The sequence below is a fragment of the Pyrgilauda ruficollis genome, unplaced genomic scaffold (genome assembly GCF_017590135.1).
Source record: "Pyrgilauda ruficollis isolate IOZ18807 unplaced genomic scaffold, ASM1759013v1 scaffold36, whole genome shotgun sequence".
NCBI lineage: Eukaryota > Metazoa > Chordata > Aves > Passeriformes > Passeridae > Pyrgilauda > Pyrgilauda ruficollis.
In genome coordinates, this window is record NW_024525045.1 from 744,855 (window position 1) to 1,033,212 (window position 288,358).

Sequence of the window (288,358 nt, forward strand, 5' to 3'; positions counted from 1 at the left end):
GCCCCCTGCGCGGCCCCCTGCGCGGCCCCTGCGCGGGCGGCCGCCGGGGGGCGCTGCAGGCGCCGTGTTCGCCTTCATGGCGTCCTTGGGCGCGGGGCCGGGCAGCCGCGGCCTCCCGAGCGGGGATCACTCGCCCGGGGCCTCCTGGAACGCCGTGGGCTGTTTGCGCACGGGCTCGGGTTATCTGCGGATAAACACGGCTTGCTGCTCATCCCGAGTGGGCTCCGAGCTCCCTGCGTGCTGCCTCTCCACCACCCGCATCCCAGCCAGCGGAAAGGTTTCTGTTTGAGCAGGGACTGGCTGTGCAGAGAGATTTTGCAGCAGGCAGTTGTCAATTTTTGAATAAAAGTTGTAGGGCTGGATGGTACTAAAAATAAAATGCTCTTGTCCTCTGAGAAGATACAGCCTTTGAATACTAAGTAAATATTTAAATGACAATGTGAAATAGTAATGCAGGGTACCTGTACCAGTCCTTCATGTAATGAAACAATTAATCTTTCAGAAGTCATCACACAAAATAGTGTTTTCAACTTTCTCTTTTGCCCACATGAAAAGAACATTCACAATCTGAGTGTTCCTTCTTTATTCTCTTTTTCCTTGGCCTTCTGGAACAGATGAACTTTATTACAAATATTTCTGGAGTTTTTGTAAATGTGTATACTTCTCTTCAACTGTTTTATTGTTTGTGGATGTCCATGACATGAAGCATTACATAAATAAGTTTAACATTAGCTGTGCATTTTGACATATGATGGAACACTGTGACCTAAATAACCATGTTATAAGCACTTATATTCAAGATACAATGTCAAACTGAAACTGTTCAAGACGGTGAAATGCCTTATGTCTTTGTCATAGCTCTAGTTATTAGTGCTTTTATTTGAGAATGAAGCAGTTAGTTGCTGAAAATACTGAACTTATGTTTGGAAAAGCAAACCCAAAGATCAAAAACCTTCCAATATTGCAGATCATTCAGTTTATCATTTGTTGATGCCTAAGTTGATAATAATACTCAATGTCCTGTTCCATGATCAGTGAAGTTGTAAAAATACACGAACACTACCATCTTTTCTTATATTACTTAGGTTTCTTTTGTTTTTCACAGCCTTTTAACTTATCAGTATGAATTGCTGTTTAACTGCAAAGAGATTTTATTTGGCTTTCACAGTCTTCTTGTTTTTTACAAATAAGAAGTTTTCAAGTTGACTTCAGTTCTGCAATAGTGGAGCATCCCTTTAGTTTTGTCTAGAAGGCACTATTATTTTTCTAAGCACTAGTGTCTAGTTTAGCACTAGACTACAGGAAAGACAAGAAAGGGTCCTTTGAGATTTAGTTTAACTGGTAAAATGGAGAAATTATGTAAAAATAACAAATATTTAAACTTGGGAAATTGTGTGCAAATGATTTAAAATTACTTGGTTTCGTCATGCTGCCTGTTCATACTGCCTCACAAAGGGTCTGGCCCTGTGAGCTTCTGCACATTTATCAAATTCAAATTGTTAGATTTACTTATTCAAGTCTTCTTTTATTCTTCACCTCTTTGTAACCATGGTTGCACCTGTAAGTGAAAATGAAAACTTTACCCAGGGACAGACTGTAAGTCAGACTGTGCTTTCCTGGGATTTGTTGCTTTTGTTGTTGGAAGTGAGCAGTAACTTGGGAGTTGTATGGCTGGTGGGTGGGGAGGGCTAAAGTCTGGAAAAGGGAGTTTGAAATATCTTCTTTTAAAAATACAGATAAGAGACTAGGAAGACTAAAGTGAATCTCTTAGAATAGGTTTCCTAAAACTTTTCTCTGTTTTTCCTGTGAACAGGTGATCTCTGTTCTGATAAATGGTGCTATAAAATGTCCAGAAAAATCCTTGTTTGTCCTGTGTATTGTTGCAGATACTTTGTTCTTATTTTTGCTTTACTTTGCTAGGCCTGAGAGTTGAAGCAAGGATGTTGTGGCCCTGAAAAATTATTTCACTGTGGTGAATTAATTTCTGAGTTTCATCTCGTGAAAACTAGCACTGGTTTATTAAAGTAAATGGATTTTTCAGTAGTTTACACCACTGACCATGGAGTTTGGTGACGTGTCAAAACTTATTGAGGGCATACTTTAGCCTGAAAATATCCTGTTAACTATGTTGCATCAGAAAAGAAATATTTTAAATTAATTTTGACACACCTGTATTATGCAACAGTATCCTCTGGGGCAGTGTCTCTGTCAGAAGTATGTGTTAAACGTTTAGCACTTGGTTGCTTTGTACTTAAAATCAAGGTTATAAATTGTAAAGCAGTCCATAAATCTCCTTAAAAATGAGGTGAATTATTTGGCCACTACCTAATGGAGTGCTGGAAGGTGTGCAGCTGAGACTGTCTGCCAGTTCAGAGCTGCTTTGCCTCACCTTTTTCTTTCGTTTGATGAGTCCCTTGCTTGGCTGGCTCTTGTAAATTAGGGTCTCCTTGGAGCCTGGATTTGGGCTTGGGATTGCATTCTCTTACTTGTAAGCCGTGTAATGACCTGCTCCTAGCCACTGGAGCAGGGTTGGCCTTAACTCTTTACCTGCTTTTCTACTTGTTATGCCAGCATTGCTGTGTGCCTCAGCTTGTCAGGAGCCACTTCAGGGAACTACAGAAAATTTATTACTGCTGGAAGAGGGGGGAAAACATTCTGCTGGATAAGCTTGCTGAGCTTGCTCATGGTCTGAAGTCAGCTGTGTGCTCCCAGCAAGGGCCAGGGAGATGAAGTTGTACAGCTCAACCATGAGCAAGTGAATGGGTTCTGCTTCTTCAGAGCCTGGCTGCCCTTGGAGAGAGCTGGGCTGCGCTGTGCAATCGTGTCTGTGGAGCCCTGGGGAGGGGAGCTCGCACAGGGCTTCGGAGCAGCAGCACAATTACCTTGGAACAGCTGACTGAGTTCTTGTTCAGGGGCTGGCAGCTCCTGGGAGAGGAAGGGAAGGGGCAGTGGTGAGTGGTGGCTCTTTGACCAGCCAGCTCACTTGAATGGGCTGCCTCAGACAGGAGGCACTCTCTTCAGCGGGGGTGCTCTGCGGTAAAGCAGTAGAAACACTTCCCTGGAGAATTAGTTGTTACAAGATACAGTAGTTTGCTTTACTTAAAGCACTTCACTCAAAAGTAGTTTCTGTGAAGGGCTATGGTACCTTTCAGAATAGGTTGTAGTGTGGATATTGTGTTTTCATGCACTTCACAGGATCAACAACGTTGCAAAAGACTTTTGAGATCCCCAAGTCCAACCTATGACTTACCACCACCTTGTCAACCACACCACAGCACTGTGTTTTCTTAAATAACTTCATGTCTTCAAATAGTAATGTTAATCTCAAATACTACACCAAAATCTAAGTAGCAGTTCACTTTCAAATTTCAAGGCTCTGTTACTGCCTTTTAGGGGAGAATTCTTTACCACAACATTTTTTAATTTTTAATCAAAATAATGAAATAGCGTTCTATTAAAACTTCATATGCATATTATATTATAAGCACTGATACACTCTATAATGTAAACATACATCTATTGGTGAAATCTAGAGCCTCTTTGCATTCAGTCATGTTCAAGTATTTGTTTCTAATAAATATGTCTGGTTTCAGGAAAAAAAGTAAGATAATTCTGTGCTTTCTCTAAAGATATTAACTGTCCTGTAAAGGAAATGAGATTTGATTAACCTGTGACTGTTTGACTTAGGAGTGTGTTCAGGGTTTTTGTGTGAATGTTGTTGTGTGTGCCCTGGCCCCTGCAGTAAAACTGGAATGATCCACATCTAGTTTGTACAGGATCTTTTCTGAGATGATCTGGAAACTAAATCCACGTTCAAATAGTTTTCCTGTATTTCATAAATAAATCAAAGCTCAAGGTCTGCTAGGGATATTTTGGATCACAAGTACAGCCTTCATCAGTGGAGCAGACTGCTTTAAGCTCACTGAAAGTCCTACGTTCTCTGATGCTGCAGGACATTTTCTCTGCTTCTTGGAGCTCTAATGTTTATTTTCTCTAATTGCCAACGTGTTCTAATTTATACTCTGGTAACGTACCCTTGTATTTTTGGCCAACACTTTGTTTAAATTATAATTCTTCCCTGTTTCCAGTGTTTAATATGGCTGCTCTAGAGAGCTAATGTCAACTCCTTTCAGGGTTTTATTTTGATAAGTGAAAAACAAGTCAATCTCAGAAAAAAGATGAATGGCAGCAGTCTGAGGCTGAGCAATCCAGCATCTCACTGCTGCAGGGAAAGGAAAGAAAATGAACTTTTATCTTCCAGTAGTAGTGAGCTATTAAGTTGATTATCTCACGAATCCTCTCTGGTAAAAATTTGAAAAATTAAGGCTTTTTGAGTAACCATTGCAATTTTTCTTAACTGTCAGACTTCACTCTCTCCCCTTTGGTACATCCAGCTGAGGAGAAGGTCTGAAAGTTTTTAGAGTTGGCTTCTTGTGGTAACAGAAGTCGTAATGGTCTTGCTGTCTTCTTAGGAGTTAATTCTTGTGCTAGAAGAACTGGGTCTTGTGCTTCTCTGCTAATTGATATTTTTAGAGAAAATACACTTGAGTTGCTTCTACTTTACAGTTGGGTTAAGAATATGTTAAGCCTTACAGGAGCTGATAACTGATAGATCATTTCAAGCAGTTTCTTTGTAGTTTATCCTGTATATCTTAACTTTGTCATGTTGTAGGTGTTTTTGATGAAGGGAATGGATCTTTGTGGTAACCGGAAATAGAAATTGCATGTAACTCTTGAGAGGGTTAGAAGTTAGGCACTGTTTGTCAGATACTGCCTTGGTGTAGTGTTCCTGTTCTTACAGACAAATGGGTTACTTGCAGTTCTCTACTGGGTTATGATATACAAAAGAATTATCAGGAAAATGTCTGTTTTTGACTTAAGCTGTAGTATGTAGATCTTGGAATTTTGTTTAAAAGAACCCCTAAGGAAATAACTTCTATTGTAAATATGGTTCAGTAACAGGAATAACTTTTCCCAAGGCTGAAATGAGTATGTCTTTAGAAGGTTTTTCTGCACCTTTAATAATATTACATGCTTTCCCTATAAACTATTAATAACTATTTATGTACTTGGGAGTATAGTAGTAGTGAGTGAAAGTGAATGTACTTAGAAAGTGTTGGGATGTTTCTTATAGACCCAGTAAACCCTGCTGGGGTTTAGGTAGCTTTGTAGTAATTCCAGGTGGGACTAAAAGGGCTGGAACATTTTTGGATAGGACCAATCTTTAAAATAAAAATGTTAATTAAAATTTTTTTAATAGATTTTATTGCCTTGAAGTTAGCAAGGTCAGAAAAATAACTATTTCTGTCTGACTTAGGTTTTCTGGATAGTCTTTTCTCATTTCTGTGGTGGCCTGATCTTTTCCTGTATATTTTTTTCAGAAATACCGCTATCAGGATGAAGATACGCCCCCACAGGAGCACAGTTCTCCACACATCGCCAGTGAGGTGACAGGTCCAGAGCTGGTTCACGTATCAGAGAAGAATCTGTCACAGATTGAGAATGTCCATGGATTTGTTTCCCATTCTCATATTTCACCAGTTAAGGTAGGCATTTTTAAATAGTGAACTGTTTTGGTATGCGCCTCAGGAATTTAATTTTGTAGGACAAAAAAAATGCATGCAAAACACCTCTTTCTGTTCTTTATGGAACTGCTCAATTGTGAAATTTACTTAGTATACGTTAAAGCATTGCCTTAGTTCCACACATTCTAACTAGAAATATATGGTAGTAAAATGCCCAGAAAACAACTATATGTAACTTAAGATTTTGGATGTAGTTTTGAGGGGCCCTGAAGTTTGGGCTGTCAGTTTCATTATGGATTTTCAGTCAAAAATTGACCTGTAAAGTCAATTCCGATTTTGTTTCTGGTAAATATTTTAATTGAGGATCTATGTGCAATATGTAATGAGCCAAGTGCCATATATGTCTCTGGAGTTTTTCAGCATGCAGCACCATTATTTGCAAGATTGCTTCAGTAACTTGAAGACACATGTAAAGATTTAGACAACAAACTGAGTGTGAGGTTTGGGAGGAGGTAATAGCAGGCAGTTGTATTTACTGTGTTAGTAATAGACGTAGCTCAATCATGTTCTGAATAGCACAGGGTTTTTGTGTGTCAGACTAAATGCTGTTTTCAATAACATCTCTGAGTCTTTATGGCTGGCTTTGAGGGAAAAGTGGATAAATTATTTGATACTGGGGAATGTTTGGGCTTTAGTGTGATGAGATGGGCTTACATTGTGGTAGGCTTGCAGCTTGGTGCTTTTAGCATGAATTGTTTGTGTGCAGTAGTGTCCTTTGTAGCTGCAAAGAACAAATGCTGTTACACAGAGGGCAGCCCTGGGGAGAAGGACTTGGGGGTGCTGCTGGATGAGAGGCTGGACATGACCCAACAATGTGCACTCGTAGCCTGGAAAACCAAACATGTTTTGGGCTGCATCCAAAGCAGAGTGGGCAGAAGGGGAGGGAGGGAAGGGATTCTGCCCCTCTGCACTGCTCTGCTGTGCAGTGCTGCATCCAGCTCTGGGGTCCCTAACAAAAGAAGGATGTGGACCTGTTGGAGCAGTCCCAGAGGAGGGCACAAAGATGATCAGAATGCTGGAGCACCTATCCTGTGAAGACAGGCTGAGAGAGCTGCTCATCCTGGAGAACAGAAGGCTCCATGGAGACCTTAGAGCTCCTTCGAGTACATAAAGCAGCTGCAAGAAAGCTGGAGAGGGAATTTTTGCAAGGTCATATAGTGACAAGGACAAGATGGGGAATGGCTTTAAAGTGAAAGAGAGTAGATTTAGATTAGATATTATAAGAAATTCTTTCCTGTGAGTGATGAGGCCCTGGCGCAGGCTGCCCAGAGAAGGGGTGGCTGCCCCATCCCTGGAAGTGTTCAAGGCCAGGTTGGATGGGGCTTTGAGCATCCTGGACTAGTGCAGGGTCTTGAAGCCTCTGGCAGGGAGTTTGATCTAGATGATCTTTAAGGCCCCTTCCAACCCAAACCATTCTATGATATTTTAAGAAAAAAAAAATGTTTTGAATGTAGTTATATTTCCTTTTTTTTCAATTATGAAGAAAATTTTTGTTTAATGTATCACCTCTTTATCATTGACTTGTAAGGATTCTGTAGAAGAACCAACTGTAGTGTGTGAGTGCATTTAGTAACTGTTTTCCGGCTTTTCTAAAAGTTCTAAAATGTATATGATGGTATTGAACCAGTGATTTTTACTTATATTTCCATAATAAACTCTCAGTATTTTTCCACAGTCTTTGGCTAGGCAAGCTGAATTCTTTAAGCCCTAATGAATAACCTTTCAGAAGTGGGCTATATTGCTCTCTGAAGAGCCTTCTGAGAATACTCATGTGACAAAGCTTTCATTTTTGGGAATGGCTAGGACTTCAGATTTTTCTTGCTTATGGAGTTAGACACACAGGAACACACTTTCACATGTCTAATTCCCTGAATTTATTTGTGTTCAGAAAGTAATGAAACACCTTTTATGTGCAACCATTAGAAATAAATAAAAGTCCTCTTTCTCTGGGGACTTAAGGTCAACTCTATATTCACAAGCTTTTCCTAATTCCTGGGGCAGTTAATCTAGCCTTGTAGAAAGCATAAGGGGATCAAAAAGGCAAAGAGGGGAGCTCTAAAACTGTCTGTAAGAAAGAAAACTATTTTTGAAATAGAATTAAGCAGAATTAAGAATTAAGTATAGTTGCAAAATATGGTGAGGCCTTTTCAAAATACTCTGTGTCTTAGGCTTCTGAGGAGTGCTATTGTATGTCTCACATTGGTAAATGCTGGGAAATTATCACTCAGTAGGGAAGAATGTTCATAAGGGAAGTACTTCCACTCAATTAGTATTACCATTTTTAGCATATATCTGATTATTTTCAGGTAACTCCTCTGTTAATTTCAAAGCAATGTATGGTAAATTGAAATTGTTCAAAGCTTTGTTCATCTGAAAACTGGGGCAGGTGTTCCAGGCTTTGGTTGTTTTACCAGCATTTTGTGTAATTTTGAATTCTGATGCTAATTTACTGCTGGCTTGCTTCTCTCCTGAAGAAAAAACCCAAGGTTGCTGTTATATTATTAGCATAGCTGGTCTGCTCTGCTTTTGGTCTGATGATCTGCCAGGTGTTCATAGTTTTAGCACAGCTCGTGCTGAAGATCAATTTAGCAACAACAGCTCTGATTTAAGAGTGCTTTGTGTGATTTGTTTGGTAGGTTGGCTTGGTGCACTGTGCAAGGACCAGGTCTTGGCTGATATACAAGAGCTCCATCAGCTTTCTTCAATAGTTCATTGCTTAAGGAAACTAAATGTAATACGGAAAGTTGTGTTTATGACATTAATAAAAAAATAAGAGGAGTTTGGTTTTTGTTTTAAATATAAATGTTAAATGCACTTAAAATTTTACATACAGAGTATTTTGAAGTCATCAGTGGTTTTATATGTTGTTTTTTAAGCAATGCTGCAGAGGCCAGTAGAATTGGATTTTGAGGAATACCTTCTGTTGTAGCAAGCTCTCTGCAGTAAAAGAACAGAAGAAGAACTGAATTTTGTTCTTGAGAGAAGCTTTCAAATACTCTAGGACTTCAACAAACTTATAAAAGCTGTTTTAACAGGTGGATGCTATTTCAAAAAGTAGTTTTCAGTGACCAAAGATACAAATGTGTATCCTAAATTTTTAGATGATGAGTATGTGCTTGCTATTTATCAAATATTAAGTACTGTAGTAAATGAAGGCGGTTTATCTTCTTGACAGGGGAACGGGCTACCTCAGATTCAGATTAGGTTAAAATATTGCATGGTTGCAATAAGCATAAAATAAGAGAGACTAGCTGTACTGATTTAAAGTTTAAGTGAGGCTTACAGGTTTTGTCTTGTTAGAGTGGAGCTTTGTCAGTTTAAGAATAAATGTTTACTTCCTGTGTGTCAAGTAACAAAGAAGTGAACTTGGCCCAGGAGCTTGTATGCCTCTAGTCCTGTGTGAAATGGAACGTGAATGCTGTAAAAAAGCTTTTTGAAAAGTACTTAATGGTAGAGAATCATGGAGAAATAACGAAAACAGTCAAACTTAAAATCCTTCACAAATATTTCGTCTCAACGTTTTTGAAGAATATGTTCAGGTAGGTAGGCAGCTCGTACCAGGATTTCCTCAGTTTGGGGTTTCCAAATTCCGCTGGGAAGGCGCGGTTGCCGTGGGAGGTCCCGGGCTCTGGAATGCGGCGCTCTGCAGAGCGGCCGCGAGATGGCGCTGCTGGCCCGGGCTGTGCTCGCTGGAGCCCCGCGCGCGGCGGGACCCGAGAGCTCCGCCCGTCCGCGGCGCGCTGCGGGAAAAACGCGCTGTTGTTAAACCGCTCCCGTCAGGGGACAGCTGTCACACGCGTGTATGTATGGTACCAAGCGAGCTTGTAAACCTGGAGTGGAAGCTGAAGTTTTCTATCAAGGAAAAAGGCTTTGAATTACAGGTTATTACAAGGCTACAAAATAGTGGGTCACGGTACAATTAAGACAAAAAAAAAAAAAAAAAAAAATCAGTAATCTTTATTTAGAACAACCTGGGCATGACAGAATATTTATCTCATATATATGATGTAGCATAGCAATTCAGTATTTAAGTGTAGAACCAGATTGGGGCTTCCATATATTTCTGTAATATGTTTGTGTATTGTGTGTTGGTGTTTGGGGCTACTGTTTCACTGTTAATGCAGAAGCTCTAAAGAAAACATGTAATAATTTGTAAGCTACAAAATATATCTTGTACTGGAAAAATATACCATAACTAGCATAATAAATCTTGATCTTGCTCTGAAATAAGTTCTTAATATTACAATATTCAGTGCATTTCCATTATATCCATAATTTCTATTTGCAATTTGCACAAGTTCTTAACAACTTTTCAAAGTAGTTGATAAGTTTATAAATGATATCATCATGTGGCTGCATGTGGTTACAGGAACCTAGAGTTGCTGGTTGAGAAAAGTTTCTGCTGTTCTTGTTCCTTTAGTAAAATCTTTTTCAATGATCTATCTCTGGAGATTTTCACCATAGCACCAATCTTCCAAGGGTATGAGGAAAATGCCTGCACCTGGTTTGTTCCTTTCATGTGTCACAGATAGGGACATCTGAACAGAAATGTTTTGGTTGGAACATTGTACTGGATTTAGTCTAGTAAGGGGCCTAAAATTGCTTATTCATACTATAAGTGAAAATTTTAATTACTGACTGAATCATACATCTGTAAGGAGCTTAAGACATTCTACTCGTTCAATATTTGGTATCTCTAGAACAGCCTTGTGCAATCATCAGTGGAGTAGCAGAACACTCCAGGAATTGTGAGAAGTAGGTTTGGGTTAGTCGGGGAACTCTTGAACTTGTAGTTCCATAATCAGGGACTCTTGTCTGTATTTCATGCAGCACAGTTGGCCACTTTCCTGTCCTCACAGTTCCTAGGAATGGTCATCCCTGTGCAGGGGGTGCTGGGGACAGGCAGTGCAGGGATCAGCCTTCCCATTGCTGGCTGCCTGTTCCTGCACAGACCTGTCCTTCTGGCTGGGGCTGTTGTATTCTGCTACAGCACCTGTGCTTCAGGTGATGCAGTAAAATCCCCACTTCCCTTTACCAAAGGGAACATGTGTATTAATGTTGTTTATCCATTTAAAGCACTTGGAGAACTCTTGTGGTTACATAAACTTATGTCAGTGAATAAAACTATGACTTCATAATATTATGACATTAAATGCAAATGAGTTACTGTTTTCCCATCTCTGAACAATAAAATGCTTCAAACTGAGGTGGAATACTGTTCCCCATCGAATAAAAGATTGAAGTTTTACCCCCACATTCTAACGAAATGAATCTTTTTGTCCAGGTGAAGCACCCAGGGAATACCCTTGAAGCAGTAACTGTGCCCAGTGCCAGTGCCCCTGTGTTTTTTCTCTGCTTACCCCTTGCAGTGTCAGATCTGGGAGAAAATATTCAGGCTCAGTTTGCATTAGAGTGCAAGTAGTCTTTTATTTGAATAAAAGCATTAAGACCGAGTTTACCTTCTTTGGCTCCAGTGTACCTCTTTTGGAGCTTATGATGGTGTGTTGAGCAGGGAAGGATGACTCTAAACTTGCACTGCTGAGAGAGGCAGTAGGTTAGTTGGGCATTCTATTTGACCTAGTGCTGAGTGCCTGAAGGGTGAGAAGTGTGTCCTTCAGCCTTTCCTCTCCGCTTGCTTAGAATCAGCAGCTTGTGGTTTTGTGGCCCCTACCCTGAGCTTTGTGAAGTGAACACACAGTTTCAAAAAAAAGTCTAATAGTGTGTCAGCGGTACCCAAACCTTTGCAGAGGCAGGCTTTGTAATCCTAGCACAGCAGTTCTGCTGACTACGTGCACTGTCTGTGAAATAATATCTTGTGCCACTTGGTGTATGCCTGCTTTTTTTCACATGTTTAGTCATCTTTGGAAAAGTATTCCAGGACCTAATGGTATTTAAGCTTAATGGTTTTAAATTAACCCTGATTTGAAACTGCTTGTCTATTAGTGCTGCAGTGCTGCATGCTAGCCCACTTCTCCAGACTGTGGTATCACAGGAATGAGAAATGGCAAGGTGGTACTTGTTCTTAAAATAACTTCCAGGAGGGAGAGGAGAAATTGGAACTCGCTCTCATTTCTGTACTGGCAAAACACAGTGAAACTGTTCAGAAGAGCAGAATCAATGAGCATGTGGAGAGATGAGAAAGCAATGAATGCATTGCAAAGAGAATTTCTGCTGCACAAATCCCTTAAAGCATGTGCTTAGAGATCATCTTGTTGATGTAGGTTTCCAGGTTTCCTTGGATGCACACAGTGGATGCACTCAAAAAAGATTTTGGAGAAACTTAAGCTGTCATGAAATAAGAAAAAAAAATATTTTGGGATTTGGTTGTTAAAAATACCAAAGCACACAAACATTCTCCACCAAAACCAAACCAACAGCAGAATGGAAATAAAGGGTAAATAAGAAGATTGGTAATCATGGATGGAGGTTACCAGAAGGATCTCAGAAGAACCTGTATTCTCATTGCGTCATCTAAGAGGAATAAGAGCTCAAGGTTATAACAGATTAATGGAATAATCATCTCAGTGCTCAATTTACAGTCAAAAAGGCAAATGGAATACAAGGAATAATCAGCGAAGCAAATGGGAATAAAACTGCATTATCTTATCACTCCAGAAATCTCCACCATTCATTATCTTGATTAAGAAGGCAAATTTAGATACTCAAAGAGGAACAACAAGAATGGTCAGAGATAGAGGGCAGCTCCTGTGGAATGAAGAATGACCTAGTTTGACCCCTCCATTTGGTAAAGAGTTGACTCAGGAGATACCAATGAAACTACAGCCAGTAACGTCAAGTCTCTAAAATGATGAAAATGACTAAGGAATGGTTATTTCAGAAATTAAAATTTATATTCAGAACTATAGATGAGCAGGTGATAGTTGTTTTGTAGTGTATAAACACAGTGATCTACAGTCAGCCTCTGACTTGGAAATAATCTTTCAACTGCTGGTAGTCTTTTGGTTTCTAGCTGTACCAACCAAGGTATTACAGCATACGTTGCTTGTTTCTTCAACTGCAGACAAGCTCCTTTATTGAACTCCTTCCCATTAAGCTGTATGGAAATGGCTGTTGTATAAATGTGCATATTTGCACCTCCTTCCTTCAATGCTAACAATTTCCTTTCCACATGAACTCAAATCTTGTGCTGATAATATTAATTCTTTTTATATCCTGGTGTGTCTTCTCTCCAGTCCCTTCTGTTTTCTCAAAGTCTTTTAGAGCATGTGGAGCTGCTGTTAAAACAGCCTTCTCTGTTAATTGGGAGAGTTTTTCTGCTCTCAGGAAGGCTAATGGTCTTTATGATTTGAACTGTGTGGTTTCGGGGTTAGCCGACAGGCAAAGTAATTTTACCTTCCTCTTTGCCTTGGTAGATTTTCTTGTCCTGCTCCAGTCTGAGCAGGCAGGGGAGGTTAACCTGAAGGTGAAGATACTGTTTCCATTTAGAAATCAAACATCAGTTACCATGTAATTTGCAAGTTGGGTTATGGTTGTGAAAAGGTTGCAATCTGTTACTTTTTTCTAAATTGACAATTTGGTAAAGCTTTGCCATCTTCAGCAGAAAGTCCGCGCTTCTGGTGTTAGGAGCATACATAGAATACTGGGAACCATAAAGAAAAACTTGAAGATACTCTCAGGCATACTTATTTTTAGACTAGTATCGTACTTCGGTGGTCACACTTGAGAGGAGCTGTTACACAGTCTTTAATTAAAATGCATTGCCCAAGTTCTTGATAGGTTACTGATTTTAAGCTCCTGTAATTGAAGATTGTGGAAATACATGCAAAGGTTTCAGTTTGTGTTTTATAGTAAGAAGTAGTTGACCAAATCTGCCCAGTTCTCCATAAGGATCTGCTCAATAAATTCTTGTCAACAGAGACAAGAAAGAAAAACTGTAACAGATGGACTGTGGATTAATCCAAACATTAGAACAGCCTACGATACAGTAATCAACAGCAAGTCGTCCTAGAAAGGGGTTGCACTGTTTTCACCCGAGATTTTCCCTGAGCTCTTGGTGCAGTTGGGTTCATTTTGATGACTGAAGCAAACCTAAGGAGACTTGCATTAAACACAAGATGTTTTTGTCAGTCTGGCGTGCCAAAAAGATGGGCAGGAGGTTCATGAGCAGGGTGCAGAAGACCAGGCAGTTTAATCTGCCCAGATTGGTAGGTTGTCTGAGGTGTATTGTGAGTAATAAGGTAATGATCTTTTATATTAAATATTTATACTAAAATAGCTCATTATAGAATAATTGTGCTGGGATGTTTACTTATAAGTTGGTTTCAGCAGTAAGATATGTACTTTTTATTGATGATGTAAATGCCATTTGGTCAAAAACTATCCTTCGGTCCTTTCTGAACTAAAAGTTAAGATACATTTTATAGCATCTCTTAGCAGAAAGGGTTAACTACTTTTTTTTTTCTCCACAGTATTTGTGTCCTGAACTCCTGGGTTTTGGTTTAGACTCTACTGCATATACTTGTTTATGAGACTTAGACTTAGGCCAGTAAAAGTTTGTTACATCTAGAATTCTGAAAAGTGTAAGAAAGAAACATGAGTTTGTATCTGAATTTTCAGTATTGTTTTTGTTCCCATGCCTGAAGAGTTTAAGTTGCATAGTCTTATGTTTGAATATCCAACTTCTGAATATTTCTTTGGCCTCTGTTTTTGGTCAAAACCTAGCTGATATTGAAAATAAAATAAGTCCCTGCCATTGTTTTAGGTGATTCTTGGATTTTCTCTGTTAAGACAATCAGGTTTTTTTACCTTTAGGGTCTGTGCTTATTTTAGCCAATACTCTATTAGACCAAATGGTGGTAAAACTAATATAAGACACTTCAAATGCTTCAGGGGGACTGTTGGTTTTTGTTTAGAAAGGATAATTGATATATAACTGCTGTTTCTGTTCACAAACAATTTTTGCTGCTGTGCCTTTTTAATTTTAGGTATGCATTCTGCTTGTACAGTTATGCCCAGGAAACCTTTATCTGAGAGATTAAAATACAGTATGTCATGTTTTGACTTGTCTCAGAAAGCTGATAATACCAGTTGCTTGGATATAAAGTCAGAGGAATTCTAGTCTAAGTATTTGATGTTAATTTTTACATTTAGTAACCACTGTGATTACTATATCTTGCTAATTGGCCACAGAATAAATAATGTTACTCTGCAGCCTCTACAAATGCAGATGAATCTTGCAGTAAATTTCTTAACCTGTAGAGATGTGTACTGATGTGGAAATCTTTAATTATATGCTGTTTTGTTTTGGGGCAGGAATATTTTCAAATCTGCAAATTCTCAATTATTGCCTAACAGTAAATAGTGTTTTTTGTTTTGTTTTAGTGTGTGGTGGGTTTTGTTTGCTTTGTTTTTAATTTTAGTCCCATCAGTTTAATATCCAGAATATTGAAAAGGGGTGATGGAAGCTCTTTTGGAAGTCCTTTTAGGAAGTCCTTTAGGATGGAAGTCCTTTTAGGACTTCCTGCAGTTTCCTGATGAGCCTCTCTATTCTGCCTTTTGAGGCAATCATTCACAGATGCAGTTCCAGTGTTGATGATTTTCCTTTCTCTGGATATTGCCTTTTCTTTGCAAATAGAGTCATTCACAGATGCAGTTCCAGCTGTGACATCCGTGTTGATGATTTTCCTTTCTCTGGATATTGCCTTTTCTTTGCAAATAGAACTTTTTCCAGTTTCTACTTGTAGGTGTTTGACCCTCTGTTGAAATGCTCTTTGACTGAAACGAGCCATTGTTTTTACAACCTCCCACTGTTTTTTCTACTCTACAAGTGTCCATTCTTCTAATCTGGACTCCTTTGTGCTATCCTGGTTTTGTGCCATCTGTAGAGCTATGCTTTGCCTTTATCTTCAGGTTACTTTGTAGCACACGAAAATCAGGGTTTTTCTCATCACCACAGTACCAGCTCCTTCTACAAATAGCTGCAACTGTATCTGCTTAGGCGTCAGCAGATCTTGCTCGATATCGTTGCATCCATATGGAGTGTAGGTGACACAGATTGCTGCCTTGCATCACCAGCGGGATTGCATAACCTCCTCCTTAAGTACTTTTCTGGATTTCTCTCCCAATTGAAATTAAATCATCGTTGCTTCACTTTCAGGAAGCTTTTTCTCCATGTGATGCTTTCCTGAAGTGCTGATTTCTAAAATCACTGTGTAATTGATGCCATATTGGATTGTTGGCTGTGTGGGAATCAGCCTTGAAGGAAACTGCCTTAAAACACAGCAGACCTCTCTTATCTTCAGACAGATTGATATAGCAGTAAAAAAAATAGCTGCTTGGTACATTTCTTGTCCACATATTGTGATGCTTTCTTCCAGAATTTTGCACAATATTCTTCTGTGTGGCTTCGTTTGGAGCCTATGGGGACAAACAGAGAGAAAAATGAATTCTTGAAGAAGTTCTTTTGAAAGTTAAACAAATTCTTGTTCTCTAGGGTATCTATTAATGGTATAGCAGTGTTGACATTCAAGGCCATATATAGAAAAAGATTGAAAATATTTTCACCTTGACTCTTTATAAAAAGACTTGGTACTCAAAGCATATAATTTTTACCTTGTTCCGAATACCTTCAGTCATAGCCAGGGATTAATCAATTTTTCTGGTAATAAATTCATAGCATTTTTCAGGCTAGGTATGTTTTTTGTGTCTGGAAAAAGGTAGGGCTCAGAAAGTGCTGCAGTCTTCCTGTGAAAAAATTGCCATTGTGAGAAGCTTGTACATTTGAAAAAGTCCTATTTACTGTGTCTCAGGCATTTCTCAACCTCCATTATCTATCTTATGCTCATAGCTTTAAGGACACTGCACAAGTCAGATCCAGTTTCATATGACTTACAGTGATGAGCCATTCTATTTTATAAATATTAATAAAGTCTGTCTGAAAGGTGTGCTCAGAATATTGGCATGTGGTGTGTTATTGAGCTGTACTGGTGACTAGAACTAAATGGTGCATTGATCTCGCTACGACACATTTCAATTAATGTCCTTCTTATTTTGCTTGTAATAGAAGTCAGCAGGAAAAAACCTGTTACTCAGAATAGGATAGCTGTCAGTAAGAATTTGTTAAACAGCAGATTATGTTGCACCCCAAGAAGTATGTGAGGGAATTTGGTAACTCCAGTAAAATGCACATCACAGAGCAGTGGAGTTTTAGAATTATGTGGCTGTAAGTTGTGGCTGTGTTGTAAGGAATTTTTCTGCCTTTGTCATATGAAGAATTTTTTTTTTTTTTAATGTTTTCCCTGGTGCTATGAACATGATTGTAGAAATATACCACAAATTGTTTTGATATTCCAGAGATGAGCTGCTACTGAAAGCTTGGCATTTAACTGATTTCCAGAATAATCCCTCTGATGTGAGCTGGAGGATTTTCTTTAAAACAGTTGGTTATAAAAATTTGAATGGTGAGTTCTGTAAGGTAACTTGAGTTCCATATAATCTTTCAGCTCACTAATCTGAATTCTTTTTTGCTATGAAGAGAGCAGAGAAAACCTCTAACAGTAATACTTGTTATGTGCATGGAAGATCAAAATAATCTTACTGAAAAGTCCTTAGTGAATAATAAGAATTTTTTGGTTTTGAATTATTCTTGTGCTTTTGAGAAGTAATGTTGAGTCAGAAAGATATATATGTATAAAATATATATGTATTTATTATTTTCATAATATGTCACAGAAATTTGGTCATAGATGTTATGAATTACACATTATTCACAGAATAAGAACAACAGAATGTGGACTCATAGTGTTTAATCTTAGTCTCTGATTACCCCGAAACCACAGTAGAACAACTTCACTAGGAATCTTCTGATACACAACACAAAATGATTGTTTTGTGGAACTGTAATCCACTCCCTCTACAGTTGTTCTATGCACAAAAGAACAGGGAAAAACAAGAAGAAATTGGCAAATAGTTGTTTCTTAAATATTTGTTTTGAATGTGGTTTTAAAGTAATTTTGCTCTGTGGAATGTTTTCATAAAGACAGAATCAGTAAAAAGTGCAGCTCTGCTCTATATTCCCCCGTTTTGTTTGCTTCAGGTTCATAATTTATGCAGGCAAGGAAGTGAAAAGATGCTATTGGATATTTCTACAGGCAGTGATTGAAACTTGGTTATTTTTGATCTGTGCTTTCTCCACCCAGTAGCTGTTATCATCCACCACCATCCTCATAGCTGTGAATTTGTAACGTTGTACTGTACCTGCTACCCAGTTTCCCTTAAATATCTGTTAGCAGCTAGGAAGAGAAAGCAAGGCTTTCATCCTGTGCATTCCGAAAAGGAAAAATAAGGAAAACCTTTGCTTGCTGCTTTTTTTTTTTTTTTAATTTAAATTCCTCAAGATTATACTCATTGTTGTCATCACAGGTAGAGAGGGAATGTAAGAGGTAGAAAGCCGTGGAAGAAAAATAGCATCAGCTAGCAAGAATTTTGTTTTCCTGGTTTGTAAACGATGCTGCTGTAATTCTATCTGCATTTTTTTTTCCTGCTCATTCACCACTCAGCAGCTGGTAGGGAATTAAGACTGCCTGGCAACCACCTGCAGAGCTGCAGAGATGAATTACATTTTCGGAAATAACACACTCCTCTATTCTCGCGCCAGTCGAGGCAACGCTGGCTCCAGCCACAGCTCGGTAGGCCCCAAGCAGAAGCAGTGGGCAAAGAAAGGCTCAACAGATGAGTTACGGGCTGAGCCTTCCCGGTGGCAGCAGCTGGTGGCATTTTTCACTCGGAGACATGGCTTCATTGACTGCATTTCTGTTGCTGCCAGCTCCACCCAGGTAATATGCCACATGTTAAAGTGATTGTGTCTGCATGTTTGCTGGTTACTTGCTAGTCAGAAAGAGCAGTTATTTATATATGCATGATTTCGTGTAATCTCTTATTTATGGATGGCGTTTTCTGTCTGCTTTCATTTTCATATCTTAAAGAGCTCTGTATAATTTCTTGCATTAAAGCATGAAAATGGAAACACACTAAATGAGGTCTGATTTTTATTAATTTTGCAAGTGATGAGCCTCCAGCAATTTTAAATATGAGATATCCTAATGAAACAGTGAAATATTGAAAATGTAGTTTGCATTCTGCTGCCTAGCACTGGAGGGCAATAACGTAGTTAAGAAATATCAATTCCATAGCTTTAGTAAGATGTCAAATCAAATGGACTGCGTATTTAATAGTTAAGGAATTTTATCTAAAGAATTAAATAATTGAAAACCTTAACTCTAGGTGACATAACAAATTCAATACTGTAACAGCTTTCTAGGTTTTTTGGCTGCTAATAGTACACAGATGAAGGAATGTCTCCCTTACATACAGGGTGTACATTCAATAGTGCAGTCTGTAAGAAAAACATGACATTTTTCAACTTCTCTGTCCATCTGCTCTATGTGATGTTTGTGTTAATCATCATTTAAAGTCACGTAAAAGCAAGCAAGCTAAATTTTAATTGTGTAGCTTTTAAATGACTTCTTAAGATTGGCACTGAGAGAAGTTTAAACTTATTGGCATTAGAAAATTAGTATCTCTTGGGAAAATATGACTAAGACCTATGGAACAATGCTGACATGTCAGAATTATTTAAACATGGGAGATTAGGTTTGTTTTGCTACTGTCAAGTGAAATTCATCATTAGTCAAGATGTCTTGAATGATTTAACCTGAAATACTACAAAAACTTAGTAGGAAAAATTTGTTACCCTCAGACACTGTAATTTTATTAGGACACTTTCTATGTTAGTAGTTCAGAGATGGTAAACTGGCACTTCCTCTGAATTCTGCTTAATATTACCTGTTTTTTTGCTTATGAATTTGGAGTAAACAATGAATAGGAGAGCTTAGAGGGGAATTTTGACTTTCTTGTTGCATCTTGTACATGATGCAGACGTTGGATCCTGTAGTTTCTCTAATGGGTCATTATACAACTCCAAGTGATGCATTAGGTAGACATAATAGCTTTTAAATACTGGGGTTTTTTTAAAGTAAAAATATATAGTATTAACCTTTTCAATAAAAATTATAGTTGCTTTCAGTTGTTTAAAGCTTGAAGAAGTAATATTGGAATGTGTGAAGCTCGCAATTGGACTGACTAGTCAGGCCTAGAAATCTGCTCATAAATAAAATATGGAATGCCCTCTGCTTTGAGTGAAGGTTGGACCAGGTAAAGTTCCTGAGATCCCTTCAATCCAAAGCCATAATTCTGTGAATATCGCAATGTTTGTTCTATTTTTCTGCTATGGAGAATATTGCTTACCTCTGGGAAAGCCTGCCAGATTTTTTCATAGCTCTGACAGTTCTTCATTAAAAATAACTGCTTATACATGTTAATGGCCAGAAGGAGGGAAGAAAACATAAAATATTTTGAAGTGGTTGTTAAGAAAACCTTAATGAGCATATTCAGAATTCATGCACCAAAACCATAAGAGCTTGTTGAAGCCACTTCCTCTAAAAGGATGCTGTACTGTGCTCACACCTTATCCACCCATTGCAGCTGTTCTAGCCTCGGGAGACAAAAAGGCATTTGGAGTTGTTCACTGTGGTGCAATTTTGTTTTTCAGTTCTCTTTAGTTTGTGTTCTGTGTTGTAGCATTCTGAACATTTTTGTTACTTTTTATTTGTTTGTTTGAGATCCATCCCCGTCATTTGAATGTAATCACATTTGCAGAGTCCAAATAAGTAATTAGACGTGAAGTACTTCTCTAACCTGACTTGTAGAAATTCTGTGTGTGATCGTGGGCTTTATCAAGTCTTATTGTTGCGACATCATGATTTGTAACAGATAAAAAATCACTTGGTGGTTTTTAAAGTTGCTGTCTCCTGCTTCCCCTGTGAATCTGCTACAAAGCCCCCAGTTTTAGCTGTCCCTTCATTTCCTTGACTTTCTTGGATGGCATAAATTGGTCATACTAGCTTAATTCCCTCCATCTGCAGTAGAAGAGAAATGACTCCTGGAGGTGGGACATGCCTGTCCTTCTCTGGGACCTGCTTGGGTCACCCTCGCCCCTGCAAGGTGGTAAGAGGACTTTGGATTTTGAGGTAGGGTATTTTTTGAGTAGGGTCTTGTATCCTAAAGAAGCAAGGCTGAAGTTGATGATGGATATGGCAGCACTGCTTTTTGCTGTAGTTATCCCTTGGTTTATGCCCAAATGAATGCACACATGCCCAAATGATTGGTGCCCAGCTAACCACACCAGACTTCTTTATGAGTCCTGGAAGCAGATTTAACGTGTTCAGGATTTCAAGGCCTTTATTGTTTCTTCCTTCTCATTCTCTGTGATGTTGTGTTAATCACTCAAATAGAAGAATTAAGGAATTTGATCAGGAGCTGATATATCAATTTTTTTCAGGAAGTTTTAAAATGTCTTTAATAAAAGCCAAATCTGTGGTATAAAATGGCAGGTAACAGTAAAACCAAGCATACAACAAATTTATACTGTCACAAGGGTGAATAACTGTGCCACGAGCTTAGTAAATATACCATTATGCAAGTGACAAATACTGGTAATTTGAAGTGCTAACAAGAGATATACGCAGTGCATCAAGGATGATACCTGCATCAAGATGACTGCTTTTTCTCTGAACTCTTTCCAGAGCTCTGAGAAGCCCCTGTTCTTGCCAGTCAATCCAGCTATCATGTCTCAGAAAGCATTTTAACTGTTGGTATTTGGCCCGTGATGTGCTACAAATGCAGAAACTGACACATGTCATTAAATTGGTTCTAACAGCAATCACTGAGGCTTTTCTTAGCATGTAACTGAGCATACCCTTGCAGCATGTGATACTGAGAAATTGTTTAGCTCCTTGAATATCCTGTGCTCATTTTTACTTCTATTTCTAGGACATCTTTTTAGGAAAGATGAAAAGGATCAGGACAGAAAAATCATCCTAAATCCACTTAGCCATTTCAAAAACTTAATTTTAAATTTCAGAGCTTATCAACTGCTTTTGTGAGTTGTTTGAGCCCAGTCATTTCTCGACTTAGTGTATCTTCCTTTTAAGATCTTGATAAAAGTTTTACTGTGTCATTAGTCCTAGACTGTTGCTCTCAGAGTCATTGGAGTATTATGGACATAGTTCTAGGATGTACAAAATGCTATGTCCAATCACATGATGTAGAGGTGTTATAAGGCAGTTAAGAAGAGGATTTAAAAAAAAGTCAGGTCTCTACCCTAATCCCTCTTTTACTGTACTTCATGAAAAACTGATTTCTTACTGCAATATTTATTATCCTTCCTGTATTTTGATATATATTGAAGTATTTATATATTGTTGTTGCTAATATTGTGATGAATGCAGGAGAAAGCAGCTTTAAACAGTACACGCTTTGGATGATTTCTCTGTAACAATGCACCTTCTGAAGCTGAAGCATGAGTTTTATTGTACTGTTTCCTTCCTATTCTTGATTTTAAGCTGTTAAAGTCACACAATTGTAAAAACATGAGTTTATTTTGCAAATTAGTTCTGCCACTGGTTGCATTTTCTGTAAGATGGCATTGTAGCAGTGATAAAAGTGGTGTGAATTTACTCTGCAAGAGGAATGCATTAATATGTGTTCCAATCAATAGGCCAAAAAGCAGGAAGTTCTTGGTAGTTTAACCAAAGCATCAAAGGAGTTTCTCTGGAACCTTTGGTTCATTTTGTAAACATTTTCTGTGTACAGTAGAGACAAAAACTTCTCAAGACTGTGAAGTGTGATTGACATTTTAGAGATAGGCAATTTTAAAATCATAATAATGTCAATGAATTTTAGGAATATCTGGCATGAGCCATGTAAAGCCACGTAGACTTTGTCAGCATCCTGCTGGTTCCCTGCTGTGGGCAGTGGTCCCCCTCTGCTGGGGCCAGGCCAGTGCAGGGATGGGGCTGTGCTGCTTCCCTCCAAGCCCTGCGTGTGACTGCAGTGCTGGCATGTGCAGGTTGTTACCTCAGCTAATCACCTGCAGCACGGCAGTGCTGATAAGAACTGAGGGAGTGGTGATAAGAACTGAGCCGTGCTCCAGCTACCTGCAGGCACTGCTTCCTGCCAGAGGGGTTTGCGTTCCACCTTCTCTTTCCTGGTCTCACAGCTAGCTCCCTCTCACTCAGAGTTGGTAACATAATTTCTTCATATTTCTGTTGCATTGTATCTCAAGAAAATTACTTTTTCCATAATGAGTCAGAAATCTGGTAAACAAAACAAGAGGCACAGAATTTTTTGCTTTTGGAGTTCAGCTGCTGCTACTACTGAGGCTTTCTGCCTGCACTGTGCTCAAGAGTCTGAATCTTCAGGCAAGGCAGACACTGGATCCCCTCTTAATCCATTGTCTTCAGCTAATAACTCACGTGGACTAACAAGGTCTTGCTGTATGAAACCCAGTGCATGGAAGCCTGTGAAAAAGGTAGGACTCTTTAGGGCTTTATATAACTTTCCTAATTTATTTTATATTGTGATAGTTGCCCTCACAGTTGAGGCTTGTATTGACTGACAAAGTGTTTTGAAAGTCAAATACAGGCCAGTCTGTCTTTCACCAGCTGTCAGCTTACTGAACAGCTCTAGCATGGCTCCTGTAGTATAGCATTTCTGTTTTGCTGCCAAAGCCTCTGTACATGTTTCAGCTAATACAATTATTAACTAAATTACTGTCTGACAGAACCACTGAATCTAAAGTGAAAATCGTCTTCTTCCTGTTCTTCTATTTTGGTCCACAACATCAAGAGCACTTTCAATTATGATTAAGATGGGCAGGATATTTCCTTTACTTTGAAGACTATAGCTCAACAGAAGCTTCTTAGATGTTTTAGAAAACATGACCTTGTCTCTTAGAATGATCTCTGTATCCATGTTTGGGGGCTGACATGGTATCCTGTTGTGCAATTTAAGACTTCTAGTTTAGACCCAGCTCAGAGTCCCGGTAAACGCTGTGTCCACAGCATTCCTGAGATTTATAGTAATAAAGGAGAGAAATTGTTTTGTTAAACAAGAAAAATTGAAATCTGTATGTGCACACCAACTATGCAGTATATTTTGAGAAGGATTTGTTTCTTTTTCGTAAAACCTCTGCTGGGACCACTTCTTTTATCTGTTTACCAAATCAAAAAAGGAATTTAAATTTCTCCTGATGAATAAGAATTACTTAAAATTTTTTTCAATGAAGCATTTAGGCTCTTGAACTCCCTTATTTTTTTTCCTTTTTTTTCTTTTTTAACATGGGCATGATAGCCTGAGTGAAGAATGTGTCCATCACTCTTCTCCCTGGGAGAGAATTCAAACTAATTTCAACATGCTGCTGATTATTAAACTTCAAGCATAATCCTACTGTGAAGCATTTCCAGTACAGTTCAATTTTGAATTACTTTGACAATTCCACAAAGGATGACAATGCAAGGAAAACATCAACCTCCTTATGTGCAATTGAAATGAAGTGCCTCTTTTTTGTTTATTGGTATAACCACATAATTCACTTTTTGCTTATCATGTAACGGCTCTGTAGCAGAGGGCTCCTGGTGGATGCATTCCTCCCATGAGGAAGAATGCTTCCTTTAAAGCTGTTTCTTAAATGTCTTTCCACATTTAATTCAAGTGAAGATTGCATAGTTCCATAGATGATTTCAAGAACGCTCTACAGGTTTCTCCAGTTGGAATTCAGGAGAAATCCTTCTGATCAGTTGGCACTGTTCCTCCATTTTATTCCTTACAGAATGGATAGGAGCACTCCTATTTCACAGCAAAGGCTGATAACCTTTTGCTGTCTGTCATGGAAGCTCAGAAAATGTTATACAGAGGCCAAATTTAGTACTGAGTCTTGACAACTTGTTAATACCACACGACCTAGAGAGTCGTCCCTGAATCCTTTTGAGGATCTGCTTTTTCTGGTCATTCCCAAAATAGCATTAGCAACAGTCAATTCTATACAAGTCAAAATTAATTACATCAATATTCTCCCTAAAAATAGTTTGTCATAAAAAAAGAGAAAAAATATTGCCTAATCTTTGATATACTCAGCTGCAATATCTTTTAAACTATACCTTTGTTTACTTGGGATCATCCACTGACCTCTTAAGCAATCACCTCTTGCTACTAGTTGAGTTCCAGGACCTGCTAGGATTCCAAGACAAACCAGTAGTGCTTCCTGACTCTCCTGAGCCCCAGAAATTTTCTTGTACCTCATTAAGGTTTGCCAACATTACCTGCTGGAAACTGCTGCTACAGTAGGTGCTCAAGTTGTTGAAGTTCTAATCCCCACTTGACCAGCCTGGCCATCTGACCACGTGATGGTTCATTCCCTAAGAAACTGTTCAAGATGCCCAAACTGGTGCAGTTCTGACACTTGTCTTTTGAAAGACCTGAGGCCCCCTTCCATGTACTAGGTTTTTGTGGCTGCACACACAAGATTCAGTATCAGAAGAGCAGACTTGGAAAGACTGAAAGAATCCCCTGAAAGTAGGATTCCCTTCTGTCTATCATGTATAATTTAAAAAAAAAAAACAAAACCTTTGCCACCAACCAAAGCACTTCTGGACTTGTTTTTCAGTTTGGAATTCCTCAGGGTGTCTCTGTGCCATTTATTGCTGTTCCATGTGACTTGTTGTCAGTATTGAATTTCATCTCTTTGACTATAACCCACTTGTCTAATACATCAGCCTTGCTCTACAGCTTGTTTCTGTTGTGCATTTGCTGCCCTTCTCTTTTTGTTGGTGTTTCTGCACATTAGGATGTAGTTGAGCTGACGTGTTCTCCAGACAACAGACATTTATGACTCATTTTGTCTCTTGTAAGCTGATCTTGGCATTTATGAATTTTCAGTCTATTGCTCTATTACAGTATTTGCTTTGTATATTCTTGTCCCTTGCAACAGTCTTTCTGGAAATATGTTTAAGCAATGATTTCCTTAAAATCAGATCACCTTATGCATACTTTTCATAGGGGAAAAAAAGAAAAAGTCAGGACAAAATAGTTTAAGGTATACCAGAACATTGGTAAAATAGAATTGCCTATTAATTTTTTTTTTCCGTGTCCTTGTAATCAGCTTAAGTTTTGGGTTGTTTTGTAAGTTGCCAACATTTTTTAAGCTGTATGGAAGTTAGTATTATTGTTGTTATTGGAGACTACTATCTATGCAGCCCTGTCAGTCTTCTGAATAGGAGTTCAGACATTTTATGGGATGCAGGTATAATACAGGAGTTTTTATTGATGATGGAATCTTCACTTTCTTCCCACTGCTTTGTGTGGTACTTCCTGGAACCTGCTGTACCGTGGGAATCTTTTGGATGAGTCTGCTGGCTTCTGGTCTTTTATTCTCTTTATCAGTGCTGCCTCACAGTGTGTGTATTTGCTTATTTAAAACTGTTTCTCTAAGACTGATGCCTGCAGAAGTCAGTTGAGGAGCCTGTGCTCTGTTGCTCCCAGGTAGTAATGTTTGCCTTTCATAACAAAGTAGGGAGGGGAGTAAAGATTGCTTGTGCTGCTGGGGTACAGTTCTACTTCAAAGCTAATTTATTTTACTAAGTAAATAGTACTTATTTTTCTTAGGTAACTAACTGTATCTGAATACCCAGTGTGATGTAGCAGGTGAGAAGGGAGTCAGCTTTCCCATTGGAGAGAGAAGGAGCTCTGGATTCTTTCTGTAGGGTATAGGGTAATCAGTCTGAAATCATGATAAGTGATTGGAGTGTTCAGAAAAGTGTTCTATAACTGTAGATGATATTCACAAGCACCTGCTTTATAATGAAAACTCAAGAACCTCTGCTTAGTTCATCTGAAGGAAAGTCAGAAGATTATATGGTCACAGACTATAAATATGTAGGGATTGATTTCAGAAACTAGAAAGCTTGTTTATTTAGTAGAAAAAGGCGTCTGTTTTCCAAGTCAGATAGAAAACTTAATTTTGAAGATTGGTACTAATATAATAAGCATTTTGGAAGATTAGTGGGACATGTTGTAGTTGCCAAATCAGGGTAATAAATTAGTATTTCCTATGTAAAAAGTATAATGACATATAAAGATTCTACTTGAGAATGTCAAAATACATCATAATCTCTGATCCATCATCTAATATAATGACTTTAAACTGCTCTTTGAAAGCTGAAAACTCCTGGAAAGCAATTTATAGATTTTTGAAAATCGCTCTTTTTATTGCACTTCTTTGCTGCTGCTTTTAATTTCCCTTTTAACGCTGTAATTTAAAAAGAAGAATGCAGGGAATATTCTGTGTACAGAAAAGCTTTTTAGACTTTGAGCACATTAAACCTCGATACAGAGCAGCACTTGTAGTTAGATGCTAAATCAAGTGCTATGCAAAGTGACCGTGAAATACTGCTGATGAAGGTGGTGATAGTACAGACTAAAACCATATTCCCAGATAGGTGTGGAATGCCAAAGTAGATGCCTATCTCCAAGCAGAAAACTAGCTAGGGCGGCCCCAGCTTTCAGCTCAGAGTATTTCCTATTACTCATTTTACTGTATGAAAAAATAATAAGATTCAGGTGCCAGTAAAACTTAGATTAATGTGGTAAGAAGCACACATGATCAATAGGAGATGACATTTATTCAGGATTTCTTATAAAACTTGCATTTAATATGACTGAGTTGTCTGTTATGTTCTGTGTGACCCTTTTGTTTAAAATGTCTCAGTTACTGGAACAAAAATTTTGAAGAGGCACATATGATTCTCTTTTAAAAAGGAGCAAAGCTGTACTTTCTTAGACTGCACCTAAGCAGTCTGATTTCCTTATTGTATGAACTTTGGGAAATTCTCTATTATTACAAAATAATTGACAGGTAGAGGGATAAACAGGTATTCTTAAGACAAGTCAGTTTCTTTCTATAATGGGAAAAGAAGGACTTGCAGATCATCCAGACATCTTTGAAAACAGACCATGTAGATCAAAATCTACATGGGAACATGTCGTTGTCAGAATGTTTTTATAATTACAGAAGTCTTGGAAAACTATGGTTCTTGCCTAAAAATCTGTTAAAATTAATGGTGCCATGAGATAAAAGGGATGTGATAGGCTACAAATGAAGTATTTCAATTCCAGAAAGAGACTTTGGAATTATCACTGATGATTGTATGAAAATGTCACCTTAGTACCATGCAGTAATGAAAAAGGTAAATGAAATGTTGGGTATTATCAAAGAGGCAGGAGCAAATAACATAAAAAATTATCTGAGTGTATTTATTGTGTATAATTCTAATTTTGGGGGGCTTCTGTTTTCCTTGTCTTAGAAAGGATATAGCATAAGTAAAAAGGAAAAGAGTAACAAAGCATCAAGAGGAACAATCTAATTATCTATAAGGGTAGATAACTTAAAAATAAACCAGAAAAAAAAAAGCCTGAGGGAAAATATGATCAAAATAGAAAATGAAAATGAAGTTAAGAGGGTTCTCAAGTACAAATTCTGCAATAGATACCTAATTTTAAGTCTGTCCAGTAAAAATTTCCTCTAAAGTTGTGAAAGGCACTGACACAACTGAGACTGTGGGTAAAATGCTCTTTTTGAAGGCTCAAAAAGAAAATTACTTAAAAGCAGAGTTAAATGGATTTGCAAAGAGCAGGTGGCATGAAGCTGTTACAGAGAGTGGCTCAGGAAGCCCTTGACTGTCAGGTTCTGAGACGGTTTTCTGGGAAAATTGCTGGGCATATGTCTAATTCGTACTTGCCCATCTGTCAGTTTTTACTGCTGGTAAGACTCTTGACCAGTTGGGCCTTTGCTCTCATCCAGTATAGCAACTTTTATCAGAATAATTTATCTCTCTCTGTAGTGCACTGTGCTATTTGATGCTATTGAATAAATTACACTAGGAAAAAGAACAATGAGAATAAATGTCTAGAGGATGTTTGGAAGCCTGGCAAGAGTGCATGTAAAATGCAGGGAATAGAATCTCAGTTTCTGGTCTTTAAGTGTCACTCAGCAATCATGACCACCTGAGCTAGAAATCTCCAGGTCTCGTAAGGAAATGCAATCTGATAGATTCATCCCCTGAGTGATGCATCAGTCATGAAATGATCAGAGTGGCAGGAATTAGTCTTGAAATATATGTGGAAAGGACTAATGGTTAAATTAATAGTCTCAGAGAATGTGATTAATGATACAAGTAACAGGTGAATTCCCAGCTGCTGCCCTAAGGCATTTCTGGATTAGAAATATTCTTGGGGTTTTTTTGCTATACAGTTTTTTCCCTATGTACAGTACATACAATGCTGCCCATCTTGGAACCACAGATGGTTCATCTTGTGTTCTGGTGCAGCTGGGAAATGGCAGGAGTGCTGGCAGGTTGGGTTTTGTCTGGTGTTAATTTTTGTACCATACATTACTGCTGTCACTTAAATTCAAGTAATGAAGGACTTGAAAAACTTAATTGACAATTGACAATTTGGCTTTGAGCCTCAGAAACCAGCACAAAAAGATACATTTTGTCTTCTGGTTCTTGAAATTCAAAGCAAGTAAGTAGTTATATATTTATAGCAGGACCACTTGATTTGTTTTTGCCTATCTGTTAGTTAACTTTCTTCTTTCATAGTTTTCAGTGTTATTTTTTCTCTTGTTTCAGCCTATTTCTTCACCTGTTCATTTTTACCTTTGTGGCAGTGTTCAATTTTCATCATTTTTTGTCCTTTAACTTCAGCAATCATAATCAGATGAAGTAGAATGTACTGTAAAATACAATTTCCTAGTTGCTTTTTTGCTCGCTGGAAAGGAAAAACCACAGAAGAAAACTACTGGAATGTCTGTTAAGTTGGTGCCCTGATTCCAGCAGCAGCCGGAGCAGAGGGCTGGGGAAGAGGATAAACCCAGGCCAAAGAGCTGTGATATTTCCTCTGAAGGCTTTCAGAGATTTCTGCCTATTCCAGTACAGGGATTCCAGAGCTGGAGGTGACTTGTGTGTTTAATAATGCTGAACCCATGAGTTTTCATGAACTTGGACTGCATTCTTTTAGTGGCAAGGATTCAACAGTCAAAGAGCAGCTTCTACTTGTTTGTAGCCTAATGAAGGGGAGGAGAGTTGGGGTTATGGGAGCTGTTCTTCTGCATTTTGTTCAAAGTTTTTTTAAATGCAAAACAGTGTTGGAAAGAGAATTCAGTGTATTTTTTAAGGAAATAGCCTTCCCTTGGATTGAGGAGTGAAATTTATCTTTTCTGTTCTGTTGTTGCCTCTGTTTTATTTTAGTTCCTTACTCCATAGGGGCAGACAGGGACTAGGCCAGGTTAGAGAATCTTGGCAAGGAGCAGCTTGGACGGTGGCCTGAGAGTGGAAATTTTGGAGCATCACTTATCAAAGTCAGCCTGAACCTCAGAACTCCACTCATGGCCTCACCGATGTTGTAACAGTGTGGCTAAAGGTTGGTCTCTTCTTGTTCTGAGGCTACAGGAAAGTAAGTGCTTCTTCACTAATTGTGGTGGGGAGGTAAATACATGCAGGCCATAACCTCACTTCTTTTTTTCCTTTAAACTGTTGAAAGATTTAATTGATGTCTCTTAGCCTCTCAGTGTTTAAGGACTTCAAACATTAGTAGAAATGTGTTGTGTAGTGTTGTTGGTGTTAGAGATTATAAAACAGGAAACTGCACAATTTTCTTGCAGTAGCTGGGACTCCTGGTGGTTTGATTAATCCTGTTTTGCTTTTTCTGAATCATAAATTCAGAAGTCATACCTCTTGTTTTAGTCCTTCCTACAGACTTTTTTTTGTAATGAATTTGAAATTTCAACCATAGAATACGTTATACTTTGGATGACATTCACGTGCAAAGTTTTCATATGTTATGAATAATGGTTCATGAAGATTTACTCAATTAAAAAACAGTCTAATTAATTTTTTTAACTTTTGGAGAAGAGTAGTGAGATAGTTTGACAAGTAATTGACAGGTTTCTAGTATTGAGTGAGATCACTTTTCAGTATCAGAGCTAGATAGGTATAGGACTTCTTTGATATTTAACTAGAAATAACAGAACGGGCATTCTGTCTGTTTACTTATTTCCTGAATAATTGAAAAATTATTGCAAATTATGTGTTCTGAGAAACATGTAAACACTACCCAGTCGTTAACATTGTATTTTGATTTAATAACGTTCCTAGGAGTGAACAGTTCATCACATCTCAGTTTCCTAGCGCAGCATACCCTTTCTACTGTGAATATCAAAAACTAAAATATTGACACCTGAGAGCTGCTATTATTTTTCTATTATAAAGTCTTAGAATATGTTTTTTCTTTGTCTTGGCTCTTTCTGATGCTAAAACCCTGCTTGGGCTTCTTTATGGATGCATTAGCATTATAATGAAAGCTATTATTCTTAAGGCTGATGTTATTTAAAAGGAGCTTTCTCGGCCTTGCTTTAAGTTGCAAATTAAATGCATTAAATTCATTCTCAATAGCACTTATGAATTTAATGAGGAGCCTTGCAATTCTGCTTTGAGCTGAGTGTTGATTTGCTTGGTGAATACAGATGACTGACCTGCTGCAAAGGGTTCAGTATTGGACTTTTGCTTAGTATTTGAAAAATAAAAGTCACAAGTTAGTTTTATTAAAAGTAATATTGACTTTGTTTACATTTTTTATGTTATGAATCTGGAATATGACTGAGATTAAACTCAGTCCCTAAGAGATGTGACAGGACAAAATAATTTGAGCAAAGTCTTTCTGCATGCCTCACATAAAAAGGCAAGGCTTCCATAGTCCAGTTTTTGATCTCAGCAGAGAGAGAACAGGTTGGTTGCTGAAACTTTAGTTCTGTTGCAACTATTGTGTGTATTTGCATGAGATTCTTAGCACCTGAAAATTGTGCTCATTGAGCAACCGTAAAATACTGTGTGGTAGCGTTGGTGATAGTTTTGTAGGTCCAGGTTGCCAGTTTCTGCCCTATGGTTGTTCATTTGTCTCATACACAAAACTCTAGTTCTGCTACAGTCTGCCTCAGCAAGTAAGAATCTGTCAGTGCTGCTTTACTTTGGCTTGGGTAACTGTGCTGCACATTGCTCCTAGGCTGTTTTTGTAGATAAAGATTGCAGTGAAGAATTGAAAGAGTAAATACACACTGTGTTTGTCTTCAAATCAGTTCAGGTCATGCTCGCCATCTGTGATTTTACTGATATTCTGCTGTCTTTGTTTTCCCCCTTCAAAGCTATTTATTTATATTTTTAGTTCAGAGTTTTTAAGTTCATTTGAGTTCATTGTAAAATGCTGTGGGGTTTGAGGAGGAAACTAGGTTAGAGAATCAATTTGTTGACTGAGTTAAAAAAAAACCCAACACCACAAAATGAAGCAACCAGATAACCCCTACAGTTTTGAATATCTAACATGCTAATGGTGTGTCTTTAAAATAGTCTTCTCACAGAGTTAAGATTTTCAAGAGCCGTGGCTCACTCTGAAAAAGGTGAGAGCCAAGGTAATGTCACAGGCATTCAGACTAGTGCTTTTAATCCACGAGGTCTGGGTGGATATGTCTTTTCCTTTTGGGGATCCAAAAACCTTTCATATCTTCATTACAGTACTTACTTGAACTAATGTTACAGCTCCAAGGTGAACTTGCCTGTCCTCAAAAATCTCATTGTTAAACCATTGAGTACTAACTTACCCCTCCTTCTGTAGGCAGACCCTGACAGGCTTCAGACTCAGCTTCTTTGTTGCTGTGCTTTCTGTCCAAACTCTCTTGGGAGAGACATGGGTATCATCCAGGTGGAGGTCTAGGGGTTTTATTCCTTCATCCTTGGGACACCATGGTAATCAGTCATTGCTCTGTCATGGCAAGGTACAGCAAGAAAGGGGCAGGAGTCAGTAACACAAATCAGAAACCCAAAGTTCTCTTTGCATCAGTGCAGAATGTTAGGAAGGCTTAAACTTAACCACCCATGGGTTGGTGCCATCCTGATTAAGCTTATAATTTCCCTGGTCAGGTAATAGTGAATTGCTCTTCTGTTAATGGTATTGTCTTGTTTGGCAGTTCTCCTTCCCATTCTGTGTGTTCAGCATGTTTTGCTCTCTAGACTGGCTTATCAACAATGACAGGACTCCTGCCTGGCCTGAGTTAGGGCTTGTGTCTGTGCAGTTACCAAAATTCAGATGCATTCGTCAATACTTGACTTGCAACATGATTGCTTATGTTCAGATAGTTCTACATGGTTTTAGTTCTTATGAAGCTTGGTAGTTTTGATTTGATTGCTTTGGAACTCCAGAGTTTAGGCTGTAGGAAAGTACTTGTGTTATGTTTCATTTTCAAATGCTCTTGAAGTTATATTTTGTTTAAAGTAGTGCAGAAATACACTCAGGAAAAATAAGCATGTCTTTAAATTTATAGCTTAACAGCACAAGTCACTGACATCGTGGCACTGAGGACCTGCCAAGGCCACAGGCTGGCACTGACTTAGGGAGCAATAGGACAGAGGTGATGCATGAGTTTAGTGCTGGCTGTGTGTACAGTCAGATCCTCCGGGCAGCACACTTGGGTAGCATGGATTTGGAATGTGGATGAGTGGCAGTTGTGCTTTGTTCTTGTCACTGTCAGACTCCATGAAACAGTCTATAAATCCCTGAAGGTATTTTGAGATGAGTATTGACTTCTGTGATTTTGAGGAAGATGGATGCAAAGTTCTGAAAATAGCACACTTCACTAGTGACATGTCCTGTGGCATTCGAGGATGTAGTTCAGAAAAAAGATACAAAACTGCACTGCCAGACCTTAACCTATATATCTCTAGAAAGAATCTATGCCTTTTAAAGTCAGCTTTGTCAGTGTGTATTGGGTCAAAATTGTTTCTTACCGCTTTTAAATTTTTGTGCACTTTGGAAGATATTTTATTTCCTACTTTCAAGAAGAGATGATGAATATGGACTTGTTTTCATCAGTCAAATCACATTAACAGAAGTTACTGATTTTGTACTATCTGCTTGAAGGCAGAGGGAAGGGTGAAGTACAAAATTATTTTTGGAGTATTCTTCTGGCTATTAGAATTGCTTTTTGAAGTCATGAAAGTTGGTGATCAAAGCTTTAAAAAAGACCTTTGCAGAAGACATTGCTGGTGAAATATTAGGACTATTTTCCCTTTCTATGAGTATTGTTGTTACTCAGCTGTTGAGTGGGTGGTAGAGAATGTGGAAAGAAAATGATTCTTGAAGAAAAACTACTTCTAGAAGGTTGCTGGTACGTTAACAGATTGCTGCAAAGTGTGCACTGTATATTTGATGCAGTAATTTAAAGAATAAAATATTGATGATTCAGCTTTGTGTTAGCAACAAATTGTTCAGAGTTGGTATTTAATATGAAAGCACAACCTGATCCTGAACCCCCTCTGATTATGAAAAATCACTTAGCACTTGATATTAAAGTAGAGCAGCTCATGCTAGTAATTAAAGCAGTCTGTGGAGAACACTTGCTTTCTGCAGTCAAAAGATGATCTGCCAAACCTGTGCAGCTTCAGTTACACAACTGCATTTTCTGCCTTTGGGTTATGCATGTGTCCCACTGCTTTGTAATGATGTCTAAGTTTTAGCTTTCATATTTTTCAGATTTTGTACTGCCTTAGTATATAACTCTGAACTTCATATAAAGTGTTAGCAAGTTCTCTTCAGGGTTTAGTCAGACAAAACAATCCTTTTCCATCCAGCCTGAGAACCAAGGACACCATTGCAACTTCAGGCCCAAAAAGTGTAAACAGGGAGATGAGAGCAAACTGGGAGGATGGGCTTCAGGATGCACAACCTGAAGCTGTAACTGGACAATTAACCCCACTATGGAAATGGACCAAAACTTACAAAAGTGTGAAAACTTGTGGCCCTCGTCCATCTTGGGTGTAGCCTCAGCCAGGCTCTTGTACTTCCCAAGGTGTATCCTTAGAAGGCCTTTTAATAAATACCTGCTTTCTTCTTCTAACACTGTCTAGCCTCTGTCCCCGGTAACCTCTCAAGGCATCCGCAGGAGTTTTTTTATTCTACCAGTGTGACTCCAAGGCAGAATCTGCCTTACCTTCCAAGAGGATATAATTCAGATTGAGAGATCCCCATCTCTCTCAAATATCTGATTGATCTCTTTTAATAACATTCTTCTTGTCTTCTCTTCCTTTTCTTGTGTTTTTTTCATTATGTTTTCGTTTTGTTTTGTATAGAACATGGTTGTTCTATATAAGCATTACTATGCTTTTATTATGCTGTAGTCACTTTCTATACTGGCATACCACTGAAATTTCAGTGCAGCCTGAGCTTTTTCACTGAAGGGTCTCAAGGCACACTATGCAGCATGGATTAGGTATTTTGCCTGTACCCCTTGTTCCTTGACTGTGTTTTGGTGCTTGGACTGTTGTTTTTGGAACTACAATTGCCTTCAAGTTTTTGTTTTCTTTTCATTGTTGATACCTTATTGATATCACCTCAGGAATGAAAGGCATGATGACTGCAAGGAAAAAAAATCATGCCCTTAGCAGTTTTCTGCTGCATAATGTTCCTTCTTTTGCCTCTGAAATCAAAAGGTCTGAAAGCACACTACAGATATGTGAATTCCTTTGCATTGTCTTCCCCTTTTCTGCTTGGAGAAGAATATAGGAAACCAGACAGCTGAGTTTCCAAGAATGTGGTATTCAGCATCTCTTCCCCTTGCCCTTAATTTTCTTACTTAAGACTCTTAAAAGCTAATTTATTTTTGTTTTAGTCAACACACTACTTGGTCTGTGTATTTTCAGCAAAGTTGATGTCTCCAGGAATAAAATGTTCCTTTTGAATCTGGAACATCATGTATTTTGTGATTTATTATGTATGCAAGACAAAAGCCTTATACCTCAAGCTCCTCTTCTGCTTCTTTTCTACATTTTAATGTAATAGACATTTATATTGTCTAATAGTAATTAGACAATGTCATGCTGGGTGCTGATATGGAAGTAAGATGGGTGGTATAAATGCATTCTGCTAAACCTCATGCAGTCTTGAATGTCTCTGGAAAAGAAACGTTGTGGTCTAAAAAAGCTGCCATTTAGCAGGCTGTTGCCAAAGAGGATACTGATACAGGGCCTTCAGCTCCACCCCAGTAATCCCTGCAGGCTGAAGAGTGTGCCTCAGATCTGCTCAGTATTAATGCATCTGTGGATATTTCTCAAAGGACAACAAGTTATGATGTGCTGGTTTTGAGCTATTTACCTTGCACGTTCACAACATGCTTATCTTTGCCCTTCAATATCAAAACCCATGGCTCCTGGGCTCTCTGGAACAGAACAGCCTGGGTGCACATGCCCACATGTGTTAGGGGAATCCAGTCCTCCAGCTCCTGAATGCTTCACAGGCCAAATACATCCCTGCTGTGTGCCTGCACAAGTCTGAGAATGTTGGTATGGCCAACACATTTCTGGTTTCGTGTCACTGGCCAGAAACATTTCTGTCTCTGCGTTATGGATATTGCATTAATGAAACGTTTGGCAGCTCTTGATTACATCCCTTCTGGAGAGAAGATGAGACATGGCAGCTCTTGGTGATTAGAGGAGCATCTGTCAGTACCTATTTATCTCTTAATATTCATGCTATAAATAACTGGAAATGTTTGTACTTAGGTCTGTATGTCTGTTCCTTTATTCTGCATGTAAAAATTCTGCTGACTCATAATTTAAATATTCACATTTGCTGCAGGAAGGTATAATGTGAGATGGAGAATAACCATGTTTTAATGCTGTGAATTGATGAAACCTCTCCATGTTGACTAAATACAGTACCGCTGACCTAATCAAGTTGTTTCCTATGAGCTGGTGTCCTTCATTCTCATGATACCCAGCACCAGAAATCCAGATCCACAGCATATTCCTGGAACAGACCCACTGGGCAAGAGGCAGGTGGTGCATGCTGTGCAGAGGCTGGATGTGTGTACCTGCTGAGAAGACTCTGTGGCCACTGATTTGAGCCCACTTCTTTCCTCTGTAAGGCTGGGAATATGAGTGTATTTAGCTGTCAGTTTTCATATAGATGCTGGGAAATGACCTTTGATCCTTCTCTTTTTATAGAATTTAAAATAGGCTGCTAAAGTTAAATATTCAACAATGTGATAAAATCAAGCTGTTTGCTCCTTTTGTACTTTTTGGGGGGAATGGGGAAAGGATTCATTTTGGAGCTTTTTTTGTTTTGAATATTGGAATAAAATTGTAATATAGAGATCATGCATCCTTAGCATTAAAAATTGAATGAATAATAAAAAACTCATTTAAGTATTCATTTAAATGTTCATTTAAATATCTTAAATTAAAAAATGCACACAGTGTGTGCCTGAAAGTTGTGGTTTCGTGGTGCTGCTGCATTTCAAGGAAATACAACTCTTAAAATTATTAACACAAAGTAATTCTTGTTATTATTATGGTATTAAAGATTTTTATTTTCCTTGACATTTTAATGTTGAAATCTTGTGCAATGTATCTGCCCATTCACAATTCATATACTGTCTGTCACAAACTGCTTGTAAATTCATTAATTTTCTGCCCCAAGAAGCATTCAGAACAGCAGAAGGATTAAAAAATTTCTGGATGTAAGCCTTGGAGAAGTTTTGAGGTGATAAAATGGAGAAAAATTAAGGGATTGTAGGAGGTTTTGGGAGAAATAACCTTTGGAGCTTCTTTATAATGGTCAGATGACTTTTGCCCTCTATTCAATAATTTGTGCATTGCATTGATTATTTGTGCCCAGCAAATTGACTGTTGTGTGTTGGTTCAATGGTGCTCTTTAAATAGAGTGAGAGAGCACACAACATGCAGACCTAGCTAATGCAGAGCATGTAGGGTTTCTTCCTACGACCATAATCTGGGAAACATATTTTTAACTTGCTCAGGAAGAAATATTTTCATTTATTTTCCCTCCACAGTTTGGCTGGGTGTTTGGTGGGTTGTTTTTTTTCCCATTTGGGGTGGTTTTTTTGGTTTTTTTTTTCAAAAAGGACTCTTAGTGTTGCGACTTTGATGAGTACTCATGGTGGTGAGACGGGAACGCTCAAGCGCTCTGATGTGCTGAGGAGCCCGAGAATGGAAACACACGAAGCTGCTCAGCTGCTGCGGCACCCGCAGCGCGCTCCGGCCGCTCGGGCGCCTTTCAGCTCCTGCACGCTGCCAGCGGCTGCCAAACACAGAGGGAAATTTGTAAACCTACGGGACAGTGTAAAAAAGAGCCCTACAAAAAGCACAGCAAAAGTAAAAGCTGCTAGTGGTTGGGTGTCTGATGGCTCGTGCTCGAATTGCTCTTTAGGGAAGGTAGGTGTTGCACTGCGTGTTCGGAGATGTGCGTTTTTCTGCAAACTGTAGGAAGTACGTTGCTTTTTTTTCCTTTCTGTAGTTTTATCCCAGCTGTTTCTATTGACTTTCTTACTCAATCTTCTTTTGTATTTTATTGCTAGAAATCAAAGTAGCAATTATTGAAATCAGATTGGCAAAGGAATACTTGCTCTCATGTTTTCCAATGAAGGTTGCTGCACTTTATACAATATGGGGGTTTACAGGAATTTCTTGAAAGTGGGGAAAGTTTAGTTTGCTTGATTTTTGCTCTCCAAAGTGTATCTGTTTGTCGTTTACTAAGAACAGAATTTGCTGAATTTTACAGAATTTTCTGGCTTAAGGATGTGTGTGGTGCTCTGATTTACCTACATATTAGTTGGTATTTCCTCACTGAAGGATTTAGAGTGTATAGGTTAAACACAAAAAGCCACTTACTTTGGAACAAGGCAGACTTAAAGGGGTGTCTCATATTTTGCATGGGTAGGGCCAAATGGGTGGCTGAGCTGTTTACTTTGATCTGTCATCTAAAGCCTGTGTTGTTCTTTCAGGAGCCACAGGTTTATTGCACTGAGCATTTCATTTTTGCATCCTCTGCAATTAATATTTTTCCAGACCAGTTTAGATTCTCCCCTACCTTTCTCTTTTTAAGCACTTGAAATATTGTGTTTTAGTCTGTAGATGTAAGAATGCTTTAATGACATTCGGATTAACTCTCAAGGTACCAAACATATTTTGTTCTTGCATCTTTCGGTAATTGCAATGTTTTTCACCAGCTTTCATTTTGGGAGGATTGACTTTGAGCTGAAAAAACCCTGTAGAAATACCATGTGTACATTTAATATGTGTTGCTGTTCTTGGACTCTTAATTCAAACAGCATTATTTGCTATTACTCCTTAACTTGGTGGCTGCTGTTGATGTATGCTGCTTTGTGTTTTAAGATATCTCAAACTTTTAAAATGTTTAATACTCTTATGTTCTGGGGGGTTTGTTCACTTTTGGATTTAGTATTTTCTTTTGTCATTATGCTTCATTATTTTTAAAGATCACAAGAATATCTTGGAACATCTAAATTGCAAGAGCTTTGATCTGCTGTTCAGTTGATGATAGTTGCCAGCAGTTTGTGTTGCTGACAGCTTGTTGACAACCAGTATGTGAACATTTCAAAGATATTTGAGTCAATGTTTTGCTCAAAACGCTGTTTGGAATCTTATTCCCCTGCAGCTTAAGTGTCAGTAAGTTCCCTGGTTATTATTTTAATGAAGATTCCTAAGACCAAACTTGTCCTAGTCTATAGATGTTTGGTAAACTTGTGTGAAGATCTGTAAGAGATAAATTGAAGCTGTTGTAGCACCTTCCACCCATGGCTAAAAGGTTTTCTTTGATTTTTGCTAAGTTTAGAAACCATAAAGTACTTCTGATTTTTCCTCTTTATCAAAGAGGAATATTAGCTTTGTTGAGTGCTATTAACTTCAGCCCATTTCCCTGCTTTTGCACTCTGTTTTATATTGGTGAAGGGGTTCTGTTGTGAAACCAGTCCACAAAAGGCCTGAATCTGTTCATGGACCTGAGCAGGTTTTCTGTTGGACCCCAAGGTCCCAGTGCTGCAGGGGCAGTGCCTTGGTGTACGAGATAACCCCCCTGGGCATGTCCAGCTGCTTTGGGTTCCTCACCATCAGTGCAGTGCTGGGAGTGTGCTGCCATGAGCAGTGTGGCTCCAAGGGACTGTCTGCACTGTAGTTAGGCTCCAAAGCCATGTGCTAGTTCATAGCTGTTTATGATGTTACATTTGAGTCTTGTTTGTTTGAAACTGTTTTTCTAGTTTTCCTTATTTTTGACGTTGTGTTGGTGATTTTTAGCCCACAGAAGCTGTTCCTTCCTCTTCTCCCATTGTCCCTGTGATCCCTGTCCCACCAGTCCCTGCTGAGACCATCCCATCCACCATACCACAGGTTTTTATTCTGTTTTGTTTTGTTTTATTAAACTTCTTTAACTTTTATTTCTTTAATTTGTTTTGTTGCTTTGTTGAAATACACCTTTTGCTACTCTGTACTCAGTTTTGAGGTGAGCTGTTAATTAACTAGAATTTCACCCTAACTTTTGTTCATTTTATGACAGCTTTTAGTACACTAAAATATTTATATTTTCATGTAGAAGTGACTAGTAAGTTGTGAAAAAACTAGAGAAAAAATAACGTAAAGAATGGAAAGAACCACTAGGATATTTTGTGTTCACCTAACTTTAGAGCCATTTCACCCCTACTAAAGTGTTATTGCTTGATTTATTTATAAAGAAAATGTTTTCTCATCTCCTATAAATATTTCATACATGTCTTTCTTTGGTTGCAGTTGCATAGTGTTTCTCATGTTCTCCACCCATTTATTGGTATTACTGTTTTGGGAGACATTTAGAATATAAGAGAGATCTTTTTACCTCTCCATTCCTAACATATTTGACTCATAAAATGCTTCCCTTCTGAGCCTTCATCCTTTAGGTCCCATAATATCCACACACCCCCCAAAACAAAAACCAAACCCTATCAAGAGGAGTGAAGGCAGTAACATGATTTAATGTTAGTATTTCCCATGTAATTTGGAATATGTGACCACAGCATGGCAAGCAATGGAACAGTCCAGGATAGCCTGCAGTTACATTTTTGCAAATAGATTGTCATTCTGCTCTTAGTTTTTGTAACTTTACTGTAACTTTCAGTGCAGAAATCTGAAATTATGAGTGCACACCTTCTGAAAAGATGGGTCAATTTTTTGAATCATTTAGTGACAGATATTTATTAACTTTAAAAGGAAGTTAAGCTATCCAGAATATTACTTGAACATTTTTGTAGTATGGACATCAGTATTTTTTTTCTTAATTTTTACTTTCAGGCTGCTTGACTAAACTTGCTACAGGTGGTAATCTTTGTGTTTGCTGAATTTTTATTTTTTGCATAATTCATAATTAGCAAAGCTTTTTGCAGTTGCCTGTTCTATACTGCAGCTTCCAGTAGATGTATGTTTATTTGACTCTCTCACCTGCACTTCTTCCACCAGAAATGTAATTAGTTTTAGAAATACTCCCTTCTAGTAGAGGGATTTAGCCCACATCAAGATTTGAAGTGGACAGGCCAGTGCAACCATGTCCAGATAGTACCTTTGGAAAACCTGGCACAGCTTTTTTCATTCATCATTGAAAAAGATGATAAATTGCTGCTGCTTGATGGAGAATTTGGATAAATATGGGAGTGTTAGGAGCAATCATTCGACTTACAGAAGGGGTTTTACATTGGTTGGCTGATTTGTATCTTAAACATACTGTTCACCAAAGCTCACCTACTAACAGCAATTTTGCTTTAAGTTGTCTTTTTTTTGAACATGAAAATAAGAACACTTGTCTGCCTCAAAAATAAAAATCATGGGGAACCAGCTCTCGCTGGCACTGTGTATGTTGAATATAATTGGATGTTACAGAATCCTAATAGTAAATAAAAATACATACCAAAATGGAGTGAAAAGAACATGACTGAGCAATTAAACCTTGTTTTCTTCTGAGCGAAACCATAAAAACATATGGTTTAACTGTATTTATTGTAACCTTAACAATGAATTATTGTGATGAATAATAGGTTGGGGTTTTTAGTACAGGATCTTGATTTTAATTTACTCTTGCTTTAATAGAACATGCACTCATAAGCAGAAAAGGAAATTTAACTTAGTGGCACAAAATGGTTGTGAAGGATAGTGTTGTTGTGACAGAGATTTTTATTGTGACATTAATAACTAGTGCTTAATGTCTTTACTGCATGAAATGTGCCAATGCTTCTATTGGGAGAATTGCTGGGTGAGAAAGGCTTTTGATTGCATATTGACAGCCATATGTGTCATCCTTTTTGTTTCCTCTTACTTTTAATTGTCTGCTCTGTTAACTTGTGTAGGTCCCACCTGATTTTAGTTCTTATTAAATCACACAGGCTTAATTTCTGACACTTGATAGCAGATTGATGGCTCCTGTCTAATGATGGGATATTATTCATCTCAGCCTTTTGAAAGGCACTTCTGAGTCATCACTTCCTAGATTTGGGAGCTTTTAAAAATCATAAATCCTTCAGAAGTATGTTGCTGTCATTGTAATGAAACAAAAATGCAGAATATTAATAGGTTAATGCAATTGTCATGTTTTTGCAGGTCTTAACTTTATCTTTGCTTGAGTTTAATACTGCCTTCTTTTGCAGCCTATTAAACTATCCCTAAATTTATTTCCACACACACACACATACTTAGGAGATTAAAAAAAAGAATGTCTTAATTTTAAAGATAATGTATTTTCATACATATTAAAAACCCGCTCAGATTCATTAAAGCAATAAGGAGATTAACTTTGTTTAGTGCCACTGAACTTAATAGTTAGCAGTATTTGGAGTCTGGAATATATCTGGACACTGTTTTTTTGTTTGGCTTATGTTCCTAGAGCAGGCGAGATGCTGCCTATTTTAAAGGCAGATCAACTGATGGATAAATGGGAAGTCTGTTTATTTGGAAACATTTCAGAGAAATGCCATCAGTTCCTATGGATTTTCTTTTAGTTGAAACCAAATTTTTCACAGAAAAAATCTCAGTGGTATGAGACTAAAAGTGTAAACTTACTCTGCTGGTTCCTGGCTTGTAAAAATGCTAATATTATTTCAGCTTTCTGTGGCAATAATCTCTGACTGCTTGTGCTTGTTAATCCTTAACAATTTTCTGATGAAAGCCCATGCTGCTGTGGGGTAAATGAATGCCTGCTGTGGGTTTGCTTTTGCGAGTCAGTTTTGTAGATCCTTTCTTGCTTAAGTTGCATTTCTGCAGGTTTCCATTTTGCAGTTTTTGAAGGGGGTGGTTCACTGTTCCTGATGAGAAGAAAGCAAAATTGAATTTACTGAAAATTGGTTTTGAGATACTGAGTGGTAAAACAACCTCTGCATATCATACCACAAGTACTGGGGCAGCTGGCATCATGTCAAATGGTAGCATGACTCAGGTTTTCTTTTGAAAAACAAGGTAATAAATGCCAGAACTTAGATATTAAATATGATCTCAGACTTCCCTAACGGTGTGGTTTTATGTCAGAGAAGCAATATGTCCAGGATAGTAACAAGTGTTTTAGAAAGTCAGTTTTGAGATTCTCAAGGTCAGGCTACCTTTTAACAGAACTTTGAGAAAGCCAGCAAGTTAAATGCTGTAAAATTATCATCAATAGTGCATTTTCTCATGCTGTGTAATTATTTTTTGTTTTGTTTCATTGTTAAAGGCAAATCCCCCTCCAGTGCTGGTGAATACAGATTCTTTGGAGACTTCAACATATGTAAGTCCACACTTAATTTCAATCATAACGTTAAATCATGTTTTATGAATATAGCTGGGTACACCTGTTGTTGCTGTTTGAGAAGACCTGTTTTATCTCTCTGATGGTGCTTGATTTTGTCAACTCTCATGATGGTTATTTAAGCTCCTTAAATAGCTGTTTGATGAAAAAAAAATGGTGCAGATTGCAGGTGGGAATTTTTCTGGGTACCAGTGTATGACAGTGCATAACACAATTGAGCTTCCAGAGGTTCAGTGCTCAGAGAACAATCTGCTTCTTCAACTGTGCAGGCAGATACTTTAATATTTAATGTGCCATTTCTGTTGCACGTCTCATAAAAACATTTCTTCATGCAGTGGCTATACTTAAGGTTTTCGTTCTATAAATGTTCATAAAAATGGGTTGGTTCTGTTTGAAACATTAAGGTAATAAGTGTAGTTATGCAGAGGCTGAGCTGTTAATTTGTCAGGCATAATTACAACATTTACATATAAAGTCTTTCATCTAGGGAAAGGCCCTGGAAATAAAGCTTAGCTTAGTAGGTGTGAGATCCCTTTAAAACTTGGAAAAGATAGACTAGGTCAGTGACTTTTATCATGTGATATATTCTTGCTCCTGTCTCTGCTAATGTTTGGTTTGTTAGATGAATAAATTGAAAGGTAGTTTTTTCAAAAAAAGAGAGTATAGAACTAATCTCAAGGAGAAGATAAAATGATGGAGCTTTTTGTTTGCTCCTGTTTATCTAGATGATATTTTAAATGGATTAAAGACCTTTGTACATAGAAATAAGAGACTGCTTAAATATATTAGAATCGGCTTTGTTTTGTGTAATGGCAATGAATAAGGAAATGATTAATCATCCTTGTTTTTAATAAAAAAGAAAAGAAAAGAGCACTGCACACTGATCAATCATCATGAACCTTTTGCAGGTACTGTAATGCTGGATGACTGCTTCAGTTAGCACATGTCATTCCTGTAGATAATAGCTCAAGGACTAAGCTACCATCAAAACTTCTTGATCACAGTGGCTTCTTTTGTGTTGGTGTAGCAATAGATCCAGTTTCATGGATTCAGAAGGTCAGGACCTCATCCCTTTTTAATAGAGAAATATCATGTGTTAAAACCACTGTATCTTTTCCACTGAACAAACTGCTAAGGACATAATCATTTTTTGAGGTACTTAGCAAAGATGATAATCTGTTATGCATGGAATGGATATGGCTTCTATTGTAAGGGGAGATACAATTAGGGAATGAAGGATAAAAGAGCTTGATATTAGACAGCCTGGGAAGTCACGGCATTGCCGGCTTTTGGAGCATTTAAATATGTTAAATAAACATAGGAGGAACGAAGTAGCTTGATCTTAATTTTATTTGGGGTGAATTAAATTCCCTTTTTAAAGTCTCTGCTAGAAAACAGTCAGATCTTAAATTGCTTTCTTCTATATATGTTTTTTATCTTTAGTGTGTTAAGACTTCAGAAGTCTTTTCAGATATTCTATATCTTAAGGGGTAGACAAGGACCTTTGTAAAGCAATAGTATAAATGTTATTTCTTACCTTGTTAAAGATTACATCCTAAAAGGCTAGAAATAGTGAGTTGTCTGTAGCTGCTGTAGGTAACTGTAGAGGAAAGAATTTGAGTTCCAAGGTATCTTGGAAAAAAGCTTACTCTTGAATATTAAATATGATTGAGAATTTGTTATGTAATTGATTCTGTTTAGTTTTGATTTTTTTTTTCTTCTGGTATTTGATTCTTTCCTTGTTCTATAGGTAGCAAAGAATGTGGGTGTCCTTTCTAACCAGAGGATGACAAGGCTTCTTTCTAGGATTTCAGTTTTTCGTCAAGCTTTATGAAGTATTGTTCTAAAGTCTTCTTCTCTTTTTGTCCCTATTTTAAATTGCTGAACTTTAGTATGTATGTGACATGACATATAGGAGTATAAACAGTTGTTAAATATTACTTTAGAAGGGTCTTACCTATTTCTCAGGAGAAGATGGTATAAAGCATCAATCTTTGATTTTTCTCTGCTCATTGTGGAACAACAATAGGAGAATGCTGCTCTGTTCTTCCTTACGATTCTTCTCTATCCCACATTGTCTTTCTTTTTTCTCAGTTTCAAGTTGCTGTATAGCCTGAGGAACATGTGAGGATCTCCAGAGCATTTTTTCTTTCTGGCAGTCAGAAGCAGAGGGCCTGTGCCCTACAGCAGTTGTGTAGAACAGTCTGCTCTTGAACAGGCAACTTTTAAACTCATATAAAAAGGTTGTCTGATTCATAAATACAGAGTGGTGTGAAATTCACATGCTCCCTCTGAGCCCAGTGGTCACTGTGAATCCGCTGAGATTTGATGGGAGTGAACTTCCAGCCAAGCAAAATGGGTTGTGTAAAGTGTAGGATTCTCTGTGAGTCTCACTTCTCTTTTTTTATAGGTCAATGGCACCGATGCAGATTACGAGTATGAAGAAATTACTCTTGAAAGGGTAACATGCTAAATATCCTCTGTACTCTGTTTGAAATGGAATTTATGATACTTTAATATGAACAATAGCAATCCAAACTAAGTCTTACTCTTTCTTTTTTTTTATTTCAGGTAGATTATTTAGCCTAATAAAAAAAAAGTCCATTCAGTTGCTAAGCAGGAATTGAAAGTTTTATTAATATCCTTGACTACTGAGAGTAAAGTAGGGAAATAATGATCTCTTCTAAGACATCCTGCATTTAATGTTGCTACCTAGACTTGTAGATACTAACAACACAGATTCTGATTTAATCTCCTGTATTGCTATTTTTTTCATAGGCTTTTACTTATATACTATTAAGTTTTATATTGAGATTACAAGTGACACCTTGTCACGTGCATTTCTTTGTTACGTTTTCTAAGTTGAGATCTAGCTCAGTTCTCTTGAGGTGCACTGTTAAGAAAAAGACAGAAAGAAATTATTTTACCTAATACCTGTGCAGTTCTGGTTGTTATTGGGAGGGTGAAGAGGTCTTGCAGTTGATGGTAAGGGCAAGTAATCCTTGAAGAGAAAAATGTCAGTCTGAATCTCTGCATCTGTGGGACTATATTAGAGGTGGGACACGAGCTACAGTTATACAATGACTTATGTTCACCTGACATGTATGTAAGTTGTAATTATACTTATTTTCATATAAATAAGTTATATATGTAGCATACTGCTTAAATTGTCTTTAAGTATTTTTGTTTTCAGTGAAAATTATGTAGATTTGGTTCTGTAGTGTATCAAATACACCAGAATACCTTTTCCCCAAAAAATAAGTGTGTAAATGTTTTTCCTCCTCTATCTTTAGGGAAATTCAGGACTTGGCTTTAGCATTGCAGGTGGTACAGACAACCCACATATTGGGGATGATGCAAGTATTTTCATTACAAAAATTATAGCCGGGGGTGCAGCTGCACAGGATGGAAGATTACGGTAGGATGAATTTCTGTCTTGGGTTACTAAGTGCTATTATTGTATTTTAATAAGTGGATAGAAAATTTTCTGTTACGTTTAATAGTTGTATCCTCCTGCATTAAATGTTAAATAGGTTTTCCTTACAGAAGTGTTTTGTAAATAATGAAGAATGTTTGATTGGATCAATTTGTGTCTCCCAAACTAATAATATCTGCAGTTTAGGAAAATTAAGTGACATTTTTCTATACTGTGGTATAAATTTATTATGCTATATGTTTCATAGTCCTTAATTCAAGAAAAAGCTTAGCTAGGATGGATAGCTCTTGGTTATCCATCTGTGCATTTTCTGATCCACAAGGTAGTTGAGTTTATTAAAAACCCTTTTTTATGCTTGGTAATAATTCAGTGTCTTAATTTTTCAAAGATAGGTATCCACATTGATTGTAGGACTATTTTTTTTTCCTCTTGTGTTGCCAAGAACTTGGCCCATCGTTTCATGTGCAAATACCTGCTGTATTGGTATTGTATTAGGTTTTAGTCCTAATGAGCTTAGTTCAAGGCTTCATTTTAGCTTGTTGGCCATTGTCAGAGGTACATCTGGCAGGACACGGTGACAGGTGGGCCTGGCATTGCACTTAGTGTAATGAGGGCTCAGTGTTACTGCAGCAACATGTTAAATGGACTGGAAGGCCAGCACTTAAACTGCTTGTGAAAAGCAAGATTGACTTGTTCATATCATGGCTTGAAACTAGTATGTTTGCATTATGTGCCTTGTAGGTTTTGATTTTTAAAATTCTGTTTTCTAGCTGTAAACAAAAGGTAATTTTTACAAACATCTATTCAAAACACTGTCAAAGTAAGGTACATATAATAAGGTCATGAATTAAATATTCCTCTTAAATGTTTTCTAGTGATCCTTGGTTTATTTTTAAGCACTAATAATTCATTTTAGAGCATTGTCTTGAATAAGTAGAATTTTGGAGCTAAATCTCTGTATTTTAATGTGTTAGCATGTATGCTAGTGTATTACAGATAAAATATTAGGCTCCTGATGTGTGCACTCTGGTGTAACACAGCAGCTGAGCATGACTTGCTGTCTCCAGGGTCAATGATTGTATCCTGCGAGTAAATGAGGTGGATGTTCGGGATGTGACACACAGCAAAGCAGTGGAAGCACTGAAAGAAGCGGGATCAATTGTACGATTGTATGTCAAAAGAAGAAAACCAGTCACAGAAAAAATAGTGGAAATCAAACTTGTCAAAGGCCCCAAAGGTACATTGGAAATCTCAAGTTTCTGTTTCATAAGAAGGATAGAATTGAGAGTGTTCTTGTAGAATGCCAAGTTTTCTTTTAAATTAATAAAAATGTTTCTGATTGTATCTAGTAATTTTTAAGTATATTAAAATTGGAGTAAAATACTTAATTGCATTACCTAGTAAGGATGTTTGAGAGATTAAAAATAATTTAGAGAAATGAATTACTGGGTAATATGGCTATAAATATATAGGTGCTATAGTATGGTGATGCTTATAGCTCTGCTGTGCCCATACTTCACAAAGCATGAAGTAAATGATCGAGCTTTGGTTTCCAGAATTGTGTACCTGTTACATCTTTTCTAGACCATTATGGAGTTCACTTGAAAAGGCATCAGAATTAGTTCAGCCAGACCCTGATTATATCTATTTGTGTTATATAAGGAGTGTTATTATTTATGTAAGAATTTAAATCCAATGATTGCAAAAAGGGTTTCTTGAGTAATGCCTTTATCTTCAAGCAGGTCTCGGTTTCAGTATTGCTGGTGGTGTAGGAAATCAGCATATACCTGGGGACAACAGCATTTATGTAACCAAAATCATCGAAGGTGGGGCAGCACATAAAGATGGCAAACTTCAGATTGGAGACAAACTTTTAGCTGTAAGTAAGAGCTGCATTTTTTTAATGGTCATTCACTTTTAGGCACAATAGGGGCATGATTCAATTTGTGGTTAAGCTGCCTGGAAATCAGTGATAAAATTAAATCTGCATCATTCAACACCATCTCATCAGGAGATCTGAAATCTATTCCTCAGTCCAATGTTCCATGCAAAACCTGTATAAATCAGCATGTTTATTTCTGATGCCTGCTATTATTTTTCTGGGATCTGAGTGACAGAATTGTAAACAAACATAAAATGGGATTGTTTTTCTTCTGAAAATAGAAGAATGAAATGGAACTCCTTGTACTGGTGGCTGGCCAGCCTTTAGCCAGCCTGTAATGAAGCTGCTGCTTATATTGCATTTCAGTGTTTGTAATGCTTTTGAATGGCATTGTTATTTTTTTTAAAGCTTAAAATAGCTTCAAAGTTGAATTTTTCTATGCACAAAGTAAAAAAAACCAAAACTTTCAACTTCCTGAAATTCAATCCACAAATTTTTTGTCCAGATAGAAAAGTGAGAGCCCCAGCCATACATTGCAGAATGTAACTTTCTGTCTCTGTGTTTAAGTTGTAATGCAATTGCCAAATACTGCAAAACGACTTTTCAGTCTTCAAGAGTGGTAGGAATTAAAATCTATTAAAAAGATATCAACAAAAGGCTTTTAGAAAATTTGTAGGAAACTTAGAGAATACAGATGCAGGGAATAGAGTTTTCCCCCCACAATTAACAATTGGCAAAGCCTGGTTGTTCTTACACATGAAGTTAAATGATGAAAGTGTCTTTAGCCCCTTGGGTTCAGTGCAGTACAAGCTTTTTTTCCTTTGCCTGGAATTATCTGCAGAAGTTTCTTCCCTTTCACAATAAGGGATTTATTAAAATGGAAGTGCTAGTGTTTCCTTCTCAAGTTTTGACCCCTGCTTTTTGACATCATGCCAGAATATATTGTCCTGTTATAAAGTCTAGAGCATAATTATGTCAGGACAAGTTGATGTGGGGTTTATTCTTATTAGAGGAAACTTCTCTCTATGCAGTGCTTGCAGTAACACACTGTGTAGTGTGCACATTTATTACATTTTGAGTGTTCTGTTTGTCCCATTAGCTCCCCAAAGTCGTGTGTGCCTTCTTTACAATGTTGTGGTCAATACAGTTTGTAATAATCTTTGATAGGAATACTTGTCCTTCTCATACTTAACAAGGCATCTCTTATATAATTTCATGTGACCAGGTATGTCTGTGGCACATGAATCCTAATAAAGACTCCCAGTGTCAGTGTTCCAACAGCCTTCAGTGAGTGACCTATGAAAACAGAACATGTTTCTGGGTTAAGAATGTTTGTTTTTCTCTTCAGGTCAACAGTGTTTGCTTAGAAGAAGTTACTCATGAAGAAGCAGTGACTGCCTTAAAAAACACATCTGACTTTGTTTATCTGAAGGTTGCAAAACCCACCAGCATGTTCATGAATGACAGTTATGCCCCTCCTGACATCACAAACTGTAAGTTCATTTTATCTTTCTAATTTAATTGATTTTCCCTCTAAGGCATTCACTTATTTCATTTTTAGTATTTTAACTGTTGCAAGCTTTAAAAACTTATAAGGCAAAAATCTGATATAAGTTGATTAATGAGAAAAATTATATACTATACAGAACAATATCCTATAGCTTGTATGCTGAAAAGACAGCAGCAGCAGGGCTCCAGGTGTGTTTCTGTGGCTGTCATGGCCCAGTCCTAGAGACTCAGTGTTACTCATCACTTGCTGATGAGTAAAAGGGGAGAGAACAAGTGTCTCACGCTCTTGGGGTGTGAAGAGTAGAAAGCAATGCACTGTGAGAGTATTCAGTGTCCTGTAAACTAAAGAGGTTGGTGATGCTCTGATGTTTTTCCTGTTTTCCTGGTTTTGTTTGAACTTGTATATACTTGAATAAACGGACCTGGGAGGATGGGAAGTTCTTGCTCTGGTGCCTGTCTGTGAATGTGTTAAAAAATTCCATGTTAACTTATTTGAAATCTGACTTCAGGTTTGACGTAATTGTTGTCAATTTGAATGGAAAACCAGTGAATGCTGTATTAAAAAGTAGTTACAAGAATTTCTTGTTGTGACATAAGGGTACTACTGACAAGAATATTTTCAATCCAGTAAGTTCAGGGTTGAACTACAATGTAAAGAAATATTTGAGTTGAGTATACTTAAGAGGGTTATTACCATTTAGTGGCTGGAGAAGGGGAGGATAATGGTATAACTGTGTATTTCCAAGACTGAATACACTGACTTTTTTGGATGACCAATTTTACTCATGTTGTGACATGAAATGGTTCTAGGGGAGACTTATTTTAGGTATTGCTTTGTTTCCTGCCATTAGATATGTGCAATTGATATATAGCACTGATCTGTTTAGGTACTACTTCATATGAAAAAAAAGGAACGCTTTGGGATTGACGGATGTAATTGACAACAGTATGTAAAGAACAACAAACTCAAGAGCAGCACAACAAAGTCTGAAGTACCTTATAAGCCCATCATTTATTGGCAATAGCTACAGTATCTTAAAATCTATTTGTAAGCTTATTGAATTACAATTTGGAGCAAATTAGGTTTTATCTCCACTGTGTTATTAGAAGGATGCTCTCGAAGGCTCCATTCTTTGACATATCTAATTTTCAGCCTCCACTGATTCTTCCCCAGTTTTCTACTCATATATATTATGGTTAGAGAGCAGCCTTTTTTCTTACTGTATCTGGTTTGTTCAGTAACCTTTCCCACTGTTTCCTTGGAAAGTAGACTTCTTGTTCTCTCTCCATATGACTGGTCTTTTCATATATTTCACCTGGAATTCATATATTTTGGAAAAGAGAAGTCTGATTTTTACCTAATGTTCCTGGTAATGTTGCAGTAATGCAGTTACGCTGCTGTGGATTGGGATGTGACAAACATTGAAGTATATCATCTCTTACTGCTGCACCTTGACTTAGTCATTGGAATATTTACTTTGTTAATCTTTTTGGGGTCAAAGACAAAACCTGTAGAAAGTTTCAGGGGAGGAAGGCAGAGAATTAGGTGATTCCTAGTAATTTGCCCAGTGCTAATAAATCAATGACAGTGGCAAAGGTTGGTTGTTGGACCTCTTGTCATGCAGAGGTATTCATTTCTTTCAAGTGGTGGATGAGCTGGAGGCTCAGTTCATTGAAGGCAATTGCATTATAACTCGGAGCCATGAGAGAGTGTCATCTTCAAGAGTACCTTCTAACTATGTCCAGTGGCTGCACAGATCAGAGAGGTTCTGTCAAAGGTAATCCCACATAACTGCCATGCAGATGTCCTCTGCCATCTTGCCATGAGTCCTTAATTTCTCAGAAAGTGTGACTTGGTGTCACATCCATGGCCTGGTCACACATGTAGGCTCCTTTTGTCCCATTGCCATCCTCCCTCCAGAGTTTCTCTCTGTTTGCCCTCCCTCTAAGGTTGATTTGAGAGATGGTGGCATTCTGTGCGGCCCAGTATCCCATCCTTTGTGGGAAGTGTATTTCTGTCCTCTTTCTGAGAAAAGCCAGTCTCCTGACCTTGTCATGTACCTCAAGCTCCAGCAGCTGCTTCTGGGAACCTTTCTCCTCCAACTCGAGTATTCTGAAAAAAAAGTCATGGAAGTTTTTCTCAGATTCCAGGCATCTTGACTCTCTTTGTCTTTTAATAACCCTTGACAAGATTTGTGGGCTGTCTGTACTTTTGAGTAGATTTTCTAAGTTTTATTTCATTTAGCTACAGTTCCCTTGAGTTCTCTATCTGAAGATACTGTTTTTCACTGCTTCTGGTAGACCAAAGAACATTCCTCTGCAAAGTGCTGGGTTCTTTGATGAAACTTCAGTCTGTTTCTTTTCCTTACCACAGCAAAGCCTTTTCTACCCAAGGCTCCATGAGCTTGTGTCTCTGTTGATCAAAGTGCAGCTGGCTGTTATTGCAGCTGGCGAGGAGACTGAACCTACTGCTGGAATTTTGAACTCAAAGCAGACCTAAAGGTCTTGCTGAGGTGTTTAATGACTTAATTCCAGGAAATCAGTTTAGTCTTTTCCTCAGTCTTTCACTCATGAAAAACAACTGTGTGTTTCTGAGCTACTATTTTTCTAATGCTATTTTTCTAATACAGGGCAGAACAAAAGCTTTTCCACAGTACCTCTCAGTGGAAATCTCAAAGGGAGACATCAATCTCCTCAAAAGCTGATTCTACTTTTGCAACCAGAAAGCCTCTGCTTTCTGCAAGAAGCTGCTCAGTTAGATAGAGCTCCTACCAAAAAATGGTGGCACCTGTATGTAATATTTTATATTGCATTATCAGAGCAGTACAGGGCTCAAGAGCTTTAGACTGGGGATTCTGAAGTGCTTTTACCAGATGGCAGATATTAAAGAGGTATTTTCTAGGATCACCTGGAGTGTGAGTCAGTGTTGAAACAGTTACCAGGCTTCTTCCTTCACCTACTCATCTGCAGCTGTTTTGAGACATATATGTGCATTCCTCCTTCCTATTTCTGTCCATGAGAATCCTTTAAGCCAGATTCTTAGGAGTTCAGTCCTACCACAAAGGAGAAGTAAGATGTGCACAGAGGCTCCCTGCGAACATGTCTACTGCAGGTGATGTTAAGGTAGAAACTTTATTAGATGTGAACTGCTCACTTACAGAACCCTTGGGAGGGTTTTTTGTTTGCTTATTTTATTTCTGTTTTGTTTTTTTTTTTTTTTTGTTTTTTTTGTTTTTTTGCGTTTTTTGTTTGGTTTTTTTTTTTTTTTTTAAATGCCCATTTTATCAGAAATATCTAAAAGCATAGTGCACAGTGCTTTGGTACTGTGCAGAACATGCCATAGATTGCTCACTGTGCTAACTTCTGTGGACTTGGTAGTTAATTCAAAAGTCCACATTCAGAATTTGGCTTGTCTTTATGATTTTCCCTCTGGAACTTGTCTTGTTTAGTTACAGGGCTGCCTCACTTGCTCTGGTGATGAGGATTTAAAATGCAGAGCTAAGGATATTAAAGAACTGTTCAAGAACAAATTTCAGGTTCTAGGTTTTGTGCAAAATCTAATTTCTTTTAGCACTCCTGTAGTAGGAATATCAGCTACACAGTAGTGTGGCCTTGTCAGGTGGTCTGATGGCTCAAATGAAAGGACCAAATAAGTTAGTATCCATATGTATAATTAAATAATTTGATATTTCCTTGGGGTTAATGCCTTAGAATCAAGGGACGTTTGAAAAGGACGTTTCTGAGATTCTGATTTATGGCAGTATTTATTGGGAAGAGTATAGATGTTGTGGCAACATTGTGCACCTGGGGCTGAAAATTGACTTGTGTCATTTGATATTTATCAGAGTGAGTGAATGGCTTCCAGCTGCCTGTGGGGGAAGTTACTGTTTAAAATCTTGTTAGAGAAGAGTTGGGGCTGCTTGAGACCAGAGATTCAGCAGGGAATGAATATGGAAAAAAAAAAGCTTATAGTTCATTGCTGTTGCTCTAGAGAATGGGATGTGTCTGGCTGATGAAAGCTTGGCCATAGACCTGGAATAGTTGATTGCTATGCCTGTTTCTGTTGCTTCTGTGAGATTTATCTTTTAGCTCTTGAGGTGTGGATTGCCTGGCTAAACAGTTACTCTACAGTGCTCTGCATTTTCTGGCTCAAGAAGAATGCAATTAGGAAAGACTGTTCTTTCTGTGCACATTGCCCTCTGAGTGCTGTTCTCCACTCTCTGTCACGCTGAGGAATGAGAACTTCCAGTATAGAAAAGATGGAAATGTAACAGAAGTCCCTCTCCCATGTTTATTGTGTGCAGAGGAACAGCAGCTCTGTGCTGGGGTGGTCCTGTGGCCAGAGCATTGGGGCTCAGCTGCTGTGTGTGAGAATCACACCTTTAGCCTGCTGGAGATCAGTAGGAATGTGAACTGTCTCCTTCATCTATACATAAATCGTGGTCATTAAACGTTTCCTGGAGCAAATATCCAGTACTTTGTTCATATAAATTCTTCTAAAGTTATTCAGATGAAATATTACTAAGAAGGTGTAGTACTTGCTGTTTAAAACACCAACATTACCTGTGAAGTGCATGAAGTAGAATGTCAGAGTCAGAAAAGTGACTAAATGGTTTTTGAGAGAGAGGGCTGCTTCCAATACAGGCCTCCTTTGAAGACATTATCAGTGATGGATTTTTGACTCCTAATTAATTCCAAAGTGTTTTTGTGCTTTTGTATGTTGGTACAGTATTTCCACCCTGCATTGAGAAATAAAATATAAAAAGGGAGGGAATAATCAGTTTCTTCACTAGACATGAATGCCTTATCATTTCTTAAATGGCCTAAGTACAGGAAGAGAAGAATATGTAATAATAGTAAAAGACAATAAAGTTTTAATTTTATTGCCCATTTTAGAGATTATACTTGTGGTTGATGTCCTCAGTTTACAGACAATAGGAAAATAATAGGAAATCTTCCATTTTTTTCTTTTTGTCTAGAACTCTCTTATGGAAAGGAGAGGGTGGATTTGGAAATGGAATTTCTTCTTGAGAGTCTGACTTTTCCTGTCAAAGCAAGTTGATTTTACGCATGCAGTTTTCTGTTCATCCAAAAGACAGTTCCTTTATCAGTTCCATCAGTAATAATATTTACCTGGAAATAGAAGTTTAGACCTCATTTAGAATGCAAAAAATGATGGCTTGCCTTTTATTTCTGTCACGTTCCTCATGAATATGCTTCAGCTCTAATTTCCATCTGAAGCAGTTTCAGGGAAGGTGCAGCCATGGTTTAGTGCAGGAGCTCTACAGAGAGCAGCCTCTTTGTGCCTTGTATAGGTTTGCTTTCATAGCACTGAGAGCAGCAGCCTTGAGAAAGGACCAAACTGTTCCAAGCAAGTAGCATGTGTAAAACTTTAGAAAGGATGTGGCCAGTGCTGTTGTGGAACTGTCCACAGGTCTGAAATAATAAACTGTTATATTGATCGACAGCTGACTTCTAGTCATAGGGTGAAAGCATAAAAAATTTAAAAAATAAGGTCATGTGTTGACCTATTGGTGGTGCGTATGTTTCTGAACACAGTGCAGTTAAAAGCTGCAAGAACCTGAAAAACAATCAAATGAGAAGTACTGTAAGTCAATGACTATAGAATTTGTATCTAATCTTTTCCTGTAAAATATGCATCATCATGGCTGCCGTTGGCTTGGTAGAAGCAATTTCAAATTCATTTTGTGGAATGAGATAATTTTGTGCAGGAACAGAATGTACAGAGCTGCTATGCTGTGCAACAGTTGTTCAGGTTTTTTAATCAACACCCATTTCCCTGTAGCTGGAAAAGAGCTCATAATGTCTTGCATTTAATTTTTTGTGCTTTAGCTTCAAAATTTTCTGAGAAAAACCAAAATAACTGTATTTGTGTGATTTTAAGCAAAATATGTGTGCTTTTGAACTGCTGAAGCTGTTAATAGCAGATTTTAATGCTTGCTGATATGTTGACAGTGTTGTCCTGATGCATATGATGCCATGTGAAGAATTTACTGCATACAGGTTTACTAGGAATCTAGAACAATACAGGCACTATCCATCCCAGATTGGGTGGTTTGGAATATATATATATGTGTGTGTATATGTATAGAAATAGCAAATCATCATGTGTGTATATATATATATATGTAAAGAATACTCTTGATAAGTTTGTATATGATCCAAACTTTTTGAGAATGGCTTAAAAAGGAAAAAACAAAAGGAGAATGTGCAGATTGCTTCATCAATCTGTGTCATGTATGTTCCATTAAAGAGCTTTGGGTTTAGTATAAATCCTCAAAGGTCAGCTGCCCCATCAGATACAGCAAGTAGGGGCAAAGAGTCTGGCAGCTCTAATAATACTGAATCTGTGAAGAGTCCTCACCTCACCCTTCATGTTTGAGCCTCAAAGTTTGAAGCACGTATGCCAGGAAAAAAAACATTTCAATTGTAGAACATGCTTTATAATAGCAAACAGTGGGTGTGCCTGTGCCTTAATGAGCACTTAGAAGTGATGTGCCTAACTTGGAAATATCATGCACCTTCTTAATTATTTATTGGAACAATTCTCTTGGTATTGTAGAAGATTTTCCATCAATTGTAATCATTAAGATGCTGAATTTCTTCTGGTATATGTGTTGTGGTTCAGTTAAAACTTTGCTTCAGTCAAGTAAAAAACAGCTTTAAAACAGATAAATCTCCAGACTGTTCCCATGGGCTTCAACTATCAACAGTAGCTGTTTCTAAAAGAGTTTTATTTGAGACACAATGAAACTGAAAAATTTGCTTACTGACTTAGTGAGGAGCTCAGGGAATGTACAGATTTAACACGCTATTTTAGAACTATGATGTTTATAATATATAATTTCAACTGGTATAATTTGTTTTTAAAAGAGGTTGCGTCTTTGTTTAATTTCCTCCAGCTCCTTTTGTGCTATTATCCTAATGTCTTTTATTGTTTTCCTTCCCCCTCTGTGAAGCTTATTCTCAGCCAGTAGATAACCATATCAGTCCATCTGCCTACCTGGGACAGTCCCTGCCCCCAGCATCACCAGGGCGATATTCACCCGTTCCCAAGGGAATGCTTGGAGATGATGAGATCACCAGGTAATGGACAGCCAAAGCTAAGTGTCAGATTGATTAACCAGGGAAGCTCCAGAACGTGTTAGTGGGCAAAATACTAGGGAATGCTATATTGTATTTCAAGAAACAGATGTTAGTTTTTTAAATCTTGTAAACATCGTTGTAAGGATAAAACTCTGTATATTTATATGTATATATATGCACACACACTTTATCAGTCCAAGAATAGTGTTAAAAGCAGAAAGTCCTGGAAATGCTGCATGCATTGACAGAGATTTTTAAGATGGTAGCATAAGCAGACCAGAGATTTTCTTATTTTAAAGCAAGCAGTGTTTGGGTCCACCCTGCCCCCACAGACAAGGGTTTGTTTTGATGGATTCTAAATCCAGAAAGGCTGGAGAGCTCTTAATCCTTTCCCATTAACAGACCTTTCATTCCTTTGCTGATTCAGTAGATTGCATTAATCTTTTGTTCATCATTGATGATAAAGGGAAGCTCTTGTAATTTTGTTGCCCTTCTGTTCTGCAAGTATAGGGATGTTACACTGCATTTTCAGTATGCTGTTGCTGAATTCTGTGTCACACCATCATCTGATATGGCTAATGTCACTCAGATTCCGAGGCAGGGTCCACCCAGGATTGAAACCTAAGTGGCATAATAAACTGGAGAATTGATTTTAGTGTAGTGGAAGGTAGGATATGTCTTTGTACTGATTTTTAACTTAGGGTTAAGTAGACATGTAAGCCAAAATGATTGTCCTGTTGATATCATTATGGTTTTATTGCTTTCCTTTAAAATTACGTAAAAGGCTGTTTTTAGATTTCTTCTAGAATGCAAGGCCTATTCAGAAAATGTTTGGATTTTCTTTAAATTACCTTCTCATATTACACTCTTTTCATCCCAAAAAGGGGTTTATAAATTTTGAGAGTTATTTTAAAAGATATTGCATCTTTCTGTTCTCTCTTCTGTTTTTGTTAATGTATTGGTGTGATCCAGAGCAATATGTGTAGAGGTTTTCACAATGCCATTTGTTTGTAATAGAATAGTACTCTGAAAAAATGAATATAATAGTTGATGGAGGTGAAATTTAAGAATTTTACCTTAAGATGATTTAATAGCTAGTGTAAAAATTGAGTGATTTTTAAAGATTGGACTAGATGATACTTTTTGTTTTGGAAAAAAAAGCAGCTTTTTACTTTATCCTGTGGATTAATAATTAATACCTCCAAATACTTAATGTCCATTAATTGTTCTTTAGTGCTCTCTAGTGATTTTGAAATGCAGTGCACAGTTTCTCTGCTTTATTAGAAATGTCTTTTTCTGAGATCATTTTTATGGTTTGTTTGTATTAAATCAAGTGACAGATAATAGATTTTTGGATGGAGTCTTTCTGCATTAGAATTTGACTGGCTTTATCAATATTTTTTCTTTCCTCCCCCTCATTCAAGTTAGGAGGGGATCCTATGAAAAAGAGTGCAACAACTTGGTTTAGTTTACCTTCTTCAATTGCAGTCACTTTGCTAAAATTGAAAATGTGTCTGAGAACGTCACAACCTACACTGATGTTCTTGAACAATATGGAAAATATTAAGTAATGACATTTAGTGCTGAATAGGATTGTAGCATAATAGGAATTTATTTATTATTTATTTATAAATACTTAAAGATTTGTTCAGTTTGCCTAACAAGAGGGAGGGGATTTTGTTTTGCATCTAGAAGCTTTTCTAACTGTTTATTTTACTTTTACTCCTATCTAGTGACCAAGATTTCATATTCCTTTCTTTTCCTGCAGGGAGCCTAGAAAGGTTGTCCTACATCGAGGATCAACAGGTCTTGGTTTCAACATTGTTGGAGGAGAAGATGGAGAAGGAATTTTCATCTCTTTCATCCTTGCAGGAGGGCCAGCTGACCTGAGTGGAGAGCTTAGGAAAGGAGATCGTATAATTTCTGTAGGATTCTTTGTTTCTTTTATTTAAACAACAACAAAAGTTTCCCCCTCCCTGCATATTAATACCAATTAATGATAAACAAAAAATGTTATTAACTGGGTAAATTTGAGATAATGGAACAGATGCCAATATAATTCCAAACTACCTTTGAGGACTTCAGTCTGCCTCAGTTTCTCATCTATAACCTGATTAAAATAGCACTTCCCTCTCTGAGATGTTCAGTGAAGACATTAACTTATCTTAGTCTCGTAGCTGAGGGCTGTGTGTGTCTCAGTTGAAAGAATACAGGTTTCAGAAATAACCCTTCTAATGAGATGGAGACACTTGGCTGCAGAGTCTAAAACTGGCTCTTTACTTCCTGGAGTAGCTGCTGAACCTCCTATCAGTCTTAAAATGTTCCATCTCATACCTCTCTAAGGGTTTTTTCTATATTACTATTGAAGGTTATAAATATTTTTGATGTTTCTTTGTGAAATTACTTAATTTATGGAGAATAATTTATTTGGATAATTACATTGTATTTTGGGAGTTATGTCCTTTTAACAGCTGTTACTAAAACTGATATTAAAGCACATCTTTAGTTTAGTTTGAACTGTGAAAACTACTCTTGGTCTAAAATGTAGAACACACATTTCTGCTTCAGTTTTTTTGGTGATGCTATTTTTAAATCTTCTGCATTGAAAACAATGCCAGATTCACAGAGGGTGTTGCCTGTCACTGGGTGTGGTGACAGCATGGTCTGTAGGCATTATTTGTCTAAGAAGGTTCCTGAACCATCACAAAAAAGTAACATTCTCTGTTTCTCCTTAAAAAGAAAAAAAACGCTCTTAAACAAGAAGAAAGTTGACCATTCACTGAGTGATATATTGTGGTAGTCTCAGTAATTCTTAAGAGGAGTATATGTGAGAGAGGATTTTATTGATTTTTGATTTCAGAAGCAATGTGAACAGGGGAAATACACGACATGAAAATTAGGTTGTATCCAGTTAATTTTTTTCCACAGGTGTGTGTTCTGTGGTGATAAACACAAGAATTAATTTTAATAAAGAGCTTTTTTGTATTACTTGTAGGTAAATGGAGTAGATCTAAAAGCAGCAACCCATGAGCAGGCAGCAGCAGCCCTGAAGAACGCAGGCCAAGCAGTGACTATTGTAGCTCAGTACCGTCCAGAAGGTAAGGGCTGCTTTAGACAGTCAAGTTCTCTTGTACAACTTGAAACTCAGAGAAAGTGTTCTTCCACCAAACACCTCTTCTGAAACAAATAACGTCATGGATGTTGTCACATATATGTTAGCATAATTGCAAGTGACCAGATTGGAATATCTGCAAGTGTTGCTGCCATGGCTTGCTGCACTTCTTGCTTTCGCCATTGCAGAATTTCTGTGTCTTCAGTAAATATTGCCACTGTCATAACATGAAAATTAATCCAGTAAATCCAGAATTTAATAGAAATAGCCTATTGTTATTTCGTATTTCCAATTGTCTTCATGCTTTTATATGGTTTTGTATGCTTTAATAGTAGGAAGATAGAAGACTAATTCCTTCTTTATTGTGTTGATTTAGATGACCTAAGGAGGCCATCAGGATTTCATTCCTTGGTTTCACACTGAGCTGTTATTTCTATTTATCCAGCAGTTTCTTCTGGTCCAGATTAGACTGCAGCTGGTGCTGATTAACCATCCTTGTGTGTTCTGCAGAACACTACATCATCAATACACATATTTGTCCTCCTGTATTTCTGCAGCACATTTCAAATGTCTCTGTTTGAAACTTCAACAATTTAATAGTCTAGAATGAAATGCTTGAGTCTGTAAACTCATGTATTATTGGTGCTACATATACTAAGATATTTTTGTTGATTTATGAATAAATTTCTCCAGTTTTGCTAAATTGGTTGGCCCAGCACTGAATCTTCCTTGCAGAGGAAACTTTCCTTTAGCAGTACTGTCAAGGGGTAAGTGTAGGTGTCCATCAGGAGTGGACATGGAGCAGGACTGCTGCTTTTATCTGTTAGGTGGCTGACAGCAGCACACTTTAGTCATTTTTTATTTATTCTTTTCTGTCATGTTTCTTCTATCCTGACCTGCTCGAATGTTTGAAGCATTAGCTTCCACATTCCCCAACCTCACCACCTGCATCAACATCACATCTCTCCCCTGACCCAGGAACTCTGTTCATAGTAAGGCCAGATGATGGGTTTTTCTGCTTCCTGGTCAAATCCCTGCAGCCAGCCTGTGTTGCCAATGTCTCAGGAGGCTGTCTCTTGGTCAAATGTTCTATCTGTACATTGCTGTGGTCCAGAATTCATTTTCTAACAGTGCTCACTCCGAGACTGCCTTTTAAAAAGAACAGTAAGGTCAGCATTGGTTCTGAAATATTTGCTTTGGCTTTGTGTTAGAATTGCCAAATATTTCTGTTGATACACATTTGGTCTGTCCTCTGCTTGACTCTTCAGTGTTGTCAACTATTTTATGAATAAATGTGTGTGTGTGTTTTTATAATTATCCTAATTTTTTGTTTCTGCCACTTGGAAACATGTTAACAAGTATTAAAATATTTATAAAGTTGTTCATTATTGGTGTTTCTCAAATGTCTTCATAAAGATGGAGAGCATCAGTTATAACTGCTTGTATTGCATATGTATTTTATTTATATTTATGAATCCAGCAGGATTATGTAAAAGATGGTGACAGCTAGGACAGATCAAGGAGATTCTAGACACCCATCAGAGTTCATTATAACTGAGTAAAGAGATTCAGTATGATAGGAGCATTTGGAAGACACTTGGGACTGGCTCACTTCACTCCCTGTTATTGTATATGACAGTTTGTGTGTTCATAGATGTGGTGGGGAATGATAATTTATGTTTTTACATGCTATCACATTTCCTATTTTCCCATCATAAATTTCCCATTTATCTTTCTCCTCCTATTTTTGGGAAAAGAGGTTTTTTGCAAGCAGTTCTCTCATAGAAAAGTCTGAGTTAGGCTATAGAAAATTGAGTTGCTGGAAAACCCTTCTCATGCAAAGGCTTGAATTTTCCATGTCTCTTTTCAAATCCATGGTAACTAAACTCATAATTACTGGGTTTGGGATAGGCTATTATGACTGAATGAAATTGATTTTATTGAATTTGGGCTCAAATTATGTAACCACTGATTTTTCTTTCCCTTAAATCTCCACAATGTTCCTTGGTTATGGAATTGAGTGAAAACAGATGTAATTACATTATTTAAAATGTCTTTCTGGGCATTCCTTCAGTTTCCAGGAGTGTTGAATAAATTTGAAGGATGCCTTACAAAATTTTTCTACTGCACTGAATTAAATTTCAGCAACTTGCCAGCAGTCTTTGGGACAGGTAGAAGCCAAACGTGGAATGTGAGTGTGTTGTGTTGTTTCCAGAAGTGGCTCAGGCATCAGGCACCCCCACAACTGTACTCAGTTGACCTCAGGCTTTCTCCCTGTAGACTCCAGGCTTTATCTTGCAACTTGCCAGGAGCTAATGTTGGAAACTGGTGCCTGTTGGGTTGTGCTGGTGCATCCTTCTGTGGTGCATAGATGCCATGGGTGTCATACAGAGTCTCCCTGGTTGGACACATCAGTGGCTTTGGACCTGTAGGGGCTGGATGCTGCAGAGGGATCTATAGCAGGAGACGAGCATGAGTTTGTGAAACAGGAATTATCCTGTAGAAATGTGGTTGGGAAGTCAGGATGTTGTTCTCATTTTCATCTTTATTTGGAAGCTTTTCCTTACTCCTTTGCTGGTACTACAAATTTCTACCTCCTTTCAAGACATCGCTCATGAATAAAAAGGGATTTTGTTTTGCTGTGAATTCAGGTGGAAAAGAAATACTGTGACCTGGAGCAGTTTCAAAGCAGGAAATGTTGTTTCAGTATACAAAAGTGTTTTGATAAGCCATTTTAATTCAGTGGCTTCTGATCCATTTAATTTTTGTGCTGCTTCCTGGCTCTGCAGACACCTCAGTGCCACACTGCTGTGTCTCTGGGTTTCCTGCAGAGCGAGGATGGCAAGGGAGAATTGTAGTGGTGCAGAGGAATGAGAGGAAGCAGTAAGCAGTTTGGATATGTGTGTATCTCCTGGCAGTGGGGATTCAGAATGGTCAGCAGTATGATCGTGCTGCATAGCAGGGACACAGGAACCGGAGTGCTTGAAGGGAATGTAGTGAGGGGAGGAGCAGCAAGGGGGAAGTATAGGACTGCAGAGGATTACAGTTCTGGAGGGCTCTGTGGTTCACATTGATACCCATTGTTACATTCATTCGAATGAAAATGTCATCTGAAATGTAATAACAATGTTGCCTCACAATTCAGAATTTCTGGAAGGTTATATTTTGCCATTCCAAAAAGGTATGAGGTGCCAGTGGGCTGCCATACCTGTATTATAGTTTGTGTCCATTTAAGTGTTTAAAAATAATAGAATAGCCAAACAAATATATTAAAAGTATGAAAATATATTTGATTAAAATTAGATAGAAAATAATTTATTGGGTTAAGCTTTCTATTGTAGTTATACTCTGCTAGATCAGAACTGAGCTGTGTTAAGGATGTAACATTAACTGCAGTTATGTAAACTGTGAGGCCTGCTCTTGGAGAGCCTTGAAGAAGGCAGCAGGCCAAGTCTATTGGCATCAGTAGTCATTCACTGGTCACCTCATCCTTCCCCAAAGCAGGGCAAAATTCAGAGAAGCCTGTCATGACAGAAAAGGGTACCAGCCCTTTCTGTTTCCCAAGGATTCACCTGTCATACCAAAAATAAAATTATAATTTATTTTCTGAAAGTAGTAAGATATTTAAGTGATCAGATTAGCTTCATGTTCTTAGGTGATCTGGTGGATCAGTGTAAGATTAGGAGAAGGTGGAACCAAAACATGAAGAGAAGATTTCAAAGTATTTTTGTAAAGCATCTGCTACTGAACCTACATTGTTCATGTAGAGTTAACGCACGTTCTTTCAGTTTTATTAATGGAAACTGTGTTTTCTTCATTCTCTCGTCTTTAAAACAAATTACTCAAAAGAAAAAAAAAAGGAGGAAACACAAAAGTTTTGTTAGAGCTCTCTGCTCATTGGTCAGAGTGTGGCTGATTTCTCTTTTCACAATGCTGCATTTATGTAATTCAAAAGAGAATAACTGAGCTCTGGGAAATGGTGCCTTTTTCATATGTATAAGCTAAGATTGTTTTCTGAGTGTTAGTCTTGAAATACATTGTACATCTTCTGTCTGCAGAAGTCTAGCTGGGGTAGCATGAAGCCAATAATGCTTGTACAAAACTTCATTTTCAGTAATTGTTTTTTATCGAGGCTGAGCTTCCCTTGCTTTCTAGATGAGGACATGGATGTTCTTCAGTAAAGGTCATTCAAAAGATCAGAGCATCCTGATTTCATAAAATGAAAAATTCTTAAAAAAAAAACTTAAAAAAAGGTTTGCCTTGTTTTTGAGCATACTGTCCCTGGTTTTCCAGGTTTCTGTTCTTGCTTGTTTTGCACCTGGTTCTACTCATTTGCAAGTAATCTAGATTAGTCAATTAGAGTATTTTCAAAACTGGACCCATTAAGATTAGAAAAAGGGTTTTGCTAAATATAGCCCTGATAGACGCTATAAGGCAGCTTACACGTTTTAATCCTTTAAAACCTCACTCCTACTCTTTAATATAGTAAATAAAATTGCTTGTGGGTGCTTGCTAAGCCTTCAGCAACATTTTTAGTGGATTCACCTCAGCAGTGACTGGACCTAGTCTCTTTCTGAGTTTTCCAGGGTGTGTGGGAGGTGTTCTTAACTAAATACTAATGCAGTTTTTCTAATCTTTTAAGATTGCTTGGCGCAGTCTTTCAAGTGATTAACGAGATACAAGCTCATTAAACATTAGACTGTATGAAAGCCACCAACAGCATGTGGAATTCATTCTGGTCTGTCCCAGGCAATGTTCATATCAAATGACAAGCATTTCAGCAAAATATCTCCTCAAAAATGATGTATGATATTTTTATTGTGGTCCATGCATTTTAAAAGAAAAATGGAAGATGAGTATAGGATCAGTGTGATGGTGACCATCCTGACTTAATTTCTTAATTAAGACTTAATTTCTCTCTTTGGAGGCACCATGAAAAGGAAAATTGAATATTCTGCAAGTTGAGAAAAGACTATAAATCAGTAGTTATATAAAATTGTCAGCACAGGAGTCCTCCTTAGACAGATCCAATAGGCCCTGCTAAAGAGGGCTTTCCATAGACAGATGGGAAGAGGGAAGCAAGGGGCATACTTTTTTAATGAAAGTGAACTTTTTCAGCTCTACGTGGGTTCACTATATGTAAGAATCGCTGCCATCTGTTCCCTGTGCGCACATCCCGGCTTCCTTCAGTCGCTGCTCCTCCTGTGCTGTTTGCTGAATTCCCATCCCTTGTGCAGCCTCCTGCTCTCCTGCCCCTTTGCTAGAATGTGTGTTCCAGACCAGATGCATTTCCATTGCAGCAGCGTTTTCCTCTTCCCCTGCCTGTACAGACAATTTTTCTCTGTATTTCTGTTTTGTTGCCTACCAGATGGGCAGTCCAGGAGAGTTTCAGTGATCAGATCCTTTCTGGAGTTCTGATTTTCTGTTCAAGTAAATATTGACATTGAAAATATTACGGATTTCTGGGTAAAATCACTTTAGCAGCTTGGAATCAGAGTAATCTTCTAGGATTTGCTAATCTCTCCTTCTTTTTGTTTCTTGCTGTGGAATACATGCAGACATGAAATAGAGCAGATTTAGTCTAGTTTGCACCATCTGCTTATCCAGTGTAATTTTAAAGTTTAAACTTGAGCCCAGATTTATTCATCCTCTGTTCTTAACAACTGATTGTGTCAACCTGAGCAGGCTTTGGGTTTTTTTCTTTGGTGATGGTGGGGTTCTGTTGGATAAATGCCATGAATTGAAGCAGGAGGTGCTTGTGCTTCCTCGATCTCACTGTTATGTCAGTAGATACTATTCCCTCCCTGCCTCTGAACTTCCTGGAAACTTTGAGAAAATTCTAGTCAAGAAAAGATGCCCTTATTCTAATGCTTTTATTTTATTGTGTTTTGTGGTAGTTTTGCTGCCTGTTATCCTTTATTTGTTGTATATCAGCAGCAGCTTTCCTAAAATTCAGACCTTTAAATTGATTCTGAGTGAAGTTTCATTCATTGTTGTTGCATTTATGTCTGGTTTTCGAGCCTGACCAAATTCTTACTGAAAGAATTGAGAGTTTGGATTGTGTGGTTTTCTTTTGGTTTTGAATTTCTTTTTGTGCGGGTGTCTGTGTTTCTTGTACCACCATAGTTCTTATTAAAACAGTATTTCAGAATCTCAGTGTTTCGATGGCTGTGGAAATTGGAAGCATATTTGTAGATGGAGTTCCAGTGGCCAGCCTGCTTCATTTGGGTTAAAATCACTTTTTCATTTTCATTTAAACAGCTTATGCCCTTTTTGTTACCCTGATAACACTACACCAGAAATCAAATGCGTTCCTTCCCTGCCAAGCTCTTCATTTCCTGTTGACCAAGAAAGCAGAGTGTCCTTTTCATCTTGTTCACTGTGCCTGTTCCAGCTCCACATTTCAGGAATGTTGACATGACAAAACTTTCTTTATAAATTACATATTTATATGTGCAGTGTATGATAATGTCACAGCCAAGTGGAAGTTTGTTGTGCTGTTCACTGTGATTTAGGGGAACAAATATCAAACTTGTCATACACTATATATGACTATTATGCATAATATAAGAAAGAAAAGCATTGTAAAGAAAATAGTTCTCTAGCATTTGTGAGAATCTAGGCATGATAAGCTGAAGGAAAGTAAGAGATTGAAGACGAAAAAGACACTTGATATCCAACTCTTCTTAATCACAGAGATAGAAATATAACCTGTCCTAGACAAATTATAACCTCTTCTAGATAAATTAGCAGAGCTCACACTTTGCTTCATAAAGCTGATGTTGAACCATCCCTACCTTGTCAGCAGGGCACAGGTGCCGATCCTTTGGGTTTTTGGCTAACACTGCTTTTCTGGTGCTATCAAGAGTCCTGCTGCTGTGTTACTTTCTGTCTCCAGCATTAGTTTCAGCAGCACTATACCTAATACTAAGGTTTCTTTTTTTAAAAGCCTGTGTACTTTTTAGTTCCAAACCAAATGATGGTGAGAATTCTATTTATCCTGTTCCTCCCAAAACCTTCTGTTAAGAGGAATATATCTCAAATTTTAGCTAGCTCTGCATGAAAGGAGCTCACCAGATTCTGACTGCACGGTGCTTAAGCTTCTCCTAAATATGAAATTTCTTGGCACTCCTTCCTTTTGAACAGCCCATTAGTTTCCTTTTTTTGCTTTATTCATATGGCAGGAGCCTCTGTGGTGAAATTATTCTCCTCCTTACTCCTACAGATGTCCCTGTCACTCATTCAGCACTTACTTCCCAGGAGTTCTGATGAGAAAAATTAAATTAGTTCAGGAAGCTGCAAGACCAGCAACCTGCAGATGAAATATAGGATAGAGTTAAGCAATACTGGGAAATAGCCTCCCTGGTAGCTCTCATATCAATGTGCTGCATAGGAGGAAGTTTGATTCTTTGATAAAATGACATGATACAGAAATTTGTGTTTTTTCCAGTAACTATTGCAAAGAGCTGCACATATTTTTAGTACTGAACAGGCTGTAGCACAAGAAAACACTGGGATTATCTGATCTTTTCCATGCTTTCTTTCCTTTCATACAGGGGCATACAAAAATCTTTTAGGTTTATATTTTCTTGGTTACAAATGAATAAAATGAGGTGACTCACCCAAGGTCCTGCAAGGCAGCAGTAGTACAGCAGGAGTGGGCTGTTCTCTCACTGCATCTGAGCCCTTCCCCTAAAGAATGCTGCTTTCTAAAAAATGTTGTTTTCTCACATTCCTCTTTGGTTACTGTCCTGTTATCTTACATTCTTTTGTTGTTAGTGATACCATCGGTAGTGGTGGAAATAATGGTTTTGATTCTCTTGTCAAACAACATCATCAGTTTGATTTAGTGCCGGTAAAGTGTTTGATCTGAACTTTACTTGTAAACAGACACTTAGTGCTATTTTAAAAACTAGGATATCTTAAAAGCTACTAGCTTTTGCTTATAAAGGACAAAAGCTAAGGTTATTGAAGAGACTGTTCATATTGTCATGATCTGGATAGGGTTAATTATAGATGCTGTCGGTGCTCACTGTATGATGAGTGTGGGGAGAAAGGGCTGCAGAACATAATATGATAAAACATTCACAGTTTTTAGATGGCTGTTGAAGGAACCTTAGTCTAGAGATTTTCTCAAGATTTTTTATTTTAGAGTCCTTTCTCAGTCTTGCACTTCCTGAATAACCTGGTGCCCGCAGGGAGTGAGGGTGCAGCTCAGGAGAGCAGCTCAGTGCCCGGTCCGGCAGCTGCTCGCGGCACACACGCCCTGGCTCTGCCGGTGTTGACTTGTTATAATCTGGCATCACATGGTCTCCTGGGGAAGGTGGTGGCTGCACAACATTTCCTTTGACTAGGAAGGGTTTACAAGTGGATCTGTTGATCATGAAGTCCAAACTATTCAGCTGAAGGAAAAACTTACTTGCTCTGAGTTCGTATTTTATGCTGACGGCATGTAAGTACCTCACTTCAGGAGATGTTTGTCCTGAAGAAACAATTACTGTTTTCCTGTCTGCCTTTGTAGCTAAAATCAAATGCATTTAGCATAGTTTTATTAGTACATGGTGCTGCTTAAGAACACAATCCGTTTTTCCAGGATTAACATTGTACATAATTCTGTGGGGGCAGTTTGAATCTCTAATGCAGTTTACAAGTGGATTGAAATTCATGCCAGAATTGTGGATCTTTTTTTTTCCTTTCCTGAGCTTGCAGAGGAATATGGTCTTATTTCAGAAGATGTTTTGCATATTTCCCACCTTGCAGTGTTAAATTCTTTATCTCAATCATATCCAGTAATTTTGAAGTACAGACATTTTTCATTTCCATTTCTTAACATTTAAAATTTAAAAAATGCAGTTCTTGGTTGTAAACATGTATTTCATGTGTAGGTTCTGAAGTTTCCTTTCTGTCATGGGTAAAAATTAATCTATAACTGTCTTTTTATTACTATGAAATTGATAATTAATCGTAGAAATGTTTGTCTTAATTTGAAAAAAATTGTTACTGTGAACTATAGATTATAATCACAGAATTTTGAATTACAATATTCTTGTATATTTTCTTTCTCTAATAAAAATTATTTCAAATTTTCTTTCAGTTTAATTGCTGAAGTTTGGCAGGAAATTAATTGCCATGCCTGTCTTTGTTGCAGAATACAGTCGTTTTGAAGCTAAAATCCATGATTTACGGGAGCAGATGATGAACAGTAGCATTAGTTCAGGATCAGGATCTTTGCGAACCAGCCAGAAGAGATCCCTCTATGTCAGGTAATCATCTTTTTCATAGTACTGCTACTGTGTTTTTCTGCTTTCTTTAGACTTACTCTTTTGGTATTTGTGTTTTTGTACAATTATTTACCAAGTATTCATAAAGGGATGCTTATATGCAAATATAATAAAAATAAAACTGTATTTAGACTGATTAATGTAATATAGCTGAAAAAGTAGTAATATCCCTAAGAACTATATGAACTTTGAAGAATGGTGCTATTATTTGCTTTTTGTCCTTTGATTTGAGAGAGATGATAATCCTTCAGCAAAAACGTATATTTCTTCTTTAAGTCAGTGTATGTGAAGTCTTAAAAACTTGCGTAGTTCAGTTTGTGTTTTTGTGACAGTAGTCTTCATATTCTCCCTTGTTCAGTACTTGAGTTGAAATTTATAGTCTTCTCTTTAAGTTTTGACAGATTTCCATCTTATTTCCTTCAGCTTACTTTAGCTGTTTTCTTGGCTTTATTAAGGAACCTTATTTCTCTATCCAATTTAATTTTGTTATGGAATATTTTTCCATGGTAACCAAGAGAGAAAATGCAAAGCAAATGAACTGAGTATAACTCATTAATTTATTCATATCAAGTTAAACATAAAGGAGGCTGAAAGGAAGTGGAAACATAAGAGCATGAAGCAGATGAGAAAATAGGTGGTTTCACAAGGGAATTATGTCAGGATGCACCTTATTCGTGTGTCAATCAACTCCTCCATTGGTTATCATGTACTGATAAAGCATAACGTTTCAAGTATGGAACGTGGGTAAAAGGATTACATTTTTAAAAATAAATTGGTTTTTGAGTTCTTCAAATCAGCTCATCTCTGGATTGAGTCAGTAGCCTCTTGGTAGGGACCAGAATGTTTCAATAGAGCAGGTAAGCTTTCAAGTAGTTCTGGTGTTTGGGTTAAGGTTATACATGATTTAAAATGTTGTAGGACCTCACTGATTTACCTCCTAAAAGTAAGCAGGCTCAGGCGCTCTTGACTTTTCCCATCCAAAGCAGATAGTGTTTTGTTCATGGTGTGTTCTGTCTACTGAGCTGTGGGAAAGGAAGCAAGCCGCACACCAAGCTGTTCCCCAAGTAATTGCGTCCGTGCTGAGGAAAGTCATGGTCCCTTGTAACTATTGCTGAATGCTTGACACAAATGTAGCTAAATACTCATAGGGCTTCTGTTTAGCTTGACTCTTAACAGGTAGTTCCTGTGTTTTGACCTGTTGTTTCAGTAGCTGGATTCTGTTTTCTCAGATCTGAGCCTACTTTTTTTTCTACTTCTGTTTGCCTTAAATATTTTGAGGGTCAAAATTTAAATCTCTAAAAATAAATGCCTTAAATAGTAAGGGTCAGTGCTTGATACCACAGTTATCCATATGTTTGAATTTCTGCAGGTAGATAAGTGTACATATGGATATTGTGCCAAGATCTTAATTTCCGTAATCCCAAGATTTATTGCTTTAGTCTTATCATATACCTAAGCCCAAACAATTCTAAATGCTTTTATTTTGCTTGGTTAGCTATAGCCTGATTAGGTTCTAAACCGCTTATGCTCATGTTCGCACATCTGATATTTTGACCCACTGACAAGCATTTTATCACTATGTAGCTTTTATTCTACTGATGGAATTGATGAGCTTTTGACTTTGCCAGCTGCTGCAGAACTTGCAGCCTTCTCCAGGCTGTTACCACAAGCCTGGTGGGGACTGGTTTCATTGGAGGGTTTTGAGGCTCAATATTCAGTGTTGGTGTAAGTCAGTACAAATATCTAAAATGCAAAAATTCCACAACAAAAGTACATTTCTACCCACATCTTTTTACAGAGGGTGCTGCTAGAGCTTTTGGGATCTTCTTGTGTCATCATACCAAGAGCTGCCAAAGACTGGGAGGCAGCTTTGTATGCACAGAAAGGGTTCTCATCTGTTCTGTCTTGTTTCTGATGTAATTTTGACCCCATTGAAGTAACTTAAGAATATTTTCACATATTGCTAGATACTGACAGAACGTGTTAGTTACCCATTTTACTTCTTATAATAAGTCACTCTGGTATAGTCATACTGTACTTTTAATTTAAATCAAAGCCAACTTTAATAACTTCAGATATCTTTTTTCAGTAGTGCTGGGTTTTGGATATGCCTTAAAGGATCCAGTTATGTAACAATCACAATTTCAGAAAGGCTATTAAATAAAAATATCCTGAAAATCATCTCTGCTGCTTTCTCAAAATGAAATTAGGAAATAAAATCACATAGATCATTGTATCCCTGTAAACATGATATCTTTAAGACTAGACTGCCTGTAAACAGCCTTTTTTGGTATTATGTAATATAAAGGAAAAGACAATTGTGTTTGCCCAAAAATACAATTTAGAATAAAATGGCAGGTATTTCTGTGTAATTGTATCTATATCAAAAAATGATGCACAGCAATTTAGGAGACAGCCCTTGGAGGGCAAAACAAATACAGCAATTCAGCAGCAGCTGACTCTCCATTTGCACGTCCTACTGTCACCCCACAGCATGCCCCCTGTCCCCAGCTAGTTCAGATGTACTGATGTGTCTTGTCTTACTTTGCTTTATATTTTTTCTGGTCTTTGTTCAGAGACAGATTCTCTCATAATGTTTCTGGGTTTGCATCTGATCTATATTATATATGCTCATCTGGAGATTCAAAAAGCACATGTGAGATATCTTCATGGTATCAAGTTTCTGTGATAATACATGGTGAGAGAGTAAATCTGTTCCATATTACATCTCATCTTCTGTGGCAAGTCTCAGTCTGCAACATATGTAGCATTCAAAAATTATATTTACCTTTGTGCATTTTATTATATTTACCTTTGTGCATTTTTCTGATCAGCACAATACATTCCAAATTCAGACAATGGTGCTGATTTGTGCTTGAATCACAGCAAAAAAAATGATTATGTCTACAAGTTGAAAAAACTTAACAGTTTTAAAATTACTAAGAAATTTTGACTAAGTCCTTTGAAAAAATAAGATCTGCTATTAGCAGCAGGCTAAGTGTACTTGTCTGCTGTTTAATTGGGCCATCTCTATGGTATTCTCAGATTTCAAACACTGAGTTTCAAACAACTTTCCCAAAAACTCAAAAAAGGAGAACCTCCTTTACAAGCTGACCGTCATTTATTGTGAAGTGGTGAAGTTAATTCATATTTAATGAAATGAAACATAGAGCTGCTTTTGCTGAAGGAATTCCTGGTTGCTTTGTTTGTTGAAGAAATGCTTGAGTAGAACTTGGTCAACAGCCTATGACACTGAAAGTAATGAGTGTGGCAGGTAAAAAGATACTCTGGACAATTTGGCACTGTTACACAGCCATTACATTTTGGGCTTTGAACCATAAACACTCATGAAATATGCAACCTAATTTCAGTTTCTCTAGACTTGTAGATGAAGGAGCTGAGTTGCCTTTTTAGTGCTCTTTAGTTCCTGAGTAATACTAAGTCAAATAAAAGGGGGGACTGTGTGCTTTCTCTAGAAAATATTTTTTTAAGGACTTCCCATTTAAATTTAAACAGAACATTATTGTAAATATTATGCATCTGCATTCAACGCAGTAATTGATCAGGATTACTAAATTTATTTTTAAGTTAATTTGTTTTTATAACTTACAATAAGTAAATGTATACATGGCATTTTTAATCTGTAAAGAAAATCCCCGTGCAGGAAGTTAATAGAAGCAATATTTTTTATATTCCAGCTTGAAGCTTTATGTTCCAGCTTCACATCTGGGCTGTGAAGTGAGTTCTTGGCTGATGATGTGCCAGGCATACAGGAAAAGCCATGTTAATCACTTGGAATCAAAAGAAATTTTTGTTAATTCTGTTTGCTTTTGAAGTCATTTATAGGATCATTAGCAGTTCCTGGTATTCCTATAAATGTTAGCTGCATACTTTTGTCACTATTATGTGACACCCTCAATGATCTTTTTATACAACTGTCTTCATCAGCTTTGACTTTTTTTTTTTTTGTCCAGTAAAATTATTTTTCTTGAAGTGACTTTACCAGAGAAAATGTGTTTGATGAAACTGCCTTTTATTGTACAGAACCTGCTCTGTGTAACCATTTATCTAGTTGGAAAAGCACATACTGATAATAATGGCTTTATCCATTTCTGCTTTAATCTCATTCCTGAGCATTTTTCTCATGCAGTCAACATATATGTTAATGCTGTTAGGCCGAGCTCACAGCTTTTATAAATTCATATGCAAACTCAAAAATAGAAGTAAAAAATGGAGCTGGTAGAAATCATTGCTTGAATGCTAACAAGAAATCTCAGGAAATAAATGTCACGATGCATGTAATTAATTCAGTGAAAATGTATACAACTTGAATCTGCATTGAAAGTACATACTGGATTATGTGCAGTTTATTTTGAGGTATGAAATGATACTTGTCCAGAGTGTTTCTTGAACAAATGTGCAGAATAATTGTGGAGCTATTTCCTATCTGTATAATTTTCTTATCTGCAATATTTTGGCCATTAAAAAAAAAAAAAGTTCAGATTTTTTAAAAAATAATCAGGATATCTTAAGTGTGCTGTGGAATTAACCCAAAAGATCTCATTATGAAGGTTGCACTGCTAAAGAAGGTGGTATTTCAACCTCCAAGCTATTTCAAAATTGAGTCTGAATTTGGTTATAAACTTAAACTAAAGGTATCACAGATTTAAGTATAAGGCTCTTTGTATCAAGAGAGCAAATATTTTGAAGCCATTTGAAAATCTCTGTCTTTTTTGGACATTCTAAAAATCTTTATTAAAACCTTTAATCCTTTAGGGTTTTTTTTTTTTTTTTACTATTTTATAGCCTAAGAAAGGCATGGTGTCTCAAACAGGTCTGGTTTTGCAATAGATGCTGAAAATTAATTGGTCTGACAGAATATTTTGAATTTTTTCCCTGTAAACAACTTGTTATTGGTTATGAACACATACAGATCACTCGGTGCTTGAGGAAGGCAAAATTCACAAAGTTGAAGTAGATTTTAGGGTAAACAAGTTTTGATTTACATGGGTTAAAAATTTCTGTGATACTAAAAATCTAGCAGAAAAAGATATGTAAGACCAGTGTTTAGGATGAAGAAACAAGCTGAATTTGGACAAGGAAAATGGCACCCTTTTAAATCATCACATTGTAATCTCTTGGTACTACTTTGGCTTGGCATTGAGTAAGTTGAATTCAGGTATTGTTCAGAAAGTCCAGCACTGACAACACATGAGCTGGCAGATTAAATAATGTTGAGGATTTTTTGGACTGTGTCATACAATAATTTATTTCACATAGGTGAGGTTCACGAACTATTTTTAAATGTAAAAGAAGTCCTTTAGAAGGCAGAACCTGAGCAGTATCTCTTGCCATTTGCTAAGAGACTCCTGTCATCTTTCATTTCCACGTCCTCATTAAACCCTCAGCTGTGCCAGGAAGAAACAGACTGCAGGTATCTTCATTTCCTCAGGGAACTTGTCCAGATATAAAATGATCCAAAAGGCAGAAAAGATATGACTTCTAAACCAGATCAGTTCCATAGTGTGGTGGACCATGTGTCTTTCCAGACAACTGTGCTTTCTTAAGCAAAATGGGGAACAGGAGTCAGTTGCATAAACCAATCTGGCTGCCAGAGGGAATGTTAATAAAACTGTAGTCACGCAGCTGCTGCTCAGGTATTGTGAGTGCCTATTATTTTAAAACAGGCTTACCTTAGGAAAAAGGGCGAGATTCTCTCAAAATGGTCAGGAATTTCCTAAATGAATGTGCATAAGGTTCTCTGCCTTTGGGTACTATGGTAGCAGTGGTGACCAGGTCATATTTCTCAGTTATTTTTTCTTTTCCTGTGAGCAGGATACTGATGATACTGACTTTTATTTTAAAGACAGTACTAAACTGTACTGAATTACTAAATAATTCAAATTTATAACTTGATATGGAAGTATATTTTACAGAACTTCTGACAATGCTCTATGCTTTAAATACTTGCTTGTCTTTTTTATCCTAGGCTGACATGTAACTTGCTCTGTGCAAAGTACTTACTGACTTGCAGTAGGTGTCTCCTGTAGAGCTTTTGTAAAGCACTAGAGGTTTGCTCTGGATGAAGTTTTTTCTCATTCATTAAAGCTTTGAAGTGTGTGGGGGTACTGTACTACACTTTCTCTGTGTGTATGAGAGAGTGTATTCAGCCTTCTTGTAAGTACCTGTCAGAATGATGCAATCATTTATGAATAGCACAGGCAGCTTGCTTCATGTTTTGTGCTATTCATACTCTCCTGTTTTTTTCTTGCTTTTTTTCTATGTTTAATTTTTTCTTTTCAATGTAGAGCTCTTTTTGATTATGACAAGACTAAAGATAGTGGCCTTCCAAGTCAAGGATTGAACTTCAAATTCGGCGATATTCTCCATGTCATTAATGCTTCTGATGATGAATGGTGGCAAGCACGGCAGGTAACTCCAGATGGAGAAAGTGATGAAATTGGAGTTATCCCAAGCAAACGGAGGTATGGCAAACTTTATTGACCTGGAGATGTCTGCTATTAAACATCTGATCTGATTAATATATATATTGTATATGCTTTTCTCTTTCTTGTTAGTTCTGTACCACATCAGCTGCTTGTTTGATTCTTTTGTTTTTAAGTAATCTGTAGTGGGATTCTCATTTGCTCAATGAAAAATTTATTAAAACCCCATTTAGCCCTAGAAGTTATGTGCTGAAGTTAAAAAAGGTGGTCGACATCCATCTTCTTTGTTCTCACTGTAAGTTATGGGTTTAATATCAGATAATTAACCATTTATGTATGAAAAGGTGGAAAGTATGAATGAATTTTATTCAAGTCATGACACGGTCATGAATTCTTTCTACCCAGAACCTGGAAAACTGAAAAATCATTCTTTGGTAGCCAATGGAGATGAGGTTTTTGTTGGCATACTGGAGACTCAAATAAGAGTTTAGGTGCTCTGAATCTTAATATCTGCTATTGACTGATAATTGAGGCTGTTGACTTACTGTGTTGTGTTTCCTCTTTGCACTCTCTGGGTTTATTGAACATGTGTAGCCACAAAATACTTCCAACAATTCCACAGTGCATCACTTGAGAAATAACAGTTTTCCATTAGCAGGCTTCCGTTTTCTGAATGTGTCATAAGCAATAAAATGTATAGTACAAAAGGTACACCAATATGCTTCTGCTGCAGCAAGTGCTAACTTGAAGTTCTGGAATTTTGCTGATTTCTGACATTTTTGTGCATGTTTTTGTGGTAGAGTTGAGAAAAAAGAACGAGCCCGTTTGAAGACAGTGAAATTCAATTCCAAAACAAGAGGAGATAAAGGGGTGAGTTAATGAAGTGCTAATTACACCTGGAATTGTAAATGGTAACATTTTTCAGCAGTTTTGTGTGTGGAGAATCACTTTCAGATTTGAGTGAAAAGAGTAAATTCTATCAAATAGAAATAATTTTGAGCACCAAAGCAGACTTTAATTGCCAAAACACTGCAAATTGTATAAAGAATTAGCATAGAAATATGTATATTTCTTAATACTGTAATGTAGTAGGAGCTGTATATCCTAACCAAGTATTGAATAGTGCCATTTCTAACAGCTCTGCACCAGGTGTGATTCCTGTCACAGGACATGTGCTGGGAATGAGTAGTGACAAAGAAGTGAGGCTACTTGAGTAGTAATGGGAATGTTTGTAGCCAAAATTTTAGCCATTTCATAATGGCACAGCAGCCAGATATTTTTGTTGTTTTGAGGGTGAGGCTTTTTTGCAACGTTTTGGCTATTCTGAAATTTGAAAAACAATTCCACAACCTTACCATTTCTACCAGTAGTATGTGACTATTAATTTCAAAACTTAGGCACATTTTAGATGTAAGAGTCTTCTAAATTAATAATATATTGCCATTTAAAAAAATCTGAAGTGTGCTTTACGTTCCTGAGGAAACTATTTCTTAAAAAGTTATTATATTTTTAATTGCATTAATGCTGTAGCATTGTTTAGTCATTATTGTAAATCCCACAAATGCCTTTTAGTAATTTATTTCAGTTACAGTGTTTTCATAACTTCAGAAATTGCATACATGAAATATTAAAGCTTCAGTATTATATCCTGATAGTGCAGGACTGCAAAGTATAAAGGCTCTAAAATTTATATATACATCCCTCTGCTACATGGCAAAGGTTTCAGTTATTAATGAAATGTCAAGTTTTTCCCCTGTAAGTATTTGCTTAAAAGAAAATCAATATCTCTAACTACTCTCTGATTCACAATTATGGTACTGCCCTGTAGATTTACTGGATTATTGGCAATATTTTTCTGTTTTGGTGCTTTTGTAGTTTGGTATTGGAATAAAATATTATCAACTGACATGGTAATTTGAATTTGCTTTTTAGAAGTCATATAAAGTGAAGCTTAAATACTTCAGATTCTTTTCAATACACTAAGGAATTTTTCAAATGTTACCATGTTCTTTGAAAGATAATTGCATGATTTTAGAGGGTGTCTACCAATTAACTGCAAACAGTTAATTACTGATGTGTTTGAAGTAGCGTTTTGACAAAAGCAGAGTTGGTGCACAGTCCCTGTGTACTAACAGAGCACCAAAGAAATGCATGGAGTACTGAGTGGAAAAGCAACTACGCTTGCCATTGATGTAGAACTGCAGTTCTTTTTCTTTAGTAACATTTCATTTTGCAAACACTTACACTGTTCACAGTCTCTTGCTTCAGCTGTAAATGTTTTAACATCAGAGTTTCTCCTTGAAGTATTCCTCCTGTATTTGTCATGATACTTTTGCCAGTAAGTTGACTGCTCCATACATGTCCTCATGGACTATGTGCCTTCCTGTGTCTGTGTGTGCTAATTCTCCATAAACAGGATGAAATACCAAATTTATACAGTTTTTGAAAATTTCTACATTAAGACCTTGAGGAATAACCCTAGTGATGGCTAACATTAAAATCCATGATCCTCTCACTGTAAGGAAAGCTAAAAAATCTGGAGCAAAAATGGTTACATTTTATTCTTGTTTGTTCTGTTCATATACACATTTATCTCATTTTCTGTGCTACTTCTGATTTAATATATTCCTGCTTATAATGCCTGTGAATGATTGCCAGTGGGCTTATGAAAAATTTAATGCAATTACTGTGCATTTTCAACTAATAAGCAAATCCTTCTAGCTTTTTATAATCATGATATCTTTTAAAAGTAATCTTTTGGCTAATGTTTTATGCAAAATCAGTATAATATTACTTTTATCTTCTCTTTTTTTTGGCAATGGAACTGACTCTGACCATTATACATGCAGTATATAGTTTCATATTAGCTCAGGAAGAGTTACTGTACAGAAAGTTAAAATAATAGTTATGAAATATTTTCAGAACTATAATGAAGAACTTGATTATATTTTATGATGCAAAATAAATCAGCTAGTCCTTTTATTTTAAATGTACAGATTGCCCATTCTCACCACCTCAACTAAACTAAACTATTTTAGCTTTATTACATTTGTCTCCTTTTACCAAACTGATGGACTTGCCCAAATGAAACAATTATAGATGTGAGTCTTACAGTATTTTTCAGTATAATCAGCAAGGATCTCCTTTGGACATATTTCTTTGTTGTCCTTATTCTCTAGATTACATTACCCTTCCTGGTTGTGAGAAATCATTGGCAGTGACTTGAATTCTGTTAGAGAAAGTCAAGAGGACCATAACATAAAAATTTGCCTGTGCCAAGTATGGTTCCTGCAGGCCTATGATTGGCTTGAAACTTCACCTTTTGTCTATGTGTTAGGCTGATAATTTACCAATTTTTGCAGCAGAACAACAGTTTTAGTCGAACACAGATGCAAGGCAATTAAAGGCTTTATGGATTTCCTCCTTAGCACAGTATTGTTATTTCCACAGGTCAATGTCACTGATTGTGTTCCCATGGTACCATGCACCGCTTTAACACCTTGTAATTTTTAAAAACATTGGTAATGAAAATATCACTGGAAGTTTAAGTATCTGCTATTGCCAAGCACATCTGGCCAGAAGGATTGTTAGTCCTGTAGCAGGATGCAGCTTTTGTGTTGTACTGTAGGAAAGGAGCACAACTACAGACATTCTCTTTAGGAAAGTCAGGTGCTAGTTTTCAATTGTACAAAAAATGTGGCCCATTTTTTGAAAAAACTCTGTCCTGTTTGACCCCTTCTTGTTACTGTAATTCATTCCATACTTAATGCTGGTAGAAAGGATAACATGCCTTTTTGCAACTGTATTGCATATAATAGAGGAATGTGACCTCACATTGGCTGAACAAAGACAAACAATTACTTGAAAGCTAACATACTCCAAATTTTAGAAAAACTTGTTAATAGAGTCTTGAATGCATGATTAATTTTTTTAACAATACCTTTTAAAAGATGTTTCTGTGGCGCTTTTCTTACTTCCTGCTGCACACAGGCTCTGCTTAGCTTAGAAATAAATAGTCCCCTACAGCACAGGGTCTCAAGACCAAGTTGGGTGCTTTCCTATTTTACCATCCTTTCTATTGTAGTTTTTTTTCTGCAAACCAAATGACAAAAATATGGCAAATTTTATGTCTTTGCAAAACTGGTCAGATGAGTCACTCATGCCTAAAGATGGAAGAGAATTTCTGCTGACTTTAAGTTATCTGTATTAGCTCTAGTACTGGGCATAATTGCAATTAAAACGTTATTGATTTATTTATACTTTAAGACATTTTATTGACTTGGAAGACCAAATTAAAGGTGCTGTAGTCACGTGATGTCTTCAGCAGAAGATATGGCAGATATGACTAAAATATGTGCTAATTACATATAGACACCTATATAGGAATAAAAATACATTGATGCTTTCCATCACTTGGACAAGCAAGCAGCACAATAATAGTTTATAATCATTAATATGGATGTAAATGTCTATGTAAGTAACTAGAAATGTTTGTAGCAACTGAGATGCAGAAATTCTTCAGCAACACGAGCAGTTAATGTCAAAAGTTGCTGAACATGATCCTTGATATACAGGTTTTTCATGTGGTAATTATAAGTACACTCTTGAAAAACATAATTGCCACAGTAAACCAATGAAATTAACTTGTGTCTTTTCTTAATCTTTGTATTAAGATGCAGACTTACATAGAACAGAGTAAGTCCTTTGAGTGAATTTACAATCAATTGCAATAGTAAAACACTGATACAAGCTTTGGCGTTTTTTTAGTTGGATGGTAACACTGCCCAATACTTCTGATGTTCTGTTATAATATCAGTTGTTTGCAAAAGCCTCAGCTTGGTTTTTTGGTTGTTTTTTTTTTTTAATACTGTAATCCCTAAATGAGATAATATCAGTGATTTAATTGACTTTGAGTCGTTATGGTTTGGCCATCTTACAGCAGCTTAGTTTTCCACTTTTTTAATGCTCAGAGCAAGCCTAAATTTGTGAAAAACAGGTCAGGCTCTATAGCATGAACCAGTTTTCTCAATACTAAGCATGTGAAACATGGAGGATATGAGCAAAGTCATGATCCCAGTCTCTTTCTAATGAGCTGAGAAGATGAGTGTTGAACTGAGATGTGCACTGCATAATGTGGTTGTAGGAGTCAGCTTCCGCAAAGCTGCTGGTCCGGGCCTTTGTTCACACAGACATTAGACATCCTTTGTTTTGCCCCTCCTTCTCTTCTTCAGCAGTCATTCAATGACAAGCGTAAAAAGAACCTCTTTTCCCGAAAATTTCCCTTCTACAAGAACAAGGACCAGAGTGAGCAGGAAACCAGTGATATTGACCGTAAGTATGTGGCATTCCATGGAGAGCGAAGCACAGTAGAAGGGCCTGCTAGACTGCACTAGGGTGTTACCATGGAGACAGTTTCATGAGCTGCAACAGGCTGAGGAGCTCGTGGTGCCAGTGGCAAGCCAGGCTACAAAAGCAGTGCAAACCTTTGTTTGCTGTGAAAATAAGACTTAACACAAGAGCATCCCAGTTTGGAATAAACTGGGCAATACTGTTGGCTAACTGGAGGAGATAACTGCCTTCCAGTGTTGTCATTGATGCTTCCCTGCTTCTGACTTGGAGGAGAAGGCACAGTGTTCATGAAAGTATAATGGAGCTTACCAGCTTCTCAAATCAGTCCCTTTAGACTGGTTTTTCTAAGTCATTCATTCTAATTTGATTTTCCTAATGAAGAGAATTTATTCCAATTTTCATTGTTCTTGCCAGCAGTTAAAAAAAAATGTATTCTCAAAATGTAGTTGCATAAATTTGCTAATTCAGAGCAGATTCAAAACAAACTGTGTTCTCTGCCATTTGCATTACTGATTGCACTTCATGTGCCAGTCAAGTCAAATTCTATAGACTTATTTTTCCCTGTGATGTTCTAGGAACTGTCTCCTGTCGTAGCGCCAATTTTATATATTACTGACAATTATTTTCTTTGTGATTGTCTTTTTATTGCTTGCCCTCTGGGGACTACTCTGCAGGAGGTCCCTGACGACATGGGATCAAAAGGCCTGAGTAAGTGATCAAATACTCCCAAGTTATTTTAACCTCCATCTGAAAAATTACTCCTTTTTTTTTTTGGACAGATCTCTTTGAGATTGGTGCTCTACTGGCATAAGGAGGTTGACTAAAACTGGTTCATAAGCTTTTCCTACTTTGTAATCTTTTGGAGTTTTTGCTTTCAGGAACATATAAAGTTTATGTGACTGTCACATTAGATTTTTTTTTTGTTTTCAGAAGCTTACCAGTGCTTTCTTGTTTGTCCTTAACAGTACTGTGTTTTTAATTTGGTGATTATTTTTTAATGTTACTTATATCTTGTCCCCGTATTTTATTTACTTAAAAATAACCTTATGGCTCTTTACAGTAATAGTACAACCATTGCCGTGCTACTTTAACTAGTAACAGTTTTCACTTCTCTCTCTAGGTGACTGATGTTTACAGCTACTTAAAGCAAACACAACTTTTCCTTAACAAATGCCAGGAGAGTTTTTCTGTCTGACTTGAACACTTAGGATATTTTTATACCAGGTGGAGGGCCGAGAGGAGTGACTTGATGCACTTCTTGAATTCTGTTTGAATCCAGTCAGATTCAAAAGTTGCTGCATACTCTTAGCAGAACTGTAGGTGTGTACACACCCCATCACTAAATATATTAAAATAACAAATAAAAAAAGCCAAGACCTCGCTTTTATCACAGATATTAAATACATACACTGTTAGGCACTTATGCAATAGGAAGAGGAATCTCTAAAGGGATGTGGCCAAGGGTCATTAGGGATAGCATTTCTTCCCAAGGCATAACTGTAAGGCAGTGTTTGTGAAATTACTTGTAAGGGCCAGTGTACTTCTGTACCTGTCCTCAATCGTGAAATTCGAGTAGCTGCAACATTAGTTTCTCAGTTCTGAAATGGCTACTTTCAAAGGAATTCTAGGTCTAGACCAAGAATTTTAGCAACCTTTATGGCCTTATGGTTTAGAACATAAAATCATAAGCAGCCTTTATGGTTTTATAATCATACCTAGTTTGAACTATGTAATATGGTCCAGAAATATCTCTAGATGATTCTGTTCTATAAACAGAACATGCTTCTTGTCTGTTTTTCAGCACAGACTTTTTAAAACTGCCTTATCACACCTAATGCAAGTTGTGTCACATGCTACACTATATTTCCTCTAGTATAATCCAGTATTTTCTCTACAAGAGACTAAATGTAATCAATAAATTGCCTGCATAAAAGTTGAAATGCATAATCCCAAGGTTTTCACACAACAAAATTCATCCTGAAGTGAAAATTTGAAAATTGCAGGGTTACATGTGAATTATGAATTAGTGTACTTTTTGTAAGCTTATTTTATGTGCTATTTAATGTTTTTCTTTTTATTAACATCAATTCCTTTCATATGAAATTAAGCTTGATCCTGAGAGCTATGAGAAGTACGTTAAAACTTTTATATGCAGTATGTATTGATTTCAGCACTTTGATATGAGTATTGTCTTTCATCTGGATTATTTTTTGTCGATTTTCTTTCTGTTTGACTCATGCCATTGGTGTATGTTCCTTATTTTTTCCCATTGTGTTGCAATTTCAGAGCATGTAACCTCTAATGCCAGCGATAGTGAAAGTAGTTACCGTAAGTGTTTTTAAGTTCTTTGTATATTCAGAGCCTTTGTTTTGCAGCTCTTTCTTTGGTTTTGTTTGTCTGTCTTTTCTGGGTATTTACATGTTAAATAGAACTTCCCAGTCAGCTTCAGGTGAAATATGTATTTGTGTATTTGGTGGAGCACTGCAAATTGTTCCATGTCTTTGTTTTTAAAAAACTCCCTAGAATCACTGCAAACCTCCTTTATGGATATTTTTGTGTTGTTGTCTGTGATTTTCTTAGTTCAGCTTAATTTGAATCTACAAAATTTTTTTTAAAAAATTACACAAGCTAGCTAGACCTGTTACATTTAAATGTAAATTTAATGCTGACAAATATAATTATATGTAGCTGAGCCTTAATACTGGAAGTGTAACCAAACTGTGTAATCTGTTAAATAATGCCGTAAGTATCTAAAAGTTTTTCACAACTGGTACTCAGATTTAATATGTATATACTTCAATGAAAGTACAGATAAGCAAACATGTATTTACCCTTGCTTTCAGCTCATTTATTTCGTCAAGTGTGGGTGCTTAGTATGAACTGTCTTCAAAGCATACGACACACATTCAGTGCTGGAGTCAGTTTTGGTGGATCAGCATGCTAGTTTTCTCTCTTTCTGGAGTGTCTTCTAAACACCACACTCAGTTTGCTTTTACCACTAGCATCAGCTCCAGTAGTGGTTACTATTACCCCAGTGCAGTAGCACTCCATGCTCGTGGTGGGTAATAGGCTGCATGGTGCTGCTCTGCTGTGCCTGGACATGTCTCAAACCACAGCAAGGACTGGAATCCCACTATTCATTCCCAGTGAACAGCTCCCCAGTAAGGTTGCAGTCTAGACCTGGAAGCCATGGTAGAGTAGAACAGGACAATAAGAAAGTGGAGGATTTGAAGAGAAACATGAAAAGAAGCAACAGTGAAAGTGATGCAATGGTTCAGTGCTCAGCTCCTGCTGCCTGCTGTGTAATGGGCACTGCAGAAATACCTAATTTATGTCAGGATCATAAGGAAAGTGGTTCATTAACAGATATATTTGTTTGGCTGTCGATTTTTTCAGAGGTAATGAGCCACATATTTTCTTCCAGATGATGACACTGAAGGAGAGAATGTATATACATGTATGCAAAATGCTGGTGGTGTTGCAGACTGTAATTGAAAAGAAACTAATTGAGGGAGGCATCTGTGTTCCCTGAGAATAACACAGAAATGAGCACATATGGAAGTTGACTTTGATAAACAGAAATTTTTATAGTTTTTAATGACACGGCATTAAAACCATCTAACCATGTCTGTTTCTTCAGAAATTTTGCTGCTTCCCTCTCTTCCCTCACTTCCAAGGTTTTTCTGAGAGCTGGCTTTATTTACATTTAAAGCTCCTTATTGGTACTACTAGTTAGTTTTTTCCTTTATTGTTACTTGAGAAGCCATGATTTTATTATGAATGTCATGGATTTGTTTATCTCCATGTGTAATTCTGAGCACTTTTTATTAAAATATTCTTTTAATTTCTTCTTACTGCTGTCTAATATGAAAGTTATCTTGATTACAGATGAGTACGGTTGTTCAAAAGGTTCATTCTATTAATACTAATTTTTCCAAAGTATTGAAAAGCAGTGACAATATATACTTTTTGCCCTCAATCAGGGGATGCTTTTTACTTGTTCTTATCTTTTTAGTAGTTTGCATAACTATTCTTTGACCTTATAGCAATGTGACTTCTCCAAAGAAGTATCTAATTCTATGTGAGCTGAATCTTTTATAGATAAGTTGATAGTTGGTGATTCCCTATTCCTCTCCCGAGCCTAAAAAGGGTTCTGAAAGTATATACTGTCCTTCTAAAATCCATTTGCATGAGTAACTTTTTGAGACATTAAAATGTACAGGTTGCATGGTTTTGTGTCTGTCTTAAGGTATTCCTCACTTGCAACAACTTAGGAAATTAAAGTCTTCCTTCATGTATTGCTGTAGGACAGTTTGAATGCAAATTTATTGCAAAATGAGAGAAATATTTCTGTTAATGAAATGGTATAATGTAGATTTAAAATATCCTTTTGCATTTTCTTTGAAATAGAGAATAGATATATAGAAGCTCTGTATGCATTTATAAAAGCCTTCATCTGCCTTCTGTTTTTACATAAACTGTGGTGTAGCCTTGGTGTGTTCCTTTGCCTTTTTTAAGTACGGCTTATGAACATCAAAGAATGTTCCAAAATTAGACAAGTGAAATATTGGAGGACTGTATTTTCTTCAGTTTAAAGCAATGTCATGTAATTTGAGCTTGTGTCTTCAGAATTACAAATTTTCTGCTGTCACAGTTAATTTTTAGTGATTTCATTGTAACAAATTTTACTCAGAGATATGATGTTAGACTAGAAGTAATCTTTTAGAGAGATGGCAACTGAGGTATATTTCAAATGCTTTCACTAACATTTAAAAAGCCTGCAGCTGTCAAAATTCAAGATTCAGCTATTTTAATTTCATTCACTGCTAATGTGCTTCCTGGAGCTGAGAATAATCCAAAGCATTCAACTTCACCTTTAAAAATTAATTTATAAAATAGTAGTTTGTTTAGTGTATACATTCATAGCTTTTTTGGTAGAATTAAAGTAGCTGAAGATGTTTATGGAAATGCCATTTCAGGATAAAGTTAATCTGTACACCTTGACATACATGGTTGCCAGCCATGTATAAATATGGAACAGTGTTCTTGTAAATCTGCCTTCAGAGAGTGGAGAGCGTTCCTGCTGCAGGTGGCATTGCTCTAGCAGTGAATGACAGCATGCATGCACTGCATCCAGGACTCGTGGGGAGCAGCACCTCAGCAATGCTTGAAAATTCTTCTTGTGCTCTGTGTCAGCTTGACATGCCAGCGTACACCAGGAACTTATTGCTGCTGTATGTGTCTTATGCTTTACAGCTCGGTGTTTGGCTTAGCTTTGTGAGGTTTGTAATTCATCACTCTGGAAAGGTGTCCCTCATCAGTACCATTGTAATGCATATTGCTGAGCAGTGTCTGTATCATCATAGTCCATGGAATGACTCCCATGAAATATGTTCCTTTAGGAAAAAAAATACATTGATGTGTCTTTGCCTTTACATTTTAGGTGGCCAGGAGGAATATGTGTTGTCATATGAACCAGTCAATCAACAAGAAGGTTGGTAGATCTCACTCATTGTGAAATAACCTGAATTGTTAGAATGCTTTGCATGCCCTTATGTACTAAGCACCAGGATAAACTTTTTCACCCTTTTAAAGTTGAAACTTACTGTTATTCAAATGAATAAATCATAAAGGCATAAATTATTAAATAAAATCTCTGAATTATTTAGTGCAGAGTCCAAAGGTGTGCTACTTCAATAATTTGTGTGGTTTATATTGTGGAAGGAAAATACAGTATGCTTAACAGTTTTGTCAGTGAGAACCCTCATAAATTATGGTTTTCTTCTGTTTCACATTGCTTTAGCATTCTCACTGTTTCTGTCACAGCAAAAAGCGTGTGAATAGATCATTTGTCTATTTAACAGCTTCAACTGAAATGTCTCTAATCAGTCTCCCATTTCTGTATGGTTTTCTTAAATGCCTAATTTGGTTAATAATTTCCAAGGGATTTTTTTCCAGAAAAAAAGTAAAATGTAATGAAATGGAAATCACTAGGAGAAAATATTTTATCACACTTGCATTTAAAAAATTCCTTTTTACTGATTTCCAGTGGAATGGTTTCCCCTCACCAGAGGGGCTCACAAAGGGAGAAACAGCAAAGATGTTTGTTAATTAGTAAGTTAATAGATACTGGATTCAAGACATTCCTCTTAAAAATATAGTAATAGAATGGAAAGGAAATAGCTCTGAGTCAAATTAAAATATATTTAATAAGCCAGACTTTAATTAATTGGTACTTATTTGTGTGACAGATTGAACCTAAAATTAAAATTTGTACTACTGAAATTACATGATCCTGGCAAGATACTTAGGCATTATTGTCTTAAAGGTTCTTACAGTGTGATTAAACATAATCTGCTTAAACTTAGTTTTCAACCAAATCTCTTTATTATAAATAATTAAATCACTTTCAAAAGGTACTACGCTTAATTTTGTAAGGGTGTTAATAGTTAGAAACTATTTATATTTGAGTCATTTTGTATATGAGTGCTTAATTGTGGTCTTAGAGGAGAAGCTTCTCCCAACACAGAATTTTATGAATTGTGCTGCTGCTTAGGTGCGTCTTTGAACTGAAAGGATTTTCAAACCTCCCCTCTATCATTTTTCCATTGGAATTTAGGATGTTAGTTTGTCAGAAGGTTTTTTTTCCCCAAAGGCTTCATAATTTAAGACTCAATTTGAATCACTGATAATGGTGATTTGAGAGTGAAAGTTTAACATCTTACTATGACTATGGTGTTGACTGATTGATGTTCTTCAGTGTGTTTTTATTCTCTTTAGAAGTACATATTCTCTTAAGTATTAAAGTCATTGCTATGCGAGACAGCTTATTTTTATGAACTCTTAAAAGTTAACAGTCATATGAAATACAACTGACATTATTCCTTTATGTTTATTAGTCAGTTACACTCGACCTGTGATTGTTTTGGGACCCATGAAAGACAGAATAAATGATGACCTGATCTCAGAATTTCCAGACAAATTTGGCTCATGTGTTCCACGTAAGTCTCAGCAAATACTAAAGCAATTTTAGGTTATATTTTTCTCTTAATTTTTTTATAGACGTCCTCTGTATGTTAGGTTAAACAAAAAGTTAATATATTGTTTAAACTTTATAGACCTATCTTAATATCAATCTCTTAGTGACAATTTTGCAGTATAAATTGGAGGCTTTTTGGATATTGTAAGGGAAAAAGTTACTGTTTTTTGTTTTGCTTTAAAAACTACTGGTTTATATTTAAAGATACAACTAGACCAAAACGAGATTATGAGGTGGATGGACGTGATTACCATTTTGTCACTTCTCGAGAGCAAATGGAGAAGGATATTCAGGATCACAAATTCATTGAAGCTGGCCAGTACAATAATCATCTTTATGGAACAAGTGTCCAGTCAGTGCGAGAAGTAGCAGAAAAGGTAAATCAGTACCACTTACTTTCATTTGCTGAGCTGATTGTATGCCTGTGCTGACAGGGAAAAAGAGAAGAATGGCAAGAAGCCATTAGGAACATTCTGACTTTTAAAGGAATTTGTATAAGACTAGAAACAAAGTGTATTTTCACAGATGCATTTAGGGAAAGAAGCTTTGTAATAATGAAAGCATCATGATTAAATTGTGGAAAAAGAGCAGCCATAATGTGCCCTCTCATTTAAAGAGGATATAGAAGAAATAATTGGAATTATAGACTAATTAGCCTAGCTGACACAGATCATTAACTAATGAAGAGTAGTGCTGGTGGAGTTAATTAATATGAGGATCCATTTGACGTAGACCTGTGCAAAAGAAAACGTGCAAAAATGTTATTCTTTGTGCTTCTCATGGTTTTAGCTAACAAAGGGAAGAGAGTAAATGTAAAGAATTCAATTTTAAAAGTATTTTTTCCACACCTACCCATATATTTTGAAGATTGACCTTACTGTTTCTATCCCAAAGTGATTTAAATTAACTATTTCTTGCAAATTGTAATTATTTCTAAAGTCTTACTGAAGTGGACTTGATTTGTGTGGGGAGAAAAAGCGGGAAAAGGGAAGGGTAATTCTGAGACTAAGGTGCTTGTCTTAAAGAAAATCATGTGGTGAAAGTTTTTTGCAAATGTTTCATGTTGAGTTGATGGGTGTTGTTCTGCTGCTGACAAATCCAGTGCATTTACAGTAGCCAATGTTCTCTGATCTCTGTGAGAGAAGGGCCAGCTATTTTCTAGGTGGGAACTCACAAGTGGGGGCTCTGTCAGTCTCAACATGCAGAGGGCAGGTGTGGGTAGTAACCCATGTGCCACAGGGCTGTAGCTTAGTCCCTGGAAAACTCAAGACCATTTTGGCCAATGGGCGAGCTTTGCTATTTATTGCAACTGAATTTACTGGAAGCAAAATCAGGGCAAACAGAGTGAGATTCTGTGGGGTAAATGATGTTTTCTTCTCCTGTCTTTGTCACTACATGGAATGGAACCTGGCCCTATGGGATAGAGTGAGAAAAGGAAAGAAAAGAATATTAATTACAGAATTGTTCAAGTAAATGAACAGTATTTTGTATGGGAGGCTGAACAAAGCTGTGAAACTGTCATATGTGGTTAAATGATGAAATTATTGAACAGCTTAAACATTATAAATCTGTTGGCAGTTGCTTTACTTGATAGCACAAATACAATCCTTCAGTTCCATCCTGGACCTGAAATTGGCTTTGTTCTTTTGTCCATCTGTTGGGATTAGTAAGGTACAAAATTGCTATGAGTCTTTCATAAATGGACACAAAGAACAAAGTATTAGCAGATGTCTCTGTGCAGTTAAATCTCTTGCACAGGCACCATGGGACTTTGGGTAGATGCGGCAATTTCTTAGTTGCAGCTGACATTATTTTTCTGGGAAACAATGGCTTATCCTTCAGAACTGTACTTCAAAATCATGACAGGGCTGCAAACTGGTTGATCTGGAACTACTTCCATCCTTGTATTCTTTTCCATCTTGCTGAAAAGATAAGTCTTTTCAGTGGGTTTTATTGCTGATGATTTCCAAGTTTTCTACAATCAGTTTAGGAGAAGACAGAACAGAAGGGACTGCTATTATCCCAAAAGAACCAGAAACAGTATTCTTAAAATAGTCTTTGTGTTCATTTGCCCATGCTTCCAGCTGATCCCTGTCTCTCTTACTTCCTTACCCACAATGGATGCTTTCTGATGTTGTTGTTCAGTTATAGAAGGCACTGGCTGCTGTGTGGTGCTTCTCAATCAGATGCAGTGCAAGTAAGGAACTAAAATATATAAAATATAATTCTAAATTCACTGTGCAAAGAGCAAAGTGGCTTCCCTGGATGAAAACATGCTTGTATCACAATGTATTTGTGTTTCTTTTCCTTGTCTTTCAAAGCTTCACTTGAAAAGAATTTTCATATCCTCTTTCCTTTGGAATCATCTGCAGTTTGTGAATCTCCATGTCTCGAGGCCACAGTTAATGCACATTCATTGTTGATTTGGAATAAACTGTCATGGTTATATCCCATAAGGTCCAGCACAGGTACTGTGCTGGCTGTCTAGCACTCCACCCTTTGGCTTCTGGCTTAAGCTGTTGGGCCAAACACAGCAAATATTGTTTTACTTGGTCCTTTTTCAAATAATGCTCTTAATTCTCAGTTCTCGGAGCATGTGCCACATTTAAAGATGTGGACAGATCAGCGCATGTAAAATACTCTGCTAGGACATAAAGACACCTTTTTTAAATGTTACCAGTTGGCATCCAGACCCATGGACTGGATCTGGGAAACAGCTACCATCAGCTGAAAGCAAACAGATATATATATTGTTCGTGTGGGAAGAACACTTTTCCTTAAAAATTCCAGAAGTAAAATTCTGATTTTGTTGGGAAAGAGACCAAATGTAAATGATCCTAGTTGTTTCTTCTGCCAGGAAGCAGAAGCATGCCAGTAATTTCAGACATTCTTCCAGGAATGATCTCCCAGGAGTTCAGGAATGGTGTTGTATGATACGAGTAACCTTTGGTTATATGGTACTTGTGGGTTTGTGTCCTGGCTCACAGATTTTTGCAATGCACATTGATGTCCTGCTCAAGAAAAAGCTTTTCTTAATGTAGTTACCCAAGACTGGTTTTCTGTTTCTCTTCCCCTGCACCTTTCTAAAATGACAGAAGGCAAATTAATCCTATGCTACTCAGAAAGGAAAGAAATGAAAATGTGTGAGGTGGAAATAAGCATATCTTAGATGAAAGGAGCTGAGAACAGGAGGAGCCTTTGAGATGAAGCTGGAAAATTCTTTTTAGTGGGAGAATAGAGAGGGGGAGGAAAGCAGCCTTATCACACTGTCTTCCAGCTGCCCAAGGAGTGGTCAAGTTATATTTGTTTCTCAAGAGATGAATGATAAATCACACAAATAAATTGCATGTGGTATTTTTACTGGCTGGCACCTGGGGGGAGGAGAGGGCTTGTGTGCAGATCCATCTGAATATGGTGGCATCTCTCCCTGCCAGCAGGGGTGGGCACTCCCTCAGGTATGCCAGTTAAGTCATCTGGCTCCTCTCTAAACCACATCTGTGACATGGCCACCTCCCTAAAGCATCCTCAAATTAGTACCAAAACAAAGCAAAATAAAAACTTTTGGTGGTGTTGTTGAAGTCCAGCTGTTCCACTGTATGGTTCTGCATTGCTGATAGGGCTGCAAGCTGTGATGAAGAAAGGAATGAAGAAAGAAGGGTCAGGAGCATCCCAATTGATGTGTGATCCAGCAGAGGAGATTGGGGGACCTTGTGCCTAAGTGGGGAAATCACAGTGTCATTGATGCAAATACTCTAATTTTCTTGGTTTCAGTGGAGACGTGTTTTGTGTTCTAAATTATTATGCTATGCTACTTGTGACTTAAACTTTACTTGGTACCATTTTCCTTTCTCTCTCACTTTATAGGGTAAACATTGCATTCTTGATGTTTCTGGTAATGCGATCAAAAGGTTGCAGATTGCCCAGCTGTACCCAATCTCCATTTTTATTAAACCCAAAACAGTGGAAAATATCATGTGAGTAAAAACCAAGTACTTCAAGCTAAATTGACACTGTTGTATTTGGAAAGCCGACTGCAAGTTATATGCAGACAATTGTAATGTTTGTGTTTTAAATAATATTTAATTCCCTGAGTTTAATTTTTAGGGACTTTAAGATGGGGCTTTAATCCAAAACAAATGTCATTGTGTTAAATTCCATGCAACATAATGCTAGAACAGCTCATTTCCACTACAGTCTTTGCTTGGAGTCTTTAGGGCTTAATCCTTTTATTAGGATTAATATTCAAACAACAGTTTAAAACCTTAAAGACTCTAAGGATTTGATATTGGTTTAAAAAAGGTATAATATTTGCACTTTCAGGGAAATGAATAAACGTTTAACAGAAGAGCAAGCCAGGAAGACATTTGAGAGAGCCACGAAACTGGAGCAAGAATTTACTGAACACTTCACAGGTGTGTTTTGCTTGTGACTGCTCGCTTGCCAGAGTTGAAATTTTATTGCTTGCTGTGAAAATAGTACTTGCCTAACCCACTAAGATAGTGAGCTTTGTTTTTCAGATGATCTGTGATTACTTTGAGGAATGGAGCCATCTTAGTATCTCTACATTGATTTCACTTTGATCAGTTAATTTAATATTAAAAAATAAACAAAAATTTACTGGGAGATTAATTTAGGTTTAAAAAACTCTTAAGACTTTCTGCCATTTTCCAACTTCATCAGCAGGTTCTGTTTCCACAGAGTTACACTGAAGCACATGAAAAGCACATCCTTCTTCAGCTTTGAGGTTACTGAGATTTGGAAGAGGTGTGGTTGAACTTAGCTGGAGAGAAGATGCTGAAGCTTATGGCCTGTTTGCCTTGCAAAGACATTTCTAACTCTTTCTCATGCACTGTTGTGCTGTGAACATTATACTTGGCCTATAACAATGGAGCAGCCTCCTCCCACAGGCAGTACAGCATTGAGCTGCAGATGGGGAGAAGGTTTTTAAGAGATAAGAGTGGAATGGTAGGAATAAAAGGGAACTAATTTGCACGAAAGCAAAGCTCAGAAGCAGCACTAGTCTGTTAATGCACAGAAGAGTGAGTCTGACCTGCCTCCAAAACTGGCTTTCATGCTAAACTTTACTTCTTGGGTTATTGACACTGAGATTGTGACACTAATTAAAAATAAGTTGCTATCTCACAGTAATTGCTCTTCCAGGCTGAAGTGTTGGTAAGAACAGCTCAAACATTTTCACCAGACCATATTTTATTCTGATATGTCAGAACACATCCATATTGGCTCATTTCTAGTTAATTTCTAGCCTTGGCAAAAACACATCAACCAACATGACAGGAATTAGTATAGATTGCACTTTTAACTGTATAAGGAAGCCTCTCGTCTATAAAACTGGAATCTCTTGTCTGGACAACAAACTCCAGGAGTTCCTCCTTTTTTTAGCCAAAAGCAAAGGTGGAGCTAGGTAGACATCTCGAGGTCAGCCTGCCTTGCTGTGCAGCTTCAGGGTAGAGCTGAGGAGTTCGCCAGCCTGTGAGGACACAGTCCTGCACTGTCTTGCTTTGTGTTAGAAACACAAATGAAAGTTGGGCCAAGAAGGAATACTCCAAGGAGGATGTGAATTGACTCAGGCAAATTGGAACATGTGGCTAGGAAAAGGTTAAAAAACCCCTCAGTTGTATGTATATACTTGGTAGGAAGTCCCCTGTCCCCAAGGAAGTGCTTTGGTGTCCTGCAGTAGCACTCTGTGCTTCAGTCCAGCACTGAAAGCAGGAGTGTCCAGGGTGTCTGTTCCTTCAGCAGTCAGAAATCCTCCTGCCACTGAGGGCAAGGAGCAGCCTGGCGTGAGCAGCCTGGCTTCTGCGCAGAACGAGGAGGGACAATTACTGATTGCCACATTATGTTTTGCAGCTATTGTCCAGGGAGACACTCTGGAGGAAATCTACAACCAAGTGAAACAGATCATAGAGGAACAGTCTGGTCCTTACATCTGGGTTCCAGCAAAGGAAAAATTATGAAAACAGATTTTTATTTTTCATTTTCTAACTGACATCACCTACTACATCTGACGACTCTTAAGCCCTTCCAGTGGAGCCTGCCTCTAGTTCTTTCCAGCGTGGTTCATACCCTAACCATCACATTCTGCAGTTCCCATAATGCTTTACATTTGGTGTCTCTCTTAGTTTGAATAATTTGTATTATTGTGTGTTGTTGGTTTGCCATTTTTCGAACATGACAGTGGAATGGCCTGACCAGCTATTAGTTTAGGGTGGGGGTGGGAGGGAATTGCTGGGTAAAATTCCTTAATGTTTAAGGGAAAGTAACTTTCAAAGATTTTTCAAAAAAGCTTTATAGACATTCTTTTAAAATTTCATAACAATTGAAAGAAAAGTTGTATTCAAGGAAGTTGTAAATTATGAGTAACTTTGCACGCTTAACTTTAATAGCATGGTTTGGTCAGGGCAATCAATTTCAGGTTTTATTTTCTGAGTTCAATCCTATTGTCACAGTATCTTTTTTCTTTCCAGGCAGTTAGAAAGAAACTGTTAAATTTTGAGTTAGCATTTTCATTAAGTCCCATTACTACTCCTAAAGGGATATTCATTTTCATAATTTCATACGGATATTCTTATAATCTATTTTTTCATTTTTTGCCAATAAAATTGCTAGGGACAAAGATATGTAATGTTTTTAATCTTCCTCATGAAACACTATTTATAGTGTGTTACAGAAATTCTTTATAGATAATGGTCATCACACTTTTTGAGCCTAAAAATATGTTTAGGTGCTAGGAAACCATGTATTTTTCAGAGGAATGCCAAATTTGCATTGGCAGTAATTCAGAAAACAGCTGCAGAGATGGTCATTAGGGCAATGAGAGAATGATTCATAGCCTAAAAATGTGTGTGTTCTTAGGGGTCAGATTTTAATGAATATTTTACCCACAATAACTGCCTATTTTGTTATAATAAATATATATATATTAAACTTTCTTTAACTAAACTCTGTAACTATGGGAATTATTTTCTTTACATAGTTGCGCACACGTATAAATATATATATATAAAATATATATTTTTCTTTTACCACCTACTCCTAGCTTTTTGTTTTGAATAAAAATAAAAAACCAAATTAGAATTTACCTTCCTTAATCACGGAAAAATCAAATGGGCTGTGATGGCTGGGCATGAAGTCCAGGGAATATTAGTACAAGAAAAAAATACATGCAAGTTCTCCTCTTTTCTACGCAATTCCGGGTGTTTGTCTTCCCCATTCCCCTTTGTAATATGCATGTCTTAACCAAAGGGAGAATTCAGAGTCAACAATATATTTTTTTTCTGTACGTGTTCGTCTCGGATTGCACAGGCACAAGATCTTCCGTTTGCAATGCACAAACTTCTGTGCTGAATGTTATGAATACGTTGTACCAAAACCTTCAATAATGAAATTCTCAAATTCCCTTATTATTTGGTACCTGCCATTGCTTGTTTGCAACTGATTGTTTCTTAGAGGGATGTACTTATGGCAGTCATGGGGCAGTCTCACAACCAAATCAGCTTTGGTTTGTAAAGAATTATCAACACTATCCATTCCATTTGTTAGAAAGAGGAGAACAGCTAATAAACTTTATTGTACAATATATTTGTCAAGTGTGTTTTTAATTATGATAAATACAGGTGTTGTAGCACTTTAGAATAATTGACTGAGACTGTAAATGAAAATCAGGTCTTAGAAAAACACTGGTGGCCACACTGGGGCTACTGAAGTTACTGCATTAAAAGCAGGTTCAAACTTGTGACACAATTATTGCTGATGTTATGTGGGATGCTAGTGCAGCTTGCAGGAAGTTAAAGCTGCTGGTGCATGCCCCAGAAGAGTTTCTGGTTTTGAAGATCTGGGAAATCAGTTGTGCTGCCTTTCTGAGAATTCCTGCCCATGGAAGTGCTTGGTGTACTGGATTGATGCAGCTTCTGATAAATAATGTCATAAATTTTTAAGGCAGCTAGAGGTGTACTGTTGTCTCCCTCTTTGAAAGTGACTGATTGTTTGAGGTGTCTTTGTGTGACATCTTAAAAGAGTAAATCTTAAAAAAACCCCAGAAGGATATGAATCTCTATCAAATCTGCAAACACATCTGCAATCTCTGTATTGTATGCACTTCTTTTTACCTCTTTTTTTTTTAATCCATCAGAAAGATCCTGGTCTGTGAGGAATTGCTCTTTCATATGTTGGAGTGTCTGAGTAGCTGCCACTGAACTTTGTCCCCAGGCACTTGTCCTGTAGTAGCCAGGTGTCACCAAACACTCCACTCTGACTGAAGTCCACAGCAGTTACCTTGCACAGTTGTCATGAGGGAGTGAAAACAAGTCTTGGATCAAGAAATACCAAAGGACTCTGGAGTATTTGCTTTGCATTTTTAGTTTTGTTTGTTTCCAATGTTACCTTTGAACACTGGCAGAAAAGTTGATTCTGAGAGCCCTGATGCTCCTTGTTATTTTATCTTTTGTAATTGTCAGGGTTTGCATTACTTAGTGTTTCTCTGGGTCTCATTTTTCCAGCATCAGGTGCTGATACATCTTTTGATTCTCGGGTACGCTTTTCTGTATCTTAGAGTTACATTTTACAATACATGTATTTTGCTAAAGGCTTCTAATTTAACAACTAGAGTAATTAGGAAATCCAAATGGCACCACACTGATGTATTACCACTCTTTTGCTGGCCCAGTGAAGGCATTGGGGGTTTTCTTCTTGCCTGATAACCCAACTATTTGTAATTGCTATACAGACACATGCTTGATGAAGTGTTTGTTACCCTCTATTGTTATTGTAAGTTATATTATTTCCTTGCTGGCATTTTTACTGAATTGTGCTGAAAACTAGGTTAAGAAATTTAATATCTCCTTAAAGCACAGATACTCAGAGTTAAGAATGAAATAGGAAAATTATCTAAATTCTGATGAACTGTGCTTGTGTAATTGTTTAGAGGGGGCTGTGTTTGGAATAGACCTCCTCTGCAAAAAGGCTGCTCCTCTGCCTTCTGAACCATTCCCATAGAGGGAATGGTTCTCCCATAGGAGAGCCCTGGTACCAGATTTGTGTCTTACTAATCCTACCCTTGGAGTCTTAAGCAACTGGTACTAGGACTGTCTTGTCATCTGTAAATGACTGTAAACCCTTCTGCAAACATCAGGATGCAAACATCTCTCCCTGATGTTAATTTGGCCAGTAGGAAGGGCACAGGAAGGATCTGAGCAATGGGTCCTTGAAAACATTTGGAAATACTTCAGTGGCACCAAGTTATTCTTTAACATTTAAGACAACAAAGGGACAATTCTTGGTCTAGCGAGCCAAGAATCAGAGTTCAGCCATAAGGTTTTGTTTGGGAAGAAAGTCTGGAGGGATCAATCTCTATATTTTGAAATTCTAAACTTGAAATAGCAATTGACTCAGCTGTTGTCTTACAGGTGCTAGTCAGAGTTAGAGCTAGCATCGTGCCCACCTGCAGTCAGGTAGCTGATGAGTGCTGGAGGCATCCTGCCACACTCCTGGCCGTACAGGCTGGTGGGGGATGCACAGAGCTGTGTGGCTCATGCCCTCCCTGGGAGTGAGGACTCACACCACATAGCCCTTCTATTTCTGAGCAGCTTTTACCTAAACAAAGCGTTACAGGCAGCTGCAGTTCATTGACTAATAAGAAATTAATAGTTGGGCAGCACAAATGAGGGTTGCTCTGTGAAAGTTTCACTGAAATTCACAGCAGCTTTTAACAGAGCTACTGTCAGCAGTTTTGATTCTTTCTGGCAGAGATTCCTTCCTGGGCCTTCTCTTAAACCTTAAAATAAGTCAGAATGATTCAGCTGTTTTATAGCAATTGCTATTAAATTTCAGGAAATGTGCACTTAGCATGTGCTGTACCACCTGTAGAGTGCACAGGCTTTGCTGCTGTTAGAGCCTGGGCTTCTGATGATGACTTTAAGCAATTTGTGGCAATGCTGAGAATGTGGCATCAAGTGACTGTCTACTCTGCCAGATAAACTGCTTACCTTGAATCTCCTCCTGCTTCCTGAGCCCCAGGGCCAGGGAATGCACAGATCTCAGTGAGGATGGGTTCCACAGCCCTGCCCCACCACTGTGTGCCGGTGTGTAGCAGTTCATTGAATGAAGTCTGTGGGTGGTGCCAAGGCAGTAGCGACCTCATTGGTGCCTCAGATACGTTGCAATTTCCAGGTCTGATGTTTTTTTCCAAGTGTACAGGCAGTGTGAGGACAGGCATGCTTTCTTTTCCTGTAGTCATGTACGAGGTGACGTGTGTCGAGGTGAGCAGGGCTTATTGTTGAACAGAGTGCATTGGCAATTGAATGCAGCTGATTTTCACCTGAGACCAGGCTGGAGAGAGCACTCTTGCAGGAGCCTTGATCTCTGGGAGTTCTGAAGGCTGAAAGAATCACAGATCCTAAACCTTTCACCATGAAGAGCTCAAGAAATATTTTCTATCTTCTCTTCTTTCATGCTGGTAAGTGTCCTCCAAAAGGTTTTGCTGTGCCATGGGAGCTCTGTGTGATGTGAGAGAGCAGAAGGAAACTAGAAGCACTTCAGAGCCAATCTTATATGGTCAGGAAAATAAACAGAAGGAAGTAATAGAAAAGCAGTAGAAAAGGCTGTATTGAACACCATGTATATGTATCTTGACTCATTGGTGTCAAATGTTTTGTTTCCCCAGCACTGAATCAATTTCTGTTTCAGTGATGTGTGTTTTTCACAACAATGAGCAGTTCTGTGACACTTACTTTGTAAAAATAGAAATAATTGGTTTATTTCACTTCTCATGCTCTGTGCAACATGTTAGCTTTTTCCTGCCACTCCGAAATTGTATTGCTGAGTGCTTTTAATTTCACCAGAGGTGTAGGTCCTGTTTCTGAAGCACTCTTCAGTTCTTCAGAAAACAAATGGTCCTAGTTAATTTTTCCCCCTATTTTTTTTTCTGTTGAAAGCCCTTGATACTGTAACAGTAGCTGTATAAATAGCCACTTGGTTTTACACAATGTAGTACCACTACTTTGAGGAGTTATTGGGGTGTTTGTCAGTGATAGTTATGGGTGTGTTAGGACTCTGAGCATATTTCAAATGCAAGTTGCCAGCTTCTGCCATTTTAAGTTTTATACATATATGTGTATATATATATATATCTACTGATATACAGAAGGGCCAAAATTGAGAATAAACTTGGGTTCAGACACTGACCTGATGTTTAAAGCTGATTTTCCTTGGCAGTAGGAAGAGAGGATAACTGCAGGCCTTGTCTGTGCTCAAGCCCATTTCAGATGGGCTACCTTGTAAGGAAGGAGGTAGGATATTGCCCAGATCTGACTTTCCTCTAACATCAAAATTCAGCAATTTGGAAAGGGACCAATAAAGCCTTGGTTTTGATGAGTGAGGAAAAAAAAACCAATGGATTCAGGCTGTTCTACTATTTTGGCTGAAATATAGAGCTAAAAGGACTTTGTTTCAGGTATATGGCTGATGATTTTTTCTTACTTTCATGCTTTACCCCCTGTGTGTCCATATGTAAAATCAGAATGCTGAGGCTGAAAAATGGCACTTAGCATACATACACACTGAGAGGCTGAGTCCCCACTTTGCTTATGTTTATAAAAAGAAAGCCCCAAAACAAAAACCAGGATTTTTCTTCTACTCCCAAGGAATTAATGGTGCAAATTTCACCCCAACAGGTGAGGTAGTACAAACATTAAGTTTTTGTGAGGTGTATTTTTACCATGACCTGTTGTAGCTTTCTCCAACCCTCTTGGTTCTCAGATTCCTGCAGCTCAGAGGTGGGCAGTTGTTTCTCCTTCTACTGGCATATGCTGCCATGAAAACTTCCTGTAAGCTTTCCAAGTCTGACTTAGTATTTGTTGACAGCAGAGTTGGCTCTGTGTCACAGCAAGCCAAACCCACTGTTTCACTATTGGATCTTCTGGCATCAACAGTCTTGTTTAGTCTGCGGCCACGAAGTCAGGAGATGTGCAGGGAGCACTATCGGGCACGAGCGGAGTCATTTTTAGCTTGCACAGTCAGATGTGGCATCTCAGCTCCATGGCACTGGGGGGAAGTAGAAGGCCACTTAGAGGTATTAGAAAACCACATGATAAATGGTTAACAGCAGACTCCAGTTAAAAATGGAAATTGTAGACAAGCAGTGGAATATTGTGTCCCTGCTTACGAAAGTGACCGTGCCTGTTTGTCCCACGCCTGCGTTTCCATTCCACCGCACTGTCTGCACACGGTCACCTCTCCCCACAAAAGCAGCCAAGTGTTTGTAGCTTTGGCACTTGGTGAGGTTTGGGGCTGCTGAAAGGCACCTTTCTTTGCTAATTAATGGAAATCTCCACTACTCAACTTGAGTCTTTTCATTCATGGCTCTGCCCTCCCCTTTTCCTGACTGGTTACGATCTCTTATGAAAGACTGTTTTGAAGGGCCAAGTTTACTTTTCTAGTTTTCATAATAAGCCTAGTGGCAAGGCTTTTGAGCACCTAAGGTTGCTTTTTTAATTCAGACCAGTAAGGGCTGGTACAGGACCCCAGATACTAACTAGCAATACTAAAGACAGGAGTTGTCTTTGGACAGTCTCTTTGGTTTTGTAGCATATCATTTTAAATAATAGTTTCACGTGGTTTTAACTTGATTACGATGGTGTATTCTGCAAGGTGTTTAGAATAGTCTGGATGCCCTGACCTGTTCCGTGGTATATGTGTTTTTTATGTCAGAAACTATTGCTGTTGGATTTCAGTATCTGAGTCTGATCTTGTGATCAGTCCAAAAAAACTTCAGTATTCATATTAATTGGAATGAATGTGGGAATCACCTCTAAGGACTCACAGTGAAGTGAGTTCTTTTTTTGTTTGGGGTGAAGTGGGTTTTTTTTTTTGTTTGGGGGGAGAAGCAGAACGAAAGTTTATCTCTAAATGGTAAGCTCTGTTCCAAACGCTCAGATGGGTTTTGTGATATTTTCTCTCGGTGCTGTGTTCGCAGCTCTCGGCCTGGAGCGTGTCCGGTGGTGCACGGTGTCTGAACCAGAACGTTCCAAGTGTAATGGCATGAGCAAGGCCTTTAGTGAGGCTGGCATCCTTCCCCCTCTGGAGTGTACAGCAGGGGGGTCAGCTGCTAACTGTACCCAGATGATCAAGGTGAGCTGTGAGTGACACCAGTGTCATTAGTTTAATTTCTCCATGTGCCTAATAATAATCCCCTGGTAAGGTGCACTGTTCTGTGGTGAGTGTGTGGCCCTCCAGGCAGCTGAGCCTCTGCTTTCTGGCATTCATGGCTCTGACAAGTCAAGGTATATCTTTTTTAAAGATATGAACTTGAATGTCAGAATGACCCCGTGTCATCTGTTTGGCTGCTCACATATGGCCAGTCATTAGGAACGCAGCTAAGGTTTTAAATATTTCCTCCCAAATAGTAATCTTTCATTTGGGAATTGTGTCAGATTTATTTAGCAGATATTTAAGAAGGGATGGAGCTACAAGATGCAGACAGTAGTTAAAGCTGTGCTGCTTAGCCTCTAAGTAGATTGTATTTCGATAAACTCTGGATCAAACTCCCATTTCAGGGTCCTGTTATGGAAATTACTGTATAAACAGAAGAGCTGAGTGTAATCAAATCAAGTACAAGAGAAAGGCAAAGCAGCAAGTGGGGTGAGCAAAGGGCAAACCTCTGTATTAAGCTGTATTAATTCAGCTGCCCAGAGTGTGCTCAGCTTCCAAAAAGAGTGTGCATCTGGGGAAGGCTTTAAAGACTGTGAACGTGTGAATTTGCAAAATGATGTATGCAAAATAATTCCCTCCTTTGGAGGGGGTAGGAGGTAAAAAGTGGATTTTGGAAGAAGTGTGGAGGCAGGTAATCATGGTTGTCATCACTGGCAGGGTGTGGGGGAAGGGAAGGGTGGCTGGCTGTGCTCATAAAGAATGTTCTTTGTAGATATGCCCGAGAACCGGGTTTCTGTGGAGATGCAGCCTGTCAAGGACAAGAGGTTCAGAGGAAGGAAAGGAGATCTGAAAGAACAGTTTTGAAGGGAGATGAGGCTGATGATTATGTGGCTAGAAAAAAAGGAGCACATTTCAAGAACTGATATCTTGTAATTTTTGTCAATGAAGCAGAATGGTTGTCTGACTCCTAAGACTACCTCATTGCCTCTTGATAAATACTGTTCTTGAGCAAGGGTGTCAGACTGTATTGATGAGTGCTGAGACAGATACTGATAGAGATGTGGATCTCACCTTGGGAATAGACAGGGCATTGTAATGTCTGATCTCCAAACCACTTGGCTGATTGCTGCATTGCCACAGAGGAAGCTGTTAGATTCTGCAAAGCAGATTATATAAAGGGCTGATGAGTGTCTGATTCTGAAATACAGAGCTCACAGAACTGCATTTGCAAGCCATTGGAAATAGCAGGCAGGCAGACAGCATGAGTAAGTTGCTTTCTGATAAAATGAATTTTCACTGTAAGGCTGCAGACAAGACTTTGTCCTTTTTGCTTTTTTCCCCTTGTGCTAATAATCTACTAAATATTCAAGCCAACCTACTCTGTGTAGGGCTCTGTAGAATCCCTGAGTTGGCATCTGCACTGAACTCTGATCCTTGAGGCCAAGAAGGGAGCAAGACACACTGGCTGAAGAGGCAGATGCTATTTTGTAACACTGCATAACTTGGACTTAGACCTGTGTATGTGTTAGAACATGGATAAAGGAAAAAACCTTTTTGTTTGAAGGTGTGTAAAAATTAAGAAATACCGAAATATTTAACTAGGGAACCTGACAATATTGAATGTGACCAGACCTGATTTTCAGCAGGCCTTTAAAACACTTAAGTAGGTAATTCTCAAATGTTGTGACGCACAGAAATAAACTTCCTCTGAAAATAATGGAGAGTACTACCATCACATGTATACTTAATAAAAAATTGTAGCTGAGTCCCATGCTTTTGCAAAATTTATTGGCAAATGCTTGCTGAAAAAAAAAAAATGCCCACACTGCTGTTGATATGTCACCTCAGCAATAATTGTGTGTTATTTAAAGGAGAGATCTGTAGCCTGAAAACTACTTCATGTTAAAAACAACAATAGACCTTTTTTGTCTTGTGCTATTTTTACAAAAGCTATTTATCAGAGGCTCTGTGTGTAAACAGAGCTCAAAGGTTCTGCTTTTCAGTCAGAAAAGTGCTATTTCCTATGAAAATATGGCCATATAACATACCTCATGGTTTTTGTGGCCAGCCCTTTCCATTTTATCTGCTCTACTTTTGGTCCACCACCAATTCTAGAAGAACTTTTTGTTCTCGCTGAGGGTAGGAGCCTTCTAACTCCCACCTCCTCTCCTGCCAGGTGTCCCTGCTGAACCACAGATTGTATTGATTCCTACACTGTCCTGTGCTCTGACCCTCACCAGTGGAATATCACATCCAGTTATTCAGAAAGATTGTGTCTGTTCTTTAAGATGCAAATATCTCCCAACCCCAAGTCCACTTCAGGTTCCCTTGGATTTGTTCAGCTCTCATTCATGAGAAGCAGCTCTCAGGACATCTATTGTTTCAGCTGTTTAATGAATATCATCTTTTTTTTTTTTTTTCAAGCCAAACAAGTAAAAGATTTCAAATTACATGGCAACTTCAAATCTGGTTTAGATGTCAACATCGACGTATTTTCTGTGCTCTCATACAATGCCTTAAGAAATGTTCAAGCTCATTATGTGGTTCAGCCTGTGCGAGGCTGCTGTGGTGTGCTAGGCAGTCCTTGCCCTGCCCTGACCATGCTTTGCAAGCTCCCAAGGTATGGAGAAACTAAATTGCCTCCTCCAGGGCCAAACCAGAGGTTAAGCAAACTGATAAGAAACTTGGAATTAGCTTAGAAATGCAAAATGTCACACTGCTGATGATTTTCTCGGCAGTATCTTGTCTGGGTGGGTGTGAAATGCCCTCTCCTGGCTCCCACAGGCTCAGTACACAGAGGGAGCTGGTTCTGCTGCCAGGGGTGTGCCCAGCAGTTCTGCTGGCCCTGCACATGGGGGAACGCATCCTGTGCTCTGCAGAGCAATCCTGCAGCTGCAGCAGGATCCCAGCAAGCCTGGTGTTACAGTCACCAGAAAATACGAGGTGTTGCCGGGCACCTTCCCGAAAGTGGATGCCTCAGATTTGTATCCTCCCAGTTTGAACAGTCTTTTTAGATACTTTCCTCCTCCTCAGGAACCCATTGCCACCTGCTCCTCCACTCACAAAATGCATGTCTGCCTTGTGCTGAGCTAGAAGCCAGCAGGCTCTAAGGGTGCTTTGGAGAACACTTTGGCGTTCAGGTTTTGTAGCCCCAAAAATATTATTTTTACCTATCTGTGTATAATCTAAAATGTATCTACTTTATATAAATCTTCAAGCTTTGGGGCAATAGCTACAGAATGAAACTTCAAATTGCTGGGCTTTAAGATCCTGCAGAGAGCTGCAGCATCCATTTCTAAGATTTCTTTGAACTATTAAGACTGGTGAAGCCATCATTGTGCAGGGTTGGTTTCTGCGTTGCTTCTGCAGGAAGGCAGTTTTGAGCATCTAAAATCCCTCTTGGTAAGAGTTGTTCAGAAATTTGTGAGCCCTTAAAATAATTGGAAAAAGAAAACACAAATGCATATTAACTAAGGGCCTCTTCTAAATGCATGGGTACTCTGGTTGTTGATAACTACTAATAATTAAGCTTTAACATGTGTTCTGCCCTTGTGTCTGCACAGGATGACTTGGCAGATGCAGTGACCCTGGACGGCCGTTTGATTTTCCAGGCTGGAAGGGAGCATGGTCTGAAACCTGTGGTTGGGGAAGTATATGATCAAGGTATATTCTGACTAAATACTTTTTAGATTACTTAAAATGCATAAGAAAAAGCTTGTATTTACTGTTTGCATTTTATTTGGAGTCTTTTTGAAGACTCTAAACAGTGGGTAGTGGTCAGGTTCCCTCTTGGTTGCTCCTGCCTGTAACAGACTGGGGAAACAGGAGACAGGGCTGTGGCTGAGTCTGTCCTGAAGCATGTAGGTCAGAGTAGCTGTTCCTGCAATAAATTTGTTGGGTGGCTTTTTGTTTGTTTTTTTTACTGTCTCTCTGCTTTCTGTGTTCTCTATTCCATAGATTTATAGATTAATGAATTGTTAAGCATAAATCACTAAGTTTCTCTCTCAGTCCTATACATTGGAATAATTAGATTTTGGTTTTACTAGAACTTTACTGCTAGAAGAAAGGACGTACTTGATTCTGCTTCTTGTCTGGGTGACCTTAAGCTTTGAGTTCCTTTCAAGGCAGAGACAATAATTCAGTGGTGACTTGTCATCCTGACCAAGAGCTCAGTATCAACACGTTTGTGTAGTTCAGAGCTGGATGATGCTCCCCCTAAATTTAAGATGGAAAGGAGGGGAGAGCTCTAGAAGCAGTTGGCTGGCAGTGCTGTCTCATCACTCTATTGTGAGATGGAGCTGGATTTGTTTTGTTGCTGGGTCTTAATGTTACCTGGCCAAAGGCATCTTCAGAAGTGGCTGTTGGGGTCAGTCCATAGGATCTTGGATCATCTGCAGCAGCCCCCCACCCTGTTAAACACATCATGGCTCTGGTGAGGGACCTGTACTTTGGCATCTCAAAACCAAATGGTCCTTAGGATCCAGAGGCTGACTATCTCCATTAGTCAGGCTATGAGCTCAAATCAGAGAAAAGTGGAAGAAATTTAGTGATTTCTGATCTAAATAAAGTCAGATTGAATGACCTTATGATCATTTCAAACCCTCAACTCTTGACTCTGAGTTATATTAGACTGTAAAACAAAGATAATGAAATCAGCTGTGATGCTCCAGAGACATCAGTTGACTCTGCTGTAACAAAATTAAGATCCACTGTGGAGTAAATTATACTGGTCTCAATTCAATCCAGATATATTTAGAGTAATAGAAAATTTCTTTCTGAAAGGAACCTTACTTTCAAAGCAGAGTGACCTCCAAAGTTAGAGCAGGTTGCCTGTGGACTAAGACAATTCACATTGAAAATTTATGGGGTACATTGATTCACAGTCAGCAGGTTCTCAGCAAGGATGTGAACAGAGTGACTTCCTTGTGGGTAGGGCAGGCACAATCCAAAAATCAGTGTATGTCACTGTAATGCTGCTGTGGGGCTACTCAGGTTGTTTCTCTTTCTTCCTGTGCTGCAGAGATTGGAACTTCCTATTATGCTGTGGCTGTGGTAAAGAGAAGCTCCAACATCACCATCGAGAGCTTGAAGGGAGCGCGCTCGTGTCACACCGGCATCAACAGGACTGCGGGCTGGGATGTGCCCGTGGGCTACCTCACTGACACTGGGCACCTGGCACCCATGGGCTGTGACCTCCCAAAAGGCAAGGGTTACAGGGCAAAGATCCCTTCAGCAGTGCTCTCCCAATGCTCTTGGGACCCTCTGTGTGTGTGTACAGAAATGGGACTCAGCTGCTGTTCTGTTCTTTGACTGTGATGCTCCTTGTAGGATTCTCATGTAGGTCTGATGAAGACTGCAGGGGTTTTGGTTGTTTTAAACTTGGAAACTATCTTTTAAGAAGAAAATAACTTGCGCCTTCTGAATCTTTTTAGAGATGTACTGTGTGGATGTGTTAAAATGAAATTGATCTTGTTTATTCGTTGCTAAAAATGCCTCATTCCAATTTCGCATTTAGCTGTGAGTGACTATTTCAATGCAAGCTGTGTTCCTGGAGCAAATGGTGTGAACTATCCCAAATCCCTCTGTCAGCTCTGCAAAGGGGACTCAGAAGGACAGAACAAATGTGAACTAAATTCCCAAGAGCAATACTATGACTACAGTGGGGCTTTCAGGTAAAAATCATGTCTGTCAATTTTTTTATTGCTGTACCCTCTCCATAGTCGTGTTCAGGCCTCACTGACAAGAAATTGAATCTACAGACCTTACAGTTGATCTTGTTAGAAAATCTATAGTTTTGTTAGGATGGCCATGCTTTTAACCTGACTGATCAAAAGTAATTCTTAACCCACTATTTCAGGTACTAATACCTGAATATTAAAACCAATGCTATTTGCTTTGTCCAGCAGCTGTTGACACAATCTGAGTGTTTCAGCAAGCTTTACTGACTTATCTTTCCCAGTAAAACCTGGTGATCCTTGGAGCCTGAGAGCTGAACTGCTGCCCTACTTGGCTCTTTCAGTTATCCCACCTAGCTGCTCTGAATTATCGAGGGCTCTGCCCTCCATTTTTGCACACCAATCTTTATTTTCCTCCTTCCCATCTGTGTGCTGCGTTGCAGCTCCCAGTCCCCAAGTCATAGCATTAACAAGGGCAGAATTGGCTTATGAGAAGCACTTGCTCCTCCTTGTGTATTCCCCAAAGGACTGTGTGACTGCCTTAGACACAGAGCTGTCCTGGACAAAGAAGGTCATGGTGTTTGTCCCAGGCAGCACTGAACATGTTGTTCATATTCACCAGATGACAATGATAGTTTACTTCATGCTCCAACAGCCTCTAGTCTCTGCCTTGAGCAAAACTCTCAGCACAAGGAAATAGGTCAGTGTCTGTGGCTGATGGAACGGAGCACAGAGCCCTCGGGCTGTCAGCTGGCAGTGGCCAGAGCACAGGGGTTTTGTAATGTCTCTTTGTGGTTGGATTTATATTTGTTAGGTGTTTGGCTGAAAATGCTGGAGAGGTTGCTTTTGTGAAGCACAGCACAGTGCCTGAATATACAGATGGTGAGTAATCCTGAAGCTTGTTGAATAATGGCTGCAAGGTCTGAAATACAGTGTTTGTAATGACAGTATATGAAATCTTTGATGTATTTTGAATTGAGGAATCAGCAAAAAAATGCTATAATACAGATGAAATCTGAAAACAGATATACCCTCTCAGGTGAGCACCAGAAGATAGACATTTTTTAAAAATGCTTGATGGTTTCAGTATAAAGCGAAAGGTGCAATCTTAAGCTGCTTCTGGAAAGACACCTTCAACAGCAGAAACGTCTTTTTATATAGACCTGGACTGTTACATTGCTCCAGCCTTCCAAGGGATTCAGTGGAGACTAGGAGAGCATTAACCTGCCTTATCTGGCACTATGTGAAAACTACCTTGAGCATAACATTGCTTTAATATGTCTAATAAATTTACATGTTAATTTATATTAACATGTAAATGTTGTACATGATCCTAAACTAGCGATGCTCTTGATACTGCTGCAGACCCCAGCACAGCTCAGTGCAGTCTCACAAATGTTTTGGGACTACAGGACCACAAAGATGCACAGGATATGCTGGGCAGTCAGGAATAGTTCAGAGATGCTCAGGACAGTGTTCTGCCGCAGTCTCACAAATGTTTTGGGACTGCAGGACCACAAAGATATGCTGGGCAGTCAGGAATAGTTCAGAGATGCTCAGGACAGTGTTCTGCTCCATGTGTGCAAGTGAGGCTTAGAGCAGGCTTGGAGCCAGAAGCATCATCCCCACCTGATGTCTGTCCCCATCCTGTCTGGTTTCAGGGAGGAGCCTTTCTTCCTGGGCCCAGCGGTTGCGCTCCCGGGACTTCCAGCTGCTGTGCCGCGATGGCCGGAGAGCCGATGTGACAGAGTGGAGAAGCTGCCACCTGGCCCGAGTCCCCGCTCGGGCTGTGGTTGTGCGGCCTGACACAGATGGGACAGTTCTCTTCCAGCTCTTAAACCAGGGACAAGTAGGAGGCCATTTCTTCATTGCTCCTTTGTGTTTTAGAAGGGCTCTCCCAGCTGTCTAAGCAGATTGAAAATGGGATATCTGAGCTCCTTTGGCTCTGCGGGGTTTGAAGGTGTATGGGATGTCACACATACCAGAGAGAGGAATGTGTAACATCTGCTTCTTTCTTTAACATTACAGCAAAGATTTAATGGGCTGGGCGCCAAGTTTCAGATGTTTGACTCCGCAGTCTACGGTGCCCAAAATCTCTTGTTCCGAGATGCCACCACAGAGCTTGTTGCAATCACAGCTCAGAATTATCAGGCATGGCTGGGTGATGAGTATCTTCGTGCCATGCAAGCTCTGAACTGCAACCCCAATAGTAAGTTGTCTTTAGATTCCTCTTTATAGCCAAGCAAAAAGAGAGCTGATAACATAGATCATCTTGATTCTCGTTTATTTTCTTCTCACTCTTGGAGTGTTATGGCAAGATGCCAGTCTGATCTTTGAGCATGGGCAGAGCTCACTTTTTGACCTAGAAACAATACTGTACTGCAGAACATTTTCCTTTGCAAATTGGCCAACTTTGTTATAAGATGCAGGCATTTTCTACCCTTTCTTGGTGTGTGAGAGGCATTAATCTGGTAAGCTGCTACTGCTGCCTGGTACTTAATTTCTTACCTGCTGACAAGGGGGAATAATAATGTGCTGCTGCACAAATCCCCAGGTAGTTATAAAAATGGATGAATGGATTCCTAGCAGAGGATTTCCTCCCTAAGCTGAAAGAACCCCTCAGTTGCTCTTTATTGAAGCACTATGGTAGCATCTGATAGCAGGAAATTAGCATTTCCTGCTATCAGAAGAAAGTAGAAATTACTTGATACACATTCTGGGAAAGTCAGAAACACAAGTTGCAAGAATCTTTGCCTTAAGAAGCTTAAAAATTCTGGCAACTGAGCCTCCCAGATGTGATCTGTGCTGTGGCAAAGCCCTTCACCTTCCTGATTTTCTCTTCTGGGCATTGTTCTGTGACTGTCAAAAGTGAGGAAGCTTGTATTCAGGGTGGCTTTTTGCTGCACTCCACTAACATATTATAGCTGGGTTTAATGGTCAGTAATTGTAGGAACTGTTGTCCTTTGCTGTGGAGAGGTTTGCAGTGTGGACATAACTGCTCATCAGGGAGTGCCCTGGTTCCTGGTCAGGTGTGAGTCTGAGCTGGAGGGATGGGGAACAACACAGAAGCAAATATTTTCAATAACATGTATGGGACACAGGTGACAGTGGGCAGTGTGAGTCCCTGGTGTGTATTGCAGAGAAAGTGAATGTAGCATTTGCTTTTTAATTTTGTGCAGCAATGCCAGAAAGCCTGAACTGGTGTGTTGTATCCACTGAGGAGATTTGGAAATGTGGTGAAATGGCTGTTGCCTTTAGAAAAAAGAATTTGAAGCCAGCAATTCAGTGTATTTCAGCCAAGACAAAGGAAGAGTGCATGGAGCTGATCCAGGTAGGCTGCTACAATCCTTGTGCCATAAACCAAATGAGCAGAAGCTGCTCTCTGCTGGGTGGGTGAGGTTAGATATGTGCACTCACTTTGGTGACAGGCGGGAACACTGGATTTCAGGACGATCTGTAGCTCACATGGTCTGGATGAGCCTGAACCCTGATGATCTTTGGCTGTGATGAGGGCACTGTTTCCCAGCTAACTCTAGCCTGTGTGTGTGAAATCTCCTGTCCCTGTTTCACTGATGATGCTTTATGCACATTTGGGAGGTTTTCTTTAGCAGTGTGATGCTCTTTTGCTGTAAGCCTTGACCTTCAAGGTGTGACCATAAAGGTGTCATCACTGTAGCAGGGAAAGTAAGTGTGCTGGGTTTTTTCATAGAAATCCTATGTTTTATTTTTCAGAAAAAGGAAAGTGATGCTGTAGTTCTGGGTGGAGCTGATATTTACACAGCTGGGAAGACATATGGCCTTGTACCAGCTGCTGGAGAAAGTTACTCTGGTAAGAAGATCCAGAAACATATATATTGACTTTATTTTTCCAAGTTGTTTGAAAACAGCACTAAAAACACAGTCTTTTGTTCCCAGCCCTGCCGGGAAAGATGTTTTCAAAGGAAGTAAGAATTATTACCCTCACATCATAGATAGAGGAGGATATGACATGAGCATCTACAGTGAGGCTACTTTCATCTGTCCTGCTGCAGGATCAGGCTGAGTCTTTGGCAATTTTGAGTCTTGTTTTGTTTTTTGAGTCTTCATTTGTTTTTTGAGTTCTTGTAAAAAAATATTTTCAGTGGAAAAAATTAGTATCCACAAACTCAAAATATTTTTAAGAGAAGGAAAAATACAGAAATTTCGCAGTAGATTCTAGTTAGAAGCAAATTCTTCCTGTTGATATGGCTGCTTCAGAGTCACTGATTAAAAGAGTGTCACTAAAGCAGAATTTAAATTTGCTGCAAAACTCACAGAAGTTTTAATGCAGGTTTGAAGTTTTCACAAAAATAACTTATTGAAGCAGATTTGCTGATTTGCTTATGCCCTGTATGTTGTTTGTCAGAGGGATGTATTTATAAGAGCTGGTGGGAACAAGAACACTTTCATCATCTTGTCTGTAGGTTATTCAGCTCAGGTGTGCAGCAGCTTACAGACCAGAGGTGAATGCAGCAATGTGAGGCAGTAGAAGTGAAGAGTAATTCCATGTACATCCATGCTGCCTGACTAGCAGACTGCTGGTGCAATTGAAGCTGCCACCGTAGAAGTGTAATGGATCCACAGATGATCACTGAGCTGTGGGAATGCATAAGGGAAGCTGTAATGTGTTGTGTGTTTTTTTCTATTTATTTTACAAGCTGATGACAGCAGCAATGCATACTATGCTGTGGTGTTAGTGAAACGAAATCTGTCCAATGCATTCACCATCAGTGACCTGAGAGGGAAGAAGTCCTGCCACACAGGACTGGGGAGAAATGCTGGATGGAATATTCCCATCGGTGTACTGATTAAGAGGGGGATTATTAAGAACAGAGACTGTAATATTCCTCAAGGTAAGACAACAGTAATACATATCAAAAAGATAGTAATAATCTAATGATAAACTTTAATTAGGGAAATGCTTTTTATATTTCATAGCTCCATATTAATCATATCTGTTTGTGAAGGGGTATTGAGTTTTTAATATAATGATTTGAAATGTTAAGTTTGCCACCAGTGTGGACTAGTGGAGAGGTCTGAGAATGTTACATCTAACATGAAAGTATTCCTTTCCTTTATCACAAAATAATTGGCTAATTTAGGCGGGAAGGGACAGTTTGAGATCATCTATTCCAAGCAACTGCATAAAAGGTCTGGTAGTTCATACTGCTCAGGGCTGTGTCCAGGCAGGTTCTGAGTAACTCCTAGGACACAGATTACACACAACCTCTCTGGACCCTGTCCCACTACTTGACCATCCTTGGTACAAAGGATTTCTTTTCTTATATCTAATCAGAATTTTCCTTCTCATAACTTAATCTGTTGCTTTTCATCCTTTTGCTCTGCACCCCTGAGAAGGATCTGGCTCTGTCTTCCTGAAAAACCCACCATGTAGATTCAGATAACAATACACTGTTAGTTGTCTTATTTCCAGGCTGACCAGGTCCAGCTCTCAGCCTGGTAAATGGAAGTTGTGTTTCAGCCCTCGGAGCATCCTACTGTCCTTCCACTGTATCAGCTCTAGACTGTCCATGTCCTTTTAACACTGGGAGCTCAGAGTTTGCCACAGATGTCAGAGGAGAAACTTCACTTCCCTGACTGCTCCCCCAGCACACTCCATTATCCTGAGCACTGGTGATGCACCCCAGTGCCCTTATCCAGGATTTTATTGCATTTATTTTCAAACTGCATTAGGTAATGAAACAATGTATAGTGAGGCTACAAGAAAAAGATCTGTAAACATGGAACTCCACATTCTAATTTTGCTTGCGTACTTCTTATCTATCACCTAGGAAGTTCTTTGGTTTCATTACACAGTCATCTAAATAGTGCACTAAAAATATTTTAGAAGTTCTAGTTTGTGAATTCCAGTAAGGCAGTTGTAACTTTTATTTCTAGTGTTCTACTGAAACCTGCATTGGTTATAACTTCATGATGTTGTATCTGCCTTTTTTTTGTGAAAAGCCCACACTTATCATTCCTTATGTTGGTTTTGTCTTCCCCCAGCTGTGAGTGAGTTTTTCTCTGCCAGCTGTGTGCCCTCAGCTGAGCAGGACAATTACCCAGCAAAGCTCTGTCAGCTGTGTATCGGGGATGAGAGTGGAAACAACAAATGCAGTGCAAGCAGCCAAGAACGTTACTACAGCTACAGTGGAGCCTTCAGGTAACTGGTACCCACGGCTGTGACTCACTGTGTCAGCCTCCCAAAATGCAAGGAGTGCCTGGTTTCCATCCCACTCAGCAGACAGAGGTTATTGTTGCTGCAGCAGATGCCATAAATGAGGTGGGATGTGTGTCCCCAGATGTCCTCAGTGCAGGTATGGCATAAGGCATTGCACTGGCTCGTGTCACAGCCTTTGCCAGCTGCCTTGCAGACAGCCAGGTGGCCAACAGCCCAACCTGTGTGCCTGCACAGAGCACCCACCTTGTGAGGACCAAGTAGATTGTTGGATTGTTGCTGGCCTCCAGTGTTGTGTTAATCTAGTGGGACAGGGAGTCTGCCACCCTGGATGGGCAGGTCATCCACAGGGAGCTCTAGCAGGGGAGCAGGCACACGGTAGCCAGGATCTGGCTGCTGTAAGTCCCTGCAGAGGGTGACAGGCTTGTGACAGGGAGCCTGGAGTGTGTTTTCACTACTCTGATTCATTGGTGGCTGTAGCTGAAGGCAGATTTCTGAACAGCACAAGCAGTTATGGCCAATGTTCAATTGCCAAATCCTCTTCAAAACAAAGTATGTTAAAAGTAGAGAGGAGAAAATAATACAAAGTGGAACAAGTACTTTGTGCAACAGTGTACAGGTACAGATGGAGCCGTACCCAAAGACTGTGAAACCCTTAGATATGGAAGGAGCACTTCCTTTTCCTGACCTTCACCTCAGAAGGTAATGGTGCATGGAACAGCTGGCAGAAAGCCACCTTTTCCCTTCAGGGAGGAGACTTCAACAGCAGCTGCCTGGTAAATAATGAAGTGTTAGCTTTGGATAACTACTTTTTGCAAATCTATTTAGTTGAGTCCAGCTGCTCTGCTGGGTACAAGCCTTGCAGGCAAACTCCAGATCTTCTGCTGTACTTCATGGATTTGGAGCCAGCTCCCAGTCACCAGATGAATGAGCAACAAATGCTGTTACAGGCTGCAAGAGCCTTACTCATAATTCTAAGACTGTGCATTTGATAAAAGTGCCCACACAGTCAAACTTTATATGGAGATCACTTTTTGTTTTTAAGGGAGAAAGTGCTTAATTAATTGAGAGATGTGGGAAGTTTTAAGTATTTAAAAGGGTAGAATTTAGGTGAAAAAATGGAGGACTGCATTCTTCTACAAGGTAGGGGTAGATATATCAGTGACACTTAGGTGATCCCTTCTGAAAAAGAATGACTGGAAGGTGATTGAGACAGACTTCAAATTCAGATTTCTAGATTCCTTCAACTCTGGCTGTCTTCAGACTAATTTGATAGAGGCATGAGAGGCCGTTCAGTTTGTGTATATCCCACTGTCTGGGGCAAATCAAACAGCACAGAGTACTGAAAAATCTGTTAGGAAAGTTTTTTCTGCTGGGGAAATGCCCTGAAGAGCCCCACAGAGTCCTTGTTCTCTGTGTGACAGTATCAGCCACATGGTGACTTACCACCTTTGATTAGAACTGTTGATTAACCAGGTTAAACCAGGTGCAATTGAAATACATGTATTTTGGGTAACTGTTACCAGTCATAACTTTCCCTTGTATTTTGTACTGAATAAGCCATGCAGTTACAGCTTTATATCTCTTTCATTGGTTCCATTATTTTGTTTTAGGAAATGCTTCTTGAAAACACTTACAGAATAAGCTACATAGGAAAGGAGGTGGTTTTAGGGTCTCTTGGCATGTTGGGCTACTTCTGCTTCAGAAAATTAGAAGAAACTGTACTTTGTTCTGGAGCAATACCCTTGGAAATTGCAGTTAGATTAACTGGAGATCTCCAATGTACAGGGCTGCAAATGCTGCACTGAATATCACATAATAGATCTTCTGTTTCTTTACTCACCTAACATTGGTCTTTCTCATTGTTTTTCACACTGCTTTTAATAATTTTTTTCTACTGTATTCCACTCTTGACATTTGTAATTCGGATTTTTTTTTTTGCTTTTCTCTTCATCTAAGATGCTAAATTTTTCTGTTTTTCTTACTATCTTTGGGTGCAGTACATTTGCTTGCAGGAATGCCTGTAAAAAAATTGCATTCTAAACCTTTGCGTTATTAAAAAAATGTGGCTCACCTAAAGATGCTTTGAATTGAAAGCATTTATATCTTTGACTTCCTTTAGGTGCCTGGTAGAGAATTCTGGGGATGTGGCCTTTGTGAAGCACTCGACAGTGTTTGAGAACACAGATGGTACTGAGTTTTACATGTCTCTATAAAAATTCAATTAATTTTTCTTGCTTTCATTGCTTGACAATGACCAGTTTCTTTTTTTTCAGGTAAAAACACTGCTAGTTGGGCCCAGAAGTTGAAGTCCAGTGATTTCCAGTTACTGTGTCCAAATGGTGCCCGTGCTGAAGTCACCCAGTTTGCTGATTGTCACCTGGCTCAGGTGCCAGCTCAGGCTGTTATGGTTCACCCAGATGTCAATGTTTTTGCTCTATATGGACTACTGGACAGAGCCCAGGTACTAATAATCCATTTACTTTTGGGGGGAGTTATATATGGTCTTACACAGTCCAAGGATAAAGACAACAGGACCACACTGCCATATCCTGGCTCGTGGCACTGGCAGCATGTGCACAGTGCACAGCCCTGTTGGGAGTGTGACAGAGAAGGTAAAATACAACCCATGTGACTCACCCAGTAAAACCACCCTGGTGCACAAGGGATTTCAACTTTTTGCCCAGCCACTGGTTATAGTAGTAATTTCCCTGGAGCTTAAGGTGTTTTTTCATGGCTGTCCCGCATTTCTGCGTTGTGCTAACGCTTTTCCATTCTGGAATTTTCCTTGGAATGCAGTAGAGCTTTGCTGGGTTTGTTTATGCTGCAGCCATGCACATGGTAAGCCATACAGGCAGAGTGTGCCTGGCTGCCACAGCGAGGTTCCTTCTTCTCCATCCTGAAGTTAATTAGTTCAAAATCAAGACTGAGCAATATCTCTGTGCTAGACTTCAGTCATGTCTGTAACTCCTGGGCAGCCAGACCCTATATTGCATAACAATATTGAGGCAAGAGAATTTTTTAAAAACTACAGCTCTTTTTCCAGATAGTAACTAAAAAAACAAAATCACAAATGCTGTTCTTGTAATTGCCAGTGGCAGAATTCTGTATCTGATCTACTGGAGCATCTAAAAGCAAACGCGTAAGAGAGATTCTGCAATTGTTTATGAATTTTTCATCTACAAAACGTTTCCTGTCATCTTTCATGTTGGATGACAGGAACACGGCACTTCATCTTGCAAAATGCTGAGAATTTTTCATTATTTTCAGGTCTACTTTGGAAATAGCAGCAATGGAAATGGATTCAAAATGTTTGATTCTTCAACTTTTCAGGGAAAAGACTTGATTTTTAAGGATTCTACTGTTGAGATTGTGCCAGTGAAAGAGAGGAGAACATACACAGAATGGCTGGGGAGTGAATATATTGAGTCCCTTGAAGGACTGCAAGCACCCCAGTGCTCTGGGGCAGGTAATAGGATAACACAATACTCACTCATGGCTACTGTCATTCCCCTGCTTGCTCTGTGTCAGATACAAGGCTTGGACTAGCACGGTCCAAGTGGGAACTTCCAGGCCACCTCTGCCCTGCCACCTTCTCTTCAGAAAAGCTGCTGTCTGGATAACATGCTGTGCTGCCATGGGAATGCCTCTTCCTGCCTCTTTGCAGAGCAAGTGCCAACAGCATCTGCTCATCAGGGAGTAGGGTAGAGCTGGAAGCTGCCCCTGCCTGTGGGGATGGGGTGGAATTTGGGGCAGAAACCAGCAATACAGTATCAACATGGTTTACAAGATCAGTCTAAAACTGGAGTATCTCTGCCATTGTTGCCGATATTGAACCACCCAGGATTCCCAAGAACTGTTAGATGATTCTGGGTTTCTGACCTGTAGAAGAATTTCTTGGAAGGCAATATCAAAACTCTTGTTTAGTGAATTCTCTAGTGGCCTCCTGGCTGGCTGTGCTCAGACTCCACATCCCTGCTTTACCTAAACATCCTGCTTTCTTTCTCCTGAGCTCTGCTGCCACAGAGATAAGTTCACAGAGAATGGAAGTCTTTGAATAAAGACCAGCCCATCTTCTGCCATGGACAAAGTCTTCTACCTTCCAGCAGAAGAAAGTAGGGGAAATTTCCAAAGTCACTGGATGAAAAAGAAGCCCAGAGAGACTGGAAGGGGGATTACCCTTTGACAGAGAAAAGAACAAAGCCAAACGTGAGCATCCACTGAGCTTATTGACTTTCCACACCAAGTGCTCTCATGGCTGGCCAGAGATGTCCTGTGATCTTTAGTTTGATGCAGCCTTCATCAAGAACCTCATGACTGTCCTCCTTCCACAGGGGGCAATCCTGAGTGCCTTGTGCATGAAATTTGTGTTTGCTGTAGGTGAAACAAAGTACTTCACTTCTGAGTAGCCATTTCTACTGGCTGTAGTATTCAGGTTTTATTTTTATCCATAGCTGCACTAATCACAGATGTTGCTGTGCTGCTGGCAGGCACTGCCCTCCTGACTGTAGAGACCACCTCATGATCCTGGGATGAGCAGACATGTAGTGTAATAAAAACCTGGTAAAGCCAGATAGCAATCACATAAATAAGTGAAAATAGCAAATAAACATGAAAAGTAATCACACTTTAACCAGCCTGGTAGCTAAACTGCTCTCTTCTGGGACATGAACATTTGCCTTTCACTGTTCCTTTGCTCCCAGTTCCTGGGGCTGGAGTGGGACACAGACTGATCTGTGCCCGGTGGGTGAGTGTGTCTGTGCAGGGAGCAGTGAGGCCGTGCCCAGCGCTCAAACCCATGACTACGGGCAAGCTGTGCCCAGCTGCGGCCCCGCTGTGTTTCTTCTCCTTGTGCTTTCAGTCGATTATGAAACAGCAGCTGAACAGGAGCCGCTGTGTGCCCAGGTGGCCACTGGCGTCCTGTCTGTCCTGGATCAGGAATAGTGTGGCCAGCAGTGATTGTCCCCTGCACTTGGCACTGCTGAGGCCACACCTTGAGTGCTGTGCCCAGTTCTGGGCCCCTCAGGTCAGGACGGACATTGCAGTGCTGGGATGATCCCAGAGAAGGGTCTGGAGCACAGTCCCATGAGGAGCATCTGGGGGAGTTCAGCCTGGAGGAGGCTCCAGGCTGACCTTATCCCACTCTACAACTCCCTGACAGGAGGGGGAAGCCTGGTGGGGGTCGGGCTCTGCTCCCAGGCCGTGACAGGACGAGAGAACATATGCATAGAACTCATGCTCTCAAACTGTGCCGGGGGAGTTCAGGATGGACAGCAGGAGGAATTCACAGAAAGGGTGATTAGACACTGGAATGGATTGCCCGGGAGGTGTTGGAGTCACCGTCCCTGGAGGTACTGAAGGGAAGGCTGGACGTGGCTCACACGGCGGTGCTGGGCTGTGGCCTGGACTCGCTGATCCCGGAGCCCTTTCCACCCTCATAGATCCCGGCATCCCGTCAAGTGCGGCCGGCGGGGGGCGCTGCGCATGCGCGTCGGGCTCCCGCTGCGGCGCCTCGTCCGTGCGCCGCGCGCCCCCTGGTGGCGCGGCGTGAGGGGCCGGGGCCGCCATGGTGGCGCGGGCGCTGTGGGCGCTGCTGGCGGCGCTGCGGGCGGGCTGGTGCCTCCTGCCGCAGAGCGGGTACCTGCACCCCGACGAGTTCTTCCAGGCACCCGAGGTCATGGCAGGTAAGGCGTGCGCCCGGGACGGGGTGGCCCCGCGCGGGGTCGAGGCGACGCGAAGCGGCGCGGCCACGGGCACCGTGTCCCGCATCGCCGGCCCGGCGGGTGTTCCCGAGGGATCCCGCTCTGTCACACAGCGAGTCCTGCAAGCCGGGCACGAGAGGAGCCGCAGGGCTGGCCGGGTGGGTGGGTTCCTGCTCTGCTCTGTCCACAGCGACTGGCGCCTCGAGTGACAGGCTTCTGGGTGTTTTGTAAAAATGAATGGTACGCTCCTAAAAATGTCAAAGTTGATGCCAGTTTCAAAAGTTTAGGAGCTGCTCTGTATTGTGATACCTCTTATACCAAGTAGTATCCCTAATGCTGAATTACTAAATAAAATATATTATCTATATGTATTTTTTTATTATCTATATGTATTTTTCTCTTCCTTTGTAGGAGATATTTTAAATCTACAGGTCTATTATCCATGGGAGTTCCTTTCCAACTCTCCTTGCAGAACAGTTGTTTTCCCATTAATGACATCAGGAGTTACATACTGGGTGATCAAGTCTTTGCAGCAGTTGGACATATGTTCAAGTTGCATCAACAGCTACACTCTCCTTGTATCTCCTCGCCTGCTCTTTACAATCTTTTCTTTCATACTCGACTATAGCGTTTATCGATTGGCCCCTTTCTGGGGAGCAGATCCGTGGAAAGCGCTGGTACTTCTTGCTGGATCCTATGTCACGCTGGTGTTTTATACAAGAACGTTTACAAACACGCTCGAAGGACTTCTCTTTGCTCTTCTCATGGTACTGGTTTCTTCAAGGAAGTCCAGTGGCTCAGCAGAGCCTACAAGCAGCTCTCTCATAGGTGTCTTAACAACTGCTGGGTTTTTCAACAGGCCAACCTTTCTGGCATTTGCTCTAATGCCCCTGCTTTATTGGGCTGGTTTAATTGTTGACTCTCAAAAGAGCATTAAAACTCTCATAAACAACTTCTTGAAGTTTATCCTATGTGCATGTTTTACCGCTTTTGTCTTCATAACTGCTGACACCTTCTATTTTACCTCCGTGAGCTTAGACAACCTCTACAGCACTAACAAGAGCAGCCTGCTTGATGTAATCGTTCAATTACATGACAAAATGATAGTAACCCCCTTCAATTTTCTCAGCTATAATCTTAATCCTCATAATCTTGCACTGCATGGAAGTCACCCACGAGTTACACATTTTACAGTCAATGGAGTAATGCTGTTTGGTATCTTACATATTCTGGCCGTCAGTGCTGGCTTTAAAATGCTAAAGAAATATGTCCATCAGTTAATGCTGGTCAGATGGTGTTGCCGTGGGCTGCCTGGGCTCTTGGTGCATTCTGAGGGCAGTCCAACGTTGCTGCTGTTTTATTTTGTTCCTTTGGCATTTCTCTCCCTGTTCAGCCACCAGGAGCCTCGGTTTCTCATCCCTCTCATCCTGCCGTTGGTCCTGTTCAGCGCGTCACCGAACAGAGCTGTGAAATGGAAGCCCCTCATTGTTCTGTTCAACCTTCTGGGGGCACTTCTCTTCGGGTGCTTACACCAGGGAGGGCTCATTCCCTGTTTGTTTCACTTGGAGCAGCTCATCCATTCTCCAGCGTCCTCAAGCCATCCACGGCACTACACTCTGCTCTTTGCACACACCTACATGCCTCCAAGGTCTCTGCTCAATATCAAGAAGACAGATGTGCATGTGGAAGTCATTGACATGGCTGGGGCTGGAGAAGAAACCCTCTGCCAGACAGTAGAGGAGCGAGCAAGCAATTTTACCTGCAGCGACTGTCACATCTTTATTATAATCCCTGGTACTGTCAGAACCACAATTACAAAATGTGGTGTCTCATTCAAGAACGAGACTTTGATATTTCCTCACTTATCAATGGAAGACCCACCACAAATACCTGTCCTATCCAGTGGAAATTGGAGGAGTCAGTTAGGACTTTACATCCTTGAGCTAAACAGATTATCAGAGCCTTTAGATTTTAGGAGAACAAAGTTCTAGTCTTTTACTTACTTTGGGAGCTGTCTGATGGTGGTGTGAGACCTTCCTCTTTCATACCCCGCCCTTTCAGCATCAGCAGTGGCACTGGGAGCTTTCCCACATCTCTTTATTCACATTCCTCACACTGTTAGGGTAGCCAGTTCTGGACAGAACCTGCTTAAGATTTGACTTACTCAGCCCTATGGTATTTTATATGAACTTTTGTACTTCTCCTGATGAGAGAGGATGAAACCAGAGCCCACCAAAACTGTGATTGAAACTTAGCTGTTTCCATGTGAGATTTATTTTTGAAAGCTCTAATAATCTGACAGGGTTTGGGGACTGTAGGGTGTTTACTGATAATAGGCATTAAGTCAGCTGCTGGAGAGAGGTTACAGGGTTAGACAAAAGCTGGTCTGACTCAGTAATCTTTTATGTTATGTTCTTAAAAATTCATTAGACCAGACTGCAGTCATTACTGCTTTGGGTGGGTCCGTCTTGAAAAATCCCCAGCACTGATCTGGCAGAATCTGATTTAGAACGTGGAGGATGCTTCAGCCTAAGTGCTTGTGCTAAATCCTAAAATCCAAGCTTTGCTTGTTTAGCCTTCCTTGCCACAGTTCCATCCTCGTGAACGTGCTACCCACGTACCGCCCGGGGCAGCTCGGGAGGGCAGCACCGTGATGGCATTAAGCGTGCGCGGTGTTCCGCGGCTGCAGCTCGGGCACTCCTTCCCTGGCGCGCTCCCGCCGCTCGTCTCGCAGCTGTCGCGGCTCTTGTCACGATTGTCACCCCGGCAGAGCGCGCGGGAGGTCCTGCGGGAGCTGGATCGAGGAGCTGCGCAGACAGAAAGCGGGTAACTGGGAGGGATTTGATCCTTCGTGCCACTGGGCCAGATGTATCTCTGGAGGGGCTCAGCACAGGTCAGAGATGCCCCGGTCCTGCTGCCGTGCAGGGAGGGCAGCCTCGCGGGAGGAGCCGCATCCCTTGCGCCCCCTCCCCGTGCACTAAGTGCTCCCCGTTAAATCAGCTCAGTGGGAAGGACAGCTCCTATCCTGGCTTTCCACTGGAGAGCAGTCTCCTTTTGAACTGGACACCAACAACTGGGCTTCAGCTGACAATGATGTATATGCTCAATAGCACAGCATGAATTACAATATTTGGTTTTGTCTACGTGAACTTCTGGATCCAAAACAACCTGACTTGGCACATGCATTGGAGATCAAGCCTCTCTCTCTGAAACAAATCTGACACTTGAATTATTTCTGCTCACAAAGGTGGTAATGCTTTTGGCAGTTCTTCACCCACACAACCTTATGTAAGGTCTTAAGAGCCAGGCTTTCTACAGAGACAAGAATAATACAGGTTGATGCCAGGCTCTAAGGAGAATCTAGGAAAAAAGAATGTATGAATGATTTGCCTGTATTTTCCAACCTATAGGTATGACCTAGATGTTAGGGAACATAGCTCTCGCTCTCTTGTAAAGCATTTTGTCTTTTGTTGCCTATATGTTCATCCCACATCCTTCACTCTTCACTGCTGGCCTGCCTGTAAATTAAAGGCTTGTGTTTGGGGGGAGGCAGGGGGAGAGAAGGTGCCTGTTTTTGTACTGGTGACTCACAAAGTAGTGTGAGTAGTTGGGAAAGCATTGTGACAGCAACTGTATTTTCCAAGTTAATTTTCTTTTTGCTGTCTTACACTGGGTGATACAACCATGTGCCACAGCTGGTACTCCATGTCCTGCTTCCCATTTTCAGCTTTCTTAAACAACTTAAATCTTGAACATTATTTTCATGAAACTTACGAATTCTGGCAGTCTGAGTGGGGTACATCTTGAAACTCTTGGGGGATGTAATGGAGCACCATTCCCATAGGATGATGACTTCTCTACCACTGCACAGGTAACCTGCAGAAAGCCAGCAACAGAACCTGGACCACAAATACCAGCTCGAGGATGATGACTTCTCTACCACTGCTGCAGAAAGCCAGCAACAGAACCTGGACCACAAATACCAGCTCAGACTAACAATATACTGCTTTTGTCCTGCCAGCCAGACCTTTGAATTTACACTGTAGATGCAGTTTCTCCATCCATGCTGGAGGTTTAATTTTACCAGCAATGCAGGAAACTGTATCTCAGACAAAGTACAAGGTTCTTCTCACCTGGGATGATAAAAGGAGAGGAAATGATCCTCCCCAGTTAACTGAGCCTCTACTCAGCTGGATCAAACAGTGAAACGTGTTCTGAAGTAAGGTTAACTGCTGTAGTGTCACAGATGTCATCAGATACAGTGTCTTAAGCAAACCTGCATTATATGTGATGGATGCATCATTTTCCATTATATAGCAGTATTTCCGTTTATATGTAGGGTGGCTCTCATTTCTTCCCTATAAACCCTTCTTGCTACAATAGACTTGAGGTGTGCTTTTAGGATAGCTACTGAATCTCTTTTACCTTCCTGTAAGATGTCCATTATCCTGTCAATCATCATCACTTAAAACCCTTTTTGTAACAAAACTGTATCAAATATAGAGTATCACTCCTGTATACACAGACATTGTTACAGGTACTCCTGTGAGAATTGTGATTTTATTTCAAGTTTCTTATCAGCGCTTAAAGTGACAATCTTCACAGCATTGTAGGTGATTATAAATTGAGTCTGCTTGTTCCTGAGAACCGTGGGACGTGTATTCTGTCTTTGAAATGGAAATCCATGAAACCGATGAGGAGCAGCTTCTCGTGTTCATGCTTTCCCGAGGAGTCGCTCCAGGCCACGCGACGAAGAACGCACCGTCCAGTCCGCAGCTCGCCATCCCCAGCCCGGGCACCGCCGGGGTCCGCAGCGGCTCCCGGGGCCCTTCACCCGCCGCTTCCAACGCGCTCCGTGCGCTCGGCGCAGGGCAGCGGCGGCGGTTCCCGTCTCCTCCCCGGCGCTGTCCGCAGCTGCCTCCCGCTCCTCCGGCGATCACGGCGCTGATCCGGGGCGGCCGCCGCGGCCCGGCCCGCGCGGCCACGGCCACCCTCGCGCGCGGGCGCCGTCCTTGAGCTCGGCGAGGAAGGCGTCGCGCAGGCGGAGCAGGCGCGGGGCCAGGTCGCGCTGGCCGCGGGTGAGGGCGCTGGCGGTGACCCGGGCGGCGGCGCGGATGGGCCGCGACTCCGAGAGCCGCTCCACGAGCCGCGGGCTGGACAGCAGCAGCAGCAGCGCCCGCAGCAGCGCCATGGCCGCCGCTCTCGCGAGACCGGCGGGGCCGGGTGGTGTCGGTTGGTGTCGGTCCGTCCTGCACTGGGCACGGCCGGGCTGGGCCGGGCCGGGCGGTGCCGCCATGAGCTCCGGCGGCACGCTGAGCATCCTGCGCAGCGACTCCTACGCCGAACTCAGCCAGTACCGGGACCAGCATTTCCGGGTGAGCCGCGGCAGGGGGCGGGCGCCACGGGTCCGGCCGGGCCGGGCCGGGCCGCGAGGTAACGTTGTGTCCTTGCGGCCCAGGGGACGCGGTACGACCAGGAGCGGCTGCTGAGGAAGAGCTGCACACTGTACGTGGGGAACCTCTCCTTCTACACCACGGAGGAGCAGATCCACGAGCTCTTCGGCAAAAGCGGCGACATTAAGAAGGTCATCATGGGGCTGGACAAAGTGAAGAAAACCGCCTGTGGCTTCTGCTTCGTAGAGTATCCTTGTGCTGCACGGCAGGAGCCGTCAGGGTGTGGGTGAACTGCTCTGCACTGCAGGCTCTGAGTTACGGGGGAGTTCTCCGAGGATAAATTTAATCATTTGCTGAAGCGTCTGTGGGAGACCCTGGCGAGAGAGAGCAATACTGGGCTCACAGTTGGATGCAAGGAAAACACTCTTACAGGTGTTTTCCAACCATGTATCTGTATTCGAGCATATACTGCATGTCGAGTGGGGTTAGATTGCTTTCACTTTGATACTTTAACCCAGACATCTGTTGGGTAGTTGACCTCTGCAGTAAATTCATATTCTCCGTGCCGAGGTTAAAAGATCTTTCTTTTCATACACACGTGTAAAGTTTCCATTGGCGTCTTTCATCCCTGTCCTGTGACTTCATTACGTGCACGTTTTTGAGGATCGTTCTGTTGCTGCATCCAGTGAATTCACCAGACTGGTGAAAGTTTGCAGCATGAACAGAGCCTGGGGCTTCCCACTCTTTAGTAATAGGGCTTTGTTCTGTTAAATGTCAGCATGATGGACAAACTTTCTAATGCTTGAACTGCTGCATGTTTCACCCTTTCACTAGCAGTTTTCTTAGGTGGTGTAGCTTCGTAAAAGTGGTTCAAGCAAAGACTTGGTTTTGTAGTCCATTTGATACTGTTTGTTTTCCCATGTGGTGAAAATAGAAGTCTGTTTTTTCATTAACATATTCCTAAGGTATTATGCCAGAGGAGATGCTGAAAATGCAATGCGATACATCAACGGGACCAGGCTTGATGACAGGATCATAAGGACAGACTGGGATGCAGGGTTTAAGGAGGGTAGGCAGTATGGCCGTGGACGATCAGGGGGGCAGGTAGGTTGTTGTACAGCCTGGGCTTTTAAGGGAATGGTGCCTTTGCCAAACTTCTTGATTTTGAATGAACACAGAAAAATTTCAGAAATAGCAGCTTAGGAGTTGTTGTTTAAGATAACACTGGAAGTCATCTGATCAATGGCAGTATAATTCACTAGGAATAAATAACTCCTTCCTACATTTCACGAGAAGTACTTGCAGAAACATCTCTTGGCTGCCTGGGGAGAAAATGCTTTTAAGTAAGCCCAGAAAAAGTAAGGGGCTGTCAGGAACACACAGGACAGTAGTTGGCTTACCTCAAGTGGAGCAGGTGGCAGTGGCTTGTACTGCCAAAGCCCAAGGCTGGCCATCCTTGCTTGGGCTGTGTTGATTAGAGAGTCCCCAGCCATGGTGAAAGAAGAAGTTGGTTTATGCTGTTCTGGGCTTCTGCATGATGCACTTCACTTTCTGTTTGGCCAGACAGCTCCATGTAGCCACTTATATGTTGTGATGTCAGTATGACTGTATTCTTGTGCTGTAACAGTTTTTGAGAAATTGTTTTTCCTTGTCTTTTCTGGACTTCCCTTTCTCCCTCCATCGTTAGGTCCGAGATGAGTATCGGCAAGACTATGATGCTGGAAGAGGTGGCTATGGCAAAACTGTTCAGTGCCAGTGACTCCTCAGCCTCTCAAGAGAACAAAATCTGCATAGTCAATGTCCCCAGGCACAAAGTAGGTTTGTTACACACACTTCACAGAAACTCCTATCCACATTCCTGTGAGCACATCCGATGTTCAATACCTCTTTGTTTTAATACCAGGATCCAAAGCATTGCAGAGGACCTGGGAGCAAGGCTTTAAGCATTAGTATGCTGAGGCTTTGGTCTCAAAATGCTGCTATAACTTACTGAAAGGAGCAAAGATGCAATATTGTGGTGCTTTTTTTTTTTTTTTTTCCTCTGGCAAAACTTGATTATTCTACTGGGTTTTGTTTACATTGGGATCACAGGGTAGACAGCAGTGATAAAGGATGATTGGTGGATGTTTCACAGAGGAAAGCAAGAGGCAAAGGGCCTGAAAAGGAAGTGGAATTTATAGGGAAATTTTTCAGTTTCTAGAGAAGACTTCTAAGTTGCAGATTTTCTGGTGTTAAGGATTAGCATCCTTTTCCACTGATGCTGTTCCTGGAACCTTTACATGAGCAGCCATAATAAGACAAATCAGATTGAGTTCAGGAACCGTGAAGTGAGAAGCAGCCAAGCAGAGATCAGGAAGCAGACTGCTGTCTTCTACAAATTACAGTTGTGATTGCATGACAGAGAAGAGCAAATACAGGAATTACAGTGCTATTATTTCACAGTTTGAGTATTAGTATTTTGCCCCATCTGGTAGATCTGTACAGCCTTCATATTTGAGGGCAGTATCTTCCCTGTGCCGGTAAGGATTGCATGAAGCCGATTACCCCCAGAATGGGATGATTGAGGAACTGGGTTTATAATGAGAAAGTTTCTTCCCAAAACAGGTTTTCTGTTTGAGAAACTTGATTTCAGACAACATAAAAATAGAAATAAAAGAGTTTTGGGAGGAGTTTTGCTTTCTACTGAGCATGTGATAAGAATGGTAAAAGGATTTCAGGATCATGTAGTTTGTTATGTTTTGGTTTTTCTCTTTCCCCGCTGGATTCTATTTGTACTGCTTGTTGATATGTTGGAATTCTGATGTCCTGCAGACATTGGTTTAAAAAATGTGATCCTAAGATCAAGGAAAATGAAATTGTTGAAAAAGAACTGTTATAGGGCTTTGAAATTTCTTCATGGACTTCTGAGTTCCATGTAAATGGCAATTACTAAAGTTTTGAGCAAATACTTTGTTGCCCATGACTCCTTATAAACTTTCAAAGGTGTACAAAAGTAGAACTTTACTCACTGAAGGTATTGTAGGAAATTTTGATGTGTTTCTTGCATACAGTTAATCACAACTGTTACTGTAAATTGGAAGACAAGTGAGATTGAACAGCTCCTTATTTAGGAAATGTGAGTTTGAGGTTTTTTGGCATGTCAAGTAAAACTAGACTTTTGGGATCATTTGGTGCTGCAAATAAGCTTTGAACAAAATTAACTTTTCCAATATAGTATATTTGACTATGAGTTTACAGCCTGTAATCTGCTCTAGAGCGCTGCTGAAGTTTATTTTTCGTTGTATCAATTTTGTATAAAAAATATGTTACCAAAAACTTTAAAGTCACTTTCTTTTAAATAAAGCTGCGACATTAAAATGGTTTGTTATGGTTTTTTTTTTTAACAGAATCAGTGAACTAAAGGAGCTGTATCCTGGTGGCATCCTCTGTTTTATTCTCTTTTAAGATAGAAAGAATGAATATTCTTTCCCTTTGACTGGATTTTCAGGCTTGTTCTGTTCTCACCTGGATTCTGAAAAGTGTTTGGTTAATGCTCTTCATTCTGGTTTGAATTTCTTTGGATTACAGGACAGAAATTGTTTCTTGATAGTGAAGTAAATGTGAAAGTCTTTGTTGTGTAAGAAGTGATTTTCAAGGTGATCCTCCTTATAAAAATGAGGTCTAAAATTGTTTTTTATTGTGAGTACTGCCAGTACTTTTCAAAGGTATTCTCAAATGAGATGGAGCTGGTAATAATTGTCTGTCACAGCAATCACTGTTCTTTGCTGCTTATGTGCCATGGGTCTGGAAAGAGTATGTTTTAAAGTAAGATTTTCTGTTTTGAGAGATACCAATCAATGGGATTTAAAACCACATAATATGTCGTATGAACTCTTGGAATCTCAAAAGCTCATGTAGAGGAAATTGAACATGGTTTGATTGTTACCTTCCCTAATTGAAATTGCATCTGGGTCTTCTGAACCTAGTGCTTAATGAAAGGAACTGAATCAAGTCTTTGAAAGTTCCCTGGGGACTTCTTCACCTTTCTGGCACGCTGGTGCACTGTGATTAGATTGTCTTGGAAGGACAGAATCTCCCATGCTTCTTGGACAAGCTACTTCATTACAATTACAAACCCTTTCATGGAAGTTCAAGCTCTGTGTTAGTATTTCTAAGTACTTGTTCATCATAATTAGCTACTTTTATGGAATTGTATCCATTAAAAAACCCAGCAGTTAAGAATATGAGTGGAAACATATGCCCTGATGAAAGGGAGGATGTCAGACGTTAAAGCAGTGACAACTTCAGTCTCTCTCTCAGACTGGTGCAGGCTCAGGGGATGATTTACGTATCTCTATTAGGCAGCAATGGCTGCAAATAATAGCATTTGAGTCTGGGTATTACAGGGTTAATCAGTGGAGTGTAAAAGCATTAGAGACATTTGTTTTCAATGACTGACACAATAGTCCTGTTAGCAGTGTCTAGGGCAGGCTCATTCCAAGGTTGGCTGTTTGTTAGGTTACTTCACTGCCCCGTTCAGCAGACAATTCCTGCTCAGGTTGGTGCAGGCACAACTACTGTTGATATTAACAGACCTTTCTACACAGACAATTAAAAAAAAACCAAACCGAAACTATTTAAGCTAATATTCAGCACCTCATATTCCACATCAGATTAGGCTTCTTGTGAAGGAAAAAAATTGATGAAAACTACTAAAATGGACATGGTTTGTACATGGTTTCATCTCTAGAGGAAAGACAATCCTGTCAAAGGAATGCAGTCTACAGGGACTGTCCTGCTCATAAACTCTTGTCTATTTGAGTTTCTAAAGCACAGGTTGTACTTTATGCCAGGGCATATAAATGGAGACAAATTAGGGTGTGCATTTTTCTTTGCACTCTCAGGTTTCTCCTAGCTGAGTGTATTTGGTACTTTCAGGTAAGTCTGGGGCCTTACCACTGTAGGTGGTGTATCAAAAAATTGGTGGAGATGGTGAAGTGTCCTGGGCTTCAAACCACTGTGGGTTTGAATCCATAAAATGATAGTATTTGTGTTTAAGACTGTGTAACTGCACAAAGATAAAAAGTATATTGCACCCCTGCCCAGAGAGGACAGAGTTACATGAGAGGAAGTTTTGCTGATCTTGAGAAACTCCTTTTTGAAAGCAGGGTTTGTGTCAGGGTTCCTCAATTTATGAGGATGACCTTCCTGCCACTCTGCTTCTGAACCTGTTTTCTGAGACAAAGATGTGCTTTACTTCACTGAGGTAGCATCATTCTCCAAGGTTATTTTAGTTTCCACCTGAAGGCTGTTTGAGTGTTTATTTGGGTTCTTCACAGAGGAAAAAAATAAAAATTGGAAGTCAAACTGTTCTTTGCAGCTCGGAGTAGCAGGTGAGACGTGGTGAATGTTTCCTGCAGCAGGAGGATGAAGTTCAGTGTGGAGCCCCCGTGGGCAGCACAGGTGAGGTGTCCATGGCCCCTGGTGGTGACACTGCCACCGGCGGGGGTGGCTGCTGGCAGTGGCGCGGAGCGGGGGCTGTGGGTATGCTGTGGAGATTTTGCCACGATTTGGTTGGAGAAGTGACCAAAAACCTGATTTTCATCCAAGAGAAGTCTGTAGACCATTTCTCAGAGCAGAGGCAAATGGAGGTCAGGAATTGCGGGTATATATTAAATAATTTTGTTGGATTTAATTTATTTGATTAGAGCTATCTCTGATTTCCTTTTCAAGGTGGGCCCAATTCTTCTAGGACTGACATGTTTGCAGTGGAATAGTATTGAAGCACAATTTTTGTTTTTTCAGGTATAGTTCAAAGATATTTTCTCAAAACATAATTTGAAAACAAATGGGAAGTAAGATTCACTATTTTGCTGTTTATCCAGTTGCATGCAACATAAATATCAGAATAAATTAGGCTAATTGAGTCAGTTTGTCCTTGTATTTCTGGACAATGAAGCTTGTCCCTTCTCAACCATTCTCTTCCTGGAAGTGCGAAGAAAATTCTAATTTTCTAGCTAGAAAGAGGTAAGAAATAGGTAAGAATATATTGTGTTAATAATTCATACTTGTATTATTATAGTTGTACATCTGTAGCTCACATGCACTTCAAATTGCATTTGATTTTTTCAGTTTTCTGACTTTATTACTTTAAAATAATGCTTCTATTATTTTATGCTTTGGGTCTTTATTTTTATGGGCAGTATTCCTGTTTTGAAAATTGTTGCTGTTCTTCAGATTAATTGATTATAAGCTGGTGCTTTTTGTTTTGTGTTTGATTTTCTGCAATATCATTGTTTGACATCTGAAGTTACTTTTTTGAAGACCCAAGCCCTGTCAGCTGGTCCTGCTGCCACAAGGTGTCGTGAGAAGCCGTGTCTGTCTCCAGGATGGGTGGGGGCTGCCGGGATTCTCAGCTGAGGAGCTGTTGTGGAAGGAATGACGTGTTCTGAAAACGTCTCATTTCACTGTGCAACTAAGGCAACATCTGCATTTTTTGAAGAAAGTCTTGCATCTTAGAATTCTGCTTGAAACAAAAGTGTCTGGTGTCTGATTAAATGGTCTTCGGCATGCCCTGAAGCTTTAGAGTTAGGAGTGCTTTAAGGTTGCTTATGTGTAGGATGCCTCACAACACCAAGCACCATAGAACTGAGAGATTGTGTAGGCTGGCAAAGGACTAGTTTGTGGTTTGGGTTTGTAGGGTTTTTCCCCCTCTCTGAATTTACTTCTGTAAAAGGAAGAGTACGTTTCCATGAACTGGAAAGAGCTTCTTCCCATTAAATCTGCATTTTTGCTTCTACTTTAAATTTCCAGCTGAATTTGCTCTTTGGGACCTACATATTAATGTGAAAAAGCCTTCAAACAGCAATCTTACCAAGTCCATCCTGCACAGATGCCAGGAGCAGGTGTATGCTGGTGTCTGAGCTTGCCAGTGGGAGATTCAGCAGAGATTTTTTAAAGTTACTCAGATCTCTCACACTCACTCTGCAAGTCATGGTGGGTGTTTTGTTGAATTGTTTTATAGGGTGCAGTCTTGTCAGGAACTTCGTTTTGTCTCCCATGGAGTTCAGTGAGATCTGTGTGCATAGTGCTAAAGTACTGAATGTGTTTTAATGAACTTTATCTACTTATTTCTCCATAAACTAAGCATGTAACATGCTGGCATGCCAGGAGAATTCTTGTAATGCCTTTGGGAGCAGCACTGACTCCTGAGTTACATCTCAAAGTGAGTTAGGGAAGCTGAGCAAAACAGTGTCACAAAAAGTAGTGAGAGCATTTTGAAAGGGATTCCAAAAGCTCCTCAGGATAATTGTCCATAATCATGTGTAGGACAGAACTTTTCTCAGAATCCAAGGCCATGATGGCCAACAAATATTACTTGGTTTACAGTTTGACAGGAAAGACATTGTTTCAGAAGAGTGCAGAAACCTGGAAGGCTATGAAAAATGAGGGAAGATTCCAGCTAATTTGTCAGTAATTCAGGTTCTAGACACATAATGGTCATTAAAGCAAAATTAAATATTAAAAGAGGCCCAGAAACCTGGATAAATATGTGGTGTCCATCAACAGTGTTGATTCTGTGTTTAATCATAAATTTTCCCCTAAAGATGTTTAATTGAACTTTACCAGGTGTGACAGTGAGTCATTCCCTGTTAGAAAACAAATCACTTTGATGTCTGTGGAGGAGTGGTGCTGTTCCTCTGCTCTGTGACTTGTCCTCCTGCCTGGGCCACGTGCTGGGCAGGCTGGAGCTCTCCTTGAGCAGTGGCACAACTCCCCCCTTGGTGGCTGTGGAACTGAGAATGAGAGAATGAGCCAGGGCTCCAACTTCAGACAAATCTGAGGGTAATTAACAATTCCCAGATGAAGAATTGTCCTGAGAGAGGAAAAAACATTTGCAAAGCTGGGTGCTGCAAGTACCAAAGCTTTCAGGTGCTCAGGGCTACGATGGAGTTGGCTGGGCAGGACTGCAGAGCTGGTTTGCACTGGAGGTTTACAGATATGTCCACATGAAGTTTAGTCTGGATTGAACTTAATGTGAGAGTACTGGAGTCTGTATTTCAGATTTTTAATATATCACATTTTAATAGATTTTAAGTGAATATGTTAGTGCACAGAAATTGCCTCTCAAGAATTGCTTTTTCAGTATTAGCTAGGAGTTTATACTGGACTATGCAATTAACAAGGAAGTAGTCCTCTCTTAACTGCATATCATTGCAATCCTAGGAAATGAGCTTTGTGATTTCCAAATACACAATACCTAGCAAAGTCAAGTGTGAGTGTAGTGTAATAGGGCTTTTTAAAAAGCAAGTTTGTTTGGTTTTTTTTTTGGTTTTTTTTTTTTTTTAATTCTAAGGTGTAATTGATTTTCTGGTTTAGAAAGCATATAATAAAAATGCATTTTGTGTTAACATTTTTTTAAAAATCATTATTTTTAAACATTTTTTATTGCTGAATATATTGTTGCCAGAAGTTCTGTCAGTGACAGTATAACTTACAGTAGAGATGTAGGAGACTGAAACTGCAAAAGAATTGTGGTGACAAAAGCTAGAGGTAAAGCATCAATTTCTATTCATCCTTCCTTTTAAATGGAGGAAAGGTGTTCTGCATTTGTAAGGATTACATTGTTGCTTTTCAGAAATGATTCAAAGATGGGTATTGAAAGAGGGAAGGTATAAAATGTCGTTATGTCATTAGGAATTCTAGTTCCATTCAAATAGGAAATGTTCTATTTATGATCCTTAAAGAAAGCCCTCAGGTCATGAACAGTATTTCCATTTGTTGAGAAAAATGTCAGAATAGTTTCTTGAAAGTCTGTACAAAATGAATGTTCCTTTTCAACCCTTTATTAATTCAGTTTCTGGGCACATCTAAAAAATCATTGAAGAATTAATAAAAGCTATGTGTAAAATTACATAAAACGCCCTCTGTGAAATGCCAATTTTTTCAGAGCATTCCCAGCTTAGTTTTTGAGTGAAATAACTGTTTTCAGTGGGCTTGAACTTGTTAGTTGAATTTAGCATAAGGAGGACCCACTTTTCCTTTGACATTTTTTTAGGGTGTGTGAAGACTTAATTCGGAGACCTTCATGGCATTACTGTGTATAGGGAAGAGTATGGGAGACAAGAGTTTTTGCTGTCATATGTGGGGGACAGTTTATTAAGAGAAAAGGATCTTCGTTTCTAGATGTTAGTGACATTAGAATATTTTTGCTAAGTGTGCTGAGCACTTGAACTTCTGAAACTTCGCATATGTGAGGTATTTTCTTTATAAAGAAAACACATCCTATGAACAAGGACATAAACCTAGAAGTGAAAAGCTTTTTGTATGTAGTTCCATAATCTGAGTATGTTGCACCTTTGCAATGGGGAAAAAGGTCCAATATTGGTGAGTGCTGCTGCAACATACATGTCAGCAATGACATCAATGCTGTGCTGTATAACAACACATCTGTCTTTTGAGTTCTGTTTGCCATTTACAACATTCACTAGCATCTCTTGGTTTTTGTGGAAGGCTGATTAGGTTCTGGGCTAACTCTGGTGGGAACAGAGATGCTCTGGTCTGTGTCACTTCTGGATATTAACTGGTGGGTCACTGTGATATGGAGCTGTACTCAGTGGCTTCACTCTCAAGTCAGCAGCTACAACACAGGGATCTGTGGGAATGACAGCTGTTATCCCTGAGTGTTGGACTGGCCCCCTACTCAGAGTCAGCCTCTTACCCTCTACCGATGTCTCCAGCGTCTCTTCTGCCGCAAAGGTGACAAGCCTAGCTGCCCTCAGTACCCTCGGGGCACCAGAGAGTGTCCCCCCGCTGTCGGTCACTTTGGGGCTGCCCCCCCGTTGTTTGCCGACCCGGGGTTCACTGGGAGGCACCCAGAGAGATGGAGACAGCTGAGCTGTTATCTTTTTTTTTTTTTTTTTCCCATTATACTCTAACATATCAATGTATTAAAAAGAAACCCGAATATTTTATTTTTCCCCATGAAGCCAGGAAATTGCAAGTTGATTTTTTTATTAAAGCCGTGTGATTCATACTTTCCTTGAAGAATTCCGGTTAAGCATCTTAGGTCTTCTGCTAAATGCTGAAAGAAAATATTTTAGTGCTTGCCAACTGTTGAATTCCCTATTTCCCTATTTCTTGGCTAAGCTATATATATTCACTTACTGATAGCAAATTTTCTGATTTCTGTGGTTGCAAAGTTTACCACAAGTAGCCTGGCATCCTTCCTGTAAAGCATAATGGGACCCAGTCCCATTATCAAAAGCATTTGGCTGTTTCCTCTCCTCCTGTAGTAAATGCTGTATGCAGCTGTAATACAGCTGTTCTGAGTGCAGCAGGGAACACAGAGACAACCTGCTTCAATGCACAGCCCACATCTGTCCTTGGAAGAATTCAAAGTGACAGGAAGCATGCTGAGGCCATATGTCAGCAAAGCAGAGTTCAGCACAGGTTTAATTTCTAGCACAGTTTTTGAGGCAGTTGTGTCTGGATCATTAAGAGCAAAAGTTGCCTTCTCTGAATTATCATTATGTGTCAGCAGTTGCTTGACAACTTTGAGCCAACTTGGAAATACCTTCCCCAGAAGCTCATGTGTAACTCTCACACAATTGTTGGGTCTTAACTGCATTTTATTAATTTTTGTGTGTGAGCTACCTTTTTATGTGTTAAAGAATCAAGAATTTCTAAGTGTTGCCTTTGTTAAGGGCCTTTGCAGCTGTGATCTGTACTGAAGGAATATTCTTCTGTGAGTGGTCTGGTATCTCCAGTATCACTCCTGGGAGACCTGGCAGAGGGACAGTACATTGTCTTTAAACCAGTTCATCAGGTCTTAGTCCCTTTTGAGTTTGGGAACACTGAAATGAATTGGCTGTTCGAATGCATTTGACTAAACAATAGCTTAATATGAGAAAGATGGCCACTTTTTGAAGTGATTCTTAATCAAGAAAACAGAATGTTCCCTGTATCTGATTAAAGGAGCAGTATAAATCAAACAGGAAAAACTGAAATTATTAATCTCAATCCTTGGTTGACCTGTATCAGGCAGACATTAGCAGGATAGCACAAAGCAGGTTGCCCAGGGCCTTGTCCAGCTAAGTTTTGAACAACATCTCCAAGGAGGGAGACTCCACAACATTTCTGGGCAACGTGTTCTGGTTTTTGGGCATCTGTGATATGAAAGTATTTTCTTGTGTTCACATGGAGTTTCATGTGCTTTAATTTGAGAATAGGTTATCAATCAGTTTTGCATGTGGAATTTCCATGGTTTTTTGAAAGTGATTCTAGAGTTTGATGCATTGTGACTTTGTGATGGACTTTTGCTTCTTCTCCATGTTTTCTTTCAGTTTCTCTGCACTAGAAGTTTACCTGCTAGCACAATGTCCTTTCCTGCTTAAAATTCTCCCATGTATTCTTTGGCTTATGTTCCGAGCTGCATGGATGATAATACCACATTTGATTGCTCTTCTCTGCATCTGTCTAATTTGATCAGTAGTGCTAGTGAGTGCCTTCTGGGGAGAATTTAATTGATAAAGCCAGATTTGTCTGCTGAAAATGAGGAAAGCATAAGGTGACCTAATGGGAAGCTAAGGCCAAAATATGAACTTCTGGGGAGAAGGCACAGAAAAGCTGCAGATCACTGCCTTGCTGTGACTTGATTTGTGAATGTCAGAGCCACCAAATGTTTGCCTCAGAGTCACACATTTAAGTTGACTGGGGTAACTAATGTGGGAACTGCTGGGTGCTGTGACCTGGCCCTCAACTGCCTTTGTAGCTGTGTGCTGCCTGCAGTCTTACACACACAGTGCCTGCCTGGTACTGGATCGCAGAATCATAGAATGGAATCATAGAATCATTAAGGCTGAAAAAGATCTCCAAGTTCATCAAGCTGATGGAACTTGTCAGCTGCACCATAGTACTAAGTGCTGAGTATCAAGAGTTTGCTTTGCAGTTGGTGTAAAATCTGTGACATCTTCCCAAAGAACATAGTCACAGTCAGGATAGTCCCTGGATGGTTGTTAATACTTAGTTTAAATTAGCAAAATATTTTATATTCCAGTAAATTTATTTTCCTGCCCTTTGTGACATGTTCGGCTCTGGCCAGTACGTTCTGTTCACATCCTGTGCTATTTTTAGTAACGTTGGTTATTCTTCCCCCCACTTCTTCTGCAAAACAGAATGATATGTCTTTTTATTGGTATGTGTTACTTTCACACGTGGGTTCAGTTTCACCAGTGATCAAAACCAGATGGATCAGTCATGTGAGGAATTGTTTAATCTGAGTGCTGCTGGACTAATTGGGGTGGGCTAGTGGATGTGTGGCCTTTCTTTCTCTTATACATGCAAATGAAAGTGTAATTTTAAATTGGACCCTGTCTTCCTGTTTCCTTCCACTGAAAAGGGACAAAAAGGCAGAACATGTAGTTTTTGACAGGTCTTGAATTTGATTATTTTCTTTGGAGAAGCATTTTCTGTAAAATGCATTTCTGGGGCTGTGTTGAGTGGATTGGCTAAGGACCTACCAGAAATGGGGTTAATTCCAGGACCATCAGTGGACAGTGGAAGTTTCTGTTCAGAACTTCCGGCAGTGGCAGGGAGATCAGCCAGACTCTGTGTTGACATAAGGTTTTTCCCTATGATTTTGCAGAGTGTGTCCCATATTAGCCAAGCTCCAAACAGTATTAATAGATGCCAAACACATTTTCTGCAGCTCTGTGGGAAAGATGTCGAGTGGCAATTGATCACTTTCACTCACTCTGACCCAATCAGACCTACATTACCTGTACAGAAAATTGATTGGGAGGGGATAATTCTCTGCAGCTTTTCATGAAAGAAAGAGTTACTCATTTATCACCAGACTTAGTCTTTATGGCTGTTTATGATTCTTCCGCTCATGACAGTAGGAACATGTGGGGCCCCAGGAAGTACCAGCCTCTGAGAACACTTTTGGAGATGCTACTGTAGTGAGCATGAGAGCCTTAAATGCAGGGTAGCATGATTTATATCAAGTTTTGGCCATTAATAGTAATTACAATTTATATAACTGAATCCAGGTTGGACTAGCAGTGACTGCAGATCCAAATTATTTTTCAGTGATGGGACAGATCCAAAGTGGGTTTTGAGAAAATTCACAAGAGCACATAACAGATATATCATTTTAAAAGTATGTGATGTGAGCTTCTCCTTGCTACTGTTGCCATTGAGGCAATGAATGTTTGGGTGAAAGTCCTTCCATGTGGATCACTTGGTTCTTTTCATTCTGGTTAACAGTTAGGCTGTATAAGCTCTAATGCTCAGCCCATATCCTCCGTGTAAAGATGATTTTAATCAATAAAGATAATTTTAATCAATAAGGTGACCTTTACCTTAGGTTGATTAATCTTGTGCTCCTTTTTCAACCCCCCCAACTATGCCAGTTGCCTTAATAAAAACATTTTATTTCTCTTGAATTTCTAAAATTTCTCTTGAAAAACTTGTAGTTCTAGTGTTCTGTAATGGACTAAGAATATGACTTAAGAACATTAAGTATAGAGCAATAAAAAAGTATTTTTTAGGGACAAAAAAAAGGAAGGCATCTTTGCATAAAGCCTACTTTAATAATTTCTAAAACTCCATTCTAATACAAGTGCTCAAGGACATAGTTGGCAATATATTTAACAGCAAGGAAAGTCTCTTCACAGGTTGGCTTTATCTGAGATTCAGGGAGAAGGAAACCATATCTCCCGGTGTCCCGGAGCTCGAAAGTGAAAGAGTACTTGATGCCTTGGTCATAAGCCCAGTCATCAGAGCCCCCTGCAGCAGGGTCTGTTGGTAAAGAAATTAAATAAAACTTAACCGGAAAAGAGTGGCTACACATCAAATGGCAAATACTTTGGAGTCAAGTCACATACCCAGGAATGCAGAAAGGACAGATAAAAAGAAATATTCGGTGAATTGATTGATTTATCCTGCTCATGGGAAAGCTGCTGTGATTTTTGACCTTTTATGAGCTTTGTTCCATCTGATTTGTGCAAGCAAATGTAAACAAGCTAAACTGCTCCCTCCTTGTCAGTATTGTGGGGAAACCATGGGAGAAATGTCTAAGGAACAGGAGAATGGCATGGTTGCATGGGGTGTTTAGAAACACCTGGTATAAGAAGCAAATGCCCTCTCACTGAGTGGCTTTTTGAAGTTCACAGAGATGGGAAAGAATTGCATATCTGGGATTTCAGCTCCATCATTTTCTGCTGGACTAATAGTACCCTCCCTTTTCAGTAGTTGCTATGATAAAAAGTCTCTTTTGCTAAGGAGGAGCCTGCAAAATGGCCTTTTCTAAAGGAAGAGTCTCCAAAAATATTATAAAAATTGGAAGAAACTTTTAAAAAAATGTTTGGGAGGGGGTGGTTAACTATTTGAGGAAGGAGAAACATGCAAGAGAAATTAGCTTCCATATTTAAGTAAATTAAGAGATCTTAAATATGGGAGATATTGAGGTAACCTCGACTTGGCTTTTGGCACTGCAAAGGCCATATCCACAGCTGAGTTCCCAAGAAGGGTAGAATAATTACTCATTACAAATAGGATTGTAATTAGTATGTGTCTCAGAATGTAATGCGAAGTAAAAGAAATTGGTGTTGCTAGAGTGGTTGAAGGATTCACATGAAACAGTGGAATCAGAGGACTCACATCATCTTTGACTTGGAAATGCAGAAAATCTCAGGTCAAGGTTTTTATGTTTAAATCTAAGCTGTGTATGATTTAGGAATTCACGCTATGCATGTGAATTCATAAACATTTTACTACATCACTTGACTTTCCAGGGGGTCACACACTTCCTGGGATCCCTGGGGAAAAATCATCCCATAATTTAGAAATGACAGGTCCCATATATGCCTCTTTGCATATGCATGTGAAGGAAGAAGGAGGCTACTTAGAAAGAGGAACAAGAATCTCTAGAAAACTGCATTTTATGGTCCGAGTAGTACTTAATATAGATTGTCAGTATATTTAGGTCAATACTTACAGATTGTTGTTGCTCCTGGACCGTATGTATATTTAGTGTTGTACAAACTGGCCAGCTCTTTGGAAGCAGCTCTAACTATGGAATTCTGTAAGAAAAGAAGAATGATAAATACAGATTTTCAGAAGCTTCCTTTTTTTTTTTTTTTTAATCAATTACACTGTTGTATAAACTTGAAAGCCATGCTGGAGAAGCTTTTATTAGAAAACTGTTGTTGACCTCTCAGTGTGACTGGGTGTCAGTAGCTGACAAGGTCCAGCTTGTCCTCGTGCTGTGAAAAGAGCTTGTCAGCAAAGAACTTATTTTCAAAGGTTTGATGGAGTGTGGTCCAGTCTGTGTATGGTCTGTTGCAGCCTGGTGTTCAGTCCAGGGGGGTTTGGACAGATAAGGGGACAAGAAAGTAACAGCACTTTGTAGACTTAGAAGAAGCTTGTACAAGGTTAAAACTAAATAAGGAAACTTACTTAGAGACAAGAGAATCTTAGAGAATGGTAGTAACTTGGTACAGTAAATTGCAAACATACAATAGCCTTTCTTTTCCTTCTGTTCATTCAGCTATACATTCAGAGTCGAGTCTGCTCAGTCAGGGGAGTTGAACATTGATACAAGTGGAAGCAGATTAAGGTCTTATAAATATTAACAGCCAAAAAAGGCATAAATTACCCTGAAACCATATGTAGTCTCATTAATTTCAATTCATTTCCTGTGCACAGAGGGACTCATTCAACTCCCACTGATTCAGTGAGGGTTGGATCAGGCCCATCAATAGTACTATGAAGTTTTGTATGTTTGCATTAAGGAAAATTACAGACTTTTCTTTGGAACGTGTGGCTTTTCCAATTCTTCATTATACAACATGTTGGTAATAAAACATGAAAATTATTACTAACAGATGATAAATACGAATGAGTTTTGAAAGCATATGTTCAGTATAAGCAATGGGTTGCCATATATTTCTTTATAGCTTGCAGCTGAATGGCTTACTATTCCAGGAATTTCCTCAAGCCCTTTCCTTCTCTGTAGGTTACGCTCTGGCTTACATCCCAGTGGAAGATATATTGTAAAATATTCTCTGTTCATCCTTATGCTTAAGTGTTCTTCTGATTTACTCAAAATGACATATTGGACCATGTATTTAGAAAATTTTAGTTAACTGAGAGAACTTTCTCAGCTGCTAAAAAACAACATCACAACATGTTTGCATTTTCACTGGCAGCCTACTCTCTAGCAGAATTGCAAGTGTTTCCCCATTCCCAAATATTTGGTTTTGAACATTTTAGTATTATGGGAGTTTGCTCTAGAAATTTGTGGTCCTTTAGCATATGAAGGATATTTAAACAAAACAAACCAAAAAATACTTGAAGCTTGTCTTTTCACCTATAACACTGACTGCTTGAACGTGGGGTTTGGTTTCTGGCCTCTCTGTCACACAAAGACAAGCAATTGCAAGGAAGTATGTTGTTGCTCTGCATTTCACAATCTTGGATCCAGAGCAATTGGAGTAGCTGAGCTCTCTCCTGTGATGATCTTTTTTGTTTGGTTTGGTTTGGGTTTTTCCCTCTCTTTTTTAATCCCTCAATAAATAGATTTTTCTAAAATCCATAATAATTTTTAACACATGTTGAGGGACTTGTAGAGGTTGGAGTCTGCTGTCTGCTAGTGGTGCCATGTTTTCTTCAGCCATCTGTTGTTTATAATGTACACATTTAATCAGCAGCTGAGATTGAGTCAAATCTCTCAATCGCAAATGAATTTTTAAATGTAAATTGATTCTTCCTCTCTTCAAATATATGCAAAGTGGAAATAAAATTTGGAAAGATTGTCTGGTTCAATATGCAGACCTGTTGGTAGCTGGTATTTGCTCTCTTTATTAACTAAAGTAGGGACAATAGAACAGCAGAGCTGCTCTGTGGGGCTGTTTGACCCAGGGCATTTGTTCCACCCAGCAGACAAATGATGGCTTTAAATCATACCAGAACACATACCGGAAAAAGTATGTCAGGAAATCTTTTTACCTGAGGGATTTTTTATTGTTGGCCAGGAAGTTGTAAAAAACAGAAATTTGTAGAAAGAGCAGTTGAGATTTCCAGCTGTTTAGGGCCTAGAATCCAAATAAACAGCTTCCTCAATCTCTCCAGGTTGGAGATAAAGGTGGTACTTTAAATGACCCTGTCTAAGTGAAAAATGTCCCTAAGCATTTATGACGTCATCATGAAATGAAGCTTTATCAGAAGTTTTGATATCTTTTTGTTTTCCTTTAAGTGACTCTCTAACATTTACTTTCTTAATAGATTTGCAGTCCAGAACCTAAAGGTAGAAAAATAAATTTCAACTTTATAGGAACTAATGTAATTTGTTAATAATATAATATAAATCAGCAGGAATAATATGTATTAAGTAAATACTTGTGAGTATAAATACAAAATATGAGGAAAATATGTTTGGTTGTTTTTTCAAAATAGTTCAATTACTCAAAGCAATCCATAAGAAGGAAATAATAGGGAGGTCAATACAGAGGTATATAAATAGTGCCCAAAATTTTCCAAAAAGGTGAAAAGTAGTTTGAGTTTTCAAGCCTGGAACTTATTTGGAGTTCACCAGCAAGGAGAAACACTGTTTTCCTTTTGACCTTTGAGGATACTCTTTGTTGTTCAATGATTTTCTACATCTCTTGACGTAATGGGCTTAACTGAATTGTTGTGGTTTGTTTGGAGTTCGTTTGTTTGGGGTTTTATACTGTTAAGAATCCCTCTTTTGCAAGGAAAATGTTGCTGAGATTTATAGTAGCAGAGAAAAAAGTGGCGCCCTGCAGTCGAAGAAATAACTCCAGAGTAATACCTTGTAACTGGGAGCAGAAATGGCTTTTCAGCTTCTGACTCCCAGCTGAGCTCTCAGAGCTGGTCATTTCAGCAGAAGGCAGCAGTTCCTGTGCTCATCACCCATCTGTGTTTACACTGCAATTACCAATATTTCACTTATCTGTGTACAGAGTGCATGAGCCAGGGAGACGGCAGAGTTGTGTTCTCAGTTGTCATTATCTTACGTAATTAACAACTTTCAAACCTAGGTTTTTTCAGTTATTAGCTTTTAATGAAAGATGTGGTACTGGCTTCTCTTTCTCACCACATTGGAAGTTTGAACTAGCAAGATAAATTATCAGGCTAAGCATATTTTGTGTGTTAATAGGTAATTTTTAGGGGAGCATCGCATCTCCCTCATTTTACTCTTGTATCATCAGGGTGGATTTGCCAGCAAACTGTGACCATTTAGAAACACTCCACAGATGTTGATATGCAGCTGCTGTTTGTGGACAACTCCCTTTGTCCTCTCAATCTGAGAGTGGTCTGGAGAAGCCTTTTCACTGCTTGACTAGACCCCTTGCTCTCTTCCCTCACTGGACCGCCAACTGATTTGCCCAAGGCTGAAAACTGTATTTTTCCTTCACATCAGTCTTTCATGCTTTACTTATTAAGTAAAAGGACCCTCAACTTTGCAATGAAAGGCTGAAAATGTGGATTTGCTGTTAGCTTTAGCAAAGCGAATTGAAACTTCTGAGCCTTCTTGTTTTGCCAGTAAAAACAGACTCCCTCCTCAAGGGTCCATGATGATGTGTAATTTAGTTCACTGTTCTGTTGTGTCTCTTTTGCTCCAAAAGCCCGGGGAATCCAGCCAGTGAGGACTTCAGTAGAATGATTTTTTTTCTTTACAAGGCTGTTTCTCTGTGACAGTTTCTACAGTGTTTAAGAAATTAGTCCCTGGTGAGAGGGTTTCCACTGCAACTCAGTTGGGCCCTACACCTGTTAGAGACTCTTGTCTATCAGCCAGATTCACACATCAACTTCATCTGCAAGATGCTGCTACTAAACACATCCTTTTCACAATTGTAAGACTGCCAGTACAGAACAGTTCTTTTGTGGTAAACTCTTGTGGAAGAGCTGTGAAGCAAATTTCAACTACTGCTTTGCTGCCCACATTCCTGTTTGTTGTGCTTCCCAGATGACTTTAACAATATTTAATGTAACAAGTAGTACAATCATAGTAATACAATCTGTGCAATAGCGCAGATACAACAGCAGCAGATTGCAGCTCCTCGTGGGCTTGTCTGCGTCTCTTAGATGTAGGATTTTTGCTATCCAACAATTCTTACCCATGGATCTTCATATGTCTAAAGCATATTCAGGACTTCACAACTAGGCACTAAGTTAAATAATCAGACTGATACTCACAGCCATGCTATATATTTGAAATTCACTCTTGCAGGCTGCACAGACTGTGGGTATATCTCTAAAATACTTTTTAATATGTCCTATTTTAAGCGCTCAAGAGGAAGTGAAATGCTAGACCAACCCAATATGGATGGTTAATTTTGGTGAGTTGAAACAACAACCCATGCAGCCAGTGTGCATCCAAGTAACACAGACTGGAATTATCTTGGGTTATAAATGAATGTAATATTCTGCAGCCTGTGAAACTGTAATAACATACCTGCATTAATCTGATAAGTGAGTGTGAGCTGGCTGCACACATGTATTTGGTGCTGAGTTTAACTGAGAGATGGAATTGAACTGGGAAGGAAGGAAGGGCAGGATACACATTCCTCTGCTCTCTCAAACTACAGTTCAGAGCCAATTAAAAAAGAAACAAGAACTGATAAAGCTAGATTTGTCTGCTGAAAATGAGGAAAGCCTAATGGGAGGCTAAGGCAGATATATGAAGTGATTAAAAAATATGGGCTGAACTGTTTATGAGAAGTCTGATTAAATACATAGTTCTTTTTTGCAAGAGGACAAAATGTGAATAGTAAAATAAAGATGAAAGTAGTCTTTTTGGGGTGTGGAGAGATACTGGTCTTGCCAAACATATTTTGTTGTTGTGAAAAGCTAATGCTTCTGTTCCCTGTAGGAGAGGGATTCAAGTGTGTATTCTGTGTTCAGGGCAATACGTCAGGGTATAGTAAAGAATGAGCCAAGAGGATTGCGAAGCAGACCAAATGTGAGTCTCCAAAAGGAGGACATATTTCTTTAGGGATGTCATCACAAGAATATTGTGTAACTTCTGAGAAATTCCTGACCTAGATTTTCCTATCTTGGGTGTTTTTATTTTTTGTTGTTTGTATAACAGTGGAAATTTTGTGCAACTCCTAGGTTAGGGGCACAAAACAACAACCCTGGATAAAGGGAGGCAAATTTGGGGAAAATCCTTGTGAGCTGTGGGATTTATAACCTCACAGATCCTCTTGCATCTCAGGGGAAGAGTGGGAGGTTGTGGGAAGGAAGGGACATACGTGACTTTCATCACATTTTACACCCCAAGACCAGGCATGGTTGAATGATAGTTCTAATCCCTGGCTTGAGATCAGTTAAATAACTTTGAGTTGTTCTGATTTGCTGAGCAATGCAGTGGAACTTAAAGAGGTTCTCTGAGTGTCCTGTTCTATCTGACAAACCAAAGCAGTTTTAGACCTTCTGGTGATTTCTTGAGGCTGTAAACAGAAAAGGTCTTTTGAGCCCCAAGGACACACTGTTCACTATGTGTTCAGGGAAGGAAGGTACAGGCATTCTCTGGACCTTTCTCTTCTGCAGACCTAGTGTCCTTAATCTCAGATTACTCAATTTTTGCACCCTTCTGTATCTTGGACACTGGAATGTAACATAAGCCCCATGGTATTATGTTACCTTTAATTAAATCCAATGGAACAAAATGCTATTAATGAGAAGCAGACATGTGAGGTTTTGTTTAAACACATGTCCAGTTGCTCAGTGAAAGAGATAAGAAATTGCAGCTATATTTCCTTTAATTTATTAGATCTGTCAGGGTAAAAATAACATCTAAGATAAGATAATGGCACTATAAATTTTGCTTCTTCATTTAAAAAATGATTTATGATTATTTTATTTGCCCAAACAATAGCTATTAAAAGTTAAGATTCTCGTTCTTCAGCATTTCTCCAGATTGTAAATTTAGACAGAACTTTTAGACATTAAACACAGCAATTGTCATATGAAGTAATTCCTCTTTTTGTAGCTATCTTGTCTCAAGCAAGTGCAGTTGTTGATTGAAAATGTTACATTTTCTTTAGTCACAGCTTAAATGAATGTATCTGAGTTATTTGAACTAACCCAAAAAGCTGCGCTTGTGAACCTGACCCACAGCCTGTGGAAGTCAATTTTTCTATTTTATTCACTCACACTGGAGTGCATAAGGTCCTTTCTTGTTTAATTATCTCAACTACAGGTAATGTTGATTGGGTGATACTCTAGTCTCATTGTCCAAAAGGACTTTTGGCAACAAGTTTTCCCATGTAAAAATCAGATACTGCACAGGTTGAACACCTCTAGGATCCTGCTGTCTCTGTTGGGATCACCAATAGAGGAAATAATTTCCCTCAATTAAGAGGTGAAAAGCACTCATAAGGTCACCTTGTCATGGTGGTGAGATTCGCAGTTGCTCTGTGAAGAATATAATGGAACTCCATCTGGTATTAGTGTGACTGATTTAAAATATAGGATAAAGGATATTGGAAAGACTAATATAAAAAGTGAAATCAAATGGCTAAAGAGGAATGTATTTCCTGTATTCCTGAGCAATTCAGTTTTTATGCTCTGTGGTAGCAGCAGAATTGTCTTCTATGGCAGGAAAAGGGAGTTTGTTTTACTGTGAATTAGAACAGGACAGTGACAATATAAAATTTTAATTTAAGAATTTTAAAACCTAGCAAAGCAGATAGGTTCTGTCTTGCTTCTAGGGATTGCTTTAGTAATGAGTTGTCAGTGTACTTTCTCTGTTTAATACTGTGAGAAACACACTGTACTTTTAGTTAAATTTCATCACATTTGCTCTTCATTCAAAAAATGGGGACAGAATTTCATGCAAATTTTTCACAAATAAGAACTTCATGATTTTGACAACAAAGCAGCTACAAGTGTATAGTGCTATTTATTACTTTAGACTGAATGGTAATGTGTGAATTATGAAGCTTTTGTAAACTATGAAGGCAAGATGTTACTACCACTCCCTGAAATAATTTCAATTGCAAAATTCCTGCAATATAAAGTAAGAAAATCAAGTCTTCTTTTTAATTTAATCTTCTCTTTTAGACTTTAAAAAAATCTAACAAGAAACTTCACTCTTGGCCCCAGTTTGTATTTGTGTTCAGAACCAAGACACGTATTTGGGAGCATTCATAAATCTGTCAAACCTGCACGGCACAGCAACACACATTGTTGTTGCCTTGGACTTTTGGCAGCATCGAGGAAAGAGGGGGAATCAAAATGTGTTTGTTTTGTCTTGCTGTGCTGTTTTCCCTGCCAACAGATTCTAATTGCTAATATGTCAGAGAACTGAAGTAATTTTATTATTCATGATTGTTGATTCTTGGCCTATGAAATGTTTACAGCTTTTATACACATTTAATAGTTATAAACTCTCTATCTGTTTTTAAGGATCAAAAAAAAAAAATCTCTCTTAAATGGCATTAGAGTGTGGCTTTCCTCTGGAATTGATAAAAGAGGAACTGTCCTTTAAAATACCGCATTCATCCTCTTCTCTAAAGAAAATGTCTGTGTTTGAGTTCGGGCCTCTTGGAAAAGGCCTCAAAACTGAAACTTTTTATGTCTTTTGTATCTGTTTTCAATTATACTTTAGTCAAGAATTGCCTCACTGACTTTACTTCGATGAGAACTAAGGTTAAGTAGAAAGTGGTAGAGATCCTTGCTTGCTGTTGATACCAGTTGAGTTATTTCATAGTTATTACAATTTGTCAAGCCTCAACCTTGGTTTACAGGCCTTAGTGTTTTTATGTAAAATATTACAGGTACACATACAGCAGCCTCTGGAGTTAGCATGAGGCAGTGCTGCACAGCAGAGTGGATTTCTGGATGGCATGACTGGAAGACAGAACTGCTATTGTGTTAAATTCACTGTGTGTGTGGAAATTAAATAAGGCTCTGAAGTTCATCCTGTGCTTCAGCTATCTTGAAACCATATTGGTTTCCCTTGTCCTTGCTAAAACTAAAATACTTTAAAAAACTGGCAATATGGATTCTTTCCAGATATTAAAGAAACTGCTTGAAGTACCTAAATAGCAAGCGATGATTTTTGCTTATTCTTTTCATAAAGTCAAAATGACAAAGAGACTTACCAGTTCCTGGTAATTCGATGGCAAATTGTAAGTGTACGAATAAGGAAACAGTAGCAGCTGGGAATAGGAGTGAATTGTCAGGTATGCCTTGATTGTAGAAAGATGTTCACGAATAAAATCAGCCAAAGCCTTGGTCTCCTTTTCGGACTCGGGTGCAGAGCCACAGTAAGTGGAATCACAGGGGTAGTCTGAGGCCCCAAGAGCTGAGAAGAAAGGTGAATTTAATGAGTACTTAATGAAGAAGCAGATTATTAGGAGAGTCGTGTTATACCCATGTTTGTAGGTAAGCCTTGGAAATCCTGCTAATACATATGCCATATCACAGGAGGGGATATTTTATGGCATAGTTAAGATGCAATGAATAAATATGGCCTTTACAGTGTACATAGTTGGAAGAACATGAATATGGATGTAAAGATCTGTATTATGGGAATGTTTTGGGATATTAATTTGTTTCAGTACTTAACAGTCCTCTCCTTCTCCATTTCTAAGGCACTTCTATGTAACAAAGTGGAAACTACTCAAAAGAGACCGCTTTTAATGAAAGCAAGCTCCTTTGGTTTCTGTTCTGAATTCATAGCTGTGTGTATGTCTATATGTATATCCGTGTATACATGTGTGTATATATATGCACATGTGTGTGCAGATATGTTCATAGAAGTGACCATGCTGATGATGCTAGTAGCCAAAGTTTGGCTATTTTTCCCAAAACTGCTTTAAAAACTAAACACAAGTTAATCCACAATGCTTCACTCAAGCTGAAGCTGGACCATCAGGTAGGGAAAATCCAATAGTTAAGTATATTGGTTATTACACTCATGTGTAATTACTTGCAACTCTTTTTAGGAGACACTTACTGCACCAGCCAGCATCAAAATTCCTGTTGGGATCTGTCCCAATGCAGCTGGACCCAGCATTTTTAGAGCGTGTCTTTCTCCACATGCGGTCCTGTAAGAGAATCACAGATGAAAACTTAATTTAAGTTCTGACAGTTGACTTTTCCAACAATAAAAAAGGACAATGTACTTACCTTTGTCCAAGTGTAAACGTAACCATCAATGTTAACAACAGGCAGAACATAGAAGTCCATCTTGTCCAGAAGTGTGGTCATGACAGTATCTTTTCCGTAGGTCTCCACAGCCTACTTGGAGAAAAGTAGAAAAAGCTGATGATGTCTTCACAGATGTGTATCTCCTGTGTGTATGCAAAGGCCTGGCTCTGGGGCAGGAATTAATGAACGTGGTAGAAAAACTCATCCAGGTCACTCCACCACATGAGATGGCACCCCTGTGTTCTGATGTGTGCTTAGATTTGCACTGACTCAAACCACACTGCTGTTAGAAAACCATCTTATACTGCTAGATAAATCATAAGATGAAGGAATGTTGATGTTGAACAGAATAATAAAGCACTGGAAAGAGATTTCCATCTACTAGCTTCTTGGTTACAGGCAGAACAATATTGCTGTCCATATATATTCCTATATCCTAACACCTTAAAGGTTTGAGTTTAATTTATGTGAGAATGAGAAATCATTATTTCCATTTTTTGTATCTGTTGTGCAGAAATTTTATCAACAACCAGAATAATAGAGAATATTTCTAAGTGACATCCTAACACGTTTCCAATCATAATTCTATGAATGCATTTATTCATAGGGAGGCAGATTTTTCTCTGCTCTTTTCCAGACAGATATTGAATAACAAACAGGAACTCCTGCAATATCCTCTATATCCTGATTATGGTCTGGCACTTGCTATGCTTGTTCACAGATTCATATCAGTGTTGAGAGACCATACAATGATCATGGAAATTTGGTCTAAGTGTGTTGTAGCCATGTTTTGTTTACACAGCCATAAAGGGCAACACAGGGCAATGCAATGGAAAAAGGCATTTTTTGTCCTGTAACTGACAAGTAGGAGGGTGGGATATAAAATGTAGAAAAGCAGTTTCAGATCACTTGAAATAATTTTTCCTGTGTTTTATTTTATGCTTGTTTTGGTTTTTTGTTGTTGTTTGGGTTTCTCTTTTGAGATACCTATAACAATCCACCTTGCTCATGTTTTTCTCTATTTTTTTTTTTTTTTTTTTTTTTTTTTTTTTTTTTTTTTTTACTTTTATGTCTAGAAGCAATCCCAAGTGAAATTCTGATGATGCTCAGAGGTCTGCTCTTTTAAAGCACTTCTGCCTATGGACTCACTGAGCAGAGGCACTGCTGGTGTCAGGTACACTCATGAATTAAGTGACCAGACAGTGAAAATGACAGCTGCAGTGACGTGAATTGCTGAGAGAAAAATGGTACCACATACTGTCTGCAGCCTTATTAGGCACTAATGAAATCATATTCCCATTGACTCCACCAAAATGTCACTTCCAATTTCCACTGCTCCCTACACAAAACCGCATGCCTGGCTGATAAGACTGAGATTATACTTGCCACCAAGGCCTCTGCCAGCATGGCTGGCTCGTGTAGATTGGCTTTCATTGTCTTGGGTTTTAGATTCCAGCTGCTGCTTCTGGTGTGGTTTTATTTATTTGCTTGGTTGATTTTGTTGGTGTTTTTTTCTTAATCTTCCAACAGAAGTTATTACAACATTTGAGATTCTGTCAGTAAGTTGCTCTGCTAAATTACTCCATCTGAGAGGTAGTATACCTGTCTCAGGTATATAATATACAGGTAATATACCTATGAAGATGGCGGTGCAGTATTTGATAACCCCCACCTGCTTTATATTCGTAGTGAGAAAGAAAATATAAAGGGCATAAAATTGTTTAATTCAAGACCTAAAGTATTCCAGACTGAAGTGAAGCTAATTTCACCTGTGCAGCTCTTCCTTCAATATGGTTTCATATTTAGCACGTTTCTATACGGCCTGAAGTGGCAGCTCAAAGGGAGGTATATGCATTTGCCTCTTCCTGAGTGGAGCTTAGGGAGCTTCATTTACAGACTTCCTCCTTTCTTGGGTACGCTTCCTCAGTGCTGAGCTGAGGGCAGGTTTCCATCCTCTCTGTTGCCTTACTGAATAAAGCTGGTTGCAAGGAATCCACCACCTGCCAGTGTAGCAAGTCAGCTGTTCTGAAGTGCATTCAGGTGCCTTCTGATGTGCCCTTGCATTTTCTTGTTCCTGATGTCTGTGTGCAGAGCATGGCTATGTTTGTAGTGTTACTAGAGCTATTTGCTTTTCTTTCACCTTTCTCTGACTACAGGTGCAAAAAGAATTTACAAACTGAGCAACCGTTGTAGTTGCTAGTACCTCTTAGACACATTTCAGGTTGTCTTAAGCTGCTGGAAGATTACAGGTCCAAGCACAAAGATCTGGTTTAAGTAGTTACACCTTAACCCTCTGAGGTGAGAAGAAGGCATGAGCAGACACATATTTAGTGGGAAAAAGGCAGTGGCCTAAGCTCTTGCTGCTCATTTAAGATTTTCTTAAACATAGGTTTTGTAAAATACTGTTTCATCATTAAGCTTACTGACCTCTTTGACAAACCACTGGCAGAAAGCAGGGCTGATCCACTCTCTTGCATGGAAACCACAATCCATAAAGATGGCCTTCTTATTTGCACCACTTTTTCCCATCTAGGAAAAAAAAACCCAACAAAACAACGCCCCAGGGCTTGAATAAAATAAATTGTATGCAGAAAAAGGTAGTCAGCTTGCTGACCTAAAAAGTCAAACTTTATACAAATATGGCATTCCTTGTTTAAAATGGAAATCTATGGAGAGCTCCCAACTGTACCTGACCATGATATTCAAGCTAAAAAAATATTCTTAATAATTTCATTTTTATTAATGTTGACAAGATTCCCCTAATTATTTGATTAATCTGCATTGTTGATTTATTTCCTGCAGTGTCAGTTTATCTTGTATGTTTGAATGATATATTACTGTAAATAGAGGAAAAGAAGAAATCGAGGCACTTACTTTGAGAAGGTACATTGGCCGTCCTTCATATGTTTTCCCAATTACACTACGAGAGACAAGGTCTGGGTTCTGAGCAGCGATATCAGCAGTCCAAGCAGCAATCTGTTTAATAAAGAGGTTAAATCTAAATCTCTGTTCCTCAGGCCCAGACTGATTAATTTGCAGATTTCAAGCCAGAACAGTCTTTCTGAGCATCTAATGTGGCCTAATAGTTAATACAATTTGTAGCTTTCCAAGGAGCCACTGCAAAGATGTGAAGAGTTACATGGCCATGATTACATGTCAGGAAAAATGAGCGTGGCTGTGAAAAAAAGAGGAAGGGGTCTTATGACAGGACATGAAGAGCTAGAACTGAGGCGGGAATGGAATCAAGTTGTTTAGCAGAGGAGATGGGAGAAGTAGTGAAAAGGAAAGGAAATTAATAGAGAAACATCTCAGCCTGGTCATTGGATTTCTACCAGAGGTTCTTTGCAGCATTGGAAGCAAAGTAGAGGAAATAATAATAGGTTACACAAACTAGCTCAGTAATGAAGAGCAAGGAGAGTTTGGAGGCATGTCAATGGATGGAGCAGAAGAGGAAAAGGGAAGAAGGCTGGAAGCACTTTGACTACAGAAGCTAAGGTACCAAGCTGATAGTGTGGTAAATTCTAGACTTTACCGTGTCCCAGTTGTTGTACTTGACATAGCTGTGGCTGGCAGTACGAGCTTGGCTGTCAAACTGGGCATCCAGTGCAGTCTGCAGGTTGTCAATCAGAACTCTGCAGGAAGGCACCATGAAAAGTGTGAAGAGAAACACAGCAATCCAGCAGGAAAGCAAGATATTTCAAGGTCTGCCCAGCATTTGGACTGCACAGATTGTGAAAGGAAAGGTGGGCAGGTTGAAAATAAAGTATATGAGTTTCGGGTTTCAACCTACGTCCTGCCTCAACCTTGCCACAAGAAGGACCAGGGAACAACAGGCTCCTGCCAATTAGCAGCTCCCTCACTCCCATATTAAAATACCTCCAGGGTGGCAACAGTTTGGTTTCAGAAAAATGGCAATGCTGAGACAGAGTGTGTCTCAAAACGAGCTCTAGGTTGATCTTATGTTGCCAGCTGCTTCTGTCTCAATAGGAAAAGGGCCTTCTTGAGCTTTTGACGCTGGAGAACAGTTAGACTGCAGCAATGTTTCAAAACCAGGCAACAACCCAGAGATGTTTGCCTGATGAAATTCTCTGTAAAACCAAGCTTCCAAAGGTTAGATGTGGTTTGACAGCTCTGTTGCACGTGGCATTATCCATCCTCCAAACTACTTCATTGCAGGTGAGGTGAGCTATTAAATAGAACACACAATTGCAAGAAAACCTCAACAGCCTGTCTGGATTGGCTAGATCTCTCCTGTTCATTTTTCTCTGGGGCTGACACAAAGGCACAATTTATCACTGAGCAAGCTCTTGAGGACCTTTTGCTTACATTTCAACCTTGGCTATCAAAAAATGAAGTCCTCTTGTTTTTCCAGGGCCTGTCTTAAAACTCTTACAAATCTTATTCATCCAGGATATGTCCTTGATCATTTGTGATTTGGACAGAGGAACAGGAGGCCAGTTTGTGAGGCACCAGCAGCCTTCAGAACAAACATTGCAAGTGACATGATGTCACGGCACTGCAGCTGCACTTCAAAAGGATTATAACAGCTTGGGTTGTCACAAGGACGATCCACTCAAGTTAGTCAGGGACAGCTTCCAGACATTCTGGCCTTTTGTTGCAATCAAAAGATTTGTGCGTGGACCTGAAGAAGTTCATGAATATTATAGGAAAATAACACATGTAGAGTAACTCCTTTGCTAAAGAGGAAATTCCACTGAAACGGGATTCCTGTGCTGTATGTGCACTGTGGGATTATTGAAAACCATTTATTCTAGAGTGTTTTTAGATGCTGTTCCTGCAGAGGCATCCAGATCAGAGACAGTTGATGTGAGGCCAGTAAATTTAGTGATGGATTAACTTTGAATTTAGCAGGTCATAAAAATTATCCTGAAAACTGTGTGATGTCCAGTGAAAGAGTTTGGTCTAGTAGAAACAACAGTGGGGCTGAGAGACAAAAACTCTACACTCAGCTAAATGAAATAATAAAAACTTAATCAAATACTACCGACTTTCAGTGTCTGAGTACATGATGTTGACAGACTATTCTTCACACATCAAAGAAGCCTGATAATGAAGTTGGGCAAAGCTATTCTTAAGTGGAGTGAAAGGAGAAATGAAGACAGACAACACCACTCCACTCCACCTCAAAGTCAGTTTCTCATCCTGAGTTAATGCTTGCACAGTGATTGGAAGGTATGAAGTGAAGAACAGGATCAGGCAACTCCTCATGCTCCTTATTCTTCCATTAGTGCTCCTCACTACAGAGCTTTTGTTCCCAGTGGTGTGTAATGTGGCAGTGGGCTCTGTTTGCTCCACTTGTGCTGCAGTCATATTTGGTCAGCTCACTCTCTGCAGACATCCTTGCCATGGATCTGCTATGTGACTTCTGTCAGCCCAAGGCTGTCCTGGGTATGTTTCCCATGCTTCTTTGGCCTTTCACCTGGCAGCTGTCTTCTGTCTGTCACCTGTTGGGTTTTTTTGGCCCTCTAGCTATTGTTCTGCAACTCAGTGGGGACCTGATCATGGTCCCCAGTCCCCTTGGGGCTCACCATTTTATTCTCTGGCTTTAGTTCCCTGTCCATTTCCCTCATCTAGTGTATTTTCTGGCTCTTTCTAGACCTTTGCTGCATTTTTTCTGTAGTAGGAAATATTTCTAATGCTATTCCTACTCCAGCCTTTTGTACTGCAGTGAGCTTTCACCTCAGGGAAATTTCTGGTACTGCATCTCTGCTTCCTGTCTCTTGCCTCTATCAACATTTCATCTCACCCTGTCAGTGCAGAGTAGTTACAGTCCATTTGAACTGTCATAGGAAAGCTGAACCAGTAAAGGCATGCATAGGAGGGATGAAGTTTGTAACATGAAAATCAGTTGACCAATATGAAAAGCTCAAACACATCCTCCATGATGTTTAGTCCCCTTCTATTCAAAGTACAGTAGTCAGAACAAACTTACTGATACTCCATTCCACTTTCTTTCAAAAGATCTTCAACCTTAAAAGACTTCTCAGCTTCAACTCGGAAATCAACTTGCATTTTTGGCCTTACCAGTGTGACAGAGTCCGGCTGCCAAAAGTCAACCTGAAACAAGAGCAATTGAAGACATAAACAAATAAATACATATGTGTGGCTGTGATTTTTTTAGATTGGTGTATGTGTGCTGGTGAGGTTGTGATTAATATACTGAATTTCATGCCTATCCTATTACACTGATTCAGTATTGCTTCCCACAAGTATCAACCTAAATTTTAACTGGAAATTGATTAAGATTTTCTTAGGTCCTGCATTTTTTATCACAGAATTCTGGAGATGACAGTGACAATTTCACAAATGTCAAGAATTCTCCAGCATCTGCATTCTTACAGAATTGTGAATATTATAACTATATTTACACCTTTCATTTTTACAGCTTCTTTCATTTTTTTGCTCAGGTTTTTGCCTACAAATGTTAGAGAGAAATTAACTCAATATCAGGGGTGAACTGTGTGAATATTTTACATAAATCAGCTGAAAAAGACTGTTGTCTGTACGAGTGCTTTTAAAAGAGATGACTAAAGTTGATATGAGGAACCTGTGCCTTTGAAGATGTTTCATTCCAAATGGACAAACAACAGTGTTATTACTACTTCACTTATTTTTGCTGAAGTAAGCATCTAAGCCTCTGAATTTAGTGCTCTGTTGAAGGCCAATGGAAACAAAGATGATTTGCCAGCCTGATGCCTTTTCACCCTTTCATCTCATGAAGGTAAAAGAAATTTGGGCTGGTTATTCATGAATTATGTGTCATCAAATGAAGTGATTGTTCCAGAATATACAATTACATCAGTCCTGACTGACTTCTTTGTATAACAATGGTAGTTCAGGGATCTTTTCTTAAAAAAAAAGAAAACAAGCAATCCTTTGATACTTCACACTTACTTAAAAGCAAGCATGGTATATATTAATTTCCTTAGTATTGGCAGCATCATTCCAATAGTATGTTGTTCTACAGAAAACTGTTCCAGCATGCTGTAGTAGCCTGTTGACAATAGGTCTCCACATCTGTACTTCATTAAAAATACCATCCTTTCATCCTACAGCTAATGGTGTCTTTTTCACCAACAGCTATTTTACAACATCAAAGCTGAACAGAAATATTGAAAACACATTTGCTGTCTTTGTTGTTTTTCATCGTGTCATTGTGTCATCATATATCTACATCAAGGTCAGTGAGAAACATGCAGCTTAGAGAGAAAGGAAGCTTAAAAGGAAAGTCAGAGAAGAAAAGATAACATGAGAGACTAGAGGCCAAAGGAAAATTCATTTTGCTGGGAGTATAAATTTTTAGATTATTTACATGAGGAAAATGTTTCGCCTACAATGGTAAAAGTTCAGGTAGTTGGAATTTCCATGGTTTATCTGAAAGAACATTCTTGAAAGCACCTCACACTGAATATAGCATTTAAGATTTATTTATTCTATTAATAAATTCTGCTGGGCACTTTGGCATTCAGATTAGGTAAACCAGATTTTCTTGGAAAGAAATCAAGATTAGGTCTTTAATTCAGTAGCACAATTTAAAAAAGTCTGTTATTTGAGCAAAAGGAGAAATATTTCTTTCAACTACAATATAACCACTTCCCCAAGTCCTTTACCTCCATGATGCTGGCAAGGAAATTGAGGGTTTCCACCTGCTCACCATTCTGTGGAATCACACGGAACACCTTCTGTCTGTAAGGGGAGAAAAAGATTTGATTTGAAAAAGTTGAAAGCCTTTTGATCATGGAGAAGAAATCTCAGATATAAAACTTGTCTGTTCTTACCCATCAAAGGAAAGATTCTGCAGGTGAGCAGAAACAGATGCAGCACCTATGAGAACCAAGAGTGCCCACATTTTCTCAAACAGGTTTTCTGTTATTTTTTGCGCTGCTTTTATAACTTGTTTTGTCCTTCTTTTTATCAGTTATACACAGAACAACCCACTGATCAACTGATAGTTTACTGTCTTGACCTTGTTTTATTTGCATACTATTTATAGTGTGTGTTTTCCTCTACACCTGTGAAAACAGCTGAAAGTCTCACAGAGGCCTGGCTAGAGAATCTTGCTATTTGAGCTGGATAAGCTCTTGATATGAGAAAGTGAATTTAATTTACTTTGTTATTTTCTATTTGGTGTACATTTAGATATTTTTTAATAAGGTGGTTGCTGAATTACAAACTTTATAATATTTTGTTGTTACTTTGTGTAATGGTAGATGTCCGTCAGATGTTGTTGCAGTATGGTCTTAATCACAATGTTCCTCTTCATTAATAATATAGGTTTGACTTTGACTTATTATTGTCAAAGAGGAATCTACCTATTGGGATGTACCAATTGGCTTTTTCTTCCCCAACCGAGAAGGAAAGCACTGAACTGGTTCTTTGCTCACTTCACTGAAATTTGTCATGCAACTGCAGAACTGAAAGCACAGAAATTTCCAGTAGCAATAGGGTTGTACATATACTGCGTGTGATACAGCTGCTGATTCTGGTACATTCTCTAATTTCATCATGTGTGGATCAGAGGTAAATATCTTAGAGGTTAAGCAAAACTGTGGAATTTACTAAGATCAAATGAAATTTATTCATACAAAAACATTTTTAACTTTCATGTTGTGTCTGCTCTGAAGAACAGTGGTTTGTTTGCAGCAGTGCACTTGCATCTGTTTAGTTTTCATTAATGAGTTCTTGGCATTGAATGCAACATTAATTGTTGATGCTGTGTCCTGATGTGACTGATGTTTTTGACAGGGAGCCTCTAAATGAATCAGTGAACAAATAAATAAAAAATGGAATTTATGAGCTCAGTTCTGTCTCCTGTTATGCCTAAGTAACTAGGCAAATTAAAGGAGTTCATACACAGATAATCTCTACTGTATATTACATAATATGTGAAAATTTATTAAGAAAAATAGTATAATTCATCTCAGATTAAAAGATGTAGTTACAGTTTCTTGAGCATTTTAAGAATGAATGTGACATCAGACTTGAAACCTAATTTTTTCTGAGGTTCTCTGGAGTCAGTTCCTTAAGCATAGATACAAAACAGCTAGAAATATAATTTTAAATCAATGTACAGTTCATGCATATCAATATGACCCGTTATTAATACTTTCCTAAAAGAAGAGTCAAAAAGTCTACTGGGCCTACTTATTGAAAACTATCTCTGCCAAACCATAGGATTTAAACTTAGGTTGCAATTAATGGCCTAATTTGTAGCACTGTGAGCTCTTGTCCAGTAATAATCTTACTGAGAGACAAGTCTCTGAAGACAGATGACATCAGGAGCTGTTCTGACATTGTCAAAAAAATACTGCACAGTCTCCAGAAGTTTTAATTTTATGATGATGAGATCATCACTACAGATATCAGAATCAAATAAAAAGGTCTGATCCCATAAAGACAATTGCAAACACAATAATGTGGAGATGATCAAGCACAGAACCTGCAATGAATAGATGATCACGAGAAGTAATCAAACAATTTGCAGATGTCATCATTCCCTGTTGAGAAGCATTTTGGAAATAGAAACTGCCAGATTCAAAGTCTGAGTTTACTTTTAATAAATTGCTTCCTTATTCATGCAGTTGGAGATGATGGGGTTTTTTTTTGGTTTTATGTTTGGGTTTTTTTTTTCTCCAAACAATTAGTGATGCAGCATCGACTACTGAGCTGGCAAGGATCACTGAATACCAGAATTTGCAATGGCAGTTTTTGCAGTTTCCTTCCCAGACTACATCAGAAACAAACACTGACCTGGAATCCTACTTAAGTGATTTATTTTGCATCTCAGGATGGATATTTGTCAGGTTAGTTCATAAACTAGCTCTAAACATTGTCTTGTTCTTCTAACTGTATAGCATAAATGTTTAATACTTGTATATCTACTTGATAAAGGGGCAGCATAAGGATTAATAAAAGAGCAAATCAGATTTGGTTAAGCCATCTGTTCTTTTTAGCATCTGATTACAAGCCAGCATCATCAGTTGGCCATGGCTGAGTAAACCTTGGCCTGTCACAGATAGCAGAGCATTACCTATATCTCTGAATAGATTCAGAAGGAAAAATTAATTTTTTCATAATCAAGTAAGCTACAAAATCCAAAAGGAGAACGTATGGTAATTTCCTTCAGGACAGGCATTTTGTCTTATACTTACCATAGCCAAAACTAAAAACAGTGACAGCAGTTGCAATTTTGTTGTAGTTGTTTGCTTTATAGCTGATTAAAAATACAGCCTCCTATGATGCTGTCACTCACAAAGAATATTCCCTGTAAATAACTGGCTACATTCCAGCTGAAATTTATCTTTGTAGTAATTTCTTATTTAAGTTTTTGGAATAGAATTACTGTGGTACTCCACTTTGAAAAACATATGAAGGCTAACCACAGACTGATAAAAGGAAAAAATACACATCAATGTTAGCATTTCAGAAGCATCCTTTATCCCACAAAGCCTTTCATCCCATTTGTTATCAAACAGTCCAAAAGTCTGAGGATAAATAAGGTCTGTTTTTATAGGAGTTTCAATAGATAGAGATTTCCTGAATCCAACAGTTTGTTGATCTACATTTTTAAAAAGTCCACCATTTTTTAGTCATAAAATATTGGCAGTTCTTACAATCCCTGATTGACAAATTTATCTTCTTAATATTCTTTAATATTTAATATGTTACAAAAGATCAGCAATGTGGAAATCTTAACACTGCTTATGTGTGTTGTGTAGCAAAGTCCTAGCATATGTCCCAGACCACGCACATGTATTTGATGTATGGCACCCTCTTATGATAATTTATCTGTTAAGGTAATATATTCTAATCTTAGTTTTGAAGAGTAAAACTATTGAATATATTCTGAAGACCTTTGAGAATACTTTGAAGAGGCCAGGATCAGCAGAATCTGCTACCCAGCATACGATCCAAGCTTTCTTGGTACTTTCTCTTTATTTATATATTATTAATATTCTTTTAATTCATCAAAGGCTTTTTCAACTTTAGGGCCCTGGGACATGCTCATATCCTACTGTTTTGGTAGCTATGTGTAGGTATCTTCTTTTTTAATTTTTTTTTCACATTTGCAGATGCTACTTAATAGGTGAACAGGTACTGGATAAGAAGATAAAAGAATGGAAGTGATGAGATCAAGGGTATGGAGCAAAAAAGGAGTGACTTTGGGATGTGTTTGTACTTTTGTTATTGACTCATCAGGGGAGAAACAGCAGAACTTGTAACTTGTTCTTTTGTAGAGTCAGTGGATTCTTGCCAATGTATCTCCTGTGAAATAAGTATCATATTTTTACTATTGGCCTCTAGGAATCAGGATTGACTGTAGTATTGCAGCTTCATTGTATGATGCATGCACAGCTTGCTTAGGATTTAGAAAGTATTTTATTACCCTAGCTAATATGTAATAATATGTATTCAAATACATATTTGTTTGAAAAAATATGTGAAATATACTAAAATAGAAGCAGTGAATAATGGTATTTGCAGTACCAGAATTCCCAGAAACCAAGCAGTGAGAATCTATTTAGTGCCAAAAAGAGAAAAGATGTTTAACAAAGCAATGAGAAGGACTGACCCCACACCCATTGGTTATGGACATCTGCTTAATTAGCTGGTCCCTGGGCTGAGCTTTCTTCAGGCACACGACTGTGTCCAGTTCTCATACTTGAGCCTATGCCATGGTCTCTGTGAGGCTGGCAGGGTCATGGCAGGACCCAGTGACAGCTCGAAGACACACAGAGGCATAAGGCTCTTCTCCTTACAAATTCAAGGCACTGAGACCAGGATGTGGTGAGAAGTGACATCATAACTGCAGCAAAAAGTTCCTGCTCCAGAAAAGTACAGGAGTAAGAAGACACTCAGTGCTCTTACTATTAGAAGCCAGTTTTATCTCAGATCTTTGTGCAGGTTCTATCTGATGGGTTTAGGAGTTTCTCTTCTGGAGTAGATCAGCACATCATTCTCATGTACAAATATCTCCAACAATGCCAGAACCAGATGCTGCTGAGGTGGTGCTAGAATTATTCTGTAGCAAGGCACAGGAGTGTCTGCCCACTGCTGAGGCCTCTCCAGGGTGTGTAATTCAGACTGTTAGCGTGTTGTCTTCCTCAGTATTCCCTCAGTTCCCATCCTGGGCTCTGCAGGGGCTGAAGGTAAATCAGACTGTCAGTGTGCGCTCATCCACCTCCAGTTTTAACAGAAGGATTTAGACAGACAGATGGACCTGCATTTCATCCCACTAAATATGATCCAGACTACTGGTGTTAACCAAGCGCAGCAGGATCACCACGAGTGGGAGCAAAGGCAGATGAGAGTTTACAGGAGAGTCCAGGATGCATAAAAAAAACATCAACAGGAGAGATTCAAGGCAGAGAGTGGGCTGAGCAGCTTGATTCCACCCTTAGGCCTAACTGAAATTTCTTTTTACAGATTGGTGGGTAATTTAGTGTTATGTTTTGCTTTTTGTATGTGGTAGCCCTCATGGGTGATGTAAATTATAAACATTTTTCTCCTGCATAGCTTGTATTTCACCTGCAGGCTTGATAAATCTGAAGTCTAGTGCTTAGATAGATACCTTCAGCTCTGGATGATTTTGAAATCCAGTGCCCTTTGCTGAGAGACAGCTTATATCAACCGGTGTTATACCTGGGCAAAGGTCAGGGAGTTCTGCCATTTCAGAAAAACAAGACTATTTAAAAATTAATAAAGTTTTCTGTTCACATCTACTGAAATAACCCAAATTCACAAGCTACAGATGAAAGTAGAACTGTAATATAATCAAATAAAACTTTGGCTAATTCTCTGCCTTCCTTCCCAACAAAACATACATGAAAAGATCAATACATTAAGTTCTCTTCCTACTTTCTAGAGGAGTTTGGAGTTAGACTTCAAAAAACATACTGGAAATAAAAAAAGAAAAGGAAAAAACCCCAAACCCACACCAAAAGAAGCATGTAAAAATACCAAACAAAAAAGTTAAAATAAATTCTGCACATCAATTTGTTCATGTAAAAATATATTCTTTTTTAAACAGACTGACAGTTATTAATTGATCAAGAGTATGCATAAAACTCTTCTCAAAGCAATTAATTGGACTAATAATCTCTACTTGGACAGCCTTATTAAAACATACTAATTGCAAAAAATAGTGAGAGCTCACTCATTATAAGAGTATGGGGTAGCAAATTAAGTTGAATGAATTAATCTTGGCACTCTTTGTTCCTCTGTGAACATGTAAGTAAACAAAACTCAAACTGAGCAGACAACCTGTCTGACTTAAGCAAGTGTATTAATTATTTGTGAGATATCACTGGGAAAAAATGAACAAAAAAATCAAATCCATGCTACTGAGGGGTGTGGAACCAAATCTGACTGAGGAATAGATTTTTTCCTAGGATTTTTTTCCTTTTATTCAAAGAAGGAGTTCAACTACAAAAGATAACAGTGGAATTTTTGAAAAAATTAATAATTTGTTATTTTCAGTAAACAGTATGTTTCATGGAACAAAGGAAAACACTGAGTATAAACAATTTAATCTTGTCATCATAGTCAAATTTCATTTCCATGAATTCATCTGAAAATAAATTCAGTTAGACAAATGTCTGTTAAACTTGTATGAAAAGAGCCTCAATGAAGAAAAGAGAAGCAAGCTTCAGAGCATAAATTGCACCATTCGTGGGGAATACTTTTGCCTGTGCACATGGAAATATTAAACATCACAGATAGGATAGCTGCTTTAAATTCAGTATCCATATTCTTCTGTATTACACCCAGGCAACTCCAGATGTTTAAATTATTTCATTTTTTTTTTTTTTTGGCTTGGTAAAGCACAATAGAGCAAAAATATTCCTTACACCAACTTCATTTGAAACAGTTTGTAAAACTAGGTTGTAATACACAAACACTGGGACTGAGCAGGTCCAGTTTTGGACACAGGCTTTTTGCTACTAATTTATCTCTCCTTCTTAGTTATATTTTGGTGCACTTCTCAGCTCCCAACCCTGAAATCAGATCTAGTAGGAAGGGGTGAAGGAGGAGTAAAGAGAGAGACCATGCTTTGATCCACTTCCTTCTGAAGCATCACAGCTACCTGAAATCCTTACATTTTCTGTGAATTATTTAAAACATTTTCTGAAAAAAAAAAAAAAGTATTTTGATGTGGAAATGTTGCTGTAGTAGTGCTTCATAGAAAGGTAGAAAAGACATCCCAAGGCCCAGTGCTGTACTCTGCAGCCTGCATGTCACACCCACGATGTGCTGTGACTAAGGACTCCAGCCATGGAGCAGCTCAGCTGCTGGTTGTGTGCAAATGTCATCAGGAAATCTGGTCCAACAGCCTGGGCAGGCAAAATAGTAATTAAAATATGGAATATAGAATCTTTAGCTATAGATATAAGATACTATTTTCTCCCCTATAAAGCTCCATAATACTCCTACTTTACCTTGAGAAGTTTCATAGTGAAAGGTGAGGTTCCTTCCCTGTTGTGGTTAGCTGGTTCTTACTACTGTGCAGCTTCTAGAAGGGTTGGGAAACCTTTTCCTCTTGGCCAAAGATTTTCCTGTCTCAGCAAAGATGCCTCTTGGTTTGTTCAGTATGTTGCTCACATTTGACTTTGTTTTCTCACTGGAAGGCTTAGAACAGAATATGTGAAGGTTGGGATTTTGCTTGGTTTTGATTCATACAGTTTTTAATTAAATATTTTGCTTCCTTATTGCTGCTTTTGTCCCAATGTATTTTCTGAATTAGCTAAATTGCTGAAACTCCTCTCATGTTTGAAGAAACTGGTAATTGTTATCCAATGAGGAAAATGAGAACAGGTCATGATGTGCAATATCTCTCTGTCATTGAATAACAAGCTTCTGGAACTTGAAACAAAAATTGTCATGAAACAAAAATTACTACTTTGGCTTGCTGGAAATAATTCTGGATCAAGTTAAGGATTTACGCAGAATAAAAGGTGAGAGAATGCCCTCTCCATCAACTTTCTCCTTCATTATGCTCTAAGATGTGACCCTAACATCCACAATAGTGAGATTTGTGGTCTATCTAACTTACATTTCACTAAATTCTAATGGCTTGAGTGGTGGGGGGGGGTAAGGTGGATCACTTTGTTCAAGGCAGATTTGTCAAATTTTGCATGGAAATTGCTTGGAAGAAAAACCATTAATTTTAAACCATTTTGTGTCACTTCTCCTTTGACACTCATTCCTGTCTCTTCATAGCCACAAAAGAAAGGAAGCACCTGCTTGTACCTTCTCCTCACACACCTACTAGGAAAGCAAATCCTGCTTTAGTCATCAATGTCACTTTAGTCACTTTGCTGTAGTTGCACAGGAGCCTTCCATTTAAATGGCTGTTCTACTTTTCCTTTGGGGCCAAAGAACCACAGAAAGTAATGGGAATGCAGATTGGAAGTAAGAGGTATTCCAGACCTACTAACAAAACCAGCATAATGAAAACTGAAGACCTTGAATGATAATAAAAGAACTGAGTTGGTAAAAACTCAACCGATGGAACTCTGATGTGGAACATACTGTGTCTACAATGTTACAGGTAATTTCCTTTGCCTTTCTCTATAAACATGTTTTGCAAATTGATTTCATGTTGGTCCAGCTGCTTCAAGCCCAGTATATTGAAAGCAGATTCAAAGATGACCAGCAGCTGTTGTTGGAAAATGGACAAAGCAAAGGGTAGATATTGCTTGGGAGGATGAACTTGTGCTTCCAGGCAAAACATCTTCCTCAATATTTTGCTCCTCTATGAGTTTTTCATTGCAAAGGCTAGGCCAGTGACACTAAGAGGCCTTTTTCTTTCCACATACAGCTCTAGGAAATGTAGCAAAGAAAGAAGAAACAGAGATCCTGGTGGACTCTTTGGTCAAGGGACTGAATGACAGAGGAAACCTGTTGTTAATCTCTCTGAATTGTTCTCTCTGTTAAAGAAGGTACTGCCATTTGTTAATCCTAGCTCTGATTTATTCCTAACCATAGAAGTATTTTGTATTGAAGATCTGGCAGTGGTGTATGTAGCAATACACATACCTCTGTGTAGGCAAGCTAATCCATTTAACTCTGTCCTATCTCCTATATCTTTGATTCAGACTTTTTTTTCCCAACCTTTTTTTCCCCCCCTTCAAACACAGTTTAGTTAAAATACAGGAAAGCTATGCTTTTAATGACTAAAAGAAATAGAATTTTCTTTTCTTTTGATTCTTGTCTAAAACATTCCATGCTTGTCCTGAGAAGGACAGAAAAACACCACAATCCATTTAACTGGCAACATAACATGCATATTTTGTATTTAAATCCGTCAAGATACATGCTGCTTTAAGTTTATTGCCATTTTGATCCTACAAGTTCCACAAAAACATTTCTTGTAGCTGTCAAATATTGTGCATCTTCCTTAGTAAGAGAGAATAAACATACACATACTTTGATCTACTTCATTGCTTCAAAGTCTGAAATGCACTCAGGGCTTTTCAAGGAATTTTGAAAAACAATTATTGAAAAGAGTAATTATGAAAGTAGTAATTTTCTCACTGATATTATTTTTCTATAATTGAGAGTTAGGCAGTAAGAGCATTGTGTTTCTGTCTATTTTTTCCTCTGCAGTGTAATCCAGAAAAAAATTTGATTTATAAAATTTTTATTTTTTTAATTCACTCTTCCCTGAGGAAGTGCAGTCAGGCAGAAGACTAGGAGACTGCGAGAATTGAAGCTTATGTATGGAAACAAATATAAACAACCTGACAAGCACGAAGTATTAAATAACTCCAATAAAAATCTGCATTTCAAATAGGCTTACACCACGAGTCCTTAAGCTTGTGGCTAAGGCCACATGGTTAAAGAAGGAGTGCCTTGTGCAGCCCATATCCTTCCACTCAGAAATTGTGCTGCCCTTCATTCCCTTCATAATTTTCTAGCATTACAGAAGTGGTAGTTTTCCAATTACTTACATAGACAAAGGGTTTAAATGTAGGTTATACTTCTTTTACTGCCAGGAAAGTGTCTGCTTCCTGGGGACCCCTTTTTGAGAAGTGCTCCAAGTGAGGCCATACTCCAATGCAGCCACAGGGATACAAATGTACGGGGCTCTTTGCAGATCATTACAGGGAGCTGTGTAATGTTACAAGTTGGTTTTATTTTTAAGTGACATTGATATTATTTCAGGTACTTACTAATTTTTTTCTGTTTGCAAAAAATTGCATATTCGTTAACTAGCTGTTTAAGGATTATGATCTTTTAGGAAAAATGTAATAATTTTGTTATGAAGTAGCCCAGTGCTGACAAAAGAAGAAAGTGATGAACCTTGTAAAACACATGTTCACAGTACAAATGGTTCATCATAAATACAAGTCACTCATGGCTCTTTCAGAATTTACAAATAACAGCATTTACAAACAAAGCAGAGGTTCTCCTGCCGTCTTTGAACTGCATATCCTGATATCAGTGTTTGAAGGTGGTTTGGTGGGAGAGACTGCAAGTTCTGAAAGAGTCGAAAGTAGTTCAAGAGCATAGATTTTAAATTATTTCCTGTGAAACACCACCTATGGTAGAGGAATACCATCCCAAGTGACAAAAAACCAAAAAAACATTGTGCTGGAATTGTGCTGAAGCTCTGCCAAGGCCTTTTCTAGTTCTTCCAAGCTTATCACAGGCTGTATTTGTCTGCTATAAATTAAAATCAGTATCATGAACTGTAGCCTTAGCACAAGGCCAGCACTGTTTGTAGTGAAAGGCAGAGGGTTTGCCTGCTGGTTTGAACTGCAGCAAGAACTGAGGAAGCTGATGTCTAACAACTGAGTTATTCCATCAGCTCCTCCTCTGCCTCAGAAGTGCCTCTAAACCCATAGAAAGTTCTGACCAATTAGTCCATCCAGTCACAAAGCTGGATAATCTCTGTCATTCCTGACAGGTATCCAAACTGTCTGCTATTAAAATTTTCCCATGCTAAAGTGCCAAAATTTCTCCTTTTCTGTGTTGCAAAAAGAAGTGGTTATATTTGGAAAAAGCTGTTTATAAATGGATTAAACAGGGTGAACTTTGAAATGTGGAACCCATGTCTGGTTTCTCGTCCAATGAGCCAAGAAGAAAATGGTGAAGGAGTGTAACTGCAAGTTCAGGCTGCCAATACAATACCCCATTTGACATTCCTACTCTAAGGGGTTTTGTCACTTGGACAGACCTGTCTGCAGTGCACATTACTTCCCTACCTGGTTTTCAGTGCTTGTCAGGTGGACTGCCTAGGTTTGGGAAAAACCTTTAGATTACCTTAAATATCCAACAAAGCTCAGACTTGTCCCCAGGTGAGACTGAGCTTAAAAAGCAAATAGAAGCTAAGATGAGACTGAAATGATTTTGACAATCCTAACCAGTCATTATGAATTCTGATGAGGGATTTGTGGAGGATGCAATTGAGTAAACTTGAGTGGAAAACTACCTCCTGATCTCTGCTACAGCCCCCTCTTGGCCCCAGAGATCACTGCCAGAGTAACCTCAAACCTCTCAGTGCTCCTCTTTTGGACTTGGTGAGGGGCACCTGGGAGGGGCACAGCACAGGATGGCCAAGCAGGGCCACGGAGATAGAGCTGGGCTGGGACAGAGCTCAGTGTCCATCAGCATCACTGGGGCTGGGACACAGCCCAGGCTGTGGGCTGCAATGGGCTGCTGGGCCAGGGCAGGCTGGGAAGCCCTCGGGTGCTGCTGGTCAGGCTCACTGTGGCACAAAAGTGTCCTCAGAGGCTGTGTGTGGGCCTGGAGGAGTGTGGCAGCAGAATGTGTGTGCCCTGCTGTGTGCCCTGCAAGGAGCCAGGTGGGAAGGGCAGCACCCAGGAACCCTCTCTTGAGTGACAGAGCTGGGGTCTCTGTGAGCCCTGTGCTGGATGGGGAACAAAGTCTTTGTGCTGTGGGAGAGTGATGAAAATGCTTCCCCTTCAGCAGGACCAAGGCACAGCAGCCACTGGGCACCCCCCAGCGAGAGGATGGCACTGTTCTCTGGGGCAAGCTGGTGCTTGGGTGGGCTTTGACATGACAGAACCACAGTCACCCTGTGCTTGGGGCAGCTGATAGGTGAAGTGAGCAGACTCCTGGTGTTCTGGTCAGTGTCCCGGTGAAACACAACGTGAGCTCTGTGAGCTGCACGCCAGCAGGGAAGTTATTGTCTGTGCATCTGTAAGAATTTATACAGCAAGGATTGTGCTTGTTGGGCCAGGAAAGCACAGATGTGGCCAAATCCTGATCTCAATTGCACGTGCACAGCTCCCAAGGCAGCAAGGCTTCATTGTGGCTCAGCACTTGGCCTAATGAGGGCTTGCATGATTGCCAATAATGTGCATGGCGCACTGGAGAGTGAGCAAACAACAGTTCCCTGTGCCGCTGTGCTCTGCTCTGCAGCATCTGCTTTGCTTCATCATTTTTTAAAAGAAAACCACAAATATTTTTCACTAGGGAGTTGATAAATAACAGGGCTTACATTAAAAAAAAAAAATTAGTGAGGATAAAAGTAAATCTTCTAGTATATAAAATCCTTATGCTTTGATTTGAGTATTAATTCACAGATTGTCTCTTAATATGTTGTTCCTAGCTCAGTAAATCTTATGGGGTTTTCTCCCTCAGGAAATCACATGGGGTGATGTCTTAGTGTGATTTATTTTATTTGTATGTCTAAGTTTGCACAGAATTGTCTTTCACAGCAGCATTTTTACATGAAGATTTGTATTCCTTGGAAAATTTGGCAAACTGGGGAGTATTTAATAATTTGTCAATGAAACTTTAAATGAAATTTGTTGCAACTTTGTGGATACACATGATGAGTGTGATGTGGTATACTAAGTAGATATTTTAAAGGGATGTGTTCAAAAGATTATATTACATATTTTTCATATTTAAATGGCTTTCTGAGAGGAAATGTGTTCTAGCAAATGGCAGACTACATGTGTGAACAGAAGCAGGGCTAACCTAAAATCTAGTTTTACTATTTCTCTAATGCTATGTTGTCTTTCTTGTCTGCATAACATTTAGTTTTAAGATTAGATATAATGAGGAGGTCAACATCAAAGCAGGGGAAACAGTGTACACCTGTGAAATGGAAGAGGGGAGTCTGAGCTCTCTGCTATGGAGGGGCTCCCTCTCTGTCAGCCCTGTGCTCTCACTTGGAAAATCAGAACTGGAAAACCCCACTTCTTCTAGAAGCTGGTGGCATAAGTACAGGGTGGTGTTCACCTCTTTGGAGAGAGGAAGTGGTCTGTAACAATTATGTGTTTGATAGATGCATCTGCTTGCTTGGTTGGGATGGGCACTGCTATATTTTTACCTTCCTTTATGGTTATAAGCTGATGGTGAGCTCTGCAGTGGTGTTTGGAGTGAGCTGTTGTCTGTCTAAAGTTTTGAGCCTTTTTTTTTTTTTTTTTTCCGAGTTACAAGGTTAGGATTGGACCTTCCCAGTTTATTGAAATAATGTGATTAGGTGAAAGACAAGATTCAAATAACATTAGAGAATACCAAGACAGATAACCTTGTTTGGGAAACAAAAGAAAACAAAATAAAAAGGGCTATACCTAAATAAAGAGGAGAGTATGTGAAACAAAGAAGAAAAACAGACCCTGAGATATGTGCTTTTTCTAAATGAGAAAACAATTGTAGTAAATGCACCCCCTACATGCATAACCCCTGCCCCCAAACCAAACGGACGTGCAAAAATCAACCGAACACACAGACACACACATTCCCCTGCTACCATGTCACTGACAATTTCCCAATATTGCTGTTCTGCATCAAGCAGCTAAGGCAGTATTGCAATGCAGTTGCTGCAGGGATATTTTCTGATTTTTGAATAGGTGACCAGAAAAGAACGTGATGATGGGTCTGAATGTGGTCCCTGCTATGAATAATTGTAGAAGCTCTCCATTCCATCCAAGCCTTGTTGTATGAACTTGATAACGAAAAACATTTTATATTTCATGACAGCATAGAAGTAATTTTTAGCTACTTAGATAAAGGTGTATCATGATACAAATACTGTTGAAGCCTGGATGTCTTTGTGTATGTAGGCACACAGTCTGTGGTGATTGGGATGGGGCTGGCCCAGCCTCATCCCCAGTGGGCACAGCTGTGAGCAGCACTGACAGCAATGAGCCATGGAGTGCCCAGGGGCTCTGACCAACCACCAAAGGGAGCAGAGGGCACACAGGGGCAGGGCATCAGCATGAGGGGATAAAAGGCTGGGACAAAGAACAAGGAGGGCAGATGCTTGCAGCCTTCTGGGGCGATGTGATGTTACTCTGTATGGGCAGATGCCTGAAGTGGTGAGGTGTTACTGTGTATGGGTTAAAGCTTTCTGGTATTGTGTGGTGACACTTGTGTGTCGTGGCCATCTCAACTGTGACATGTGCTGTGGCCTGTGCTGTGGTATGTGTAGATATGACTTTATTGCAATACTGATTTTTCTTTTTATAACATACATCTTGCTGACAATAATTCTGATTGAATTTGTTGAAATTGTTTAACAGTAACTTATCTCCGCTCATCTCCAATAATTCCTTCACTATATTTGATTGTATATTTTCTGTTGCAAAGCATGATCTAAGTACCAGGTACCGTAGTGCATATTGCTACCTTAAAAATCCTGACTGGGTGACAAGAATGAATTACAATTATAAATTAGTGCATAAGTCTCCTATTTGATAGTGGGAGCTTCAGCAAAATATGGGCACTGGGTGATTAGCTGGTATTCAGTTTTGGATAGTCTAAAGTAAATTTGGTGTTTCATTTCCTGAAATAAACAAAAGAAGTTTCTGAACTGTCAGAAAATAACAGTAGTTCTTAAGGGCTAGTTACAGATCTTTGTTGTGGAATTGTAGTTGTTCCATGAATTCTGCTTCAATCAGGGAGAAATACTCATAAGTGCCAATAAAAATTTTTATGCTGCTAGGGTTTCCTCCTACCTTCCTCCTCTCAACTTATGACTTTATTCTACTGTCTCTGTTATTAAGTGACACTTTACACGGTTTGAATGCAAATTACTTCAAACTCCCTGTTAGTGAGGCAGAATCACATCAGGTTAATAGCCTGATTAGTATGTGCTACAAAGAAGTGCTGGGTACTGCACAAACCAAAGAAGATGGCTAGGAAGCTGCTTCACAGCATAAGGAAATAGAGTGTTTAATTTTTTAGTGTTTTCTAGATTGGCTTGGCTGTGTCTAAAGCAACCTTTGTAAGCAAATGGATCAAATGCTTGGCTCCATCATTTTGCCTTGGTCTGTTCTGTGCTCATCCTCTCAGGTGATGGCACAATGCATGTTATATTTTCGTATCTATCTTAGAGAAGATAAAATGATTTTTCGGATGCTATTTTTTCTCCATTTCTAAAGTGAAGAGTAGTATGTGATATGTTTTAGAATCTAATGTTGTCTCTTCATTGAAGCCAGTAAATAAATTCCAGCTGATGTCAATGTGAACAGGAGTCAGTGTGTATTTTGTGGTTCTGACAAACTTATTTTCCACACCAGTGTCACTCAGCATATTCTTACAACTCTTCAATATTGTGCACTCAGGTGATTGAATAGTTTTTCTCCACTTTTTTCATAATCTTAAAAATGCGGCCTCATTTACCAAACTAACAACTGTAATCATGTCCACAAAGCAGTACCATTTTAGATGGGAAAGAAACAGATTTTGGCACTGCCCAGCAGAAACCTTACAAGGCTTGTATAGTCTGCACACAGGAACTGTTGTGACAGGTTTATCGCCAGTGTTTACAGACCTGCTTTGACTTCTCTACATCAATGTCAATGCTTGCTATTGCAAGCTGTAATTTGAGGGTTGAAACGTAGAATACCAAGGGATTTAAAGTATACTTAAATGCATGTTTGCAACTTCAAGTCCTATAATTCCTGAAGATTTATATCTTTACAAGAGCCTGAAATAACAATGAGCCTTTGGAGCACTTCTGCCTGTTAGAGAGGCTCTTAGTTTGAAATTGTACCATTTTCAACATAATGAAATTAACAGTGGGTAACACAGCTCTAGGAACCACAGCTGCATTGACCTGTCTTCCAGTATTTATTGTTCAGTGTATATTTTAATTTTTACCCTCTGCTAAAAGAATATTTTATGTCCTGTTACTCAGAGGCCCTCTGAAGGATAAAGAAATACTGGAATGACTGCCAGCAAAATCCTGTCAAATGTGCAGTCAGCAGTTTGCATTTAAAATACTGTCTAAATTGTGATTCAAAGCTTGTGCAAAAGAATGTTTGTTTGTTTTCAAATTTGTTAGAGACCTCCTGAGAGTTGCTCTGTGCTTTTGGGAAATCAAACATTTCCCAAATTAAAAACATATAGGGAAAGTCTTAGAGTCTTTTGTTTTCTGTGAAAACACATATTTAAAAACAATGTGGGATTAACACAGTGTGTGTTGGAGCAAATTGTTAGTATTGCCCATGTGTTTTTCTCCTCTGTTGTAATGAACTTAACCCCTAGGGAGTATTTCATGCATAGCTGTTAGGAAAAAATACCATAGGGTGGAAAGCCCAAAATTTAAGTGTAGACATGATAAATTAAATGCAAGGCTTTGCCAAACAAAAACAAGCCCTAGTGTTTGTTCTAGTCCATACTTCCAGTGCAGCAGTGGTGTGTGTTGGTATGTGCTGGCTGGCAGTCAGTTGGTTATCAGTAAGTGAAATATTGTAGCTATTGCATAAGAGTTGAATCTCAGGGATATCTCTACCCACGATATTTTTTGTTCACGATGTCATTGCCTCCATGGCTGTATGTGGCCAGGGGAGTAAGTTTTATTTTGCAATAAGTGAAACTGGATTCCACTGCTGTGTTCTCTGCACACTGAACTGCTGTGCAGGTTTGGATGCTGGGTTGATGATTTCCTTGGAGCTGGGATTTCTGGGGCTTTGTGCTGTTGATCAGCTTCTCCTGTGGCATAACCAGATCATCAATCAAATGATATGTCAGGAGAGATAAAGGCATGTTTTGTCATGGGATAACCTTGTCAAAATAATTGAACCAACTTCACAGAAAATACAGCCTTTAAACAGCTCCAAGATAAGCAGTGAAGTGTAAGGAAAACTTTATCTTGCATGAAAAGTTTGCAGTTGACTTTTGGGCTGGAACTGAGATAAAAATTGGAATATGCCCTTAGCACTTTTTTTTTTTTTTTTTTTTTTTTTTTTGTGTAGTGTATACTTTTCTAGTGTCTTGACAGTATTGTGATTCAGTTCCACATTTAAATCAAATGCATATTTCTGGGTCACAGTGGCATTTTGGGAGTGAACTGTCAAGCACTTAAAGCATATTTGATGTGCACATTTAGTGGTGAATCTCTCATGAAAAGAATTATAGGAGCACATCCCTTGGTAGAATCCCTTATCTATGCTTAAGCAGTAAGTAGAGTGTATTTTTTCCAATAAGTGTTTAAAGTCTTTTTTAATTAACAGGATATTGAATCACAAACATTGCTGATTAAAAAAAAAAAATTGAGCAACTGTAGAATTTCCAGGGTATAAGCTGTTCAGATAATGTACCCTTTCTAGAGTCAAGTGTTCATGTCAGACTCTGTACATGGTTCTCCTCCATGTTGCTGACTTAAAAACAGTTACTTGTAGGGTTAATGAGAAACAAAACTTGAGAGAAACAGTCTAAACATACAGTGAAGAATAAGTTAAACTGACACTTATTTAAAGTTATTTTGTATTGTTTTAATATTTTCAGTATTTCAAAATACAACCAGTCTGATGTAGACAGCTATGTGAAAAAGGTTACTGGTTTTGAAGTTGTGTTAGATAGAAAGCTGTTGAAAATGTGTTATTTTCTTTTTAAACAGAACAGTGCATGTAAAAATGACAGATCACAGTATAGAGAACCATCACAGATAAGCAGAGAAAATAAAAAATGCCAGAAATATAATTTTTCAGAATTTAACATGTAAAAATGGCACTGTATAGTACTGTCTAGTATACAGAGTATGCCTTTCTACTGCTTCTTTCCACTTGTATCTGGAATAATCACAAAAATCATGTTCAACATTAACAATGCTCTGGCGGGTGACATTCCACCTCAGGTGCACTTATTTATGTCCTGCCTTTGAAAGGCATCCTGCAAATCATACATGTGGCCTCACTTTACAGGTGCTGCTGTACAGACAGTGGGCCTTGGGTCTGGAATCTTGCTTCTCATTCCTGATCTTTTTGCAGTGCAAAACCTAATCCTTATAGAAGCTTAAAATTTACTTTGTTTTAACAAGTTTATAGTAATTTATTTTAGATCCTTTAGTGTTTAATAGGTGATTTGAAAATTAAATAGCACTGCTGTAATACATATTTTCACAAAATTAATTTATTTCTGTTTTGTATTCTGGTTTAGCTGTTTTGGGGTGGTTTTTTTTTTTTTTTTTGGTGTAGTTGTGTACCATGTGATAAACTAAGCAGGTGGAAGATTCAGGCTTAGCTAAGCAGGAGGAGGATTCAGGCTAGGTATGCAAAGCTCATCTAAGCCCATAGGCAATATGTTGTTTCCCTTTCCTGGGCATGTATTTAACTGATGGATTTCAAGTGCATAATTCCACTTTTTTTTTTTTTTTTTTTTTTTTTTTCTGAAAGAAAAGTCAATAGCAACAAAGTGGCTGCTAGTATCTTACACCCATCTTTTAACTTCAACTTTTCTGTTTATTTACTCAATTTCACAGAAATGGCCAGGTTTGCATTTGCTTGAGAATATGAGTTGGGGATGCTTGAAATTCTCTGTAATTCCAAGTGGAATAGAAATTCTCTTTCAGCATTTTCTATTTTTTTTTTTTTTGTTTTATTTTTAATTATCTGGCTGTCTTTGGTTCAAAAATTTTTCTTAAAATGCTACTTAATGGGGTTAATTATCTTTACAGTTTTGTATTTGTTCAGCAACAGTCTTTGCTTTCCATCCTTTTCTAACAATTCTTAACCTCTGATCACTCATGATAAAGCTCCAAGGTAGGGCTCTGTCTGTCCTCCTGCCCCAGAGCCTTTGCTTAATTGCAGCCTAACAACACTACCAGTGCACAAAGCTCAGGAATAACTAATATACATAGAAAATAAGTTATACAGTAGATAAACTATAAAAATTTCACAGGCCTAACCTTTAACAGTTTTTCACTTTTTTATGTGACACTGTAAGATACGGTATGAAGTGAGTTTTAACAGGGATATGCAGGACTGAGTTCTATTTTATTTTCATACAAATTGGAAATGGTAAAATTCAATCTACCATTCTTTTCACTGTCAACCCCTCCTCCCCTCCCCAGTCCCTTCTTATTATCATATCTTGTTATCATCAGGTTCCCTTCTGGAACCTGAAGCTGCTCCCACTGCAGCTGCAGTATGATGTGGCACTGCTTATATTCCAAGTGGATCTATTTGCATCGAATACTCAGCTACAGGCAGCCTGAGTCAGGCTGTTCAAAGCCATTATTCATAATGTAATGTGATCTTGTGTTTAACACAGTATTCTAAATAAATCTGTCCCTAAAATTAAATTTACTTTCTAAAAGGTTAAGCCTAAATTTGGCTTCAAACTCTAATTTGTATGTAGGAAAATTAGGAATTTACTAAGTCTCCTCTCCAAGTAAACTTCATTAGCTTAGTCTGTTCTGGGATACAGAAATGAATTACTGAACTGCTGTTCTACAAGTGATTTTGGAGCTACCTAGGTATTTTCTCCAATAAGAATTGCAGACACAACCTGTTAATCTCAAAGATTTAAGGGAGAGCTGGGTGAGGATAGAGGTTAAAAGCAATGAGGAATAGTGGTAAAAAATGTTACAGTATTACACAGAAATACTTTAAGGATAATATTTCCTAAAAATTATTTCTATATACATATATATAGCTGTAGTTATACACATAACAGTATAGTACTTACAACAACACAGAAACAGATCTCTTTGCTTTGGGTGCTCAACACAAAAGTGGAGATGACTTTCACAAAGACATTTATTGATGACCTGTATGTTTTCAGTAATACTTTAGACAGTGAAAGTTGTTATATAATCAAGGTAAACTTCTACAATATAAAACTATGGTTATTGAAAGACAAAAGAATTAACATCCATGAATCACAAATTGCAACTGCACAAAAATATTGAAAAGAAAATAATACCTAGATTTTGTTACCTAACTTTCCAAATACAAAGGTGGAGCCCATGGCACTAGTCCACTAAAAAGATCACACAATGCTGTTCTCAGACATGATCTGCTCTGTCCCTATTCCTCGAGTGTCCTACCACACCTGCAGAGCTCGCTGGTGACACTGAGCTTGGGCTGGGCTGTAGCATTGAGGATTTGTTAGCTCAGCCTTGGCTGGGAGGTCGCTGTGGAGGTGCACTCAGTGATTGATAGAACAGCCCTGGCTTTGCACTAAGCTGAATGATTTATTCTTTGTGTGTGTATGTTTTTCCCTCCAGTCTGTTGCAAAACCAAAAATAAATATTTACATTTAACACTTAATATTTACAAATTCTACAAGTCCCTGTTTTAGGCCTTCAACCGCCCTCTCCCAAGGATTTGTTTCTCCTTGCAGTGGCAAATATTTCCCTGGGGATACCTGCAATTCAGTATACTTAAAAAGGAGGTCAGGTTTATCAAAAGAAACCTTTGCTGAAGCTATTCAAGCAAAACTAGAAAACTTACTGTATTCTCTGCTGCTGTCACAGTTTCAAGTAGACAAAGGAAACTATCACTTAAATAGTAATGCTGGCAAGGTAAAGGACTTTTGGTCTTGTGCTTACTCTGCAACCTCTTGATTAACAATGTAAACACGAGGAAATTGTTAGGCTGAGAAGCCAGATTAATTCCTGCTCTATCTGTAATGATTTTGTTGGAATTTGGGCTAACAAGTGTAGATTATACAGTATGATTTAGGATGGGCGTACAAGCAGGGAGTAGAGCACAAAACAATAGTATGAGTCACATAAGTACTATTGCACAACAAATAGAAATAGATAATATGCATGTACATGTCAAATATGTAATTTAGTAATTATTCAGCAAAAAAAGAAGTTGTTCATTCAAATAAATCAAATTGTGGTGGAATGGGGGTTGTAATACCTGTATTTAGGGTTATATGCTGTTCCCATTAGTACTGTCTTGGGCCCCTCACAACAGGAGAGTACAAGGGCAGACTAAGAGTTTGTAGCATTTTACTCTGGTCATCACAACAACAAAAAGCACTGTGGATACTTCTTTTAAAAATAACTGCATACTATTGCATATTAATAGTTTTAGCTTTGTGGTTTTTAAGGTAATGGGAGTTTGCTCTTAAACATCTACAGCCAGTTGTCTTTTGCTATTAAGAGGACTCAATCCAAAGTTCCCCAGAGATGGCAAAGTCATACAGAGCCAAATCTTACTCCATCCTTTGCTGGCATTGGGTAGGTCCTTGCACCAAAGAATATTCTGCCCCTCAGTAGGGACCACAGGGCCAAGGGTCCCCAGCAAAGGCCAGACTGTCCCCTCTGCCTCGCCTGTGCTCTGCCTGCCCCACGCACAGGTGGGCAGGGGAGTGTAAGGCTCAGCAATAACACATTTCCCAGCACCTGCCTTGGCTGCAGATACATGATGGAAGTGGTGTGGGTGCCCATCCTGTGGGCTCTTCCCTTGGCTGGGGTATTGTGAAAGTGCAGCATCTGGTTGTACATAGTAACTCTGTGCTTCAAGGAGTTTACTTCCTGCTGTTACCCAGTTAGAGTGGCTTTCCAGTATCTGCCATCTGCTGATTTTTTTTTTTTTTTTTTTTAAGGAGCTAGCATATTTGGCAGCTGATGATTGTTTCCTTACTCCTTAGGAGTAAGGAAATTTCCCTGTGTTATTTAGGAAAGCTTTCCCCTCCACTTTCTTCGCCTATCGATTCAAGGTCTGTGCTGCCCTCGGAGCTCACCAGGTGCAGTCCCTTCCTACCTTTCCTGCAGTAACACAGCTGAATGTGCATGCTCCTGCTTTTTTACATGGCACAGGCAGATGCAGGTGGCATCAGTAGCTTAGGATACACAGCCTCTTAAAACTGCAGGGTCTGGCATGAAACGATCAAGATCAGTAACCAGTGGCTTTGATTTTTATGTCTTCTCTTTGAGATGACTCTTGTAGTAATGCAGTCAATGTTTTGCAAATGAGCTCTCTGTTGTGGTCGCTGGGGGACACTGGGTTTCAGTGACTGAAGAGATGAGCAGGTGATGAGAAAACGCTTGCTTAGACCCTGTCAAGGAAGTTACTGGCTTCTCAGATGGACAAGTTTGTGTTTTATTTATAGAGCAGTTTTGCCACAGTGAGGATCTTCAGATCCTTCAGGTGGCAGGGAAGTGTTGCTGTTTCTTCCTGTAACAACTTTTGAGATGTAAAGCAAATTTGTGGCTGCATCCAGCAGGTGGCAAGCACAGCACACAGAATTATGGCTGGACAGAGATGCTTCTGCCCGATGCTGCTCAGCATGTGTGTCCATGAACAAAATATACAGATAAATGGCAATCTCTGCCAGTCCTTTGTCAGCTTAGAAAGCTTTGTCAGCTTAGGGCACCGGTCCTCTTCTGTGCTATTGATAATGTGTGGGGTTATTGCCATATTCAATTTAAGCAAATGGCTGTCTCACATGTAAGGATATGAGCTAAATAGAAAGAATTCAGTATAACAATTTAAATATGTCTTTAAATGACATAGTTAAATGACATTCAGGCTTCAAATGTCAAGATACTAGCTTGCAATTAACTTAAAATTTTAATGAGAGGTTTTATTATCATACAGCTTTAGAAGTAGTGACTCATCACAGCGCCTTGCAATGTATGTGAGTAGACACATTGTTCCCATTTTTGCAGCTGGAAGAACAGAGGCAAAACTGAAAAAAACTTCCCTTAGTATAAGTGAATGAAAGAGTAGGAAGATTTCTAGACCTGGCGGTAGGCCCATTTTTTCTTTAAGAAGTATTAAACTACAGAAATAACTGTTTTGTGTGTTTTGATTTTGATCATCAGAAAATATGGATAATCCAACCACTCGCTACTTGAGACAAAGCCACATTAGAGGTGTGATTTTGAAGATAATAAATACTCTAAGTTCTTAAGGAACATGTAATTTTCCACATGATATATGCAAAGTTTTGGATTTTTTCCTAAGTTTTGTAGTGTATTTATGAACTCATTATCTTTGAGGACAATAAATGGGTGTGAATCAGGCATAAATATTATCTGAAGCTCATTGTTTGAGGTGAAAAGGACACATATGAGGATATCATTGGTGGAAACTTCCCACAGTGCTTGTCACCTTTCCTCTTGATTTGTAATGAGACTTTGAGCCAGACTTTAGTTCTGATTTATGCTAGTATAAATCTGAATTTGTTCCATATAAATAAAAAAATGTTGTACAGTGAGAAAATACCCTGGGCATAATTTTATATAAATGGAGAGAGATTTCATAAAAGCCAAGAGTAAAGTCTGATCTCGGATGTTTTGTGATGGGACTAAAAGTATTATTAGTTAAACTGATGCATAAGCATCAGTTATCGGTATATGAGTTTACTAAATGTGCAGGAATGTGAAATTTTTTAATTTTAGTCACACAGAGTATGGAGTCAACTCCTTCTGTATATAAAGTTCTTCAAAGTCAGGGTGGCTTATCACGAAAGGCTGAGTGAACCCCGTTTCTGTGCACATAGTTATTTTTTTAACTACTACAAAAATACCCCTTGACATATAAATGTACATTTCTGAAGCAATGTTTGAAATGTATGAGTAGGAATATAAATCTAAAAATATATTTATTCTATATTTAATAAATAAATCTGCATTTTATTGCATATATTATTATGAAAAAATTGCCATTAAAAATAGTAGCATAAATCAGAATAAGACCAATTTCAAGGACCTTAAATTTCCATTTGAGTTTAAAATTGGGCCTCTATATATAGCATATATTTGAAAATATATTATAAATATGATTATAGGACATTTATGTAATTAAAAATAAACCAACAAAACAAGAAACAAAGCTTCACTTCTTCAACAGAACAACTCACATATATGCAAGTCAGGTTCTTTGTGTTTCATGTTATTTATACAAGCTTTTCCTTTTGAAACACCTGTGAACTAAAGTTAGGAGTTTTCCCTCCCTTTCTTTCGTAGTTCCAAGCAAACGGTGGGATGTGGCAGAAACTCTGACACACCTGTCCAACTCTTGGGCTGCTTTCAGTAAAGAAAAACCAAATGCAAATGAAGCAGTCCTCTTTACGACATGAGCTGAAAGGCCACTGCTGACTCTTTACAGTAAGATTTCTCTGAGGTGATCCAGTGTTGCTGTAATGAGCTGTGATGTTCAGGACCGCAGATGAATCTTGTTGTTCTTGCTGCTTCGCAAGGTTGTTCAAAAGAAGAACTTTGTGAAATGCCTCAATCGGTGTTGAAAGGCCCGGCAGTCTTTTTGGTGTGCAAGCGGATATTTTCTGGTGGCCGATAGGAGAGGGAGCTCATTTTGGTTGTGAGGCTTGGATGTGTGCTGACGTTTGGTGGGATGTATTTTATTAGCTGAAGGAAGTATTTTTTAAAGTTTTTTCCAAAAAAAACATAAAAAAAGGGATTCAGACAGTTGTTAAAGTAAGCGATACAAATGGTGAAGGGCATAGCTGTATCCACAATATCGGTGATTTTGCAATCTGTTATTACATGTAATTGGATCAACACATCCAGAAAAGTGAAAACTTGATGAGGAATCCAGGAAAAGAAAAAGAAAAACACAATTGCTACAATCATCTTGAAGATATCATCATTTCTAGTCTTATTTTTTTGAATTTGATATGCCTTCTTCAGAGTCTTCCAAATTAAGGTGTAGCTTGTTAATATGATCAGAAAAGGAACTAAAAAGCCCAGCAAATTTTTGGATAACCCTAACCCGACCCGGAGGGTCGTGTTGTTGCTCTCGTAGCGGAAGCCGCAGACCGTCATGTTCAAGTTCTCAGCGAAGAAGATGTTGCGGTGGATGATGACGGGCAGGCTGGCCACGCCGGCCAGCAGCCAGATGGCGATGCAGGTCACGCGGGCCACGAAGATGGTGCGGCGGACGCGCGACTGCACCGGGTGCACGATGGCCAGGTAGCGGTCGATGCTCAGGCAGGTGAGCAGGAACACGCTGGCGTACAGGTTGAAGCTGATCCCCGCCGAGGCCAGCTTGCACAAACAGTTGCCAAAAGGCCACTGGTACTCCATGGCCGTGTAGGCTGCCCAGAGGGGCAGCGTTATCAAAAAGCACAAGTCAGCCAGGGCCAGGTTGAGAAGAAAGATGCTGGCTACGGTTTTTAGTTTCATGTAGCAGTAAATGACGATAACGACCAGGCTGTTCCCAAATATGCCTATGATAAAGATGATGCTGTAAACGGTGGGAACCATAATGTAGATGTAGCTGTGCCGACCTGAAACAGGACAGTCCACGTGGATTCTTTTAACAGTTTCTTCAGTAGAGTAATTTGGAATCATCTTGAACTCCTCAGCTGTAACCTCGTTTCAGGGAGAAAATATGAAGCTCACACCTAGGAGGGGGAAAGAGGAAGAAAACAGTATTTGTGAGAGGGATTTAATTTTTATTTAGTTTAATTTAGGTTAATTTAATTTTAATTTAGTTTAATTCTCAACTAAATGTCAAGTGTTTTGTCAAGTCTAACACAATGTGTCAGTGTCTTTGAATTTTAAAATAAGCCATCTTCAAGTGTTTTATCAACCAATTTGTATTTTGATACAGACTTTGCAGAGTAAAACAGAGGTAAGAATGTTAGGAGTAGGCTGAACATTTTTAGATTATTTTTAACACAAATGAAGTCTAAAAAACCTCTTTCAATTAATAAAGTTCCAATTTAAAATAATACTGGCTAGTAAACATATGTCAAAAATAATAAGAGACTGAAAATAGCAGATAACTATAAAGTCAGCAGATTATTTAGATTATTTTCTTTCCATAAATAGGTGACATATTTAATGAGGTAAGTTATTCAGATATCTCAGAAACTAAACTTAAGCACTCTGAATACTAATTAAGTATGTAAATACAAACTGCAATGAATTAAGAAAATAAGTGAATTTAGATTAGGTACTCATTTGTATCTCTGAAATGAATCACTAGAAATTTTTTTGTATGCACTGAACTTAATTCTTTGAGAAAATTTTTACATCACAGAAAAAGATGAAAACGCAGAGTCTCGTATTCTGTTCTACCAAAAATACCTTAAATATTCAGAGGTTACTTAGCTCTCCATCTGGCTTGGAATGATGACATTTAGCTACTAGTGAGGAGAGAAAAAAAATCTGAAAATCCAGACATGTCCTGATCTGTTGTACATTAATTACTGTACAAAGAGTTTAAGAAGGGTGCAAGGGAGAACATATTACTTTTTCAGTTGCTGACAAAATTTATGCATCCAAGAGTCGAAGGTGTATTTCTGGATCATATTAAGTGTTCAGCAAGGGTATGAAATCTCCTTTAAAGAGCACCTGTTTGGTTTGCCAAGGCCTGTGTGTTTTTGTAAGAATCCTTTCCTTATTAATGACTGATTACTTTAGAAAGCAGGTAATACAGTGTAAGTGACTCCAATACTCGTTACTTTCCAGAGTCTAAAAACAGATAGTCTTCCCTGAATAATAATGGATGTTTTAAAAAAAATAAATTTATAGTTATTATTGCATAGTAGTGTTTATTGCTGTTTTCAGGATCCAGCTATAAGCCAAACCTAACTTGTGCTCCTTAAAACAAAGATTAACTGAAATACTTTGGCTTCAAAACCAAAACAAAGCCAACCCCAAACAGCAAAGAAACCCTTTATAAATCTAAGACCCACCCTGAGACCCTGGGCAGTACAGATGCATTCAGAAAGCAGAGGTGCCCATCATTACAGACACACCAGTGATGTTATAGATGCAGCTGCTCGTTATTTGAGTGGTCAGCACTGATGGTCCTTTAAATTTGGAATGCCACAGAGTTTAGTGTTTGACTGGCTCTTGTTGGAAGAAAAACCTTTTTAAAATTATTCTATTTTTAATAGGAAAGTGAGGCACAGATTTGTTTCAGCAAAGTCCACACCAGAAGTCTGAAAGAGCCAGGAACTGAACCCAGAATATGGGTTGTAGGCAGGATCTTGTGAGCAAGGTCACCCTTTGGCTCTTAGCCTTTTGAAGACTTGTTATTTCTCTGTCTCAGTTCATGTTCTAGCATATGTGTGCATTCATAACCTGATTCATTTCTACAAAGCTAGCAGGGTAATGTCAAGATTTAGGTTCTTGATAAGTCTATCAAGTTTACAGTATCTAGTAAAATGCAACTAATAGACACTTTGTCAAGATGTGCCATGTGACTCTTCCCAGTCCCTTCAATTCATTCTGTGTGCTTCGGTTGATATAGATGTCTGGAAATGACATCAGCTATTTTTGCTATGTTAATATGTGTAACAAGCCAAGCAAACAGAGCTAACACAAAGGAAGGTGTTAGGTCTATCCTGAGCTACCTACCATTCTGATCACATGTGGCACTCTAGTACATCTTGAGCAAAACCTGGCTTTTAAACTGTGCCAAATCTCAAATACAAGGTGTTTGGCTCTGTGGAAGGTCAGCCTATCCCTGGGACAGGGAAACCACAATAGAAAGATTTCAAGATATATCCTTATCTCATCCCTTGGTTATGAAAGTAACTTTGACAGTAACTGATATGTTCTGCAACATCAAGGTCTGGCAACATTTGCCCTGTCCTAGCTACAGGCTGGTGCTGTATGTCAATTCTTTGCTCCCTTATATACCCACTAAAGTTACAGCCCACAGTTTTGCAGTAAGAATCTGTAGTGAAGTTTCTGCTCAGGAAATCACCTGTGCAAATGTGACTGGCAATATTATGGGTCAGGCCTGGTTAAGGCTGGGCAAGACCTTTCTCAGTGACAAGATTCACCAGTCCCTGGTACAATTTGGCTCTGTGGGTACTGAGTGATAGATTCAGTGTTTAAAAGGCAAATGCAGCTGAGGGTGACTATTTCCTTTTGGTGGGGTTGATTCTGCACAATGGTAGATGCCAGGGCAATTTTCCCATAGTCTCCTCACACACCCCTTCAGTGTACTGCATTGTGGTGTTTTGCTTCCAATTTCCCTTTTCTGCCCACATGGCCACCTGTACTGTTTCATGTCAGTAGAAGCTTTAGCTGAAACTAATTAATAGCATATGTACTTTCGAGAAAGAGTAACAGTGATTCTATTACCTTTTCAGAAATGTGTTAAAATAAAAAATAATTCAGTTGGGAATAAATGTCTGGCACTCTGAGGTATTGAATTGCCTGAGCATATTCTGGAGTGCTTGGGAAATAAAAAAAGGCAGAACAATTCCCATGAAGAATCAGGAATTTTTTCAAGAAATAGTATTATACCTCAATCTTCCTTTGCAAGACTGTGTAATCCTTCTGGAGGTAAAAGGCTTTAGCGTAACACTGAAGTCAGTGGAATTGTGCAAATGATGTGTCTGGTATGCTGTCACTTTTAAATTATACTAAGGAACTGCAATCAGTAATTAAAAGAAATCCATCAATATTTTCAGTAAATGACAAGGAAGCAGAAATATGTAATGTGGTTGCTTTTGGGTAAACACATATGGATTGCCATCTGGGTATCTGAAAACTGTCTGAACGTTGCTGTGAGAATGAACCTCGTAGGAGCTGTACAAATGAAGCACACTAAGGAACACACTGATAATCCCAAATGGAATTTTTAAATTTCCTGAAAATTCTAAACTTTCAGAGCCAGCCTCAGGTTGGATACTTCCTTGAGCACAACTGTAACTTCAGAGCATTAGGAAAAGCTTCAAAGTTGGAGAAGGTAATTTTTTTGGGAAGGCATGGGCCCAGGGCTGTGCTGAGTAGTGAGGGCCACTGCAGCACTGTGAATTCCTCACAGGCAGTGATTTCTTTCCCATACCACCTTCAGTTTTTCCTGTTATTCTCACTTGCCACAGTTCATCTGCTTGTCCCAGGATCATGGCTGCACACATGCAAAGCAGATACTGGCCAGTTAAATGTGTCCATTAGGTTGTGCACATTGATAATTCCATGTAAAGCATCTCAAATGACCTGTGTTAACATAATGATAATTAGATCATTTTAAGGCTGACACACAAGGTGCTTTTTCTAACAGGATTGAATTGTGACTGAATGGTGTGGTGGCATCAATCTCCAACAAATTATCTGGTGAGCAGCAAGTACCTATTCTGAGTCACTGTCCTGTTTGACTTTTTACCTTTTTTAATTACAATGATTACAATGAGTCACTGATAATGAAATTCTTCAGACTGCTCAACTATTATTTACCACTCCATTCATTGCTTCTGTTGGGTGAACATGCATCCTAATTAAACTGCCTGTGGAAATAAGGAATGCTGGGCTCATGCAAGGTAAACAGCACTTTGCCTACTGAAAGATAAGATAGCAGTGGCTTTCTGTGAGAACTTCATCAGCTAAAAATAGGTAAGCAGGTGTCACAAGTCAGATTTTGAACAAAAATGTACTTAATATTTGCTTTGACAAAGACTAAATAAACTCAGGCTGACAAATCCTGCCACAGCTCATCCACCTTATCACTAGATAATGTGCACTTTCCTTCTGACAGTGGGTGGGTTATTTGCTTTTCTTACAAATGAGAAGATAGTTCCATGTTTAAGAGGATACTGCATTCTATTTTTGTGCAATTTTTTTGCACAGTGAGAAAAGACAATGAAAAATGTTTGGAACAATATGTTCAGTATACTAGATATATTTATTTCTTCCTGGTGGCATAAACTCTCCTTTATCTTAAGCATTTAGTCCCCCCCTTTCCTAATTTATTCTAATTGCTGCGAAAGTAATGACACTTACACATGCTTTATTGCAAAGGCTTTTGGGGTCTTTTTCTATTCCACAGAGCAATCCTTTCTATCCTCATGGTCTTAGTGAATAGAGCTACTTCTGTTTTATACCTACATTTCAGCACCTTCTGTGCTTTCCTGGAGTTCCTGAGCAGTACCATTGTGAAGCCACAGATTTACCTTCCTCCTAGCTCTTATTTCTTCAGCTAGTTCTAACAGTCTGTATTTCCCACTGATGGCTTTCCTAAATATCTTTAATCCAGAGCTGACAGATGAGTTGTGAAGGGAAAGAGCAATACAAACAAGGGTACATAATTCAAGCTGTGGTGCCATTACAGTGGGCTCTTGTCATCGCTGCTGGTACCTTCCAGAGGTCAGCATCTGACTTTGTAAATGCCAGTAAATCAAAATACTGCTGGAAAGGAGCTGTGATAGGTAGTACAGCACCAGACAGTGTCTGTACATCAGCTCACAACACCAAGAACACAAAGCAAGCCTCAGCAGACCTATGTTAGCAGCTGTCCAGCTGCTCTGCAGTTTTGGATCTGGAGGTGGTCTGACATCAGAACAAACAGAACTTGCAGGACCTTGTACTGGCTTTACCATTTTCTTTTAACAACTGCAACGGAGGCAACTGCCAGTCTGTTGAAATTGCTGTTAATTTTGAGATGTTTGCTTTATTTGTTTAAAAGTCTGTATCTTTTTAATGCTCTAACCTATTTTTGGATTCTTTGTGCCTTCTCCTTGCAAGAGCTCAAGCTGGTCTGCTTCACTTGTGCGGGCTCTACATAGCTGGAAAATAAATTGCCTGTGGTCCTTTCAGGGTCTGGTTCTCTAGAACATCAAAACCTAAATTGGTTATTACTTTTTTTGCTCTAGCAGAACAGTTCCTGTTACCTTGCAAATGTGCACTGTTTATGTACTCTGACCTTCTCTGTAAGAACTTCTCAGTATTTATTTCCTCTGCCACACTTCAAAAGACTCTGTCCTTCCGTAGGATGGCTTCATAGCTTATTCCGAGAAGCATTAACATCTATCTTCTGTTTGTTCTCATGGACTACTCTCATTGATTTTCTCTTCACTTCCCAAGTATCTTTCAACTACTCAGTTTCAGTCATAAAATTTATGTCAAAAGGGACAGATGAATGGGCTTTTTCCTCTGGGAAAAATCAGTGCTTGTGGGATGTCTGAACAGTGGAACTGGGGGTGTGTATGATTTTGCATGATTATGAGGGAGGAAAATGCAAAAAGTTAAGCATAGTGACGTTTAAATTGCTTCAAGTTTAACTCATAGTATAGATTTTGACCACTAGAGGTCTGTATTTCCTATTTTAAAATAAGAGAATTGCTGGTTTAGACTCAAGTACCATCACTTTTCAAAATATCCCTTTTGTTCAAGATTATTTAAAATGAAAACATATGGCAATATATATATATAATTGTACCTGTACTTATTTAATGTCCCAGGGGTAACTATTTTCACTTTCTTTTAGCACCTACCAGCTTTTATCTAATTTCCTATATTCTGGCACATTCCTGGTTTTGCTGATCTTCAGTCCAGTTCTTGCACTTTTAAGACTTAGAGTAAGATTCTGGTATTTTATATTTTCAAAGACATATGCAGCTTATGGTCTCTGTTTGAGATGACCCAAATTAAGAAGAATATTTTAAAGAAACTTCACTTTAGCAATGCAGATGGAAAAATAGTGACGCCTACTTATTCAACTAAGATTATTTTAGATCTAACTAGGCATGTTGTTAATCCAAATATCAGCCAATTTTGAATGAAGTTATTTTTACTGCTGCAAATTACACTTTAGAATTACTTTTTTTTTTAAGCAACTTAAGGGACTTTCAGAAATTGAAGCCCACACAGTGTTATCCAAATGGTGTGTACATTTTATGAATTTTAAGCAATTTAGTAATTTGAAAATAGCAACATATTTAACAGTTTTTACACCACCATCAACCCCCACTTTTACTAATATACTTGGATTTGTCATTACCTCTTTGAACAATGTCAATGCATGATACTGCTATTCTGTTTCAAATTGTGTTTACCTAAATAGTTCCCTAATCCTGGAAAAGGCAAACAGCTTTTAATTCAGATTAGGAGCAGAAGGGTTGTTTGTGTCATGATGAGGTTTATTTTATTGAAAATAGAAAATGAGCAAACTAGAAACAAAAAAAATGGCATAAACTGTCGTGTCTTGTGCCAGATGAGTTGGACTAATGAGTATCTTGTCCTGTACTTATGTCCAGTGGGTCATTCAGTGTATCTCTGTGCACTTAAGGATGTTTGGGTACAAGAATGCAATGTGTATATCTTTAAGTGGCTAAAAATAGGAGCATTTAGAGAGAATGGAAGTGATATGTAGAGATAGCAAACCAGCAAGCAGTTGGCTAGATTTAAAATGAAGAATAAAGAAATCTAATCTATTATTTACACACTTACACTTTGTGTTAGAAATCAATGTGGCAAAAATGGGCGTAAGTGTAAGGCCATTTATAAGCACTAATTTATGGGGCTGTGGGGTGATGAATAAAATCTTTTAAGTATATTTTTTGGACATTAAACACTACTATACTACAATGTAAGAGGTGACAATTTTTCTGCTCTTTTTAACAGTCCACAGTGTAATGATGTCACAGTTATAACGAGAGCAGCTGCAGTAGCAGGGACATTTTGGGCTATTGTTTGCATATACTCTCACTGCACATACAGAGTCCACAAACACTGGAAATATCTCTTCCTACTACTTAGCTCATTGGACAAAGCTAACCATCTATCCCCAACTTGTGTATGTGGAGGTTTTTTTTTGGTTTTTTTTTTTTTTTTCCAGATTCTGGGAGGCCCTGATGGACATACTTCTATAAAATTTCACTTGTAGAAGTTAATGCCAAGAGAGGATTGCTCAACTTCACTAGAGTTTCTCAACCTCACCAGAACTTGGTGATTTAGTGAATGCTACCATAGCAATGATAATGGGGAATTTTTTTTCAAAATTTGTTGACAGACAGATCAACAGGGCTACATTAGAGCTAGCCAAAAGTAAAGAGTAAGTACAATTCTTTTAGTTTATAGGTTTCATTTTTAGGATTCTCTAGATTTAAGTTTCAAAGTAAACATTGATTTCCTCTTATACACACATATTTGTTTTCTCTGCTGTTAAGGGTAAGGAAATAATTCTTGGATTCAATCCATGCAGGACTGGACTCCAAAACACTGAAAGATTAACCACTGTCAACATGCAGTGTGTTTGATCTCTTGTGGGGGATCAGTGGGGTCGTGGTTTTAGACACTGCTGGCTCTGGCTTGACAGTGTATGCCAGATATTTTAGACTTTTCTATTTAGTTTTCTGGTCTCTTTTCCCCATTTAATCATCAGAACAATCTCTGTTTTCTTTCTTTGACCAAGGCTGCATGATTGTGTTGCAAACTCTCTGGTGTTTAATATGTCTTAGGTACCATATAACCTGAAGGATATGAATATAAAATTATCCCCAGAGCAGTAAGTTAGAAATGAAAAGATAATTAAATAAACAAAGTAAAATATATTTCTAGATTAATAGTTCTATTTCAGTACTTCTGAAACTAAACAAGAAAACACTGAAACACAATGCTAAGCTTCAGAAAAAAAAGATGTTTGAAAGGATTCTCATGGGGTCCTGTCACCTTGGCTGGTCTGTCTTGACAGAAAGCAATATCATTTCCTTATCTAGGTTATTAAACCTACAGGCAAATTAATTTTTAAATATGAAAATTAGTTGTTTTAGCAGGAAGCAGTCACTGCTCTTATTTATAATGCACGGTAAAGGATTGCCTCTGTCTGTAGAAGAGGCTCAAGACATGTAGGCAGCATATTAAGACTTTTAAATAAGTGCATTAACCACCATCATCAATCCAGGCATTTTGCACCTCTGCTGTGGCCATTAGCTTTACCAAAAAGGAAGACTGGCACCCTTCTGGGAGACAAAAATTATCAATAATCAGCAGGTTAACCTAATGTCTGCTCCTCAGGACCATGTCATTGCCTCATACTGCTCACAATGTCATTTGCTGCACATTAGATGAAGGTAAATGAAAGGCAAAATAAAGGTATTTCTGAACAATGCAGGATTGGAATTTCTAAGGTTTTCTGCACTGACATGAAAAGTTTTCTGAATAGCAGCATGATGTAATATTTTAGTATGAATACACATTTTACTGCAGGTTTATAACTTCAAATTTGATGCTGGGTTATTAAGTATCTTTAGGGTATTTGGAAGTACCTGTAAGAATCAATAATTAACCAGAATTAAGCCATCAATCCCAGAATGAATAAAAATGAGATGAGTTTGAGCTGTGAAAGGTTACATGCTGCATGGTTACTTTCTCTGAGTGATAGTAAATGAATGAATTAACACATTTCCTTTATTGCAGTTGGAATTGCCTATACAAAATACAGTGTGCCCCATGTGATTGTTTTTAATAAAAGACAGAAATAGAATTCAGGTTTATTAAGTGCAAGTGAAATAATCTGATGAATTTTAAGTTTCTTTTCTCATAGCTTAGTTCCATGAGTAAGAAGTTTTAAAGTTTTTGCGTGGTTTTTTTTTTAAGTTTTGTATTATGTTGCATGGCACATCCAACACAAATGGATACCTAACCCCACATCTGAAATATCTCTATTGCTTCCATATGTAATGCACCATAAGATTCTATTGTGAATGCCTCCAATCTGAGAAATAAGGGAATTTAGATTAACTCTGGCCTTGATCCAGATTTATATTTCAGTCTTATACTAAAAATGCTGTGGAGAGGTTAGAAAGAAAAAACCATACATTGAAATGAAAAGTGTTGCTGTGAGCACAGCTTATCATGGCCAGTTCTAAGGGCAGAGGTCAGGTACAAGGAGTGGGGTATCTCACCTCCTTTCAGTTCCTACATAAATCACAGTTGGCTTACTGGGCATCCCATACAGCCATCAGTCTGTCCTAAGTCACACAGTCCTCTTCACTGAAGCTTGAGGATTCCTTCTTCAGTATGAAAAAAATAGCAGTTACAACTATCCTTCCTGCCCAGCTTGTAGGAGAAATGCTGTTATATTACTGTGATTTCAAGCAAGTAGATCTTAATACGGGATTACAATACATTTTATGTGCTGTTTTGAGTATCACCGGTCTCTGATCCTATTCTTGCTGGAAGGAATGTTAGCTGGAATGCATCCAACACTGAAAGAGTTTGTTTCATTGTCCAGATCTTAGTCTTAGTCAGTGGTTGCACTTGCAACTCAGATGGAAGCTATCAAGTGGAGAGTGGCCTTTTTGGGGGGAAAAGGCTACTTCCATAAACTGCTGTAATTGCAAGACAGAGCTTGCTGACCAGCCTCTAGGTGAAAACAGGTGAGATTTACGTAAGCTCAAACTCTTGGTTGTATTAGTGGTTGTTAATAGTTAAGCAAAAAAAGGTATTTCGTGCATCTAAATCAGAAATTATAATTTCATAAAATGGTTACTGCATGAGTGACAAGACCACAGCAATATGCAATCACTGTCAGAACCTTTTCTGTTGCTGGCAGAGATTGCAATGGAGAGGACAAAACTTCAACTATTTCCTCAAGAACCAAATCCCCTACTTCTAGGAGAAAAGGATTTTTCTCAATCTTTGCCTTTTTCTGTCTTACAGCTTTACTGTGAAAAACACAACTCAATCAGTGGTGTTACTAGTATAAATGTACCAAAAATAATGTTTTAATTAGGTTTCTGTTGCTCCCTCTAGGCAAGGATATTTCTAGGAGGAAGGGTAGGGGACACAGCTAATAATTTTGTAGACAAAGTTGGGAGGTGATAGCACTTTGTGGAATTTCCAGTTAGTCCAAATAGAGGCTTCCTTTTTTTTCCCCAGTAGTTTATTTTATTCAGAGACCCCCATGTCATTTGCCCCTCTCCCAGAGGCATCTAACTCTTCTGCTGAGCCAGAAGATACAGAAGCAAAAATGAACATGATGCATGCAGTTTATTTACACTCCTGAACAACTTTCCTTAGCTAAAGGTGAGATACTAATGAGATCACCAACAAATGCTGAAAAATAACTTCTGCTTTTCTGGTACAAGGAGCCGCCTTTCTGTACCTTCCTGTAAACCAGCAAGAAAGGTGCCACCAGGGAACTTACATAGATTTGCTTCAAGTTGTAAAGCAAATCAACAACATTTTGATGTGCATGGCAACATTGATGTGTGTTGAAGCCTTACCTGGTATGCTAATCCTCAAAAGAACATTTTCCTGCCACTGAGCTAAATCACCAGGCTGGGCCATGATGCACCTATGAGCTTTAGAGGCTCAATATGCAGGATGGGCTTTTTCATTTTTACATCCCACTCCCCACCCAACTCCCCTGCTTCCCCCCCAACTATAGAAGGCAAATGTAAATTAATGAAGGACAAGCTTTAGAAATGCATTGTGCAGAGCAATTACCTTTATATGTAATGATGGCTAATCAGAAAGCAGGACAGAAAAGAAACACTGAAAATTCTCTGCTTCTATTCCAGAAATGGAGAGACCTCCTCCATACAGAGGTGTTCCACTTTCTAATCTAATGGAAATTAGGTGAGTTGACTGAAAGTAGCTCAGATTGCACAGTGTTACCTAAAAAGACTTTCCCTCTAATGAATCCCATTCCTCTTACCTTTCACCAATGTGGTTAAAGTTAGAAACAGAATCTTTTGCTTTGAGTGATGAAGACATGAACTGAAATACAAACATGTGTGCAGATGCAGCATTTCTATGTGAACCAGTATCACTGAAGTGTCTGTCATGGTAACTAAACCAGCTAATGTGAAAGCTTTATCACTACATTTCCAGTGCCATGGCGGGTGAATTCCATGTAACTTCCCACCAGTCAGTGCTACAGCTCTGAGGAAAGCAAACCTTGCATTGAACACTTTTTTTCTTTTGACTTTGTGCTGAGAAATAGTGTTTGTCTTACTGAAGAAGCAAAGGCAATGTATTGTGGATTTCTGGGCAAGGAAATGGATGTGAGGTTTCAGCACCTTAGTTCAGAGGAAGCTTTGTCTTGTAATTCAGCCATCTGTAATAGGATTTGGTTCACTGTGTCTGACTGAGACACTTGATTACTTTTCTTATTATATAATTAATTTAGACATCCTTAGTGTGGGAAAATATCACACAACGGCAATACCCCTCAGAAAAGACTTTTCTTCCCTAAATGAGAATGTTAGGAACAGCCTGGAGGGAAAAGTTAAAAGATTAAAAGCAAAAGATCAGCATGGAGGCTTCTTAATGAATCGCTCATTAGGGTCAGAAAAAGGGAACCAAAGGCAGAAAGGAAAGAAAACAGTATGAGTAACTGGCAAAGTACAAGAGTTTATTCAGACAAAAAAAATCTTTTAAAATGGTAATGTAGCTAAGCCCAAGAGAAGTTAGTATCATTGTAACTGTTGGTAGGTATAACACTGAAAGGATAGAGGCCCAATTGTGCTTTCAGTTGCACAAAACTCCTGTTAAGGGCAGATCATTATGAGGACTAGAAGAAAATTTGAGAATATATGAGTCAATTGAACTAGTGAGTTTCTAAGGGGTTAATCAAAGAGAAGGAAAGGTCAAACATAGACACCTTAATCCATGTCAGTGTGAAAGGTATTATCACCCATGGAAAAACAAGTTACTATGATCCTTAGTGCTTTGTCTGGAAGGCAGCACACTTAATAGAATGATCCCAAAATAGATGTTCTGACAAATTTGTACATCTTGTTTCCTGTTTTCTTCCCTCAAAGTAAAATTTATTGCTCTATTTTGAAAATAAAATTAATTGGTGAACCCTCTTTGCTGTCCTGAGATGTTCCTTGTGGGTACTGAGGACCAGCCAGAGATAGCAAAACAAAGACAGCTGTTGCAGCTGGAGTGAGCTAATCCATGATACTGTGAATCAGTGCATCCTCAAGCAGGTGCAGTCTCAGCCCTCAAGCAAACACAAGTGCAGAGGAGCCCAGAAGGGGTAGTGCTGTGCCTTCCCAGAGATGCTAAATGAGATTCACTTCAGTGCTAGGAAAATTACTGTGCAATTCCTTGGGTGTGTGGCTGTCCTTCACTGACATGGCTTTTTTTTTTTTTTTTTTTTTTTTTTTTTAATGTTATGTTTAAGAACATGGAATGGCATCATAAAATATATTTGAAGGTAAAATGATTTTGAACCCTTTTTATTTGAACTGCATTTTAGGAAGACCATGTGAAAATAAATATTTTTACCTGATTTGAGAAAAACTGTAATTGTCTAATCATGCAAACTGCCAATAACAAAACCAAGAGGAAAACAATGAAGACAGCACAACTAGAGTCCTAGTTTGATAATACATGTTGATTCTTGTCCCATGCCTTCCATTTCTAACTGTTGTACATCAAGTCGAGAGCCTGAGGATGGAGAAAACAAACCCTGAGCCACTCCAGTCATAGCAGACTTACCCCTTGGCAGGAGGAGAAATTAAAACTGCATAAACATTTAGGCTTGGGCAAGAATGAGTGGAGAAAAGATGAAAACCAATAGGAGTTTATAAAGAAAAAGATGAAAGGGCAATATACATCTTATAAATGTAGACTGGGAAGGGCATGAATGGTTTCTCAGTAAACAAGCCCAGGCTGCACCTTTTACATAATGCACTGCCTGCTTCAAGGAAAGGCTCTGGCCAGGCTGTGCTGGTGCTAAAGCAGAGTTAAATGGAGGCCAGCTGCCAACAGAACATTTTTTAGAGAAGTCAGCTTGTGCATTTTTCTCCTTGCGTAAGCCCCCCATCATGAAAGTACAGCTGTTCAGTGGTTTGCTGGAATGTTTTACTTATTTCAATGTGTCCCTCTCAGCTAGAAATGCTGAGGCACAGCACTCCAGTGTCTCCTCTGTTTTCTGAAAACTGAGTGGATTCAAGAATTCACTGAATTTTAATTTCTATTTCTGTTCCTGTACTTCATCTACTGATTATTAGATTGTACTAGCTAAGGATCTATGAGTAACTCACAAAGTTGAATGACCTACAAGTAAAGAAAGGAATAGGGGAATTAGCTGAAATTAGGAGTTTAGTTAAATCATTCTTTGTTCTGGCTGTAATCCTAATTATAGCTTTCACCTCAAGCAGTGAAATACTGTCTAAATATTGACCTTGCCCAAATTCAGTACTAATTTCTTCAGATATTGCCCCTTACCTTTTGCTGTAGCCTGCTTTTTATCTTGTCTTCAGTCATGCCACTCACTGCTGCACTGCCAATCTGATCTCACTCTCCTGCTGTGAGGCCGTCTTCGGTTATTACCTGCGCTCTGTGCCTACAAGAGAAATGCTACTCAGCTGCAATAGAAGGAGATAAACACCACAAACAGTAACCAAGCATTCTAGCTAGCCTGGTTATGTAGTGAATACCTGGACAGTTTTGCTATCAAACAAAACACAAATGGAATAAAAATGTTAAAAGACACCCGACCAAAGGCGAAAAGCCATAGTTCTTTCACATGATGGTGCAGCAGAGAATACTAACAGCATGTCATTTGGAACACGACAGTTTCCTATCCTTTGTAGCAATTCACTTGAAAGCTCAGAGTAATTTTAGTATAATCTGTCATTTATCTGAAGACCAAAAATTATTAGACCAGCAATTTTATTTCATATGTGCTTTGTCTCAAACAATCACAGCTGTTAGGACTTACAGTCAAGAAAACCTCTTTCCCTTTGTTACAGCTGAGGCAAAAAAATGTTAAGTATGAGTATCCCCTTATTGGTCAAATTTGTTAAATTCCCCAAAATGTTCCAAAGGGACAAAGATCCTTCCAGGGTACATCTGGCATTTTGGTGGGTTTTTTTTTTTTTTGTTTTATTTTCTTTTGTTGGCAAAGGATACATTTTAGAAAATGGTACAGAACATGGAATGAGTGCTTTGAGTAGAATGACTGTCTATTGGTGAAAGTGATCTTAAGAGACAAATTTGTTGATGGAAAAGGAATGGAAAAAATACAGTCATTAGCAAAAGACTGCTGGCTTGCTCTTCACTGCTAGGGTGTTTGGGATCAGAAGGAAGAGACAGAAAATGATACTGTGATTAGTAACTTTCTTACATACAGCCACAATTGCACTGAAATTGTTCTCCTGGAGCCTTTCTGCTCTTCAGGCTGCAGTGTTTCAGCTTCATGAATGAGCTCTGTGCATCCTGAAACCCAAAGCGTACATTAGACTGCCACCTACTCAAACTCTCCAATGCATTTGAATTCACCTTGTGCTTACATGCAAAAATTTTAACTTTTATGCAAAGTTAATTCCATGTAAGTAGGTGAGGTTAAATACTAAGCAATAGCAACCTCTTTAATCCTGTTGGTTTTGTGGAAACTAACCCTACAATAGTGGAAAGAACGATGTAATATTTCCCTCTCTCTTCAGAAGTGATCCACATTTTTTATTCTGTTTTCAGAATTCCATGAGATTTCTAAGTTTGTTTCTTTGTAACAATCTCTCATTTTACCTTCTCAAACCTGATCCTAAAGTGTAGAGGCTGACTTCTTAAAAACACCATAGTCATCTTTAGGACTAGCTGTCCAAAAATGTGAGCTTCCATCCAAGCATGCTGAAAAATTCCTAATTAATTTTTGAGAGGAACACAGGGTAAAACACAACATCTGTGTCACTGCATTTCTGATGGAATTGTTGTACAGCTGAGAGCAGCAGGAGCAAACAGCAGCAATAAACTGGATAAGACTTGAAAACTGAGCCAAGATTACCCCAAGGCTGGAGATTTAGCTGAACATGCCACAGAGCCTACAAGACAAGCAGGCTGCTGTGGACCTGTAGTGGCCAGGCTGTAGCTTCACCCAATCCTCCCTGCTGTGAGCTCCCAATCTCACCGTGCTTGCAGCTCTGAAAAGATTCTAAGTTTAGGGTTCTCCTTTTGGAGAGATGGTTGCTGTGCTGCCAGCACTACTATCAGAAATAGCTGAGGGCAATACTTTGCTTTGCTGTCCACCACCCTTCCCAGCTTGGTCATTTGCCCTCTTTTTTCATTGTCCAATGTAAAGCCCAAGCAGATCTATTTGTAAGCCAATGAATCTTGATAATCCATCTCCCCAGCTCAGCTTCAGATACAACATATCCAAATTCAATTTTAGTTGATCTTTCCTCTCAATGAGGTAGTCTCCTAGCAGATAACCATTTAATTCAGTTTAAAAAATGCACACTATTAACCATGTAAGTCTGATGTAGTATTTGATTAAAGCAATGCATAAATATCCATGTTCTGTACCCACATGAAGAGGAATATGACCTTTTATGAAGTCACCAAGGCAGAAAAGGATACTTAAGGTGCAGAGAACATGCCAACAACTGAAACAATTGCATGCTTCTTAGAGCGTGATTAAGACCCCTAAAATTTGTGCAGCTATAGCCACAGGTGAGCTTATGAGTACTGCTGGTGACACTATAATAACTTCTGGAACACAAGTTCCAGAGAAAAAAGAGAAGTAATGAGCAAATAGGAGTAATTTGTGACTGCTTAAAATGGTTTAAAGTAATACTATGCCTTTGTATAAACAAGGTTTTAACTAGGACAGTGGAATGAGAGTTTGTAATTTATGTAACTTTAAATTGCCATATTAATTAATGTGTTCAACAATAGGCAGTGCCAGAGCAAAGAACTATTAAATACACTACTTTAACAAACGTGGAGGATAAAATTACCACAGAGAAGAAAACTGAGGAGTAGAAAAATGCTGTCAGCGCCCATTATCCAAAACAGAATTTTGTCAAATGGGCATTAATTTTGACACTAATTTCCATGTCAGCCCATACATTTCTAGAAAGTGTAAATAAATCACCATTTACATTCTGCATCTGCCTCTTTTTATAGTATGACAAAGAATGAAATTAAATATATTTTCCAATATTTAATACAATTAATATTATTCAGGAAACACAAATACCATCATTCATCTTCTTGTTCCAAGAGGACTGTAAAAAGCAGGTTGTTGAGTTGTGGTACTTGAACATTAAAGGCAGCACTCTCCTCACTTCTGCAGTGCTGTGGGTACTGACACTTCAGGCTGGCATTTGCTGCCTTTTAAACCAGTAACTTCTAGCTGCAGTTTGCACATGCTGGCCAGCCCAAGAAGATACTGCTCCAAAGCAGGAAGGCAGGATGCCTTACACCATGGAAAATGAACACGCTTCTACTCTCCCCCAGTGCAAAAACTATCTCTGTTTCCATCTATTACTACAACAAAAGTAAGGGGAGAATAAGACTAGCTATATTCAAATTTAATGATAAATATGACTTCCCTTCATTGTACAGGGCCACTTTGCTTTGTCAGTTCAACAACATCAACTAGGAAGCACACAATAATCACAACTGATTTTTCTCTGCTATGTAGCTCAAGTTGTAGAGAGGAAAAGAAATACTGTGTTCCTGCTGGAAAGGTATATACTTTAAACCTTAAATACATGAGCAAAAGCTGAATTTGTAGGCACTTAATATTTTTGAAAGAGGCTCTAATTTAAAAGATTACGGTGGCAACAAGCAAAATGGACTGCCATACTCAGGAGTATGAAACATTTGTCTGACACTAAAATAGACTTTAAAAAGCCTTTCTACATCATCATGGTAATTACCTGCTTCAGGCCATACTTAATCCTGCTATTCAGACAAAAATCTAATCATGTTAGTGCTGTGGGTTCATGCAAGTGACAAGAGAAGAGGCTTCCCTATACAAAAAATTCCCTGTTTATACCCTCAACCTGTGATTTTACTGAGCCAGTTTACTACCTTGTCCCATGCTATGCAGCACAACACAATGCAAATGAGTGCTGCTGCTTTTGGAAGTGATGGAAATTTACACTGAACTGTAGCATGCTCTGGGCAGAATCCTGCTGTCCCTTATTGCCATACATCTCATTAATTCTAGGAGTTTTGCAGAAATATAGAAATAGGTGTAAGTGAATACTGCAATTTTACTGTTTGTACACATCATGACCTGACTGATAAACCAGTTGACTTAGAGGAATATAGGGTAGGGCTTGTAGTTGTAAGTAACTGGTAACATTAAGTGCTTTGATGCATGGTGAGGGGAAGAACAGTAAATATACTACAGGACTTGATCTAAAGTTGTTGAAGAGCTCTAGTCCAGTGTGAGTTCAAGAAAAGTTTAGAAACTGGCTGGGGGGAAAAAAGGCAGGGAGGCATTTTAACGTTACTAACTAAAATTAATCTCTGGTTGTAGATCACTCCAATTCTTTCTCTGTAGAAAAAGGATAGATCTGGTTATGGAGAGTGTATGCTACAAAATTCTGATTAAACCAATACTTGCTTCTAACTGCTGGAAGTGGCTTTGCCTGCCAGACTGAGAAACTAAACTGTTTGCACAACTCCCAGAAGCCATGAGCATCACTTTTGCTGTTTGATTAATTTCTATCGTGAGCTTAGCACAGCGATAAAAATTTAATTGCTCATCTGATGCTGAGCAGAGGTGCGAGGGCTGCGTCTCTCAGGATGTTGGGATGAGCCACGATGGAGTTACTGCTCCGAGGGCTGTGCCTCCTGCCAAGGGGCGCCCTTGCTTTCCCTTCAAACTGCGAAAAGACTCGAGAGCTCACACGGACAGGGCTGGCAGCCCGTGGGGCACTCAGTCCTCTCTAAAATAATCTCGTGGAGCGGGTTTAGCGAGCGGGTCTCGCAGGGCAAGGCGGATTAAGTGGCTGCTCTTGGTGCAGGACGGAGCCTTCCCGTGCCAGCTTCGTCTAAGCCGAGCAGAAATTCCATACGAGGCAGTGCCGCGCTCGCAAACGCTCTGCTTGCCCCTGGGCGGAGTGCCCGGCCGGGACGCGCTTACCTGGCTCCGGGCGGGGGTGGCTGAGCCCCGGCTGGGCTGGGCTCAGCTTGGCTGGGCTGGGCTGAGCCGAGCTCCGGGCGCGCTCCTCGCCGCTCCTGCCGCTCCGCTCGGAGCGCTCCGTTTATAGCGAGGGGCGTTGCGGCACAGCCCCGCTCGGCCGCTCCTCTCCCCACCCATCTCCCGGGACGGACCCCGCTGACCCGGCTCCCTCCCACTTCCCCTCCTTCCCTTCCTTCCCCTCCTTCCCCTCCTCCGTGGCGGCGGGACGGGGCAGCGGGGGCAGAGCCAGCGCCGGGGAGCTGCGGGAAATGCGGCTGCGGGGATGGGGCGAGGGATGCGCACGAGGGGCCCCTTCCTTGCCTCTGCCTCCAGCTTTCAGGGGAAGGGGTCGAGAGTGATGTATAAACATTGCCAGTTTCTCTAAGATTCCCCCGGGCCGCTGGTGAGCACAACTGAAATGTTCTGATCATCACTAATGGAGTTAAGTGTGTACTTGCCATGATAAATCTGGCAAACTTTATTCTCTGGGAGGGAGCAGAAATAGAGGAAACCCCTTCAGAATACATGTTCTAGGGGGACTTTTCATGTCACCGATACTGTCATTTAAAGAAAAGCAAAATCCCTCGTATACAAAATCCTATTTGTGTCTCTCTCATTCTGCTAAACAGGACGGGGAACAACTTTTCGGAATTTGTGACACAGAATTTCGGCAGAATTTGTGACCCAGAACAGGATTTCAAAAACCGTGTTAGGGCCTGTCACACCTCAGTTATGGATAGAGCTAAAGATTCCAATGGGAGCTGCACAACTGTGGATTGCTTCCTAATCTTTTTATACACCTAGTGTGTTTTTGAAGGCCCTCTTAAGAAAGACACAATCTAGGATGGCAATATCCTCCAAAGGTTGGCAGCGTAACATTATTGTGGCTAAGAATAATTACAGTCTATTGAGTCCTAATGGTAGGAGAGGCAAATCAAGAGGAAACATTTGGATTCTGCAGTGATAACAACTAGTTTTTCAGTATCTGCACATGCACAATCAGTAAGGTCTTGTCTGGCTATAATTTGTTTTTGAAAATCTGTTAGCTTAATCAGAGGTTCAGATAGAAATGGAGAACTGCAGCACATTGCATAAATTCAATTGTTCCAGGCTGTGTCTGATGGGCCAGGAGTGTGTTACATGGAAGCACTAATTCACCTGTCACATAATCTTTTGTCATGATCTTATTTATGTCATCCCCATTTATGTTGTTGGTTTTATCACATGGAACTCTTGACACATGGGACATATTTTTTCTATCCAAACCATTCTTTGTACACGTGTGACTGATTCCCAGGCTCTGCTGAGTAACAATATATTTGGCAGCTGTTGCCCACTTCTGCCTCAGTGTGTTCTGTGGTAGAACCTGCTGGGTGGAGCTGGTGGGCAGGAGATCTCCAAGAGGTGACATTTGCAGGGCTTTCAGTTCTCACAGAGTTATAACCAAATCCCAACACCAGCATCAAATGCTGGCTGCTTACAATGCCTCTGTATGTGTGGATCACTGCCCAGGAGCAGTTGTGCCCTTTATTGCATTCCATCATCTCCCCTTCAGGAAAGGATGAAGAAAGTAGATGATAACTGTATTTTTAACCAGAATAAAATGAAAAACATCACAAAAACTTCTTTTTCAATTGGATTTTTTTTCTGAAAAGATGCATGTAAAATTGAATTTGGGTCTGCATCTCTGTGCTGAGTTCAGTCTATCTCTGGGATATGTAAGAGAGAGATGTAATTTAATGTAATTTTGGGAAAATCTCCTCACTTCCAGCAGTTTGTGTCTGGAATCCCAATATCAAAATTGTAACATGATGAGCACTGCAACATGCACTCACTATAGAAATGTGATTTACAGGAACATCCAGTGAATAATAGACTTGATGACTAGAATTCTGTTTTCATTGAGCTGCTGTAAATAAAGAGGCTTCTTCCCACCAGAATTGATTGAGGTGTCTGTAATGTGGAAAGGGTTTCAGGGAGCAGGTTTCATTCTATTGCTTGTGTTAGACCAAAGAGCTGTCATTAGGAAGGTGACTGGACTGGGAAATTTGATTGCTACAAAATCAAATAAATAGCTCTTCTAATAGCAAGATTTATTAAAGTCACTAGTGGTCTAGTGAGAATAAATAGTTTGAAACAAATTCTTTCTTGGGAACTCAAAATTATGTTGCCTTTAAAACCCTTTATTTTTTAGGAGTATGTTTGGAATGATTCACATCTGAACATTTTCGCTGTTGTTTTTACATTTTCAAGATATTTTATTTCTTTTTGCTGAAACAAGAAGAACAAAGTTATTTTCTTTGTTGAAAACAGGTTCTTACATATATCCCCCTGCTTCTATATCTCAAGAGCCAGGCTTGAGGAAAGTACCACAGGTTGTGTGATTTGTGGCATTCTGGTTCTCTTCATTGTATCCTTTTATGTTCATTTCTGATGCATTTTCCCACTGCTGATTTTTTTTTTAAGAAGTAGACTGGACTGTTGCATATAGAATATATCTGTGCATTTGCTTAGAAACAAATGAATAATTCAGATGTAGAATTACTGGAAACCTGGATATGTCCTGGTAGCAATCTGATGTGAGTAAAGCTGATGATTTTCCTGAAGATAACTTACAAAAGTTATTTCTTAAGAACACTTCTTGTCAAAATACTCTCCTGCTGCCATAAGGAGTATTTCAGTTCTATCCTGTTTATATATCCCTAAACTTTTTCTGAGAAAAGGGACCCAGAATTGATCCCAGGCCAATGCATCTGTGCTTTAGAAATTTTTATCCACTTTTGTCTATGATGAACTCTGTTTCCAGAGTGTGTTCCCTTCTATCAGGTCTGCTAAAAGGAAAGTTACTGGGAAGTATTAAGGAAAGAAAACTTTGAAAAAAGACACATTTTCATTCTCACTGTCTCTCTCTACATCCCAAACCTTTTCAGCTGCAGGAAAAATGTTAGCTTTTGCTGTAAGAACAGGAAAGTATATTACTGTTGTCATCCACTCGCTGTGTGAGACCAGAACATTCTGCTTGGGCCAGCAGAGTAATAGCAGAGTAATCTGTGTTTGTGTGTGTGAGAGGGGAAGAGAGCAGGAGAGGGTGAAATGTTGTTTAGGACAAGTGAGGGAGGTCATTTGTGGACTTCTGAGCAGCAGTGGTGCTAACATCCACAAGGTCTGCCTCTCCAGAGTGATGGAAATTTACATTATTATTTTTTCTGATGAGGTCTGTGAACAATTAAGGTATTTAATCTCTTTCCAGGAAGCTATATGCTTTAACTTCTAGTCTTCCTCAGCTGGTATGCTTTAATTGTATCCCTCATAATCATCATAGCATACAGCAAAAGGGGAGGTGGAAAATATGAAGATTCTAAGGAAGCCAATGTTTCAAATCTCAGCATTTCCATAACACTTTAAAGTTTAACTGGTTTGATTTTGATTGATAAATAGTAGATTTTTTGTTTGACTTCTGCTGTGTCGGAAGCTGAACAGAATGGGAAGTCTGTGACATCATTTTCTGCAGTTTATAAAATAATACAATTATGTACTTATTTGTATATGTAGACTTGGTTGTGCTTGATCGTTAACAACATGTTATTTAACAGCAGGTGGGTTTGGTTTGAGGGTTTGGGCTGTTGACTTTAGTGGCATTTACACCATGGGTCATGGGAGTGCAGGAGCTGCGGGTGCCAGCGAGGCCAGCAGAGAGCCTGCTCTGGACAGAGGGGGTACAACGAGAGCCCTGCTCCCAGCCCTGCTCCCAGCCCTGTGGGGCAGCTGCCTGTGCTGAGGGGGACCAAAATGAGGTGGTTCTGTGGGCAGGGGAGGGATGGAGACTTTGTTTTATCTGTAGAGTAAATCCTGCTTGGTGAAACTGCCCCCTCGCCACTGAAATGCAAACCTCTGGTGCCTGTCGCAGAGCCCTCTCTGGGACAGATACCAGGCTGGGTTTGAGGCAGGGATCTCCAGAGCAGCAGTGCTGGGTGCTGCACTGCTGGGAAGCCAGACCAGAGCCAGCCCCTAAACTGTGCTCACGCTGCTCTGCAGCCCACAGGGTCAGGGAATGAGAGTCAGCTCTACCAAAAATAACTGGAAAGAACCATAATTTGGGGATATTTCCTCTTCTTCTAAAGAATTTCTAGGATTTTTCAAACAAATAAACTCAATGTCATGAACTCTTTAAAAAGTCTTTACAAGAGGAGCTGTATTTGCTGCACGTGTGCTCCTCTGTCTGCATAGTCACGGGAGCTGCTGCTGGATGGGCTTTCCAAAATGCAAATATTTCTCTTCCTGTGTAGGCAAAATCTGTGTCCAAACTGAGTGCAAAGTAGACTCTGTTTTGCTGGACTCATTGGTCATTTTAATATTAGAGCAGACAGCAATTAAGTTTCTTTTAACTACAATGTGTGTCTTCTTCTTGGGTATCCTTCTTTTTCTTTACCTTGCTCATTTCTCTGTTGTGCTTCTGTCAAAAACCTGCTGGTTTTTTTAAGGGAATGAAAAGCCTTCTTGATAAAGAACCTTTTACTCTGCTCATGTGCCTTTCACCTGACTTGAGCAGGGAGAGCCAAGAAGAGCCATCTTTTCCATACCTCCAAGAAGGGTCAGGCAGGAGCAAAAGCCTACAATTTGAAAGCAGGCAGGTATTTGAGGTCCTTTATTCATCAAACATATTGCTGTGGTTTTGAAAATCAGCCCTTTCCCCCCAGACTTATATGCTTTACTTTTTAATAGTTTTGTTTTATCCCAGACACAGATACCAACTAACTTGGGTTTGCCACTTAAATCTGGCCTGTGAATCTTCATCCCTGCTGCATGATCATGGCCATGTTCTCTCTGTGAACTGGCAGCATAATGTTGTATTTAAAATGTGTTTTCTAAAATTATGCATGCCATTAAATATAATATCACACAGATTGTGCCATTCAAAAGATTATTTTTATGAAATTCAGCACAGGACAGTGGTCATGATCCAAAGTCTTGAAGTTGGCTCCCATTTCCAGCACTGACAGTCCTGTCTGAGATTCAGCTCTGATCTCCACACAATGCCAAAGGAATATCATCGTTTATGCGTCAGGTTTTATAAAAGCAGAATTGGAACGAACAAATTATTCCTGAGAAAGGAATTGTGTTTAAATTCCTTAGCGCTGGAAGCAGTGATGATGACAGTGACGTGCATTTGGACAGGGACTGTGATTTGTTCTCTATATGTGATGCTGTTAGTGGGGAACACATTGTAGCCCTTCATTTACCCTTCCTTTGAGTAAATCCAGCTCAGTTGAAGCAACCTTTATGTAAAAGCTATGTTCAGAGTAGAATGGAATTAAAATTTGAAAGGAACATATTAAATACTGAAATAGGGAATATAAGTTATGGAATTGGTAACTATTTTTTATGTGGTTCTTTTGTTGTGCAGTAGAAAATGATAGTTTAGGCACTTCCTCTTGACCTGTTAATGATGTAAGGCTCTTGCAGGTCAGAAGAACTATCCCATTTAATTTTTAACTGATCATAAAATTATCAGTTTCTGAGAAAGGCTGCAGTTATGGTAAAGCAAGATGTTTGCATTAGTCACCTTTGAAAATGGGTGTGGACTAATGTGTAATTAGTAATTTTTGAAATGTCATTTCTCTAAATGACAAACAAGACTTCCCATTGTGGTAAACTTAAATACAGTATGTATTCATAAACCCATATTTATACTTTGGAACAAGAGGAGAAACAGAAATTGGTGTTGGAGCAGGCCTCTATTTCTTGTTGACCCTAATAATTGTGATTAAAATTTGATGGAGAGTATATAGTGCCATCAGTGATAATTACTATGTGAAAAACTGTCTTTCCAGCCTTAACATGAAAAGATTTAGAGGTCAGTTTTTACTTCTGGAATTCCGTTAATTTACCAGGAATTATAGCTAGAAGACCCTCCTGACACTATTTACTATGTTCTTTGGGCTAAACAGAAGCACAGATAAATGGGTTTTCCTCTTTCTGCAGATTGTTTGGAGAAAGCACTACTTTCTAGTTAGCAGGGAGTTTTGCTGTTTCTCAAAAAGAAATGTAACAAACAGGAGAGGAAAAGATGGTGTATTTATCAGAGTTATGGAGCAGCACCTTTTGGTTCTCTACACAAAACCAGAATTTCTACTATCCCCTTTTCATCAGAGCAGTTCAGAGTGGGGATGATAATCATTTGAGCTATGGCTGAACACCCAGTGGTTCCAGGCACATATTGCTCAACCTAGCCCTGCCCAATTGCTGTGGGATGAACAGACAGTGCAGAAGTGTTATCATCACCTCACAGGGCAATTAGGCTGTTTGATCACACAGTAACTTGATGGAGATCCTCAGAATGCTCATGGCAGAGTGAAAATTCAGTCTCCTTATTCCCTCAGCCCCAGAGCAGTGCTGTTTGCAGAGCACTGGGGTCTGAGAATCAGCACTTTCTAATCAAATTATTATAAATAGAGCAAGCATTTTATAGAGTAAGATAAAAAGCAGCTAAAATCCAATACTCACCAAGCTGGTAATGTTAAAAACAGATGCAAGTTTCCTATATGGAGGAGTATCTGATCTACTGGAGACATAACTCTTCCTTGAAAATCTGTCACTTTAAGCAAAAGCTAATCAAAGTGCCCATTGTGCTGCTGAAAAGATGTGTGTGAGCTGCAGAACCAAAGAGTTTGACTCTTTCTTGTCTTATGTCACTGCTCACACCTCTAGATGGACAAAGTACAATATCCTGGGAGAGGAAAAATTGGAGGCAATTAATACCTAATGCAAACATAACTAATGCATATCTAGAAGATGAGAGCCACTATTTTTCAGGAATTCCTCACATTCCAACATATGTGTTTGTCCTGAACTGGAACAAATAGTTGGCCCCTCTTGTGAAGGGGAAAGTTTGGAAAAGACATGCCTAGAATGACTGGGTTGATTTGAAAGGTGATAGTTCAAATCTTATACATGTTGTGGTGAAATGTAATATATGATTATGTGTTTATGCCTGCTATGTCATTAGGACACCAAGAAAATTAAGGAATATGTTATAAATACATCATTGCATGATTGAAGCAACTTACCTGATCAATGATTCTATCATTGCATGAACAAAACTAATGAGAATTTATCTTTCAGTGTTTCCGTGCTAGTGAAGTACTTGTTTAAATAGACGATGACTGGCACAAAAATATGAACTTTTAATAATCACCTTGGATCTATAACATTGTTTTTGAAAGTGATTTTTTCCTTTCTTCACTCCTATGGATAGCTCAAAAAGTATCCATGCTCTATCTGAAATACAAAAGCCAAATTCCCTGTATGTAAGTATGTTTACAGTTTTTTCCAAACTTGTGAATCTAGATCAGTTTGCAATTTTCAGGCACTCCACCAGTTTGGACTGTTTGCATTGGAGCCAGAACTGTGGTTTTGATCCAAATTTCATAGCATAAACTCGCCCAGAGCTTCACGGTTTCACGCATGGAGCGTGCCTTTGGAAGTGGCTCCAGCGTGGAGCTGGGTGAACAGGCTGTGGCAGGAGCTGCCGGCTCTGCACTGGCACAGGAGCTCCCCTCTCCCCTGCCAGAGCTCCGGGCTGCTGTGACTGGCTGAAATGACACTGCTGGCTGTCCCTTTTCTCTCTGCCCCTCCACTGTGCCCTGCATGTCACAGAGGGTGTTGGGCTGGGAGAAATGTTGGGATTGCATAAGAAACCTGGGGAAAGCTGCTGGGGCAGGGTGGGGGGATGACACTAATTAGTGGTGCTAACTGCCTGGTTGGAATTGTTGTCTTTCACAATTAATGAATGTCTTGAAGACCTTATTATTTGTGCTAATTTTGGTTTTAATGGTGCTAAGGACATCTCTTTATGATTACATATGATTTAGCAGTTTTATTTCAGTGGCTGCTTTTTTTGTTTAAATCTTGGCCAGCCCATGCTGTCATCCTTACTTGTAAGCCATTACCTCAGTGTTCTCAGACAGCCTGGCCAGGCCAGGGTGTGCCTTTGGCACCCAGATTTCATGGCTTTCGGATGTTATCTGTTTTCACTGCACATTTTGGGGGCTGAATTGTTTATCCAGACTCTGGCTGTTTTTCAAAAAAGTAAAAGTAGTTCCTAGGCAACCTTAATGAACGTTGAGAACATGTTAGTTTGTTCATAATTGAGATGACTTTAGCTTGTTTACTGTGATGTTTGGTTTATTGCAAGGGTCTGGCTTAGTTTATTGACAGTATAAATATGAGGATGAGAACAACAAACCCCCAGAGGATCACAGAATGGTTATTAGGTTTTGGTTTTTTTTAATCATTTAAGGTTTTTTATTGAATAGGTTTATACTGTCAAGCTTTTAGCAGCAGAGTAACATTTAGAATGCTTTGCTCTTCAAAAAACATGAGTTATGTAAGGTGAATCAGTTTCCTAAAGTCTACAAAGAAACAGAAAAATGTATAGATATGTAAACATATCCATATAAACTTACCTGTATTCTCTGTACACTTACATAAAGATATGTAAAAAAGCATGTTGTGTATTATAACTGCCATTCAAATTTTTTTTTCTCTAAAGTACAGTTTTGTATTTTTGTGGTGATCCTTTATTAACAGGAGTTGGGACTACTAGGCTTATGAGGGGAACTCTGGTCATAATGACTGACATTCTTAATTTTCTCCTCTGAAAGGGTCAGGATCACCCTGTCAGATGGTGCAGTCAGCAGTCATTAGGTATTGAAGTCATCTAATGCATGATGTCAACATGTTGAAACATTATCAAAATCAAAATACTAGCAGGGACATAGAAATCTTTTTAAAAAAGTACTGCTTGAAATACATGAGCTTCCTACAGGTAACCAGGGAGTGAGGCTCTTTTATCAACACATTTAATGAGTAAACTCAGTTTTTGGAAGAGTCTGGGAAACAGAGTATTGTTGCTGCCATTCCCAGTTTATGTTCATTCCACAGTATGTTCTCCTGACCTATCTGCAAGTATTTGGATGCATTTTCTGAAGGAAGAGCTGACAAAGCCCAGCTGGAGCAGTGCTGTAGCACTGAAGGAATGTAGAGTGCTTTGAATAATTGGTGAAGAACACACTTACTACCTCCCTGTTGTGGCATGTTAACTGTAAAACATAAGCACATATAAATCTTTGGGAGTAGACACTGCCTTATAAACCTCTCTCTGGAAGTGCCAGGTACATGTCTTTGTTCATATTTCAACAAACTGTTTAAAGGCATGAGGATTCCACAGGCTTTTCAAAAAAAAAAAAAGGTAGTTCTAATTTGGAGTGAAGTGGTACTAGGAGGAAAAACTAGGTTTTTGCTTGCCTGGAAGTTACAACTGTAGTGAGCTCTCCAGAACGGCACGTGGAGGAGCTGGCAGGACAAGAGCTGTCTGACACATCTGGCAGGTCTCACTTTCACTGCAAGCTTGGATGGTTCACAGGATCCTGAACATAAGAAAGTCACAGAGATGGGAGGAGGAACATTTGTTGCCTTTCTGGGTAGATTGTGTACAGTGGGTTTCAAACCCTGAAATGATGCTTTGCAATCCAGGGCGGGAGTGTACCAGACTGCCAGTAGCACCCAAGGACAGATTTTCATAGCTCGGCAAAGAGTCTTGCCACCTTCTCCGTGTTCATTATGCTGTGTCTGAAGCAGGGATCAGGCAGCAATGGTGCTGCTGCCTGCAGCTCGGCCCAGGAGCTGGAGTCTCTGTGGGCAGCCCCTGGATGTTAGGACAGCATTGCTCCTGGGCAGGCTGCTCCAGGGCAAAGCGGGACCTGCTTGTGCATTCCTTGAACCTTCATCCCTAAGAACCTTGATTAGGAGGCCTTCTGCAACCAGCTTGCCACTTTGCCTTTTCACAAGGATGTTCCACCCTGTAGCAGTGATCACATCCCTTCTCTTGTGCATTTGCATTTTCTCTCCTGTGATCTGTGTTTGTCTGCTTTTGGTTCCTCATGATGTTGCTGCCATTGCACCTGTGACCTTTACTTCACTGAGGGAGATCTTAGAGGATTTGTCTATCTCTGTCTGTTGTTTGGTATGTTTTGCTTGTGTGCTCTGGATAAAGCAAAAGCATAGACTTATTTTATTTTTTTGTTTTTAAGAGCTTTTTGGAAAAATCATTAGCATTGTAGAAAAGCCTACAATAATCAGGAAATTAAGGAGAAGGAAGAACAGCAATGTAGAAGCAGATATTTTGCCTGATTCTTCAAATTCTCAATTTAAAAAGCCATTTTATTTTCTTTTTATTTTTTAATTTATTTTTTATTTTATTTTTTCTTTTAGTGCATCAGTATCCTAAAGCAGCATTAAGGTCTGTGACTCTTAAATTGCTTTTTGAAGTGCTCAGCATTTTCTTGTGTATTATTGCTCAGAAAAGAGCATAGCTCAATCCTAAAGCCTAATATAGGGTTCAGGCTGAAAATTGGTAGCAAATACCAGTGTCAGGTATTTGTTTCCAGATGTATTTAATCAAGACAAATGAAAAGAAAATGGCTTGGAGAGTTTTAGCTTGGTGGCAATGTCCTTTCTTGGAGATAGTCTCTCTGCTATAAAGAGGTCACAGAGGTAATGTCTGTAAAATAAACTGACAGAAGTATTATTGAGCATTTTTCTTCCTGGTTTTAGTGATAGGTGTCTATAGCTTGTTTGTAGTAGGGAAGCTCACAGGAAAGGCAAGAGTTCACCAAAGCAGAATAGGATGTTGTAAGAACTCATGAGTTTAGGAGATCTTTTTGCTCATTGAGTCAGACCAGAAAGTCCTGATCCAGAGGTTCAGCAAATCAAACATTATTATGATTTATTTTTTCTCTCCTTAACCATTTTTTTCTTTTAACTTTGCTGGAGCATCAATGCTTACAGTTTTCTAGCCCCGTTATCTCCAAGATTCATTTTGAGTCTTTCTTGCAAATGTTTGTGATTTGTTTGCTTATTTGATTTTGTTTTGTTTGGCTTTGTTTTGGTGGAGTTGTTGTGTTGTTTGTGTTTTTTTAATTACATTCCTTTATCATCTAAAGCATGGCTTAGAAGAAAACAATCTGCTTTGAGGGAAGCCCTTAATTCTGTTTAGGTTAAGGGAAAGTGGTATGATGAGAATTAATTGGCCTTACTAGTGAAAGTTATAAGTCAGAATTGAAGTGCTGCTGCAGGCAAAACTGAATTCAGGAGAAGAAAATTGGCAGAAACAAATAGAAACAGGATTTTATTTAAAAAATGGTGGAATTGGTCAAGAATAAAATATAAATGGAAAAAGAATTTATCATAAACCCAGAACATTTCTAGAAAGAATAACTGAAGGTTAAGACACCCAAATTCTGTCAATGTGTAATTCTCATGCCTTTAAATGCAAAGGTTTATATGAACACTTAATATTCCATTTTCCTTTTTCTTATGACATGACCCCATGGAAAAAAGGTGTGATTAGATGTCTTTCATATTTTGTCTCTGGTATGCCAGAATTACTGCCTAGAGCTCATGGATTTTAAAATTTGTTTTTATTAATTTTAAATGCTGCTTTATGGAGAATGTAGGATGTTCCTGAAGTGGGTTTTTTTTTTTTTTTTCATGTGTTCAGCTTACCAGTTTGCAGGTAACCATTTGGATTAGAGATACATTTGCCAGAAATGCACAGTTAGCCCAATATGGTAAGAGTGACCAAAGAACTGAGATGGCTCAGTTACCACATCCAAAGGGCAATTCACATGGTAGCTTTTATCTGAAGATTTTCCCAAGGTGAATACATGCTGACAAATCCAGAGTTCTGCTCAAATACAATGAGAGGACATGGAGATGGCAACTGAGGAACAGGAGTATTTGAAAAGTATGAGCGGTTCCAGGAAGGGTTTGGAAGGTGTTACCTAGAGGGAGGCAGCACCCTGTCCCTGCAGGGCAGGCTCACTCTTCCAACCCCATGACTATGAGCAGGCAGACAAAACCCAACAGCTTCCAAGAGACACAGGAAGGACTTGTCTGGTTTTTGAATCTGACCACTGCAACTCTCACCTGGAGGAGGTGAATGTGAAATTTCTATCATCAGTTGGGTTGGACTGGGGTGTTTGTGAGGTCTGGTGAGCCCTGTCTTACTGCATGAGGAGTCCCAGCTGGTGGAACGTCTGGATGGATGATTTTCTTTTGCAAGTGATAAAAGAGCGTTCTGGTAGCAGAGCAAATTGGTTCCTGTTGTTTTGTTGAATAAGGAATGGAAATGATAAGACCCAGTGAAGTACCTGATGTAGCTGTGGAAAGGTGGGGAGGGGGCTAAGTTGCAATGAGCTCACCAAAGTGCATCCACAGGCCTTGATTCAGGAGAAAGACAGAAAGGAAAACAAGAGAGAAACTTGGTGGGGGCCTGTTCTGATAGTGAAAATACAAGGAAGTAGAAACTGGTCATAACTAGGATTCATTAAAGGGAGTAACTGTTGTCAGCTGCAGAAAAATGGAAGGACCACTTCAGGGTTAAATTCTGCTGCTCGTGAGAGGCTTGAATGAGTGGAGCTCCAGCTGCAGAACTTGGGTATAGAGAGGAGCAATGACTCAGAGGTCAAGCAGTTGAAAAGAAACAGGCTTTATAAGAGGTGAAGATGAAATGCCTGTTCAAGAGTAAGGGAATAAATAAGTTAAAAAGGTAGGTGGCTGATGGAAATACAAACATGTATCTGACTTTGAAGAGTTTTGATACTGCTTGTAAGATGTGTGAAAAAACATTCCCTCAGCAAGGCATACAGTCATTAAGTTTTGTGGCTGACCTGCAAAAACGTAATGAAACTCTTTCCTAAAATACATTCAATACAAGAGGAGCTCTCAGATGGTGCACAAACACTTGGAGAAAAAACATGGTGATGATCCAGCTAAGAAATGTGGAAATTAATGAAATCTATTGTGGTCACTACAGTGGTTTTTTTAGAAGTAGTTGCTGTAATAATTTTATGTGCCTGGAAACTTAAAATGTAGCTAGTGATTAAGGATTGCAGTTGTATTTAGAAAAAGTGGCATAAAAAGAAAAAAAAAAGCCAATTTGCTATGGTGATTTGCAAATTGATGTGCATTTGAAAGACAGTGATGTCAGGAAAAGGACTGGTAACTTGTCAGGAGCCCTGAGAATGCACTAGGTAGGTGACAGGAAAATACATTTTTCTATCAGCCTTTTTTAGACAGTTTGCACTCTACTTGTGGAGTGTTAACCAGGCCAGGTCTTGAGATGTGGGAATGTAGAAAGTACAGCTTGCTATCCAATCCAGACCCTGCTATCAGAGGCAGCAGAGTTGTGTGTTTTTATGCAAACTAATTGTACTCATTTGTAAGGGCCTGGAGGGGTTGCCATACTGATGATTTGTAAAATGTTTTCATAGAATAGTTTGGTTTGGAAGGAACCTTAAAGATCACCTAGTTCCACACCCCAGCCATGGGCAGGGACACCTTTCACTAGACCAGGTTGCTCAGAGCTCCCATGAAACCTGGCCTCGAGCACTTCCAGGGATGGAACATCCACAACTTCTCTGGGCAGCTTGTTCTAGTGCTTTGTACAGTAGCCTTCTTCCTACAGAAACATCAGCTAGTGGTTTGTGTTTAGAAGAGAGCCCTTGGGTCAGTGTTTGTAGGTTTGCACCCTGAATTTAGGGGCTGTATAAAGTTGACTGACTGCCATGCTCTCTGTGTGCTGAAGGTGGCTGCTGCCTGCTCAGAACAAAATATAAGCATTGCTGCTATAGCAGTGTCAGTATTCCTTCAATTGCTGTCCCATTCTGCTTCCTAAAATTTACCAACAATTTGGACAGGTCCAGGAGTTGCCTCCTCCTGTTTTCAAGCTTCCCACCTGTTTTAGAGCCTGCTTTTCTCTGTGTGGCAATGGCAGTCATCCACATTCAGGTGGGTGTGGGCATGGATCGCAGTGTTCAGCTGGTCTTTGGTATGTCAGGATCCCTTATTTGCTATGAACAGATCCTAAAGTAAACCAGAGCTGACACATTACACTTTCTTTCTAAGGAAGTCTGATTATAGTGATTTCTGGAAAGCCCTGAACAAGTCAGGGTTTGGTCAACAGAAATTTTTCCAAAACATTAATGATGTGAGGCTTGCTATAAGCCAGAAACTCCTGCAAACAGTGCCTTCATTTCAAACACACTTGTTTTGCTGACTAACATTTACACAGTCAAAGTTTATCTTGTATCCTCTCCCATCAATAATTATGTAATCACCCATGCTTTGCTTGCTTGCTTCCCTGTTCCCCCTCATACACACACAAAATGAAATGTGTCTTCTGGCCTTCAGACTGTTGTCTTTTTTTCCCACTTTAATAAAAAACCCAAAACAATTCAACAAAAAAAAAACCCACCCAAAACAAACAAAAAACCCCAAAAGCTTATTTCTTTAATTAACATTTTCTAGTTCATCTTCACATGAGCTTGGTTTAGCATCCCTAGATGACATGACTATGACACTGGTCCTGAAACCTTTGTGAGTTTAAATTTGTACATGAGGGTTTGGTAACTGCTGGCTCTAGACAGCCAAGGTGCACATTTTTTGTGAGGTCTTATCCACTGACATTAACAGAAAAGTTTCCTTTAGCTTTGGCTCACATAAATCCTTGTGTCCTGAAAGGAAACATAAACAGTTATGATGGATACAGCAATGGCTCACAGAAATCATGTAAGCTAATGTGAAAGGGATGTTAACAGTGTGATTAGCTACTGGGATCTCTGTTATCAACCATTATTTCAGCAATCCTGAGTGGCAGATTAAAATCTCAGTGGAATTTTCCTTTCTTCTTTCAGGCAGAGCTCAGAGCATATTTGGCCCCTTTTTAAAGGGTTTATTTCAATGAATGTGTTAGAATTCTTGGCAACAAAACAGTGATCTTTTGTCAAATTTTATGTTATGTAATGTTTCTATTAGAAGGCAATGTGGAAGGAAATTAGTACAAGAATACCCCTCCCATTCTTCCTAAAGAAATCTACAATCAGTGATAAAAACTCCTTTCCTACTCTTTGTCTGTATACTGCAGCACTTTACAGATGTTATTCAGGCTTCACAATAGATCAGAAAATAGGAAAAAATTGTTAGGTTCACTTCAAAAATATTAGGTTCTGAGTGGAAAAACAATATCTGTTTTAATGCTAATTGTGATGCTTTGAAATAATCTGAGAGAGGATATCACACGTATAGTGACAGTCAAAATGTTTGAGAAAATTAGGAAGGGAAGGAGTAATTAATTAATTGGAAAAAATTGCTGGGAGCCTGGAGGCAACAAATCTAAATTTCAGAGAAAAAAACCACAAATTTCACAATGATTATAAGCATAACTACCCTTCAAAATTTTTCCTTGTACCAGTAACAATTTTGATATGCTAAAAAATTGTTTTATAAATTGAGTCTGAGATGTAATTATAAATCTGGTATCCAGCAACAGCAACTTAATGTTGCCTCGTAGCACTTTTGAAAGCAAACAACTGCCACGTTCAGAAAACAGGAGCAAGATTAATCTATGCTGCTCCTACAAAGTCAAAGGCTTTGCTGGCTTAAGGCAAAATCCTCCTTTCCTGCCGCGTGCAGTGCGCTGGTGGCTGACCGGGAGGTGCAGGAGCTGGGGGTTAAGTGTTATACGCTGCACACTTCAATGCTAATCCTAAAAGAAGCGATCAATGCGTGGTCTGCTTTCACCTCAGCATCTGTTTCCTGTCTTTGGGGCCGCAGCCGAGGTGCTGAGAGCTGGGAAGGTGCAGGGGCTCCCACCTCCCGTGCAGCACAGGGCACCCCCAGCTGGGGCCCCAGGTCACTCCCCAGTCGATGGGTTTGTTTTACTTTCTGGCAGCCATGGGACAGGTCTCCAGTGCTCAAAACCAATATTAGCTGATCCTTTTCCTTTCATTTTTAATACATTGAGATAGATTAAAATGTTATTACCTTCCCTGCAAATTAAATTTTATTTCCGAAAGGTGCTAATCCTTGCTGGAAGCTTTCTGGAATAACACTATTGGTTGAATGTTAATGGCACTTAAAATCCATGCAATTAATATACTTATGGACTTAGAATGATAGATATTGTCCATAAAGTCTGAAACTGTGGGAGGGTTATATACACTTTAGTCAGTGTTTAACTGCATACATTTTAATAAGATTTTAAGTGTCTAATTTGTGTTTTTATTTCAAATAGCAATAACATAACAATTGTGTACAAAGGGGATTTATAAACTTTAAAAAAGGCCCAACCCACATAAATTTCATGATCTGCACTAATGCTTATTATACTAATTACAGTGGTCCCTTTTGAGGCATGCTTTGGTGTAAAATAATTAATTTTGATGCCTGCAGCTTAACATGTGTAAGTTGCTTCCGCCAGTTGTCTTATTGTAGAGCCCACTAGGGTGGAAACTGATACTTAAGTATATTTTGTTATTCTAATCAGTGTTTTCATAGATTTATAAGCCTTATCTGCCTTAGGGGGATCCCAGCATACAGCATTATTCAAGGTTAATATGTTCCCAGGTAAAAAGAAACCTAAGAGTTCCCTAAAGCATATAGGAATACAGAATTGGATTAATTTTGCATCAAGTTGGCTGGCACATGTCTGCATTTTCAAGTGCATGACTATCTTCTCTCCCCAAGCTGGGGTTGCTGGTGTTACATTTGGCTGATTTTTCCCGTTTGCTCTAACACAGGTTAGAAGTCAGTCTTGGAAAGGCATTATCAGTTGGAAAAGGACTTCAAGGCACTCCCAGTGATTGTGATTGATGGGGAGAGCAGATGATTAAAACCACTTGAATATTGGAAACAGCTTTCAAATAATGACAGCCCGCTGGGGATTAGGGAGGTGCAATGAATGCTGGTACCTTCTGCCTGCCCTGCATTTGTGGAAAATGCCAAGCACTGGCAGTGGAGCTTTAAGTGGGAAGAGGTGAGACAGCCCAGTTAGGTAGGCTTCTTTTTCCTGGTGTGGTGGTTCATTTGGTTTTAGTGTCATTTGGATCCCAGTGATAGGAGGTTATGAATGGATACAGGTCCAGTGCTGAGCCCCTTTCATCCTGCTGGTAGGCTGAGAATAATACAATTAAAGCAGCTTTCAGAAGCAGTGGTATTGACCAACTACTTTGTTGAGATGGCTTCACAGTCCTTGGTACATCCAGCCAGAAATCTCTGACTGACAACCTGGTGTCCATGACCTTTAAACAGCAGCAAAGAGGCTCTGCCCTTAGAAAGGCAACGTGGCCCACTGTGATTAGCCCTGCCCTAGGGACCTCACACTTAGCTCAGTGCTGGCAAGTAGGAGGAAAAAGCATTGTCTAACACTGGCAAGAAGAGCAGCAAAACAAGGGAGCAGAAATAAAATGAGGAATAATGTTTTATCCATTAATAGAAATGGATTTGAAGGAGATACTGTTGGGCACATACATATTTTTCTTAAATGAAGTTTCTATCAGAGAGTTGTGTACTGCTTGTCTGCTTTTTAGTAAGAAAATAGGCATTGTGACTTTAAGAAATATTTCTGTAATTTGATTTGGCTCATCTGTAAAGATGGGATCCATTCTAAATTATTCTTTGTCCAAGAGTGGATGGGGAAGTTGAGATCTCTCTCTCGCAGATCTCTGTGCTTTGTCTTACACCTTTACCCTTTGTGAAACTTGGACTGAATAAGAGCTGGAGTATGTATCTGGGATCACAGATATTTTAGCCTTGTTTTAATTTTGTGTCCTTTTTGATTCTTTTTTTTTTCATTCTTAGAGAGTGCAATGTTACTGGAAAATCCTATTCTCCTTTACCTTGACCAGCTGAACTCTAAATCTATGTGAAATTAGTGATGTGTACAAAATCAGATTATTACTCGGGAGGAAAAGCTACATGAGAGTTTAAAGGGAAGGGGTTGGTTTGTAACTTTAATGTCAGACTTGGGTTGATCTTCTGGCTCTTTGGAGAGCTTTTTCTCTTTTGTATGCTTAGGGGTTAAGAGCCACGTGGTAGCAAGCTGCAGATTTTCTGATGTTCTGCTTGAGGACCTCACCTCACTGGTGCCTCCTGGAGCAGGCAGTGCTGAGTCTACAGAGGTGGTAGCTGACTTTGATCTGAAGTGAAGCAATTAATTTCTTATTCTTGCATGCTTATTTGCATCCATGAAAAGATATGAAGTGAATTGGTTTTTCTTGTATTCTAAAGCAAAATGTGAAAGTTTTTGTTCTAAAATTCCGAAGCAGTTAGCAGTGTCAGATGAGTCACCTATCTGGAAGATGACCAACCCTTTGGAGCCTTCATGTGGCTAATAGAGAAATGATGTTTTTTTCCCCTCAACACAACTAAATGTTGATAGACAAATAGTATTGAAATGCCAGTTAAAGGTGGATTTTTTTGTCATTGTTCAGTGTAAAATCTATATTTTTTAATGACTTTATATGAACAGCCAGGTACTTAAGTTACTGGCTTTGACTGTTCCTCCCAAAATTAAAGTTTCAGATTAGATAATGCAAAAAGACACCTTTCATTAACAGAAGGTGATATTTCTAATTGAAATGTCACTTATCTAACACCTTTAAGTTGTTTTTCTGTTGCTGGCACACACTTGACTTTGGGTGAGCAGCTTTTAATCTAATGTTGCTCATCAGTGAGGGCTGTAAAATTGAAAACAGAACTGCAGATGCCCATATGGCCATCTCTTCCAAAGCATGTGTCTAAATGGCCTCTGAACAGAATAAAGCACAATGACTGGTACCTTCTGTCACATTTTGTTATAACTGTGAAACTGAGCAAATATGGTCTCATGCAGAAGAGGGAGAGACAGGATTTGCTGCAGTGCTGGAAGCACAAACTCAATAACTAGCTCATCCTTTTGGTAAATTCTGAAGTATTACAAATGTAGGATGTTTAATGAAAGTCTTGTCCTCAGCTGCCCTGTGATCAGTTTTCAGTGTTTTGGTCAAAGTAAACTCCATATCCTAGCTCAGAATCAAGAAAATGCTCATCTGTTTTACTTAACACTTTGAAGAGATTTGAGGTTGGGGTATGGTCTTGCCAAGTCTTGTTTTGTATGTGAAAAAATTCTCAAATATGGCAAAGTGCACACTTGTGTATTTTACAGCAAGTGGTAAAATTCCTTGTCAGTATCTTTCTTGTTTCTACAAGAAAGCATATATATTTGTGAGTTTGCTAATTAAAAAGAGTAAAGAGCACAGAGCTATCTGGTTTTAATTGTGGTGTTTATTGGATAATACGTAGCAAATTCCTCACAAGTGTTTTGTCAACACATGTGTTGCATTGTTCTCTTACTGTGTTAATGCAGTGCAGTGGCCACAGCCACGGTGTCAGATGTGTTTGTCAAGGTGCTCAGTGGCAGCACCAGCAAGAGCTACGGGCAGAGTAAGGAATCCACTCCTACAAATACTACCAAATTCAGAGGGAGTCACACTAAGTGAGAGCTTGACTAAAGATGAGAAATGCACAAACGTGGTTGCTGTATTTTGTTCTTTGGCCTCAGAAAATGAATACTTGACCTCAGTAACAGAATGAATGTGATTCTTTACAGTGAATGTATTTCCTGTGCAGAATGTGGTTTTGGATGCACCATGAAACTGAATCACTTCTGTGTAAGGGGGCATCTCACAGGCTATTGCTAAATCTTTTGCTAATGAGTCCTGATGGAATGATGAAATCAGTTTTAGGCAAAAGCACTTCTCACTTATGGAACAAATTTTTGGAAGATGCACCTTTCACAATGTTCTCTTGAAAATCTGTTCCATGTGGAATTTCTTAATACTTCATTATTCTGCAGTCTCTTGCACAGACAACATCTTGCAATGTATGAATGTTCTTTTGTGTTAGTTACCATGCATGGGTGTTAACTTTGGATACATACATATGTATTTTTTTAATCCTGTCCTTTTTGTAGCTGCTGTGATGACTCATTCTTATCTGATGGCTTGTTGGTTTTGATAATAAGTTTTCTGCAAATAAAAGACAAAATGTTTTTGAAATATAGGGCTGAGTACATTGTGTTAGCAAACAGCCATGTGTTTGTTGCCTTCTAAACAGTGAAAACTTCACTCCAGGTCACCTGAGTTCATCTGAGCCGCACAGTTACATTCAGTGTGTTGTTGAAGGTCCCTCCCTCTCTCTGGACTCCTTTCTGCACTCCAGCTGCAGTCTGTGATGTGACTCCCTTGGTTAATTATCTGTCTGTCCTACCTTGTCTCACTGTAATTTTACATTGAACCATGGTCTTCCTCCTTCAGTGCCAATGCAAGCTCATCCTTATGCCAGTGGGCCTTCAACTTGTGTGGTTCAAAAACAGACACACAAAGCACAATCTGACCATTGTGAGTCCTGGCTTTGGCCAAGCTGACATGGCCTAGGCAATGTCACAGTCCTTGGAGTCAAGGCAGAATTTGCCACTAAGGTGGCTGCAGGAAAATGTATGGGCTTGGTTTCTGAAATAATTGCCTAACATAGATGTTCCCACTGCAGATCTCTTTGACTTTGACCTTTTAATCAGTTTTACTGAGGGAGTTGGATTCTTTTACATCCAGGAATCATAGAAATATACATTAAATAGAATTTGTCTACATTTCGTTCTTTCTCTTGTGATGCCTTTGTCCTGTTTTTCTATCTCTTAGTATTTCTATTTTCATGATTAAATACTGTTGTATCTCTAGGCTAGAACTGTGCAGTGTTTACTGTTCTACATGGAGAAGATCCTGACCTGAAAGGACATTTCTTTGGCTGTGTTTGCTGTTAGGAATTAGCTCGCAGAAAATCAGTGTGTTACGTGAGTTTCTAGAAAAATAAAAAGTGCCTTTCTGACTGAATCTTGCTACATAATATTTTGTTTGTTTTTGTTAGCCTATATACATTGACTGAGGGGTGGTTGTCCTGAAGAATAAATGATGCAAATACAACACAATGCACATATAAGTACTGTCAATAAATACCAGTTTTACTGGGTATTATTTTTAAAAATGGTTAAAATATGGCACTTGGCTTCAAAGTGAAACAGGCTAATTGCGGCAAATTGTTTATAAGATTACATCTCCTTAAAAAATATTTTAAAAAACCCGCCTCATGAAGCAATTAGTCTTCACCATTCTCTGTAACTTTTTTCCTCCTTCCCATGCACACCCTCAAGAGAGTGCACTGGAGATAATTTGCATCTGTTCTCACTAATACCTGTTTCTTTCTTAAGAATCCATTCAGTCCCTCTGAAATAACATGGCTGACTGGCAGTTTATTATTATTTTTGCCTGCTGTTGGAGAATTAGTGAAGAATAAAGCTGATGTTTCCTAGCTAAAGAATAGGAAGTCCGAATTTTCAAAGAATGATGCATATCTAAATTCTCATGACCATAATAATAGTTGAAATGTCTGAATACCATATAGGCTTATGGTATCCCAGTGTCAAAAATCACCATGTTGCCACATGAAATCTGTTCTTGGAAAGCAGAAAAAGTGCTTTAAAAATATATATAAATTACTTTTGTCTGCCATTTGACCATGGCCTGGTTAAATGCACAGTTGTTTTTTCTGCATCTTTTATTAATGTCACTGTTGAAGAGTGCATGACATTACTATTAGAATAATTCTGGGTTTTAATTCTTTATTTTTATGAGTGTAAATATAGGACTGGTCTATGTTTAGTCAAATATTGCCTTTGCATGAAATTCAGAATGTGTGTATGGCTAATAAGAAAAATATCTTGGCAATGTTGACCCTTCAGAAACTTCCAGGTTGCTTATCTGCTTATAAGTACGCATCACTCTCTTTTTATTTCTTCTTTCCTGTGCTTCCAACAGAAAGTAAAACCTTGTGAGCTGACAAATACACTCCCTTGAGTTATGCAGGACAAACACCATTTTCTGTTTCAAACACAAACCCTGTTATTATTGATGCTTTCCTTCCAGTTATGTACTAGGGTACATTAAATAATAGGTGATGATACAGCTTGACCCACTCCTCTCTACTTGATGAGTCAGGTAACTCCCCAGTGATCTTTCCAGGCAATGTGAATCACATCTATTTTGGTGCACTGTGTGCTCCACCTCTGCACCTTCTGCATCATTTCCCTTCTCACAAAAGCTTCTTGGCATTTTCCCCCTTCTATGCTGGATGTGTCTTTTGGGCTTTCTGGCAGCAGGTTTTATATGCATGTCTTGTTCTCTCAGGCTCCCCTAAAGGCTCTTGGTGGATTCTCTGCTGTAGTCATCCCAGCGTTGTTGTGTTACTCTATTCCCTTGTTAGCAATGACAGCAACTTCTAGCTGATAAAGAAAAAAGTTATATTTTTTTTTTTGTTGTTTATTTACTTGCCCAAATGTAGTCAGTTATACCATTGCCCTAAAGAAGACAAGAAAGGATTTAATTCCTCCATTTCAGTACCAAGAATCAGCAAGGTGTAATATATTGCTACCTCAGCTCCAATGATGAACCACACAATTCTGGTAGTGATACAGATCAATACTGCTTCTCCACCTGGCTGTGGAAATTGCTGTTGCTGGTTGCAGTCCCTGCTCCCTGGCTTCCCTCAGCCCAAGTGATGCATCTTGTGCTCGCGGTGTCTGTCCTGGGGCTCGCGGAGCTGTGACGCACTTCTGCGCTCCGGGAAATGAGCCTCGTCGCCTCTGAGGACACTGTGCTGTCACTGCTGTCACACACATGCTGTACTGCCAAACAGCTGTTTGGAATGGCAGATTCATGCTCTGCTACATTTATTTCACACTTCACACATTTGTTCTCGCCTCGCAAGCATTACATGGTGCTGTGTCTAATCATATTTTCATTTGCGGGCCAAGGAGATTTGCAGAACATGTCAGTGTGAATGGTTTACATTAGCTATAAAATAATTTGGTATATTTGAGGAGGCTGATAAAGTGGATTCATGCTATACTAACAGATTCAATCCTAAATTAATAGATTCCTACCTCTTGACAATCTGTTGAAAAACAACTGCTAATGCAAATGTTTAATTTTATGCAGCCCTATATAAAAACCTCTTTATATAGTTTTGACACATTGATTTCTAACATGACCTGACAGCTACTATTTGTATAAACAGCTGCTATGTATATAAATGAGATTAAAAATAATAAAACATCATAAATATAATTGAGAAAAGCCTGTTTACTTTCAATTGCAAAGCATCATAAATACCAGTGACTGGAGTCTATTCTACTACATGCTGTGCTAGAATCTGATTTGTCTGATTTATTTAATGAATTGCTGAATAATTCAGTTCTAAAATATGGGAGACATTGCACCAGTAATGCTTCAGATAGCAAAAGATTTTAAATATATTGTAGTACAGCAGTATTAAACATATTGCAAAATAGGTCCCAAAGAGCAAAATCTTGTAATTGGACATTATATAGGGATATAACTGGACATTTTTATTGTGTAATCTACCTTCATTTGTGTAAACATCTCTATTGGTAAATAAGGACTTAACTTCATTTAACACCCATAAAATTACTTATTGCTTCAAAGCTGAGCAAATTAATTCCTTTCTAGTATGGTAAAAGAGGAAATTGTCTTTTGGCTCTTTTTTCCTATTACAAAGTTCTCAAAGAGCACCTTCCTCTTATTCAGAGTTGGATAGCAAAAGGCAAGTAATGGAGAGAGACCAAGAGACTCCAAAATGGATTAAATGAACTGTCTTTCAAAATTCTAGGGAGAGTGGTCTGTTTTCCAGCATGGTGATGTGAGAGAGCAGGGTTACTGTCCTGAGAGAGCAGCAGAGGGTGGAGCCCTTCCCTCCTGAGGGACCCCCCTGCAGCTCTGCTGGCTGCTCCCTCCGGCAGCATGGCTCTGCCTTTCCAAGGGCACAGCTGCTGCAGGGATGGAGCTATCAAAGGCTGCCAAATCTCACACTCTGGGTCACGTTTTCCCTGCTTTATTTATTGTTTCTGTGGGGTGATATCGTGGGACCTGTGTTTAACCCTGTTGTGCTGTGTATGAGCTGCTGTCCAAATTAACCGTAGGTGGTGCAAGTGTGGCCAAAGTCAGAATGTAGCAGCTGACCTGCCTGTGGTAGGTACTGTGTGATCAGCTGTGGAGACAGAGCTGGCGTTCTTTTTTTTTTAACAGAGCCCTATGAGGTTTGCAAAAGTGACCTGTGTTTCCCCCAATGTTAGCCAAATAAAGAGTATGGTATTAGTAACAGGTGGCTTGTGTCACCTTTTCTAGACTAATGCCACCATCTCATTCCTGAGATTTCATAGACAGAAATAAGTGATTTTTATTTTTTCTAAGTCTTCTAGATGTAGCAAACCTGATTTATTCCTTCAACTGTGAGTCCTAACTCAGTGCCTGAAAGGAATGATTATTTTATTAAATTCCTAATTTACCAATCTAATAATAAAATGATAATTGCCTATTATCACTTGAACAAAATTCTCAGTTATAACAAGAAGAACCCTGTGTATTTCCCTTTATCCATTTTTTCCACTCAGCTACCAGATATTTCTTAACCTGTCTGTGACTACAGTTGTGACCACAGTGCCTTGACTGACTCTTAGGGCACAGGGGGAGGGAACTCTAAATGATTGTGTGAGTGGAAAAAAGACAGGATATAAAGCTACAGGGAGAGCAGCACAGGTAAATCACACATGCCTGCATGATTTTGGACTTGGGATTCAGCAAAGACATCATTAAGCCATCATTTACAGTTCCCTAAAATTGCAGTGTCAGTTTGTGGTGGTCAAAAAAGACAAAAAAATATCGGGCAGCCTCAGGAATGTTGTTGAGAGGGAGACTGAGGCTACTGCCTGTATCTGCTAGGTTGTTAGAGGGAATAGGCAGAGATGTGTCCTCTGACATTCCTAGTGGAGGTAATCATAGATACTGGGCAAAGCAGAGGCTCAAGAGAGTGCTCATGTGCTCTTCCCAAGAGTTTCTCTCAGCGCTGCCATGTGCAGTAGGTTTGCAGTGTATGCACGGGGGCCTGGTTCCATTCCTCACATAATCAGTTTAAATCTTGCTTTTTTCTTGAGTGGACATATTAGAGCTATCCCTCAGCTGTCAGGTAGAATAATTTTGGAGTTGTACGTCCACATTTGAAGATAAGAGTTCATACAAACAAACCAAGGTTAATATGTTGCCTCTTAGTGTATTTCCCACAGTAAGACGGAAGCATATCCTTAAGAGGAGATGCTTTTTATATTTAAGAAAAATGGTTGACCACTCTTCTGTATCATCGTTAACATTCCCCTTGGATAAAATCCAGTGATGAACAACTTCCTCAAGGAAGAGGTCAAGGCTTTTCCCTCTCCCATAAGTATTAAATGTCAGTAATATGTTTGAGAGTAGTGATGCAGATAAAGATTTAGAGTCATGGGGCCAGTGGTATTAAAAGAGTAATATAAATTGTCTGCTTTTAAAAGAAGTACAAAGCATGTTTATTATTAGGAGCAGGGCAAGAAATTAAAATTCTTTGAATTTCTTTATGTACCTACAGTACTGTAAGCATGGCAGAGCTTCTACCCATGTATGGGAATGTGTTAGTGGAATTCTGCTTGTGCTGGGTAACTGAGCAGAACAGCAGAATATCACATACAAGATGTTAAGGAGGAAAGAAAACCTTTAGCAATTTTCTTGTTATTTGAAAGTCACAGAAGTTTGGTCAATTTAAAGCCATTATGAATGTCCCATACTGATGGGTGGTATCTGGGCTGTGGCTGGCAAAACCCTGCAGCTGTCTGTGCACTGCCTTACACACATAGTGTGTTAATAGAATACAGAATTGTTAACCTTCCTCATATTCCACACTCTTGTATTGAAGTATTATATCTGAAGTATTACTTCCTTCAGCTACAGTGTGGGTGGACATTTTAATTTGGATAAAGAACTCATTTATTTTTATGGTTGTATAGTAAAGCAAAATACATTGTTTTGGCATTGATCACCCAAAAATAGTGTGTTTTCTGATTTTTTTTCTTGGTTGGTATCAGGGAACTTTGATTCATTGAGGGAGAGCTGCTAATTCATGCACTGAAAACAGCCTGATAGATTTTTTTTTCTTGCATTATTACCGGGAACACTGTCAGCATTTAATTAAGAGTTTAAATTTAAAAAAAAATCTAAGTGGAACCTTTATTAAAACCTTTAAAGAGAAGACTTTGTTCTCAGAAAACACTATAAACTGATGCTTTTTTTTTTGACAATGCATCAGATTTGTGTGGTCATTTCCCCTTGGCGTCAGACCTAAACTCTTATGAGATTTAAGTTTAAATGTGTGAAAAATGGAGATGTGAATGGATGATTCAGGACTCTTGGTACTTTTGTCTGGGGCAGAAGAAAAATAGGTTTCAAGAAAAGTATTTGGATCAATTATTAAATTCAGTGAGGGAGACGAGATTTTATTTCAGAAAGTGTCCAAATTCAATTCAGAAGCTGATGTTTTAAGGCTTTCTTCTGCCACCCACAACACAATAAAGCTGGTGTTTCCAGGGAAAACCACTTAGCTCCTGAAAGGCTATATGGGCTGAATTATTCTTATTTCACGTGATTAATACCAGGCATTTAGAAAAAAAATAAATTTGTCCTACTGATGGATAGTGATAGGCACATTTGAAACATTCAAAACTTTTACTGAAATATCCCCAAGCTACACTGAGGCCAGAGAGCTACAGGAGAGCAGAGACTTGGGACTTATGCTACTGACTTGAGCAAGATCAAGATTTTGGTGCAGTTAACTGTAAGCACCAAATGATGATGAGAGAGCTGGAGCTGTGGGCTGCTCTAGGCTGCTCTGGAGTACAGAGCAGGAGCTGGATGTTTGTTTCCTGTGACTCTTTTCAGATGGTTGGTGTGCCCTTGTGTGCTGCTGTTTTCCATGATGGTTGCCTGCCTGAAACCAAAAAATCGTGGAAGATTTTAATCAGAACTCTGTATTGAATTCTGAGGGAATCTGTTTTCATAATATTTTTTTAAGAAAGGAAGATGTATTTCAGAACATTTATGTTAAAGGCCCTATGCTTTGGAGCAGGAGCTTCCTGTGTGAAACATGGTCTTAGTCAGTTTTTGCATGTGCTGTTTTCTGGAAAAAAGAAAAAATCACTACTACTTTCCTAACTCCTTATGCCTGACAGCTGGTCTTTCTGTGTTAGGTCTGAAGGCAGGGAGTGTGTGCTCTGATGCCTTGTGAGCAGAGCAGGGAGGCCATGGCTATCATCAGCTGGTAGTGTGAGTGATGGGGATTTCAGTAGATCTGCAAATTGCAAGTCCTGTCTCTGTGAATTTTGTGTTCTCTGTTCTGTGATGCAGGAACTGATTTTTCTCCTACTTATGTATGCATCTGTAAGCTGGTGATGATGATTAAAAAAATTTAATTGATAGGTTTTCTGGGAAAAAGTTGTGGAAAGCTGCTGCTAACAAATGTTGTTTAAAAAAAATAGGTCCAACAATTTTTATCTGTTATTTTGCCTGGTTTTGTAAAGTCAGCCTAATAAATGTCTGGAAGCAGAGAGGCAATTAGGTGCCTTACCTTCACTTCAACTAGCGTAAGACATGGTTTAAAGTTTCCCCTCTTTCTGGGAATATGCACAGAACTAAGATTTTAATGCTTGGTTCTGTAAGCATTCCACTGGCTGAAATCCATGTAACTAAAGGAGAGCCCTAGCTCTACTCCTATTTGGATGGCAAAATGGTTTACACATGAGAAGTGTGTCCAGCCCTGGAAACATGAGACCCTACTCAGTGTACAAGAGGGTGCTCTCTGTTCTGCAATGCTGTGGTCTCATGATCTGTGCTCAATAGTGAACAGCCAATGTAATTTCCTGGCTAAGAGGCCTTTTAAAAGGTATTTGCATGTGCTAAGATAGTTTAGGCTTAAAGCAGAGCTTAGTTGTGCAGAGGCCTTTGAACATACATGTCTGACTTTATCATTAGTGCTGAATCATTAGAGCTACTTACCATGATGCATATCTTCATGTAGTGATCTGCCTTTTTTTACTAAACTGTTCTATATTAAGACAATGTAGAAATGGTATAAAAGGATGTATATGGCTTTTTATGAAAGGGTTCTTGCTTCACATGTAGTCCTTGTTGCTGTGCAATAAAATCAAACGGTAAATTCTAAAATCCATAAAGTCAACTGAATGCTTTAAAGATGAAATTGCGTCTGGTTCTCTTAGCCTTTGTAATTTACTATCTTGTATTACCAACTTAAATCTATTTGTGCAAGTTTTGCTTTTAGTGGCAGAACTATAAAATAACCTAAGAGGTATCTGAGGAAGTGTCATAAAGAGTTTATGATGTCCATAAGGAGACTGTCACTGCCACCCCAATCCTTCATTTAAGAACAGCTTGCTTTGCAGACTGATGGAGTAATGCACAGTAATCCTAAAAGTGTCTTCAAGGTGGAGTTCTGATGAAGTTGTGTGGCATGGTTGTAATTTTGATGTGTCCTGCCAGCTCCTCTACTGAGCATGGAGGTAGGAGGGGGTTTGGCACTGAATTGCATTGGCCTCTTCAAGTGCTTCTTCCAGAAGTTTGTCAAAATATTTGGAATAGGATCATTTAACTGTTAAGCAATACCTGATCTTTATAGTGAAGTTGTAACACTCGGAGAAAGGGAGAGACATAAATATTTTAAAAAAAGGAGGCAACCAATAGAAATGACCCAGAAAATACCTGAGAAGTTTTTTTCCATTGCAAAATTTATCTGAATATGCTGATATTAGATATCCATTCCCCTTTAAAGAGGATGGAAAGATTTCATTATTTCTACACAGCTGATATATTTCCAAACGTGTATTCCATTGACCTGGCCAACTTTAAAATAATGTGTTTTCCTTCTTGGCACAAGATATCTTAGTTATTTAGAAAAGTTATTCTTGGTGAGTTACATTCTCTGAATAACTACAGCCAGTGTTTTTCTTTTTATGATGAGTTAATGGGGGCCTTCTGTGACCATTGTTTTTTTTCCAGATAATTTCTTTTTTCTCTATATCCAATTTCTACAGATTTTGTGTAATTTAGATGATCAGCTTTCATGGAGTCATAGATCTGTTTTCATCGTGTCCATCCAGGAATATTGCAGGGCAGTAATTAGGGCAATCTTGAGCCACAGGCTGAGAGACTCAGCCTGAAGCTGGAGCTCCCAGAGTGAGTTACAAACCCTCACATGGTTGCAGCTGCTGTCACTTGTGAAGGCATTGTTTTCTTCTAAGACAATGTGTGCAAACCAAAATGCATTTGTCAATGCATTGAAGTGTTAGTCAATGGACTTATGAATTTTTTTTGTCTTATGATATTATAAAAACTTATTGTTGGACAAAATTTAGCAAACTAGAACCAAATTAATGATTTAATTTTGGTTCCCATGAAAATGTGTATTTTTTAATTGGTTTTTTTTTTTTTTTGTATATATGTGTGAAGTGTCTAGAGTTATAATTTGCCATCAGTGAGTGGTTTTTGTGGAGTGTATTTGGTCTGAGCATAAAAGATTCTTCTCTTCTATGTGCATTTGGAGGCTTTAGTGCCCAGCCTTCACCTAAACTCTGTGAGACTTAAGGCTGCCTTCCTTTGAAGTAATAGAAAGTCTCCCTCCTCACTTCAAAAATTGGAGGAATATAAAGAGTTAATAATAATTTAGCTCCTTGTTTGAATTCAGTCAGAATGCTTTAGCATTCCTGAACAGGTTTTTTGGTGTTTTTTTTTTTTTTTTTAATAATAATTTAGCTCCTTGTTTGAATTCAGTCAGAATGCCTTAGCATTCCTGAACAGTTTTTTTGGTGTTTTTGTTTTTTTTTTTTTTAAATATCTTTAGTAAAGTGAAATAAACTTTGTTTCTTACACTGGAAAGCTTCACTATCCTCACAAGTTGGGGCAAATGCATGCAGGTTGCTTTAGAAGTGAAAGCATTAGGAGACTGTAATGTCTGTGCCAATGCTCTGAACTCTGGTCTTTTAGCAAACATGCAGATTTCAACTAAGCTAAAACCTGGGAGTTGTTCTGTCTTTTTTTCTTAGATGTGATATCTTAATTTTTGCTTCTTACAGACAATATGTGATCTCCAGTTCAGCTCCATGAACTACATTTTGCCAACCTTAATCTGATTCAATCCTCATATTGGTTTAAATCAGGAAAATCAGGATGTATTTAATCAGATGGAGTGATGTGGAAGGATGGCTGGACTCTCAGGTACACTGCTTTACTATTAAATAAAAAACCCTTTTAGACATGAAAGACAAAAACTGATGTTTAGTTCCTTTATATGTTTAGAATAATGGAGACTTTATAGACCAGTTGCTGCTGCTAACCCCCTCAAGGCTGGCTGAAATGAAGTCATAAGCATTGATTCATGAGGGGAAAATGTATTATGGAAAAAAATCAGCACTGCTAGCAGTCTTGCTGGCTCCTGGCAACATGGAAATATAAATGGTGGCAGGCATGTATGCCCACATTGAGCTCTATATACTCTCTGTATGGTTTGTAAATTTTCTGTTCTTGGGTCACTTTCCAGTGTAATGCTCAGTTTCATTGTTGTAAGAACTGAGTAAATACTTTAAAGGAGAAGAAATTGTTTACCAGCCATCCTGCCCTGCATCAGTACAAACAATAAAAAGTGTGCAATGTGTGTGACATCTCTTTCGTGGATTCTCGTCTGCACCTGAGCACTTTCTGAGCAATAAAACTGATGAAGCTTGGCCTCCCTCCATTATCTCATGTGGTGCTACATTCCTGCCTCTGGACAGGAGGAGACACCCGAGCTGCCCCGTGTGAGGTCTGATACTGGTGATGGAGAGAGGAGGGGAGACAGAGTGGTGCTGCTCAGAACCTGAATTTATTGTGGGCTACATGTGCTTATGTACTATTCTAGGAGGGCTGGTAATGTCTTACTACAATGACTGGGTTAATCATCACATAAACGTATACATTTTGCCACATCTCTTGCTTGTAGAAGTTGACTGAATCTTCTTTCTTGATTCAATTTTCTCACAGTCTTCAAAGCTCTGCTTGTTCTTACCAAGGCATCCTGATTATCAAATCCTTTATTCTAATCAGGTGCAAAGTACAGCAGTCTGACCTCCTGGTGCAAAGTACAGCAGTCTGGCTTGCTGCTTCTTTTGGTGGCTTACAAAGTCTTGGGAAGCCCTGGCTCTTGGCTGCTGCACAAGAAATTTGTGATGTAGGGTGGAAATTGTCTTGTATGGAGATACAATCTATGCCACGATGGAGCTGCGGACTTTGTCTTACTTTTGTGAATAACTTGTATATTTGTGTTTTATAGTGAAATTTGGACAGACAAAAACTGGTACGTTTCTTCGATAATGCCAGTGAATTTTAGAGAAAGTGATATGAAGCAACAGACAGGGACAGAAACAAAAGCAGTGCATGGATTTTCCAGTTTCCAGGCCTCTGCCTACTATGTCATGGATAATCATACCATCAGTGGAATTGGTAAAGCTGGAACAAAACCAAGCTTTAGCATTCAATGCAACCTCATTCTTCAGTTAAAATGCATTCTATAATACCTAAGCAAAAAATTGGTTCCTACTAGCCCAATTTATATTAGTTAAAAGAATAAAAATCCAGAAAAAAAGAACAAACCTTTATGCTGAATCTGTAGGCAAAAAATAGTAACATCTGAATCCACTCCTTTTTTATAATTATAAAATATTTTTCTATTAATGGAACTTCTTTGTTTTTGAAAGTGCCTTTTTTCCCCTCCCAGGAGAATTATATAAACATGGGAAAACTGAAAAAAAAAAGCCTTTAAATAAAATACATGATAATTTCAAAGGATTCTTGTCAAAACAGTAAAAATAAATGGGGAGTTACAATTTAGATTTATTACAGAGTTGTGGAGGGGGAAGCCATCTGTGTTATCTGATTCTAACATAAACACAGCAAGCACTTCTTAAATACAAGATATATAAACAGTACTCAGTATGCTAAATATTGTTGTGGTTTACTGCATACAAACAGAAAATCCTATATAAAAGTCAAAACAGTGTTTAAAAATGTTACAATCTGCAACCAAGGGATTGAACTCTTCCTTCCCTGTTGACTGATCATGGATGATACCTGGCTCACATTGCTTCTCTATTCATTTAGTTATTATTTCTTCTGTGAAACCAGGATAAACATTTCAACCAAAGCAAATATAAAACTAAAAAACCACTTAGTATGGAGGGGTCAAACCAAAATAGATTTCATTGTAAGCTCCAAAGCCCTTGTTGAACTTTAAACTGCATTGCCAGTTTGGTCTTAGTGAAAACCTTGAGGCTCCAAAGAGGAGTGAAACTTGCCCAAGTCAGATCTTAATATGGGAAAAGCATGTCAATAAAGCTGCACAGAGAAACTCCAGTGTAGATATTATGCAATAAGGATTTAGAGGTGCAGTTTTTTGCTAGCTCCTGTGGAAATGGCTTCAGTACCAGCTTATTTTGAAGTAGGTAAATAAAGCTTTATTTAGTAGCCACTTGTCGAAGACAAATAATGTAGCAGAATCAAATGGAAACCAAAATAGGGATCAGAAGAAGAGATTTTTAAGATTAAAATTATAAAAAAAATTCTAGATAGAGACATCAGTGTCTCAATAGCTAGGAAAAAAGGACATTAAAGATTGTACAGGTAAATTCATGTTGTGATTCATATTTGAATATTTTTAAGGGGAATAACCATTGTTTTTCCTTTGTGTCTGTGGAGGCCATGTGACATATGAATACTTGGATGTCATGCATTTGGTATTTGAAGTTCATATCCTGCTGGGTGCTCTGAATCCTATATGCAAGAAAGTTCCTCTATATGATAAAATTCTTCCAACACCCTCACTTTTAATATTAATGTTTTTCAAGAAAAAGAGACCTTCTTTCTTATGTCTCTTATTCTCTCACCATTTTTATTTACATGTGATATTTCCAACCTCTAGTAGGCAACTTATATTTCTGCACAGTGCTGGAAACCCCCATTAAGTGTATTGACTTTCAGAAAGGAAATGGATGGTTTGGTTTGGGTAGTTTTTAATAAGGTCACATTGAGCACTTGGAATCAGAAGAATGGCATTGCTAGTATCTCTAAATTTTCATCTGAGAGGGATTTGGAACTGGGGCAGATGATGTCCAGCCATGCTATTGCTTTGTTTAGAGTTGTGACATGCCATATGCTTTATATACAGCTGAGTGAACAGAGTTTGGAACAGTGCTGGGATACTGAATTATGTTTCTAGTTCTACTACTGACTTGCTGTGGCATGTGATTATATGCTTTAATTTCTTCTTTTCTTGATTTCTCTACCTGCAGAAGAATATATTGCAATGTTATGATGATTTTTGCGAAAAAAAAAAAAAAATCTGTGGATGGGAAGATACAATTCTTACTAACTAGGAGTAGAACATCATCTGTTCCTCTTGTATAATTTCTTTTTACAAAGATAAAAATATTGGATGGTGCTGGAACAATATCAGCTCTGTTAATTCTGATGTGCCACATGTAGGCATGTTTGGGTGCTAAAATATAAAGGATGTAAATAGGCATACACAGACCACTGACTCCTGTTCTGGCTGTTTATGGGGTGGATGGATGCAGGAAGGGTGTTTATGTCTTCTGCTCAGGATTGAATAAAGTAACAGGCAGATTACTTCACAGTCAGAGGTTGACCACAGCAATCTGTAGTGTCCTGCCAAAATCCACTCCAAACGTGAATGAAATCACAGTTTTTCATTTAGTTTGTTCTCTTGAAAGTAGCTGAGAACATTACAGTAGCCAAGTGGTAAACTCTGGGTAAAGTAAGCAATCACACAGCTTCCTGCTGTTCCAATTTCTGTTTAGTCAGTACTAATGATATAAGACAGCACACAGTTGAGCTCTTAAAATGTTTTGTTCAGCACATTTTTTTTCTTTCATGTGCAGTTGACAGTAGAACTGTTCTTGTTAATTTCTCTACAGTACAGTTCACACAGCTGCTTCTAAATCCAGATGTGGAATTGTGGTCACTGCACTAATGAACTCCATGTTTAAGCCAAATTGAGGATATCTCTGAACTCTGACATACAATATAGAAAGATATGTCTTTACATAAATATGTCTTGGTGAAGTGCAATTCCTTTTCCTTGATGTGAAAAATTTCCTATTTTTGTACCTTGCATTCTTTGGGCAGTGGCTGCTAAAATTACTTATGTGAAGCTGTATCTCCCTATGATAGAGCACTCTAGAAACAGTGTAAAAAGTTAATATTCAGAATGTTCCTCGTGCCATTAGATGGTGCTTTCAAGCTTCTCTAGCATGAAGCAAGAAGCAAAGGAGGGCTGAGCTTTGTGGAGGACGTGCTTTCACAGGGCTCAGGAGGGTGCAGTAATGAAGCCCAGCTGTGCTGGAACAGGATGCAACCGAGGGGTTGTGGGAGAAGGAGGTGGGTGAGGCTGAGATTTGGCTTGTGAAGAGTTTGATGGAGGAAGTCACGTGTGGTCTGCGTGCTGTAAGCCTGGAAGATGATTCTGAGCCAAAGAAGTTAATGAAGACAGTGCTAGTTTGTATTAACTGAGGGTCTGGCTGATTGCTCCTTGACTTTGGATGTGCCCTAATGTCTTTTGCTCTCACTTTGCTGTAGATTGCCTGCTGTGCTGCCATGTTTGTTTAGAATGAAGCCCTTTTCCCCAAGACATACACACTTCTGGTTTCAAGGAAGGATTCTTGAAGTGTCTACAGGCTTTTGTGGCATGGATAGGTGTATTCTGGTGACCAGTTTTACTGGGATTGGCCTTAATCAGGCCAATTTCCACCTCCTCAGAAGCTCTTTGCACTTGAGGAAAAGAAATAAACAGTTGAATCTGAGCCTGTCAGTGCAGTTGGATGGCTGATATTGTTTACCTGGGTCATTCTTCCAGCAGCATTACTTGGACATTGTTGAGAAGTGAAGATAACTTACATAGGTACGTATGATGTACTTAAATCTTTGTCACTGTGCTAAAGGAGGGGATGGGGACTGGGCAAAGGGTTTAGGTGCTTGGCTGGTGCAGATATGAGTATGAAGCTTCTTTGAGCTCCTTGCTAAGGCGATGTCCTTCTGCTCTGTAGGCCTTCTGAGGTACATGCTTAAGAGCTATTGTCATTGCTGCACCTGAGATACACAAATGATGTGGTTGGAGCAAACAGTGCCCTGCATGGAAGAGGGACCAAGGCCTCCTCCCATGGTTCTCTTACCTTCTGTGCTAACCACATGCACGGAGAATGTGTCCAGTGCTGAAAGTGCTCTTGGGGCACATCTTCGTTTGTGGTGAAAATACAGCCTTTGGGATCTAAGTAAAAATGTCTATGGGCAGAGTAATCTGTCCCTGTAAATTCTGGGGATTATGGCTGCCTCTGGGGAACTGTCTGAAATCACTGTCAGAGGCAGAACATTTGTGTTGTTGAATTACAGATGCAGCCCAATATGGCAAGTCCAGTTTTATATAATAATGTTACTTTTATGGTAGCTAGATCTCATCCTTGCCAGTCTATTATTAGAGTTACTTTACAGTAATTTTGTGGCTAAAATTTACTATTAATTGATTCCTTTTTCTGCTGTTCACATTCACATAATTTTGGTTTCAATAAAGTTCCAACTTTCAGTATAGCTAGTGGCCCTGTCAAGCACCTGCTTTTCAGTTCACAGAAAGCTTGTGGTGACAAAATCCCACAATATTACAATGACCAATATTCAAAGTGACATCCATTTTAATACACTGCCATGAGTTTCTTTCTCTACAGAAGTCTGTGCTTTTGCACCTTTTGTTTTCTTTTTCAGTTTTCGTGGAAATCTTACCACTGGTGTTTCTTCTAATGGCTTTTGAGTGCTACTGGTGCTAGTTCACTTTTCATGGTGAGATCTGATTTATGTGGTTAACACTACAGGATAAAATTATCTTATTCTTAAATCTTATCTTTAAATAAGATTGCTATTCATTTGTTCTGGGTTATTTTTATTCTGATATCCAACTTTCTATTTCTGTGGTTGCTTCTCAAACTGTTTTCCTGGTATTTGTGGCTGGGATCCCAGGGGATATACAAGCAGTCATTTCGCTTGCAGTACTTTATTTATTAAGTGCTTAAACAATTTTTTGGTTACATTTTTGCACCAGTATTTATATCAAAATAGTACTGAAATACTATATCCAACATTGAAATCCTTTTCTGCAAGATACTGTAAGCATGTAGCTGGGAAGACACATACTCAGAAATAAAAAATATGTTGTTGGGGATTGCATAGAGTAAAAAAAAAAAAATCAACTTGCAGGTAAGAGAATGTTCAGTTTTGTTGTCTGTGCTGTGGGCATTAACGTCTGCCTATGAGAAAGGGCAATACCAGCAACTTAAATGACTGCAGCTGTAAAGGTGTTATTCTAGGGCAGATCAGAAATATCTTTGCCAAGATAAAATGAATTTTATAACCATTAACACCTAAACAGGGAGTTCAGCCTCAGAACCAACAACACTATGTTCTGTTCCTGGTCCACAGTGCTGATCTCTGCCAGAAGCAATGAATTGTTGACTAACGTGGAAAGGTTATTATGTTTTGACTTAGATTTCAGATCTGACCCTTGATAGGTTTTTCAGTTTTCTCTTTGTTATTACTATTAGCCTAGATTTCTATGTAATTTGAGCAGTAATAATCTTTAGCATATGTGCCATTCTTCTTTTCCCATGGTTAATGTAACAGATGTATGCTCTGTTTCTCCTCTGTGCAGCATTATTTTACTGTATTGTTGGAAACTACAAATGTCATGAAGATTTAATTTTTATGCAAATGGATATGGGGCCAGAAAAATTATGTCTTAATTACCATTTATAGTTAGGTTTCTTTCTTTGAAATTAGAAAACAATATATACTTGTGTGCTATGCACAGCAACATATGAGTGGAGAGTGCTGTGTACTGAACACATGTAACTTGTGTGTGCTACAGAAGGAATGCAAAGCAGAAAAACAAGCTCCTGCTTTTTGTTGTGGAAGAGAAATAATTCCATTTGCTGTAGTATTATTCCCTCTTAGATGCATCCTTATCATTGTTGAATGATACACTCATGGGACTGCAGGGCTGGCTCTGCCCACTCCATACCATTTTCCACACACAGTACAAAGGAAAGGGAATTGGTAGACAAAATTTTATAGCTTGCATATAATAGGTGTTATTTTTCATAGGACTTCAATACTGCCAAATTACTGCTGTGTGCCTACCAAGTGAGATAAATGGCAACAGTAGGAGATAATTCTCCTCAACATAAAACACTTGCAGAAAAAAATTCAGTCTGAATTTTATTGAAAATCAATGAGGGTCTTGTTATCAATGTACTTTCTGTACTTGTTAAGACATAAATTTGTTTCACAGTTAAGGGGTATATATGTTATTGCTTCTTGAGGGTTAATCACTGTGACTATAATAGACTTGTTTTGCTAAGGCTGTATTGAAAATAAGGATTAAATTAAATTTGTAAATATACAGTATAACAAGTTGCAATGTCACTGTAAGTGAAGCATTTCTGGCATGTATTTGCCCTTTATCTCATTATAATGATGCCAGAAATCCAATGTAAATATCCTTTTGTTCTGTCCAGCAACCCATACTTTAATTTGCTGTAATCAGAAAATAATAACCTCTGTAAAACAGCCTATCAGGGAGAAATAATAGGGCTGTTAGACATTTGGCAAAACTCCATTGCATACTGCTGAAATACAAAATCCCAGTTTTCCAGGACGTTTGTCAAGACACTTGGTTGCTGTAATGTGCTGGGATGATCTTCCTATCATCAGATAGCACCTGACAGTAGACCATGAACAGCCAGCTCTTCCCTATTTAATGAGCAAATCTGGAGCAGTAATCCCTTCAGGAAGGGCATGTAGTGTACCTCTGATTACTGTATGTGTCACCAGTTTTGTACTTAGAGTTTTCATGCTTTTTCCTTCTTTCCCTATTGAGACATTAATTTTCATGGCAGTAACTGTGAATTAACGAGATTCTATGGAGAAAAAAACAACTTTAAAACATATCTGGATCTTTCAGCTGTTTTTTATTTTCATATTTAAAAAGTATGATATTTATTTTTCTGAGCATGTTTTTTCTTCTTTATTTGCCGTACTTTGGGAACACCAAATAATCTTTAAAGTGGTTGTTGGAAGAAGTTAAAGACTTCTTTTAGCCATGCTGTAGTGACTGGCAGCAATTCAATTTGTTGCTGTCAGAGGACTTTTAGTACATCCAGAATATGGACACGTGTAAAGTCTTGCATGTGGAACTCTGTGTGTTGAGAAATGTGCCACTGCCTTCTGTACACTCCTGACACAGTTCTACAGGACTCATAAAAAAACTGGGGGGAAAGGGAAGCCTATTTTGAACATTCACTACAGGAAAGACAACTGAAGGGAAAAAAACTCCATATAAATGCAAGCAAAAGCCATTCATTTAGTTATACACAAGGGGCAAATGAATGGAAAAATGGAATAATTTTCAAAGCATAGTCCAAGACCACTTTTGTAAGCCTCTTTTTCAGTGAAAAGCTGTTTAAGTGCAAGCTTTCCCAAATGGAAGAAGTGTTGACATCTGGGGAGAAAGGAAAAAAGGCAAACTTGTTTTTGACTTAGAGAGAAAATATTCTTCGTAGAACGCAGAATGTTGAGAGTTCTGTGAATGAAAAGGAGATCTGTGCTATTAGACATGGCTTTCTGCCTTTTTTTTTCTTACAAGTACATCCTATAATAGCTTCGTAAGTGCTGCCATGAAACATGGATTTTTTTAATGTTTTCTTTTGAAAATCTTGTTTCCAGAGTAGTCAAGATTTTCAGCTCTTTTAAAACTGGGATAGTTTGTAACTCAGTTGTGTACTCTGTGCTGTTGAAGGTCTGTCCCATGGAGTGGGGTCTGGGAAGTGTTGCTTTTTCTGCTTGTGGCAGGAGAGCAAGAAAAATCAACTCTATCCATCTCTTTCATCCTGTGCTGAGAACAGCACAGTGTGAGCTCCCTAACCTTACTGCACTGAACTCAGTCCTTGTCTGCTCGCCTAAAGACTCCACTGTTGGTTGCAGAAATGTAAACTCGGTGCTGTTACTTTGGATATCAGCACTGAGTGATTCCCCAGTTTGTGAAAGTGCTGTAATGGCTCTTGGGCTGGAGGTTAGGTTTCAGCTCTCTGGATGGTTGATATGTGAAGAAGACTCAACCTTTGTGTTCTTGAATAGCATTTTTGGGAGTTGCATGTAGTAGAAGTTAACACAGATTTTGAGGACTGTAACAGATGTGAAAGAAGACAGGAGCAGTCAGTGTATGGACACTTAGGCTGAGATAAAATTCCAGTATCTCTTGGGAAAAGCAAGCTGGAGCACAGGATGGGTCCCATGGTGCTTGCAGCTTCCTTTACTTCATGCAGTTACAGGCAGCTCTTTTTCTTGTTGTCATTGGTTTGTTATGGTAACATGCTCCCATTCTTTTCTTTGCTAAAAGTGAGGTAATTGCCTTTGCAATGTTGGGAGAGTTCTGTTCCCACACAGTCTGTGTCCTCTTCCAGCTCTGCAGTGTCTGAGTGTTGTCTGGGATTGATCTGTGTGTGATAGACTGTGGAGATGCCAGTCAGACCTCGCTGGTAAGGGCAAAGTTGATCAGAGAACTGATTCTGTCTGATCCAACAGAAAATTTAATTCCAAGGAAAATGTGAAAGAAATATTAAAATCTTGTTAGGACTGGGGCAGCTCTGTTGATTTTCTCAGCTTGTTCTTTTTATTAATTTAAAGGTATTTGAATTTTCTATCTATAAATTATTTCATTAGCAAAAGTTTTTTTCCTGTTTGTGTATGCTTTATGTAAAAATCAAGATACAGGATTTTCCTTGTGGTTCTTACAGAAGTCATTCAATTGGAGAAGGTAAATGCATTAAATTTGCCAATCATAGGAAGTAATACACATTATTTTTATATATTACTGTACGTATATAATATATTTATATTTATAATATTTATATATTATATTGCTCCAGTTTATATATCTATATACATATATATAGATAATATATATGTATATACATATATGAAATTAGTTATTAACACTATTACAAATATTGTTTTTTTAAATTTTTCAACTTAGTTATTAGAATTCTACTACATGCTTATGGACTGTTTTGAATAAGAGAAAATGCATCTAGGGAAAAGAACTGTGAAGTATCCATTTAGATTTACTTGTAGTAATAATATGCTCCTACAAGGTCACCTTACAAGGAATAACTGCAATGCTTTTTTGTCTCATTAATTTGGTGAATTCAATAAACACTGGCTGTGGAGTAACATATACTATGTCTTATATTAATGTCTGTTATTTTAAAATTACAAATAATTTTAAAACAAGGACAATCTAAGCTGCTTCAGATGCAGATGCATTATTTGTTAGTTTATCAATCTGTAGATCATATGACTTGTTATTTCCCTGGTATTTCCCTGTGCTGTTGCTGCCCCATCATGCCTTATTTACTGGAGTTATTGGAATACTGTACTTTATTTCCATGGTTAGAGCTGCCTCCTTCTTGCTTAGTTACAAAGCCTTGCTCATGCAAGCAGCTTTCTCCCTTGCCTTGTAAATCTCAGTCAGCTGTGAAAAGTTCAGCAACCTTTGGGTGTAAAAGGGAAGTATGATCTGGTAAAAACCCTGAACAGATTTTATAAGACTAAGGCCCATCAGCCAACGTTTTATCCTCTATCAATTACCAAATATTAAAACTCTCTTTTATAATTTAAAAATATATGGAAAAATACATAAACATATATAACAAAATTTATAATGTTCAGTGTTTTCTCAAGTTGAGAATGAAGATGACCATCACTTCCAAGCAAAAGTGGATGAAAAAAAGAGATGCAATTGTGCTGTCTAGCTAAAGTAAGATGCTCTCCAGTTTCAATTTTCTGTATCTGACAGATTGAAAACCTCCTACAAACTTTCTGGTACATTTGTAGTTGCCTCGGCTGCTTTTAAAATGAAGTGTGAGGTATTTTGTATAACACAACCCCACTGCGTGTGCATTAAATCAGGTGATAATGTGAGATAAGATAGGAAATGAGTGAATCCTGCATGAGCCTTTTCTGAGAGTGAGGCCCCTCTGGGAGATGCAGAGTTTTGCGGTTTGGTCACTGCCTCTCGTGCAGAAGAGCCCCAGGCAGGGGTGCTGGCAGGTGGGGAGGTGCTGCAGGTCTGTGCTGCAGGCTGTGCAGCTGGCTGTCAGGAGGTGAACAGCTTTTTGGCTGCCCTGTGAATGGACAGCCGTCAGGAGGAGCTGCTGGCCAGAGGAATACCTCAGACTGGCCAGATAACCTCTGACTCCACTTCCAGGTGGTGGTGGACTCCTTCAGTGGACTATGGATTTGAGAGCATGTGGGGGAAAATAGTCACATTATTTGTTCTATCAAGAAATAGTGGAGAAAAATAATGATTTCTCTGCTGTGCTGAACATAATGGCAGTGACAGTGCATTGCCCACTTCTAGCAGAATTGTGGGAATTATATAAATAAGCACTAAAATCATAAGCCCACCTTTTGAAGAACACTTTCCATCTCATGTCATGGTCTTCACATAATTAATGCAAATTTGGGGACAAAGTTGAGTTTCGATTCCTTACCAATTGAAAATGCTTTTTACACCATCCCTTAATACACCTTTGGAAGAGGTGGCAAAGTTCACTGTATTCTTTTTTGTTTTGTTTTCCTAGTGAGAGGGTTTGGGGTTTTTTAGTGATAGCATAACAGATAACATGAGTTTCACATTTTCATGGGTTTGGGATTGAAGATATGATTAGTGTTAAACCACATAATTTTCTATGAATGAGGAAACTAAAATCCAGGTCTGACTGGCACCAATAAGTGCCTGTCACATTTTTAAATTTATTTTGATACTTGACTGACTAGTCCTGTTCTAAAAATAATGAGGAGATACCTCAGTAAAAGAAAACTGCACTAGTAATACAGGGCAAGATTTTGCTCAGATGGTTTTGTGGCTCTTTTAAAGATAATCTGTGACCCTCCCTAAGGAAAAAAATGGATTATTCTGAAAGGACTTTGTTATGTGACTCTAGTCATTTGTGGTATGAAATAGCAGTAAAATGGTATGAGCTGTATGAGTATCCTACCACACAGATTTTTGCTCTCTGAAAATTAAAGGTTTGTGCTTGGAATTTACAGGTTTCATTGAGGAGGAATTAATTGTTTGGTAGTCCTTGGCCTACAAAAGTGAAATCTGGATTGGGTTTTTGTTGGTTGGTTTCTTGGTGTTTTTAGGGGTTTGGGGTGGTTTTTATTGGTTGTCGGTTTTTTGTGCAGGATTTTTTGTTGCGGCTGTATTTGAAGAAATGAAATTCATATAAAATTGAAATTTATATAAAAGGGCAAGAAGGAGAAGTTCCCTTTGGTCATATACCCATGATTAGTCTGGCCTGCAAATAATCACCTTTTCTTCCTCCCTGTGTTCTGGCTCCAAGGCATTCTTATGAAGCCGAGTTACATATTCCACATGGAAAACAAAATATCTTATGGAACTGAACCGTAGCTATCCTTGACACTTAATCATATGTTTTAATGATGTCTGTGAAAATGATGTTTTGGAAACTGATTTCCTCCTTGCCCCATATCTGATTATGTGAGGTTAGCTTTGCTAAGAGGTTGTTGTACTTTCACCATGAATTTATTGGTGATTTTTGGGCATTTCGTTCGAAGGCGTTTAGTGATATGTATATCCAGTGAAAGATAAAAGATGTATAATAATTGCAAGGAATGTCATAACATCTTAACACATCATTTTATTTGCAAATTGCTGACCAGGGGTCAATCAAGCAATCAAAAGGAAAAAAATGCAAGAAATTTTTTATATCTTGTTTGATGTATATATTTTGAAATGATTTGGCTAATTTCTGTCTCAACCCACACTAGTGAGTGGGTAAGGATGCCTTTTTATGGTGGCTCAGTTCATCTGCAGAGTCAGAAATTAAGCTTGAAAATGGAAAATTCTGCAGAGCTGCAGATGATGGTGTTACCCTTGCACTGAGCTGACCTACAGCTGCTGCTGACTAATGTAGGAAATTGTTGAGCCCTTTAAAGAAGGAAAGGAAAAAATGCTGGCACTCATTTTCTTCATTTAGACTTGTAAATCATAACTTTTTGCAAAGAAACACTAAGTGAAGGTTTCTAGTGTCTGGTAAGTGTAATGTACCTTAGGGAGCTCTTTGTGCATTTCCTATGGGGACAGGATGAAGTTAATCTTAATGTCTGCCTTAAAATAGATGAGTTTTTATTAAATGTGCTTCTCAGAATTGGAGATGCGTCTGTGCACAGGGGCACTTTCAACCTCTCAAATACTTCTCAAATTATTTTTCTACCCCTGTTCTCTGAAAACATTGGATGTAAGTGCTGAGTATATTTTAGGATTATTGTATAGAGTTATTGAAGTGGAAAACTATCAAAAGCATGATGCTGGACCCATGCACAGTGCCAAAATAGCCCCACCACACCCATAATACTTCTTAGAAAAGCAAGAGATTTTCTTAACCACTTGTTTCTATTATTTTTAAGGCTTTCACAATAGCCAGATGGTTAAGCTTTGTAAAAGGTAAATAATTCTTCAAAAATGCATGCAATAAATAACTAAACAAATGAATTATTAATTTAAAAATATTTGTCGTGAATGATTTCCATTCTTAAAATAAATAGTGATGCACATACATACCACATTTCACATGTTTTTGTTCTGTTCATGTTTTTGTTTGAGAGCAAGCACAGCTTTTGTTTCTGAAAATCTTTGGAGTGAGAGTCTTTGAATTGTAGAATACTTTAAAAATAGAAGGACAAAACTTGTTTCTATAACATTATCATTGGGGTGAGGCTCCATGGGAGGAGGGATATTATGGCTATGTCTTTAAGAATGTATCAAAATGAAAGTAGTAAATAAAGTTGTTATTGTATTTGAATCCTTTGTAATAGCTCATTAGGGATTTATATAATTTTATTGATGGAAAGAAGAATTCTCTGTTAGGAATGGGTTCCTGGAAGCTGATTTTCTTTGAAAAAAGAGTTGTACCACTCTGGATGCATTTATTTTTTTTATTAAAATTATCCAAAGAACAACTAATGAGATAAACTGTGTACTGCTGCCTGTAAAACCATAGTGGGGGATTTTACTAGCTGTGAATTACTGCCTCACTTCATAGCTCGAATAACATTTCTAAGTGTAGATAAATTAAAATGTCAGTCAGCTCTGAAAAGAAGCAAAATTGCATCTTTATTTGATTTGCTGCTGGGAAGGCTAAATGATGGAACACATCAGACCCCCAGGGCTCTGCACAACTGGAGAGTGCAGCCTGCCCATAACTTCACAGGAATGCTGGTAATTGGGCAGTGGCCTGGCTCTGATGGGTTGGCACCTTGCATGAAAAAAACCAAGACTGGGGGTTAGGAGAACAGATTCTCTGCAAGGATCTGTACTGGCTTAGAAGGCTTTAGACATCTTTTGTGCATAAAGTTTTGTACTATGACTTGGTGGTGTGAAATATAGCTCTGGGGGTTTTTTGGTGGTTTTTTTTTTTTTTTCACACTAGGTTCAAACTGTAGAGATTTGAAAGTAGTGAGAAGTAGTGGGGAGAATAGGCCTGGAAGGAAAGGCCATTTTAATTTTTTTTTTTTTTTTTTTTTTTTTTTTTTTTTTTTTTTTTTTTTTTTTTGTAAAAAATTTTTTTTTTGGTTTTTATTTTTTTTTTGAATCTCCTTGGGTGGCTTTGTCTCCAAACGTAGCTCACGTTGCTGTCTTCCCCTTATGGTGTAACGGTTCTAGAAGATTCTTACTATTGCACTTTATTACTACCCACGCCTTCTCTATATAGTATCTCTATTAATATTTAAATAACCGTATATTTAACTCATTAACTTATTGCATTCACTATATAACAACTTATCATATTGATTAACAATCTACTATAATTCATTGCAATAGTCAATGCAAAACACCACTGCTTAGGAATGTGAGTTCATTTCTAGCATGCTTGCAACTGCATGAGAGATTTAGATTTTTTTTTTTTTTTTTTTTTTTTTTTTTTTTTTTTTGTGAATAAAATTTACGTTGTGGTCTGAACTCTCAGTTGTGTTATTTTGACAGAACCCCTAATTCTGGTACCGCCATGATGTTAGACTTTTGAAATGAGTTCTTCTCAAAAGAGTTCCTGATACTTTTTGATCTATCTGAAATTGATTATTAGCAAATAAGTTTGCTTTTCATAGAGGTTTTTATATACTTTTATTCTGTCTATCCATTCCTTGCTTTGACTGATCATATAAATGACAAGATATGAGCCCTGACCTGTGGGGCAGTGCTGGTCCCAGCCATGAACGAGGGTTTTTAAGCCAGACACTTGGATGGGCAGATTTTATTACTGTTGAGAGATGCAATGTTCTTTGTTATTCTTAGCCTCTGATCATTACTATAGCTCAATGTTGCCCGCAGTTGTCTGCTGTTTATCCTTTGAGTTGTGGAATCTGCTATGCCTCTAGGGCACCAGGCAAGGGCTGGTAAATTTATGGGGCTTTGTTTCTTTATGTGAATGTCCTGTTCTGGTCTTGAGGACCATTTTGAGATTGCATGTCTGCACATATTAGATTTTTATTCTGTAGCATGATGTACCCATAGCCTTCTAGAAAGTAATTTATAACACAAAGAAGAACTTTGGTCTTGAGCAAGTCCTTTCTTGTTAAAAGCATGCCATAAATGTTATAATTTGGATCAACTAATTGAGTTATCATTCTGTTTTCATCACTTCCTTTAAGTCTAGAGCTGAGTTCATAACATACAGTAATACTTTTATGTGTTGACAGATAAAATAATTTATTTTTAATAACTTTGTTTGAAAAACCTAGATATTACCAGACACTGAAAGGGTTCACATCTGCTGTGATGTCTTCTCTGTGTACTACAGCTGTGGTTTCTGTTAGGTAACACTCTTCCATTTAATGCTAACAAATTGTAATTTCTTAGCATTACACTGCAGACAGCACCCTCTTGGATGAACAAGGATGCAGATTTCATAGAGTTTAAACTTACCCTTTTCCTGAAGTGATACACAGGACTGATTTGTTCCTCCTGAAGTTTGCTGTGTAGCAGACATAACTGAGCATTTTTCAAATGAGTGCTTGACACAGGGGAAGTATTAAGTTAGATTGTATTGTGATTTTGTATTTGGATTAGGTAAAAATGAACATGACTTTTCTTGAAACAAGGATATCCATGAGTTATGTGATTTATCCACACCTACTCCTACCCAAATGCAAAGGAGACATGTATTTCAGTGCTGTCCTCATAAATAAGTCACTGTGATTGCCTGTCACTAATCTCATAACTTGCTTTCTTTTGAATTTAATATCTATGACTTGAAAAACAAAATAATGAATTCCATATGCCTTTCTATTTCACATTTCCAAATGTCAGCATAGCAGTCCAGTATTAGAAGTAGGTTGTTGGTGTAAAATGTGAGAATTTATGACACTACTTGATGCATCTAATTTTGTAAGTACATGAGAGGGGCCATGTAGGACCATCCCACTGTCTGCCAGGTGCTGAAGGGCTGCCTCTGTGGCCAGGAGAGGAGGCTTTGTCAGAGCAGGCAGGTGTGAGCATGCTTAGTGTGTGGTGACTGCCAGTTTCTTGCTGGTTTGTTTGCTCCATTATCCAACCAAGCAATGAAACTTTTGCCTCACAATGTGCAGCTCAGATGGGGTATTGCTTAAAAAGTTCCCATCAGTAATGGGTGTAAAGTTATTTCCATCACTTGAATATTAACAAAAGGCCTGAATAAATAATGTATGTAGTCAGATATCACCATTAACAACCAACCTGCATTTTTATATCATTGTTATTTAAAAAGTCAGGTGGAAATTAGGGCAGGTCTGACTGCATAAGTTGTTCATGTTTGGTATTTAAATAGCTCTTGTTGGCCTTATTGATGTTAAATAGTCCTTGTTTCAAAATTTATGTGGTCATCACTCATGTTCTGGGAAGACAGCATCTTTGTGCCAAGACTGTAATTCAGACATTTCCAAAATTTATATGAATTATGCAAGGCAAGTGAAAAGAGTAATGCAGGAAAAAATAAGGGTCATATTTCAATACATGTTTCAAGAACAGTATTTCCAAAAAATTCTGTGCTTATTGCTAACAAGATTGAAGCTTTGAGTGCCTGATACATGGAAGCATGTTTCAATGCTTTTCTTTATTTGGCTCTTCAAATGTTTTGCCTCTGTGAGCAAGTGGAATGAAGGAAATAGTTGTAATTATTAATGTTACTTAGGTTTCTGTTTCTCTTTTTATTATAAAGTACCCTCAGACATGTCAGGGATTGCTGGACTCTGCTGTGCTAGAGAAACGGAACGTGCTGTGTTATTTGGATGTAGATGAAGTGTTTATTTAATTGCACTGTGATAATAGATGGTTGCTATAGCCTGTAGCTCTGTACAAGAGAACTGGATCCTGTAGTGCCATAGACAATTATATCCAGCTTAAATGAAGTTTTCATGTGACAAAAGGGAAGAATAAACTTCCTGTGTTTAAATTGAGTTAGAAGGCAGAGTGAATTATGAATCGATACTTTTCTACAAAAGGCTTGGCTGACAAAATAAGCAATTAAGCCTTATGATTATTGAAGTAAGCTTCATAGAAAAAGATTGGTGGGGTACAAGTGATTGTGTTGCCTTTACTCTTATTTTGGTGCAAGTAGAAAACTACTTTTGAAAAGAGGGATTCAAGTAACTAATAAATACTAGGATACTGCATCTCTTTCTGGGGTTAAGATTTTCAAAAGACAAAGAACTGAACAATGTCTGCAGAAGAGCTGGAAGGGTTTGTGGGCTGCTGAAATGCTATTGTATTGAGGGCTGTCAGAGTCAATCCAAGTTTTTTACAGGACAATGATACAAAAAGGTGGATTTTTAATAGAAAGATAAAAGCAATATCAAAAGGCTTTCTAAATCACATAGAGAAAATCAGAGCAGTGCTTGGTGGCTGGATCCTGAAGAATTCAGTGAAGAGTAAAAGAAGAGAGTCTTTTCTAAAACAAACAAGAGAACACTGCAGTGTTCATAGAAACCAGCAGGCAGTGAGAATGGTGTGCTCTTGCTTTGTCTTCAGACAGTGTGTGCTGCTTTGAGAGATGCATCAGCAGCAAACACAACAACAGGAGCAGGACAATAGGCTAGGATGCACAATGTCACAGAGACCCTCGGGGGGCCTCATTGCCTGAGAAGATTGGTGGGAATTTGTTAGTGCATGGTACTGGGAATAAGCAGTTAGTGACGTGCAGGAGGTGTCACCCTGGGGAGCAGACAACTTCCACCACCTGTGGATCACAGCTTTGCCTCTGCATTTGGTTTGAGATGATGTGCTTGTAAGAGGTTCATATTTACCCTGGCAATTAGGTAGAAGAGAGCAGGCTCTTTGGAAGGGAACATTGTGTTTTCAGTCTTAGATGGAAAACCTTCATCTGTAAGATTACTCCAAATCCAAGAGGGCTTTCAGACAGGCATTTCTGAGAGCTTTTTGCACAAGTTTGCAGCGCCCTTTTGTTGGTTCCACATGATGAAATTTAGACTTCTGTTTTCACAGATGTGAACTTGGAAAGTTTTTTTCTGGCAGGTTTCATAACTGAGGTAGAAGCAGGGAGATGCTATTTCACACCTTTTCAATAAGAGACTCCAATCCTTAGTGATTGTACGTGGAAATGGAGTGAGCCTATTCTTGTTGAAGGTTACTAACAAAACACTGACAAGAGGAGAATCGTTAATTTTTAAAGATGAATGATAAGGGAAAAAAGGAAGAGCAAACTTTGGAAGTACTTACGACCCAAGAGAACTGAAGTTTGACTTCATATAAACATAAGTATGATTTGTGAAGATAATGTTGACTATTTCCTCCCTTTTTGAGTTATTTCAATTAAACTACAAGAATATGCAGTGGTCAAAACCCTTCTGAAGTTAAGAAATGCTGAGGAGCTCAGACTTCAGGCTGAAAAGAGGCCAAGTTTGGGGTCAGGCAGGGGGACACAGGTATAATTACTACTGGCATCTGCGGCAGCAAGGTGTAACATCATATTTGCAGTGAATTGCCAGGGTCAAAACAAAATTCCTTAGCAAAAATTGCCAAGTCTAATGTCTAATCAACAGAATTTTTGTTTTAATTAGGGGAAAACTAATGATTCCCACAACAAAATGAAGTGTTGTAGGATTAAAACCTCCAAGATGCTTTTACCTCCTATAAGGACAAACGGGGAAAGAGGAGGGGCCATCACAGGGTTCCTTAATCTCACAGAAGTTTAGAAACAGGTTTTGATAAGATTACCCTTATGTCATTTTTCCCTGTGTTATTTCTCTTGGTGTGGAGTTATTTTGATGATGATGATGATGGCTAAAGATACAGAATATCAAACTGAATCTGAATTATTAATATACTTATGGAATTATATGATACCAACCTTGCAACCTACCTTAAGCCCTTGATTTGAAAGGCTGAAAAAAAAGGTGTATTTCCACAGAGATAAGTGGTTAGGAGTTCCTGTTGCTTGACTTACTGTTTTTCTTATTTCACCTATTCCAGTCACCCACAACATAAAATGACTTGAACAACAAGAGGAGAAAAGACTCACACTGTGGATTTTAAAAAATAGTAGTGAAGTGTTCAGAAGTGTTCTGAGCAGTCTCAGCTGTCATGCCTGTATCAGAAGTGCAAGCAAACACATGATTTTTGCAAATACAGCATACACAATTGTAATTCTCAGTGTAGACTCCTTATCTCAATACCTTTACACTGATGTTATTAGGATAATTTTGCATTTAGTTATCACACTAGTAACATCGTACTGTGTTGATGGGGGAGGGGGTGTTTTGGGCTTTTTTTGTTTGTTTGGGTTTTTTTGAGTGTTCACAAATGCTTTTTTGACTTCAGGTTACAATGTTGAAAGGCTGTGGATACTTTCAATCTTGGCACATAATATTTTGAACGACAATTCCTTAGAGAAAGACTCAAACACAGCATTGTGAAACAGAACTTTGTGGCTTCAGCCATTTATTGTAAGGGACTGTGTGTAGCCTGTCCTCTTCTAGAAGATCAGAGATGTAGTTTTCTGTATAAGGAACACATCTGTAAGTAAGAGAAAACATTAAGCTAAATAATGAAATTATTTCAAAGCAAATTTCTCCATTAACAGGAATGTTCTTTATTTGCTTTTGCAGTTAGCTCTTTGCTTGTAATAAATTAATGTGTGCATTTTATAAGAAGGTTTTCAGAGCCGTTTTATGTGGCATTATTCCTGCTGTCTAACAATAATTATTCAAGATCTTCTAGCAAAAGTACTCTGTTGAGTAAAAGAGTTCCAAAATGCTCCTTCCCTTCAAAGTACTGTGTTTGCGTAGTCTTGTTTTAAGTAGCTCTAGCTGTGTATTCATCAGAGCCCCATAAACATAATGGGAATTCACATTTTTGTAGGGCCAATCCACAAGCCTGCTACTTCTGCCAAAATTACTTTCAGCGGAAAGTGGTTATGTGCTTTAGAGACGTAAATGGTTATAACAAATATGTTATAGGAAACAGTTCAGCATTTGCATTCATTTCAATTCCTTGTCAAAATTTAGAGACATGAAGGGAAATAAACAAAAAAGAATAATGGTAACTGCATTACATATGATTTCCAAAATGTGATGAGGTAAACTTTCTGAAATCCAATTCTCATCATGATGTATTCTGCCCTTGAACAATTTAATGTAAGCAAAAAAATATCTACTAATCAATGTAAAAAGCAGCAGTCATGCCATGGAACAACTTGCTGTATAATTGAAAATGTATGGTTGGCAGAGGCTCTTATATGAATTTGAAAGTTCATTTGGAGTTTCTCTTAGGAGTAATTTAGTTACCATTAAGTATGCTGGCAGTGAAATGAAGTGTCTGCCCTAAATGACAAATAAAGTTTTTGGGTATGAAAGGAGAGTTACTAGATTACCTAAACTTCTATGTGTAATTCTTAGGGTTAAGACCTTAGCTATAAAACCCTGAAGAAAAATATGCACTTGTTAATGGTTGCCTGTAACACTGAGCCTGTTCAATCTGTGTAATTAGTGAAAATCGGGCAGAAACACAATTATCAGCTGTGAAGTGCTCTTGTACCACTTCATTTCTCCTTTTACACTTGAGATGGGACATGACACCTTAATTGGATACATGTTGATGTTGCTGTCCAATTTTAAAGCAGACACAAGCCTGTTTTCCTCTTACCAAATGGTGGTGAAGAGTTTTAAAGTAGGAGAAGCTCACACAGACCACGCTGCTCAGGGCATTGATTGGCATCACAGGTTAAGGTCACTGCTGGTCAATATCCTTGTGACACCTTCATTGGTCAGGCTTTTTCTCTAGGTTTGTCAGCAGCTCTTGGCATTATGTGATATCAAATATTCTTGGTGGTGGATCTTGGAGTCTGTCTGCAGTGGTCAGCCCTTTTCACAGGCAGGCTCCTGAGAATGCTGCTGCCCTGTGTGTTAGGAGCTGTCACACACAGCTCCTTTTCTTTCGTCCTGATCAGTCTGTGAGACAGGAAGGGTGAGAGGTGGAGGGAGAAATGGGCAGGGCTCCAGTGCTGGAAATGACATAAAATGGTACAGACACACCAAAATGTCTTTGTTTGGAAGACATGGCATATACCTCAGCATTAGGCTCAAATTTGATCTACAGGAACTGGTGATAACATTAGTATGCTAGGCTACTATACTATATCCATGATCTCATTAGAAACAAATAATTTTCTACCATCAGTCTGAAAATGTCTTTCATCTTAATGCCACTTGTGTCAGCAACAATAAATGTTGTGTTACATTGCAAGTAATCTATAGCTTCACTGGTTTTTGTATCAAGGCTGTTGAAGTTTACCCAAACAGGCTTCAAACTGGCATAACTTTTTGTGTCTCTATGTTTTTCCAAACTCCTTTTATTGTGAAGGTTCATATGAGAATTTGCAGTTAGTGCCCTGCAATGTGTTGACTTCTATGTTTGAAGGTATTTGCTGTATGCTATTTTAGTCCAGTGCTGGATTTTCCCACAGCAGCAAAATCCTTATATGTCTAAATTATAACATTTAATGACTTTCATGACTTTCCTGTTTGCAGTGGTCAATTGCCATGACAGCAGCATTGAACAGGATGATAGAATGTAGGTACATGCCTCTGGGATATGCTTTGACCTGCTGGGTCAGAAGTGAAGGCTGGTTCTGCTTAGGAGCCCTTGCCTTCTCTGTACCAAGCGTAAAATTCTAAAATGCTGTTTCTCAAATCTTTATGCCTATTCTTCAAACCGTATCAAGGTGAATGTCCAGGGGAAGGTGAATCCGCTCTTCAGTGGAGCTCATACCAGGATATTGTCATCTTTTGAAATTCCTTTCCAAATCCAGTTTGCCAGTGATGAGTGTGAGTGGACACTGGGGCTCAGTGGTTGCACCATCCGTGTGCTTTAACAGAAAGTTGACTGTCCCCTTGCTCTCAGTGGCTTTCTTGGTTCTGCCTCTTTGTACTCTTGGAGAGAAAGCTCCTTGAATGCACCATTAATTATTGCATTGTTCTGCACAAAGCCCTCCTGGTTCTAGAAGTCTCTTTTTATTAGGAGAAGAACAGAGTGTCAATAAAATTACTAAAAGCATTAGCAAAAATATGCAATGAGATTGAGGCCAGAAATCTTGGGGTTTATATTTTTGTTAAGTGTTTTTTTGTGGTTAAGCAAAAAACCAACCATAGTGGAAATGAGTTGTCTGTGTTCCTTATTTTTGGAAAGCTCCTTTTCCTTTCCTTTCCTTTCCTTTCCTTTCCTTTCCTTTCCTTTCCTTTCCTTTCCTTTCCTTTCCTTTCCTTTCCTTTCCTTTCCTTTCCTTTCCTTTCCTTTCCTTTCCCTCTGAAAGAAACAATGAAACTTTTTTTTTAATTGAAACATGTAAAGAGATCATTGCTTATTTAATATATTTTTGAGGACATAACAGTTCTTTAGGAAGTAGTAGGGTACTTTTTGAGATGGCTCTTTTTCTACCAATATTGGCTTGCAAAACAAACGTGAATATTTTAATCCACCTTGAGAATCTGTATGTGTGTATAGCTTGGTTTTATATCTCTCTATCACTCTATCTCTCTATCTCTATCTGTATGTTTTAAATTTAAATTTCATGCAGATATCCAAAGAATCATAACAGTGGGTCTGGCTTTTTTCTGTCAATATAGACCTTTGCAAGTTGTATTGCATAATGAGTTTTTAAGCAGAACTCCCCTCAGAATTAGTGGAATATTCTACTTAAAATCAATGTCACAGGATAGTTCTATGTATTTGCATACATTAATTATATAATTGAATTGTGAATCTTAATAATGATATAATTACATGCCTTAAATGTGTAATTACATGTACTTATGCTAAGTGCATGACCAAAATCATGAAATTAGAAGGTGTAATTACAGTATGTACAGTATTTGAACAAGTGTGATTTAGCTTTTTTGTGTACTAAATATAACTTAAAATAGAGTTCTGCATTTTACATAATATTCTGTAAAGATTATTATGAGGAAGCTGGTAACAAAAAAGCCAAAAAATACTTCACTTTTTTTGTTTACGTGTAACACATGTTGACTTTTATCCTGCCTACTCTGCAAAGGCAAAACTTGATACCTGCCATAAGACACTGACTCTAAAAAGTGATCTTAAAAAAAGTAGTCATACAAAATTAATAATAAATCTCTTGTGATCTTCCAATATTTTTTAAAAATCTGTTTAATTAATTTTTGTGTCTATTTGTAATATGTTCTGGTGCTGAAAGTCAGGGGTGTTAGGATCATATGAAATAACAGTAGCATCAAGGTTAAATGAGTCTTCTCATTGCAATGAGTTGAAACTAATTGTGTAGATCAAATAAAGTCAGCATTTCCTACCCATGTATCTTGGGTAGAGGCTAAGATAGACCACTTAAACCCATCTTTCATTGCACCATCACACCAAAATCAGGTGATATCTGCCCTGATCACTTAGAGATGCTGGAGGTCATGCATGGCAATTCCCTTAAGCCTCTAGTGACTGTACATTTTTTTTTTCAAATAGGATTTCATTTGTAGGAAACTCATCTCCATCCTCTGTCTTTGCCACTTCAGACTCAGATACTGGTGTATTCACAGATCTGAGTCTCCAGAAAGTGCTTTACAGGCTGGGATTTTACCACCATGGAGCAGGCTGAAGTTGTAGAAGTTCTTTACAGGAATTTTTGTATAGGAAGCTCAGTAATAAAGCTAGCCTTGCTCCCTGTCTGATCTATTGCAAGATAGTTGACTGATTCTTCAGCTTGGCTTTGCAAGTATTTTAGGATGAAGACATAGAGAAGTGTAACAACGGGGTTGATTTGTGGATTGAGCAATGTTTTTGGAACTGAAAATTTTCTGTGGAGTTTGTGAAAATAAGCTTTATTTTTTTTTTAAGTGTTTTTTTCTTTTCTCCAAATACAGAGTGTCTCTTATGGACTATGAACTTCTTGTTACCTTGAGCAACTTTATTTTTCAGTGCCTCAAGTTTTGATGTGCACAAAGATATGATGTGCTTTGCTGCAATGCAGGAGTGTTGTAAGGACACTGGAGATTGCACAGCTCAGTAGGAGCTGTGTGAATACCTTTTATAGGTAGGGATGAAATAGGGGAGATTGCTGAGGGTGAAACAAGTGTTCCTGCTCTTTCTTCACGCAATTGGAGGTGGCTGCTGCTCCTGTATGAAGCAGTAATAGGTTGTTGTATTCTCTCTTCAGGAAGCTGCCACCAGCCTTACCTCCTGCTGTTGACCAAGAGAGCCACTCACAGCAGGGACAGACCTTCCCAGTGAGAAAGGAACACATCTGGAGCCTCCAAATGGCAAAAATCAGTTAAACGAAAAAGACCCAAATTGGTCATTTATTCACCAAGGCCATGGCTTTGCTGCAAGGAAAAAGTCACCAGGAAAATGGTGCCTGCTGTGCTTTAGATCTGATATGTTCCTTCATTTCTCAGCCCTGTGTGAGTGGATCTATTTGTGTCTGCTGCCTTCTGATCGTGAGAATTGTTTCTTAAGAGTTATATAACAAACTTTCTGGTTTTATCCAAACCCAAGACAATAACAACTGAGTAGCAAACAGCAGAGCCACTCCATGTCCCTCATCCTCAGAACTCAGTGATGTGCTGTATCTGTCATGGTGGTGATGGTGATCTTAGACATCAAAATGACTACAAAACAAATTGTGCCATATTCAGAAAGGCAACTGCTTAGCTTCATATAGAACTTCAGGTTAAAAGATCTTCAGGTTGAAGGTTCCTAAAGATTTTTTTCTCATTGTTGTCCTGAGAACCAATGTGTGCAGAAGTGTGGTCTCCTAAGTAGGAGCTGTTCTGATAGCATCTGGGTGACCCCAGGAAACGGTAAGCATGAGTTTTCTGAAAGAGCTCATAACCATCTTCAGTCAGTATTTCTGTCTTTACTGTGCTTTAGAGGCAGGAAAACAGAAGCACAGGCAGCAGGGATGTCTGAACTATCATAGGCAGTAAGGACTATGAATTCCTTGGACTTGCTGAATTTTTCTTTTGAGAAATTTGAATTTTTCCATTTGGAAAAATGGTTTTCCTCAAGTGTTATAGTGAGCCCCTGGGAAAACTGGTTTGTTTAAACTTTTATAGAAAAAGTGTTGGGTGAAAATGTGGAGCTTCTCTAAACACCGTTGGTCTTGTTATTTCAGGAGGTTTTTTGCAAGATCCATAGTCCCATTTAATTTTCTGATAATCTCCACCAAGTTTCTCCTGGAACTCATCACATGCATGGAAATAATATGCCTTTCCATTTTTTGGGATAAGAATCCCTGTTTATGAGACTTTTAGTTAGTCTTAAAGACTGTGCTTGTTTTGAGTTGGCAAAAGTAAGGCCCTATTGGGTTGGGATTTTTCTGTTTAAAGAAATGCAGGTTACCTAATCATCCTCAAACTTTAGAAGAAAAATGCTCTGCATGGATTAATGGCCACATGTGGGAGACTTCTGATATACTGGAAATTTTTGCAACAAGGCCTGTGCCTTGCAAACAGGTGCCAGGGTTATAAAAGGAAATTATTCTATAACTTAGACTCTTCACAGTTCCACTGATACACTTTACTCTTTCAGGAGCTTGTTCTTTGTTCCTATTTTGTATTCTAAAAACATTTGCATATGAGAGTATCAGTTTGCAGTCTCATGACAAACATGCACATGAGTTTTTTTTCTCCTTCTGTGGTATTTTTTCCATGGTGATATTTAAATTCTCTCTATCATTATTATTCCTGTCATTCTTATGTTTACAAATAACCACTAAACAGCTTGAAGGGAATATGCTGCAGTCTCCTGGCACAGAATTTCTCCTTCTGCAGGTTCCCAGGATTGTTTGCATACTTGATGCATAAAACACCCACTGAAATGTAGGTGGTGTAGGCTTCTAATAGAATCTCTGCTTCATTTACACTGTAACTTTGTAGGAGACCATTAAGTCCTTTCCTATCCTCAGTGAAGCTGACTTGGGACTAAGGCTACAAAATGGGAAAAATTTAATATAAAAAGTAAGACATAAATGAAAATAAGAGCAATAAGCCAAACAAGAAGACTGGAAAATATACTTGCTGTATGCTAAGCCTTGTAGAAGGTATCTGAGTGGATTAAGACACTTCTAATTGCTCGACACTGGAAATCTCCATCTCAGCTTTATTAAAAAAAAAGAAAGAAAAGAAGATTTGGAAATTTTTATAACATTGAATTTATGCATTAATTAGGGTGTGAACCATGTGGTCTAGTAGTTAAAGCCAAGGGCTTGGCAATAAGAAGATCAGGATTGTTCCAATTATGCAGTTTGGATAATTTTCCATTGTCTTTTGTGATTTGTTTGTTTTACTTGCATGTGTGCGGTGGATGCTCTAAAATGTGAAAATCAGATTTCAACTTTGAGCTACAATTCCACATGAAACCTATGTAAATTTTGTTTGTATAAATTTTGTTTGTATTTTTCATTATCCTGTTTTGGGGTTTTTAGCCCTCACCTACTCTGGTGTTTCAATTATAACGCACACAACAGGGACTTCTCAACCTGTCAAACAGAGCTGATCTCTGTCTCTGCACAGGAAGAAATGCTCTTTGCTCTGATGGTTCTGAATTTCCCAATGACCTGTTTCTTGCACAGTTAATTTGCAGAACCCTGCTTTCCTTGTGTGTTTTAGTATGAATTTCTCCATCAGTATTATCAGGATGGAATGACTTTGTCTTAGTGCCTTGAATCTGAAGACTACGCAGTCTGTACATCCTCCCTGCCTTGGTGTGCTCTCTCAACCCTGTGGAACAGTTCTTTTCCACTATACTTGGAGGTGGGGAGAATATAAGCTCCCTATTGTCACAGCTGGTCAGAAGGTAAAAGGGAAACAAGCAATTAGATAATGAATTTTAAGGTTTTGTCTTCCTGGCCTGCTTACTGCATCATGAGATCTGTGTGTATTGCTGATGGCCCTTCTGAGATGTATTAAGTTCTTATTGCTGTAGCCCCAAGAATGTTGCACATCTTCCTGTAAAGATAAAGCATAAAGTTTATTCTGCTTTCTTGAGAGAAAAATTTATATTAGTGTGCACAGAATTGCATCAATACTAACCCACTCCCTAAGGTCTTGAACCTTGGTCACTTTTCACACATTCTTTTTCAACATGTGGCAGGATTGGGGAAGAGGACTTGTCTTTTTCCTGTTTTGAGAGAAAATCCTGTTTATGGAGACCCCTCTTCACAGAAATCAAAATTAATAATAAATTCTGCTGTGAATCAGAGGAGAACTTTGCCTGAATTCACCGACACTTCAGGTTCCTTGTTCAGGGTGTGCTGATGAACACAGCAGGAGCTCTGAATCCAAGGCAGCCAGAAGAAGACGTGCAACAGACCAGAGTAATTTAAAAGTGTAAGTACTATGCTTGACACCAAGAGTTGAGTAGGGACATTAATTACTATTATTGTCATCAAGTAATGCAGGTCAAATAATAGGTCAGAGAAGCAATGTGTCCAGGGCAATATGTACGGATTACCACGGTTAGCTGGCTCTGAGAACATGCAGTACTGTTCCAATTAATTGAGAGAATAGCTTGATACTTCACAGGTTGGAGCAGCCAGATCATTCTAAAGCAGTGATTATCTTCCCTCCTACACAGAATGTTTAATTTCAAACTTAATTGTATCCACATTTCCGTTTCTAATTAATCCAGATACAGAAATGCTATAGTAACCGAACAGCATGTCCTTTGAGGAAATAAAACACGGCACAATCCCGTGGCACCAGAGTAATCTGATTAAAGAGATGTTTATGTAACACAGGTCTTTATAAGTTAACTAATTTCCCATATGCTTACTATTCTTATGGTGCACTTCTAAGGAAGAGATGAGAAAATGTTTATCTTGCTTGTTTTATGCTTTGGGATTTCCACTGTCTCTAGTTTGCCATGAAATTTATGGAGGTGATGGAAAAGGTAGTCAGCCACTATGTAGCATACACTTTTGCACAGGGCAAGGATGCAGTTTCTAGTAGGAAATTTCCACCACTGATGTCTGCTGAAGGGATCAGATGCACTGATTTTCATACAGTTAACAAGGTGTACCTGTGTAATTTGTATCCTGCAGTTCTGAGAGGTCCCCACAGATGGCCAGTATTCCCAAGGTCAGGATGACCTGTAAGAGACTGGGAATTAGTTTTTCGCCTGTGATTTTGTGAGTACTGAGATAAAAGGCTGTGACTGCTCCAAGGTGGTGCAAGGATTTGTATGGATCTGAACCACACTGAAACCCAAAGAGTTATCAGAGCCCTCCCTGTATGTGACTGACCTCCATCGCTGGTGTGCCAATTTTGTGGCTGCTAGACAAATACATAACCCTAAAGAATTCAAAACCTGGGCAAAACATATGGCTGAACTTGCTCTGAATTTAATTTTCATCTGAAAGAAAGCCTTCTGTAAAGAGCAAGTGGGATTACTTTGTTTTGCTCTGGGTTTTCATTTGGAAGTGCTGCACATGCACTAGTTTTGATGGACAGAAGTATGATTGATATTTTTGAAGCTGATTTGGAAGTTCTGGCAATGAAAGCCTACCAGTCTTTTCCTAGGAGGGAAATGGAAAAGCTGTAGTACTGATACATATTATTAGTAACACAAATAGGAAACAAACTACTGCTGGATCTTTAATTAGGTGTCTGGGTTGGAGTTAATTCAGTGTTTAGATTCTCTTAGTGGAAACTGAGTGTGCTGAGGAGACCTTGTTCATAAAGTGTCTCTGTGGGATTATCTTTTACCACTTGATAAAAAACTAAGAAATAGATTTTGTTGGGGTTTTTAGCAACCTCTGGGAAAAGAGCTTGTGTATCTCCTTTGAGAACCTTAAGCCCTGGTGACATCCAGCTGGTGGGCTGGAGGAGAGAGACCAGTAGAGGAGACTGGGAGATGCCATAGGACATCTGCAGGCAGACCAATGAGAGGAGAATTGATAAATGCAGTGAGAAATTTGATTTCATTCAGCAAAACACCTCTGGGGGAAAAGGAAGAAAGTGCTTAAGTACTTTACATTTCTGATATTGAAATTCTGGTTTTGGGGGAAAATGCCTCTGAAAACTGGTTGGAGTTCTTGAAAACAGTCCCACAAGCTGTAAAGCAGGCTTGGAGCTGTTTAATAAGAAGAGAGCACCACCTTGTGTTAGCAAGTCACTACACCTTGTCACGCTGGATGTGGACGTTATCATTTACGGATGAATTCAAAAAGAAATGTGTATATTTTTCCTTGTGTTGTGGTCTTGTGCTGTAGAAAACAAAGAAAGAAAAAGCAGGAAGTGCAGTGGTTGAGAGCTGGATGTGTGGTGTGAGGGTCAGAGTGTACACTCAGCCCATGACAGAACTCTGGGCTTATACTGAGCAGAGATCCTTACACAAAATTCAGACTTATATGGAATTTGCATTTGTGGGATCTGAAGCTCTTCAGAAAAGCTTTTTTGTTGAATGAAATGACAGCAAATGCATTACCTGGTTTGAGAGTTAACAAACTGAGTGCACATCTCTCACAAGCACTAATGAGCAGGACTGCAGTGTTACGAGATGCTGCTCGCTGCATTCACAGACAGAAAATCTCCCAGGGCCTAAGTGCTTTGCCAAGCCTGAACCAAATCAGGCATCTAGAATTTATCTCAAATCCATCCATAGTAATTAGGATGATCATCTCTTCAGAAACACCAATACTCATTTGAGATTATTTTACCATGCATTTCTACTGAAGCTTTATTTTTTTCCCTTTGATTTCTGTTTCAGGTAGTATATGGTGGGAGAATCTCTTTCATAGATTGGCTATTTGAAGTTAATATATGTTATGATGTGGGGCTTATGGCAAGTTAAAACTTTTAGATATTGGATTATATGTATTCTCATAAATTTGAGATGTTTCTTAATGTATAAATAAGTTTTGGGTTGTGTAACACACAATTATAATATAATGTAGAAGGTTGTTTTGTGTCAATTTCAAATGTATCAGTAAAAACGGGTCCCTACACTGAGTTCTGCAATCATCTTCAGTGATATTAAGAAGAATAAGCAGGGGGAAATTTTGTGGCAGTAATGTCAGAAACTGAGCAGTTGGGAGCCACATTTCAGCATGTTTTTATATTCTTTAAAAGTGGAGGGTTTGGATGTATTGGTATATTAACTTTATTGATTGCATAATAAACTCTGTAAGGGTAAAACCTGGCTTAATAATTCTAATTTATTCTTTATTAACAAAAAAGAAACAACAACAAAAGTAATCTCTGCTGATACAGGACTAATACAGATATATTGCATATTATCTCAACCTTAACGAACAGACGAGGGAAGTGTTCCCAGAAATATTTTGTTAAGGTACAGAGAAAAGGTGACATACATGAGAATTTAAACTTAGAACAACTTTCTGGTTGCTTGACTATGGATGCATTTCCTCTTATCAATCTTCAGTTAGTCAGTTTGAATGCAGGTGGTGTTTTTGCATTGTTATTTAGACTTCATTTCATTTATACTTGTGAAGGAGATGGCAAAGGCTTCAAGATGTCATTTATTTTCCTTTATACAAAGATAAATTGATTGGGTTTCTTTGTTGGTTTTTTGTTTTGTTTTGGGGTTTTTTGTTGTTGTTGTATTTTTTTTTTTTTTTTTTTCAGGGCCAGTTGGTTTTTGGTTGTTTTTTTTTTTTGTCAGGGCCAGTTGGTTTTTTGTTGTTTTTTTTTTTTTTTTTTTGGTGTGTCTGTGTGATGATGAATATTTCAGCCACTTTATCCACAATTTATTATGTGACTATATTAATGTGGATCTACAATTTATTATGGCCTTAATCCATAACATTCTCATTTTGTACAGATAATCTTCACAATTTTGAAGTCCTTTTACAAATGGACCTGTGTTCTGATTAGGAGCTCTTTTCAAAGGATCTTAGCTTTAGGGAAGTGATCCTGAAGAAAAAGATCACCATATGATGGAGCCAGTGGAAAAGAGAAAAAAAAAATCTCTGAATTTTTAAGTTTGAATAAAAATGCCCGACACTAAACTGAAATTGGATTGTAAGTGGAAAAACAGAAAACCACAGAAAAATAGGGTTTTGAAGAACTGAGAGAAGCAAAGATTTAATCTATTTGTATTAAAAATATCCCATTATCAATGAAACAAATATACATAGTGTGAAGGAAAACCATAAATCTACTTCCAAGAATTATGCTAGAGCTGTAAATATTTAAGCTCTAACATACTTTTCAGATGCTTTAAAAGAGCAGCTAAGCTTCAAAATTAATTGTTTGATGTCAGAAGCAGAGGCATGATCTCTGACACGGTGCCCAGCAGTGAGCACTGCCTGAGTGTGGAGTCTGGAGCTGTGCGTGGTTACGCAACTCTTGCTTTGAGTATTTGCCCTGAACCATACAAACTAACCACAGCGCTTGTCAATCTACATGTGTGTTCCCTGCTGTTCCCAGAATCCCAGCATGTGTTCCCAACATGTGTTCCCAGAATATCCCAGCTGTATACTATCAGTTCTGCTCTGAATCCTTTGTAATACATCAGATAAAGCCTGTTTTCCCACCATGGAGGCGAGGTAGATTGATGCTTTTGGTGAAAAAAGATGGGGATTGCTGCAGGTTGGAATGAGAATTCTTAGTTCTGGTGCCTGACTCAAAGCTACCATGGCTAAACCTTTAAAAGTGCAGGAAATTTAGGTGTCTTGTACTAAACATCATCTCAGACAAGTGCATTTAAATTTCCTGTGCAAAGGTGCTATTGATGCCTATTTTTGGAGAAGTAATTGAAGCAGGTAGAGTTGAATTAGTAACACTGGTTTAGGTCAAAGACTTATGAAGAGCCAAGGTGTAAGAAAACATTTCAATTCCAATATTTGAGAATAATCTCAGATCAAAATTAGTTGATTTCCATAAAAAGAGGTTTAATTTTGTTGGCTTTAGTACTAGAGTACCTCTAGTGCTCTAGAATTTGATATTGCTGATGAAGAAAGATGAGAAAATGGAAGAATAATCTTGGTATAGAGGGGATCTTATTTGCAAGAACTGTTGACAGGTTTACACTGAGTGGCATGAAAATCCCACCATAACTATGTACTGTCTAAATGTTTGTTAGGATACTGAGATAGAATTCTGTTAGTAGGGAAACTAGAAAGATGGCTATAACAAGTGATTAGCTTTGAATACTGTAAGAGACCACTGTGTGAGTGTATATGGCAAAAAAATGCTGAACAAAGCTCTACTACTTTGGACTTAAAATCCAAATCATAAAACCTTACCTTTATATATTTATGTATATGCACTGAAACCAAGATACTTTTTCTCCCAAGAAACAAAATAAGTTGGTCTGTATTTCCTGAAGTCTGTGATCAGCCATTCTTTCCAGTATGAGAAATGTGAGTAGCGTATATGGAAAGTAAACTTTTCCAATTAGAGCATTTGGATATTTGTTGAAGGGTTAAAAAGTTTTTTCATTAGATAAACCTGTCTCAAGGTTCCTTTGTAAAAGGCTTCTCAGGTCTAAGTTGATCAGGGTCTGAACGAGCGTGTAGCAAAGGTGGCTGTGGTACTTCTGTGTCATGGAGGAGACTGGGATTCGTTCTCTGTTCACAGGAGGAAGGAGCATTTTGAGTGTGCTGACCTGCAACCTCCCTGGGGATTGCCCTGGGAGGATTTGACCAGAGGGATTGCTCCCTGGGGATTTACATCTTCTTGCCTCCCACCCTGCTTTGCTGTGGTGGAACATCTGTTTCTTCAGCAAAAAGCACTGTGAAGACCCGGCATGGAGGCAAAAAATGTGTCAAGAAAAAAAAGTGAAATTTAAGGGAAGAAAAGTCTTCTAACACACCTCTGCATAGAATATCTTCCAGTACTCAATTTTGTCATAAGTGAACCAGGGTAAGAAAGTAAACAATGGGTAAGGCCTTCGTTGTGTAGAGTTGTGTATCTGCTCTTCCATGCAAAACAAAACAGGAAACATGGAGCTGCTTCCCAGTGGTAGCTGCCACCTTTTTACAGTTGTCCCAGCATGTGTTCATGATATGACACAGTTAGGAAGATATCTGGAATTTCTGGGATTTATTTCTAATCAAAGCTGGGCACAGAGCTTAGTGAGCAAAGATGAGAAAAATGACATTGTCTGGTGAACAACAGAGCGCTTGGAGGAGCATCTCCCTGGAAAGCTCGTGCCGACAGAGCACCTTGCCTGGGCTGCTCCCCCTGCTTGGCACGTGTGCATGTGGAGCTGTGAGGCTGGATCCCCCCACTACACTGCTCCATGGAAGAAAGAGCTGCTCCTGGTGTCCCCAGGCTGCCTTTGCCCTGCAGAGCACGGGAGAGCTCAGCTGTGTTCTCCCCAGGTCCCTCTGCCCACACATCCCTGCAGGAAGGGAGTTGCTGTGCCCCTCAGTGGCTCCTCCAGGGCTGCTCAGGTTGACTGTGACTGTAGAATGTTTGGTCTTCCCATCCTTTACCCTGTGCCCATGCTTACATTTTTGAATGAAGAAGGTCAATTTTGTGCTCCTTCTGCCTTTACTCAGTCACTGCTCTGGCTAACTAACTTCTGAAAGTTTCTGGAGCGGACAACACCTGTTGTATTTTATGATGCAGGAGATGGGGGTACTTTTCTGTCTTGCTTACCCTAGTATTTCAAAGAACAAAACCTGTTTGGTGTGGAAACAGTGAGTGTTACTCTGTGCTCCACCAGTTCAACACAAAAGCAGTTTATCAATGCTATTTGTAGGCTATTACAGCCTTCCTGTGTTTTAGGCTCTTGCCCTGCTCTGCTTAAGGCTGCAACAGTCAAACAACTCAATGACCACTGTACTCTTAACCTTTGTAAGGATTTGAGTATTTACCTGTAAAAGTGTATCTCTGGCTGTTTACTTGCCTGAAAGGTGTAGATTAATCTTTAAACATTTTCCTATTGTTCCTGTTCAAAATGTTGTGATAAATATGCTTTTTATTCACTGCTTGCCTTCATAGGTTCCCCCCTTTTTTATGATTTCAAGAGACACATGAGAAACAATAATTTGGAAATTCATTACAATGCCAGGGTTTATTCACTCTCATTAAGCATTAATTGGTAGTTGATGGCTATTGCTATTTTTAACACCATTAGTTCATAGCAATGTAATTAGTGATGCTAAGTACAGGATCCACATTAATAGCATTACTAATTGTAAATCTGGAGATAGAAACACAAGATGACTGGTTAATTTCTAGGCAATATCTCATGATAATTGGTTATAGGACATTTGTGCTGAAGTAGAAAGGTAAATAATTTAAAATCTTTTCTTATAGTTTGCGCTGTACTTTGCAATACTGATACAGTCTGTGTTGCTCACATTTTAGTCTAGTGAAATACAATGCCATTAGCACCTCACAGCTTCTGCACTTATTAATTTCCATGCTTCTCAACTCTTTTATGCATACTAGCAACTGTGAATTTAAGAAGGAGCAGAAGCAATAAACCAACAACTTTACGGACATTTTCCTGAAGAAGCTTTATTTTAACAAAGCAGTGTTGTATAAGCAGAAAAGAGAGGAGTTTTTAAATAGTTTAACTATATAATGTTTGAAGGAAGATGCTGACCAGTTTTTGTTTTTTGTAAATGAGATTCATATTAGCCAACAAAAAATTAGGTCTTCTTCTGGGTATTAATAATAGAGTGATTGAAATATTTAAATTCTACTGATTTAGGCTTTAAGCAATTTTTGCTCTGGCAACTATGTGATAGGTCTTTAGATGTAAGAGTTCTTGTGTGCATATATCCAAATTGCTTCTCTGCTTCTCAGTGTCTCTGTGCAGGCTCTCATTGAGTCCATATCCACAGTGTAACTGGGTACCTCCTAAATATTAAAAAATAAGTAACAAATCAGCATGATCTTTTCAGCTCCCAGCAAGTAGGAGTACATGTCTTGATTAGATCCTGAGTTATATAAATAGTATAAGAATTGATATTACAGAGGGAATGGATGTGTGTGAAAGTGAGGCAGAAAAAATTAATGATGCATCTTTACAGCCTTACTGAGACCTCATTGATTTCCATGGAAACCTTTTCATTGACTTCAGTGGGTCTCTTTGGTGTGATGCTGGAAAGGGTGGCTGGCAGAGGGTGAGGTGCAGGCTCTGGTCTCATTCCATTGTGCTCCCAGCACTGCCTGCTGCTCAGGGAGGCTTTGCTTTCAGCACGCCCTAACTGCTTCCTGATTGAGGCAGGCTTTAATTTGGAGCCATTTTCTGTGGTGAGGAAATGCTGATAGAGCCTTCCCAAACCAGGGCATCAAAGGTGGTGTGACTACTCTAAGTCCAGACATGCTATTAGAGTAAACCAAGAAATTGAAAATACAGGGAAAAGGTTACGCTGTCAAGCTCTATCCAAGCAGTTTTTCCCAGAGGTATCTTTGCCCCTTCTGACAGCACAGTGAAAACCAAGGAGAAAGATATAAACCCAGCTTCTGGAGTATATATTTTTTAAGATTGTTCCCCCCAGCTGAAAATAATTTGGTTTTCTGTGAATGGCAGAAATATTCTGCATTTCTGGATTCGTTTCATACCTTTTTCCCACCATCTTGTCTCACCTGATTTGGCAACTTACAAAATGAAGCTTTGAGAAAAGGAGAGAAGCCATTTCGCGGTGATTTAGCAGCAAAATTTCTGTCTCTGGACATTAGAAAAATTGTTTGCTTTCTCTGAGCAGCATCATTTTTGGAGAGAAGACTGAAAATAGGAATTGTAAAGTAAAGTTCTTTTGTAAGCAGAGATGATAGAAAATACTTCATTAGAGTTCCTACTGCAGATGTGAACAATATTGGACTCTGGAAATCACAGTGGTTCTTGCTGTCATTTTCTTACTTTATCTGTTTGTTTGCTGCAATCTGTTTAACAGGTGACTCTTACTGATGTCACGTGTCAGGAATTATGGAAATAAATAACACTTCCCCTGTTGATTTTTTCTGGATTCCTTGTGTGATAGCCAACTTAGGGCAAGAAAGTTCTCTTTTCCTCATTGAAAATGTTCCACACCTCTGTTCTGAGAGCCACCTATTTTCCTCTCTCCATGTACTCAAATGTACTGCTTTATAATTCCTTTCAGACTGCAAAGCCCACAGGTACTGGAAGGAGAGCTGTTTTCCCTTTCTGATAATATAAGGATTGTTAACCTTGTGGTGATGGCAATCTCTGACGACTTTCAGACCTAGAGAGAATTAGCAGAAAATATTATTTTCTTCATGAAATGAAGGTTTGGATCCAGATAAGAGACAGACACAGAAAGGGGCAAACCATCAGTGTCATTGCCATCATCTTTAATTGGTTTGAGCTGATTTTCTCTGGCAGGCAGGGACTGAGGCACTTGGGAGCTGGGAAAGCCTCACAATCTGATCCCATGGTGGATGCTGAGGGATTTTATGTCCTGTGTAGAACTGCAGCAGATTTCTGTCAGAAGTATTTGAGTTCTAACATATCCAGACAACAGCATATGTAACTGATACATAGAAAATTATGTAATACATTTTTGCATGTCTTTAGGATATCTGTTTCTGTATCCTAGTGCTTATTTTTTTTTTTGTAATCTTTTTTTTATATCTGCATTACAGGCAGTGAGACAAAAATTGAAACAGTCATCTAAATGTTTCTTTGCTGATCTCACTTTCAGTTATTGACTGATTGTGATACTTTGCTTTAAAGCCTACAACATAAATGTCTATTCTTTGTCTAATATAGACCCATTTGGTGTTTTGATGTGAAGGAAGGATCAGAATGGAAAGAAATATTTTTTCTATTATTTAAAAAAACAGTTTGACAAATATACTTGTGAAGTTTCTATTTTCTCTCCTTTCTCATTTTCTGTTTTCTTCCATGTGTAGTTTTGCTGGTTTTCTAGAAGAGTGGTCAACTTAAAGTGATGAGTTTTATTGGGTTCTATTTGTTTTTGAGGTTTATTTTGAAAAGCAAAACTATATCTTATGAGTTTAATGTGTTTCTGAAAGGGGGAGTTCAGGTTGAACTCCTCCTCCTATCCTGCCACATCTCATGGGAAGGTTTGTGCATTGCTTGTTCATGAGAGAGTTATGGTGCAGCAGGGAGGCAGGAGAGCTTCTGCAGAAATCAGGGGACAGTGGAGTGGTCTGCTCACAGGTGCTGAGCCAAGGAAGTTCACCAGGCCTTGCTGAGCTCCTGGGTTTAGTAAATACTGATGTGGCCAACTATAAACATTAATGACACAGCTGTGGGTCGCTGGAAAACACATAGGCATGTCTTTAAACTGACCATTTTCTCTGTTAGACACACATTTAATCACAGTTTCTGACTAAAAGACAGTTTTCCTTAAGTTCAATCATAATTTGAATGATTATTCTAGCATTTGCTTTATAGGGAATAGCTGCAGTGGGCAAAGACTAATAGGTTTGTGAGATTCTTTTTTGAGGAAAAGAAAAGTTGACGCAGATCCCTCTTGGTTTTAGTTATCATCTTCCAATTTTGAGGCAGACGAGGAAACCACCTGATTTGAGGCAGATCAGTGTAGGAAGCAGAGTCACTGTATTTTCTCAGGGAATTCCGCAGGTTTCAAGTTAATCCCGTTCCTTCCAAAGCCCGAACGCTCGTGCCCGCGCCGCGGAGCGCTGCCCGGCAGGCCCGGCAGGTGGCGCTGCAGGGCCGCAGTTGGGAGCGCAGCGCTCCCGCTCCCGCTCCCGCTCCCGCTGCCGTCCCGCTCCCGATCCCGCTCCCGGTCCCGGTCCCCATCCTTCGTTCAAGGTCCCGCAGGCTGAAACCCCGGAACCGCTGGAGGCAGCGGGCACAGCGCTGCTCCCCGGGCTGTGCCATCACGGATTGCTTTCCTGCTCAGTCCCTGAGCTCTCTAGGCTCCGCAGCCCCGCTCCTTCCTGCAGCGGAGGCGGCTGGGCAGGGATGGGGCGGCTCTGGGGCTCCGGCTGTGCCACGGCCACTGAAGGAGCGGAGGCGGCTGGGCAGGGATGGAGAGGCTCTGGGGCCGCTGTCCGAGCAGAGCCAACGCTGGCTCTCCCAGCCCTGCTCCCCGATCGAGTGCTCACTGCGGTCCTGGAGGATATTCCAAGGAAATCTAGGGTGAGGTGCATCCCTAGGTACGCAGTCTTTAACGCCTGACGTTGTATAAATTTCCTCTGTGAGGAAGATAGCTACTTCAAACCTGGCTCTTCCAGGTAACCCAGATATTGGGTTAAAGCATTCTGGAAATGCCTTAGTCCTCTCCAGAAGGAGCTGGAGCAACCTGGAGTGGACAAGCGAACAGCTGTAATTGATAACATCACACAGCTGAAGCCAAGCTTGGGGACCAGCTTGCAATGTGTGTGGAAAGAGACTCCTCTGGCAGCTGCACAGTTTCCTGCAGGACCCTGTCCATGGCCAGGATTCCTAGACACTGTCAGGATGCAAACAGCAGCTAACAGACTTGGGAATACATTTCTCAGCACACTGATATGAGTTTCTGCATTTTAATGTTTCTGCGTTACAAACCAATCTGCAGAGTTTTTGATTTCTCATTGGACTTGTAGTCTGATCCAAGTAGTTTACCATGGGATTTTGAGTTACTCAAACTTTTAGTACAGATTCCTAAATGAAGTCTATTGCCTGATAGTTATCAAGTCTCTTGGGTATCCTGATGATAAACAACAAAGTTGTAAAGTGCTCTTTTTAAAAATTATTATTGTTACTAATGCCCTTAGAGGGTATTATCTTAATGAACAATTATTATTATTTTTTTGTGATGCTTGTGTATTTTATGCATTTGCTTTATGTGCCAAAAGCTAAAATAAATATTCAATTAGGAATGACAACACTTAAACAATGTTTTCTATTTCTGACCTTTATGCCTTTTCTGCTGTAACTTTTGAACTTTTGAATCTTATAACAAAGATACAAACTTGATTCATACTCATGTAGAAATTACTGTGAAATATTGTAGAAACCTGAATTGAAGGCTAATCCTTTAAGGAAATCTGGCTTGGTTAAAAAAAAAACAAACCAAAAACAAAAACAAAAATAAAAAAAATAAAAATAAATAAATAAATAAAAAAAAAAAAAAAAAAAAAAAAAAAAAAACCAAAAAAACCAAAACACCTAAAAGCCTCCCTAACTCACAGCTTGTATTTTTTTGGGAGTAGGTTTTGATGGTGGATTTTTTTCTCTGTGGTTTTTTTTTTTTCAGGATGCAATCTGGGACCTTCTAAACAATACTGCCTTAGAAACTTCACTATAGACAATATTGTAAGAGGAGTAAAAGTAAATTTGTGTTTAAAGATGCATGTACAGTAGTTATTGCCATCTAGTGTTCCCATACCTTTATGGCATCAAACGCAGTCACATTATGGGAACTGTCTTGTAGCTTCCATCCACTCTTCATTTTGCTTAAGCAATGCTGATATGATGCTTATATTTATTTGAAATAGAAAAAATCATTTAAACTGAACATTGCTGCATTTTTTTTTCAGTGAGTGAGAAACTCATGGTGAAACAGTAATTTCAGACAAAAAGATATAAGCCATTCATATGAGCATATCCTAATTCAAGATAAAGTGGGCAAGGATGACAGATGAACAAGTTGTATGTTTGAGAACTTTATTTGAAAATATATTATGGAAAATATATGTAAGAAGTACTGATGCTTATCAAAGTAAATATTCCATAAGTGAATTAGTGAATTCTCTTAAGAGTTCCCAGGAGGGCTCTGCCATCAAATCAACTTTGAGAAGTCCAGTGGGACTAAGTGGTGAATTTTTTGGTATATAGGAATGAACTGTAAATGAGTTAATGAAGGACTTTTCAGTCCCCAGTTTCAGGAAGTATGCTTATGCATAAGCATATGTGTTTTAATTATGGTGTTATTGTAAGATGCTATTTATATCTCAGAAGCACTTAGCAGTCCCAGTGAAGATTTGAGCTCTGGAGCGTGGGGTGTGAGGTGGGACTCAGGAGGCTGAGGGTGTTGCTAATGAATCTCAGTTCTTGTTTGAGCTGTCACCAGTTGCTTCTAGAGCAGGAGGGGGAAGAACGTGAACACAGTTTCCTGTTACTGATGTAGACTGGCTAGAAAGCAATGCAGTGGGTTTTTTATTTTTTTTTTTTATGACAAAAGAAGCTTGTATTCAGGAACCCAAACTAATCTGGATCCAAGTCTCAAACCAAATGCAAAAGTCATTGCAGACCCTTCTCAGTTTTAATTACTGTGTCAGACCCAATCTATCATGCAAATCTCAGTACTGCCTGAAAGATGTTTTAGTGAACTACATGTTCACTTACAAATTGAATTTGGGGAGTCCTGTGTATAGCATTATCTCTCAAATTATTCACAGTTCTTGAAGTCTTTATCTTTAAAGCCTGCCCTCTGGTATAGGCTCCGTATGGCTCAATTCACAGCTCTACCTGAACAGCTGTTAATGAGACCTGTGGTAGTACTAGATGTATATATAGCAACATTTATGCTAAAAATGGCCACAGGGGAGACAGCTTCTCTGGCTACATTAAAGATCATATGTGCTTCCTCTTTTCCTTATAAATTTGTTTATCATTTCTGTCTAGGTTTTTATTGTATTTTATTATAGAACTAAATTTTTCAGAAGAGCTTGGATGGTATGTTGATAATAAAACAAGAACTTCTATTGTTGGAACTCCTGAGGTTCCTTTTTAAAGGAATATTGTTTTCTACCACATGGAGTCTTTCTGTGATGACCTTTTCTTATACTTTTCCACCTTCTCTTTTCCTTTGTTTTCTTCATCTTTAATTTTAGTTTTTTTCTCTGCAAGAATCAGTTTGTCCTTGTAGACTGGCATCTGTCCTAGTAGGAGTACTCCTAAGAGTTAGCTCTGCTTTTGTGAGATTTTTGGTCATAGTTTGTTGATTTTTAGACTGCCAGTTCCTATAGGTAAGAAAGGCTTATAGCACAGTTTGAAGAAGCAGCTCTTCCTCTCTGAAGTGCAGTGCAGTCAGTGTCCAAGGGCTTGTTTAAATTGTGTCTGTGTGTCTGTCTACAGCTCTCATCGATAAATATTCCTGTCACAGATCCAGTGGAGTGCCAGACAGAAAAATGAACCTGCACAGCATATTTGTGAGTGTTCTTTGCCTTGTGAAGGAAGCTTGGAGGGCAGCTGGGGCCTGCAGCCTGCAAAAGGGCTGTGCTTGTACAGTGTGGATGCCAGCAGCTGGAGGCACAGTATTCCTGAAGCACTCAATGGACAAGGGAAGGTGGCAGATACATCACCTTCAGCCCCAGCTTCCCTGACCTGATCAGCTTAGTTTCAATGTTGTTATCACCCATCCTTCTTCTGAGCCCTTCACCACCATGGCCATAGGGTGTTTTCAGCATTGTTCTTTCTATCAAAATTCTTGTGCCAGCCCTCTCCAACAAGAGCTGGTCTGTGGTGATGTCAGTGTGAGAAAATGTCATGTATTTGTCATTTCTGACAGTGTTATGACCTGCCAAAGGAGGCTACTTATGTGACCCTAACAATAGGGCCTGGACTGAAAGTCATCCTAGGAAAATCTAAAACCCTTGTGCTGTGCTGCAGGTCAAGTTTTTACTTTTCTGAGGCTGATAATCATCCCTCAGGAGCACTAAGAGGTGTTCACCCAGGGCAGGATTATATGCATTGTTCAGGATGGAGAAAGGCTCTTGTCTTATTTTGAAGCATCACAGCAACTTCCTTGGGGTTTTCTTCTGCAAGCCTGATTGTAAGCACGTAGTAAAAATAGGTCCCCTTTTTGCCACACCTAATGAAATAAGCACATTCCTTGTGCTTTGTGGTATAGGTTAGTGAAATTATAGTCTTAAAAATGACAAGCTCTTGACACATCTCCATTAATGGACGGCTTGACTCTATACTCTTCCTGCATAAAAAAACACCAGTTGCTCCCTTACAACCAAAAGCAAAACCACAGTGAAAAATGCACCAGTATTGTAAAGGGCTGTATTTTTGTCAACAATAAGAAGCATTAGTTTTTGCTTCAAGATTTTTTTTCCCCTTTCAAGAGTTTATTCTGCAGTGCTCTGCAGTTTCTCAGGCTGTTGATTTCAGAAGGGCACTTATGGTGCCCCAAAGTTAATAGAGGAGTTAACAGAATAAATGAATTTGGAGGCAAATCTATACTTGTCTACTAAGCATCATATACCTATTTACATGGCATGAAACACTCTGGCTTGAGCTACCTTCTTATTTTTTTGTAAGATCAGGTGTGCAGGCATACAAATATTTATTTAAGAAATAGGCTTTTTAAAAATAATAAAAATATAAAACTCTAGATATTTAACCCATCATTCCTAGACAGTTACAGCTTCTCAAGTGAAAAATAAACTGCCCATTTTGTGTACACTTGCCTGCACACATTTTGTTAAGATGGGAATAAATTCCTTCATGTATACACCAGTGTCTTCTGTTTTCCTGCAGCAAGTACTTTCTTTGATTGATGTACTTGGAAGCGATCCTTATCCTCATTCATTTTAATTGAGAGTAATGAATTTAGAGCTTTTATATGAACAGATTGGCTTCATTCCATTTCCAACTTTCCTCACCTTTGCTAGGAACACAGCCTGCTCAGGGCTGCATTGGAAGAGGTTCAGAACTTAGTGCAGCATTCCTGGAGAGGACAGTATCCCGTGAGGAGTAGCCATCTGTTTATAGACAGGCTGATCTTTCCTAACAGCTATGACTTTTGTAGGCAGGTTCTTCCTCCCCACCACTGCCACTGAGGAATTGCTAATCAGGAAATAAGCTTCTTCCCTTCTCTGATTTGCACAAGGTAGACCACAACAGTAGTTCAAGTTGCTTTGCATTCAGTGTGCTAATGGCATTTGGGGAAAACTTTAGAATAGAAGAAAGACATGTCTTTCTAGTGGTTATGTCCTTTAAAGCAGATGCTCTTGGCATGAAAGAGAACTGCTAGACTGTGGTCACTTCCAAAATGTGGAAACATTGAAATTGTCTAAGGTTAGAAATACTTCAATTTCATATTTCCTTATGTTCACTTAAATTTCTTATTTGCAAGACCCTTAGAAATAAGGGATGTAATTTTCCTGCTCCTTTTCAATTTTGAAGGTGACTCTAAAGTGAACACCAAACCCCCAGGTGTTTATCTTTCTTATTTATATGGAAGCTTTTCACTTTGGTGGACACCTGCTATGGGAGGAATCCCATTGCCATTTTATATTTGCAAGCCATGTGGCTGTTTGCACACTGATGATGTAATGGCTTTGTACCTATGGAGAATGTGAGGCAGCACAGGGATAAACTGGCAAGCACTGGCAGTACTGTGCTTGCAAGGAGCTGCCAAGCTGTCCCTGACTTAGTGATCATCAACAAGAGAATCGCTCCTTTTTGGCACACTTTACCAAGTGTGAAGAAATCAGTAAAGTTATTTGCATCAGTCAGAGCACTTGGTGTGGCTGTGCCGATTTATCCCAAATGAAGGTCACTTTGTTTCTGAAATGTGCAAAAATAAGGTGCTGAGTAGTAATCCCCTCTGCTTTAAAAATTGTTTTTATCTCGTCGTCTGAAAAGGGTGGCAGGGGGATAATGTTGGTTGCAGTGACTGTCTGTTGTAGTGCCATGGACTTTGCAGAAGACACACTGTGGTATGGAGGGTGCCTTCAGGGCAAATGCCTCTGCTTGTTCCTGTTTCAGCAAGGGTCTTGGTGGGTTTTGGAAGGCTTTTGTGTTTGTCCTTAAGAGAAATGTACTGACTGTGCCTAATCACAGGTATTTGGGAATGGTTTCCTGTGTGCCCCTTCACTGCACCTCTAGCAGAGATCTGGGCTATGTGCCAGTCATCCCTCCAGCATGGTGAGACAAACTGGGATCCAGACTTCCCTCCTGGAGCTGGATTAGCTCTGCCATGCTATCACTACTAATGAATTGTTTTGTCAGTAAAGGTATCAGGAATGACTCAGAGAATACAGAAGAAGCAGCTCTTTTGAGTAGAAAGGTATTTTTATAGTGTTGCTTTTCTGTTCATAACGGCCCATAAATGCTGGGTGAAGTCCAGCAACTGTGATATGGCTGAATTGTTTATTCAGTCCCAGAAGCAGCATTGTCAAACCATTTACAATTTTCCTTTAAAAACCTGGACAGTTCTTTGAGTCTTCATCAATACTCCTACTATTATTGCCATTACTAATTCACATGTGCTTTCCTCATACACAGGACCGCTCACACAGAAAGGTTGTTGGCATAACTTCTTTAAATTCCTAGATTGCATAAAAGGCAGAAAAGAGTTTGCTTCCATCCTGCAGTATTTTCTGCATACTGCTGGTTTTTATACTTAAATTCACAGTTAACTGTAGGGATGATTGTCTCCTTTGCCTCTGTGGGGGAAGGGAGATGTTTTGTCACTGAGGCACAATACCTCCCACACTTACTCTTGGGTTCCTGCCGCTTAAGCACACACCCCATCTTCCTGGCTCTGCCTTAAGGTGCAATCCATCTCCAAATTAGAAGGAAAAAACTCCCTGAAGTCGAGGGAAGTACAATCAAGCCTCTTGGAAATTAGTTAAACACTTAGAAGGGTGTATTTAAAAGCAAACTTTCTGCAATCAACAAAGTACAGCTTTCATCATGTGTTCCTGGTCAGAGGCTTCTTTTCCTCTTGATGGCCATTTAGCTTTTTTCTGGGCAAGCTATTTCACATGAATTTCCCTCCTGTTAGTCTGTGCTTCAGCTGTGCTTTGATTTTGTTTACCCTGTCAAAGCTTACTGGCTTTTGTACATAGCTGCCATTCAGCTATTTCAGGTTTTGCAAATGCATATATGCAATGTTACATGCAATGTACAAATACATTCTTCAAAGAAGATGTCAAAACAAGTTTCAGCTCGTTTTCAGCAGTATCTAATTATAGATACATAATTAATGAGTCTGACATTTATCTTTCTTAACACAAAAGACCATACTTACAAATAAAAGCCTTTCCTACAGTACATGTAATAGCTCGAGCATTAGTTGAAAACAAATGAGAATTTAGATCATGGTATATTCTGAGGAAATAGAAGTATTTCTTAGTAAATAAAATATAGGTTGTTACTGTGGTTGCTTATAACTGTTACACCTTGATACTATAGAAAGAATTTCTGATATCCAGTTACTAAAAATAAATGGTAAATCTCCTGTAGAAGGGATAAAAATTTCATTAATATAAAGGCATTTTTCTCAGAAAGCATCTAGGTACTGTGTCTGCAGCTGTTTTAGATGAAAGAGGTGGTATTTTCTCTCTTGTTTACTCAGTGCATTTAACATCAGGTATAGACAGTGTCCATCTTTTTGTTTTTATTGAAGAGTGTTCATTTATACATTCCTTTATAACATTTCACATACTCAAATCAATATATTAATCTACTTATTAATAAGGCTAATGCTACAAGGGCAAACTCCTTCAGATATCTTTATTGGCCATTTACATGAAAGAATGGCAGTATTGTGTGCCATTATGCTTCACCTATTTCAAGAGGTGAGTACTATCTCCCATGTTTCTCAGAGTGTAAAGCAGTTTCATTTGGGACAGTGGGATTCTCCAGAGTCTTTCAAGTGCATTTCTGGATACGATTCAGACTTTATTCCATGGGAAATTAATCACAGTCAGCCTTTTGTCTTACAGCAGTACCTGGTCTCTAATGAGAAATATAGAGATGTTTTGTGATTTCTGAAAAGGATGAATCAGTATGTCTGTGGAACCTTAAGTTTTCTATATATGTTTCTTTTCTTAAATACAAGTTGGTATACTTAAAGTGCCAGTAACACAGCATCTGTAATTTTTTTTAATTCTATGAAGAAGAAAGGGAATAATGAACTGAGTAATATTTAGTGGCTTAAGCTTTGAAACTGATACTTCGGTGAAGTGAATGGGAGCTGGGGAGAGAACTGAGTTCACATTTTTTCTCTGCTATTGTCTAGGCAAGGACACCTTGCCTAATTGAAATTGTCTCAGCTTATGAGGCAATGGATAAATCTTAATGCTTTTTCTTACAGAGATCTAATTGTTTGTCCTTATTCTGTTGTACTACTTGAGTGAGTCATAGGAGAAGCCACTGGTGAACATTATTTGTCCTTTTGCAATGACAGTGTGAAAGCTCAAGGTTCTCTAGTCCATATTTGATAAATTTAAATTAGTTTTAAAAATTGCTCTTCACATCCAAACATAGTAATAAATAAGTGTATTATCTTTTTGCATGCGGTAATATGTGTTTTGGTTAGACTTAGAAACTTTGGTTATATAAATTTGTGACTCATATTTGCAAGTTATCTGTAGTTTGTAGTAATGGGTATTTAAATCTAGATATTTATAAAATAATACTGTAGAGTATTTTCTTCTGTGAAAGTGGAAGGAAAAATGACCCAGCATCCAGAAAAAAATACCTGATCTTCACATGCACAGCATGTATGATGACAGTGTTTACATGAGATGCCACTTGCTGAAGTGATACAGAAACTTATTCAGCCAGAATTTTGTCCTCACTGTGTGTGTTTGCATATTCCAGGTTTTTGGGCCTGAAGCTGTTTAAACAACATGCAAATTAGACAGATATATTGCAATGGTAGGAAAAGTCCTGAGCATGCCTGAGGGCCCATTTGGGAACCTTTTGGGAGCACGTCCTTGCCCTGAAGAGCTGGCCATCTGAGCAGTTATAATAGGCAACAGGAAGAAAAAAAGAAAAATGTAAAATTGAAACAACTTTCTTGATTCTAATCATGGATTGGCACAGTAACTCACCTTCCCTGGACTGTTGTTTAAGAAGGGTCTAGACTCTCTCTTCACCTTGGCTTCCCATCTGTAGCTCAGGTTTTAGTGTTCTGTTTCTTCAGCTGCTCCTGCAAACTAAGCCCAAAAAATGTTGTGGCACAAAGGAATGTACATATGGCAGTCTGGAAAAGGAAACCAAACAGAAATCTTCAGTTTGGACTTCAATCTCTCTGGCTGACTGTGAGTCAGCAGGAAAATAACAGGCACAAATTCTGTTCCCCTCATCATCACCTCTGCATGTTGCTCCAGGTTTGGTTTCAAGGTTTTTGGTGTTTCCCATTCTTTTTGGCATCATCTCTCCATACAACAATATATCTGGTTTTCATTTTAAGAGTTGCTGTAAAGAAAGAAATTTATCCATTTACTTTCCATTTACTTTCAGGAATTATGGTTTGGTTTGCTTTGGTTTGTTTGCAAGTGCAGATTTCCAGCTTTTTCTACAGATGGCATTTAAGGTTTAACTTAGTCCTTATCTATTGTTCCTTTCAATTGTAGTTGGCTTCCTCTTTCTTTTTGATTCTGGATGAAGGCTTAGTTAAATGCCTATTTAAGAACTGATGAGCAATTTAAAGGATTTAGGGGAACATTCTGTGCTATTATATGCAAGTACATGCCATGCATGGCTCCCTGTGTTATTAACCTGGCAGTCATTTCGTGCATGACTCCCCATCTTATTAAGCTAGCAGTATGGAATATTTGATTTACTAAACTGCTATGAACAACCTAGTGTGCTAATACAGGAACATAACTTTTAAATTTCTCTGGAATATCTATCTTTGGAACAGATTCAGGAATACAACAATATTATTTTGACAGCTGTGCTCAGTTTCTAGGGTCTATTTTAGTAAGCTTCACAGAACAGGTGGAGAAGTACCTGTGATTTGAATAAGCCATACAATGACTGAAAATGAAAGCCATCAGATTAATTAGGGCCCTTCAGAATTCTGCAGGCATTGCAAGCCCAGGTCTGTGGTGTACAGTTAAGTGTTCAGTGTGCAGAGCTTGTGGGAGTTACCTACAGGTGCACGTAGTTCTCAATCTAAAACTCTACTCCAACATTTTGGAAACTGCATATATCCAAACTCTTCCTACATCCTGGGCTTTTGTTTCCATAGCAACATTCAATGGCCATGGGATTTACTGGGGATGGTGGGGAATGTATATTTGTTGGCTTGGTTCAATGCCAAATGGAGAAGGAATTATATATGCAGGATGTTGGATTCTTCCTTTAGTGTCCATTTCAGCTGGCATCTAATGCCATCCAGATAATTGCAAACCACTCTGCCATCATTCAGCCAGCTGCATAAAACAAAACAAAGAGAAATTTAGGATTAAAAGGAAGGAATAGCAATTTAAAAGGTTTTTAAATGTTGTTTTCTCTCTTTCTCAATCAGTAATACTTAAAAGCCTTTAATTTACCCCACCCCTCATGCCCCTTCAGTGACATACACACACACTCACATTTGTATGACTTTGAGTGCGGCTGGCTTGATGATAATATGTGAGCACTGAGCTGCCCAAGAAAATGCCACAAGCAAGAAATGAGGTCAGATAATGACATCCAAAACCAGAGCAGAGGGAATCATTCAGCATCCTCTGGTAGTTTGATTGCGGCTAAGAGTGTGAATCAGCTCCACTTTTATACCTCCTTTATGTTGAAAGTTCTCTTAGTACTTTGTGTGTGTGCTTTGGATTTGGAGCAGGCATCTGAATCACAAATGCAGCATAATGCCATACATACAGTATGGGTCATCAGAGGCTTATTTACCTAGAAGGATGGTGATTTCAGAGGGCTGTGGAAGCCTCCCTTGAAATGTGCCTGTGCTCTGCGGTACTTTTAGCACTGGCACAAGCTGTGAATATGCATTTTGGGGGAGCTGTGTGGAAAGTGAGCCCATTACATGTGGAGGGAGGAGGGGATGGAAGCCCTGCTAGGGCTGGCTGGGGAAGCATGTGCACACAGCTGCCTCTGCAGGGAGAGCTGTGCAGTGTGCATGTGTGTCAGGGGATGTGCTGATGACTTGGCTTAGCAGAACATACACAAAATATAGGCTTGGTACTGGGTCCTATTCAGCACATTCAGAACCCTGCTCAGCAGAGCCCATGAGAGCCTGGGAAACCAGCTCTGGATAGGCTGAGATGAGGAAAACTTGGCAAAACACACTTGGTGTGGCCAAGAAGCCAAGGGCAGATTAAGAAGTGGTTCAACTCCCTCCCATTTGAACTTTGGAGAAAAAAAATCTCAAATTTTAGCAGGAAATTGGGTAAGTGTCCTGTGTGAAGCAGGTCTGTCAAAGGACTGTCAGTAGTCCTAAATGTGATAAATCTGTATGCATTTTAGATCATTATATCTTATTAAGTTTTTGTAAGATCAATCTGCTTATCTCCTGTCCTTCATTACACTCATCAATTTTTCTTCCTGCATTAATTTTGTTCCTGATTTTATAAATGCCTGCCTTCACACTCTCCCTTCCTCTTGAGAACAAAACTGATTTCTTGTTTGCTTTAAAGGATCAATGTAATTTTTTTTCCTTTTGTTTGCTATGATGGCAGGTTATCTCTTCCTACAAGAGCTCTTCATCAAAGCTGGACTCTGCTTACCTTGCTCATCTCTTCTGCCCTCTTTTATTTTTATTTGGATGATTAGGTCTCTGGTTTGTAAATGCTTTTCACTTCTCCCTTTCTGCAGCAGAGAGTCCCACATTTTTTCCTGTTGTTGGCTGACCCTAGCCATGAGATGAAAAAACCTCTGCAAGACAAGTGTGCAGCCAGACTATGAGAGATTTTCAGTTAACCATTTGAGGGCAAGCTAAGCCTTTTAATTCAGTGGATGAGAGGTTGTCTAAGTGTTTTGGAATCATTCCATTCATAAGGAAGAAAATGAATGGTCCTGAGTAAAACAGGGTTGCTACTTAGTTGTTGTGAGTCAGCTCTAAACCCAGATATGGATTATTCAAGAAACCCCACAATGACTGTATAAACTAGGAAAAAAAAATCCAATTTACTTCTATACACAGGTAAGCCAAGTCCTGACAAGTGTTGGTAATTATTAAGGCAAATTCAAACACAATAAACATATTTTGTTCATTTATCTGAGCAAATTAAATGATACAAAACTACCATTGCAGGTAGAATTCCTGTGTGAAGAATACAGTCAAGTGTCTCAGTTGATAGCCTGATTATTTTTTTTTTCTGTGGATAACTGAGGTGAAGAATAAAGTGCCCAAATGTGAATAGTATCCCTGACTAGAGACACTACTTACACTAGGAAAATAGGGACACAGTGTATGATAGAGTGATTGTGGGTGAGCAGAACAACATACAAGATACACTGAGAACCTAAGTGTGGAAAGCCTTAATGGCAAGCATTATAAATGCTTCTAGCCTGGATCATATCCCCAGCAACTGCAGTTTTAGAGAGATGTTTTGTTATTATTATTTTTGTCCTTTCTGTGTGAATCACTTACCCACACGTACTGGCTACTGTGTTAAGCAAGACAGAGCAGGTTGAGTCAGAAAACTTCTAATGGTGAGGCTGCTAATTCATCTGAGTAGCCCATGCAAATAGTTCAATTTGACAAATTTCTTTCTGGAAACATGTAAAGTTTCAGCCTGGTTTCCTGCTGGTTCACCCACGCAGCTGCTGGGAGCATGCCAGCTACAAAGTGAGATGCACAGGATGTGGAGGTTGTTTGGCTCTTCTGCCAGGTGGGCTACCCTGGCTCTGGGGCTCCCAGATTTCCAGGCTGCTGCCTGCAAGCCAGGGCAGGTGGGCAGCCAAAGGTGTGAGACAGCCCACCAGGCAGCCTGGGATGGAGCTGCAGTCACCTCCTCTTTTGGAGAGTATCTCTGAATTGATGAGCAGAATAAATTCATCTCAGGAGCAGCAAAATTCTCTTTGAATGCATTCTCCTTTCCTGCTTTAAAGTGAATGAAACAAGGGCAGGAAAACTTACTGAAGGACAGAGAAGGAAGCATTACTCCTTTCAATTAATGTATCTTTTCTCTACGTATTACCAAAATTAAAGCTGGAGAAACATTTCTGAACAAAGCTGTGAAGCTCACTCTCATACAGAACTGTAGGCCCAGATGGGCAAAGGCAAGATGAAGCTAAAGGGTTTTTCATTTGTGAGAAGATTGCATAGCTTCAGTTAAATGTGTCCTTTTCATTCAGGTCAGTTAATCCAGAGGAAGAATTGTGCTGAACATATTTTAAATAGGTTTGAACCCTAATTTTGCCAACTCAAATCAAAGGGACTGGGATGCCAATCCATCCAGTCTGAAAGACGGAAATGCCTTCCCGGGAAGCTTCCTGCTGGCTCGTGGATTAGCTGGTATGCAGTGGCCAGCCATCACCATCAGCAAGCAGCTGTCACACCCTTTGGCTGAGCTGGGGCTGCTGCTGGCTGTCCAGTGCACTACACAGCTTGCTGTTTTACTCGCTTGCTTGCATTTGCTAGGTTTTGGGGACTGAATTATTCATACGGTAGCAATTGTCAAATGAGCTGGGCCAGAGAAACTCATTTTCTTGCAGGACCCAACCTGATGTGGCAGAGAGCTATTATGTACCACACCAGAATTAGCAGCTGCTGTTTTTAGAGAGGCAGTGCTTCACTGATGTACCACTAGAAAGGCGGATGCCAAGAGATGGCCCCGAATGTTTCAGAGGCAGCTGTTTGCCTGGAGAAGGTGCTGACATTGCTTTGCAGATACCAACCAAAGCTGAAAACAAAAACAGAACCATGCCAAATGAATGAGGAGATGGGGAATGCCTTAATTCTGAGTTTTGTAGCAGATTTGACTTGTGCTTTCCCATTTTCCTCTTTTCTGCTTATATGGACCACCAGCACTGCACTAAGGTTGTAGGTGTGTAAGGATGGATTCCTCTTGTTGAGTCTGGATGTGACTGGGCACAACTGCAGTTTCCTCCTAACATCAAAACACAGTTGTCTAGAGCCTGCTCTTCACCTCAATTAGTGGTTGGTTTGCAAGTAATCAGAACTGCTGTGCCTGTAGGAATGCAGGTCATGCTGCTGAGGAAGCCCTGTCTACTGTGAACAATAAAATATTCATGTGTACCAACACTGTTCACATATATTCACACTGGAAACATGAAAACATTCAAAATCATAGTCCTTTAACTTCTCCAGAGTTGTTTCAGCATTTCCTCTCCTCTTCCCCTCCTTACCACCACAGACTTTCTCAGAAGTTTCTAAAATTCTGTCCAAGTCAAAAGTTTACTCTGAAACCAGTACTCTGTATTTTCTATAACCAGACATGAGGACTGCTCGAGTCAAGCTCCCGTTCTTCTCAGGAAAACTTGGGCCCTTGCTTGTGGAGGCTTTAAGGGCTGGAGAAAAGCTTTAGGGCCGATAGACTCTTGTTAGTCTGATGTGTCCAGTAGGAAGCCTAAGGAGAAACGTAGAGCAGAGCTGGAACTTGGATTTGGGATTGAACCTAAGAGGAAGGGCATAATAAAGCTATGCTGCTGGAAACTGAAGGCAGGCATAATTGGTTTATACACTGAGAGTAATCCATCACTGGAATACAAGGAGGTTAAGATATCCTCTATTGCTTGTAATCAGGGTGGAATATCTTCCTATACCTCAGTCACAAGAAAGGCGTTTGAGATAGAACTCATTGTGTTTTATCTTTCATCTGTGATATGCTGGAAGTCCTGAATAACATGGTTCCTACTGAACAAGAAATCTGTGAATAACTGCTCTTAATTTTTGCCTTTTTTTTCTATACTAGTGGTTATTTTGAAAGCAAAATGGGAGCGAAATCCTACAGCTGAGTTTGACATCACACATGAGATTTTAGTCTGTTAAAATGCCTATAATTTCTTTTCTTTTCTTTTCTTTTCTTTTCTTTTCTTTTCTTTTCTTTTCTTTTCTTTTCTTTTCTTTTCCTTTCCTTTCCTTTCTTTTCCTTTCTTTTCCTTTCTTTTCTTTTCTTTTCTTTGTAAATTCAGCTAATTGTAGTATTGTTAAAAAATGAGATTTTTCTCCAAGAGAACACTTTCTACACTTCTGAGCCTGTGTTACACATAATGGAATAAGCAGGTACAAGCCAGATAACAAAAGCACCCTCTACAACATTCCCTCTCTCTCATTCATGAAGCACTACTTGCAGACAATATAAACTAAAAAACTGTAATGGTTTAGGTGCTGTTGCATTACATTCCTTATGATCAGAAGAAACTATAATCAACAATTCTGCTTTTTCTTCTATTGTAATAATAAATGGTAAAAACTAGCAGTTCCATTTAAAATAGCTTTAAGTGGCACTACAGATCAGACCAGTGAAGAATTGTTTGCCTTAGAGATTATGAACTCATGAAGGATTTCTTGATTATGCCTTTTCTTGGTAATATCATATAATTAACTTAGCAACATTCTGAGTTTTAATAAAGATTTTTATTACTGTATTATACAAACAAGTTTCATTTTTCCAGGTCCGCATGTAGGAGAAGTGTTAGCAAAAATAAATATTCTAATCACTTTTGTCAAAACAAATTGCTAACAATGTCTTTACTATTCTGCATGTGAGAGCTACTTGTAACATTCATTAATCTAACAGTTTATGATTTTGATTTCCAGATGGAATGATTAGCATTTCTGAGCTTTTTATATTCAAACTGCAAAAATAAGCCTTTTTCAGGGGTCACTGGAGGCAAATAATTTAAGTCTAACACTTTGCCCAGTTAAACATGGTGGCTCCTAAGTAATTAATTTAACACATTTTTTCTGATTCCTTTTTTTTAAATATGATTTAAAAAAAATAATTATCATATGAAATGGTGAAGTCAACTGTTATTATCTCAAATAGCTACAAAGGTCACCTTTACAATTTTAATATTTTCTTTTGTTTCTTACATCCCTTTCTGATCAAGAATACGACACCTCACCATACTGTAAAACTAGAATAACAGAATCTGTGATTGGGGAAAAAATTATTTTTTCTTGTTTTTGTGAGTGAATGGAGCATCAGCATATTGTGACTGATCACAAACTGACATAATGATGATCAGTTTCAAGTGTAGAGAGCAGTGGGTGAAGCTAAATGTAAATATTTAAATTGTGAGTATTATTTAACAGGTCTAGTGGGTATCTCCTGGCATACTTGATGGAAACTTTTCTTAGCTTCACTGTTTTTAGTTTAATTCTTAGCTATATTTTCCTTCAAGTCATCTTCCAGAGGGAATGGTGACACCTCTGTGAAGTATCTTGCTCTGCAAAACACTACTGGCTCCTACAAATAATATCAAGTTGTTCCTTTGGTTGGAATAGCTGGGGTCTTTTAGCCACCTATATGCAAAACCATTTGATTACTTTTTTATAATTTCAGAGTTTGTAAATTCCCAGCCTTATTCTGCCTAAAGAACTGGATGGTGATGCTGGTGACCACATGACTATTGCCATGTCAGTTGTTTGAGAAAAGAAATTCCTTCCTCACACCCAACAATTCCCTTAAAGTGAGTTGGGCTTGAAATCCCCTTGAGATTCCAGCCAGTGTTTGTTTTGCCTTGAGAGATTTGTTTCTCTGGGATTTGCAGATGTTTGCTGTAGTTTAAACTGAATTTAAGTGCTTCAAACTAAGTGACATATTATTACATCAAATCTGACACAGACACTAAACTGCTGCATCCTGACTAATGCTGCAAATGCTGTTGAACAAGCCTGTTAAAATCCAGATACTTTGGTATTTTGGTAGCCTGAGCAGCACTTTCTGACCTTGGCTGTGGCTGAGGACTGACAAAAAACCAATTTAGGCAAAAGGCTGAGTGATGTTGTTGGGGCATTGGGAATGGAAACCTCTCCCCTTTTGGGGGTCAGCAATAAGTTTAGTAGCCAAGTTGCAGCAAGTGGTCAATTTCACAGCTGCAATGCTACAGCAATACACTTTTGAAAGGAGTGTGGATTTTTATTTTCCCTCTACAAAAGAGTTAGCTTCTCAAGGGGGTAAAAAGTATGAAACTTACACAGCCCTTTGGATGCCCTGTAGTTTCCAAAGGAAGGATGCTGACCTGGCGGCTCAAGACACAGACTGAGAAGGAGAAGAGGATGCTGCAGGTTTAATACAAAATTTTAAGTATCTGTGCCTTTCTTTTCCCCACATTTTTAGGTGCATTTAACTCCATTTCTATAGAAATCTAAGAATTTAGCAAGTTCATGTCAGAAAAGTGCTTATAGCCTTTGCTGGGTGGTTGAAAATAGCTGACAGTACCTGAGAGCTTTTGAATGTAGACTGAGTAATGCTCCAAAGTGCATAATACAAAGAAATACAGCAAGATAATGAGTTGAAAAAGTTAAGAATGTGATTACTACCTGTTATGGATTAATAAAATATTCACTGCTTATCAGTGGACTCATAGGCAGTTTTATCAATACTAAATCTCTGCAGCAAAGAGAATCTGATCGCAGATCTTCAGTTTCTAAATTCTGCATAAAGGGCGTAGTCAAATAGTCTGCTAAAACAGTGAAATTAATCTGGGAAGGAAGAATTCTTTCTCCAGTCTTTTGAAGGGCATGGCAGCAATCACTGTTTTGTTCACATGGGCAAAATTTTGGCATAACCTCATTGATTTAAGTGGATCTGTGCATGGCAAACACAGAAAGCTCAGAATCCATCTCACCATGCTGTAGGCTGAAGGCTTACATTTGCAAAACTATCCCACAGGCACAGATAACTGATCAGCTCATATTTTGCTTTGCACAAATTTTATTACTTAATTTTTATGTGCTTTCTCTTCTTCTTTATTGACTTTTAATTAAGTTTTCCTTAGGCTTTGAATGCCTGGCAAACTTTGACTACCTAAACAAGTAATCCTCTTTACTCATCACGTTATCCCAGCTCCACTATTGGGCTGAAGTGTATATTTTCTTAAATTCTGTTGGAACTATTGCTATTCAGAGTTACAATGATATACTAAGAACTGCTCTTGTAAAAATGAGTCAGCAGCTTTGCATGGCCAATTTGAACAACTAAATTTAAGATTTTTAGAGCTATGAAAGGAGTATCTTTGCAGGGGAAACTTTGTAAATGGCATAAGAGCCAACACTGTCTCTCTCCATGCTTTGCTTGAAAATTTTTAAGTTTTTAAAACATGGACTAGGTCACTCATATTGTAAATTGCATAAGTTGTGTAGTTCTGTCCAAGCAGTGGAACCACTAAGGCAGCTAGTGTTTTAAATTTATGTCATTTAATGCTTTATGATATAGGCATAATTTTGGAAATTTTTTGCTAAGTGATAGTGATGGTGAAATTTTAGAAATCCTGGTAAGGCACTTAGTTGCTCTGTTTTTTTAGTTTATTGAGGGAAATTTTAGCAACTTTTTTAAAAATTCTTGCAAGTTTAATGATTTTTATATTGTGAAACCCTAAAAACCCAGGGAAAAGCCAAATGAAATTAATAGAAAAACTGTCAAAGCTATTAACTTTTCAGAGAGAACTCTAGTGGGGATAGAGCCTGTGAAGAGCTATCTCTGAATTCTCAGATTCTGTAAAATTAGCATTCTAAATTAAAAATGATGAAGAGCACAGCCTTCTGGCACAACAGATGAGCTTTATAGACGAAACATTTGTTTATGTTTATCTGTGTTCACAATTATTCTGAAAAGTTCTAAGAAAGAGAATGAATGTTTTCCTGAGGAAAAATGTTTATAACTGAATTTTAAAATAACAGCAAATTTTATTCATTGTTAAGACCAAAGGGAAAATACTTATTTTTAGTGCATGGGTATATATTTGATTTGGTTGTCTGGTTCTAACACAATCAAATTCATTTAGTTAGGAGACAGGGAAGTAGAAATATATATTTAATAAATGTAGTTATTAATTTTGTGGAATTGAAATGAGTATGAGAATTAAATACAGATGTTGATACCTCTGTATGTCCAGTTGCAGCTAATTGAGAAAAAATTCTCAAAATTAGCTTTCTGTTGAACAAGGAGTAATTTTATGATATAATGGCAGTTACTTTGAGTTCTTGTCTATTATTTGAGTAAGAAAAATAAGTTTATTTTTTAATGGTTTATTTAAGAACCCTTACCTTAATAACATTAGAGTTGTGGAATTCAACTGTTAAGTTCTAGAAAATGTTTTAATCTTTCCAGTTTAAATTTCTCTTATATTTTCTCATGGTTCTAAACATCTAAGTCCGTTCTTCTGAAATTTTTGCTCTGGTATCAATAACTGCTGTAAATTCACAATGCATGAATGAACCACAGTGATTCAGAAATCACTTGGTAATTGTGAGGAGTAGTGCAGAAAGGGGTGATGGATGTGAGTATGAAAACTGACAGTGACTTAAGCACCTCTTCAAGTGAATGGACACTTTTGGGAGTTATTTCTGTACTAGGGGAACACCCATGAGAATTACTCATAATGGCAGAATCAAGCATATTTTTAAATCTTTGCAAAATTAGAAATATAATGACACAAGCCTAGAATGTTATGGTAGCAATGGAGCCTGGATCTCTCTGAACAGGATGGCTTGGCCAGAAACTTCTGTTCAGCTGGATGTCTCTTTGCTGGAGAATAAGTTAATTTTCACCATCGCTTTCTGTGTTGTCTGTTTCCCTTTTGGGGTTACTCCTGACAATTATCAAGTAAACCAGGATTTTCATTCTACCCTGTTTTAGTCTTCCAAACTGTTAGCTCCAAACAGAGAACTTCATGAAGCTGCTGCCCTGGAGAATATTCTGGATACATGTACATGTGCATGAAGCCTTACAGAGGAGTGAAGGGCTATGAATTGGAGGTGTAGTCATCTGACAGACCCAGGCAAGTAAGTAACTAAGTTTCTATGCATTTTCAGTTTCTCTAGTTAGGTGTTTTGTTTTATTTGGAAGTTACAGGCATAGGACCAACCATACTGTAATATTATTCAGAATCTGGTTCATTTTTTAGAATAGAACTTTCTGAACTCAGATAAGAACAACAAATGACTGGAAAACCTCGGTTCATGGGAACTGGACTCTTTCAGAGACACTGTGGAACATGGACACTTTTACAAATTTTGTAGACAAAATATTCCCCAGCATAATCCTTTCTCATATGGTGTCAAATAATTACCTTGTATTTGATGGAGCTTCTATTGATTTATTCTTTTAGAAAATGGATCACTCGGTAAATGTTTCCTTGAGCTTGAATCTAGCTGGTCTACTTTAATAAATGTTGTTAAATATGTGTGTGGAAATTACACAGTATCAGATTAAAAGAAATCTAATAACAAAATTACCTTCTTCCAAATCAGTTAAATTGAAAATCCTATTGAAATGACACCATTTTGGGATTGTCATGGCCAGATTTGTAGAAAGCAGCAAGATTAAAGCAGCAGCTTGTTTAATGCTGGCCTGTGTCATTTATGGGGCTTTCTTGAGATCTCCTGTCAGCTCACGTTAAGCAGAAGTCATTGTTTCCACTGGAAACATTGACAACCAGAAGTGTTTGGTTGCAGTGGGCCTTGTTACTTATGTCTTGTTACCTTGTGATAATACTGTAATAGGTCATTACCGTTCTTGTTATAGAGAAAAGGATTTAGTTAGGTGATGCATAGTGGCTGTTTCAGTTCAAAATGTTTGCACCTTGAAGCTGCAATGCCCCGTCACATCATTAGAGTGTAGTTGCAGGAAGAGGGAGAGCGTGTTTACTGGAAACAATCAGGGTGGAATGGCATATGTGTGTCTGTGAGTCCGTCCTTAATATGTT

The 288,358-nt window shown here is 38.8% G+C and overlaps 7 protein-coding genes across 11 annotated transcripts; 4 read left to right on the top strand and 3 right to left on the bottom strand.

Annotated features, from left to right (window-relative positions):
• The first annotated feature begins 18,139 nt into the window (after positions 1-18,139).
• On the top strand, positions 18,140-95,362 carry DLG1 (discs large MAGUK scaffold protein 1). The gene is made up of 22 exons (XM_041475683.1): positions 18,140-18,379; positions 39,653-39,745; positions 43,077-43,130; positions 45,562-45,612; positions 46,445-46,569; positions 47,655-47,824; positions 48,330-48,466; positions 49,818-49,962; positions 56,959-57,085; positions 58,854-59,010; positions 60,081-60,183; positions 69,346-69,460; positions 75,787-75,963; positions 76,725-76,794; positions 81,948-81,981; positions 83,560-83,601; positions 86,717-86,767; positions 88,173-88,274; positions 88,517-88,689; positions 92,177-92,286; positions 92,633-92,724; positions 94,181-95,362. The coding sequence occupies exons 1-22, from the start codon at positions 18,155-18,157 to the stop codon at positions 94,285-94,287; spliced, it is 2,460 nt and encodes an 819-aa protein (XP_041331617.1). The 5' UTR covers positions 18,140-18,154; the 3' UTR covers positions 94,288-95,362.
• Positions 95,363-98,612: 3,250 nt separating this feature from the next.
• On the top strand, positions 98,613-117,968 carry MELTF (melanotransferrin). Of its 2 annotated transcripts, XM_041475704.1 has the most exons (16): positions 98,613-98,783; positions 101,301-101,455; positions 105,040-105,139; positions 106,497-106,679; positions 106,992-107,148; positions 107,966-108,033; positions 108,813-109,000; positions 109,180-109,360; positions 110,331-110,482; positions 110,884-110,980; positions 111,828-112,022; positions 113,176-113,332; positions 115,470-115,537; positions 115,624-115,811; positions 116,618-116,816; positions 117,802-117,872. In XM_041475704.1, the coding sequence occupies exons 1-16, from the start codon at positions 98,738-98,740 to the stop codon at positions 117,870-117,872; spliced, it is 2,205 nt and encodes a 734-aa protein (XP_041331638.1). In that variant the 5' UTR covers positions 98,613-98,737. The 2 variants fall into 2 exon arrangements, with proteins under 2 accessions (XP_041331638.1, XP_041331637.1); XM_041475703.1 differs by having other exon boundaries at positions 116,618-117,968.
• Positions 117,969-118,864: 896 nt separating this feature from the next.
• Positions 118,865-122,942, top strand: PIGZ (phosphatidylinositol glycan anchor biosynthesis class Z). Of its 2 annotated transcripts, XM_041475718.1 has the most exons (3): positions 118,865-119,031; positions 119,461-120,099; positions 120,157-122,942. In XM_041475718.1, exons 1-3 carry the CDS (start codon positions 118,914-118,916, stop codon positions 121,038-121,040), a joined length of 1,641 nt encoding a protein of 546 aa, XP_041331652.1. In that variant the 5' UTR covers positions 118,865-118,913; the 3' UTR covers positions 121,041-122,942. The 2 variants fall into 2 exon arrangements, with proteins under 2 accessions (XP_041331652.1, XP_041331650.1); XM_041475716.1 differs by having other exon boundaries at positions 119,461-122,942.
• A 648-nt stretch (positions 122,943-123,590) lies between these two features.
• On the bottom strand, positions 123,591-124,264 carry NCBP2AS2 (NCBP2 antisense 2 (head to head)). The gene has a single exon (XM_041475721.1). The coding sequence runs from the start codon at positions 124,238-124,240 to the stop codon at positions 123,986-123,988; it is 255 nt and encodes an 84-aa protein (XP_041331655.1). The 5' UTR covers positions 124,241-124,264; the 3' UTR covers positions 123,591-123,985.
• A 2-nt stretch (positions 124,265-124,266) lies between these two features.
• On the top strand, positions 124,267-127,799 carry NCBP2 (nuclear cap binding protein subunit 2). Of its 2 annotated transcripts, XM_041475720.1 has the most exons (4): positions 124,267-124,424; positions 124,508-124,689; positions 125,408-125,546; positions 126,130-127,799. In XM_041475720.1, the coding sequence occupies exons 1-4, from the start codon at positions 124,344-124,346 to the stop codon at positions 126,199-126,201; spliced, it is 474 nt and encodes a 157-aa protein (XP_041331654.1). In that variant the 5' UTR covers positions 124,267-124,343; the 3' UTR covers positions 126,202-127,799. The 2 variants fall into 2 exon arrangements, with proteins under 2 accessions (XP_041331654.1, XP_041331653.1); XM_041475719.1 differs by having other exon boundaries at positions 125,408-127,799.
• Positions 127,800-138,036: 10,237 nt separating this feature from the next.
• Positions 138,037-156,480, bottom strand: CPB1 (carboxypeptidase B1). The gene is made up of 11 exons (XM_041475728.1): positions 156,410-156,480; positions 156,242-156,317; positions 154,564-154,688; positions 152,143-152,242; positions 151,485-151,586; positions 151,038-151,139; positions 148,590-148,700; positions 148,417-148,507; positions 147,560-147,762; positions 139,423-139,507; positions 138,037-138,224 (listed from the first exon to the last, which is right to left on the bottom strand). Exons 1-11 carry the CDS (start codon positions 156,478-156,480, stop codon positions 138,037-138,039), a joined length of 1,254 nt encoding a protein of 417 aa, XP_041331662.1.
• A 16,628-nt stretch (positions 156,481-173,108) lies between these two features.
• AGTR1 (angiotensin II receptor type 1) lies at positions 173,109-199,403 on the bottom strand. 2 transcript variants are annotated; one of them, XM_041475726.1, is made up of 3 exons: positions 199,346-199,403; positions 194,692-194,809; positions 173,109-181,166 (listed from the first exon to the last, which is right to left on the bottom strand). In XM_041475726.1, the coding sequence occupies exon 3, from the start codon at positions 181,111-181,113 to the stop codon at positions 180,034-180,036; it is 1,080 nt and encodes a 359-aa protein (XP_041331660.1). In that variant the 5' UTR covers positions 181,114-181,166; positions 194,692-194,809; positions 199,346-199,403; the 3' UTR covers positions 173,109-180,033. The 2 variants fall into 2 exon arrangements, with proteins under 2 accessions (XP_041331660.1, XP_041331661.1); XM_041475727.1 differs by lacking the exon at positions 199,346-199,403 and adding an exon at positions 195,597-195,686.
• Positions 199,404-288,358: the final 88,955 nt, after the last annotated feature.

Bases quoted from the DNA above. Each gene is read 5' to 3' on its own strand.
- DLG1 (XM_041475683.1), top strand. From the start codon at position 18,155: ATGAATTACATTTTCGGAAATAACACACTCCTCTATTCTCGCGCCAGT. The intron at 49,963-56,958 runs GTAAGTTCATTT...CCCTCTGTGAAG, and splicing joins CCCTCCTGACATCACAAACT to CTTATTCTCAGCCAGTAGAT. The intron at 86,768-88,172 runs GTTGGTAGATCT...TATGTTTATTAG, and splicing joins ACCAGTCAATCAACAAGAAG to TCAGTTACACTCGACCTGTG.
- MELTF (XM_041475703.1), top strand. From the start codon at position 98,738: ATGAAGAGCTCAAGAAATATTTTCTATCTTCTCTTCTTTCATGCTG. The intron at 98,784-101,300 runs GTAAGTGTCCTC...CTGTGTTCGCAG, and splicing joins TCTTCTCTTCTTTCATGCTG to CTCTCGGCCTGGAGCGTGTC. The intron at 113,333-115,469 runs GTAACTGGTACC...GACTTCCTTTAG, and splicing joins AGCTACAGTGGAGCCTTCAG to GTGCCTGGTAGAGAATTCTG.
- PIGZ (XM_041475716.1), top strand. From the start codon at position 118,914: ATGGTGGCGCGGGCGCTGTGGGCGCTGCTGGCGGCGCTGCGGGCGGGC. The intron at 119,032-119,460 runs GTAAGGCGTGCG...CTTCCTTTGTAG, and splicing joins GGCACCCGAGGTCATGGCAG to GAGATATTTTAAATCTACAG.
- NCBP2AS2 (XM_041475721.1), bottom strand. From the start codon at position 124,240: ATGGCGCTGCTGCGGGCGCTGCTGCTGCTGCTGTCCAGCCCGCGGCTC.
- NCBP2 (XM_041475719.1), top strand. From the start codon at position 124,344: ATGAGCTCCGGCGGCACGCTGAGCATCCTGCGCAGCGACTCCTACGCC. The intron at 124,425-124,507 runs GTGAGCCGCGGC...CTTGCGGCCCAG, and splicing joins ACCGGGACCAGCATTTCCGG to GGGACGCGGTACGACCAGGA. The intron at 124,690-125,407 runs GTATCCTTGTGC...CATATTCCTAAG, and splicing joins TGTGGCTTCTGCTTCGTAGA to GTATTATGCCAGAGGAGATG.
- CPB1 (XM_041475728.1), bottom strand. From the start codon at position 156,480: ATGTGGGCACTCTTGGTTCTCATAGGTGCTGCATCTGTTTCTGCTCAC. The intron at 152,243-154,563 runs GTAAGTTTGTTC...GCCTTCCTGCAG, and splicing joins GAAAGTGGAATGGAGTATCA to AGTTCTGATTGACAACCTGC. The intron at 138,225-139,422 runs GTAAGTATTGAC...CTTTACCAACAG, and splicing joins TCCAGGAGCAACAACAATCT to ACCCTGCTGCAGGGGGCTCT.
- AGTR1 (XM_041475726.1), bottom strand. From the start codon at position 181,113: ATGATTCCAAATTACTCTACTGAAGAAACTGTTAAAAGAATCCACGTG.